Source organism: Anas platyrhynchos, chromosome 1 (genome assembly GCF_047663525.1).
Source record: "Anas platyrhynchos isolate ZD024472 breed Pekin duck chromosome 1, IASCAAS_PekinDuck_T2T, whole genome shotgun sequence".
NCBI classification, from domain to species: domain Eukaryota; kingdom Metazoa; phylum Chordata; class Aves; order Anseriformes; family Anatidae; genus Anas; species Anas platyrhynchos.
In genome coordinates this window covers 124691707-124944185 of record NC_092587.1, presented here as the reverse complement: position 1 = coordinate 124944185, position 252479 = coordinate 124691707, and the positions used below count along the sequence as shown (strand labels likewise).

Sequence of the window (252479 nt, the reverse complement as noted above, 5' to 3'; positions counted from 1 at the left end):
TCTTGGCAGAATTTGAGCTGATTTCATGCCTTTTAATGAGCTGCCTCCCAGCTGGAAATTACAACTTCTACTGCTTCCCAAACATCCCTGTTCAGACTGTTTTATCAAACACACTAATCATCAGAATTTGTTCTGTATGCTGCTTGGTGGACTATGTTGTAAGGAAGCAATGTCTTGTTGATTTGAAGAAAGAAAATCAGGCTATTAACTTTTACTCTCTACCTTCTCAGTACTCCCAGCAGTTACTACTAAGGCTGGAAAGCTGGTCTGCACACATGGGGAATGAAAGCAGGTTAATATACCAATTTAGGACAATGAATTTTGTTTCAGGATCCAAATGAGAAGAAATTTTTTCTCACTTGTGCTTTATGACCAGTTTATTTTAATCTGGGAAAAGCTGAAGGCGTCACAGCAATGGACCTCTCACCTGTCCTTTCCACATGGCAGGAGAGACAGCACTTAGCTCAGTCCTCAGCCATTATCTGGAATTTCTCAGCCAGGCTGAAGGCACAACAGGTTGTGATGGATGGCTCATTTGGACTAGTTTCTCTCCTGCTTCGTCACGCCTCTTTTCCCTGGATGTGAGATGCAAACACAGCCAGAGCGTGTTTGAGACCGTGGCTCCCTGCAGCCCATTCATCTTCATGACCTGCTTCAGCTGCCAGCAGTGACAGCAAAACAGCTCTCCAGCTCGCCACCAGTGGTTTCCCCTGTGGGAGGTGTTCCTGGGAGAACAATTTGGTTTCTCCTCAGCCCCACCTAATGCCCAGGTGGCATCAGCCTGCCTGCCTCTGTGGGCTTCTGAGATAGAAGTGATCTCCTTGGCAGATAGAAGGGATCTCCTCCCGATCACCTGCACGGCAGTAACGTGGGCTGTTGTGCTACCCACATCTCTGTGCCCATGCTGCTGGGTCCCAGCAGGCTCCCTGGGCTGTATTTAGTCAAGATGCTGGGCTGCAGTTTGCTCATCCCCCCTCTACAGGGCTGCTTTGTCCACAAAAGCAACTGGGGAGCTGCAGCCACGCAAAATGTACCTGCATCTATTCATGCGTGCTGTATCCCACCTGCGGTACTTCAACACCTAGTGCTCTAACAGTTCTGTTGCAACAAATATTCCAATGTCAAATTCTGTATGAGCACAAAAAAAAACCTTTTTTATATGCAAAGGTTTTTCATGGATCAGAAATTATTGCACCCAATAGTTCTATTTTGAATCCATAGTAATTTCAGTCATGATTTGAGGCATAGATGATGTTTGCTCATTTGTAGAATCGGTCTTAGGCTTCCTTGTCCTTCATTTTTCAGCTCTTTTCATTTAGAAAATCTGATTATTATTGCATTAAAACCATTAAAATAGGTCATTTAAAAATTATATATAGTTTTACACTACCTCATACTTCTTTTTCCCAAACAGAACCTGTATATGTTCTTACTAAAATAATTACCTAATTTAACATACATTTATTCCAATGCTTAATTTTTGCATTCTTAATGTACTGAGTAATATAATGTCAGTAAAAAAAATAAAAAAAGAAAATTAATTGGATGCTAATTTGTGCCAAGCACTACTAATGAAGAATGGAACTCATTTAAAAATGTGGGGAGTCAGTATTTCACATTTGAGATTTATTTGCAATAGAAGCTTCACTGGCTACCCATCGGCATTTAAATTTTTAAACAAAGGAAAGACTACCTGCTCCTATTGTTGAACTTAAAAGTATCTCTCAGATGTTCTAATTGCTCAAGTGATCGGGCTTCTTCACATTTTATGAATTTAACAAGACTTGGAGAGAAAATCTTTCAACAATGCTTCTTTCCAGCAATGAACAGCTGCTGATTTTAATATCTTGCCACGTATTCCTTTTTTTTTATATATATATATTTATTATTTTTTCTGTTTCGTGCTTTGTGGATAGTGTAGATTTTAAAAAGGGCAAAAGTGTCCTCTTATTAAATTATTTGAAGATGATAATACAACAGCAAAACCAGAGCATGCTGCTTCTTTTACTCTTTAAGGGTCATACGATCAAAGAGGCTAATGTGGAAACTTCAGCTCTTGGTACCACTAAAGGTAGAAAATTGTAAAGATGCTTTTTAGGGAAACATCTATGTTTTTAGGCTTGGTTTAGATATGATAATAATCTCTTGGTAGTAGTTTATCAATAATTAATCAGTAATCAATAGTTGCTGGATGGCCATGAGAGACTGGTGTTAATTCCTGTCTCCTAGCTCTCTTCACACCTACATGTGGCACAGGGGAGTCTGAATCCCACAGTTTCTGCTGGGAGCCCCTGTGATTATCCGAGTCAGCAAAAAGCCTGTAAACCGGGGGGCTCCAAGCTCTGTGTTGCCTGCCGAAACACTAATGAGCTCTGTCTCATCCCAAAAGGCAGTCCTCAGGGAATACACATTATTATTGTCAGTGAATCTTGCCCCAGGACAGTTTCTGGAAAACAAAACCAGTGAGAACAAACAAATAAACAACAGCTACAAACAGAAGGAAGCAGCAGCTTTCTGATACTCCAACACAGCACAGCACTGCGGAATTCAAGGCATGTCATGAAGCTTCTGCGCCTTTAGTGATGACTGATATGGTCCCACCACCCAGCAGAATACTAAGTCTGTGTGTATCACCCTGTGATGAAGCTCTGTTTCCCCATTGTGGTCTTCAGTTAGACCAAAGCAGAATTCGTGTTTTGGACAAAGAATTTTGTAATGCAGCATCATGTGATGATTTGATGATTCCTCATATATAGACAGGGCTATACAAAACAAAAACAAACAAAAACAAACAAACAAACAAACAAAAAACACATCTCTTTCTTAGACTGTGCCAATGCTAATAGACTTTTGCAGCCCCAGTCTCATAACTGAGACTCATGAAGCACCTGTTGTCCATTTTCTTTGCAGCCATTTTTCTTACTTGGGGGCTTGAAGTGCATTACACTTACCCAGCACTTCAGGAATCCCTGTTTGTTTTTGTTTTTGTTTTTTTCATAGATTTTTTTTTTTTTCAAGACAGCAGAGACAGTCTGCTTCTTATGACGATCTACTTTGATCTGCCTCGGAGGCTTCCTATCAGTAATTGCTGCTTTTTTCTTCTGACACAAATGGATCCAAACATTTCTTCCCAACTGCAGATATGCTAAAGCACTTCTGAATCTGCCGTACCTTACTCTCACTTCCATTTCTGGCAAACCCAGGCTGTAACATGACTGCAGAACTGGCATTTCTCAGCACCCGTGTTTCCTGAATTTGAAGCAATTCAATGTCAGCCATGGGATTTCTAAAGCTGTCTGAATTATCAGTGACTTCCATGCTCACTTGTGGGGTGACAGTGTTCACCAGCTCCTTTCTCTTCCCTACAAAGCTCCAGAAATGTCACAGTTACATTGAAATCTGCTGTAAAAATAGTATGTGCAATAAACTGCAAACAATTCACCAGCATTTTGTAAACCAGAGCATCAGTAACAGATGTACAGACCAAACAGACACTATGATAGTCAATTTTCATTTTGGTGATGTCTTGGGAAAATTACTCATGTGGAAAGATTAACGTATACAGAAAGACTACAAAACCATGCAGATAAGCCTGTCTGAATGAAACGTTGCCACAACCTTGCATACTAGTCCCCACCTGGATCTGGGGGTTAATCTAATCTAATACCCTTAGCCTACTGCATTTATTGATGGCACAAACAGGGTCTGGGTTTTGTCTTGCATGTAGCACCAATCTGACTCTGCTAGTGTCACCAAAGCCACACCTGAGGAACCTAGAAAGGAGCCAGGTCCATGGATCGGGGGTTGTATATGATGTCAACAGGTAATGTTGGACAATCCTCCTGGGCTTCATTCACACCTTAGGAAACCAAAAGTGATTTATTTTGTGATGCATATAGCAATATCTCTAAATCTTTGTCATTTTAAAATAGTGTTTACTGAGTTTCAGGCTGGCAACGCCACAGATTGCTAAAGAAAATCATTTTGAAGTACGTCAAAACCGTAGTGGGAAAGCAAATTTCCTTCCACATAGCAGCACTTTGCTGCGCTACACAAACCATCCTTCCTAAACCCAAAGAGAACAACTTCCACACAGCCGTAGGAAATCAGTTGTCATCTATATCAGGGATCTGGCACACTGCAGTCTTTTATCTTGTCATGTTTTACATGTTTATACATAACGGGGCAGCCTGCCAGCAGCCCAGGCCAATAACAGCAGCAATGGCTGAGCTACGAGTGGGTAGGTTTTTGCTGGAGCAGCACACGAAATAGGTATGGTGGTTTGTCAACATTCAGTTCTGAGTACTGGGGCACTTCCCACAGTGCTGATTGCCATTAAAAACTCAACAAAACGGAAATGTATACTTGTGCCGTTTGAGCTAGGATGCAAGGTGCTGCAGCCGACAGAAAAGCTCTCCTTATGCAGGACAGAAGCTGAGGAATCTGATTTGCATTTGCATTTTGGCCCCCATCCACCATTCTTGATGGGCAAAGGAGAATCAATTCAATAAGCTCCTAAAATTCCTTTAAAGACTCAGAAAACAAAAATCCATTTTCTATGTCTATGGCAAGTATCAGATTTAAGATTCAGATTTAAGAAACACCAGTAAATTCAGCTCTTTCTTCTTGATCCTATGTGTTAAGTAGGGTTTTCTTTTTTCTTAGGTCATCCTACTTTGTATAGATGTTTCCTATGGAGGGCCTGGACCAGTTTTTCTCACACTGGTCTGGGAACCAGGCACGATCCATAACTTGCTGGCACACAGCCGATGGAAGAGGCTACCAAAACTCACTGTCAAACATATGCGTCTCTCTCCCTGTATGCAAGCAAGAAAATACGCAGGGTTCACAAAAGGAAACCTAACAAAGGGATAGGCCAAGGCTTTCTCTAGAGTGTCATGTAGCCCTTGGACCAGATTAAGGAGCATCAGACTATGCGGTCTCCAGGGTCCTTTCCAGAGCCAGACTTCTGCAGCCCCACAACACACCATGTGTTGGATTTGTTCCACCCAACGCGGGTGTTTACACTCATCTGGGCTCCCCCTTTTGTCACGGGGAGCCAGGCCTTGCTAGGAGAGTGAGCCTTGCTTGGCAAATACTGCTGAGAGGAGTCAAACCAAGGTGGCTTTTACCCACCATTTCCTCAGATCTGATTACATATATGACTGTGATCCTGGTTTCCATGTACATGAAAACTCCCATTAATGTTAATGGGTATTTTTTCCTTGAGATGTACCAGATACAGCCCTTAGATTACATGGAAAAATATATAATTTCGATATAAGGCAACAGCGTTTGCTTCAGCTCAGAATGCCTTGTAAGAAGAACAGGACTAAAACTCACCTCAGGGCATCCAACGATAAAGAATGCAATTTGAGGAAAAAGTATAGGGAGCTGTAGTTACAGGAAAAATGTGTATTGTGTATTTGTATTGTGCAAGGTTTTGTTATTTGCCTAGCAGCATGACCTATTTCTCAGTGTCATATGATTTTTGTATTGGAAGACTTCTGTAAAGAACTAGAATTAATTTTCCAGTGGGAAAGATACAAACCTGATTTTCCTTAATTCTGCCTGATAAAATGTTATAATGTAATTTTTATTTTTTTGTATTTAAACTTCAGAAGCCTTTTGAAAGCTACATATGTGTAAAGCATATGCACCTATGTATCAGTTGTTGGCAGCATGTAGCTTCATTAAGTTTTTATTCATCAAATGTACAACACGGAGAGAAAATCCAAATTAAATTACACTTGGATTTAATATGATTTAAAGACCATCTCTCACCACAATAGTGGTTAAGCACTTATCTAAAATGCATGCAGGGAATCTAAGCCACCTTCCATGCCTTCTGACTAATGCTGGTGCCTAAGTTTTCTGCTTAAATTTTGCTTACCTGCCTGAATTTTTTTCAATTATGAACACAGACATGAAAATCTGTGTATTTCACCACTGGCTAAAATGAGTTGGCATTCCTAAAACATTAGCACTGAGAGAAAAGAGAAAAAAAAATAGCGACATAACCGAGACATTGAGAAAGGAGCTAGCTATACAAACTCAACAGCTTTTGAAAAGCAGGTCCCTTGAAGTATGTGCAGTTTGACACTCAAAGTCGGCAGTCCCTTCTGAGATGGTCGATATATCTATTTTAAGCTTGTGACTTCTTTGTTTTTAGTTATATTTCTTCTAACACTCTGGAAGCATTGCAATTCCAGTGGTAGGGATTTTTAAAGTCTTGCATAACTCAAAAGTGACCACATGAAAGCTGACTACACTTTCCCAATGGAAAAAAAGTGCTTTGTGAGTTGAGAAATTTCAGCTCTAACAGTAATTATTTTTCAGGCAATTGCTAGAAAGTATGCATTTGTCAAAATCATCAGTGTCACAATACTGAGAACACAGCAAAGTAGAAAAAAAAACTCGAAATGATTATAAAGGCAATGTTGAACATTTGGTAAGCTAAGAGGATATTCAGTTACGTTGGATTTAAAATATTAACCTCTTAGATGAATTCTGTCTTTATATCATTTGTATTGCAAGCACATCAGTGTGTTCTATCTGCATGGCTTTATTTTATTTATTTATTTATTTATTTTGATTAAGACCTCCAATTAATTAGGAAATTGGGCTTAAATTTAAGATAGGAAGATAGGATATAGTAGCACGAGCAAATAGCAGTGCTGCTGCTAGGTCGTGCTTCTACTTGTGTGACCAATGCCGTGTATTGGCATTTGCTGGAGTGCCCCAGGATTTTCCAGACCCCATCCAGCAACCAATTCAAGCCTCCTTGACCTTTCGGCAGCTGATGCATCACGGCTCAGGCAGTGAGCATGTGGAGAACTACAAATGGTTGCCTGGCTTCTGCTCACTCCCGAAGTTAATCAGCACTTCGTGGCAGTTGACGGGAAGTAATGAGGAGCTGTCTTTGGAACGAGGTGTTGAACATGACTCAGATACAGCTCAGTATTGAAAACGAACATGGAAACATCCTCCAGTGATTTCTAACCGTCTGAGAAACCAGAGTGAGATTTTTGGGGGCTGTACTGGGTGTGATGGGTACAAAAGGGATACGTTTCAAAACCAAACAGAACTAACCCCCAGTAATGTTGAAGAGAAAGTCTCTTCAGATGGAGAATAAATCTGTATCTCATAATCATATTCATATTATCAGAAAAAAAAAAAAAAAAAAGACAAGACAATTGAAGATCAATGTAAGACACTTCCCTTCCAGCAGACCCTGTAGACCAGTTTGGGTGACATGAAACAGCTGCTTTCCCGATACTCTTAGGTTTCAGCCACTTTGATGTTTTAAGTGGCTTTTGCTCAATAGAAAAGACTAGTACTGCTTTATTTGAAATCTTGCTTCATGCACACAGTGAGCATTGCTTCTGCGGAATAGCTCATTTTAAGCCTGGGGATGATAATGGATGAACATCAGGACATTTGCTCTCGGTTTCACTCCATGGTAATGGTCAGCAATTTACAGAGCTGTCAGTAACTCAGAAAGAGAAGATGCTGCTTGCCAGTAAGATGTCAGAGTGCAGTTGAGTAGGGAGGTGGAAAAAAATTTCTTGGCAAACTTTATAGATGCAACTTTATTTTTTTATTTTTTTTAATGCTGTTTCTTTATTCACCATTTCTATTTTCAAACTTTAAATATATTTTCTTTTCTTTCTCTTCCTTTTCTGTATCTCTCAGGCTAAAATATCCCTTCCATTCAGATCTCAGTTCTGATAATTTGATTGTTATATACACGATACTCATATAGACTTCAAAGGACTTTACAAGCACATAAGGACTGCAAAGTGGGATTGCCAAAGTATGATAAAAGTAGGGTGTTTTCACTTCTCTGTAGTTAAAATTCGGGTGGAGCAGAAACAAGGTCAGGCAAGCTTAACTGTCTTCCTGTTAGTGATACCATCTGAAAAGTCTTCTGACTGAAGAAATTAGGTTTTTACAATTAAACTGTCACAAGCGACTTCTCTTAGATCATTTCCTTGCAGGAGCCTTTGTTATCTGGAAACAAACTCGTGAGGTACACTAAAAGTTCACGCAAGGGAAAAATGGAAGCTGTGCAACACCCCCGTTTCCTCCATCCTCGTGCAAAACCAGACGTAGCACAATGCCAAGCTGCAGTCACCTGTGTAGTACTACCACGGAAAATGAAGGCAAACAGGAGGCTCGGCGCTGGAACCCTCAGAGGAATGGTAGATTACCTCTGTCCCGAGCTACACAGGAGACTGCAATCATCTGTGATGCTCTTCGGGAGTCACGGAGGCTGCTTTAATTGACAGCAGCCTACTGTAAAAATACAGCAGGACAGGAGACCAGCCAAAGATTTTGTGATTGGACAAGCCAGCATGGGCTGAGCAGCACTAGATAAAGCTGGTCAGAGCTGCCAGCAAGAGGCTGAGCTGGGGGAGGAGATATCAAAAGAAGAGAGAGAGGAGAGAGCAAGCTACGTACACACCTGACCTAGGGCAGAATCTCTGCCTCGGACTAGAAGCCACACTCAACTGGAAAACGGTAGCGAGTCCTGCGATAGTAAAAGCACAGCAATTAAAGGGTTTAATGGCACCTCGAGTAAACACAGGACACGAATATTTAGATATCACTTGCGTGTACTTTTCTAAAGTAGATCCTGCTATTATGTTCTGAATGTCACAGACCGCAAGTGAAAGAGGGGAACATTCAGGACCTAAGAAAACAATAAAAATGCTTCTTTCTTTTATATTTTTTTCTTCCCCAAGATCTCCCATGGCTGCTGAGGGCAGCATGTTTTATTCCGATGATCCGGAGCGTGCTATGACCACTGTTTTTCAGCGTTACTGCCTCACGCCAGCCTCCTCCAAATCCCCGTTCTGGACCCAAATGAACTGATTTTGGAGGTAACGAACGTTCCCAATTTCATTTAAAAGGCTCTGAGAGTTGCAAGCCGTTGTTACCTTGAAAACTAAAACCAGTTTAATAGAGGCATTGGGAAGGCTTTGGCAGGATGCCCTCAGGCACGGGTATTTCAAGCTGGGTCCCAGCTGCAGAGGTTTTAGGGCAGGTTTGTGACTTCCACTGCATTGGGAGGAGGAGGAGGAGGAAGGGAGGAGGAAGAGCTTGGGATTGCTTGTGGGGGGCCTCATGGACCTCTATATTTTGGCCCATGGAGCTGTCATGGCCCTGTACCACTGCATCCTGAGAGTGGGCGAGGGTCTGAACAAAAAAAATGCTCCTTTGTGCGATTTTATTTGATTTTCTTCTGAAAAGCGGTCCCCACTTGTCTTCCTCTTCGTACACCTTGTGGTGTACACCTCAGTACACCTTGTGGCGTACTAAGCGGTGGGACCGGGACACACGGACATTACCGCTCTACAGCGTTCCCCCTCCTTAATTCCTGTGTGATTTCGGTGTGCGGAGACCACCCCCAATTCCTCCTTTTTCCCCCTCAATTCGCAGCCGGGGCCGTTCCTTCCCGGGCCCCGCGCTCCTCTCTCCTCCCCTCATGGCTCCCGGCGCGGGGGGCGCTCCCCCTGGCGGCCGCCCCCGCTGCCTTGCCCCGACCTTCCTCCACCTCCTCCTCCTCCTCCTCCTCCTCCTCCTCCTCCTCCTCCTCCTCCTCCTCCTCCTCCTCCTGCTGCCCCCAGCGGCCCGGGAGGAACTGAACGGGCGCCGCACAGGAAGTAGCGGCTGCGGGGAGCAGTGGTGGTGGCGGTGGAGGAGGAGGAGAAGGAGGCAGAGGCAGCAGCAGCAGCAGCAGCATCAGGGGCTGCGGCGCTCCATGAGCCCAGGCTCCCGCAGCCGCCCGGCCCCGCTCGTCCCCGGCACTCAGCGCCCAAGCCCGGGGGCTGGAGCTTCCCGAGGAGAAGGAGGAGGAGGAGGAGGGAGGCAGGTTGGTGTTGGTGCTGTGCTGGGCTGGGGAAGGGGATGCGGAGCCGGGCTGAGCCGTCCCAGCGCCCCCACCCCGCTGCCCGTGCTGCCGGCTCCCCCCCTCCAGGCCCCGGCGCCGCCGCTGCTGCTGCTGCGGTGGAGACAGCGGGAGCCGGGCCCGGCTCAGTGGGGGGGGGTGGGGGGAAAAAAGGAGGCACCCTCGGGTGAAACGGGGCACCCTCGGGTGTAGAAGGGGCACCCTTGGGTGTGTGGGGGCACCCTGAGGTGGAGGGGGGCAGGTTTTGTGCGGGGGTGGCCGCTTTGCGGTGTGCCCCCCCCCCCCCCCATCCCCTCCTCTGGGTGTGCGGAGTGAGGGAGCGGCCGTGGAGATGTTGTTGGGTTGGGAATTGGGAAGGAGAGGGGGAGACCGGCTGGTGAGGGTGAGATGGGGAAGAGCAGACCCTGTATGGCGGGGAGAGGGAGCTGGCGGGGTGTTGCTGTGGCTGGGTGCTGCCCTGGTGATGCTGATGGGTTTAATCAGCGGTAAATCTAAGGTGCGGGCATCGGGATCGATAAATGCGTTGGTTATCCCCTTGTAGCTTTGAATGCCCTGTGTTTTAAGGCAACTTAAGTGTTGAGGCAGAGCGCTACCTGCTTGACACCTCGCCTGTGTGTTCGCCGCTGGTGTGCCCTCCTCATTCAGGTGGAGAGCAACACGCGCGGGGCAGCTTTTGTGGTGGTCTTGGGGCTCTTTCTTCCAGGCAATCATAACCTCGTTAGCTCAACCCGTGCCTCATATCATCAAACTCACTGATTCCAAGTCCAGTGGAAACTTAACGGCCTTTCCCCTCCGCTTCTGTGCTGAGGGGAAGAGGCAAGGGTCCAGGATCAGGAGTTAGCCATGGTATTGCTGATACCGTGAGCTGTATGATAGGCACTTTCAGAATTGCTGATAGGTGCTGAGCGTGGTTGGAGGTGAAGTGGCAAGCTCTCCGCTTGTCCTGGCGGTGTTTCTGGTGCTGGACTCACTGCTACCTCCCCCCCTTCTGCACTTGAGGCTCTTTGTTTGAACTGCAGGTCACTGGGTGAAGTTCAATGTAATCACAGATAGGTATGTGTGTTTTAGGTTTTCTTAAGTTTGGTTCTATCGGCAGTAACGCCTGTACAGTCATTTGTTTGAAGACTGCAGTTGGATATGAGGTGATGGAGTATAACGGAGCTGTAGGCTGCAGTGAACTCGCTTTGCTGCTGAGTGCTGGGCTGCTACAAAGCTCCTTGCAGGGTGAACAATTCCAGGCCCTTGGCTTTTAAACGTGAATGTCCTGGTCTTTCCTGTCACTTGCACAAGAGCCTTGGCTTTTGGTTCCCTTCTTTGTGCTCTAGTCTCCTTCCCCTTCTTGTCTGTAGTTACTGAACCTTCAGTACTAAAGTTAGGTGCATTAAATTCAGTACATTTATTCAACCTTTTCTTAAGACAACCTTAAGTACTCTAAGGAACTTTTGTTATCCCTTTCAGTCTTGCATTCCCACCTTCACCTCCCCACCCTTAATTGGAGGAAGCAGGGCAGAGAGCAGTGGGACTCCAAATAAAGCTTGAATTCAACAAGCACCGGGAGAACGCCTGACCAGCCTGCCCGCGCACGACTGAAGCAGCAGCACCACTCACCAGAACTTTGCTCTGTGGTTTAACAGCACCTTGCACATAGCTCAGGCACAGCCTTGCCATGTTGTACCTGGCAAGTGCTGAAAGCAGACCTGGCTGTAGCGGAGGTGGTGCTGAGCAGAAGTAAGGGTGCTATTTACTCTTCCCAGTTTAATTTCTTTAACCTCCGAAGCGATGTATTAACAAGCGGGACAAATTTCTGTTTACAGTTATGTGGAGCTCTGCTAGCGCCGTGTGCATCCTTTTTCCAGCAGGAACGCTTTCTGCCCCGTATTAATCTTCTTACGACATGAAACTATTGCACAGTCCCGTGCTAGCTTAAGTGTTTTATTTTTTTTTCTTCCTTTCTGCTTCTGTTTGTAGAAAGATGCATTGTTTTCAAATCCTAAATGATGTTTTGCATACTTGAGAAACTATTACGGAATGATTGGATTTGAGGCTTACTTTTTATGGGGAATTGGTGTGAATAAAGTATTGCTGTTAACTGGAATGAGTTCACCTATACTAAATCTATGATAGCTATAAATTACTGTGGGCTGCTTCTGTGCTTTATAGAAATACAAAAACCCCAACAGAGGTTGCATTCAGTCTTGCTCCTTTGGCTTATGAGAACATAAATCTTGTTAGCAATGGCCAAGGTGCTGACAAATGTAATTGGCATCTGCGATGGCTAATAATGCCTTGTTCTTTCAGGGCTTTTTGGGTGTTAATGCTGATTATTGGTGGCTGCGTGATAGTCTGCTTATAGTCAGTGCTTGAACAAAGAAGAGGTAATTGGTACCTTGAGTATTACTAGAAATGGCAAAAAGTGAGCGGAACCAAAAATCTCCTTGCATCCTGGACTGTTCCTTCCCCTACCTTCTAGCGCCGAGCCCCTGGTGTAGGGGTTCTCTGTCTACACTTGCATTTCAGGCTAGTGTCAGGATACTTTTGCTTGTGGTTAGTCCTTAATAAGCAATCAGTACCACCTTTTGAGGTAAAACTAAAAGGGAGGGAACGTGGAGGCATTAGAAGGTGTTATTCAATTTTCTTGCTTAACTATGAGCAGAAGAAACAAATTCCCAGGCCTCTACAGTGTATGTGATGAAGACATTCTTAAAAGCGTTGCATTAAAATCAGTTTGCCATCCGATAGGTGCTCTGTGGGGATTCTGGATGTGTCAGCGCCCGAGCTGGGGACCGATCGGAGCTAGGGCACAGGCGCCAACAGGTGAGATCCAGATGATCTCCGAGGTGCTTTGGATCATTTGCTGGTGCCCCAATCTCTGCTTCCTGTTTTGGTGTGTTAATTGCAGAAGTCCAAATTGGCTCAAAAGGAAGCAAGCCCTTGGTTTACATAGTTCTGATGCTCCTGAAATCAGCGCATACCTACGATTTACCAGTAAGATGTTCTTGTGCCTTTGATCTGGATGTGTTCAGGAGCGTGCGAGACGTGACAGTGGTGAGAAGCTGGGCGCTCACAGCTGCTACGTGCAAGTCATAGCAAAAATGAAAGAAACGCGTGTCTCGTTTGTAAAGACCAATCTGTGAGCACTGCTTTGGGACCCAGTCCTTCACCACAGCACCTTCTTCTGCTGTGTCTTTGCGTGTCGCTATCTCAGCCTGCAGGAGGTGGACAACATGACTGCGTGGGTTAGGAGATGGGAGGCAGGAGGTTTGGGTTCGTCTGTGCCCTGGTGAGGTTTCTGTGTTGTAAAAAGGAACCGAGAGCCAGGGTGACTCTTTTTCCACTCCAGGTCTGTCAAGCTGAACTTTTTCAATAACAGAGGGCAGCGACCAGCTAGGCTGGGATAGTTACGGTACCTTCTGGAGAAGAGGGAAGGAAGGCCGTATCGGTGCCATGTAAAGCTCAAGCCATGTGAGGATACAGGCTGCTGGACAAAAGAGCATTGTTCTCACTCTTCTGTTTCATTCCTCTGTTTTATGAAGAAGTTGACGCAGTTCTGGCACCCTGACCTTTCCCTGAAGTTGTTGAACTGTACCTGAAATAAACCTTGGGGGAAAGCTTGGACCTGTTACATCTCCTTGCTGCGTGCTACTGGTACTCGTGTTGCTTTTTGTCTCTTACTTCCTCTCTGCTGTTTTCAGGCATGCAACTTCTAACGTGTATTTTATAGGAAGAGAGCATAATTTTGGGTTACTGATTGCCCTGGGAATCAGGGAACTTGGGACTTGGGCTTGGTGAGACTTAGTGCAATTCTGCCTTTTTTTGTGCACCTGTAGGTGCCAATTCCTTGATAGAGAGCTAAGATGAAATGGGAATAAACCTGCTGCTGCGTCTTGGATGGGGAATGAAAGCCAGTGTACTGACTAGTCCTAGTACTATTATTTGCCTTGCAGTAGCATCAATAATGCCTTATTTGCTTTCCAAACAAAAGACATGGTCTGTGTCCCACAGATCCTTTGAAGCTTTTTGCATTGGAAGCGGTAGTTCTCATGGGCAGCCTTGGTGCAATCTTGTTGTCTAAATGTGGCTACTGCTGTTGTTTGGGGCTGCTTGAAAAAAAAAATGCTTGTCCTTGAAGGAGGTGTTGAGCTCCCAGTGCTTCATGAGAATGGACACACAGATGTTTGGAGTGCAATGGTAAAAAAAAAAAAAAAAAAAAAAAAAAAAAAAAAAATTAGGAAGGGAAGAGGTGGATCTGAGTGTGTGTTCAGACACTTTCAATCCAACTCCTCCTCTGTAGTTGTATCTATGGAAGGACTGCTAAAAACCTTCAAAATGTGCTCTGCCTTGGTGTTTAGAGCTCTGCAGTGGTCAGGTTTCGGTAGTAACACCCCTGGCCCCTCTCCATATGTAGCACCTCTTCTCTGTGCTGACAGGCTCTCTCGCTTGCTGTAAAGGAAATGGGATTTCGGCACAATTTTGAGTATTTTGTTTTTTTTTCTTTCTGCTATTGTTCGTGTGTGTTAGCGTTACTTAGGTAATTATAGTGTGTTTGGTAGGAGTCCTGACAGCCTAAACTGAGTTCTTTGTCAAAAATGTAATGTTTCCCTTTTAATTAAGAAAGACTAGAACCAGCACCTGAATCTATTAATTAACTAGTCAGAGTTGATACCTATTTAGTGAGCAAAACAAAATGCATTTCTCACTAAAACATTGCCCAGAGTAAATGAGCTTCTGTGGGGCTTTGCTGGGGTGGAAAAAAAAAATAAAAAAATCTGTTGGTGCTGCATCTGCCACAGATGCGTGGTCGTGCAAAATTCATGTGAAATCTTTCCAGATTCTATGGGACTCCAAACAATAGGCACTATTTCTTCCTCAGAGCTCTTCAGAAATGTTAAATAATCCTTGTGACAGCCCTGTGAAGTGGGCATTGTGGTAATTTTTTTTAATGGACGGCACCGCAATTAATCGGCATTGTCTCCATCTGTACGGTGGCAGGGGGATTTTTCACAACGCCCGAGGCCCGGCCTGCTGGTGAAAGTCGAGGGGAGGCTCAGTGCCTCTTGCTGCTTTTCCCCCTGCTGTGGCAGTGCTGGTGAGGACTTCTTGCAGGTTTCGGGTCGTGCCAACATCTCAGCCTTTCTTTGCAGCCTGGCTTTGGTTGCTGAGATGTCTCTCTCTCTTCTCCTCCACCACTGCTGCACCATGTAACCCTTCCAGGAGTTGGAAATGCCACAGCAGATGGCTTGGGGAGGCAGTATCTGTAATTACTGTTGCAAGATTTGCCTAAGCTTGACTCTGTACAAAGAACGCCTTTTTAATTTTTTTTCCTTTTTTTTTTTTTTTTTTCCCCCTAGAGGTTCAAAGTTGTCGGTGCTGCAAATGCAGATTTGGGCTTTTCAGGGGAACAGGATAGTCGAAATGCACGTGGTATGTGCTGATGCCAAAATGTTCCGCCTTCCCTTGTAACGTAACTCGTATGATGGTTTAGGGTTAGCAGTTTGCAGTCTTCTCCTCCTGGCTCGGGTTTCAGGCTCCTGGTGGTGGTGTAGGCTGGACTGCTTATGGACCCAAATTGTGATGACGGCTGGCACACCGTTAAATAACACAGCTAGAAGCAGTTTATGAGATAAAGGTGGGTTGCAGTGGTGATGCTGTTCCTTCTCCCTGCTGACCAGAGACACGTGGCTGTATGGTTGACCCGTGCATCTTTAATGCCTAATGCAAGTCTTTTTGTCTCCCAGTTGCAGCTGTGATTGATCGATCCCATGCCTTGCATGCACCTTCCTGCAGTCCTGGGCTCCCTACCAGGGGGTCTGAGCGCAGCTACTCTTCTCTCACCAGTCTGATGCCCAGGAGGTTTTTAAAATTTTCAGAGGTTTTTAAAATTCACCTTGCCTGTAAAATGCTTTCGGCTAAAATTTTAAGCAGCAGTTAGAATTTGGACCAGATTCCAGATCCTTGCTGATCTTATCATTTTCCTTATCACTGGAATCATGGAGCCAAGGTGTTTTCAGGTATTCTGTTTTTATTATTATTATTATTTCTTTAGCTTTTCTGGCCACCCACTGGCAAGCTGTCCTTGAAGGAACAGAGTCCCATGTTTTCAGTAGTCTTTGTTCATGACTGACCCTTTTGAAACTTGTAAATGTTTTTCTCGTTGAATTTGTGTGGCGTCCCTCTGTGGAGAGGGCAGCTCTTTGAAAACAGATGTGTTTCGTTTACAGCTAGCACTGAGACAAGAAGGTTTTTATGAGCTTTCTTAAGAATTGAGATCGCTTAAGCTGCAATAAGTACCTTAAGTAATGTAGTTTGATTTTTGTCTCCTCAGGTTCAGTTGTTTTTGACGGTGGAAACTGAGCTGGCTAGCTTAACTTTCCACTTGCATTTTCCCCTAAAGTCTGTCTGTGATGATGGTTCAAGACCTATCACCACCAAATGCTGCTGGATCCCTTCCAAGCCTTCCTACCCAAATACTCGACCAGAAAACAATCGATGAGCTCCCTGCTTCTGCACACCCAGAAAGTACTGAGTTTGCGTTTGTTTCCTTAAAGCCCTACAGCAGTCTGTCTTGAGCTGAGCTCCAAAGGCAGGAGCACTCCTGCCCTACAGATCTCCTGGATGCTGGAAGTTGTGTGGCTGCAGGGTCACAGGATAGGATCACAGAACATCCTGGGTTGGAAGGGACCCATGAGGATCATTGGGTCCAGCTCCTGGCTCCACGTGGTACCAGCCACGAATCAAATTGTATGCTTAACATGTTCCTCTGCTCTTTCCTGACTATTATTTGCTGTCCTCTGGAAGGGATGTATTCAGTCTGGGTGGATCTTGGCTGTGACCTGGTGTAGATATGCCTCTTTTCTACCTGGATCATGCTCAGCCCAAGCAAGCACATTCAGCCTTGCATTTTAAATTAACATTTTGATCAAAATGGCATTTCTTCAACTTGCTTCTTGCAGCTGAGGCGATGGCTGTGAGCTGAGCACTGTAACTATTCATGAGAGAGGTTTTGGAGCGTGGTCTTAGAATGAAGATGTCAGCTAAACGTGTGTATGCTTATGCTATTAGAAGGGTACAGTTAACAAGCAAGCTGTCCTGTGCATGTAGAGAAGCCCTCTTGATGATAGTTTTATTTTGCTTTAATCTATAAACTTTTGCTGGCAACTACCTACCTGAAAGGAAGGCATGTGGAGCTGGGGGTCAGCCTCTTCTCGCAGGTAGCTGGTGATAGGACTAGAGGGAACGGCCTCAAGTTGTGCAAGGGGTGGTTCAGGTTGGCAATGAGGAGACATTTCTGCTCAGAAAGAGCAGTCAGGCACTGGGACGGGTTGCCCAGGGAGGTGGTGGAGTCACTGTCCCTGGGGGTGTTCAAGGAAAGGTTGGACGTGGTGCTTAGGGGCATGGTTTGTGGGTGACATTGGTGGTAGGGGGATGGTTGGACCAGGTGATCTTGGAGGTCTCTTCCAACCCTAATGATTCTGTGATTCTAAGGAATTAAGCTTTACTGGCTGAAGAGTTTCACTTTAGTCTGTGTATTATAGGTTTTTTTGGATTATCAGTAGCAATATTATGCTGGCCAATGAGGTGATGCTGATATTAAATGGAATTTCTTGTAGCAGCTTGGAAAGTAGGCTTTGTAGCTTTCCAGGATTCAAAAGTATTAATAGCTGTACTGGGGGAAAAAAAAAAAGGCAGGTTTCCTTGGTTTGCTGTACAGGGGTGCTCACAGCATCATCTTTGTTATATTTCACAGTAAAAGCCAGGTAGACGGTGTTCATCATCACTGAAATAATAGGACTTGCTGTATGAAACCCGTTTTGAGCTTTAACTCTTTAAAACAACATGCCTGTATTTTTTTCAAAGCCATGTAATCTCTTCCTTTTTCTCTTGTAACATTTTTTAAATATGCCAAACCTTAAACATTTTCCACAAATGCAGGGATCTCGGTTTCTTCAGGCTCCCTGGCTCTCAGTAAGCACCCATCTGGTAGGTCGATGTTTGGAGGTTGAACCTTTTCCTTTTCTTTGAAGGCACCGCGAGTGGGCAGGCAGCGCTTCACATTCGTCTGCGCTACTTCTTCAGACACCGATTTAAAGGCTGCCTCGATGGATCCCCAAGGAAGACATGAACCTCCAGGAAGAGTTATCCGTGGATAGCTTGGCTTGCTGTGCCTGAGAAAGGAAGAGGAGGAGTTCTTGTTTGAGGGAAACAGTCAAAAGCTTTACAGCTCTTGGCATTGCATTGGAAACTAATGCTGGTTGCTCTTCACACCCACTACTGCTGCAAACCAAGGAACATCCGCTGAGGACGTGGTTGGGTTTATAGCATCAGAGTGAAGGAACGTCCACAGAGAACGTGGGTTTAGGATTGGCTCCACACATGTTTCCTTCCCTGATTTTATTTTGAATTAAAATCTCTGCGTAGATGACTTTTTTAACTGAATATGTAAGCAAGTTGAAAGCAGGCGTTTTACTGTCTCTGATTTGTGCTCGTGCTTGGTTTAGCATTTTTTTCCTTTTTTTTTTTTTTTTTTTGAAAAGATGGTGCTCTCATCCTCCTTCAAGAAAATGTGGCTTTAAGTTGTTTGGAAAGGAACGCCTACTATATTGTAACTCTGACAAGGAGGCACGTGGGTTAGGCGAAGGAATTGCTGGCTTCTAAAGGGATGAGTTCAGGCCAAAAGGCTTTGAGAAGGGCCTAAATCCTGCTGTGCAGTTTGTAAGCTCCCTTTATGACCCTCACACATTCTGTTCTACATGTGAGCCGAGCGGTGTTACGTAGATGCTTTCGCTGGCTGACCTGAAATAACCAACTGAAGATTTCCTTTTGTTTTTTTTTCTGTCTTTCCCCCTCCTTCAGCAGGCCTGTCCTTCTTGAGTTGGTCGGTGTTCCCTTTCCTGAGCTCTGGCTGCACAAAGAGGGCACAGAGCCATGTTCCCCTGTGTTCAGGTTTCTGCCTGACCCGGCGGCACGACGTGGGGCTGAGGAGGAGAAGGAGAGAGCTCCTGGGTGGGAGCATTTTGTCGCAGGGCAGATGGGGCTGGCTGGGTACCACACGTGTGGTTGGCTCCGTTCTCCTCCCCAGCGCATGGGGACATCAGCACTGAGGAAAAGTTGGCAGCGTCTTTTCCAGTGGGATTGCAATTCAGTCTGGAAGGGGAGGAGCCCATTTGCTGGCACTCTTAATCCCGCTGCCTGAACAGGATCAACCACAGCAGCCTCACTTTTTGGTGATATCACTGCCTGTGTTCGTTTGTGCCTCGATGCCTCTTCTTTAATTATGTTCATTAACAGATCTGACCTTCCCGAGGTCAGATCTGTGAGAAGAAATGGAAAAAAGTCACCGGGAAGTCTGGAGAAGGTTACCAAAGGGAAGGCTTGCAGAATGAAGTTTCCTCTATGAAGAGGACACTTGAAAGCCTGCTGCAGGGGAGAAGGGAGTGATCTGCTCTCCATGCCCGCTGTAGGGAGGACAAGAAGTTACAGGTTGACGATGCAGAAGGGAGGGCTGGAAAGCTTTGGAAAAAGCTTTCTGTTGCCAAATGGAAGTTGTGAAATCTCTGATGCTGGAAAGAACTCAGAAAGAAAGGATCCTGGCAGATGCCTCCGGGAAGAGTCGGGGCTTGGTGCTCCCGCTCTGGGGACGAGGGTGCTGTGTCCTTTGTGGGAAGTGCACCGTCATTAGATGTGGGCGAGGGGCAGGGAGGAGCCCGAGGACAGAAGTTCTGGCAGCCCTCCCATGTCCTTTAAGCTGCTGTGCAGAAACGAGCGGGTTGAGGATGAGAAGTTGGTGTTCGTGATGAAGCCAAAGGTGACGGAGAAGCTTGGCTGTGAAAGGTTGAGGACAGCAGGGTGAGGTGACCTGCTGAAATCCCCTCCAGCTGTGCGTGCTGTGCTTTTGTTCAGACAGAAGCTCGTGCTCTGAGCTTGCTCCCTAGCAGCCTGGCGTGCTGTAAATTCCAGCACAGGGCAGCGCAGACCGGTCTGTGCATCAGACCGAAAGACCCTGGAAGGGTTTTGGGATTTTTTGCTCTTCTGGCAAGGGGTCCTTTCAGACAGCGGCTGCCTCACGTCTGATTTTCGAAGCATGTGGGAACAATCCAGTTGTGGCCCGCGTGTGCTCCGTGCAGAAGGTGGAGCGAGGGAGGCTGTGCCGACCTTACAGATCAGCCTGAATCCGGGTACCGCAAGGGCCGTGCTGCCTGCTTCCTTTGTTTGTGCTGTTTTTCAGCCGCTGAGCTCTCGGTGAATTTCTGTGGCACTGAATTAATTCCTGACGACCAGCCAAAGTACCTCAGAGTTGCTCCGGCCAGAAGCTGCAGCTACCAGCGATGTGTGGAGGGCACTAAGCAGCAGCTGAAAGGCTGGGTGAACCTCACGGAGAAGTAGCCAGCGTGTGCCCTCGGAATTTCAATGCAAGCTCTGGTTTGCTCTACACGAGAGCACTGCTTGCCTTTTTGGCATTACAGCCACTGCGAAAAGCTGGTGGGTGCTGGGGTAGTGTTGCAAGAATGACAAGTGATGAATTAAAATCTTGAGTCAAGTTTCCGGCTCCCTGTACCGGCGAATGAGTATTAGGAGACGAAGGAGCAGAAAATGATGGGCTGCGATGGTCTGTCACTCCGTACCAACAGCAGACAAATACCATCCAGCTTCCTGAAATGCCTCCTTTTATGCGTGGTATGCCTAAAATTGTTTGGCAGGACATATGGTCTTTGCATGTTGGTAAAACACAGGCGATCTAGGATGCTCCACACAAGGAACTTCTTGTTCTTTGTGTTCTCTCCTCGGCGGTGGCCAATGCCTAACCTTGGCAGTGCTGCACCGCCGTCAGCTGCATCTGAGAAACTCATTGAAAGTGTGGGTATCTCTCATGGAAATGAGACCCAGCTTGCCTCCTTATGCCTGCGAGGAGCCTCGGTCTTCCTGCCGCTGACTGTAGAGCGTGTGCATAGGTAGGAGAGACAGAAGAGATAAATTAAGCCTCTATTGAATGACTCAATAGCTTTTGTGTGAGTTCGTAACACGCTGCTTTTTAAAATGCCATATGCTCGTATGAGAGGGGAGCCCTGCTGCGTTTCTGCCTTAATTCCAGAGTGCCCTTAAAATGTGATCCGATGAGATGGAAGCGTTGCGGATGCTAACGTCTAGTACACGGATCCCATATCTTGGAAAACCCTGATTTATTTATTTTTATTTTTTTTGCAAATACCGCAATATCTAGGGTTCGCAGATATGATGTAATCCAGTGGAATTACACCTGTGAGAGGATAGCAGCAGCAGAAAGCTAATGCCCGTGCTTCGCCCTGCTTGCTCTGACAGACCAGCGAGTCCTCATTAGCTGTGTGCTTCTCAACTGGAGAATAATTGTTGTACAAATTAAAAGCCTGCTGCACTCACACAGATCCTCCCTGCAGCTGCAAGTGTCCTACGGCAGCGGTGTCTAACAAGTCCTAACAGCATCACCTGCACGCCGGTGATGGTGAAGGGATTTTTTTTTTTCCTGCCCCCCAGCTGAATTGCTGCAGGAAACTTTAGTGAAGAAAGGGGGTGGGTCTTCCCAGGCAGGTGAATTTATGCATATCCGCCTCATCCTGAAATCTCGGTGTCATTTTCTCTTGTTCACCTCTCCTTCCTCTTCCTCATTTGGTTCCACTTAACTGTGGGTTTTGTCAGGGCTCTTTTTAAGCATTTAATTCAGTTGCCAAATTGCAGTAAGGAGCAGATAAGCCTTATGCTGTGTTGCATGATAGATGGAGTGATTGTGCTAGCGCTGCTTAATCTTATTCTCTGCATTTGATTTCTGTATTTCCAGCGTAATTGGATCAGCTTTTCTTTATTGTACCTCTAACCATTTCTTTTCCATACTGGCCGTGCGAGGAGGAGGGGGAGGAAGGAGGAGCACGGAGGGAATGAAAAGGACTTCTCGCTACTCCTGTGTTTTCTTGGATTTGGGTTTATGTGTGCATGTCCACTGATGCTGGCAAGAGGACCACGGACCAGGCCTGAGGTGTGAGGTCTCCAGGGCAGGTGGGACTGGGCTGCTGAGGGGTGAGGATGCTTTCTGCTCCGCCTGGGGCTGGGTGACCTCGGCCTGGGGCTGCGGTGCTTCTCCCTGAGGCTACAGCCTGCATAGATAGTGCCAGTATTTCGGCTATAAATGAATCCAGAGGGGTTTGGGGAAGGGTCTTTGCTGAAACAGAGGAGGGTGTGGGGGGACACGCTGAAGGGAGAAGCTGTGCAGAGTCATCGGCTCTGCCTGTCGCATCCTTGCACTCCTTTGCACTGAATTCCTGGAGCAGATACCTCCCAGCCTCTCCTTACGTCTTCTCCCACCTCCCTTTCTCCACCCCCTCACCCACAGCTCTCTCCCTTTTGCCGGGTGGAAGTGAGTTCAGATCTTGAATCTGCTCGTCGCCAGGCTCTTTTCTTTCCTCCAGCACGTCCTCGTCGCGTTGCTTCCTCTTCTGGTAGAGGACGGGAGGGCAGAGCTGTCCTCCAGAGCACTCGTGCAAGCGTCTGAGAGCCGCTTCCCATTTTGAGGGTGGCAGTGTCTCTGCTTTTTCCAGGGAGTCCTAGTTTGCTGCTTCGGGTCTGGATGCAATCCTAATTTATGTAGAGATCCTATCTTAAGACTCGTTCAGATGTTAGCTGTGCACAGACAGCTTTGCAGATCCTGTGATGGAAGTGCTAGTTTCTGCATGCCGAGGGAGTTGTGTAAGCTTGCTGAAGACCCTGGTTATATTGGCCAGTTCTCAGCGGCAGCTTTTTTAGTTATTTGATGAGAAGGTATTTTGGGAAGGAGCATGTAATCGGGTCAAAAATCAAACTTCAGCAAAGGCTGACTTCTTGTGTACGGGTATGTTTCGGTTGCTGGGTATTACGATGGAAGAATTAAGGTGCTCTAACTCATTTTTACTGGTGGCCTTTCCTCTGGGTGATGCGTGGCTTTCCTGACATGATTTCATGACGGACTACCACGCACTGATTTCTGCTCTGTGTTAAATGTACACTGACTGTGTATCAGAAATGTTTGGCTGAAAATAATAAAGCCCAAAGGGGAGCAAAGCCATTTCCTTTTGCCTTAGTGTTTTTTGGCACATCAGCTGTGCTTATGCTTTGTCATGACCTGTAACATTCCTAATACGAGTCTGAAATTCGAAGTCCTGTCGGTAAACAAAGCAAAGCTGTTGTAAGATGAGGTGGAGTACCTCATCTTACACAGGAAGGATGGACTTTCATTTTAGGGACTTCAGGATGTTTCTTCTGGCCTGGAACCACTACTCTCAAAGAGCATTGGTTTCCCAGTGGTCTGGTGTCACATCAGTTGGTCCCTCGTGGATGTCATGGATATACATTGGACATACGTGAAAATGGCATTTGGTGCCTGTGTTTAAAAGCAGAGAGCTCCTCCATAAGCATTGGTAAGAACTTCAAAGGAACAGCTTTTTTTTTCTCACTGGTAGCCCAGAAATGCTCCTAATGACTAGGCATTTCCTCAGACCTCAGTTGCCTTCACCTCCCTGCCTCAGTGTTTGTCTGCATTTAAAGCCAAAACTCAAAGTGCCAATAAGCAAACACACCCGTGGGTCAGCGCGTGAGCTCTGTTTAAAGTTCCTTGACTCTCACAAAGATGTAATTTAATTGCTATGTAAATTGTTTAAGTCGCAATGAAATGAAAATCTGAGTAATCTGTAATAAAGGAGCGTTGCATGGATTCAACGCTGCGCACGTGGAAGCGTGAAGGCATATGAAGTGCGGCTTCAAAGATGTAGGCTTTGGTTTATGGGACTGGAAGTGCTGTAAACCCTAATATTCTCACTCTTGGCAGGATCAAAGTTTTTACTATGCATTAAATAGTTTCCAGGCAGCTGAGTAACACAGCGTCTGATTGTTTGCTTTCTTCCCTATTCCTGGCTGACGGTGTCACGGCTGTTTTAATGAAATAATCTTCATCATACCAGAGGCATGCTGTCAGACAAAATGAGCAAGGTAGAGAAGGGATTGCTGCAGTGAGATTTAGCTTCTAGTTTCCCACCGTCCCTCAGCACTGTACTTCCAAACTAATAAATAAATAGGAATACTAAGTGATAGCTTTGTAATACATCTGATGCTTTAAAGAAACAGAGGAAAACATCTCCGGTGGTTTCTGGCTTTGGAAGAATATTTGTCATGTGAAGAGCAAAGGCATTCCTTAGTAAAAATTACAATTAAAAATTGTAGTTGTCATAATCATTATCAAAATCTGAAATACTGCTTATGAATAAAAGAAACACAGTTAAAAAAACACCTTAGAATAGAAAGTGTGATATCCGTTTTGGGCTGTGGAAGGAACGATTAGTGCGGATGTGAAGACAAAGCCTCTGAAAAGTGGTCACATCAGTGATGCCAACTCAGGTAAGACTCGTGGAGTCTCTGAGCGTTGTTGGTCTTGGTGTCAGAATGCCCACCAGAAATTTAATTGATGCATGCTATTGGGTCATTAAGCATTTTGAATTTAAAAGCAAGACAGAACCACACAAGCAGCAACAACAACAAATAAAAACACGGAACCAAACAACCTCCCTATATGCAGATGCATGTAAAGAAATCTATGTAGATTCAGTTGTTTAGGGTTTTCAGTAAGCATTTCATGTTTTAAATACCTTTCCAGGAGGGAAGGTATACAGTGGAAGGAAAGAAGTGTTGTTATTTAACTATTTATTTCTTTTCTAATTTTTTTCATGTCCAGGGAAAAGGTGGAGTGTAGTTGGTGGAGTATGGATGGTGTATAGATTTAAGAACCAAGCACTAGGCAGAACTTTAAGCATAGAAATGAATAATTGGAAACCTTCCCCCAGTTCAGCAACATACGCACATCTCTTTAGTAACCAGCACTTCTTCAAAGGATGTTTAATCCAGGTGGTTGTACTGCTGAAAAGCAAACATCCTTTCCTTTAGAGCAAGCGCATCAAATGCTGGTTACAGTCATAGTTAATATTTGATTTCAGAAGAAAGTGTTAACTGTGTGTTTATTTTTACTGTTCCTTTATCTAAAATCAGCCAGGACTTTGCGTATGGGTCAAAATATATTCTGTTCAGGAGCGTGTACATTGTAAAGCAAACAGTCTTGATTACAACTGTGTTATAACATTATAATGAAGCGGGTAAAGAATACTGTAATTTGTGATTTCGAAGTAGTTCAAAGTGCATTTGGGGATTGTAATCAACCGCTGCTTTGTGGAGTGGCGAGTGGCTGGCCGTGGGGCTGAGCAGGTCTCCGTGGGGCGAGCAGAGCTCGGGCAGGAGGCGGTGCTGGAGCCTGGAGCACTTGGGTAGGTAGTGGCCGGGCAGGATGGCAACTTCCAAAACCAAGCGAGTGTCCTGGAGAAAAGCAGTGCCGAGAGCTCTGCTGTTCCTTGTGTCCACGTTACTGGATGAAGTGTGCTCGGAGAGAAACCTGCTCACGTTGACTTTTGCCCAGCGGTAAAACTTGTTGAAGGTTACGACAGTATTTCTCAGATCGATCCTTCTTTCTATCAGCAGCGCCAGGGTTGACCCAGGAGATAAAAGAGGGCATTTGTGTGTTTGCTTTACCTCTGCACTTTACCCTGGTTATGTGGCTTTTCCAAATGGTATTTATATTTTAAGCAATGTGAGATTGCGGCTGGATCTCTGAAGGATGTCCTGTATCGAATTCTGCAGAGAGTGGTGTTATGTAAATAGTGTTGGTAAATAATTGCTGTTCCTCTCTGGACGTGGTTGGGACCAACACGGGCTGGGTGCAGCCTGTTTAGCAATGCCTTCCTAATCGCTTGGCATGGCTGCGGCACGTGCAGTTGGACACGTCTGGCAGTAGCAGGGTGTGCAAGCATCTCACCAGCTGGTGAGACCTCAGGGAGCACAGCATCATCTGGGTCTTCCAGAGATGAAGAACAACGTGTAGACTTGGAGCCAGCAGTCCCTCTGGCTGCTAGGCTGGGTCACTGGTGTTCCCTCGGGTTCAAGCGTAGGTTGAACCTCCTGGAGGAGGCTGTGAGCTGGTCTTTAAGGCGAGTGCTTCCTCAGGTCACTGTTGTCTTGGAGGAGCCATCCGTGGGGCCTGCAGCTTGTTGGGCAGCACGCAGCGCTCTTCATGGATGCCTCTGAAGGCCTAAGTGTGTCGGTTTAGCAGCTGAATGTACTGCCTGTTACGTATGGAGTGGTGCAGCCTTATTTCTGTTTGTTCAAAGGGGATGGTGATTGGAGATTTCCACGTGATTATTAGGCTTGGGGGTAAGGAGAAGCTGGGAACTCGCAGGAAAGCAGTAGTTCACCAGCTTAACGCTTCTAAATATCTCCTACAAGTCCACTTGTACAACCGTCAGAGAGCTTAATCCATTTACTGCTGAATGCACTACACTTACGAGGATGCTTTATCAACGTGGAATTTTATTTCCCATGTGCCAGCAGTTGTTTTACCCTTTGTGTACATTGGTTTGTCATTTTATGGATTCCGTACTCCTGGAACAGCAAACATATCTTTTAATCTTTTCAACACTTAGGAAATGTTGTCTTCATGTATGAATTTGTTTCCGGTGATGATAATAAGGAGACAGATTTCCCCTTCCATAATATATAGAAATAAATAGATGCTGTGGATGTAGAGAGGCATCTCACATCAGTAGGATACTGATTTTGATTAGTAGGATACAAGTGGCTCTGTTGTTCCATTTTAGCCACTCTTGGTGTCTGGGAAATGAGGCTGAAAGGAAACCTGGCCCTGTGCTGAGAATGACAGCTAGGTGTGTGTGAAAACAGTTTGCTGACATTTTTATACCGTGACTGTTTTGCATCGAGCATGAGGGGAGGTTGCCTTACTGTGGTCCCCCCATCAGTCAAGTTCAAAAAAAAAAAAAAGTGTCTGGTTCCTCAAGGTTACACTGTTCATTTTTTCTCATTTCCCTTTTTCCTTTGTGCTTTTGTATGGAGAAAGATTTTTTTTTTTAATAGCTTATTTGGACAATGTTAGTTCTGCACAGTCAAATGTTGTTGTCTTTTTTTCTTTGATTTTAAAATTAAAAAAAAAAAAAGGCATGCTGTGAAATTAATCTGAAAAACAGTAGGTAGATTAAAAAAAAAAAAAAAAGACTACTCTTTTTAACCTGAATAATGGAGCTCCAAAGAGCAGGATGATTGGAAGCAGAGGAAAGCGCACACATGAGAAAAAAAAACAGTTTATATTTTTTATGAATATGCTGTTTAACAGATAAAAGCCTTTCTGCATGGGGCATGAGTAAACTACGTTAGTGTTTACTTTCGTTGAGTCATTCTGGAGTCGTTTGACTATATCTGTACGTTAAGGCCATTTTTGTCTCTCCTGGTATCTCTGGAGTGAGCACTGCTTGGGGAGTCTTGGTGCTGGTCCCTGAGCTGATCCGGGGTAGTATTGCAGCAGCTGTAGGGAGATTATGGGGGCCTGAAGGAGGAAAGGTTGAGGGGGAATAAACTTGCCTTCAGATGTGTGGTGGTTTTGTTGTTGTTGCTTCAGAGTGGAAGAAACTGTACGGATAAAACAGGAATGTAGGTGAAAAGCAAAAGGAGGTTTACAAAACAAAAACAAAACACATTTTTTACTTTCCTAAGACTTCCAGAAATCTGATTTTCCCTCAAACTTTGGGCTTTTGCCCGTGACTTATTGTGTGCATGTGTGATGCACTGTGTGCATTCTACCTCTTTTTCCCCTAATGACAGTGCTCAGTTACAGTGTAAGCTTTCTTGTAGTGTTTACCCACTTAATTTTTTTTTTTTCTGGATGTGATTTTTACAGCAAAGGTAGGAGTACACTGAGATCTGATGAGAGAAGTGATCTCTTAGGCCTCCCCCAGCGCGTTACCGACCGCGCAGTGCCTGGCAAAGGTGAGAGGAGCTCCGTCTGCTGCAGTAAATCACCTTTCTTCCCGTGTTCAGAGGCTCATTGCTTTCACTGATTGAGCTGTAAGCAAGACAAAACAACTTGCCTTAAAGCTTCCATGGCTAATGAATCGGTCAGTACATTTTGATTTGCTTTATATGGTTTCCCTGCTTAGCTGTCCCTGCCTCTGAGGTTCGGGTCTTTATGTCATGATGCGGCAAGCCTGTTTGATGTGGTTATTGTCACTTGACCCCATGGCTCTCGCTGGGAGAAGCCAAGAGAGACTTCAGGTGGGTAGTCCCGTGCTTCCTCTGCTTTTGTGCACCGATCCCTCGTGTGCTGGTGTCCCCTTTCCTTGTGCATAGATCACGCCACCTGCACGCATCCGATCCCCCCCCCGGAGCCGATGCCCAGGTAGGGTTTCGCTGCTGTGCCTCGTCACGGAGCTCAGAAGAGCAGAGTAAATAAACAAGGGCTGTATTGATCAAGGCAGCGTGTGGAGGAAGATAGGGGCTTTCAAAGGGCACCTGCTTGCACGTTTCCTTTGGCCAGGGGATCGCTGGTTAGAAGGGTTTGTCATCTGCAGGAACAGGCTGTGAGTGAGTGTGACTGGGGGTATTTTAGGCTGGGCATTTTCCTGGCTCGCTGTCAGCTGGCAGCGTGCGCCACCCGGTCGTGTCAGGGCAGTCGGTGTGCCACATGGGTGCCACCCTGCAGGACCTGGATTCCCTGCTGCTGGGGGCTGCACGGTTGAAAAAAAAATTTGCCATTGGAAGAGTGATCTGAAGCAAACATCACCTTGACTCCTCCTTGCTCTGTCTGCAGCCCAGTCTCCTGCACAGAGCTGGTTTCTCTTGTCCAGTTCTTCCTTTCTCCCATGCCTGTTCAACTAAAAGAAATAAGATGATTATGTACGTCCTCTTGATTTCTCCTTTTATTCTGCTCTTCCTCATTCTAGTTCATTAGCCGTATGCTTTCTTTGTTTCCCCCTGTATCTCCTGTGCTTTCTCCTTTTCCTATCCCACCTCCTTTGCTCACCTTGAGTCTTGGGTCACAAGCCAAAGGCAGAGGCTCTAAGAACCGACCCAAGGTTAACCCCATGTTTCATAAATCTGTCCTTCAGCTATGACTCGCCTCCATGAGAAGCATCCAGACTTGATTTCAAAATTGTGAGTCGTGAACACTGTCCCGGCCCTTGTGGGTTGTTCCAGCAGCTGGTGATCTCTGGTGCACGTGGCATGGAACCCAAATTTTTTACTTTCATCCAGAAACTGCTGGCTCTCATCTACCAACCTTTAGGCACGGCAGCTGTGTTTTATCTGCCATAAAACTTGTTTCTCTGTGGGGACTCAAACTGTGATAAAGTTTGCTTCATTTTTCCTTTTTTCCCTCCCCCCCCTCCTTGAAGCAGCTGTTATTGTTGGGTCTTCTGCTGAAGGCTTGTTCTCTGATGGCTGCTGTTGTTTGTGAAGCTCTGTTTGCACCTTTCAGCCTGTGAACGTTATCCTTGAACTCCTGAAGGCAGAACTAAGCATGGCAATGCAGCTGCATGATAGTCCCCTCTCCTGTTTAAGTCAGTCCCTTTTTTACACTCAGGCCCCGTTTCTTTCATTCCTCCCCGTGCTTCCTGACCATCCTCCTGCATCTTCTACATCTTTTGTTGCTCCCACTTCTTTTTCTGCCTCTTACAGAATTCCCTTACCTGCTTTGCTTCCCTTTGCTCAAGGACCGTCCCAGCTTCTGATGATGTGGGTATTATCCTCTTCACCATTTCCCCTGGACCTAATTTTTATACTTTTTGGGTGGAGGGACCGACCAGTTCGAAAGCCACTGAGCAAGTACTGAGAGGCTATAAAGATGGTTCTGCTCTTCAGACTAGCTTTGGAGGAAATAATGATCCCAAATCAGAAGGTTTTTCCAGCCTAGGGAATTTAATACGGACGTAGTGCCCTCCCTTTGTTTTCATCCCCTTGGTATTTAGAAATAAAAAACCTGCCTTTTTGCTCGTCCAGGTGGCTGTCGAAACAAAGCATTTGTGGGGAAAGTAATCCTTTCGGTCACCTGGGAGAAAAACAGTGGGGAAAAAAATCACCAGCGTTGATTCACGAAGCCTGGTGTTATTAAAATCCTTGATGGACAGGCTGAGTGCATTAGGTTTATTCAGACTCCAACAGTAAGGACCCACTTGCTTGAAGTCTTTTATAACTTGCGGGGCGTGAAATAAGTCATGGAAGCTGTTGATTTTTCAATTCACAAAGGAATGCTGGAAGATGCTTGAGGAGAGCGAGGCGAGTGCTTTCTTCCTGCCTTCACTTTAACAGTCTGCCTGTTGTGGGGGAAAAATGCTGCTTCTCTTTGAGAGGTCATTCCCATATTCAAATAACCATATGCAGAAACAGAAAACTCTCTCAGAGCAGGTGTCCAGAGATGCAACAAAAGATATCTGCTTGTATCTCATTATACCTGTCAATACAGAAACCTAGGGAGCGAGTCTCTGGTTGCCAGTAGGAGAAAGCAGTGCTGGTCTAATAAATACAATATCTGTAACAATATTAGATAAATACTGTTACGGATACAATGATATCGTTACAGCTACAGTGATAGAGCTGAACAATAAAGAAGAGGCCCACCGGGAGCACCTAAAGCATCATCTTTCTCACAAACTGAAAGCCTCTTTTCTGCCGTGTGGAGAAAAAGAACAAATAACTAGAACTTTAGGATGGGACACATGTGAAGCATTAGGGAAAATTAAAAGGTCAGGTTATGTACCGTTCGCATTGAGGTTAAAGCCTCGTGTCTCAGCTGACAGAAATGAGGTCAGTTGTGTTGTTTTATGTTTTCTCTCCTTTTTCAAAGAAAGGAAAGGATCTGCCAGTCTGGCATAGGAATAAAAACCCACTCTTGTTCCTTGAAGCCTCAAATTGTTTGGAACAGACTGTATTTTGTGAAAAGCTCCCGGAGCATATGTACGTTCACGATTTATAATTTTTCCTTATCTAGTTGTTTGCTTTGATGCTTGAAGAATACATCAATCCTAGAGGTGGGATGTTATTGCCATTGAAAATGTCACAGGTGAGGAGACAAGTGGCAAACTCGTGTTTGGCTGAACAAAGGTGTGCAATGTCTTTTTGCCCCACGATACTTCTCTGTCCTATTAAAGGGGCTTGGGAATACAGTTCATCAAAGCTAGAGCTGGCCTGTACCTTTCATTATGGGCTTAATTTAACTGATCTGTGACTTAGCTGGAGGGGCAGGAGGATGCTGATCGGATCTTTGTAACCAATAAAAACCAATTAGAGAACAGGGCATATTTATCAGACGTTTTACAGGCAAGAATACCTGGAAGCTTTATCTTGCGTGATGAATAAAGAATTCAGCTTCTGCAGGTTTCTTTTAGTAGTGGTGGCAAATTTTCATGTGAAGTACTGATAATGTGTTTTAGATAAGGGCTAGTGCTGTGTAAATACTTTTGTGCAGGCAAGTATTTGCATAAAATTTTTCGTTAGAGTGAAATAATCCAGAACACATCCACCTGATGGCTTTAGCCTTGAATCAACGCACTTGCGAGGCAGCTTGTTCTTGCAAGATCAGCGAGCTATAGGCTCATCACTTACCTGCTATTTGGTCTATCAGTGCTCTGGGATTCACTTCCAAGGAAGCTTTTCCAAGAACAGCAGGTTATGGCAGCTGTGAGCCCAAATCCTGGTTCCTGTGATTTTTCTACCTTTGCGTTTCCCATTTTGGGGTTGCTGTCGGGCAGCAAAGCGGAGCCATTGCTTGGTGGCACCATCCAGTCCTGAAGTTTTTGAAGCTGCAGCACACATCTGCGTGATCACAGAGCTTGCTTGCTCTGCCTGTTCAGTGCTGTGGCTTCTCAGCTGATCTGGGCGGAGGAAGAAATGCCAACTGCTGCTTTTGGATGCCCTTATCTGCAGCAGCCTCTCCGGGAGAGGTATTTGGATATGGAAATGAGCATGGCCTGATAGCAAGAGATAGCCACGCAGGGCAAGGGCAGCTGCTGGTAGGAGTAGAGCTGCCGTGTGCTGGAGGTCATCTTGGCAGAGCTGCTGCTGGGCTAGGGCAGCTCAGCACGGGGGCACGTGGGTGTGAGACTTCCCCTCCGCTTGGCTGGGAAATCGCTGTCTCCTGCTGCTCCTATGGCCTTATGTCTGTGTCTTGCTAATATTGTGCCTGCTCTTGGCACGAAGAGCCACGTGGCAGCATGCTGAAAGGCAGCAGTGGCTCCCAGAGGGTCTTAGGGTCACCGATGAAGCCTTCAGTTTGGAGCCATCCATCTCCCAAATGGGCCTCTCCATGTCTCAACAGAGAGATGGCACTTCACGTGTCTTGGAAATCAGCTCCCTGGCAGAGACTGGTGATGCAGGATCCTTAAACTCCTCCCAGCATCTTTGTCAATGAGAAAAGAACTTGTTTTGTAGGATGTTTCTCCTGCAGTTGCTGTGGGGGGTGACTTGCTTGCCATACCCTTGACTTCAGTGTTTCACAAGCAGTGTTGTTCTTGTTTATAAAGTGAATGGCAGCCTGGAGGGCTGCAGCGAGAGCACCTCATGGCAAGGCTTGATGCTGCAGTCTTGAATGCTGCTCTTCAGGTGCTTGAGATTGTCTGAGGGGAGGGGAGGAAAGGAGGAGGTCAAAACCTTGCATAGCAGGAGATGTGCAATAACCTCTGCAACGATTGAAGAGGCAGGAATTAGACCATGTAGGGTTCCTATGGGGAGCTCTGCTCTGCTGTTTTGGTCCAAGGGCTTTTTTAAGGTTTTTATAAAAACAACTTAATAGAAAACACTAAGTTTTATTGTTGTTGTTTTGTTTTGTGGGTTTTTTTGTGTTTTTTTTTTGCCTGTAACTGTATGAAAGTAACAGAGTGAAGCTAACAGTGCAGCCTTTAGGCCAGTGGACTATAAGCTGCTGCAAAAAAAATATCCCCAAACTAGTGCAGGTTTCATGAAATACAGCTGTAAATATGTCACAAGCTCGTTGCTTTTCAATGCACCACTGATACTATCCTTGAAAGAATTCTGATGGGTTTTCCTTTATCTTTGCTGTGTTTTCTCTCTTGGTGCTCTGTGCATATACAGTATCAAAAGCCTTGGGTTTTGCTGTTCCAGCACTTTGGAGTTGGAAGGGAAGTGCCCGTGGCTGGATTTCTAAGGGAATGCATTTGTTCCTTACGGGCTGTAGGATGTGCTTGGTTGGGGATGACAATTACAGCCAAGAGAACTGCACCAAAATGCTTTTAATTCGATGGTCTGCTCCTGCATCAGATTCAGCAGCTGTTTCGTAATATTGGTATCTTCTGCAGCGCTGTCCTCTGCCAACTCTCTCTTCTTTCCCGAAGGAGAGCGTGCACTGGTGAGCTGATTCATCAGCCCAGTGATTGGAGCTGTGTTCAAATCAGTTCCTTCCCCAGGCCTCAGAGCGTTGTCCAAACATAAACAGGAGTGCATGGTACAAAGGCTTTAGTCTGTAGCTCTGGTCAGGATTTTCCCTCAGCATTTATGAGGGTCCTGTTGTTCTATCTCCAACGAGGATATTTCTGTCCCCTCTTTCAGGCAGATTGCCAGATCTGCCTAGCCCATTCCCCGAATTTACATTTTGTTTCCCTTCTCTCCCTTTTTTTTCTTCCCTCTTTGGGGAGCCAACACCAAGGTCCACCAGAAGATTTACCTCTAAGTGGGGGTAAGTTGAGTGTGAGAGAGAGACCTGGTATCTCAGGTTGTAGTGGCTGATAAATGGTTTTGGTTGGGATTGTCAGGGTGAGCATCTAGCGCAGGAACTGGGAAAGCACAAAAACAGAACAAGTAATTACTGAAAAATTCTACCTGTCTCTAGAAATAACATTGAAGATCGGTGTAATTCTTTTTTTTTTTTTTTTTTTTGGTGAATATGGAGCAGGCAGCTTTGCTTGGTCTTCTGGCCTGTCTCTTAGCAGCATGGGTCTGGCAGCAGAGAATTGCCTCAGGTACCAGTGGCTGCATTGCTTGGCAGGGCACATGCAAAAGTAAAGTCGTACCCTTGCATTGAACTCTCTGTATAACTTGCAAATCAGCACAAAGTCTAGCAAGGAACGAATAAATAGGGGGAAAAGGGGGGAAAATAGGCTTCTACAGCAGTTGACCCTGAGCCCATGAGATCAGAGAGGGCTTCAGATCCTGAGAGGCTGATTAATGCTAGCTCAGTGTTCGATAACCTCTGGCTTCTTGAATGTCATGTTTGGAGGATGAAGTGGAAAATATACCCCTGTGAAAATGTTCAAATTCAGGATGTTGCTCAAACTGGAAGTCCAAAGGACCGTGTAGTTTGCTTTTCTGCCCTTATCAGTTGTTCAAATATATGCCTCGGTCTCTGACTTTTCTAGTAGTTGTAGTGACTGTAACTATAAAAACAAACGTCCACCTTGTGGGGAAAGGAGGATTGAAAAAGGCACCTTCTCAGCAGACACCTCAAACGAAAGTTTATTAAGACAACCAAGCCCAAAACAACAGAACTGTGCTCCACTATAACACATAGTACTCACAATGCCTTTTTAACAGAAAAAGAAATCTCTTCCCAACAGTGTGGTGCTGGGCTTTGGCCTGGGTTTTCGAGCTGTGGATTCTTCTGCACAGGGAGACAACCTCTTTGCCAGAGGAGTTGTGGCTGACTGTATCTGCACCAGTCAAGCGTGCAGTGCAGCAGGAGCAGGCCAGTAGATCAGGCTTCAGTTTTATGGGGTTTGTCTCCTTACTTTTCTTTGCATTCAGGTTAGCCTGCTCCCCAGACCCACGGCCCTCCCTGTGCATGCTCTGCATAAGGTCTTTGAAGAAAAACTGACCCATTGACCTCTGCTCCTTGGACTGTTCCTCCAGGAAGTGTCGAATTGTCACCTGTCCCCTTTCACAGGAAAGGTGCTAGCACATCATTTCCTTGCCACTAGTGCCTGTGTAAGCCTCTTGTGGGATCAAAGTTAATTTCTGTTCCTGCTCGCTTGAGTGACCCATTCAACCTGCTGCCTTAATCTCTTCTTTACTCTGAGATTGTTGTGTTTGTTTTTTTTTTTACCACCAGCTGCCCAAGGAGCACGACCAAATGACCAAACTCTCACCCTCCAGGACATTCTGTAGTTTGAGGAACAAGACAGAAGTCACAGCTTTCTCAGAAGTTTTGTAGCTGTTCTATCTCTGTCCCTGGTGGGCAGGTCTGGTCTAGCAGGATGCTCTTGCCCTCGAGACATGAAATGACCAGCAGTGGGCACAGAGCCTTTGAGTATGAAAGGTCAAGGCCTTCTGCCATCAGATGGCACCGCTGTCTCTGCTGTCACCAAATGAAACATGAGCAGCCCAGACCTTGCGCAAAGGAGGGGCTGTCACCTGTAAAATCGCACGACCTTCAGTTCCTACTACCAGTGGTGAGCTGATGTGGGGTGAGCGGGTCCAGTCTGGGTGTAGTCCAAGGCTGTCTTCCAAACCTTTTAGCTTAGCATGTGGGTAGTGTCAACAAGATAACCCGGGCCTTTGCTCTCGGTGGATCCCCAGACAATGTGCGTGTTGAGTCCAACCTGCTGCCTGGCCCGGAGCCACCATTAGGTAAGCAGTAGGGGCAGCCATTTGGCAGTCCTGCAGGCCTCAGGCCATGGAATGGGGTTTCTGGGCCATGGCCTCGTATCTTGCCTTGTTGAGGTGGAACGTGTTTCCTGGTCCTACCCCTGCAAAAAGTGAGTATTTCCAATTTCTTCTGAATCACAGGTGGCTACTGAACCCTCATGGGACTGAGAAAATGGGTGAGTCTTTTCTCAGGCCTTTCCATCCTCTTCTTGCAACTCCTTCCATGCTGAGCCTTCAGGGACCCTGCGAGACATCTATAGGAGGAGGATCATCACTAGGGAAGCATCAGGAATTGGCCTGGAGCACTGCTGCTCACCCTCGACGACCAAATGTAGTGAATGGCTTTCAAGTTTTCACACCTCTCAAAATATGAAAGAGGGAGCAGAGTGAAGGGAAGTGTGTTGCTGTGCTTGACTGCAGCAAGAGCTATTCCTATTCCAAAGAAATGGGAACATCCCACATTATGGTCACGGTCAACCATAGATGAAATTGAAAACACTGATGTGTGTAGTGCCTCCACCTTATTATCAGCGCGTACCCCACTCTGCTGGGAAAGTAGGTGGCCAAATGTGAGGGTCTTTGTGGGAAGCCCTGGAAGAGCTATGTTAGCAGAACGTGCTGTGTGCTTGGTGACCAGGACTGAGCAAGGCTTTTGTGCAGGGCAAGGAGTGGAGTGATACTTTCTGGTGTAACTGCCTGCTATGCCACGAGCAACAGCAATCTTTTGCCCTTGTGGAATAGCTTTTAAAGGCACCTCGGCCTTCCCAGTCAGACTGCTGATGTTTGTTTTGACTCTTAGCACATGCAAGATCAGTGCACTGCAATTCTGTTTGAACTCTTGTTCACACACCCTTCTTCCCTAGCGATGGGTATAGAAAAGCAGTGCATTTACCTGCGTTGGAATCAGAGAAGTTAATGCACATCCCTTTGTTTGGAGGTAGGGTTGACGATGTGCCCAAAGATCTGTGCCACTGATTACCAGTCCCCTTCTACTCACAAGTCATCAGTCTTGCTCCTTGGTTAGTTGGCCACCTCTTGGCACTGGAGATGCCTTGGCCCCCGTTCAGCATAGCATGATGAGCAATTCTGCTTCAGTGTGACTTGAGGTGTCACCATGCTGGGCCTTCTGTGAGGCTGAAGGGGTTGATTTTGCTGTAGAAAAGGACAATTGGAAAGAGCACATACAAAATAAAACTAAAAAGTGGCAGCGTTCAGCAGTGAAGAAGGCTACAGAAGAGGGAGGGCAGATGTTGAGGAAAGAGAAATGGTACTGAGGCAAGAGAGGCCGCAGTGGAAGATGGTTTATGAAGAATTGGGAGATGGCGGTTCAAGTTGAACACGAAAGCACACTACTTAGGGCTGTGGTGTGCCCTTGGCACTTTTCTCTGTTTAGCAGAGGGTATTCCAGGCATTGCATAAGGCTGCCGGAGTCTCCTGCTGACTGCTTGAGATACACTGGAGGACTTTGGGGAGGCGCGGCCTGCCTGTCGCATTGGATGCTGGTGTCGCCCGTGGGCTCTGGGGCGAAGCTCAGTGGATCTGCAGGTTTGGTTTCATCCTAAGGAAGTCTGGTATGTGCACACCAAAATCATCCTGTGACGGAAATCAGTGGCCATAAGCAGAAGTTATGAGGTATTCCCTCCAAAAGCAGAGCAGTGCTGTGGCTTAATGTACAGTTTTAGGTCACCTGAGGCGGTGGCTTCCTCAGTGCCTTTGCTGGCTATGGCTAGGTCTCAGTGATGGTCTTGCTGGGCTTTCCTTGCTGCTTTTTCCAGCTTGTCATACTAGGGGCAGGTGCTGGAGGTCTTGTTGCAGCCTTAAGTCCTCTGAAAGAAGCTATTTTTGTAGCCCATGTGTTGGAGACGATTCTCCGGACTGCAGCACTGCTGTCCTGGGAGTGACCCCCACCCAAGTTGCTTGTTTGGATGTGCCCTTGTGAGTCTGTGTGCCTGGCTCTCGTTAAGGAATCAGCTCGTATCTTTAGGATGTCTGCAGGGCTCTGCTCGGAGAGGCACGTTGGAGGGCTCTAGTACTGAGAGGGGTATGTGAGAGACTCTGTGTCTGTAATTACAAATGGGTTATACCTAGCTGCATGTTACTGCCTTTCAGTGGTTATACAGGTGGTTTCACAGGGTGTATGTGGTCAGTTGGACACCAGAGTACTAACAAAAGCCACAGAACAGCTTAATTTGGACATTAAATGATACAGCAGAAGGGAAGAGAGCCAAAGGTGAGAGAGAAGAGGAAAAAAGACTTATTCAAAATGCATGGTTCTGGACAAACTTTTCTTGCCATGCTTATTCTGGAATTTAATCCGTTTTGAAAAGGAGATTACTCAGTTCACAAAAGGTAGACAAAGGTGAGCTCAGTGGATTCTAATCCAGGAAATAAGGATAAATTTGTTATCCCTTCTTCCACAGCTGTACTCCTGAGCAAACTTTGTGTTGATTATGGGACATGGGTTTGGGTTGGTTGTGTGTTGTGTTTTTTGTTTTTTTTTTTTCTTTCTTTCTACAACTTTGGATGTTTCTGTTGCCTTGCTTTGGGGTACTTTACAATGATAAAGTGTTCTTTGGTAGTAAACGAGGAATTTTTTTGATGAATTTTATGTAGTTGAGAGGATTCTTGAATTAGAGCTATTTCTTTTTTGTTTGCTTGAAGACTAAAAATTAGACTACAGCTGAATGGGAAACATTTTAGCCAGTGGAGGAGGGGAAAAAAAAAAAAAAAGAAAGCAGTTAAAACTGGGTAGTACAGTTAGGTGAGTTTGCTGAGTTGAAAACCTTCAGAGCAGCTTGTTTTAAAATTGTGTAAATATAAACTGAAGTCTTGTTGGCTTCCATAGTGCAATAGTGATGCAGTGCAAGGTCTTCAAAGGCAAATATTCAAGGGTCAGTCTGCGGTTGATGTAATGAGACACATATACTTTTAACTTGTAAAAGCCTATAGTGTAGAAGTAGGGATTTTCCAAACCTTGTGGCAAATTGCAAACTGAAGTAATCTGCACTGCATCAATTTGGTAATAACCTGACTCTGACTGAACTTATTCACTTGATGTCAGTGTGTGCAGTGAGACGTTTCTGGTTCAGTTTCATGCTGTGGAGTCCCTTTCTTGTCTTTTGTTTATTCTGAGATTAGAGAGCTGTCGATGCGTAGGTAATGCCAGTTGGAAAAAAGCTTGGAGAGTATGGCTGAGTGATGAGATACGCCTCTTGTAGATAGGGGTTATCTGGAAAGAAGATTGTGTCCTTCAAGGTCAGAGGAGAGAAGCTTGAAGTTTATATACAGGGGTAAGTATTTTATCAGCGTCTTTCCCCTAATACCCTAAGTTTTCCTGTTATGCTATATTAAGAAATTTAGCACAACTCAAACTTCTAAAATAACTGTGGCTGGGTAACAGGTACCTTTCTAGAGCAGGAAATTGAAATACTATTAGCCTCAAAATATATTAGCGGATTTTTTGATGATATAAGACCCTGTCTTAATTTATTTTCTTTCTTTTTTTTTAATGAAAGCTTACTACAACTAGGAATAGCTTCCTTGACACAGTCTGCTTTTCCTGTCTATCAGAAGTATCTCTTTCCCACACAAATAACCCACGCCTTTGATAATCTGTATCCTGCCCTTGAAAACAAATTCTAAGCTAATTTGCATAAGATCAGAGGCATGATGATATTGAGGTAGAATAAACACTTTGGAGGTAATGGGACCTGAGTCTTGTGGGCAAGAAAGTGACAACTCTAAGGAAACAGAATAAGGAAGAGAGAAGTAATCTCTTATTGCTTGAATATTGCCCAAGATGCTACTGTTGCTGCTGACTTGAGATTTAGATGAAGTATCTTGTGTCCTGGAGCTGGAGGTGGTGCTTTCATTTTGCGTTTAATAGCTATCCCAGAAGGTTTGTTGAATTATTTTTTTATTTTTTTTTGGGGGGGGGGGCAGAGGTAGGAGGGAGAAGTCTTGTACTGGCTTACACCATTCAAAATACTTCAAGTTAGTAGTTCTTAAGTGCAAGACTAAGGTGTTGCATCAAAATAAAATGACAGAAGGGTTAGGCTCAGGAGTTTGCTTTGTTTTTTTTTTTTTTGTTTGTTTTTTTAAGCACCTCTTTGTAACTGAGAAAATGTTATTCTGTGTGTACTCATAACCCTGAGGCAAGTATGGTTGAATGGGTGGTGTGACATGCATGTTGCAGTGCTCATCAAGCTAAGATTCATAAAGCAGGCTTTCCAGTAGAATATGTTTCCTGGTAATGCTTCATCAGGGATGGTGTTTTTTATTTTTTTCTCTCCAGTGAGAGACAAAGGAATAAATATAGAACAACTCAGGTGCTAAAAATATCCACATGCATTGACGTCTACTTCTTTTTTTTTTTTTTTTCTTTAAAAGAGACCTTTTGGCTATTTAGCAAGATGCTTCATATCTGCTCAGAATCATTCTGGCTGCAGTGATTTTTGAGGGAGAGACAAGTCAGCTGATCTTAGAGAATAGTTTATCTTGGTTTGACTTAAGATTGCAATGTGGGAATAGACCAGACGGTAAAGAAGAGACTTGGTGTGGGTAATGGCACAAGAAGTTAGTTTAATCACTGTAGCTGTAGAATATGGGCATTTACAATCTCAGAGATTAGAAGACTGCTCAGCTCTTGTGTTTATGGAAAAAAGATACTAAATATCTCAGTCAAACACTGAGATACATGGTAGATCTCAATGAAAAGATGGTCCCTTGATAGGAAAACTGCTTGTACTGAATGGCTTCAGATACAGTCTAAATTCTGGCCTCCTTTTAAGTGTGAGATGAGGAGATGAATAATCTTCCAAAAGATCTCTAATCTTAGAAGCTGAGATTTTTCAGAGCAGGAGAACGATATACGTGAAATGGATTTTGAAGTCATTCTCAGTTTGCAGATGATCTGCTGCAGACACGGTTCCTTGCACATAGTTTGCCACTGAGTACATTTCGAATAGCCTTTAGAGATCTGCGTTCTGAGAACAAACTGGTGAATCAATTAATGTATTTAAATTAGTTGAAAATTAGACTATTGCTTCAGTGTCCTGCCAGGCAGGACTTCAGAATTTATTAATTCGGCCTCACGTTCCTTTATTTACAAGCGGTGCCTATGTTTCAGTGTCCAGAAGCACTGAGATCAGCCAGAGCAGGTGCATGCTGCTCCTCCTACTGCTGCCAAAGGGGATGCTGCTCGGGGAGGAAGGGTCGAGGCTTTTTGGCATCTTGCAGGTGTGCAGCAGCTGCTAGTTTAGAGCACAGGGAGCCAGAGGGGACCCAGGAGGTGTCAGCCCTCCTTCCTGACAGATGTTAGCCTGGCCTGCTTGTAAAGGCTTCTGGCAACTGCCTCCCCATACATGATGTGATTTTGCGTCACCATCTTTCCTTCATGAAAATAAGTTTCTTTAAAGCCAGCCTGGCACGGCTGTGGGGGACCAAGTCGTTCCTGCAGCCCCCTGCGTGTTTCAAACCATGACCATGTCCTGGCCATCACCATCCCTTCACCGCTGTGCCGCTGCCTCCCCATTGCCACCGCTGCGGCCACTTCTCCCTTTCCAATTTAACAGCAGCTCAGATGTGAATCACGGTTTAGGCGTTAAAAATAGCTGGCACCTGCTCCAGCCACGCTCAGCCGGGGTGAGCTGGGGCCCTGCTGCTGCCTGTGCCAGCCATGGGGCTGGCGGGAGGGCTGAGGTGAGGCCTTCTCCACCCGCTGCCGGTGGGGCAGCCCCGGCCCCTCAGAGGGCCCTGCATCACCCGCTGGTGGGCTCATCAGCTGCACTCGTGGATGATTAATAAAATACTCGTTTTCTGTCTCTGCAGCTGTGTTCTCTTCTATTTATTTTCCTCTGTTTTTAACTTCAAAAAAAAAAAAAAAGTTTACTCTTGCTCAGTTTGGCCAAGTCCAAAGTCCAAGCTAGGACAACGTAAAGATAATGCATCCTATTAGGAATTACCTTATTATTTCAGATTATAATTAGCTCAAGCTCCATCAGCCTTCTGGAAATCTTATTTATGTATTTCTGATTAACTAGAAATACTATAAAGATAGTAATAAAAAAATTCCCATGTGTAAACAAGGTGGTGGTGGGGGGAACACTAGTTCAAAGGCTGAGGGCACATATTTTTCTGGAGCAGTTAACACTAGGCTGTGGCATGTAGCTCTGTTAAAGATGTGCATTTGGAAAAGAAAAAGAAAAAAAATCTTGGCCACTTCTTCTTGGAAAGGAATATGTGGAATATATCTGACTTCTTGAGATCCTGAAGAGCTGATGCATGTAAAATTATCGTCTCCTTCACTGCAATAACTTCGCCCGTAACAGAGAAGAGCACTTTTTTTCTCAGAATACAGCTGTATTTAACTGTACTTCCCTTGTCTGTGCTATTGAGTGAGACATGACAGCTAACGCAGCTAGTTTCACCGCTGCCCATTCAGATCTTACGTGCGGAAGCTCAGAATTTTAAAGCTCTCTTTAAAAGGCTTTTACTTTCTTAATGCAGACTGCGAAGGCTTTTGGGCAGGGAATAAATGTCTATTTAGGTCTGCAAGTGCTTTAGAACACATTTTATTTCTAAAACTTGCTCTTCATGTTCATTAAAGTTCCTAAGTAGGTTACTGTTCTATATCCTTTTAATTTCACTTGTCTTTGAGTTACGAATAAACAGAAATACATGTAATTAGTTTAGTCAGGAGGAGCAAAAGAGCTACAGAGGAGTAGGAGGATCCTTCAGCAACAAATAGCTGCCATGCAGGTTCGTGGCCAGTGCTGGGATGTGGCTCTCTTGCCAGCAGGTTGCTGGTGCTAGCGCTGACAGCAGTGGGTGCTTTGCAGAAGCTTGAAAGCTTGAAGTGTCTCCAGAGTCGAGGCAGAGCATCAGGTGGACAACAGCGAGGCAGGTGAGGAGCAGTATTTGAGAATATTTTTAGCCAAGCCTGCTTGACTCACGACCCTGGTGACAGCCCCTTGTTAAAAGGTATTTAGTGTGGAGAGGGGAGAGGAGTCTGTAGGTGAGCTCAAGGAGATGTTGTTTGTCTACGTAAGGGTCTTGGGAGGCTACAGTCTTCAGATCCACTACGTGGTTGGTCTGAGTCACTTGGCCTTGCTGTGCTTGGTTTTTGTCCGTCACAGATGGGGAAAATACACTTCCCTGCACCACAGAAGGGTGGCAGAGCTCTCTGTCAGCACTGGGGAGAGGAATACAACAGGGGATGCGAGCTGCTGGGGGTCCCCTGTGGCACAGGCACGGGTGGGACCAGCTGGCACCCCACACAGCCTGCCTGCCTCTCCATAGGCCACTGCTAGAAACTTGGAGCCTGTAAAGCTATTTCTGTCAAATGCTAACTGGAAATCTCAAATCCCATGAGGTAACTCCTTCAGATTAAGATTGTCAGTGAATTTGTAAGAAAATGGTTAATTTGCAGTACCTGGAAAGTCTGCTCTGGAAAGAACAGAAAAATTAGCAATCAATTTCTTCTCATTAGTGACTAATTATGAAGACCTTTTTTTTTTCTCGCCCAGACAGAAGGCCATTAAAAGGCCTACAGCTCTAAAAGCTATCTATAAATCTACCGTACACCAAAGAAAACTTCAGAGAACTGGGAGAAAAGCTTGTGCAGCCTCAGCAGCGCACTGGACGTTTCACTCTGAATATAGTGCTGAGACTCTTGGTCCCTGTGTTTGGGACAGGGCATGAAATGAAGGCAGAAATCTACCTATTTAGGCCTTTAATCAGGGTAAACTCCAACATAATTTTCCAGCTGCTATATATTGTTTTTTAAATAAATAAAAGTAATGACAAGAATGCACACTCATCAGGGGGTTAAACTAAGCAATTTAGTTGTGAACTGGGGCAGCTAAGGTTCAGGTGCATGTTCCAGTTACGAAGCAGTAATCCCCAGCAGAAGGCTGGGACATACAAAAGAGGGCAGTAACGTTTTAGCTGTCACAGCTGAATCTGCTGGAGGATGCTTATCTATCAGAGCCCTACCTCCACAGAAAGCTACGGACAGGATTAGATGGAACTTGTCTTCTGCTGGTATGCAAGCTCGCTTCTCTTCAGAGAAGTTTGCAGAAGTAAGAGGCCGTGGATGCATTCATCTGCTTCGTTTTGCTTATCTCTTCTCCGTCTTACAGAGAAGCTCAAAACTGAAGAGTTTGGTTGCAGGTGACACTGGAAAATTAAATACTTTGTTTGCTGCAGAAGTCTAATTTCTGTCTTGAAAAGGGAGAGCATCTGTTGATGGTCCATGTAGGTCAGTAGTCAGTCTTATAAAGGATGCCTTGTAGAAGGATTTACAGTCAACACAATGATCGGTATTTTCTGTCATCTCATAGTTTCCATTTCTTTCATGAGTCTAGCTCCTCTCTTCTCAGTTTACTTAAGCCACCTGTAGTGGCCATGGCAAGAAGATTTACAGTTCAGTTATGCGTTGGATGGGCAGAACAACAACACTTCACATGAAGTGTTTTAAACCCCTCGTACCTTTATTGATATTGCCCTAATTCTTCTACTCTGACTGAAGACCTCTTTCTGAAAGCACTTTCAGGGTCTATCGTTTCCAATTACTGTTAGTTTTAGGTGCTTTCTTTCTAAGATAGGACAGTCACAGTAGAAGGAAGGTGACAAGAAGTAATTTGCTGAAGCCCTTCAGTGGATACCTGTATGGTTATGAAGTGCTGCCCTTGTGAGATGATGCTGAAGATGAAGTTGGATGTATTCAGTCCTGTACATCCTGAATGTTGGAATGCTAAAAATATTTTCAAAGCTGAGTTATCAGGGTAGCTAATGGAGATATGTTTTTTGGGTTGTTATATTGAATTCAGTGCAAGGTGCTATGCAAAAGAAATGCGTGTGCTTGAATGTGACTTTTCTTTGCTCAATGTATTGCTTAGGTGTGTGTGTTCAGTCTAGGCAGACATCAGAACAGAGATTTGATATATTTCCAGTTTCTTGTCCATGGTTAAACTTTTAAAAAATAATAATAATAAAGAAGATAAGGAATTGAAAGACTGAATTGAAAGACTTAAGTTAGGGATCAAATCCTTGTGCAGGCACTGATACAGTAGAAAGTGTCAGACCAAACTTGCTTTCAAATCCTGTTTTTTCGCATAACCCTGCCTTGCCTCAATACTGAAACAGAAATTCTTCTACCAGTTGCAGTCTTTCATTATGGGAACTTTGACCTCAGCATTATCAGTTTTAGTGAAATGTCTGCATGAGAGAAACCATACAAATGCAGTGAAAAGGCGAAGATCCCTTTGAAATGCATGAAGGCAGTGTTCAAGAATCACTTCAAAAGCAGGAAAAGTACTTCTTCCAAGGAGCAGCTTGGCTTGAGCAGTGCAGTTTGTTGAACTGTAGCATGCTTTGTTGCATCAGTTCTGCAGGTTGCTGTAGCATGGGATATTGGGAAGCAGGACTTGAATGTTTTTATACTGAGCTTTTATAACGAGCACTTTATATTACTCTACATGCGTTTGAGAGTTGTAATGTAAATATAATTTCTAAAATTGTTATTTCAAACTAGAGGATTTTTTTTGCCTTTCTGATGTGTAGGGAACGTTACTTGAACTCTGTAGCCTCCCCTCTAAGTCAGCCTTTTTATTCCTGTAACCCACGTGCTTGTACCAACCTCCCCCCCACCAGCACTAAGAACCAGCTGCTTTTGGTGATTGTTTTATAGACCCTTCACCAAGTTCTTAGACAGGACAGCCACAAAAATAGTTGGAGCTGTAAAGAGCAGCAGGTGTTGTATCATAAATATGATAAATAAACTCCTCATTAATATCACATGGGCCTCCTTAAGCATGTAGGTTCATGGTCATGAAAGCTTCTCCCACAGTTTTGCTGTTCTGGTTAGGTTGCAGCCTAAACCACCTCCTGGCCAGCTGATGGCTGTTAGTTCTGGTATCAGCAGCCTTTCTGGCTTATTCCCCTCCCTGATGCTTATCCTTATTGCTAACGAGGGCAAGTGTACCTGCTGTAAATCACTTTGTGATACTAACTGGGTACTTCCCAGGGTTGTACGTGCGTTTTTCACAACTGCATCTTGGTGGCAATTGAGGTATTTTGTGCTAGGATCATCCAGGCCCTTCTGCTCCAGGACTGGTCATCTTTCAGCATCTGGCTGGGGCTTGCTTGTTTTACATATGGGGCTGTGCTTTGTATATTAGTGTGTTTCCATCCCACTTGTATGGTTCCAGCCTTTGAGGTCGTGATGCCTGTTGTATGACAGCTCAATTCACGTTTGTGTTGAAATTGCTTCCCAACTTTGTCATCAGCTTCTGTCATTTTTTATTTTTATTTTTGTACGCAAGCCATCGTTTGGTTAAAATGAACCAGAAGACTGATTTTTTTGGCTTATGCTTAATGTGTTCATTAGTAACTTTGAGAATTTCTGCAACTTTTTCTTTCCACGCTGTCTGTCACCATCTCTCTTGGGCCTGGTGTCACTGTTCCTCTACTGGTCTCCAACTTTGCTTACTTAACATACCACCACATGGAAAAGTATGATTCAGTGTTTTCTGGAGATCCAGATAGCCAAGAATTACTTGCACTTATTTTTAGTAATCTCCCTTCAGCAAACTTGTTATGTCCTAGTCTCTCTGTAACTTCATGTTTTTCTCCATCAGTCTTTGCTGAAGTCCTGTGCGCCATTGGTGCCACATGAGTTCTGTAGTCATTTCTATGCACAAAGTCAAACTGCATCATAAAAGCACTAATATTAAAGTCTTGAAATGAATCTACAGTTTCCACGCTTGGAGGGAATGAAAATAGAAATAGGGTTTGAAAATAGATGAATTTAATCGTGTTGAGCTTTGGTTTCTTGGGCAACTTGCATGAGAAGGAGTTGCAAAAAGTGGTGTATCTCTTTCAAATGCTTGCCTGGTCATCTCTTTCCCTTGTTTCTAATGGCAATGGCAAAAGATGGTGCTACCCTTTGCTCCAAAAAAAACAGCAAATGCATTTTGACAGAAAACCGGCCTTGGGAACGGTGCCAGCCCAGATGGGCTGGCTGGCAGCGAGTCATGAGCTGCCCACAGACCTAAATCCGAGGTAGCCCGTTAGTAGCTTGCTGAAAGGCTAACTAGTGTTTGCTCGTGTCGGCATGATGGTTGCCCAGATTTGTCAGAACTAGGTCAGAATTAAGCAGGTTTTGAATGGCTTGGTGGCCAGGGTAAATATATGCAATGTGATCCTACATGCCCCATCTCTATTTCTGCTCCTCCTATACAGCACCCCCCAATAAACTCAGGTTTAACAGACTGTGATTCGTAGATTGCTGCGCCAACCTTGCCGAGCTTGTAAGGCCTGTGAAATTACATAACAGCCTTTAAACAAGCCACCTCTGGGTGAAGTACATCTCTAATTACTGAGACTAAATTATCTGGAAAGTGAGCTCGTGTCTGAAGTAAATCTTCAGTTCGGTAAATCTAAAATTAAATAATGATTAACTTAATTGCTTCAGGATCATAAAAAAAATGCTCTTAATAAAATATAGGGATTAAGTGTGTGTTTTGAGAGTGGATAATTGCTTCTGCTTCATTTTCAAATAACTTCTATCAAGACAGGGTTTTGTAGGTAAAAGAAATACCTTTTGTTATGCTTATTAGTAAAGCTAGGAAAAGTAGGCTAGTCCTTAAGTATGCAAGCCCCTTCTCCATTCTGAATAGAAGCTGCAATTTCACTGCTAGATATAAAATGAGAACATTTGCTTTTAATTTCATGGATATGTGCCAGTCAGACCTTCTGAAAGCAATAGTAGTCGTTACCTGCGGAGCAGAGTGTAATACTAGTATATAGGAAGAATTATTTTTTTCTTTGGGGAAAAAATAAGAAAAAAAAAAAAAAGAGAAAGATGGGTAATCTTCGTAGAGAGCGGTTGAGTTAAAGAATTTGTGAGCAGGGTAAGCAGCTCTGTGTTGTTTGCATTGTATTTTGCTTTTAAACAAAGTATTTTCACCTTCGTTCATTGAAGAATGTCTTTTTTGCTTATAGGCAAATGAGAAAGCAAATCTCTTGAAACATAAGCAGTGGTACTTCCCTGGAGGGAGGAGATGGGAATTCTCCTGTTACTCTGAGAGTTGCCAGGTGCCAGAAGTGGTCCACAGTGGTGGTGGTAAGAAAGAAATCTTCCCCCACGTTTCTGTATTTGCATTTTGTCTGTAGCAATAAGATGCTTTTAGAAGGAAAAAAAAAAAAAGTGCAAATCCTGTTCTTTTCATAGATCTGTATGAATTGCTAGGAGAGGCATCAAACGTCTCCCACTCTTGGTATTTTAATTTAGGGATGAAACCTGCGCTTCAGCCCGGTGCTTGCTGTAGTGTTCGCTCACGCGCTTTCTTGAATGCTGTATCTGTTGGTAGTAATTGCAGCAAAGACTTAACCACAAATAAACCTCTAGAGGACTCTATAAATCCTAAATTGTCTCCCCCCCCCCCCCCCCGAAGTGTAAAATAGGAACCGTGGCCTTATAGTGCTTTGAAGTGCTTCTTACAAAGTTCTTAGAAATCTTTTGAATGCTGATTGTAGGGTCATCTTAGACTGGGCTGCCTTTAATCCAAACATTCTTAAATTTTAGCTGGTAACAACATATAACAATGTTAAGTTACAGCAGCAAAATTCTTATTATTGACCTTTTTTGCAGTCTCTCATGCATAAAAGGTGACAGCAAAAGTGGAAGGCTGATGAGACCCCACTGACACAGCAAGAGGACAGTTTTTCAGGGTAAGATTTTAAAACCCCGAAGTGTCTAGTGTCAGATGTTGACATTTTAATGATGATCTCCGTGATACCCTGCCCTCTTTGTGGGCTATTAATAGCTTTTTTATAGGAAAGTAATTTACTCCTGGTGATTTTGCACACACATGCAGCGTTGCTTTAGTATTTTAAAATGTTTCAAGGTCTATTATAGGATGAGTCTTTTGCCACAAAACTTTAATCTTTGTGAGATTTTCTTCAAAGCTCAGATTTGCAGAGCAATACCTACTGGATCATCCACAGACTGTTCAGGGCATGTTTTCTGCCTCCATGTAAAGGTATACTCCATTTGAAGTTCTAGTTTTCCCTGCTATGAAAAAATGCTAAAGCATTCATCATAGGTTATATTGGGTGGGCAAATAACCACTTCTGTGAGTCCCAGGTATTCTTGGACCAAATTTTACACATACATTAGTTATTACACCTGAATCTGGTTAATATTGATCGTCTGCAGCTTTGGTAGGTGAAGGGATGCAGATGAACAAAGCCTTGTTACAGTGTGGTGGTGACCAGCTACTTTCAGAGCCAGTTCTGCAGAATGCTTTTACTCAGGCTCATTGCCATCAGTGTAAAAGCAATACCCAAGCGATGTGTGAAAACCTATTTTTTGTGGATTTGCCGTTTCATAGCTTATTTTTTCAGTTTATACAGCCCCAATTTTTGCCTTTCTTCTTTTTGTGTAAGGCCTGAAAAAGCCATTGATGCAAGTGTTACTGAGAAGCAAAGATATGCTGGTGGGGGACAGGATTGTATGAATTGTGCATGGCTGCTGAATTTTCAAGTTCTGCTTCTGTTTGGACTTGAGCTTCTGGTATCCAGCCCTGCAGGCTGCAAAGCCTGGTGCCTGTGCCCCTTGTGTATGCGTGCCTGGGTCTTTTATCTCTGGTCGATGGAGCCTGCGAGGAGGAATCGTCTGGAAACGAAATGTCCTGAATGAGGTGGATGGCCATGCTGGAAGCTGCATGGGTTGAATAATCCCATGAATAATTCCTTCACCACCTTGATTGTTTAGATAAATCCAGAGCGGGTCGATAGATATTAATATGGATTAGAGAAATTTTACTGAGAGCTTTTCAGTGTCCCAGTGGACACTTCTTATGCAGAGCAAATCTCCATTTCATGAACCAAAGCACAAATGGTACCAGCAGGCACGCACTCAAAGAGGTGAGGGACTGACTTATGGGGAGGCTGAATTATGATAGCATTTCTCGTAATGGCTGGCCCCTCTTGTTGAGGCTCGTGCATAAGCAGAGGCCCTATGGGTACCATCTGCTGTTTTTGTCCTTACTACACGTCTTCGTGGGGAGATTTCTTTTTCTCAGGCTTGCCAGCATGACAATTTTGTAGCAATTATTGGAAGAGTCATTTTTAATATAAATTTAGTTGGGGGTCACAGGAAAAAAAAAAAAGGCAAAGACAAAGATCCAGCAGGCTACAACAAGAAGCAGCTCACAAAAGCAGCAATGACAATCGCAATTTCAAGAGTTTCTTTTAGTTCAAGCAAGGAGAAACGTAAAGTACGTTTTGTGAGATTTTCTTCAAAGCTCAGATTCACAGAGCAGTACCTACTGGATCATCCACAGACTGTTCAGGGCATGTTTTCTGACTCCATGCAAAGGTATACTCCATTTGAAGTCGTAGTTTTCCCTGGAACAGAGGTTGGCTCTCCTTATGATTTTCATCTGGAAGAAGTAAGTGTACCGATTGTGTTTTGTGAAGCACTCAGTCGTCATGACTTTTGAAGAGAGCGGGACTACACCACTCCCAAGTTTTGATCCCCAGGAGGCTGAGGGAAGGGGCAGCACTGTCAGAAGATGCTGGCTGCGCTTGGGAGCAGGACCTGGCACTGTTCAGTCCTGCCAGCGTGGTCAAGGACCAGTCTGAGCATGGGAGATTCAGTGGAAATCAAAGGCCCATAAGCTGAATCTCCAGGCCGCGGGCAAGAGAATTTTATAACTACTGCCTCTAAGAGCAGGTGCCTAATTGCAACTTAAGTTCTAATTTAGGCTCTTAAAATTTTATGAATTTGCTCTGTAGACTGCCTTGCTTAAGGCTTAGCTTTAAAAAAGTTTGCTGTTAGAGCCCATTTCATTTAAAATAGATGCACTGTGGAGCTGGATTGTGCAGGGACCGGCTCCCTTTCTTCAGCCAACTCCTGATTGCCTAGTAGGGATGTTTATTTTGAGAGAGAAAAATAACCCAAACTAAAAACACTGTAGAAGAAGCTATAAAGGCATGTGCTATTATGTATTTATAATTGCTCTGAAAATGTAAATGTCGCAATGGGAGCAGTTGTTTTCACTTGTTTTTTAAGTTGTGAAGGCCACGTGTTCAGGACCTTTTGGCAGTATTTTCCGATGCAGCAAGGCGTACAGATGGGGGAATATGAATGCTGTTGCAACCAGTATTAATATTATGCCACGTAAGCAAGGTCAGTTCTATCACAAGGCTCTATGCCTTGGTCATCTCCTTAAGGGCGTCTCTGTTTTTGCTTTGGTTTTGGTGTTCAGGTTTATTTGGACCAGTAGACTGATGCACAAGAATGGTTTGGCTTGAGGCTGCGGAGTTGGAGATTACACAAACATATGCATTTGTGGTTGAAAAAGGCTGACAGATAAAAGATACCCCTCTCGGAGGAGAACATCCTTTGTTACTGCCACAGCGTGACAACAGAAAGGAGGAAGCTGAGGGCAGCGAGAGGAGATAATGTGGCTGCTGGGCTGCTGCGACAACTGTGTTGCTCCACCATGGAGGAGAAGGGCTGTGCAGGTAGGGCAGCCACTCAGGCTGCTTGGCGACACTGCCAGGTCTGTTGGACAGGGATTTTGCACGTCCCCTCTGGATGGCTGTCAAGGAAGACACTCCTCTACTCTTCTAGAAGTTTCTGCCATACTCAGTAAGGAATCGTGTAGAGATTTTGGATATGTATCAACGTGGGAGCAAAAGGGCTAACGTACAGAAGCATCCTCTCTTGCAATTCCTTTTCTTCTGTTGCAGGGGTAGGGATGCTGCTTACTGTTGTGATGTGTACCTCAGAAGGGAAACATCTTCGCTGTTAATGACTGCGGGCTAATGTAGAGCTAGGATATTTGGTAACACAAACTTACAGCTCAGTTGCATGTGCTGCTGTGTTCAGGCTGCTCATCCCTCATGCCTGCCAGTACCGATTTATTAGATTTAGTTAGATTAACTGCTCCCCATTCAGCCTCCTGAAATGATCTGTTTTTTATAAAATAAAAATTCCAACATTCTGAACAAAAAAAATTAAAAAATATGGTTTAGCTTAAGATACAACTTGGTGCTGTTAATTTTTTTTACAGTCCTGGGATCAGTAAGTACTCTAAAAGCAGTCGCACAAGCAAACCTCAGGGCATGCTAACCCTAAGGAAGAGTTAAGAGTGAGCCTCTTGCAGTGCCTGGAGTAGGACCTGTGAGCAGTCAGTCAAATCAGCTGTCTAAATAAGCTCCTAGTTGCCCAGAAGTAATGAAATCAGTTACAGAAAAATACTTACTAATGCAGCAAAGTTTGAATTATTACAGATATTTCCAAAATCTGGCTGCTTACAATAAAGGTAAGAGGAATTTAAACAGAGTGATTCAATGGAAGTAATAATTCCTGTTTGGTGGGCTTAAAAGTGAACAGAACTGACTTCAGACTTAAGAAGCAGTTATACATTGCTGAGTAAATAGCATGAAGGTTCTTGTTGTATATCTTGATTGGAGAAATATTGATTCTTTTAAATCAGTTTTGGTAATTAGAGCAGTCTGTTTATTTAAAATGAAGCTAGCCTGGTTTGCTAGACTCACTGTCTATAAATGTGTTCTATATTAACACGTCACATTGAACTGCAGGCAGTTTTTAATATGCTTGAATATCTGTTTTTTTGGCATATAATTGCAGATGAACTAAGGGTTATTCTGGCAGATAAAAATGAATCATAAGAGCATAAATGCTGCTTCTCAAACCATTACTCTTCCTGACTGAGGTTTTGAAGAGCAGTGCCAAGCTAGCAGCGATGGCATTCAGAAATCAAGCATGGCACATAGGTTCTTTTGAATGTGAGGCTTTTCTACAATAAACACCTCTGTTTACTAATTAGTTTCTAATTTTTCAAATGACAGGGAGCAATTTTTGATTTGGCACTCCAACTACTCTGAAATGATGCGAGCTCCAAGAGAAACGGGTGCCTGCTTTCATACTACTAATTTCAGCTGATGCTGCTTCTGGTGCTTTATAAACGTGCCAGGTAACAGAAAACAACCTCTGCTCCAGTGATATTGTGCATCTCTGACAGAAGTGGAAGTGATAGTGTGGAAGGTATTGAGATGTAGAACCTTCCATGCACACAGCTGTCCGCCTTGCTCGGGGTTAGGTCATTGAGAAATCTCCCACAGTTGGGATTAGTGTCAGTACTGTGACACCTGTAGGACTGAGAAGGTACTCACAGCATCAAGATTACTTTTAATGTCCTTTTGTCTAGATGCAGTCTGAGCTAGTTTATGTGACACGATGACAAAAAGAGCAGAGAGCATCTGTCAAAACTTGCGTGCTTTTTCTGTTGTTTGGGGAGCCGCCCTCATGCAGACTAGCTCTGAATTCCACTAGTGCAACAAAAGCATGCGTTTTTAGTGGGCTAGTCATTTCAAGTATCCCTGCAGCCTTCAGTAAAAAGATATTTAGGTCACGTCCCTCTCAAACACTGCATTAAAAGGCTACTGTTTGGAGGAAGCAAAACAACGAAACTGAATCATGAAAACGCTAACCGGTCCTCAATTTCTGATCATTGTTGGAGTTCAAAGTCTGCATGTGTTACCACAGAAGGGACCCATGATATGAAGAATTCATAATAATTTAACTATATCCTACAAGAGACGTGTTTATCAATAGGATGCCAAGCTACCAAGAGATGAAAGATCTTAAGGAACAAGGAGAGCTATAAATGTTTCTTTTCAGATCTTTCTCTCATACGGGTTTTTAAATAGATGGGCTGTTGGCAGAACAATTTCTGTTCAGTTTCCCAGCTGAGTGGCCAACAACGGTCCAAATTTTAACGGCCTACAGACTTTCTATTTCAAAAGTAATTTTTTGAATGAGTTGGGATAATGTGTTTATGAAGGGGGCTGGTTCTAATTTAGAAAGATTGGGCCTCGTGTAAAAGCCTGCTGCGTTCACGTGCCTGAAGCTCAACCTTACATTCAGAATGTGATGCCCTAATGGTTTGTTCTTTGTTCTTGGCATGTTTTTTTTTATTTTTTTTTATTATTTTTTATTTACACTGAAAAGATTGACAGCAGCCACACAGCACACAGTCTTGGTATTCAGGTCAGAAGGGGCTCGTGTGATCTTGTCTGAGAACACAGAACAAAAAACTTTGCCCAGCACGTATTTGCTTTCGCTATCAGTCTGCTCGACAGTCTGCCCTATCTTTTTAGAAAGATACCCTGTCTTATGTATATGCAAAATGAGACCCGGCCACAGGGATGATTATGAATTCAGGCTGATAACAGCATTGTGAAATATTTGTCAGTCAAATCACCTGAAAGGAGCATAGCTGTTGTTTTCTGGCTGGAACACGCTGCTGATGACAGTTGAGGTGATAGGGAAGAGAATAAAAGTTGGATCCTATACAAGGAGGAAGGGGGTGATGTGGCTTGCTGGCCTTCTCTATTGCTCTTTCATGCATTCTCACCATTTGGGTTGTAAAAGGCAGACTGTACAAAGTAGCATGGCACTGAGCATACTCCTCCACAGCATCAAGCTCCCAAACACAATTTTGTGTGCCAATTCAGCTCGCGTGAGCTGTCTAAGAAGCTGTTTGGGTTCTGTGCCTCTTGTTATTCCAAGCCACATTTTTCACCTATTATTCTTTCTTGACTGTAAATAATGGGGTTTTATCTGAAGCTGCCTAAGCGACAATTAGTTGCCCAGTAGAACACTACTGCTTCTGGTTTTAGTATTTATTTATTTTTTTTTTTTTTCCCATGTCTCTCTTGTTACTGAGATCTTCCAAAGCCAAATACTTCAGAAGAACAGCTTTCATCTTCCATCCCTCTCCTGCATGGTCCGCACCTCCCTCCCGGACTGAACCCTTGCAAATTTTCTGGTGGAAGCTTACACTTCCTTAAAGCGGGGAGAGAGACTCCCCAACTCTCTGGGCACCCCATTTGCAGGGTGAAATTCTGCAAATGCTCTTCTGTGGAATTTCTTCATTTAATACAGCAGCGCATGAGCAGGGAAAATTTTTCCTTTTTTTTTTTAAAGCTGTTATTTGTACAGCATGCAGATAGCCCTGTCGTCATGTGGGGCCTTCTCTTTATTGCATTTTTGAGTTATTTGGTGGTTTATTTAAGCTTCTACATCCTGGCAGATGAGTAGCGGTAGCAAGCATTGAAGAAGCCTGAAGCATAAGAGAAACCAGTGTGCTTCGTGTTGTGTGTCCTGGTCCCCTCTCAGGAGTGGGTAAAATGGAGGTGGTCGGGTTGCCTCCAGGAACCTGAGAGCCATCCTGCTCCCTCATGGTTCACCCATGGCACCAGTTGGGTGGCCACAAGGCTGTTGCAGAAGAGTGTTACTGTGGCTGCAATCATAAGATAAATCACATTGCTCCTGTTTTGCAGATAATAGTGTTTCATACTTAAAATTTAAAGCAGCTCTTGAAAGCGTTTCTTGAAAGACAGACTTCTAGTTTCTTCCCTATTAGTATGCACCGCATCAAAGAAAAGCTTTGAACTCGAGTAGGGGCTCACAGGCACGCATGCGGTGTTTGCTGAGACTTCATTTAGCAGCAGCCAGAAGCTTCTCCTTGTTCAGCCACAGCATATTTGCATGTTGACAGGTATCTCCTGGTTGGCTTTGTTTTTTTCTTCAAGAGTTGATTTTCGCATAATTTTCAATCCAGAAAGTGAAGTGTATCATCCCTCTTTTAACACTTAAATCTTAGATGATCGTGGATTGGATTTTTGTTTTTGTTTATCCCTTATTTTGCATCCCTGATTTAACAGGAAAGGAAACTGCCAGAAAACATTTTCCAAATTCACCTTATCCATGTAGAAGATGACTCAAATTTATAGACACCTGCCTCTATCCCAATATTCCTCTTCCTTTTTTAATTATTAATTTATTTCAAGCCACCAGCCGTTCTCTGTGGCTGAAAGTGGGCTTTTGGATGGGTCCCTGGGTTTTACAGCTCCTTGCGTAGATGCATGTATGCTCATGAAATTTCTATTGTAGTTTATTTTTATCTGAATACAAAGGATGAATTCCCACCTGCCTTGAAAATTTAACTACTCTGAGCAGAGGGGAGCGTTTTGTGTAGTCTTAAAAATGAGTAGACACCACTGAGGTTTTTCTTAATCATCGGAGACTAAGATTGGCAACATAGTTTAATTATATAACATTGATTATTTCACACAATACAAGAGGCCTATTACTCAGAAATCATTCCGTACTAATAGCACTTCTGTTAGATAACTCCTTTCTGTTTGTTATGTAAGGGCTGGTATTATAGAATCACTGTTTGAATACCAGCACTATAATTTTAGAATTGCTTTTATAAACGAAATACCAAGTAAAACTTGTTCCAGATATAGACAATTATTGCAACTTCCTAATTAATTTTTTAAAATGAGGCCTCTTGATAATTGCTACTCTTGTTTTGGTTTTTATTTACAAAATCATAAGGCTGTCCTGCGCCCAGCCATGTTCCATTATATGTAATTTTTATAATAAATATTGTGCTCTGGAAAAGTACTGATCAGCAGTCCTGCAAACTGGTGATTCAGCTTCACCTACAGAAACATTGCAAGGACCAGTTTGCAGATTGTACATGTCTGAAAGCCTATCATCTCTGAACTACGCCTGTTTGTCCCTTGGGTTCTTGTTCTAATATATAACTTTTGTATTTATAACTGAGAACAGAAATAGTGTGTCCAGTCTCAGGCTGGGAAAGATAATCCATAGAAACTTCTTTGGAGCCCACAAATACTATTCCCAAGCAAGAAATTTGGTTGCAAGCTGCCTCCTCAGCTGACAGGGGTGTGAATATCGGTGAGACTTCTGCCTGTGTAATCACTTCACAAATGTGGCTGAGCAACAGGTGAGGTTGGAAAAGTGTTTGAAATATTTGAAATATAGTGGCGTCCCCCAGGGCTCGGTGCTGGGGCCGGTCCTCTTTAACATCTTCATCAATGATCTGGATGACGGCATTGAGTGCACCCTCAGTAAGTTTGCAGATGACACCAAGCTAGGTGCGTGTGTCGATCTGCTCGAGGGTAGGAAGGCTCTGCAGGAGGATCTGGATAGGCTGCACCGATGGGCTGAGGTCAACTGTATGAAGTTCAACAAGGCCAAGTGCCGGGTCCTGCACCTGGGGCGCAATAACCCCAAGCAGAACTACAGGCTGGGAGAGGAATGGTTGGAGAGCTGCCAGGCAGAGAAGGACCTGGGAGTGATGGTAGACAGTCGGCTGAATATGAGCCAGCAGTGTGCTCAGGTGGCCAAGAAGGCCAACGGCATCCTGGCTTGTATCAGAAACACTGTGACCAGCAGGGCTAGGGAGGTGATCGTCCCCCTGTACTCGGCTCTGGTGAGGCCGCACCTCGAGTACTGTGTTCAGTTTTGGGCCCCTCGCTACAAGAAGGACATCGAGGTGCTTGAGCGGGTCCAAAGAAGGGCGACGAAGCTGGTGAGGGGCCTGGAGAGCAAGTCCTATGAGGAGCGGCTGAAGGAGCTGGGCTTGTTCAGCCTGGAGAAGAGGAGGCTCAGGGGTGACCTTATTGCTCTGTATAAGTACATTAAAGGAGGCTGTAGAGAGGTGGGGGTTGGCCTGTTCTCCCATGTGCCTGGTGACAGGACAAGGGGGAATGGGCTAAAGTTATGCCAGGGGAGTTTTAGGTTAGATGCTAGGAAGAATTTCTTTACTGAAAGGGTTGTGAGGCACTGGAACGGGCTGCCCAGGGAGGTGGTGGAGTCACCATCCCTGGAAGTCTTCAAAAGACGTTTAGATGTAGAGCTTAGGGATATGGTTTAGTGGGGACTGTTAGTGTTAGGTTAGAGGTTGGACTCGATGATCTTGAGGTCTCTTCCAACCTAGAAATTCTGTAATTCTGTGATATGCCTGGACACTGCTCTCAGGACACAGCAGGGTATGAGGGCTTGTTGAATTTGTGCAGAGAAAGCAACTGATGTTTTCCTTAAAGACATGAATGCTGGGTTGTTTCTTTCCCAGTTGAGAAAGGTTCATGGGACCTTTCTCACCACACTTTCTAGCATATGGCATGCTTATTTCATGCTTACTTTTAAACTCAGAGGCAGCGTCTTATGCTCCTTTTTTTCCACCCAGCTCTGCTGAGCTTCATGCCAGATAAAATCTCCTATTGGGCTGTGATTTTTAAATTCACAGCCTCTGGTTTCCTTTTTGGCCGTGTTTCTAAATAGTTGCAAGCATTGTGTGTTTCTCTGATTGTCAGACTTCCTGTTTATTTTCTCTGGCACGGTTTTGCACCAATTCTTCCCACTTCACTAAAACCTCCGTGGCTGCATGTGCTGGGCAGCCAGAGGTTTTGGGGGAGCCAGAAGCACCCCACAGCTCGCTGTATGCACCCCACAGCTCCTTCCCAGGCTTGGTCAACAAATGGAAATGTTGTGTCTGCAATGGCTGCTTCAATTTTTCTGTGGTATTTCAGCTAGACTGTGCTTGGAGTTGGTTTCTTCTTGCTCTTTTTGGAGGCCTGGTCCTTCTCACACGAGGATCAGCTATGCCAACTTAAGGGCCTGTCCTCACGCTGAGGGCTGTGGTGAATTGGGTGAGCAACAGCCACACTCTTCCACCATCCACCTTTTTTGTCTCAGTGCAGCCATGGCCTCAAGTCCCTGTTGGGATCACGGTGTGGAATGGCCCAGCAGGCCCCGGGCCTCCAGTAGGCTCCTTGCTGCTTTCTTTCCCTGGATCCCCTGTCACCACCTTGTTAACCAGGCCACAGGAGCAGGCCCGCCATGGTTCAGGCCTTGCCAGAGCCCTGAATCTGGAGTAGAAGAGAGAAAATACCATCGCCTGTAGTGTGGTAGAGTTCACCTCCAAGACCTGCAGGCAGTGCAGTCACAGTTTCCCCTCCACAAAAAGCACCCCACAGCCTGTTCCCCATCTGCCTGCAAGGCCCCTTTCTTTATTCACATTGTTAAAAGACATCTTGTCTTCACACTGCTGAGGCACATAGTCCTCCAGCCTTGGGAAGACTGTACTCTGGAGGCAGACCAAACCCTTTCTTTGCAGCCATGCTCCCCCAAATCTCATGCTGGCTCCTCACAGAAGAGAGGTGGGCTTCTCTTTCTTACCACCTAGGGTTGTCCTTCCTCAGCTCTTAAGAAAAACAAACACAAAACAACATCCACAAAACGTGTCAAGCAGCAGCGCTGGGCATACGTACCTCACCACGCGAGTGAATCCAGTTGATTGTAGCCTGGTAATTTGCTGTAAGAAGATTATTGGATTAGGGCACAGGCCTGGTTTGTCAGCACCACCACCTGACAGTAATATTTATTGAGAAGTATTACCTATTTTAAATGTTAGTCCACTTCTGCCCCCATCACGCCTTCATTCCTTGAGGCAAGCGGGGCTTTTTTTAGTGCAGTGTTTCATGAAGCCACGTAAAGAAGAGGACACCTGGCTTTTTTTTCCTCCTGTTGCTGAGCCGGCGGTTTTAGTAGCTGCAGCGCTTCCAGATTTACCTCGATGTGCTTTTGTCATCATAATCCCTCCTCCATGTCAAGACTGATTTGCTTTCCCAGCAAGGACTCACGTCGCCCATTTTTGCCCCTCCATTTTTCCTCCTCCTTTTTTGGTTTTATCAATCAATAACGGCCTGGGAAGATGTTGGTAGGCCAGTCGGGTGCATGCTTGCTAGCTGGAATCTGTGCTACGCTCATTGCGCTGGCTTTAGCCTATTACTTGTACTGGTAAGTTGGATTTCGTGCTGTGTCTATGGCAATGCCTTCTTTAAAATGCTTTCCTTGGTGGGATGAAGGGTGCTGGTCCTTTTGCAATGCTCTCGGAGGTTTGATGCACTTACAAAGGTGCTGGTAGCTGTTGATAGCATCCCTCGTTCATCCCCTGCCCATGCAAGTGCTCTCTGAGGTGTCATGGGACTCAGTTTTGCTGCTGTTGTTTGAGGTTTCTGTGTTTTTATTCAGCTGAGAGTATGAGGGCTATGCGTGGCATAGCAGGCATTGGAGAAGACTGCAATTGTCTTTCGTGTTCATCATGAGAGCCTTTCTAAATTATCTCATTTTCCTGCTCTTTGTTACTATTTGCGTGGTTGTCTCTCTTGGCACAGAACTAGGAAATCAGGCTGTGACAGGCTCACAGTTGGGGTTCGTGTCTCTGTCACGTTATTTGTGTGACACCTGTGTCTTTAGCACTTCACCAGAAATCTCAGGCAGGTGCGAACAGAGGACTGCCATCATTTTTTCCCCCAACAGGAGCTCAGGAGGTTGCTTTGCCCTGGGGGCCAGAGCAGGTGGGGGGGGCATGGATATGCTGGGGTGGAGGACAGGTTCCTGGCTTTTCCTGCATGTCGGAGGAGCCCTCAGCAAGGTGTCTGCGTGGGCTCTGCGAGAGGTAAGGGCAGCGCGGGGCTGCCCCACATTTCTGGGCTGGCATCATTTCTCCATGTGCCCGAGACGTGCAGCCAAAAGAAATCTCAGAACTTCGCAGAGCCGTGTCTGGAGTAAATAGCAACTTCTTGAAACCTGTGTGCAATCTGTTGACAAGTTTTAGTGGAAAAATTACATGTCGCTTCGGCTGTAAAAGAAAAAGCCTGCTGGAGCCATAATTAATACAGCTATGATTGGAGAGCTTTCCAAGGGATGTGATTTTAGAGAGGACAAGTCCCCAGAGTAATGTGTGGGTTCTTTTGTTTGTTTGTTTTATAAAGCAATGAAGAAACAAATAAATTAAAATCTGTGGGGTGATCTTCTCGCCTTTTGTTTTTGCCAAGTATTTCCTCCAGGCAATTATGCTTGTGCTGTTTACAAGCCTACAGTCCTCTGTGTGTGTACGCACGCACTTCTAATATTGATGAGTTTATTTATGTTTCAGCTTTACAGTGAATTTCTGCAGATATGTAAGCTTTCAGCTGTACAGTGTAGCAGCACAAATTAAAATGCGTGTCGTTACTACCCTCTTAAGTCTTCAAAATATTAAAGAAAACAGGACCTATATAAGCGACGTAACATTTTTAATGTTAAAAAACAGGAAATGCAGAGCTTAAACATGTTAACAGCTGTACTGCTAAATGTTTGTGGGTTTTGGAGTTTCTTAACCAAAGAAGCTACATGTGGTAGGTGTACATGTGAAAAAAGTAGTCTAATTCTGCAAGTTTTGACTCACTGTTGGATTGTGTATATGATAAGTTATGCTTTTGTATGAATACATGGTGTGCATGGGTAAAGCATGTACATCTGTCCTGTAAATTTTTATTCCCTGTTTTGTCCGCTCAAATTCTTGACTTGAATCCAGGTCAGATCTGGTTTGCAGGACAGATTACAATTCTGCACGCAGCGGGAATTAACTGGCATTAGATCAGATCTTCTTCTTCAGCAGCCTCAAGGTTCAGGAGAAAATTAATGACATCATCTATTTATTTGTGAAAAAGAAGCTCATTCAAACCCTTCTGATTAGATGTGGATGAAGCCTAACAAGAATACCTCAGTGCTTTGTTGGTTTTATTATTTTTAACTCTTTGTTTTGCTGCTGCTTTGTTGCTTGCCAACACTGCCTTTGGTAAATATTTTAAATAGTTTTTTTAACATGTCTGCTCTGTAGGAAGTAAATAGACTTAGTAACTAGAAAGACTTTTTAAAATATATATATATATATTTAAGTTACTTGGTCTGCTGCAATTCTTCTACAGTATCCTCAGATAGAGCTGGGGTGATTAAGATCAGAGATCACCAGTTCAGCAGGGAATCAACTTTGCATATTGAGAGATTAACCCGGTTTTTCTGTAATTCCATCTGTGGTCTTTTGCTTCTCCGGGGTTGGAGCAGCCTTATTAGCTTGCTGGATAGGAGGCATTTTGGTCACCTTCTGGGCTAAATGTAGTTCAAACTCTCAAAGATTTCATCTGAGGAAACAAAGGGTCTTTGGTACTCTGGGATTTAGCTGGCACCGTGCAGGCACCTGGGGCTGGCTCCCTTGCTGTGAATCTGATGCAAGAACACTGCCAACCTCAGCAACATCCCAGGAAATGCAGCCAGCATGCTCTTCCAGAAGAACAGAAAAATAATAGTAAAAATAATGGAAAAAAAAGGCATCGTTCAGATAGGTGAAGGCTCAGGTAGCCATGATGGATGTGCAAGGGACTGTAGTGGTTACGGCTGCCTTGTGATTTGAGGAGGCCGTATGTAAAATAGTCCAGAGACCTCACAAGCATCTTCACATTTCCACACACAGGCTTGTTCTGGTACTGCTATGAACACCCCACAAAATATACTGCAGCAATCCATTGTATATACAGGTTGTAGTACAAAACTGAAGTCCACAGAAATTAGAAGAACTTGAGACTGCAGATTTTCTTTTGCCAGGCATTACTGCCACAGGGCGTTTGTTTGGGTAAAGTCACCCCCACAACGTGAGACCCTAGAAGAATTTTCTTTCCTTACCAATCAACAGATTGCTTAGTGCATAAATAATGGATTTATCATTCTATATGTGCTTGTAATCACTTAATACATAGGATAAACTTATAATCCTCTGATATATTTTTTTTATTTTATTGAGCCATTCCAAGATAACTTTTGGGCAGCAAAGGAACCTGAAATACTAATATGTTTTTAGTTAAATTGCTTGGTATATTTCTCATTAGAACTTCAGGTAATTTAAGTTGATGATTTGACCGTGTTCCTGGCCCTGCCTTGTAACTTCAGTCCTGTGTTGAAATGCCTGGACATGCCATGAACATAGCTGCTGAATGGTTTGATTTGATGAATCTATTTTTCAGGGTTAAGAGCAGAATAATCCAGATCACAAAGTTTTGGTTACTGTTGCCTTGTGTATTGCAATACTTCAGCTTTTTTGAGAAAGGGGGAGACCTATGCTATAATTGCATAGGAGTTTTATAATTCAAGGAGTTTTAATGATATGCCTAATTTCATTGGCCATTTGTTTTATTTGCTTTATTGATCAGAATTGTGGCTTACTCTCCTGATTTCAGCTATTTGAAACAATAGTTTGGCCTGTGATCTCTCATGTCATCTATCTTCAGCTTCACTTTGATTTTATTAGTATTTGCCATCATTGTGTGCTTGCAGTGAATATTTGCATTGTATACTGAACGTTTTAGTTGCCATCTGTCTGATATTTTAGGTGGAATAACCTGGAGATCTCTACTTTGTAAGTTAGAGGAATGATTTACACACCATGGGGCCAGGCGTTTCCTGTGGTTGTCCAAAGCCTGCTGGAGCTGGACCTCAGGATGGCGGAGGACTCGGGGAATTACTGCAGTGTAAATGCTATGCTAATCAAATACGAACTTCAAGTTCTCCTCCTGTCAGTTTGGTATTTGATTTGTGTTTTTTGGAAGAGAATAGCACAGGGGACGTCTGTATAGTGGCTGCCTATTAAAATACTGTTTTAAAGAAAGATTCACTTCTGGGGAAAATAAATAAGCAAAAAGGCACAGCCAGGTCTATGTTACTGCTTCCTTACCAGCTCCCCAGCTCTTATGGGAGCAGCACAGCTGAAGGAAGAGCCCTGCTCCCTGATGAGCCCCCGTATTTTCTGCATGGTTGAAAGGCAGAGAGTGCCCTTCTCAGAGAGGTGGGCCTTTGGGGGGAGACTTAAAAAATATATACCTCATCTATACTAAGCACATTCACGTGTCTACACACCAGTCTACCTCACCAGCTCTTAAAAGGACTTCGAAATGCAAAGAGGGTTGGTGCCATGCAAGTCAAGGGATTCTTGAGGCACTTGGGCCTGCTCTGCCCTCCCAGCAGGACGGTGGGTGAAACACGCGGCGTCCCCAGGCCTCTGTCCTTGCTCTGCGCCTGGTGGCAAAGCAGAGGGCTTAAGCTCTAAGCAGGCACAGCTTACAGTGCTTGTGAAGCCAATGACGTTTCTGGGGTTGAGAAGCTGGTGTTTTTCTCAAAACAAAAGGATGGGGGAGAGAAGAAGCATGCTTTGGTTGGCAAGTTCACTGCAGAGTACAGTAGTGAGGTGGGATAGTTCAGCTGGAAGGGACCTAGAAAGGTCATGGAGTCCAACTGCCTGACCATTTTCAGTAAAGATACATTTCCTAATGTCCGCTTGGACCTCCCCCTGGAGCAGCTTTGTGCTATGTCTTCCCTTGCGGTTCCCTTTCCCTTCCCTTCCCTTTGCTGTTTTTGTGCTGTTTCCCGTTGTGTCTTATCATCGGTGACCAGGGAGCAGAGGCTGGCATCTCCCTCTCCATTTCCCCTCCTCAGGAGGTTGTAGAGAGCAACGAGGTCACCTCTTGGCCTCTTCTTCTCCAGGCTGGACAACCCAAGTGTCCTCAGCCTCTCCTCACAGGACTTGCCTTTCTTTTATTACTTTGTTGCCCTCCTCTGGATGCTTTCAAGGACCTTAACAGCCTTTTTATATTGTGGAGCCCACAACTGCATGCAATATTCAAGGTGAGGCTGCACCAATGCTAAATGGAGAGGGAAAATTGCCTCCGCTGGCTGGCTGTGCTGTGGTAAATGCACCCCCAAATGTTGTTTGCCCTCCTGGTCTGCACCATCATTAAGGGAGGCAGAGGAAGAACAGATCTGAACATAGTACAGAAGCTCATTTTTTGGGTGCATCTGTAGAGATTGTTGCACTTTGTGTGTCGTGATATAACATCTATTACTGGTGGACAATGCATCCCTTACCTAGGGGCTGCTGCAATTTAAATATCACCACACCAGTATTAAACCCCTGTAAGTTCTGCTGCTATATTTAGGCAGCTTAAACTAATAAACTAAAGTACTGAGTAGATAGGTGTCCTCCATTGACTCAGTAACTGTCTATGAGATGAGTGCCTGCAGATTAGACTGCCAGTGTCTTCATAACACATGTGCAGCACCAAGCTGTGCTCTTTTTAAGAGTGCAGAGTATTCAGATTGTGAGTTATGGAGAAGTTGAAGCTTTGAGCAGTATGCTGAATGTGGATTTCAGGAGTTATTTCTGAAATAACTGTTCATGGATCTGCAAACGTGGAAATCTTAAATACCTAAAAACTCATTACCCAAAGGAGTTTGTGACTACGCCCATGTGCACAGACCGTGAGTTCATCCAGGCTGACAGCATTGCTCTGTACTTAAATCTGGTGATTTGAAGGGGTTGAGCTTGGCAGACTTTCAGCCTGCTTCACTATGGCAATAAAATTTACGCTACTGGGCTTATCTAAAACATTTCTCCAAGTTCATCCCCTCAATCCTATATTCTGAACTCACCGAGAGCTTTCCAACCACACTTGGCTGGCAGGTGGAGGCGGAATAGATGGTCTCCAAAATATTTGGATTCCCACGAGCTTCGTGGAGGTAGCCAAAGACAGGAGAAAGGTGCAGTTCAGATCCTTGCCTTAGGGAAATGTGGAGACATAAATTTGGGTGTTCTTTGATATCATGCATCTACATAGATGTGAGCTTGTAAAAGTGTCAGTCAGCACAAAACTATGAATTTGTAGACAAATCTGTAGGTAACCAGTCTTTTGGAACCACTTATTAAATTCCTTTCTTCGGCAGGCTGCTTTATAATGATTAATGGCTAGCTCCTCCAGCTCTTCTTTGCAACCAGAGCAGTTGTCATGCATGAACAGAACAGCGATCCCAATGTATGTGTTGGCGTTGGAGCTAAGGGAAAAGACGAGAAATTAAAGTCTGGAGAAAAGACTGGAAGAGTGGCTGTCAACACTGCACAGCCTGTTTTTACTCCTGAACACAAAACAAGCTGACCTGAGGGACTTTGCTGGTTGTGCCTGTTGCAGTGGCTGCTTCACCACGGACCACGAGCAGGGAGAGGCAGGCGCTGTTCCCATTCCTCAAGGGGTATGCAGCAGTGCAGCATCTCAGGCACTTGGTCCCCGGTGGTTGATTTTGATGCCCTTTGCAAACAAATTATGTCAGATAGTGATACAGAAAATAAGAGACTTAACTCTGAAGTTTGGAAGATGCGATGAGAGAGACCAGCTTCTTAATGCTGTAGAACAAGTTAATGAAAGAAATGCTCTAAGTAATATTTAACTTACATCTATCTTGAGAAGGAAAATGGGTGAAGTTGCTTTAAATCAACATTCAGGTTTGCAGAGCTGGTAGAGGGGAAAAAAAAAACATCTGTGGCTGAGTTACCTGATAGGGTATGTGTATGCTGCAACTGGGAAGTGATTAGTTTTAAAGGAGGGGTGAACTGCTTGTAAGAGTAGCCATGGCAACATAAAGCTCACTGCAGGCTGCAAAAACCACCTGGGAAGTGGAGTGAAAACTCGGGCAGCTTGGATTTAATTATTATTGCTCAAAGTGCATTGCCTACCTTCCTGATGAATGCCTTTGATGACATTTCAGGGAGGGAAGAAGGGGTCTCAGAGTGGTCTCCCATGGTCAAATATGAGGTCTCAACATCCTTTTTCCTAGTGGGATGTCATCGAAGGCCCAGAATTTTACAAGCATTCATTAAAAAAATAGTAATAATGAAAAAGTAGAAGGACATACAGAAGGAATACATGTATATAGGTGAGACCTCCAGTGTGCCTTTTGAGTTTGAGGAGGCTTTCAGCAAGGCTTATTTCGCAGGTAGGTTGGGTTGCTCAGGACTGTCCAGCTGGGTTTTGAAAACGTCCAAGGATGGGATTTCCTCAGCATCCCTGGGCATCTTGTTCCGTGCTATACCACAGGATGTTGTTAATACCACAGTACGATGTTAATGCAGTTAGCAGTAGTACAAATTGGTGTCGTCTTTTGCCATCTGCATAAAGAGAAGGGAGGCAAGGAGCAGACTTTGCTGCTTGTTCCTTTCAGAAGAAGTTCTGGGCAGGTGAAGGGCTGTCAGTGGTGGGGAGTCTGACCCCCCAACCATTGCATTTGGGCTCTTTTAGTGTGGTGCTTGTGAGATATGCCTGGGGGATGTGTGCCTGCCCAGACACAGGCCCCTGGTGCTGCAGGACGTGTGACTCCTGGGGGTCTTGAAAGTGAAGAAAACCTCAAAGCAACCCCTGGGATTTGGCTGTTGGCAGCCTTTATGTCTGGAAAGGATAGAACCGTATCTCGTGCCCGCATCCAGTTTGGCCTTATCTATATTGAGACCTACTCTCATCCTGCAGTAGGAATCTGCCAGGAAAAGAGATGTGGTCAACAGCTGGGATCTCTCCTTCTCTCACTTGTCCCGTGGTCTGGAAAATGTGTTCATCAGTAGCTCTTCTGAGGTAATTTACGCTGTGTCAGTGTCATGCATGTATTCTGTTCACTTCTTTGCAATCTGCCTTATGTATAAAGCTAGAAGCTGAAAGCCAATTTTTGGGATGCGTAGCAAAGATCATAAAGTGCTCACAGGAGCTGTCACACGGAGAAAGATTGAGGAGACAAACGAGCCGTATATATGGGAGTAGGTAAGAAGACAAAAATGCCATCAGAGTAGAGAGATCAAGAGTGCATTAACAATGAGGAGGGGAAGAAGCTATGAGAGAGAACTAAATAGAAATGATAGCTTGAAAAGAAGTGTCAAGAAAAAATGTTGTTCTTAAAATACAATAGCTCTTGTTCAAAACTTTTTTTGCAGAAAACACAACTGAGGGAAGGGGCTTGTAGTGACAGAAGATTGATGGGGAACTTGAGTTCTTGGGAGATTATTTTAAAAATAAAACTCACAAACCATTAGGATACTATTTTGTGTCTTGCGTTCAGGAACAGCGTCAAATGCACTTCACTAAATAGACTTTCTGCTTAGTGCATATTGCTATGGCAAGGGGAGAATTAAAACCAAAACCTTTGTTGTTCTCAAGAGATCAATAATAGAGGCTGCACTGCTGAAAATAGAAGCTTACGTGGTGAGGAGACGAGCTAAGTCAGGGATATTTTAGGTTTACTATCCTCTTGATGTGTCTGAGAAATTTTTGGATTGACCAGTGATTGCTTTGCTAGCCCACCGGGAGCAAGGCTAAGTCGGAGGAAGCCGATGCATGGGCAGAGCGAAGGAGCTGCAGCAACGTGAAGTGTGCAGGCGGCTGGATGTGGCTTCCTTCCTGTTGGGAAATGAGTAGCCAAATTTAGTTGTCTTTTTTTTTTTTTTTTTCCTTGGCAATTATTAAGCATCTCCTGCCTGACTATATCAAAGCGTGGCAGTGGTGGTGACATTAATGATGCCTCTGTGACATGGCAGTAGCAATCAGAGGGATGTCAGCACACCAGATTGTCATTTTACTCCACCGATTCAGCAACTGGGGGAGGGGGAAAGCAGTGATGAGGATTTCTTCTGACATATAAGTAACCACTGTAGCTGCATATAGTGAGGGGAGGGAAATAGCGTGCTAAATATATTGGCTTGGAGGTGGAGAGTGACGAGCAGAAGACCTCTTCTTTTTGCAAATTCAAATGTACAAATCACAGAGGGGAGCATGGTCTGAGAGCAGCCTCTGCTCCTTCGTGCTGCTTTCTGCCTGGACTCCACGTTTTGCCTTCCCTGCTCTCAGCTCTTGAGCTCTCTGCATATCAAGGCTGCCGTCTTCATCCTGCTCTTACCTACCTGAGCTGCACTTGAGGCACAAGTCTTGAGAATGAAGTCTGGGCATCCTCCCTGCTCCTGGCTCCAAAAGGATCCAGGGAAGCTGCAGTTTTGAAGGTTTGTGCTCTCTCTTTGCAGTTCTTGGACTGAATTTGCTGCTGACCTCAGCAGTAACATATACCAGATTTTCTGTTTTACAGTTGTATGGTTTGCTTTAGGAAATGTCCCTCCGGGTCAGAACTAATTCCAAGGGACACCTGGGAGCTGTGCACTTGTCATGGAGGAAACAATACGCTGACCTGAAAGTAGGCAATATTTTCCAAATGATGCGTTTTTATACAATTTTTCACTTGTAGCTCCCTAGACCCTTTGCTGTACTGTGAGGAGTGCTGAATTACTGATGTTGTGAGACTTACTCTGACTATCTAGAAAAAATCTAAAATTTTAATGAAATCACTTGATGTGGCTAATTACTCTGTTATTTACCACTTCTACAAACTACTCAATGGCTAGTGCTCTGGCAAATTGCAGGCAGTGACTTTCTATATTCAAATAGGCTCTGAATGTTTTAGCAGCTTATGAGCTGTACAAATAGGAGCAGGTGGTGCTCCAGCAAATCTTCGTCAGATTGTAAATCCCTGCTCAGAAATGGAGAATACCTGAAGTTTCTCAATGAAATAGTTTTTTTTTAATTATTTTTTTAACCTCCTTTAAAAACAAACAAAAATTTAAAAAAAATCAGACGAAGTATCTTTAACACGCTCAAACTACAGTATTTGGGACCTAAGGAGAGACTTGGTACGAAAGTGAAGTTGAGATTAAGGTAAGTTAGAAAGTATGGCAGGAGTCAAAGTAGTGACAAGTGGATTTGTTACTCTAAGTATTTGTTAGCATTTTCCCTGTCATGTTCACTTAATGATTAAAAAGGGTTCTTTTCAACATCTAGGCATCAATAAGACCAAATCATGTTTTATTATACCAGTCATAATTAATGTAGTTTCAAATTTTTGTACTCATATGAATACTTTTTCCACCTGTAAAGGCAAACTTATATGCTTTTATAACTTCAGAAAAAATGAAAGGCTTTGAAAGCCTGAAAATCTCTAAGCAGAATTATTTTCACTTAAAAAAAAAAAAAAAAAAAAAAGAGTAACCATGACCAGAACATGCTCACTTTCAGAACAGAGCACTACTGTGAGGGGAAAAACAAGACTTAAGTACCCCAGAAAGTCTCGCCCCATTTAAAATTGAGACCTTATTTTCTCCCACCTGTTCTTTGTACAGAGATTACGAGAGACTCTTTCCTTCTTCAGCTCCCAGTCGGGTTTTCAACTTTGAATGAACTAGGCGAAATGAATAAAATAGTCTCCCTACACCTGCTAGCTCTATCGAAACCAGAAGTAATTAAGGCAAGAAGTCTTTCTTCACAGCAGGAATTGAAAGTGCTTGCATTTGAGGGGAAAATGTAAGCATAAGCATTTGCTCCATAGGAAAGGCTGCGAATAATAGAGCTGCTAAATACAGAATGTGATTTCCTGGTGCTTAAATCTTGACTTGACCCCTGGTCAGGTGGGGCAAAAGTCCTGAGCTCTTCAAAATAATAAAAGTACTGTTTTCCAGCTGTATTGAGAAGAGCTCACCAAGGCAACTTATAGCACAAGTTATTTCTGTGGTTAGTTGCGTGTTTGTGATAGAATATATAGTAAGTTTTGATCTCAGTCCTCTTTCATCATTTTCATCAACTGGAATGTGTTTAGTTGTTTTTTTGTTGTTGTTTTTTTTTTTTTTTTTAGAAATCAAACTAAAAGCCTGAGTTTTATTTCTGTACGTGTGTGTGTGGTGCTGAATCGGAGCCCCTCTGGCACTGTTGGTATCACCTGTGCTGGTCAGTGGAATCATACCCCCAGTATTCAAGGTATTTATGACACAGTAACAGGGAGCTGCAGAGAACAAAAGTCAGAGAAAATGAAAATCCATCACAGGTATAATGTCTTCAGTGTTTGTGAAGTTAAATGTCAAGCAAGGATCGGATCCACGCCATTTATGAGTTGGGAAGAATTGCTGCTTTTCATCTGTCCTTTTGGAAGAGAGTACAGATCAGATAAATTCTGACTTTCCTATTACTGTGTGTTTGATAATCTGTGCCTTGGCCGAACAGGAGAAATACAAATGACATCAGTTACTTCTGTGGGAAGGGAAGAGATTTGATATTCTTGCCACGTTGCCTGAAAAAAGGATTCATGCTTCTGTCAAAATGCAAATTTTATCACATATTTATGGGATCGCAGATACTCTGTAGCATTCACATAGGCATGTAAACAGCAGTGTGATGGAATAAATGATGTGCTGACTTGATAAGAACACTTCTTATGGCCAGCACAGCCTTGTGACATTGTGTGTAAATTGTGGAGTCCGTGCTCTCCTAACTTGCAGTTCTCACCCTGTCCCTGATTACGATGGTCATTACGTACAGACCATCTCCTTCCATATGCCAGCAGAGCTCCTGGGTTAAAATAAAAGTCTGTGAGGCCTACAGCTGCTCTCCTGGAGATGGCTGATAAATCCTCTGCGTGTTATATGTGTGTGTGTTGTAGCAAAGTGTGTATAAAGTGTCTGTGTGTTGGAGCAAGTCAGAAGCGTGCAGATACTGTGGTTGTTAGAGGTTTGCTGGCTTGTTTTCCATGGCAAGCACTCAGAACTGCGTGCATGTTCTGTGATGCTGCTGGCGGTTTTGTTTATCACAAGTGCAGGACTAAACATTGTGTGAGCTGACTTTAAACACCTAAAATGTGAATTTTAATATCCCAGCGTTGCCTGTTGTCTGTTGCAGTTACAATTGGGCAGAGCACCTTGTCGTTGCACTCAGAACGAGATTGCAGAGAGCTGTTAGGAGGACAAATTACTTGGCTAATTACAGTCAGACGCCCGAAGTGGAACTGTTGGACCTGCAGGAGCGTGCTAAGTTGTCCAAGAGCTTCTCCCAGCTTGCTTTTACTCCCGAGGCCTGTGTGAGCTGGAAACCTGACAGCATTTTTCAGAATTTGGGGTTGACGTATTGACTGAGTACTCAATGGGAGGGCAGTGCCTGTGGTGCTGGGCACAGTGGCTGGATGGCACAGCAGCACCGTGGCATGCAGTGGGATGCCTTACAGAGCCAGCAAGCTGTCGGGATGTGCAACAAAAAGGAGGGTGAGATGTGAGGGAAGGGAGAGAAGAAACCAGGGAGTGAGCAAGGATTTGCACCCCCAGGTCTCCCATTGTGGGGACAGGAGCTTCTGGGCTTTGGCTGCAGTGGTAAAGGAGGGGAAGCAATAGCCCCCCACAAACAAAAAGGGTTAGGGGGAAGCTCACAAGTTCCTAAGAGGAGCAAGACTGGCAGAAGTTTTCGACAGCCGTTTCTGACAGTCGTATTTAACTGCCTGTCCAGAGCTATGAGGAACTTGGAAAGCTGTTTGTAGTTCCTATTTATGTCTTAAAATACACAGGATACAGACAGTGTTCAAGCTCATGCATTGCATCATCACATATCTTGCTGTGTGCTGTTTCTTTTTGCCCTGTTTTTTGTTTTTGTTTTTTTCTCCTTTTTTTCTCTTGTGAATTGCAGCCTTGTTTTTCCCCCTCTGCCTGCACGAGAGCTGGAGGCATCCCTTCCCGCTGTGCCCTGCCGTGCCAAAGGCTGCAAGAACACGAGTCCCCCTTGCCTTGGGTTGATTTTTTACATCTCTGCCTCTGCAGCAGAGGCTGCCTGCTCACTTCTTCTAGAGAGGTAATAATATCTGAGAGGTTGACTTCGGTGGTGCTGCAAAGACAAACCCCACATAGCCCATAGGAATAGTCCACATGGGGAGAGGTGTAGGACCACGGGAACCCTTTAATGGAAAGCTGATGCATTAAAGTGTGCACCTTCACCTGCAGTTTAGCTTAGCTGCACTGCAGTAAGGCTTACTAAAGAGCAATTTCTCTCTGGTTCTGTCATCCAGGGTTGAATACCTTGTATTTTTTGCCCTTAACTCTTGACTTGGCCCCTTCCATTAAAGATGAAACCAGGAGTAACATCTGTCTGTCTGGGTTTCAAAATGAGTCGAGTTGTAAGCCACACAGAACAAAATTATAAGTGGTGGCTGTTGTTATTTTTCTTCTTGACAGCAAGCAGGTCACACAACTCAAATTTGAACTCAAATGTTTGCAGTCTGGTGGATCTCTGTAATTAATAATGTTCAAATTTAGGATATGGTTTGTTAAGGCTGAGTTCTACAAGGGCTCTTCCAAGTATCTCTAAGTGGGTACGTACCCATAAGCCCATGTGTGCCTGTGAGAAATGAGACAAGTTTGCAGGGTTTTCAAATTATCTAGTCTAAATTTTACATGTAATTAAGTTTTTTTTTTTTTTTTTGTAATAATATAGTTTTAGGAAAAATAATTGACAGAACCACCACCACCAAAAAGAAAACACATCAGTATTGCTTGTAGTAAAGTGAAAGTTACAGACTGCAGGCTGAAAGATGACAAGTGGTGTTGCGTGTGTATGGGGAGAACCGGCACACCAACACCTACAAGCAGTTGTGAATGATGTGTTGTAGTTGAAGCTGCCCTAAGTTTGCTAAACCTTCAGACTCTTTGTCCTCCTGAAATAAACACGAGGTACATCCATGCACAGCCAGGCCTTGTCACTGGACAGCAAAAACGAGAACCCTGTCGTGTCTCGCAGCCGCAGCGAAGCCGTGCTATGGAAAAAATGATGTCGCCCGAGTTCACTGTTGGGGCTGAGCATCACTGAAGTCATCTGGGCTGGTTTCACCCAGTGAACTTGCAACACCATGGCTCCAGTTTTCACGTCGTGAGCAAATACTTACGAAAATACCCCTGCTTCTTCATTGATCGATGCCTGCGATGAGAGAGATTTCCCAAGCAGTTCTTCCTTGTGGCAGCTGCCTTGCGGTCGACACACTTCTAAGCAAGTCAGGATTCATTTCGGTTATCTGATCCATTTGTTTAAATAGAGGCTGAGCTAACTGGGGATGTATGTTAAGCAGAAATTGAATTTGTGCAGACTTGCTCCTTTTTTTTTTTCTCTGCATGTGCTGAGTACAATAAAAGGAAATGGTTGAAATCAAATTTGGAGAATAGCCATTTTAATACTGTTTGTGTTTGCAGCTGTAATGCTGTAGCAACAAGTTAGGAAAATACAATTTCACCTCTAGCAGAGGCATTAACTGTTTTCTGCAGCTAGCGAGGAGGCTTAATCATACTGATAACATTTCATTGAGGGCAGGAAAGGAAAGGAAGGCTGCCCCTCCAGTGCAGTGGTAAGTAGTATCAGGAGCTGCTTTATCCCCTTCTGTTTCCATCAAGTCTTTTGAATGTTTTTCTGTGGTCACTCCCTAGTGGTGCTCGCTGGTACTGGGCAATTATTCACTGCCGCGTTTTATTTCATAGCCTACTCTCTCCTGAAGCATAGTCAGGAAACTCATAGTCTTCTAATAATAACATAAGAGCTGCAAAGAGTAGAGGAGGCAGGAGCAGGGACTGGTGTTTCTGCTGAGGGTGTGAGTCCCTCACGTGGCTTGCTTTCTGATCTTGTAAGAGTTTCTTATGTTTACAAAAAGCTTTATTGCTCTGACTGCTGCTCTCCAGAGTGACCATCACATCATGCCTAGAGTTGTCTGCTACGCTTTATTTCATGTTCTTCCGCTATGGGTAATTTCTCCAGGTAATTTCTTCAGTCTGCACGCCTATTAAACGATGATGAATGTCAGAGCAATGTACACAGCTTTTTTTTTTTTTTTTTAGCCTTGATGTACTAGCATCTCATTAGGATGATGAGTCAAGCAAAAGTCTTCCTATTTGCTGTAAGTAGACTAATCTCATCAATAAATTCATCAAAAATCTCTAAAGATACTGAGCCAAACCTATTGACAATACTGGAAGTTTCTGTGATTTAGTGGTTTGTAGATCCAGACAGATAAATTGAACGTATTTGAGACAGATAGTGGAGATAATCTTTCTCTCTTAACCTTTTCTACAAACTTATCATGCTGTTTCAAAGCCAAGAATGACAAAATTTCAAGGAATAAATTCTCACAATGGTAATTCAGCAACTTTTTTTTTTTTTTTCCTATTTAAGATCATATTCGTAGTTTTCCCAGCTTGGAAACAAACTTGCATTTTTGTGACCTGAGTTTGGCTTAATGTTCTTTTCCATACACCTTGGTTTGGAAAATTCACGACAAGCAGGATTTTTTAATGAACTCTGAACTAGCCTTTGACCTCATTGAGGGATGCGCAGAGAAATTAAATCTATATTGTATCAGAAACTAAGATGATCTTTCTGCCGTTCTTACGTTTTAAATGCTAGGTCTATGGCAGACAGTATGTCATGCCGTCTGGGATGTGGTTGAGTAGTTGTCTATTATTTTATGGTATATCTGGAGAATCCTGAGTATAGGCTGTCCAAAACTATTTTTACCCGTTATTTCCTTTTACTTGCTTTCTAGTTTTACTGACTAACTGCTGTTATCTAAGCTGTGTTTTCTAGCTACTTACACAGCTCTTGTTGCCAGTGGTTCTTACAAAACTTCACTTTTAAAATAAATCAGGCCTGAGGGGAGACTGCTTTTAGTGGTGACATGGCAGAGTGGGCAGGAGCCTCAGATTGCTGTGTTGAAGTCTGGTGCAAAACCCTGGGTAATTACTGTCCTTTGGTTCTGTAATTCTTCTGCGTCGTGTGGGTCAGGCTCCCAAATTCCTTATCTTGGAAGGAAATGTGGTACAGTGGGTGAAGAGGAAGACTATTGATTACTTACTTTCTTCCTGAACATTTTCTTACAGGAGGAGTGTTTGCTGTGATTGTATCATTACACCTTCAAAAGCTGGATAGCCAGTGCTCTTTTGGCTTTTAGCTGGAAGAGCATTGTATAAGCTGCAAGGGAAAAGTTTTTCTTAGAGGTAACTGAGAAAGTAACTTGTAAGCATTCAACACAACTCATTAAATAACTGGCATGTTCTTGCATGGTGTGTCCCAGAAACGTCCAGGACTATAATTCACTGCCCCTGTGGCAATGTAGTGCCTCTGAGAGATGTGAGGTTGATGAGACTGGGACCTTTACTTCAATTTATCCACCAAACAGGGCCAGGCAGTGGCGTTATATGCTTTCCGTCACATCTCTGCCTTGACTGTTAGATAGCTGATTACTACCCATGGATTTTCTCGTCTTGTAAAGGGAGGTAAGGGAAAGGATGCTTTATGGTACTAATTTTCATAGCTGGCTTTAAAAGCGAAGTGAGTCACTAGAGGAAACTGGAAAGCAGAAAGTGTACTGAAAGAAGTTTTCATCAACCCCTGGCTGCTGCTATTCATACCTGTCCCGCTTATCCACACAAAGCAGCTCATGGAACAAATCATCCTCACTTTGAACAAAAAATAGCTTTTTAATTCTCATTGGGTGTTTTCAATAACCAGAATTTGTGGAATTCTGAAAAAAATGGTGGGGATGCTGTCGATGAGGTATGGCCAACAAAGTGCCTTTTGTACCGCTTTTCACTTGCAAAGTTATAAGCTTTTCTTCATAGAGAGCTTTTGCCAAGTTGATACAAACATCAAGGAGGCTTACAAAACTCAGCGTGAAAAATACAAGAGCACATGGCAGAATTCAGTATCACAGGGTTTTATGTGATTTCTCAACTAGCAAAAATGGGAGGTAGGTAAAATACTAGAATTCAGGGTGGGAGCAACATATTCAGAGCAAAGGATGTCAGTAATTAGTTTCGTAAGTGGAGATAAATATGGTACAGTAGAGCAGAAGCAGCTGAAGAATAGAAACAGATCTTGCTCAGAAAACTGAAGACAAATGGCCAAAGATGTGAGGACTGGCTGCAGCAGCTTCTGGTGTCAGGCATGGGAATTCTCCCTGGGCTGGAATATTAGAACTGGTGGGCCAGTTTCTAATTTCACGCTCGTATTCATGCATACCTTATGAATTTCAGAGGGTTGTGCAACATGGCAGCAATAAATGAATTAAAGCCTGGAGTTAAAACTGGAAATACTGTACGTATAGAATGATTAATGGCTTAATTTTCACTTCTGAGTTCACAGAGAAATTCATATTTCTTGAAACGGCTGTAACGTGATTAGTGAGTATACTGCATCTGTCTTTTAAGCTGACTTCTTAATGAAATTGGGCTGATGCACTCTTGCTGTCTCTGCCATTCTCCTTTCTCATGGCTTTTGAACTAGGTGGCCAGCTTCAACCACGTTTAACAGAGAGGTGGAGGTCTCAGAGCAGGTTAATCATTAGGATATTCATGAACGTAGAAAGCTGGGTAAAGGAGAAAGATGGTATTTTTTTCTGAGAGGCACTTTGCATCTTACAGATGCCAGCAAATTCATGTGAATGAGGAGCCTCAAGACTCAGCTCTTTAGTTGAGAGTGGTATAAATGCTCCTTGTTCCAGCAAATGGTGCTTTCCCCATCCTCTTCCCTGCCTGTCTTTGGGATTCAGTAAAACAGCTGCTGACCTGACCATCCTTTGCCTCTTGGTCTGCCCTGAACCGCCTGGCTGTCCTACATGGCCAGGAATGCAGAAAAATAAAGAAATCCTGGGTTAAGATTAACTTCATAGATATCTTAGAAAATCGAGTGCTGTTAAATGAGTGACTCGCCAAAGGGACACCAGCTCTTTTTGGGCTGCAGCACCGCTGAGGCCTGCAGTCCCCACGTGCCCAGGGGTGCGGGCTGAGGCAGCCGGGCCGTGTCCCCAGGCAGAGCCACGCAGCTCTGGAGTCCTGCCAGAGTGAGGCAATGCCCAGAGCACAGGGATGATATAAATCCTACTTCCATACGCAGAAAGCTGGAGAAACAACACGGCATGGTGTCTCCAGCTTCCCCTTGGGTAAAATGTGATGCGTCCTTTTGGGTTTAATGCAGCCACATCCTCAGTTTAAAGTACAACCACCAGCATGCTCCAGACTCTGCTCAAAGCAAAGAGACCATGGAAGTACAGCCAAATCATTTTATTTGAGGATAATTCTTGAAATTTTCTTGTTCTCCCCGCTGTTTGCATGCACTTTGGCCCTTGTCTGAAAGGGGCCAAGCTGTGCCTTGAAAGGTGGTGAGAACTGTGACACCCGTGATGGGCACAGGCACCAGCAAAGAAATAGCTGTATGGAGAGAGGGGGGTAAACTGTTCTCTTCAGGCTTGGTTGGACTGGGAGTTGGGGTGTTTTAGATTGCATATAGAAGGAATTTCCTCACAGAGATGGTGGCCAAGCACTGGAGTGGGCTGTCCAGGGGAACGGTGGAGTCACCATCCCTGGGGGTATTTAAGAGATGTGGCCCTAAAAGATGTGGTTTAGTGATGGGACTCAGTATGTCACGTTGGTCATTGGACATGACCTTGAAGGCCTTTTCCTGCCTAGCTGATTCTCATGGAAGAAATGTTCCTTCCATTCTTACAGGAAAACACTGGGAGAATTTAGATTATTCATCCTAAACTTCAGTATCAGCTTATTCAACTTGCTTTACTTTCTGTGGTAGGCACAATAGTTGCTGTATTGAAACAGATTTTCCTCCTCTGTAATATAGGACTGAAGTGGCTAGATTACTAATGATGCAAACAGACTTTAATTGTGAAAAAGCTAGACACTGCATGAAAGGCACTAACTGAGGTGTAGAAGAGACAGTAAGAAAACAAGCTAAGTAAAATTGCTGTTGAGTTTTATAAATAGCACCATCATGTAAGCAGGTGGCATCTGGCTCCTGACAGCTGGCAGGTACTTTATTTTCAGGCTTCGGGAACTTCTGCATCACTTTTGGATGCTTAACTTGTCAAGTGTGCTTATTACCATCTACTGGTGGTTCTGGTCATTTGCAGCACTCAGGGAGACATAACATGAATACTTTCAGCAAACTTTGGCTGAAGTAGAAAATGAGGGTCATGCCTTCACTTTTTGGGTGAGACATAAAGGTTTGACAGCCTGGCTGGCCTCATTAAAGGGCTTCTAGTACCCAACAGTGCCAGATAGCTTGGTTTCGGAATAAACTCAGTCAGGTGGCTTGTTTAAAACATTTCGTTGGGTAACATTTGTGCTGGTGAGATTTGCGTTGAATCATACTTGTCTAAGATACCTTGACTTTGTGCTGGTTCACGTCACCCAGCTTTCTGCATCAGGTGTAGGTATGAGGTCTGTGCCTGAGTTAATGTTCTGGCTAATTCAGGGGAGGTAATTTTCTGTGCCAAAGCTCTTCCCAGACTGAGTTTATATTGCTACTTAGCCTAAGGATTTTTTATTATTTTACTTTTTTTTTTTTTTCCCCTGTACTGACTGGTATATCGGATTGTGGAACTGTGGCTTGACAAAATGAGAAGTTACTAAACTTGCTCCGGCATGGTTTTTGAATGTGATAGTACAGAACTTCTTTTTCCATCCTGTAGCTTGCCAGGTGGCTTCTCTAACGACCAACCCTGCTCTTTTCATCATGAAACATGCTGCGGGGTGAAGAACCTGCTCTGCAGATGGGCTTCACTGCTGTTGTAATCAAAGCATGTGCAAAACAAAGCTTCTGAAGCCCAGCAGCCCTCACTCTGTGCTTGTTCATAAGAAGTGTGCACAGAGTGCTGGTGTTGGAGGCAGGCCAGGAGGGCATCAGTTCATCTACAGGGCTCTGGGGGCTCAGCATACCAATAAACCCATGTTTATTGGGTGCAGGGGGGATGAGACTCCTGTTGCAGTTCAAGGAGGGCACAGTGATTGCAGCCCAGCTTGCTGGCTGGTGTGGGCTCAACTGGTTGACTGTGAGCACAGATCTTTGTGTTCCTCTCTGTGTTAAGTCCAGTTTTATAATCTTTGTCCGAAAAGAGGTGTGAGATTCGTCTTCAGCTAACAATAATCTTATTAGTGGGCTGTAAATTGGAAGTAAAGATTTATTCTAATCTTTGCTGATGGTGCCAATCACTTCCAATTTGTTGTGTGAAGACCTGAATGAGGCAGGCTCCAAGATGAGGTTTATAGGGCTGGGTTTCTGTTGCTGAAGTTACATGGACTGTTTGTTTCAGTGCTCCCATTTTCCCCTTCCTCAGGGTTTGTAAATCCAGGCTCAATTAGATGCTTTCTTTTCTCTTTCAGGACAATTATTCTGAGTGACGGCCCTTGCACACGCTTCTGAGTGGTTATCATGGGCTTCATTGCCTTTCTGAAGACCCAGTTCATAGTTCACCTCCTCATTGGGTTCGTCTTTGTTGTGAGTGGACTGATCATTAACTTCATTCAACTATGCACGCTAGTCCTCTGGCCCATAAACAAGCAGTTTTATCGACGAGTAAACTGTCGCCTTGCCTATTCGCTTTGGAGCCGTGAGTATGCTTGAAGGAGACCTGAGGTCTGGGGGTGGGAAGGGGGGTGTCTTTGATTGCTCTTCGTTAATTTAAGGAAGAGACACATGCATGTATATGCATGCACAACCGAGAGAACTGTTAAGTCGTAAGTAGACTCTTTCAGAGCAACTCAGAGCAGACATCTTTTTTAAGTTTTGGGACAACATACAGGAGTCAAGTGACTGAGGCATACTGTCACTCTGTCCTATAAAAGGAGCGGAAAGGTAAGCTCCTTGCTACCCTGACCCTACCTTGCTTGGTGGGAAACTGCCGATCAATACCATCATTGTCCTGCATCAGAGACTCTGCTGAGCGATGGGAGAAAGGGGAATTCGGAGATTGCTTCAGGTATTTGGTGTAGGTGCTTTGTTGACCACTTGCTTAGGGGCACAAGTTGACTGTGTGATCTGCAAGGACAGATGTCTGTCTTAAATATGTAGTGTAAATGCCTTTGTAGCTGGGCTGTGTGACAACTGCAGAGTCCTCTTATGCCCTGCAGTGTTCATCTATGACACCTATGTCTCTTCTTGTAAACAGTTTTCATCTTCTGCCTCTGGGAGAGCTCTGCAGTGAGTTCAGCTGCTTTGCTTTCCCATTCTAAGACCTTTGCAAAACTTCGTCCCTGTGAATGGTTTTCTTTTTCCTCGTACAGCTTAACAGGACAGTAGACTTCTGAAATGAACATTTAGAAGGCTCCTTAGTCCAAATGTCACTCCCTATTTCAGGAGTGAATCATCCAATGCATTTATACAGTTCCATTCTCCATCTTCTTCCAGTATGCATGGCCACTTACATTAGTGCTCAGCATCCAACTCCCACTTTGGATAAATGAGTCACCTGAAGGAGTACTTAAATTACAATTGAGCAGTCCACTGACAGGCACCCACATTTAAGTCATCAATGTGAAGTATTACCAATAAAAATGCTCCAAAGTATCTAGTTTGGTTGCTTTTTAAGTTTTTTGTCTTTGTCCTTCCTGTGCTTTTTGTTCCACCTATTTAGACTGCTGTCTAAGCAGCACAGGAGAAGTGAAATTAAGTAGAGTGTCAGGCAAACTGTCAGGAGAAAAAGGTATTGTAATGGAAAAAAATATAGACAGAAGCTTCAAAATTAGCTTGGGGCATGAGATGGGGGTGTATGGGATTTTGTTTTGCTTGTAAGAATTTCTTTGTGCTTTTTAATAACTTAGAACCTGATCTCATCTTGCAAACTATTGCTGCACAAGTCATCTGTTTTTTTCAGAGGATGTGAGCTGCTTGTGCCTGTAAGGCTTATAGATTCGCACCCTTGATTTCTGCAAGTTAGCATTGTGTGTGGAAAAAGCAAGTCTTAAATACTGTTATCTATACTTTGTATACACTGAAAATACCCTACACTTGTTCAGAAAGGTTTGGAGAAGTTGAGTAGATAATTGGATTGCACCTAGGATAACCCCTCGTGTACAGCCTATTAAAAATTAAATGAGTGAGAAATTAAACTATGAAAATTAATGTAAATGTTACATGGGATTGCAGAGGGCTGATGGCCTGTAGTGGAAGAGCTGGCAGAATGTGCACTTCAATTGTGATTTATAATGAAATAAGTGGTGTAAGTGTAGCAGTTCAAATGTTGCCATTGTAATGAAATGTGTTCTGTTACAGGGAAGGCTTTTGGCAGTGAACCTACAGCTTGGTGTTCTATTCTAGATGCTACGCTTTGGTCACTCACTCCAAACTGTTTGGGTTGAGGCTGAGAGTTTTCATGTAGGAGCTCTCCTTACAGTAGCTGTCTTCCACAGAAACTGCTCTGCCAGTCTGGCAAAGGAATGGTGTGCAAGAGTAGATATATAGGTGGTTGTGTGTGTGTGTGTCCACTGAAAACAAGGCTCTATTACTGTATTTCTTCTTAAATGCATAAAATGTGGCTTCAAAAGGGGAAGGAGATAGACTCTACCCAGTGTCCATGGCAGACGTTTGGGGAAAGATAGCAAGAGAGAGATGTGTTGGACTTGAAAGCTTTCTAAGAAATAGTGAAGCACTGAAATAAGTCATCTGGAGGGGCTGTGATTGAGATATTTAAGGACAAGTCAGACTAGTGAGCTCAAACTTCAGTCTGTTACCAAGGTGGCATCCCCTCCTCCCTGTCCTTCCTGCCAGGGCCTTCCTGGAGTAAATTGGTGCCAGGGATTTTTGTCAGACTCTGGGCTAAAAGTAAACGCTTCATTGCATATTTAATTCATGAAGGGTAGTCTGTATTCCAAGTTTTCTTGTGTCAACTCTTTTCAGATGACTCATGCCTTTGGAGAGCAGTGTGTTTAGTCCAGTTCCAAAAACAGTCTCTCAAATTTTAGTACTTGAAGCCAAGAGGTGCATTGTGCCTCTTGTTTATTTTCTTTCTGGATGGCTTGTGAAGTCATAAAACCACTTGCTTTGGTGTATTGGAATCCAGATGGCAAGAAGGGTTTTTGCTGTAGTAAAGTTCTTAGTGGCAGCTACATGGAGTATCCCAAATGTTGCATGTCTTACCTTCTCTTGGCTTAGAAATAGAGGCTTGCTGTATTAGTGACAGGATCAGTGCACATGAAATATCTGTTACACTTCCCCCACACCTCCCTCCTCGCACACACACACCAAAAAAAAAAAAAAAAGGGAAATGAACCCACTCCTTGTTATAATAACTACATCATTTATGAGTACACTTGCAAAGGACAATCTGTTTCCTTATATTTAATTCACTGGCTCATCAACCCGCCTATTTCAGTGTGAACTCTGAGATCTCTAAGCAAAGCTTTCTCTACTATTTTGGAATACATAGTGCAAGGAATACCTTGCAGAAAATCGACACCTGCCTCTGCAGAATTTTTACCTGATCTTGAGGAAAAAAACAGACCCGTTTTACTTTATTTTTGATAAGAAAATGAATTGTCTGTAGCAGATACTGTAGGTGTTTAGAAGGGGAAAGTGCTTGGAGTATTATACTGTTTGGTGCCACTACTCTATTCTCCTGAACACCTACCTGGAAGAGCACAGCTCTAAACTGAGGTCATTCTTGCTGTCCTCTTTCCCCTTGCACTCAGCCAGCATAATCAGAGCAAGAAAGGTAAGCCATCACATCATTTCCCAAGGAGACAAAGCTGTAAAAATAATAATAATAATAATAACAACTTCAAGTTGGTATAAATTTTTCTTTTCTCTGCTGTAATTCCAGTCAACCACGGTTATACTCTCGATCAGCAAATCGCATAAATTTGCCATGCATCCAAGTGAGCAAGTCTTGAAAATGGTACAGGAGAATAGCCTGGCAGATAAGCGGTCACACAAGGAATACAATCTGAATAACTAATTCTAAAGAAGCTACGTAGCTTTGGCAAGTTAGGATCATTTTCCCTACTACTCACCTAGATAGGGTGTTTGCCTTCTTATTGATGTGGTGCAAATTTGGACTGACCCGCTCTTACTTGGCAGCTTAGGTAGAATACTGTGAATTGTGTGCTCACTGATCAGAAGCCCTTATGCAGGAAGGCACCACTCCATTTTACAAAACCAGGGCCTTCTGACAGGAGGCTGGAGTGTACAGGGTGGCAGAACTGTGTAGATGTAGAGAACTGAGAGGTCTCCTTCCAGTTTTGCGTATCTAGGCCCTGCATATTTATCGTAATGATATCAGAAAAGCTGGAATTTTTAACTGCTGTCGTTGTGCTACCAAATTTTGATTACATCCATAACTAACTGAAATGAGAAAATACCAATGACTACAGTTTGCATGGAAGCAAATCTTCCTACTGGGAGAATGAACTATTCTCATACTTTTTATAGATGTCCCATGATACCAGCAATACTTTCCATCTGCCTCGTTGCACTGAAATGAGACAAATAGGCTAACCATAGCAACTACACTGAATGTGTGATGAATTTAAATGGAGGGTCCTTTTAAGATGAAACAGATGGAGGTGGAAAATGAAAAAAATGTGGATAATGAAGGAAATGTACAGTGGAGTAAGAGAGACACTGGAATATTGAAAAGTTGGAGAAGACAGGGGAAAGGGCTCATTCTTCACTGTGCAAGAAAGAAGCAATTTACTATTTCTGGCTTTGCATGGGTATTTTGATAAATTTGCTTGATTCTCTGGTGCTTCTGACTCTGATGACCATAACATAGAATGATAAGAGTCCTAATATTAAAATCTCTTGCAGAAGGTCTGTGACACCGTATGCACTTAAGAGCCCTTTATTGTTCTGTTTACCTCCATAAAGCTTGTTTCATGTTGAGTAAAAGCATTAGGCAGCATCTATGCATAATTTGTATTCCACCTGGGGGAAAGTGCGCTCATTTAGTGGAGCAATCAACAGCTCAACTGTCTTGTGTTCAGGTATAAAGTTTTGGGTATTCTTTCTGCTTATCATGAAATTCCACGTTCATACTACAGTGCCCAAACTTGCCACCATAAAAACTTGTTAAAGTATTCCTAAAGCATATATCTAGTTCCCTAAATGCTGCTTAAGGATAGCGTTGTGATTTGGTCTGTAGCTGTACAAGCTGTCATTTAATCCCTACTGGATTGGGTTGAGATGATGACAGTGTTGTCAGGAGCCAGAAGAGTCCAGGTACTGAATGGGGCTGGAGACTAAATGCTGAACATTTTGTGTAAGCATCACCTCTAACTCATCTGTCTTCACCATGTTTGTCAGAGTTGGTAATGCTGCTGGAATGGTGGTCAGGCACAGAGTGCACCTTGTTCTCCGACGAGGCTACTGTGAATACCTTTGGGAAAGAGCACGTCATCATCATCTTGAATCACAACTTTGAAATTGACTTCTTGTGTGGCTGGACTATGACAGAACGCTTTGGAGTACTAGGGGTACGTGGTGCCATGAGCTTTCCCTTCAGCTGAAGGACTGCGGGTCTATTTTAAACCCATGCACACAGAGTTTTCCAGATAAAACTCCATCAGCTTTCCATCACCTTAACCTTAATGCTTTTGTTCGATACACATCAGCAAATGACAATTTTGGATTGTTGTTTTTGTTTCTCTCCAAGAGTTCCAAAGTTCTCGCTAAGAGAGAGCTACTGTATGTGCCCCTAATTGGCTGGACGTGGTACTTCCTTGAGATTGTTTTCTGCAAAAGGAAATGGGAGGAAGACAGAGATACGGTTATTGAAGGATTAAAACGTTTGGCTGATTATCCTGAATATATGTGGGTAAGTGTTGGGTTCCTCTGCTAGTATTGACTGCTGGAAATGCAATGGTGAAGGTGTCACTCTTGTGGTGCAGTAGCCTTGTATATCAGGAGAAGATCTGCTCCCTTCTGTTCCTTACGTGCTGTCATGGAAAACATGCTCTGTTTCAGGAGGTCTTTTGGGATGTGCTTGTAAAGTGTTGCTCTGTTTTCCTGTTGGTAGTTAAAGGCATTTAGAAAGCAGTTCAGAAGCTTGCACAGATGATTTAGAAGCTTATAATGTGTAAGTCAAGCTTGTGTAATACTTAAAAACAAGTTCAGATAAAATGTATGGCTTTTTATTCTTTTTAAAATAATAATTAGCGGCTCATATCTGACTACTAAATCTATATAACCTTAAGTTATATATTCTGAGGTAGGCTAAAAATGTAGGCAACAAAAAATTTTTCTGAGGTAGGCAAAAAATTTTCCTGGAAGAGCAAGTGCATCTGGGTGGGGTGGATGCACAGACCATGAATTTTCGTAGTAAATTCTTCTGTTAGCGTGTTCTTTGATCTGTAAAATTATATGTTTCCTGAAAAGTCTCTATGAGAACATATGGTAAGATTACAACTGCTTTTGCAGTTATGCTTCTCCTTTTTATTTTGACATTATTTGAAGCCAAGGGTAGAACATGTATGTTTCATTACGTACAATATTATTAGATTTTACTGCAGAAATACAGTAGTATAATCAACCTATTAACCTTCTTTTAGCTTTGAATGCAAATGTTTTTGTAAGTTTACCGTTTAGCTTTTATAGCAGTGTGTTTAATGTAGAGATATTTGGCTCATAAAACATTTTAAGATGCTTTTTGCACAGTTCAAGTGAATTTCACTACTCAAGGAAGCTTGTTAAAATGAATAGTGAAATAGTAGGTCTTAACTTGTACATAGTAAACGGATCATTCGTTTTTTTATCATTACAAAAAAATACAAATAAAATATCTGGATAATGTGTTTTAAACTACTTAATTGCTTGAATACATGGGTATGAACTAAATATATCCTCCTCATTCGTGTTTAAACAAATGCACACACACGCACGCACACACACACACACACACACACACATATATATATATACACACACCAATTAAAATATGGCAAGACTTTATTTTAGTTGCAAGTCTATATGTTGTAATGATTCTATCATTGATAACCAAGAACTAATCTCTAGGGAAAACAACAACAACAAAAAAAGTAAATGCAAAACGTAGTTATTTAAATCAAGGCTTCCTGCTTGGTAATTTAAATTATGATTAAAATTGACTTGAATAAATCAATTCCCTACTTTTTTGTGCATTCTAAATGTTGCAATTAGCACCGTCTGTGCAACCTTCCTTCGTTATTTTTTTTTCACCCAGGCCTTACAGTGCAGTCTGTACCTTGCTCACTATACTTGGCTTGGAAGGGTTGCTGCACCACTGAGTACAAGAAGGGGAGAATTTGGTGCAGCAGAAAGAGAACTTGAATTTAAGACCAGAGGCTGAGTGTGCAGCATTGGCCTCTGTACCTTCAGCTGTCCTCACCAACTGTCTGTGGTGGTTGGTCAGGTTTTGGTAATGGGATTCACAGAATCATCTAGGTTGGAAGAGACCTCCCCAAGAGTCCAACCTCTGACCTAACGCTAACCAGTTCTCCACTAAACCATATCCCTAAGCTCTACATCTAAATGTCTTTTAAAGATCTCCAGGGATGGTGACTCCACCACTTCCCTGGGCAGCCCATTCCAGTGCCTACGGGCCAAATGAAGATTGCAGGGCCAGCTTCCATGCTGTCACACGCTCAGGCAGTTCCGACTACCATGTGTGTGGCTTTGCAGTCTTAACATTTGTTTGATTTACCTTTTATGATGCACGTTGTGTATACACTACAGAAGGAACAAGTCAAGCAGCCACAGCACTGACAAACAGCAGGTATATGGTGACTCACTCAACAAGGGTTTCTTTTGAACTGCAACGTTACAGCATTGTACGATGCTGCTGTGAGAAAGAGCAGTAGCAACCTTATATTCCTGCCGTGCCCGTTGCTTACTTGTGATGCAGAGGTTTGTGTGTTTGAAAGCTGCATGGTTCCTAAGGAAAAATGGATATCCACCTTTCAGAAAGACCAGGGATAAACAGAAGTTCACCCCAGGGTGCTCAGATGGGCTTTGTTTGTTTTGGCTTTTGGCTTTGGTGTCTCTCACAAGTAGAGCAGGTGTAATACAGATGCTAGAGAAGGGCAGATCAATAGTTTTGTGCTGCATGAAGTCAGGGTGGGAGGATTTCAGTCTTTAATTGTTGCTCAGGATACTACACTCAGATTGATGCCTTACATGATGAACAAGGTAAAGGCTTTAGAGAAAGGCACCATTTTTTATGAACACAACTGGTACAAGTTAAAAAATAAATAAATAAAAAAAATAAAAACAAAATCTTTCAGACAAACATGTCTGTCCTCAGATGAGTAGCTCTGGTTGTACAGTTCAAATTTTAAACAAGCAAGCTAGTGATTAATGTTTTTTATTCTAAAGTAGTCATGTACTGATAATTGGGTTACTTTTTCTGATATGTAGATCAGTCCATAACCAGCCAGCTAAATCTTTAATGGATTTTTTTTTCTTTATAAATAAATATTTCAGGTATAACTACTTAGAGTTTTGTTACCTTAAATTTGCTTTCGATGTAGTTAAATATAATCTACGCTGAATGAGTAGCGACGTGGTACTTGTGCCTCCTACTTGATGATCAAATTAGGTAACTGAAGCATGTGTGTGCATGGATACATGTTTACATTATAAAAAAAAAAAAAAAGTATTCAACTTGTTTTCTTGTGATCACAAAATATCCTTGTTTTTGCCTTTTATTTTACTAGTTTCTCCTGTATTGTGAAGGAACTCGTTTTACAGAGACCAAGCATCGTATCAGTATGGAGGTAGCTGAATCCAAGGGGTTGCCTAAGCTGAAATACCACCTATTGCCCAGAACCAAAGGCTTCACCACTGCTGTCCAGTGTCTCAGGGGAACAGGTACTGGCAAGCTGCTACTCATTCTTCACGTTAATTGTAATGTATAGCACATAGTAGTATATTTACTCTGTTGTTCATTTTCTCCATTACAATTAACAAGTTGGCAGTAATAATTGTTCACCTGTAATTCATGCCACATAACTTTTACTACTCCTAAAAAATAAACTTAAGTGTGTAATTGTTGCTTAGTTTATCAAGTCATCTTGTGTTTTGGTAACGCATGTGCAACATAGATGGGAATGTCAGGTGGCTGAGAGAGAAAAATAAATAAAACATGGTAACACAAAATAGTGAAGGGCTCTGCTGCCTGCATCACTAATGCAAAGCTTGTGCAAGGCCCTGTTGCTGTTTAATGTAAGGGTGCTGCCAACGTGGTTGCTAGAATTGCTGATAAAGCATCCATTTTTTTTCTTTTTTTGCAACAGTTGCAGCAGTGTATGATGTAACACTAAATTTCAGAGGAAACAAGAACCCGTCCCTATTAGGAATTCTTTATGGAAAGAAATATGAAGCAGATATGTGTGTAAGGTGAGCATATAATGATGGTGAGCCCTAAGATGCATGCTTTGGCGTGTTGAAGTGTATTCAGATTTCACAGGGAAGGATCCTCTGCTGTAGTCTGTTTTGCTTTGTCATTCAAGTTTCTCTGCAGACCACAGAGACCTCCTTGCCATGCCCACACCCCAGCTTCAGTTTACTTTCACGTTTCAGATCCCCTGATTTTGCCCAGCAAGTCAGAGAGCATTGGATGGACTTTTTAAGCCTGAGTAGAACTGTACTGTCTATCTAGCTGGGGTTTCCCCAAACTTTGTGCGGTGAGGGCACTCATATGCCTTTCTTTTCTCTGATGGGAACAGAAAGCAACTGCTCTGTGTCCTACCCAGTCCCTTGTGAGCATATGTATAGTATAAATAGCCTGCCCAGCATCAGTAGCCTCCTGTAGAAAGTGGAGTAAAGCTCCTTATTGTGCCAGTTAGTCTCCTTCTCTCACATGGCTTGATTAGCAGATTAGAAGGTAAATAATGCTGAAACTCAAATATATGAATGAGGTGGTACATTCCTCACATTCTTTTTATTTTTTTTGCCTGAAAGAGTGACTGTTAACCCCTACCTCCATCCAGCACGTATGTGCATGCATGCACATGTGCTTTCTCTTTCTTGCTTTCTCCTTGTTGCTGCCTTCTTCAAAAGCTTTGTGTGATCATAAAAGCTACCAATGTTTTCCTGTTGAATTTCCTCCTTTCCCTTTTATGTCTGGACTTGACAAACGACCTGCTTGTTCTTTCCACAGTTCTGACAGCTCACTTCTGGTACTTGAAGTAGCAGGACCACTTGCTACTTCCCCTACTCCGTTCACCTCTGGCCCTGGGTGTGTGCACTGCAGGTGCATAGCACTGGCTCTGTACATTGTCCTAATGAAAGCCAGTGTGCCATGCCAGAGCTTCCACGGGTGAAAGACTTTATAGGGACTTGCACTCAAGGTACCACAGCACCATTTTTTTGGAAGAAATGCTGTCCCAGGGGAGGCAGGGTGCTGCAGCCCTAATGGGGAAGGGGAGGACACATCCCTGATGAGGAAAGTGAGCAGACGACTTACCAGTTAGTGAAACAGCATGTAAGGTAGTTGCCACCTCTGATTCCTGGTGCTACGTGTGTGTTGCATATTTACCTAGATCCAGGGTGCACGTGCATGGATGTACATCTGGATAGTTATACACCGAGCAGCTGCATTCAGTTAAATTATTCAGTTAAATATCCTATGGCTTGGATATTATAACTGAGATGCAAGTTGGTCTCCTCTATTGTTGAGGAGAGAAGAGAAATGTTTTCATTAGTCTTTAGAAGAGATTTGGTTTCATAAAATTCTGTCAGATAGTGTTGCCAGGTGAAATTGCTAATTACCCTGTTGAAGAAGGTAATAACTATGTTGTTCAGTAATGTTGATTTATAACATGCTTGTGGACTGAATCGACGTTCTCAAGATGCTTTTCTGTACTTGAAGCTTCCGCACTGTATCAGGGAGGAAACCATTATAAAAAAAAAAAAAACAACAACTATTTTTACAGTCTTCTTGCTGAAAATTAAGCATGTCCTTGATGTGCCAGCAGACTTGGCTTAGGTAGAGAAAGGAAGCATGTAAGCTCTTGTTCTTCATATATGCGTATGAAGCTAACTGTGTAGAGGTAAGAAGCTTAGCTCCCTGGGGATGATCCAGTCTTTCTCCTGACAGGCTCCAGAGAAACTGATTAGCTAAATTAGTAAATGTTGTTGCTGTGAGTACCCTCTAGTGGTGGTACCAGTACAGTAACGATTTTAGCAGAGAGCTTTCAGCAAATGAGCTTTTTTTACTGAGCTTTTGTTGAGCATTGTTTATATTAATTGAGAATCTCCTCCTGTTAGAGCTATTAGAAAGAAATCTGTAAAACCTAGTTTTCGATTTGTTTATAGGATGCAGAAGCTATTAAAAGTGCATTAGAATATCTTCCTTCTGCTGCTGCTGACTCAAAGGCTTTAACTTGCACTGTGGAAACATATTCCCTGGTTGAACAACACCAGATAAGTTGTCTGTGGGATCACTGTGTCTGTAGCTCTCCTAAAAGCCAGAGTTATGTTTTTACTGCCTGCCCTGCTGGAAGAGGGGCCTGATGCCAATGTATGAATGTTAACAAAATGTTTCAGCTTGAGGGTAGGAGGTGTGTGTGCCTGCCCTATACAAACCAAGCAACTTCTTTCTGAGTTGATCCAGGATGTGGAGTTGTGTGCCACTGAGAAAGGAGACACCACAGACATGCCATTAACATGCTCACATATCAGAACATGAAAGAATGCAGGAAAATAAGTTGACTCTTCACAACTAGAAAGAGAATCTTAAAAGGCGCCTGTGCTCAGTGAGGTCAGGTCAGTACCCAGAGCTGGGCATGATTTTCCTGTGCACTCAGAACTCTGTCTCTACCTGTATGGCCAGAGAGGCAGAGGGAGAGAAGAAATGCAGCCTCTGTAGAAGATGTTTTCCTTAGAGTTGGTACACAGTGAATTTTTAACCACCCACCTCTCATTTCTTCATTTTTTCCCCTCATTAGCAGAATGTAACAAACAGTTATCCTGGGTTTTGTCACTTTTGCTTGACTTTTTCCAGCTCTGGGTGCTTCATTCTGAGCTCACTGGAAATCAAACAGTGGTGGTTCCAGTGAGAGGGCAATAGCGTTTTAATAGGAAATGCTTACTTAACTAATGTGCTCTAAAATTGATGGATGCTGATACAGTTTGACTTAGGAATCTGTGTTTTTGGCAGAGGATCAGGGGTTATTAAAGTCCCAGTTCTTCTGCACTTCAGAGCTCTGCCATTGGTGACAGTATTACTTCTAGTTTGTGCCCTTTATTAAATGGGAAGTCTTCCCTCATAGAGGTCTAAAGTCAAGCACCTAGATTTTGGCTTAATTCTTTTTCTTTTTTTTTTTTAATCTCTCTACTAAACTAGGAGATTTCCTCTGGAAGATATCCCTCAAGATGAAAAGGAAGCTGCAAACTGGCTTCATAAGCTTTACCAAGAAAAGGTAAATGGCTTTGCTTTCTTTTCTCCCTTTCAGGACTTCTAGGGAAGTGTGTTAAGGAACTGAGAAATGCCCACCATTCCTCTGAGGGGAGAGAAGAGATGAAAATATTGTAAATAATTTGGCAGCCATCCTTCAGACTGCTGGAAGGAACATTGCAGACGAGCTGTAAGGGAGCCCCTTGGCCACAGAGGGATGGCTAGTGAGTAGGCCTCAAATTGCTGGGAAGCACAATGGGATTCAGAGTTGAGGCTGAGTTGTGAAGACTAATAGCAATCTACCATCTCCTTATGTTCTTCATCTCCCAGATCTCTGTCATACACTTCTAAAAGCTCCATATTCCCTGTGACGTTTTTACGTACTCAAGAACTGTATGTTGGGGCAGCCACTCGAGGCTCTTTGCCGTAATTGTCCTTTGCTTTCATGTTGCTTTCCTCCTGCCTTCATGTGATACCAGTGCAGTGGTCTGTGACACAGTACAGATAGTCCCAGAGATCTGCTGCCAGGGACTGATGTACCACAAGGCCAGCGGGCCTTTGGAGGGCTTAAAGGTTTCTCTCATTTTTCTTTTATTCTGTTAGATGGTTACTTTCTTGACTGCAGACTTGAACAGTCCTGTGGGGAGGAAGAGAGAACTGTAATTTGCTTTGCCCAGCTCTAATTGGTAGATTGTTGAGCTTCAAATGTGTATCTTACTCTTCTGTGAGGGAAAATGTAGGCAGCAAGTTATAAGGGTCTGGAAGTTTCATTTTGTTCATTTTAACCTAATTTGTTTGAATACCTAAACTCTAATGTGATTCAAGTGGAGAGAAGTTACCTTACAAAGAGCAGTAGCGACCATCATCCATATGCCCCCCTAGTACCACACCTCCCTTCGGCAGGGCTATCAAACTGGCTTGTGAGTCAGTGTAATACAGGATTAGAGAGCTTAAAAAAGAAAAAAAGACACTTGAATCCTGTCTCCTGCTATCATGTATGTGCCTTTATCTAACTCCCTTGTCTTCGAAGAGACTCACAGAGGTGAGAATTCCTTCTGAAATTGTGTGGTTTGAGGAGCAAACATCAAGATGCGTTGTTGAGGGCCCTTCTTCCTCAGTTTCTTTGTTAAGCAGTAAATACAGGTGCAGCCCAGAGCATCCACTCTGCTTGGCTCTGTTCCTTGGGCACAGTGCTCTGCTGTGCTTGCAAATGGAGGTCTCGGTGTTCCTTGCTGATGTTTGCTGTACTTCATTCAACTTCGGCGAGAGGTGTTGTCAGGGGAGGTATTATTTATATATATGGGTATTGTATATATTGATCTTATGGTGGGAGCAATATGTTGTAACTGGAATCCTTGAAATCGATGCAGTGTACAGTGCTCCTGTACAGTAGGTACGTCCTCAAAAGGCTGTGTTATTGGCAAGAAATGCCTTGAGCTTCTCAGCCCCATCATAAGGGAAGTTAAAAGAAAACAGCTTAAGTAGAGGAAAAAAAAAAAAAAAAGAAATAGCCTAACCTGAACCATCCTTGGTAATGGCTTGGAAATCTCACAGAGCAGTCATACAAACCGGAGGGGGAATATGGGCATGCCACTCCTTCCTGTTAGTTGTTTTGTGATTGCATCTGTCTGCAGGCTCAGTTGAGAATGCAACTGCTCTGTTGAAGTTTTGTGGTTATGTACAGTGCTGTCTAAGCTGGTCAGCTTGTGCTTTGCCTTCTTTTAGTTGTATATGTAGCACTTTTCTGCTGTGACTTCCAGAAAAGTCAACATGATTTAGTAAGTAAAAACAGGAAGAAAAACATCCAGCAAAAAGGCAAGTATTGTCTGAATTGACCCCTGGCCTGACACTGCCCTAAATTCCTGAGAAATTAAGAGAGCAGATGAACATATTTGGTAGTGGAAAGGATAATATTGTTTCAGTTTTTATTGTGACCAACATGGCCTTCAAAGGACTAGTACAGTAGCCTTGGCAGCCAACAGAAATGCCCAAACAGCAAAAATGCAAAAACAGCAGATGGAAATGGATGCCATGTAGTCTTGACAGACATTTACCACAGATGACATCCTTGATGTTGTTCTGGAGTTGACTAGTCTTGGATTGCTTAATGCAAACATCATGAATGTTTTTTCATCTGTCTTCTTTCTCTCAGGATGCTTTGCAAGAGATGTATAATCAGGAAGGCGTATTTCCTGGCCAGCAGTTTAAACCTCCTAGGAGACCATGGACTCTCCTAAACTTTCTTTTCTGGGCCACAGTTCTCCTCTCGCCTCTCTTCACGTTTGGCTTTGGAGTTTTTGCAAGTGGATCACCTCTTCTTATCCTTGCATTCCTGGGATTTGTTGGAGCAGGTAATAAAAGCAGAGATGTTAAGTATAGTAACGTGTAACAGGATCCGTTAGCTTTAAGTTCTGTGTATTAATGAATATCAATGGGACATGCAGAAGAGTACTTGGGGCTCATTATGTAGTCTTTTTATCTTATATAGCATTTTTATCACTTGAAAAGCATTAATCCAGGCAGACTTGCCTTCATATTTTAGGCAGTATCTGTAGCAATCAATAGCAAGTGGGTCTTGTAGCCCATTGCTTTGGTGCCTAAAGGAGAAAATACTGACTGTGCACCTTGTTTGTGATACTTAAAAAATTAAAAATAAAATTAAAGTTCATATGCAGCTTCATGCAGTGCACAGCTGAAAAGCAGCATTTTGTAATTGCTACTGACTTCAGGCTTTCAATAACTTATAACTCTTCTTGTGTGTTTACATGTAACTTCCTATATCCTTGAACTGGTTTTAATATGTCTCCCTTTTCTCTGTTGTGTTTTAAAGCTTCCTTTGGAGTTCGTAGACTGATAGGAGTAACTGAAATAGAAAAAGGCTCCAGCTACGGCAACCAAGAATTCAAGAAAAAGGAATAACTGACAGCTGCAGTTCAGCACATATAACCAGACTATGGTACCTGATTAACTTCAGTTAAAAAAACAAACACTTAGAAACTATCTTTTTCTTAATAACTGATGACTAATATTAATGAATAAAACTTGAGCCAAGAATGAAGAATTTGGAGGCATCAACTGAAAAGAACGCATCAACTTTCTGCCTGTTTAAGGATTACTGTAGTCAAACTATGGGAGAAAATCTGGGGTGGGGGGGAGGAGGAAATTAATTTTTCTTGCTTTGTTGGGGGTCCATGGGTGGGGGGAGAAGAGAGGTCATTGGGCATGGCCATGTGCATCGTCAGATGACTGAATACACTGGTTTCTGTCAAGAGCACTACACTCACTTTTACAACAGGAGCCATTGAATGTTTCCTCTTGCTAAAGCCAACATTGCGTTTGTTGATTTTCAACTTTTTTATTAATGATCCAGGAAAAAACCATTCTTTAATTAATTATAGATGTTCACTGGATTAGTCTCTTTGGAAAGGTTGTGTTTTCATGGCTACAGATTAAATCCTATTTGTATGTTACACTGATACGTTTTATTTTCAGGCAACATCTTAAAACTTCTATAATACAAGAGAACACAATGGAGTTTGGAAGCAGGGCGTTACTGATCAGCACGTGACGTAGAACAGATCCACTAGTATTAAAAGAGTATAAAATTATCATCATATCTCCTGCCAATTGCTCAAGGCTGTTTAATTTCTAAGTATTACCTCAGTCTTGAGTGTTGTTAGCCCCGTTTCACATTGTGTATGTATGTAATTTTGAATCTGTTTGCGTTTGTTTTGTTTCCTGAATTAATTTTGACCGTGGGATTTGGAGTTGTGCAAAGAAGGAAATTTATTCAATTGTCCTGATGTTTTTTTTCCTTTTATTTCTGTTCACGTCTGTCATCACCAAAGTCCAGTTCAACCAAGATCCCTCAGTAAACTGGGGGATAACAGCAGAAACTAGCACAATAGTTTTCAAAATGTTGTATATTACAAACATTCTGAAAGGAGAGGTCTGTAGCAATCAGATTCCAAACACCGGTATCTCTTGAACTTCTGGTGGGAGTTTTGACATTGATTCCAGTGGGGGCCAGGATCTTACCCTGTGTGCTGTAATGGTAGGGTGTGCTGCACTTTCTACTTGGTCGTGTTATAGATATTAATGTGAAGAATATTGCAAGGTGAGTTGTGCTGTTAAGCATTAGAATGAGTGTGGGGTCTCTTCAGGGATTTAAATATCTTTAGTTTTGCTTGTTGTCCTTTGGATTTTTTCACTAAAATAGAGATCAGAATCATGGCTGTACCTCTTATTTTTTCATAAACGCACATTCTAAGATTTTTGCAGATCGCTGCTGTATGCACTGCTGCGGAATTATTCTCAAGTAGGTGGGAGCTACTTATATGTTTGTCTGAAGGCCAAAATCTGCATTTGGCTATATTCAGAAGTTGGTGAAATGGGTTGCAGATCCTACAGCTGAGGGCAGAAGCCAACCCTTGAGGTCTGCTATTTTAGCTGCCACTTAGAATATTTATCTCACTTTTGCAAACAGCAGATCTTATCAGAGCACCAATTGTTATTTTTCGTCTTTGCTCTAGCAATCACAATAAGAGTAATCATCTACCTTCTTTTCATATTTACTCTGTTAGAATGTAACCTCTTCTCCCACAGGTTTTTCTGTCTAGAAGAGCAATTTTGTAACTTGGAAAAATATTTTACTGTGGATCATTAGTCACTGTTCTGTCATGCACTTGATTTTTATTAGTGGTCTTTCCAACAGAATGATTTGAAGGATGACCCGTGTTGTCTGTCTCCTGAGACTCATCCTCACTGAATCATTGTACCTGTATCTCCAGCATTAGTGTGTCATCTTTCTACCCTACAAAAAGCCTTCCCTAAGACAGGGGATACAAAACTGTCGTTCATGGTGGTGGAAATTGGAATAAGATTTGGGAATTGAGGAGAACAGATCGTAGCCATGACTCTGTTTTCCTTACTGAGTGTTTTTGTACTCTGTCTTTAAATATGGTTAGAATTCTAAATGCTGATAAATATAACTCTGATTTTTTCCTTGTTTTTTTAACCAGAGGGCTAAAACCAGTGAGCTTTTCTTTATTTTCTTTCCCCCTCCCTTTTTTTTTTCCCCCATAAGTAATTCAGTAATGGATATAATTCGTGTTTGTTAGAAAGATGTTACAAATGCTGTATACTTGCTTCCTGAAGATGGTATTGAGTATATATAAACTGTGCCAGCTTAGCAAAGCGAGGCTTGCAAAGCAGGCTGACCACTGGCTGTTTTATACTTACACTTTGGGTGGTATATTAATAGGGCATGACAAGAATTCAACAAAATAAATCCCTTCTTATTGCTGAGAAGAGGGGGAGTGCTTACAGGAGAAGGGAATTAAGAGCCTTTCTCTTTATGGGATTCTTTTCTCCTCTTAGTGCATGTAACTCCTTATTAAGAATCATGGGATTAGTGCATGTACATCAAGGGGAGAATAATCAATGTTTCATATTTTCCTATAACTTATTGGTCATGCTTTCTTTTCAAAATATAATACATGCATCATCATTTACTTAATTTGCTCTTCTAAACGGACATATCAGTAACCATTTGGAAAACCGAAATATACAGTAATGTACAAAACAGTGAAAAACAACACAGATCTCTTCATTTTGAATTTTATCTCCTCAAATAGGAGTTTTTATATACGCACGAGTGCACACATACACAGAGTATGTATAAATTAAAATAACTGGAAATAGCTGAAGTTAATGTCACTAATGAAGATTAGCAGGTGGCTTGGATTGGAAAAGTGAGCGTAGATTTTATATCTGACACTATTTTCTTCTGGTTTAATAGATTATAGCTTGTATATTTGACTACCAAGCCCTTTAAGAGCAATAATAAACAAAAATATATCATGTTTTTTTTGTCTTTTGCTTTTCAACCACGCTAAGTTTAATAAACTTCAAGCTGTAGGATCACTTTCTCTCTCCAGCTTTCGAAACACTCATTTATTGCTTGATCGTTTAGATTAAATGCCATGTCCTCCAGTATGGACCTGCAAGCTGACTCTCATGGATCTCAGCATTGACTCTGAAGGTGGCTAACATGGGCCATGGCAGCACCCATCATTGTCGTGAAGAACAACGATATTGCTCTCAAAGTGGGATTTGCAATTCCAAGACAGCATCACGTTGACCTCTTAAGGAGCTGGTGGGAGAGCTCTGAGACTACTGGTGTTGTGATGTCTCGCAGTTAGGAAGGCACAAAAAGCTGATGCTGAAGGAGGATGGGTTGTGATCTGTCTGGATAGCTCATGTCCAGAGGTCTTGGCTCAATAGGGATTACAGTTCTCTGTTGCTCATTGTGGGCTGAATATGCTCTTGCAATTGACTTAGTGTTACTGAGCAAAATATTTGTCTCTTGCACAAAGAGCATGGGCAACATTCCTTTGTTCTGCTTTAACTTATCTTGAAGGGCTCTATACTTAATTGCTGACCAATGAATATGACTACTACCTTTTGTCCTAATTGCCTAGTGTTCACAGAGAAAAAGTGAATGTGTCTGCTCACTTCCACATGGTACCACTTGTCACATCTCCTTATGTCTGTGTACTTGCTTGCAATGTATTTCCTGCAGATGGTTTGGTGACGGCCTCCTGGCTGGAACTGGGAGATTTCCAGTTCAACTCATACTGGAGAAGTCATCTCACGTAGCTGGGTTTTTATCTTCCTGCGTTTTGGGCTCTGGTTGACATGCTCAGTAGGTCTGAAGTGACATAACTGTGTTTAAGTCTACTGATAATGCAACTTTGCTGCTTCAGAGCAAAACTTTGTTAGGGAGGATATGTCCTTCCCAGGCCTGCCTCACATAGGCCCTCATTACCTGGTAACAGGTCTCTCTCTGGCATCAATGAAACCAATAAATGGGATTTCACTAAAGCTGGAGCAACTAACAAGGAGGGGTCAATGTACATCTGGTAACTACTAAAGGTACCGTTTCTGTCTGGGACTACCCCAAAACCTGTATTTGCTTCATGTACATTTTGATTTGAGAAACGTGAGGGTGGAGGCTTTTACTAATGCTGAATTCACACTGTGCAACATTTCAGATTGAAGACAGTGTTCACTTATCTTGGCATCTTGGAGAAGTACGTACTCAGTAAGTCTAAGGCCAGTGTTGGACAGACTTAGCCCAACTGTGCTTCATACAGATGCTGAAGGCCAATGCAAATACAAGTGAAAAATCCATTCCTAGGTTCCCTTTTGGGCACACTGGAGTATCTCACAGCATCTCCTGGATGCCCACGTGCTTGTGTCACTTGGTGTGAAGTTTCTCACTCGCCGTAGTCCCAATTGCACGATCCTGGCTTATGCCTGGGAAGAGAAGCCCATCCTCTTCATGGTAATGCTGAATTTGTACTTTGAAGCATGTCGTCACACCTTCTTGTTTCCATATTTCTGGACTTTTGGATCCATAACGGGCTGCTCTGGTGCTGCCAGCACTGGGTGAAGCTGGGATTTGAAGCAGGTACAGCCGTGCTGAGAGCTGCACCTTGCACAGCTGAGTGGAGGAGGAACGCAGACAGATACGGCCAAATTCTTTCCCCCAGGAGATGGAAGGATTGCCAGGAGCTTTGTACACCAGAGATGAGCATGTATGTGGGCAGGCAAATTCTGATCTGTGAGATGAATGTGAAACCACGTGGTGACAACTTACAAGGTAACCCTAGCTATTTTCATGCAGCTGGGGTCAGAATTGGTCTTGAAGGGCCTATCTCCTCGTTACAGAGGGCAGCTTTTACTTTGTCACACCCCCCTATTTATCTCGAAGAATAGTTTATCTGATTGTCTCAGTGATCTCTGCACCAAGATCCCTGCAGATTTAAATAAATAAATAAATATTTTTGAGGGAAGACTTTCTGGAAGCCAGTGTAACGGGGCGTGCGTCCCATTTGCTAGCCACCAGAAAATGTCATGGAAATACTTCACCATTTGAAGTTGGGAAGACAGTGGATTGTCATCCATAAGCCAAACACATCATGTTTCTCTTATCCTTGGCCTCTCTAGATTTATAGACGATTGCCCGGATTTCTTAAAACGTTACACCCATACAGACTAGCACAAAAGCTGCTCTGCAGTTTTCGAAACTTGGGGGAAGGTTAATTTTCACTTTTCAGAGTACTTGAGTGTAGTTGATTGTCTGTTTCCAAAAAGCTTTACAAACTCCATTTGCAAGAGAAGCATTTTATCTTTTATCTTTTTAAAGAAGAAATGTATTTTAAAAATAGACACTTTATCAGAAACTGGAATATAATAGTAATTTTTAAACCGAACTTGGAAGTATTCGCAGTATTCTTTAGCGTAGGGGTTACCACCACTAATTTTCAGTCTCATATGAGTTGTTTTTGTTTTTGTTTTTTGCCAAGGTATATTTTCAAGGAAAACATAACAATTTACTAGTTAGATCACAGTCTAATTTGAGAAGAGCAGAAGAGTAGGTGGCACAGGCTAATCAGGAATGCAAATTCTTCCCAAGGCATCAGATAGACCTTTCTTATTTGCACTTGTGCGCAGAGACGAGCTGCATCACCTGCATTGTTTTGCTTCAGCTTTGTCAGAGATGTACGCTGTGACAATTGAATGCTACTTGCCTGAAAGCCAGGACACTCCTGTAAACTGGCATGTTACTCACTCATAAAGATCACCAGCAAGTACTGTAGCTTTAATGAAACCTCGTTAATGAGAAAACTAACCCTCCTTAACCTTATTGATTGTTACAAAGTCATGCTTTGGAGGGCAGTGTCATCATTATTAGCCAAATCTAGCGAGTAATAAACTGTATACAGGGTACACATTTACTGTGCATGTGTATATATTTTTGTACATTTTTACAGTTATTTCCTACACTTGATTCTTTTGATGTTCGGAAGAGATGCGTCTGAATCTGGTTAAAAAATAAAAACAAACGAAGCCTAACCCTGTCACTTACTGTAGTTTCTAAAAAGAACTGTGCCCAAACAAATACACAGATTTACAGTGCTATGCAAATTTCACTTTGTAAGTTGTCTCTTAAATTTTAAGTAGTTCATGCTGTTTTTACTGAGCTTTCAGAAAAAAAAAAATAATGCAAAAGACTCATCTTGTAAAATAAAATAGTTTTGGCTGTGTGAAAGTACTGTATATTAGAATCTCGTTCATGTGTTCAGTTGCTTATCTGAACTGTTGGTATGTGATTTTGTACATAATATGCTGGCATAGATTTTTTTTTTTTAATTGTGCTTAAAAAAGGATGACTGCCCAACATCTGTTTTTCTGCAGTGTTACTGAATAAGTAGCTGATATGGAAAGGGAAGATCTGCATTCTTTTCATATTTGGCACACCGATTTTTGTAACTAAACGTGCACTAAGGGCTATTTTGGTTTTTGTTTTGTTTGATTTTATTTCCATTTATGCTTTTTTTTTTCTTTTTTTTTTTTTTTTGTCTCTGTCCTGCAAACTGATCCATGCAAGGGCTGCATATCTGCAGCAATAATCTGGGTGGATCATCGTTTTGGGGGTTTGGGACCCTGGGAATAACTGAGCAGCTAAACAGGACTCCCATCGCTGTCATTAAGAACTGGGGAGGGACTGTGCATTACTGCAGCATTCACAGAATTGGTGCACAAAGTTTTTCGTGGTTCTTTCACGTAACCAGGATGCAGAAGGAAAGGATGTTTCTTCCCAAGTAAGCACAAAGCTGTATGATCTAAGAAGCTGCGAGTCCAGCAGGCTAAGCTGGCTGTTCGAGATAGATGCTGTAGATTAAATCATTTTTTCCAATCTCACATCTTCGATGTTTCTGTTTTTCACTCTGAAGCCCACCCATGTTCCTCAGCTGCGTGTCACAGCATGCCCTTCCTCCTGGAGGCAAACGGAGACCCACTGGAAGACCATTTAGCACTTTTGTTCCTCTTTCCTTATTTCTGTTTTTGTTTGTTTGTTTTGTTTTTGTTTTGTTTTTGTTTTGTTTGTTTGTTTGTTACTTCAGTGGTTTGCACAAAACCAGCTTTTCATGTTTCCATACCTACACTGAATCTCCTCAGATCCGTAATTCATTTTTAAAGGCTGATTATTTTAATGTGGCATCTTGAATGCTCTTTTCAAGTACTGTTTTTTTTCAGCTTTAAGGTGAGAAACATGGGTTGAGATTCTTATCAGTACAGCATAATAAAGAATTAATTTGATTAAAGTGGTATGATCCTTAATACACGCATGCAAAAGCCAAGCCATGAAAAACAAAGCCTCAGCTGATGGCAGAGATCTGTTCCTCTGTGCGTGCTGCCTCGCTACGGGCTACAGAAGAGGGCTGTTGCTAATTTTTGGCCTCAGAGGTTCCCGTCTTCTCTCACTGCCTAAGTTCCCCTGCTGTGATTCCTCTTTACTGAGCTGCTTGCTTTCTGTCCAGCCAGGCACTGTCAGAGGCACAACTACACGGACTGGAGAAGCAGAAACAATGGTGTGTGGGAACAAGGGTAGGTCAACACCACAGTGCTTGTACAGGGCAGCCATGGAAATGGAAGAAAATGTTTGCTGTGTGGATTGGCTGAAGATACAGTGTATGTTAGGTAGTTTCTTTCTGTATTGAGCAGTCTAGCTACATCAGTGACCTTTATGCGTGTCCTCTCTTAAACCCCTAAAGAGATACGAAGCTGGCTGTGGTGGTGGTTTGTTTTGGGTTTGGCTGTTCTGGGTTAACATGATTCTCACTTATTCTGCCCTTTTTCTTCCAGTATGAAGTTAATATATTTGGTAAAACAGCCTGGAATTCCTTAAAACAAATGCAGTATCCTCAATACCAGATACAGTCAGTTGCTGCATTGGGAGTGAGTTCATGTTTCAGATGTGCCAGGATCATGACAACAGTTAAATTGGGCAGAGTGCTTTTTGGGGGTAGGAGGGGCAAGGGGGGAAAGGTGAATACACTTTCTGTATAATTCTGAAACTGGAGTCTGTTTCTGAGAGGCTGACTGAGTGCATCCATCAGTCAAAACTTCATGCACGTAGAGCAGACGTATGTAGGTAGATACAAGCTCGGTAAATGTGGTGCGGGTTAACGAGATGCTCCTGGATTTTGACACCCTATGGATTCACACCCATGAACTTGCAATATTTTATATATATATATGTATTTATATATGTAATCTCCTATAATGCTGTTATCTTTATGCTCCTGCTGAGACGAAGGTGTGTGCCGAAGGGGCAGGATTGCGGTGGGCTGTGTGGTGAACCTGCTGGGTCAGGAGCTACTGCTGCTGTCCTGCTGCTGTTTTTGGGATAGGTTGGGTGTTTGCCAGCTGGTGATTAATCCTTCTCACCTGACAGGCAACAGGGAAGGAGGTTATGGATGCTGCCTGTCCAGACTCATGGCCTAGGTGTTCAAACTCTCTGACACCCGACACGTGCCTAGGCCTTGACAGAGTGGCTGGTGGCGGCGTGGCCTTGGCCAAGGTGTGACAGGAGCGTGTGCTTCCCCACATCAGTGCAGGACCCGGCTCAGTGATGTGAGCCCCTGGCAGCTCTGCCGGAGGACAGCGATTGCCCAGACAGGCAGAACAGCAGGGAAGGGAGTTACCTACTGAACAGGCAGAGCGAGCCCTGTAAGAGCAGCAAGTGTTTTATTTACTTATTTATCCTGACAATCTTAACGTTGCTTTGCTGGAATCCTTTCAGCCAGCACTGTAATGCCACTCAGGTACACAAGGTTGTGGGATGCTGTGTTAAAATGAAAAGGTTCACCTTATTATTCCAAGCTGTAGATTGTATTTTAATGGTGCAGTCCCAATATGTAGTGATGTAAATCGCTGCACCTTCATGCAAGGCAGCAGTACAGCTGAGTACATACAATATGTCTGTATATTTACTTTCTCATCACTATTTGACAGAAAAGATGGTATTTCACTTGTTAGTCAGCAGCAAGGGCAGCTGACTTCCTCTTATATGGTAAACCAGGCTTAAATGTTCCTTAATCCCAACATCTCTAAACAGAGAGGAAATCAGCAGTGTCTGGAAGCAATTCACAGGCGGTGGCTGGTGAAGGTCCATGCACGTTGCACATATCAGAGCACATAGCTCTGGTTCCTAGTGCCTGAGGATCCACAAGGGTCTCCCATGCCTCCTCCTCCACCCCAAATAACCTAAATGGCCACTGCAGGAGGGTCAGGGATGCAGGAGCTGGCATGGAGGATGAACTGTGAGCTGGCCAGAGGGCTTATTATTTTGTAATCCCAGAAGGAGCAGCCCAGCATGAGTAAATCTGTGAGAAGCATCTCCACCTTGGCCTCCTCCAGAAGCCAGCTAAGCCATATTAACCCTTCTGGGAATTAACAGGGCCCACCTTGCTGAGTGCTTTGCGTGGAGAATGGTCTTACAATCCAGGCCGTCTGACTGGCACCTTGAAAGAGAGATCAAGTGGCCACAAAGGAGACAAAATGTTGGACCATTGCCACTTTTTCTTCCAGTATCCTGCATTGGATCTGGTCTGAGTACAGTTTGCCCTTGCTCGCCTTTTACATGCAGATAGCTCCATGTCTGGGCGTGAGGTGGCGAGGCTGCTGGAGCTTCAGGCACTCCGGCTCAGCTCTGGGAAGGCAAAGCACCTGTTTTCCCAAGGCATTTGCTAGAAAGCAGACCATCAAAAGCACACCTCTGCTTTTGATCCTCTCTGTCTCTGTTAAATGCCTCTGCACAGACACAGGCCCATAATGGATAGGATGTAATGAGCAGGCTTCCAGGGGACTGATGGCGAAGAAAGCAGTAGAGCACGGTTTGTTCTGAAGACTGGTTGCTTTGCTGTTCCTCACTGTGGCTTGTGATGTGAACTGCCTTTGGTTTTCACCTTGCTGAGGGAGGGCGACATTTGCAAAAGCTGAATTTGGTGGTGGCCTAGTTGTCTTGTGACATCCTTTTTATTTACCTGCCCAATGGAGTTACAAGCAGTTGGCTGCGATAAAGTACAAACTCTACAAATATTTTAAGGAAAATGCTGTTACTTGTGTGCTTCCCATCAGTTCAGAGCTCCTTATTAAAGGCAGGAAAGCATCCCCACATGGTTGACAGGGCTGCGGTTACCTCTCTTCATGGGCAAGAGAGGGCCACGGACTGAGGACTGCAGACCTACCAGCCACCCAGGCTGCAGCTTGCAGAAGTGGGGTCCACTGGGACCTGTGGGCTGCAGCCCTCCAGGAGCTTCCCAGGGGAAAACCCTTCCCATTGGGGAAGGATTTCTTCACACAACATCCTCAGCTTGTAATATGGGAGCAAGGAACACAAAGTCATTTTACGCACAAGTGGGTAAGGCTGCGAGGCGTTACTGTAAGTGATTCCACAAAAATGAGACATGAAGAAAATGCAGTCGATGCTGAACGGGTGGGCTGAGCTCTTTCTCTTTGTTAGATCCCTTTCCCTATTATTCTGCTTTGTTCTTTTCACGCTATACCCAACATCTAATCATGTAATTCCCATTGTTTACAAAGATTTATTCTGAATGTCCAGTATTGTACAGGTGTGTATAATTCCTCCCTTCCTTCCCTATTTCTCTCTTTCAAGACACTGAAGGTTTCCAGTACTTTTATTGGGGTCATAATGGCATAATCTGTTTATTATGCAGTGCAGAAGGATGGGGAAGCATTGCTTGCCGTCTCTGCTAGCAGGGAAGAGACACCTGGCCACAATAAACAGGTTTTCCTGGCAAACCCCATATCTGTTATCAGATGAACTTAGTGGCTCACTAAAGGACAGGAAAGACTTTCTCAGACCGCTAAGAGGTGCTTACATGAAAGGGCTTTTGAACATCCCGAAGCTGTGGGGTGTGGACAGGAAAATATTTACACACCGAGGAGTGTAACCCTGTGATTTTGATGAGAGAAACGTGCTCAGACCAGGGCAGGCTCTTGTCAGACTGGGGCAACCAAACCACCCCCAGCCCCGGACTGCAGCAAGATGCGAGACCTGCAGGCTCGCTGCTTCCTGAGGCCATGCACTCTCCTCCTGGCAGCCGTACAAGAAGGCAGTTGGCCTATCTAAATTAAGCACGGCACATAATGGGACATAAATTATTCCTGTTAACTTCAGTGCGATAACATGGTTAGGGAGAACAAATTGCACTGAAGCAATATTTTTTTTCCTCTCTCTCTTTTTTTTTTCTTTTCTTTTTCCTCAGTCTCTGAGGGATCTCTCAGCAAAGCAACCTCTGGAGCTAATATTAGGCCTGGGAATTTCACGGGCACTAATAGGATTAGGCACGTGACTTCCTTTGCATTCTGATGGGAGTCAAGTGTTTGATTCCCTTGGGCTTCTTTGAGATTTCGGCTCAGATTCGGAAGCGGCACCCACATGGCTGTACGCCCGAATTTGCCTCTCTGGGGCAAGGCTCATTTTCGGTGCCTTTCCATCTGAAATGTGTTGTTCAGCACAGCTGAGAAATGCTCTGCAACACAGGATGGTAAAAATAGTGGGCGCTTTGCAGTGCTGCTGGAGGACTCCACATGCAAGCAGCATCAGACCTTGGAAGTATTTACAGCCTTATTACTGGGGGTTGTGGAGTTCAAAGCAAGAAGCAGTGACGGACCTCGTTGTTTCTCACCCATCGATGTTATCCTTTGCTTTACAGCTGTTTTAGTAGCTTTATTACTGAGAGCATCAATGATTAATGGGATCAGATCCCGAAACAGAAGCCTGTGGTAGAAAAAAGCCAGTGTTGCCTGTACATAGCTGTGATCTTAAACCTTATGGTACTGTTGTGTGCGTGGTTGCTTGGTCCACCTTCTTCTCTGCACAGTCACAAAGGCACCTGAAATAAAAGGTGGCAACTCCCAGTGTAACCCTCCGAGGGGTGCTCTTATCATGGCATTTACAGCATCAGGCCTTGTCTTCAAAAGGGAAGGTTACTGATAACAGAGCAATTGCCATTTGATGGTGTTGTAAGGAAAAACTCTCCTCCTGATGGGACTGGCTCCTGTGAGTGCTTCAGATGCTAAAACCCATACAGCCTCTGGGCTGTACTGCAAAACTAACTTCATTTCATTCTTCCTATCCAGCTAGAGGTTAAACCAAATATCACTTTTTGGGGACAGAGAATGAGCCAGTGGTCATGTCCTCTCTCCTTTGGGAAGTTACTGCCCCATCAACAGGGGTCAAGGCAGAAGCACAGGCCTGAGTGGCATTGCCACCGCCAGGAGGGAGAGGAGCAAAGCACCGCTGTTCCTACACAGCCCTCCTGTGGGACACGGGCAAGGTATGAGACTAGCACAGAATTCTGCATAATGTAGCTAGAACATGGCTGTCTTGTGCCTGTTCTCAGGGCACTGCAGGTCTCTACAAGCTGAGGGATATATGGGGTCGGGGAGGGGAGGACACGTTTGAAAGCACAGGATTTAAAAATGAAAAGGCAAGAGCACTTGTCATGAAATCAGAACAATGATCTCATTTGAACTATTTTCACAAAGTAAATCCAAGAACGTGACCATCTCTCTGTGCTCAGTTTCTGTTTTTTACTGCTCTGGGGCCAAATTTTACTTTGCACCTGCTCCCCAAAATGAGCAAATTTGACAAAATCAGCTTCCTGTGCACACACACAAGCTGTCCTCCCTCTGCCACAACTTCACCCAAGGATGCTGTGTGTGGTTCTCTCTCATGTCACTGCAGAACACAGTGCTAATGGTGCAGAGCAGGAAAAAATTAGGACTCTGAAGTGGAGGGCTCCTGCCTCAAAATTTGCTTCTAGGCTTATCCTGATGGCTCTCTGGGCCTCTTCTTCAGACTTCATTACTGTGGTAATACTTCCATTTTGCCATCTAGGGAAGACCTGTCTAAGGTAAGCTTGCAAGGGAATCTGATTTCTAATTAATATTGCATTTTAATTTAATAACTAATAGCTTTTGACATGCTAATTTTGAAATGAGCTTTCCCTTGATGAATTTAGAGAAGAGTATTTAAATGATGGTGTAACTCAATTTAAGAGTTCTTCCTTCCCTTTTCTCATCAATTTTTAATTATACCTTGGACCTGTGAGCTCTTCCCCAGGCTGGTGTGATGGACAAACAGAAGTATTTATCGCCTGGAAAATCAAATTAAAAATTTTACAGTCTAGCTCATAACAATTTCACCTGTCCTCTTTAAAATCTCATCCTAAGCAGGAGGATAAGTGAAGAGGTGGAGTAACAACACACAATTACTCTGTTAGGATATGTGTGTAAAGATGTAATTAGTTGGTAAATGCTTGTTTTATGAATGCCTCAGTATGTTTTCTGAAGTGACTTCTAGATATGACCATACACCTACTTCCCTAACAGTTTGTTGGGTGAAAATAGGTGTTTGTTAGGCATATCTGTGAATATGCACTGGATAAAAGGGTTGTCTTCCATCCTGTCCGTACAGTAGCCAGCTGAAGTACGATGGGTGCACGGACCACAGCATACAGCTGTTAACGCAGCTTCAGCAGCAGTGGATTACCTTCAGAGCTACAAAATGGGAGTGCTCTGGCTGTGACACAGGTTGGATAAATCACAGTCTCGTTAAGCCTCCACTGCAGGTCACGACAGATTGCCTGTGTCTGACGATGCAGTCATCTTGCTTACGATGATACCAAAGCCCCTGTACTCCAGTTGTGCATGGGAACATCCCCCGATGGTGTCTTTCCTTTTTCCAAAGTACAGCCAGTGTTCAAATTTTTATCTGTCTCAGCTTCTAATTCCTCTCAGGGTAGTTCAACTTTCCTACCAAAGTCCAAAAACTACTTTGGGGTGTGGCTGCCCTGGGACTCCACCTTGGACTCTCTCCCATTCATATTGTTGGCATAAATGAGAAGGAAATTCCTCATACAAGCCTCTTCTCTCATGGGCTAGGATAATTGCTTTCCATTTTCAGGTAGCAATATCTGGCTGATCTGCAGTAGGTGCTATGACTGCACACTGGGCAGGGCTGGTTAGTATGAAAAAGGGGACTGCTGAGGTTCAGAGGCAGGTAATGCAGACAAGTGGCATCCACAAAATGCTGGAGAGTGTGGCAGGTGCTATTGCTTTGGATCTGGATGTTCAAGACGGGTTAAGTAGCTCTGGGGCCTCCCTGGTGGCAGCTGAAGTGCTTCTGTTTTGCAGCCTGGGCCCAAGACTGACGTCCTGAGAAATCGGTGGGGTTTGAAGGCCTTCTCCTTGTGCTGCCAGCTGACTTTGTTTCTGCCTGGGGAGAAAGAGTGCTGACTGAAAAGTTGTTTGGATTTTAGCAGAGCTGTAAAAGGCTGTAAGATCATTGCACTATTGCTGGTTAGTTTCTAAATAAGAGTGAGCAACTCAGGAAACATACAAATGATGTGCTGGGGTGAGGAAAAGAAGGCACGTATAAGGATGGCCCAACTGCAAACATGACTGGGTTGAATTCCTCTGATCTTCAGAATGAGCTTGCAGTAAAAGACATCCTGTCTACTCTTTCCTCTTCTTTCACTTCATTCATGTGGTATAGAGGGAGAAATGCATTTGTTTGCACCATTAGACACCTATCATTATCCTCCCAAACATAATTTGAACTTCTTCTTCTTTACCGAGGTGGATGAGTGTACTTGTAACATCCTCAGCATTTGATCTGTGAATTCAGATGCTGTTCTCCTCATGCCTGCAAGGTGAAGCTGCCTCTGATAACTCAAACTTGCTGCCTTTTTGTAGCATCTTCCCCTGATGAGCTATTTTTGAGAGCTATTCAAAGCAAGCTCCTTGGGAGAAGAGGAAGGCTTGTCACAAGGAGTGCTAGAAAGAGAAACTTTGCCAGGAAAGGAGATTCAAGTTCCTTTGAGTCCCACTAAATGAAGACTGATATTGAAAAGATTATAATGATTATGGCAGAGACATAGCATGCTACTCATCCTCCCTTTCAGGCTAGGCAGCATCTCCCTCTCCTTGCTCCAGCTGCTCTGCCCTGGCTTGCTGGCCATTTTTTTTGGTAGAGCTCCTTTCTTAAATTACTTTTCTTTCCTTTTCCCTTCACTTCTCCAGGCTATAACTTTTTCCACACCACCTCAGAGGTACGTCGTGTCACGTACCACTTCCACCTTGTCTATCTGGTTTGTCTTGGAGGTCACTTAGGAGTTCCCCAGCAGGGACACCTGCAGCTCTTCACCAATTGCTATCACTTCCCCATACCTTCATAACTCTCTGGTGACGTGTAGGTAGTTCACACAACGCTATTTTCTGCTGCTGAAACTCAGCCAGACATCTGAGGAGGGAATGAGAATGCTCTTGAATAGAGCTGGTATGGAAATGGATTCCCCATATTGCTTTGTTGCTATTAAATTTCAGTCAACAACTCTTCCTCAACAATGTGAAATACAAAGTCAAAGTTGTTTGTTATGTATAGCTAAAGACTTGTGGCTGACGCTAATTTAAAAAGACAAGATGCTTTTTAAAGTTTTCATTTTGAAAAAGGTTTTTTAAAGTGTTAATTTTGAAAAAGAATTCACTTTACTGTATAATAAAAGAATTTTCCCAAATGTAAAAATCTTCAAATTTTTCTTCTATGCTTTTGCAGGTGAATTTGTAAAATCGGTTAAATGAAAACAGACTTACCTATTGAAAACTGACTCAGTTAAAAATAACTTGCTGACTGTATGCAGAAGTGTTTTAGTGGCCATGACCCAGAGATGACAAAAAGTTAAGAATGACTCCAGCATTAATTTTTAATTGCTTTTATATAAAAATCCATTAATCATAGAGTGAATCCACTGTGTTTTTTTCTCTTGTAGTACAATGGTGCAAAAAGCCCTTGCTAAGCTGATATCAAATGAGCTTATCAGTGGCTTCTGGTTTCAATGATATCTTAACCTTAAAACCTCAAAGTCTAGGCAAAGAAATACAAGCACTTTAAGTGCAGAAGAATTACTTCAGTTAGCTATTTAATGGGGGCAGACACATTGTGTCTCATTTTTACAGTCATTTTTTTAATGGGAATTGTCCTGGTTTCAGTTAAACCATGACAGAATGATCTGAAAAATGTCCCTAAAGATGATGCCCGTTGACAGGATTTGTGTTTGCAAGAATGTGGTTCATGGGTAGGCCACCAGACTACATGTTTTGGTGTCACCACTTTGACAAAGTTGGCAAGAAAGCATAAAAGTAGACATTTGCTTCTGACTCCTTGAGTAGCTCCTTCTTCACTTTGGGGTAGGACTTCTTTTAGCACTTGTATAAACCTTAGTTACAGTTAATAAGTAAACCTTTTAATCCCGAACACTGTACAGAATGAATTAGAAGAGCAACTGCAGTCCATCTCACTGGAAGTCCACAAACTTCACTGTTCATTTTTCCCAAAACTTTCATTACCTAAGCTGTCAGAGGAAAATGTAAGAAATCCCTACAAACAGGGATTTCTGTTCTAACTCAGTCATTTGAAAAAAATCCCTTAAACTTTTCCCATAGGTAGAAGCTGGTGCTCATCTTGAAGAAGGAGGCTTTCTATAAAAATATCCTCTGATTTTTGTTGCCAGACCTTCCTATTGTCCGGATAATGATAAATTTAGACATTGTAATATTCATTCTGCCTGTGAAGCATCTCTTCTGAGTCAGAAGGGGTTTTACATTTTTGGTAACATACCAAATGTGTAAGCTATCTCCTAACATTTCATGGAAATCCCAGAACTGTTCATCCGCCTACAAGCTTCTGTTTTAAATGGTGGTGATAACAAGTCAAAGCCAAGGTATTGTTGTACGGATATCCCTGGCATACTCCTACACTAAGCTGTCTCAGGAGAACCAGCCCAACCTGTTAAATGACTGGATGTTGTAAAAACAAGAGAAGTTTGGCATGGTTTAACTGGTACTAATTTTTGTGCCTACATTGAAGAGTTCTGGGAAGACATCTTCAAGACCATTTGCACAATTAAATAAAAATCAAATCAAAAAGTTGGCAAAATAAATATCTAAACCATTTAATGGCACGGTCAGCAGGCAAAACTCAGGTAGAAGAGAAAAAGTGCTTTCAGCTTCCAGGGTGGCTGCTGTTCTGAGACTGGTTCAGCATCAGTCTGCCTGTAGGAGATGGTAAATGATTTTCTTCTGTCCTTTTTTGTCTTTTCCCTTCACCTATTAAGCTGTCTTTATTTTGACCTGTGATTATTTTCAGGTTTATTCTTCTTATTTTCTCGCCCTGTCCTGCTGTGGTTGGGGTGGTGAGTGAGCCGCTGAGTGGCTGCTCTGCTGCTGGCCAGGGTCAACCCACTGCATGAAATGGAAAGAAATGTTACAGCGGGGCTAGATGTAGAGAATAAAGATGTGCTTTTTCTTGAAATATCATTATTTGGAGGTCACCAAATGGGATCAGCAGGATATGTGGATTAGAGGGAGCAAGGGATTTTATGCTCATGCTTTACTGTCACTGCTATCAAATCCTGGGATCCTAGGATCTACCATGATACTCCTGAGCCTTCATTATCTTAAAGGCTGTCAGGCAATCAGTCAAAACTGGAGAAATAGAATCCAATTACACTGCTGTTTTGTCTCTACCCAAACCAAAACCTGGCACAAGCATTTTATTTTCCTCCTCTCACACCCTTGCCTGCTGTGGATAATTTTCTTTCCTCAACACCATTCTCTGTCTGTTTGTCTTCTTTCTCTCTGCCCCTGCCCAAAATTGGACAGTTGATATAATCTTCACATGCAGCAGGAAGATTATAAAACATGGGTTCCCCCGTATAATGGACTTTCCATCAAAACATAAGGGAATTGGGGATATAATTTAGCTGCTTTCCTTCCTTTTTTTCCTGCATATTTGAAAGACTTTCAACAAGAATTGTCCCAGTAGGGCCCCAAAGACTGACATCATGTTTTAGCATTTAGTGTTGTAACAATGGGCCAGGGTTTAATTAACCTCCTAGCCCTTTGGGAGACCTGAAACAGAAGATCCAGTTCCTCACAAAACCACTGCTGCTTCTCTTGCAGTTATTGAGCTCATTAATCTTCTCTGATATTGTACTTAGGCCTACAGCTATATTTTATTTTGGTCAACTTAAAGTGCTAAATATTTTAGAGAGATAATGAAATTCCTTGTCCTGCCTTGCAGAAACCATCATTTAAACAAACCAGTAAGAGAAAAAGAGCTGAAAGGAAAACGAGGAAATGGAAATTCAGGAACAGAAAGAGAGGTCAAATATGTTGACTTCCTGCATTTATTTGTCACCTGTGACATGTGGGTTTGCATTTCAAAACATACAGAACAGGACAGAAGGGAACAAAGAGAAACTTAACCCTTTAATTGTTCACATTAACCACCACACGATATACATATATAGCACATCTTAAACCAGCTCCTTGCTCTGACACAACCCCATCTTTCAAGTCAGACTTCATCCCTCCTCCAGGAGGAAGAGGTCCCAAAAGTCACAGACACTGCCCGTGAAACATCGAGCCTGACACAAGCCATACAGCATGAGTCATGTTATACTGACGGGACTGCCTGATGGCAGTGACTCTCGGCTGTATAAATCTTTTACTCATCAGTAAGAGCAAATATTACAGTGGAACACTAACGATTGCAGCCATGAAAACTTTTGATGAAGACAATTTTAAATTCTGTATGGCACCCTATAAATACCGCTCAGAGAGAAGAGAAATCAGGGGAAAGTGACCTGGCTTCAAGATCAGCGTGGATATACAAAGTAAAAGTAGGTAAAAATCAACATCAGCTATTGCTTTTGAAACAGTTAGTACTTTAACTGCAGTAAAGGAAAGTTAGCATGAAGAGTACAGTCTACATTTGCAAAATGACAGGTGAGTCCTTTGGCTACAAACTGCCCCAAGTTCAACTTCCCCTCTCTCATGGATTCATCATTTAAAGGGCTGATATAATTCAGCTCCACTGACGTGATTAGGGAAAGTTTCAGGCACCTGAGGCCCAACAAACTGAGACGATGAAGAGAATTTGCTGACTGCTTTGCTAAAGACCACACCAAAGAACGTTTTTATGTGTGAATACAATTCTTTCTTGCCAAGCAAGGTTGAAAAATTGGAGAGGACTGTAGCGTCATGATGGCCTGGTATGATTTTTTCGGGGGCACAAAACCAATGTTCACTTGAAACATGCACGATTTCCAGTAGAGACAGCATTTTGGACACTGTTGATATAAAGGAAAGTGGAAAAGGAAAAAAAAAAATTGTGATTCAAGTGACCTCTCTTTCCCTTTCTGAAAAGCAAAATCCCATCCATTCATTTCAAAATGTAAGGTAAAAGCACAATGTTGTTGAAATTTCAATTTCCAAATGCTTTTTCTCTGTACACTTTGCTGTAAAAGATGTATTTTTTCCCCATCAGAGATCAGTCAAATTCACTTTTCAAATGTTTTTTTTTTTTTTTTTTTTTTTGGTGATTAAACATTTGAGATCAGAATCAACAGTTGTTTTCTGTAGTCTTCTAGATCTTTTCTATACTAGTGTCTCTGTCTTTTTATTTATTTATTTTTAATGGGGGTCAGGGGAAGGGAAGAGATGAAGTTGTGGGAATAAACCACAAGTGCAGATGTATTTCGCTTCACTTATCAAAAACATCTAGCAAGGCTCAGACATTTCCTTTGGTTTAATGGAAGCGTCTATACTGCAACTACAAAAACTAAAGAGGAGATTTATTATCTGTGAAATTTTGTGGTGATTAAACCCTTAATCCCACTGACCAACTGACTTCAGCTCTAATCTCTGAAAGGGGATGAGTACTCTACACTGATGGGTGGTTGTTGGAAGAGATTCCTACTTATTTAACCAAAATTTGCCTGTTTTCATACCTACGTTGTTTATGTCTGTGCAGGACGGCCAATTTGACAGATACGTGAAGTGAGTTAAAGTTGATTGGAATGAATTCATCATTTTCTAAACGTGCATATAGTTGTTTCTTTTCTGTTTCAGTGAATCACATATTTGCCATGTACTTATTAGTGATTCTGCAAAATGATACATAAATGCTGTCATTTTTTAAAGAAGATTGTTGGGTTATGGTGCCATGATACAGCTTGATTCTCAGTACATGTACACACAAGGTAATTACAAAATATTTATGTCCAGCTGCTCACTTAAACATGAAGATCAGATATAACATTTTATTATGCTGTATAAGATTTTTAAAATTTTGGACTTATAAATGATTTTTTATTTGACTGCATGAAGGAAACACATCTTGTTATAACTGAAGTGAAACAGAAGTTCTGGGCAAAAGCTGATAAAAATATTCAAAGAATTGGAAATGATCATTAACAAGACAGTGTACTAAGATAAAACTGGCCGTATACACCTGCTGTATGGGGCAAAACCCGTTACATGGGTGCTGTAATTACTTTTAAACATTACTAGCCAAGCAAACGGAGTTAAGGTTGTGCTGAAAGAAAAACCTAAACAATGTGCCTTCTGTACATACTCAAAGCACCTTTGCACAATGTCACTGTGCAGTATGCACTCATGAGTAATACACTGGTATTTATAGCACTACCTTAGATTGCGTTTAGCTTTTACGTGTTTATGGAGTGTTTTTCATTTTTTTACCCTTTATGGCGGGCAACTTCGTAGCATGGTCTCCTGTATCGAAATTGCTTCTGTTAAAGATTGGAAGGTGTAAATTCTTTTAAATTTAGGGTTCCTGATTCAGAACTTGCATGCTTCGGAGGTGAACAGTGGCTTTATTAGAAACAAATCAGAAGAGCTGGATTTCAATGTGCGGTACAGAAAGTCAACTTTATGAGTGCTGAAGTCGAACACAAAGAATGAGACCCAATGGAGGGGCACTAGGGTATTAACCCTACCCATGCAAAAACCTACACTGTAAATACTTATGCTTTAAGGACCACATGCGAATGGTCCAACCACCCCCTAGGACCAATGTCACCCACTAAACCATGTCCCCAAGCACCACATCCAGCCTCTCCTTGAACACCCCCAGGGACGGTGACTCCACCACCTCCCTGGGCAACCCATTCCAATGCCTGACTGCTCTTTCCGAGCAGAAACACCCCCTCATTTCCAACCTAACCCCCTCATGAACCTCAGAGCCCATTATCCAGACAAAACCAACCCCACCCGGGGTCGCACGGAGCAGCCTCCCCCCCTCTCGCCGCCCACCGCCCCGCTCCCTGCCGGCCGGGCGGCGGCGGCGGCGCTCCCCGGAAGCGGTAATGCTCCTCGCTGCTCCAGGAAGCGGATGGGCCCTGCGCCTGCCCCTCCGGAGCGGCGGGGAACGAAGGGAAGGGAAAAGAAGGCGAAAGAAGGGGACGGAGAGCACCGGGGGGGAGCCCCGGCGGCAGCCCCCCCCCCCCCCGGCGGCGGCGTCTCCATGGCGGCGGGCGGGCGGGGGAGCCGCGGCTGAGGACGCCGCCCGCTCATGGACCCCGGCGCGGCGGCGGCCGCCGAGGAGGAGGAGGGCGGGGAGAAGCCGCCGGTGATCTACACCATGGAGAACAAGCCCATCGTCACCTGTGAGGGCACCCGCCGGTGGTGGTTGGGGGGTGGTTTGGGGCGGCGGGGGGGGGGGGCTGTCGGTGGCGCCTTCCTCCCCCCCCCCCCCCTCAGCCCCGTGAGGAAAATGGCAGCGGGGAGGGGGCTGTGGGCAACCGGGGGGGTGGTGGCTTTCAAGGGGGTTGGTGGCGTTCAAGGGGGTTGGTGGCACTCAAAGGGGGCAGGTGGCACACGAGGGGGTCATTTGGAAATGGGGGTCGCCCCCCGGTGCGGCGGGGCGGTGGTCGGTCAGAGCAAGTGGTGAGGGGCGTTGGGCGCTGAGGGGCACGGCCGTGAGGCAGGGATGTGGAGGTAGGGCGGTCGGACCCCAGCCCTGGACTTCAGGCCGGTGTGGCAGTGCTTAGGGTGTCTGAGGGAACAAGGCTTCCTCTGCTGATGTTAAATTTAATCCGTAAGTACCACGCTTTAGTTTAAGCTCAGTTTATTCAGCACGCCGCAGCGGTGAATTAGCTCTTCCAGGTGTCGCAGGTAGGCAGCCGGGATGTCTGGAGCTCGGTCCTGATAGAAAACGTGAGCACACAAAGTTCACGCCAAAACAGCACGTGAACCACGGCTGCAAGGCTGCAAACGCCACGGGACGGCGAGCGGGATCGGCCGGAGAGCTCTGCGCTGGTCAGAAGTAATGCTGTTGGTGGCACAAGAAACCAGATATTTGCGTTTTATCAGCAAAGCCTGCACTGGTGCAACAGAAACTTGTTCCACAGTTGTGTGTTGGCTTAGTGCAGAGTAAACATTATTTTTTGTGACCGATGATTAAGGTCTTCAATATCAGTATTTAGAAAAATATCCAACTGCAATTGTACAGCACAACTGCAGAACTCCACGTCTGTATATACACTGCTTTCTTCAGACTCTGTTTCATAAACGTGCTCTTCTTAAACTTTCTCATTGATTTTGGATGCAGTTCCTAATCTGAAGTCAGTGATACCGCTGCTGAACGTGCAGTACTCATCTACTTCAAGAAACCTTTGAAAGCCTTTTCACTTCAGGTGAAAGATGGAAAAATGTGCATACTGGAAATGTAATGGATAGCTTTGCCATCCTTGTTGGTGTTATGGTACTGCTCAGGCTGTAGTGGAGAGTGTTGTAGATTTGCTGGTTTTATATTATATCCAGAATTGGAATTGGCATGTGTGTGTCTTTTGTTGGAGAGGAGATGAGATGCGTATCAGTCCTTACTGATCCTGTATGATTGGAATATGTAAAATGCCATTTGGCCTGTTGAGGTACATGTAGTTTTACCTCAGGGTTGCTTTTTTTTTGGTGTTAAATGCAGGAAAGAGCTCTGGTCTCTTTGCACAAGGAAATTTTGAAAATTCCAAACATTAGATTTCATCAGTTTCAGTCAAACCCAATGATCTGATTTTAAAAATAATTATGACTTACATATATGACTGTATTCTGAGGTTGCAAAATATTCTGCACTCATCATCAAACAGTATGATGGCAGCATATCTGCAAATCAGATGTAAGGTGAATGTTATATATCACATGCGCACCTTGCTGCTGGACTGCAGGCATCATTCCCGGGGCTGTGAACAACCGTGACAGTAGTGTCTTTACTGATGTGGATTGCAATGGATTGGTCCTAGTCAACTGAGTTCAGGAAATAAAGCTAATTGGGTAAAAGTGCTCAGAGATGACCTCTCTGGCGAATGTAGTAAGGGTGACTTGCTATCATTTTTAAACTAAAACATTTGCTCTTAATGGTGGGAGTGCATTTTGCTTTAGCCGCTTTAATTTCCTTTCTTCTCTGTCCAGCGAAGATGACTGCTTGGAGGCTATGGAATTTCAAGCAAATGCATTCAACATAAACGATTTACTTGAGGGAAAGCTTTTCTGACCATTACAGCGCTGGTGATTTATGAGGAGATGAAGTGTGGCCTTTCAGGAAAGGGATTGTTGACTCAGATTTGGTTTGTTGGAAAATACATTCAAAGCTACAATATTAGAAGCTGCTCAGCCAATACAACTTGTTTTGTTGCCCTGGTTTCAGGCAGTTGAAGTTGTCCAGTGTAATTGCTCCCCCCTTAGTTAAAACCAGCCATAATTAAAAATGGTCAAAAGACCGTATAAAGGAGGAGCGAAGGTTAAGTGAGATTGTGTCTTGGAACAGAAATACTTCCTTTTGCTACAAAACGTAGGTTAATCTCTGTCAGGCAAACATTTGTATCATTAAATGCTCCTATGAACTTTCAGGGTTTCTCAGTAATGGAGATATGAAGAGAAAGATTTGTGTTTTGTTTTTTTTTTGGAATTAAAGTTGTTTTCAATGCTGTGCATACAGGGATGTTTTGTAAACAAATGTTTTTATCTACTTGGAATAAATTTGAGAGTACTCTGAAAGGCATGCTTCTGCGAGGAACAAACAGGCCAAGAGTTGTGCTTTCCAGTCTGAGAGTTTCTCTGTGTTGTAAAAGCAATAATTTGCTGCACTGGTACAGTCCTGAACACAGCAACCTATATATATATGGACTCTGGCCTGTAGAAAAAAAAAAAAGGTAGCTTCCCTGTGGCTTGTATAATTCATGACAATAGCAAATGCAGTTTTTGAAACTACTTTTTCCATAATAATTACATTTTTTTTTTCCTTTGGGATACCTATGTAGCTGCGTTGGTCTTGTATTTAAGGTATTTGTATTGCCGGAGAATTTAGATTAATAGAAGTCAGTTCTGCAAACCAACAGCTCCTGAAGGCGTTTTCGCTAAACAAGCAGACAACCTCATCTTCTAAGTGTGGAAAAAGTAGTATGTTCACAGAAAGACTCAGTTCCTCTGTTTTTTTTCCCCATTTTCTCCAAGTGGCAGCATCCCTTGTAGTGCCAGGTCATTCCTGTCAGTTAGATCTGAGTACCACGAAGGCTCCTTATTCTCACCGTGGCACATTGCCTTGCAAACTCTGACGAGTCAGCTTTTAGCTTTCTCACTGCTGTAGAAATACTGTTTTTACCATCGTTAATTGTTTTTTATCTGAAGAGGTTTGCCTCTGACATCTTGAACTGAGGTGCCTGCTTTGCAATATTGATTGGCGTAACCTTTAAGATGATGCAGAGTGCTTTCCTAGGAAACCTTCTCTTTGGTCATATTTTAAATTTAATTCGAAGAAGTCTTTGGAACATTTACATAGTGTTCATGCAAATATATACCAGCCAAGTGTTCTGATGGGAGAACTTGTTGTTACGTACCTGGCTTGCACATAAGTTCTTGCACTTTGTCATTTTCCATATAAAGAGCAAGTTGAAGGCTGAAGACAATCCTGCTAAATGAAATAAGTTAATAGGATTTTCCCAGCTTTCTTACCAAGCTGTTCTTTTGCAATTATTGCCATGTAGTTGTTGAGCATTCCTTATCAGCTTGCAGCATCTGTTTTTTCATATATATATATTTATATATAGCATGTGTGTGTATTTGTTCTCAGCTGTCAATACTGCTGGGAGAAAGGACTTGATATATCTCTCCGGAGAGAATAGGGTGCATGGATTTCATCTGATCCACGTGCAGACTGTGCACATTCAAGGCAGATGCGCACAAAAGCAAAACCATCAGCAAAACCATTGCAGGCCTGCCAGTGGAAAGTGTTTGTAAATATCTACAAGAACAGCATAAAAGGAAAGACTAATACAAGGGAAGGGGATGCGGGAGGAATTTCACATCTCTTTGGAGTGTGAGCAAATGCTTACAGGTAAAGATACTGTTCTGGACTGGAAGAGCTTGGAAGACTGGAAGAGGCAGCGTAGTCTTGTTAGCCTAAACCCCTGTTTAATAAACTTAGTGGGGCAGCAGAAGGTAAAGACACAACGTTTTACTAAAAGGAATTTCTTCTGCAGGCTACTAGTGAATTAGGTAAAATTTTTAGATTTTTGTCTTCGTGTTTCAGCTTTTAGCCCTCTTCTGAAAATGAAGCCAGGCTGGGGAGCAGGATGACCTTTCAAAAACCAAACCCACCACCTTAGCACAAATAAAATCTTTCAAAACTTTAGATGGATACAGTTATAATAGGCTAATGAATTATGAAAAAAAGATTCATAGCAGAGCTTTTAACCAGTGGAAAAGCGGGATCAGAAAGATTAGCTTTGAACAATATTTGGGAATAAAAACTAAACAAACCCACTAAAGTGTAGTCTTGGCACTGAGCTCTCTTGTAGGTATTCAGAGCCTTTTGTCTTGGCTGACTGGGTTTTGCATCGATATCAAAGAAAAATATTTGTCTGCTTTAGTCATCTGACCTCAGGAGTTTTCTTTTTACGCTGCCTGTGTAGTTAGTGGGTTGGGGTAATTTCCTCCAGAGGAAAACATAGGCTGTGGGATGTTCAGATACTGCAGTCACAAAGCCTCTCAACAGCTAAAAAAGTTTGGGATGTGTTAGAAAAGAAAAAAAAAAAAAGATTCTTGGGGATTTGGGTGGGTTTGGGGCAGGCATCAACTAAAATATTGATGTTTTTGAGGTTTCAGTGTCGGAGAGCTGTGACGTGGAGCTTCTCCGGGGAGTCCTGGTGAGGCTGGCATCCTGCATCTCGTGCTGTGACCGCACAGACCTGCGGCACAGCAGTGCCCTTCGTGGGGGCAGAGGGAAGGGGGATGGCTGCACTGAATTCATGTGCCAGAATGCCAGGGAGAAAGACGAGGAGGAAGGAATGGAGAAAACTTCAAACATGGGCCCAATAACATGACGTTTCCATGCATAACTTCGTGTGGTCTTGGAGTGGGGCACTCGGTCAGCTTTGCATTACGCTGCCACCCAAACAAAGGGCGTTCTGGTGTTAGTTGTCCCTCTCTGTTCTTGCTTGATGTCACCTTCAAAGGTTTTCCAGAGGCTTAGGTGTGTGGCTATGATGTGCACTGCAGGATACAGCCTGTCCCTGGATATATAAAACCAGTGTGTGTTCTCTACTTAATTGTGTAACGAGGTTTTCCAGCCAGCTTCACGATCCAGACTTGTCTGAGTTAGTTTGGTTCCTCTCGTGCCTGGCCTGGCCATCTGAACAAAACATCTTGGAGCTCTGTTTGGGGGACGTCAAGTGTTTGTGGGTCATAAAAATTCTTTTAAAATTATGCTCTCTGCCTCATTGTTTGATTTAGGCTTATGGTAAAACCCTTTTAAGCCTTTGCAGTGCTTTATTTGCATGTGGTTTCTGGACAGATAGCTGTCTGTCTAGATTTGTTTGTGAGCTATTGAGCTAGGAGGCAAAGGGCATGCCTTCTCGGTTTTGTGGGGTGAAAAGAGGGGACACATACATGCTGTCTCCCTTCTTCCCTTTATCCAGGAGTGTTTCTGGCAAAGGCATATCATTTGAGCCTCAGTGCTTTCTGTTATTTCGTTAGTTAAAATAAACGTTGCTGCTTCACTTACAGAACCATCCCATACTGGGAGTAGCATCAGGAGTTCCTGTGCTTTTTTCTGTATTTTGGGGGTGAGGAGAGACAGAGAGAAGAGGCTACACGTGTGCTTTGTTCTTTTTTAACGTCCAGATGGAGAGTGGATTAATTGAGATACACGTACTAGAAAAGCTGACATGGGGACTCCAGAGGGTATGGATTAGCAGGACTTCCTACTCTAATCAATAAAATAAAATAAAAATTCCGTATTCAAATAAAACAGTCAAAGACTTATTAGATTTACTTAAAAAATGGAGAAGTTACAGAGTATATTTTAAAATTGTGTATAAATGTGTAATTATCAATATAAATCTATTAAACCTAATTCGATTTCTTTCTAGAAGATATTTATGAGACAAACTTAAAGAATTTAATAAAACTAAAGATGCCCTCATATAATTATCTTAAGTGATAAAGGATTTTATTCCCAAGTCACCATCTCTATTGGGATATTTAGGTCTTGTTTAATTCTGGCAGTGCTCAGAGAAGAAAATCCTCCTCTACAAAGCTGCTGCATTTTCCTCATGGTAGGATTCCAAAATTACTTTTGTTTTCCATTCCTACCCATCCTTCCTTCTCCTTTTCAGCTGTATCTAATCTCACTCTGCGCTTTGGCTGGGAGTACTTTCCCCCCATTACTGACAGTCCTTGGGGTGAGAGCTTTGTGTCGAGACCCATCCGCTGGAGAGAGCTCGCTGTGCTGAAACGGTGCTGAGGCATCCAGCCACATGGCTCTGTACTCAGTGCGTGTGCTTTTTTGTTTGCTTGTTGAAAGAACAACAGCAACAACACCAATCTTGAAAGCAATTCTCCAGCTTTTTGTTCTCCAGACTTGTGGTGGTTGCTGTAATTTTGGATTCCAGGGAGATCTTATGGTTTTGGTGTGTTTCATTCAAAATTCAGTGAGATGGAAGGGAAAATTCATAGAATCATAGAATATCCTGAGTTGGAAGGGACCCTTAAGGATCATCAAGTCCAACTCTTGACACCGCACAGGTCTACCCAAGTTCAGACCCAAATTCATGCGTGTGGGTTTTGTTTGGTTTTGGTGTGAGTGTTTTTTTTAACATTTAATGTTTTGCAGCAACTACTAATGCTTCAGAGATGTACCCAGAACAGAATGAGACCTCTGCAGTGCTTCGCGTCCCTTGAGTCTTGGTCACTTGGCACAATGACCCTCCAAAATAATCCTGATCTTGCAGGACTTTTGTTCTGTTACTCAGGAAGGTTGTGCTTGTATTGCCTGCTTATTGTGATCTTCTTCCCTTTTTCCCAGAATCAGGCAGTTCACAAATCACTGTGCATCTTGCCAGCCTTTGGTCCTTTCCAAGCTGATCCTACCAACCAGTCCCGGTGTTTGCCCTGTGTCAGAACTGTGCTGGAGTTGCCCGCTGCTAACCTCATTTGTAGGGTTTGATGGAGGGCTCAGACGTGCTGAGGACAGCGGAGACAGGGTCTGGTTGAGCAGAACCTCAAGTGTTACAGCCCTTTGGGGGTTTGCAGTATTTGGTAGCAGCGTTTGGTCCGTGTTCAAAAGATAAGCAGATACCGTTTGCATTGAAGGGTCGTTCTCCTTTTTCTTCTAATCATTGAGGGTAATCTTGCACTGATGATAAAATGCATTCTTACATATATTCTTCATTCCCTCAAAGCCAATACAGGAGGAAAAGCTAACTGGCTTGGAACCCAATTTAACTTTTCTTCAGCTGATAATAAGATGTAGTGCTCCGTAATAGGAGGGTGCCTCAATATTATCCCTTAGCAGCTTCTGTGTGTTACAGAAAAATATTCTTACTCCAGCTGTTGCATTCCCCAACATTTTGGGGCGCATGTTAGATGTTTAAGTGCATACAGAAAGAGCACAGGAGCTATGCTGTGCTGCTTTCTCGTCGTCAGGCTGGAAGCTTCATGGACTATCGCTTTAATTTGGTCAGCGTCCTGCTGCTAAATCACGGAGCCATATTTCACTTCCTATGGGCAGTAATGAGTTGCAAATCAATAAACGGTTCTCCACGGCCTAGCTCATAGAGATGGTGTAACTGGGTATGAGACAGCATTAGCAATATGACTAATACTTGTTTCGGTATTCATTTTAGACCTTTGTTTATGGTATTATATTAAAGATTTAGTGTGGTACGCTTAATTCAGACAGAGCGAGATGGAAGGGAAGAGTAAAGTGCTTGTTTAGAAACTTTCTGGAGACCTAAGGCTGGAGCACTAATAATAGAGTGTTTATTTGTTTATTTAATTTTAAGCTATTCTAGGAAATTGTATCCCTGAATAACAGCTACTTTGGTCAGACGTTAGAAGACCTGGCTTGGCTTATTTTATCACTTAATCAGGCTTCTTTTTATTATACAACAGGACAGAATTTAAGAATTGGTATTTGTAGGCTGCTGACGGTGTATTATGGTGGGTCCTGTGTTTTGTTCCACCTTGTGTATAAGCAGCTGCTCCAGCGGTGTTGGTATTTAATACAGTTGTCCAAAGCCCAAGGGATTAAAGCCTGGCCACAGATCTGCGTGTCCATGTAGGGTCAGCTCCAGGGGCTCTGCCTTGGGTTAACAGACCTGGTGTTTCTGAGGGCAGCAACAACAGTGGGCTGCTTCCTACTGGCAGCAGCCCCAGGGTAATGGGGGAGAGGAATCGAACCCAGTAAAGCACTAACTCTGGCTAAGGAGTTGCTTGTTTATTTTTTTTAAAGCTGGACCAGCTTTAAAATATGGGTGATACTGTCTTCCTAAGAGAGCGGTTTTCTCATTGGTATGTGGAAAACTGTAATAGGAAGGTATAACAGCATAGGTATTATCTGCCATGTGTATTGAAGTGTTGTAGTAAGTTGGGAAAACATGATTTAAAGAAAAAAAGGAAAAAAAAACAAACAACACAACGTAGTGTTGGACTCCGGTTTCCTCATAGCAGAAAGAATTACATCTCCTTATTCAAACAAGCTATTGATAGCATAGTTTATTAATCTTTTGTGTAATTTGCACGTGATGATAAACTAATCTCTTTCGTGTTTAGGTGCTGGAGATCAGAATTTATTTACTTCCCTGTATCCTACACTTTCTCAGCAGCTTCCGAGAGAACCCATGGAATGGAGGAGGTAAATTTACATTTGTCGTACTATTTCAGTGTGTTACTAGACTTGGGAAGGTGTTCGTGTGTGCTCTGAGAAGCTCTTACTGTAAATTGAATCAAATGTGGCAACTGCCTTGGAAAGACGAGGTAAATGTGCACCTTAGGATGATCATTTCAGCACTTCAGCTATGTTGAACTTCTCCTGAAGAAAAATAATAGGAGTACTCTGTTTCTTTTTGTTGTTATTGGTTTGTTTTGGTATGTGCCTTGATATGCTTTGGGTGTTTTGAAAGGGATGTGCTGCTCTTTTTCATGAGGATATAGGTAAAGTTTAAGTGGAACTTGATGAAACTTCATGCAAAACAGACTGGTATGGCACACTGTTCCGGTGGGAGAAAAATATTTTGGGAATTTTCCTATTTGGAATTTTCTACTTTTAGAAACTTTTAGATAGAAGAAATCTCTTAATGAAAGCTGAAAAGCTTCTAGCTCCTCTTCTTGCAAAAAGGAGCATCTGTAACATTTCAAGTGATACCACATTTTAGTTAACAAACTGCAGTAAGCACGGTTTTGGGGTTTCCAATACCAGAATGTTTCAGTTCATTCCTCTTCCACAAAATAAATTTTTATTTTTGAAAATGTTCTGCAACTTAGGTCACATTCCCTAATTTCAGTTTTTAAACTTTGCAGGTCATATGGCCGTGCTCCGAAGATGATTCATCTAGAATCTAACTTTGTGCAGTTTAAAGAGGAGCTACTACCCAAAGAGGGGAATAAGGCTCTTTTGACTTTTCCCTTTCTTCATATTTATTGGACAGAATGTTGTGTAAGTATTAGGAAAGCAAAATGAAAAATTGGATACTCAGACTTAAAGTGAAATTGTTTGGCTTTCTAACTGCCCTCTCTGGTATTTTTCAGTTAATCTTCATGATATTTAAACAACTAAGTTTGCATTGCTTAAGCATGCATACCTGATATATTGGAAGCCTTGTCAACTTGAGTACTTTTTGCCATAAGCTGTATTTGTAACGTTGCTTTGTGTGAAGAGGAAAGGCTTTTGAATGACCTGTGTTCAGTATTTTGGCATGAAAAAACCCAAGGTCTAACAGCATTATTGCAGCAGCACAGCACACTTCCCACATAATGCACAAATGTGGCCTGATTATTTCAGCTATCATCTGTTCATGAGATTAAGTCTTAAAAAATATAAATCTCTATTTTACTTCATTATTTGTGGAAGCAATTAATATGCATTAGCAGTCTTAACTGGTGTATTGGGCTTATGTAGCCAAGTTTTGGTATTGCGGGTGCCGCAGAGGTGGCCTCTGTGAGCAGATCGCTGCAGCTGCCCCATGTCAGAGAAGAGCCGGGTCCAGCTGGCTCCAAAAAGTACCCACTGCTTTCCCAGGCCGAGCCTGAGAGAGGTGCTCCCAGAGCCTCTGGGAGAGCAGATTTAAGGAAGGGGAAAAAAATCTGCTGTGAGACAGCAGCTGGGAAAGAGGAGTGAGAACACGTGAGACAAGCAGCCCCCCAGGTGAGTGCAGCAAGAGGGCAGGAGGTGCTCCAGGCAGGCAGCAGCTGTTCCCCTGCGGGCTGTGGAGAGGCCCCTGGTGGAGCAGGCTGTCCCCCTGCAGCCCATGGGTCCCACATGGAGCAGATCTCCACGCTGCAGCCCCCCCATGGGTGGAGGAGCCCCCGTGGAGCAGGTGGATGTGGCCTGGAGGAGGCTGTGGCCCATGGAGAGCCCCCACAGGAGCAAGCCCCGGGCCGGAGCTGCAGCCCGTGGGCAGTTTGCTCCTGGGGGATGAAGCTTGAGGAGCTGCTGCCTGTGGGCAGCCCCCGCAGGCTCAGCTGGGGAAGGACGGCATCCCGTGGGAGGGACCCCACAGGGAACAGGGGCAGGGAGGGACCCTGAGGGAGCGGCGGAGACAAAATGCTAGAGACTGACCACAGACCCCACTCCCCAATCCCCTGTGCTGTGTGAGGGGAAGAAGAAAGGTGTTTTTAATTTGCTCTTAGTTTCTCACTATTCTAGTCTGCTAGTGACAGGCAATAAATTATATTTACCTCCCTATGCTGAGCCTGTTTTGCCTGGAACTAATTGGTGAGCCCCTTTTCTTCATATTTTCTCCCCTTGTTCTGATGAGTAGGGGGGAGTGAGGGAGCGATGAGGTGGAGTTTAGCTGCCCATTAGTGTGAAATCACCTCAACTGGGCAGGATTTTGTAAGCCTTAATTCTGTTTCTCTGCAGTTCTGATTCTATTAGCTATATCATTATGTTTTTTCTTTTGTTGGAACAAAATTTGCTGTTTGATCTGGTGATTCACCACTTCTCATCCCAGGACACGGAAGTGTACAAAACTACAGTCAAGGATGACATCACCAAGTGGCAGAATGTTCTCAAAGCTCACAACTCGGTGGACTGGCTAATTGTAGTAGTTGAGAGTGATGCCAAGAAAAAGAACAAAACAAATATCCTTCCCCGAACCTCTATAGTAGATAAAATAAGAAATGACTTCTGCAACAAGCAAAGTGACAGGTAAGGATTCTGTTACTGGCAGACTACTTAACCTTTAACTAGTGCCTTGATTGAATCGCTAGTGTGATTCCCTATGTAATTGTTTCCTTGCTCATTTAAGGATCTTCTCTGTTTCCATCATTTAAAGCAATAAAGTGAGGACTTTATTTTCAGTTCCTCATGGATTAGTGGTGGTTTGTAATTGGTTTCAAAAACCTTTTGAGAATACTGAGATCTCCTTAGCAGTGTGCTAACAACCGGATTTCAGAACTGCACCTTCAGAAATAATCAACTTAAAACATCTGAAGAAACTTTTTTTTTTTTCCTAAGGAAAATAATGATCAATATAATATAGAAAACTGTTTCTTGCCTTCATTAAAGTTAACAAAGATAAACAAATGTGAATGTGAAACTAACTTCGATACATAATTTCTTCCTTATTTTGAAACACTGCACTGAATATATTCTATATTTTCATTTTGCTTTAATCTCAAGAGTTAACTTTAAGTAGGAGATCTTCCCCCTAATAATGGGGAATGGCTTAAAAGGGTAGATGAAAGCACTCACTGTACCTTTGTGTGAGCTGGCAGCAATGGCATGTCAGCACGTTATAACATGCTGTACATTGGCAGTATTTTTATTGTACCTAGACAGTATTTGGCATATTACAAGTTATTTGGGCAAATAGCTCAAAAACTCTGAATCAATTTATTGTTTTCTGTCTATTTTGTTGGCTTGGTTTAATCATTTTGCCATAGGATGTTACTTCTCTAACCAGAAATGGTGTTCTGTTTGGATGGGAGACTTTTCCTGCCTTTCAAGATGTCTTTTCCTTTTTTGATCATTATTATTAAAACTGATCAAAGAAATGCTCTAAATAAGGCTTATTTATTTGTGAGTTACTGTCATCTGTTAAGTGCTTATTTAAAAAAAAAAAAAAGGCAATGGAAGTTCTTACACATAGTATATGTGAAACAAATTGACAACCTGCAAGAATACACTATAGAGTTACATTTTAAAGGGTTTGAGGGCTTGGGAAAGGCTGACTATATATGGTCTAATGGACCTTGATTTCTGCCTTGCATAATCCTTGCCAGGAGTAAACAATTATTATTCTGCCAATTGTATTTCTCAGTAGGCTTTTTTTTTTTCCTTTGCTAGCTACAGCATTACTTATGTTTAAGTAATTGGAATAATGTATCCATTATTTGATTTAAAAAAAGAAGAAAAAAAAAAGAAAAGTAAAGCTTTACAATACTCATTGCATGGAAAATACTTAACTCTTTTCCATAAAATATAGCACAACCTTAAACATACATGGGAAAGTTTAAGAAACGAACAAAAAAGCAGACCACTCTGCCTCCCTACCCCTCCCAATTTATTTTTTTCCATTGATTAAGGCTGAATTAAAAGCTCAATTTTATTCACTGTGAATCTGTCAGATGTGCACAGTATTTAACTGCATTTATGCGTGCTTTTTTTAAAAATGTTTTATACCTCCCTCAAAATAATTTTCATCAATCTCTTTACAGATGTGTGGTACTTTCTGACCCTTTGAAAGACTCTTCCCGCTCTCAGGAATCTTGGAATGCCTTCCTGACCAAACTCAGGACATTGCTTCTCATGTCTTTTACCAAAAACCTAGGCAAGTTTGAAGATGACATGAGGACTTTGAGAGAGAAAAGGACTGAGCCAGGATGGAGTTTCTGCGAGTATTTCATGGTCCAGGTAAGAGTCCCTCTTTATGGGAAAAAAAGTGCTTGAGTCCTAGTTCTAATAATGGCTTGTTGTTGTCTTTCTGGTGTTTTTAATGTTCTGCTCATCCTTTGAGTTAGGAGAGCGGGGAAGATGAAGACTGGTATTAAAGCAAGATTTTTCATATTGACATGCCTGAAAAGATTGTGTGCTGTGTTATAGGTAACACAAACCTGCTGCAAACAAACTTTTATGAACCTCAACAGTAGCAGATACAAATTAAAACTCTTTCTAGTTGCTGTAGCTCCTCTTGAATTTTGGATAAGCGTCCTATTACTGTGATTGTGAAAAGACAATCTTGTAATTGGTTTTAAATATGAATATTGCTGTGCTTTCTTTGCTTAGTTTATGATCGGTATGCACTGAGGTGATTTTTTTTTTTTTAGAGGAGTGTCTGTTTTATCGTAATCTCAAATAGAGAAAGCCCTTGAAATTTTTTTTTTTTTGATTTCTAAATATGTCTGCTTTAGCTGATGTAGAGAAAAGTAAGAAACTCTAATTCAATAGAACTGAAAGTCTCGATTGTTTTGAATTTTCTAGTCCCTGACCAGTTTCTTTTCCTACACTAATTCTACCATGTGTTCGTGTCTCCTCTGATTTCATGTGCTGCCACTTGCACGTGGTACATTACTTCTCAGACTTCTTCTACCTACAGCTTTGGCTCCCTTTTCTGTGTACAGCTGAGCCTTTATTGATACTGCAGTGGTGTTTTCTCAGTGCAAACAAAGGAGAAGTTATTATGGGAGATGAGCGTTCAGCAACTTTTTTTTTTGAAACTTGAACTTTCAGTAGATGTATAAACAGTATCTTGTAGTGAATCACAATCTGGATAGAACTGCATTAACTGGCATAGCTGGATGACTGTAGCTTTCTTTGTGAACCTCATTGTGTGAAGAGGAAATGGTGCATCCACTAGAGTGGCAGATTTTCTTTTGTTTGTGATTACTGGAAGGGGAAGAATGTTGGAAAAAGTGCTACTTGAAGATGCAGATGGATAGCTTGTAATGCTGTACACAACTAATTTCAGTAACAGGCTCATTGTCTTGTTTGTGTGTCAAAAGGAAGAACTGGCCTTTGTCTTTGAGATGCTGCAGCAATTTGAGGATGCGCTAGTGCAGTATGATGAACTGGATGCCTTGTTTTCTCAGTACGTTGTCAACTTTGGGGCTGGTGGTAAGTGTCTTAAAGCAGTAAATATGTGTTAACCATATTTATTTCTTTGCTATGCCTCTGCTAAAACAGCACAAGGCCTTGGTGCCACGTGTGTACAAGGGAGGTGGAGATGGTATGTTGCAGTGAAGATTCACTGGGCAGTTTATGCCCCTGTTTTGTATTGTATGCAAACAGTTTTTTGCTTTCGGGCCTCAGAGATTAAAAACAGTTTTTAATGAAAACCTGCATATTGCTTTTATTCTATTATCGTTATAAACAGAGCTCTGAAGCTCTGTAATTACCTAAGTATCGATCTGGCTGGGATGCAGTTACCGTTCTCACAGTTCACTGCTGAGTTACTTAATAAAGAGCTTCTAGAACAAATGCATCCAGTTTTGCTTCAAATTACATGAGACATTTCTATTCAGTTTAGTAGTGATTAACAATTATGTGCTTAATCTGCACTGCGGAAGACAACCGTCTCTTCACAAAAAATTACTGTGCAAGAAATATCAACTTGTTACTGTTTTAATTAGCCAAAGTGCGTGTTGTTATATAACATCTTTAATCAGGTGTGTGTTATGAATCTGGTGAAAGTGTGGTGCAGGAGTAATTGCAGTGAAATATATTTGTTCTGGCTAAACCTGAAAGCGAGGGCACATCCATCAATGACGGCTGAGTAAGAAATGCTTAGGTGGATAAAGCTTGTTTGTTTTGAACTTCAAGTAGGATTAATCGCTGAGAAATAGATTACAAATTTATTGCCACTATACTAATAGCAAATATGTAATTGAAACAAAATGCACATGGGGTTTGAATGCTCTAAAATTCAGTTGTTGACTTAGCTATGGAATTTCTGTTGTTCTGATTTATTTTTTAACGTTAAGGCATCGAATTTATCATGGATAAGTAATTTAAGAAAGAATAAGCAAGCTTGTGACCTCAAAGTGGGAGGGTGGAAAAAGGCTTAACAGCAGTGATTGATTCTCGGATGTTAACTTTATTTACTTAGATGGTGCAAACTGGCTGACATTTTTTTGCCAGCCAGTGAGGAGCTGGAATGGTCTAATCCTCCGAAAACCTATAGACATGGAGAAGAGAGAGCTAATTCAGAATCAAGAAGCTACTCTACTGGACTTGCGTAGTTACTTATTTTCTCGCCAGTGCACGTTGTTAATCTTCCTGCAGAGGCCATGGGAGGTTTCCCAGAGAGCACTGGAGCTTCTTCACAACTGTGTGCAAGAGCTCAAGCTATTAGAAGTGAGTCTGTGTAATATATTCCTTTACGCAAATGATTTTATCCAATGATGATCTAATGAGATTGTTGAAGTTTAGGTATTGGTCACCGGAATGCAGTAAGCACGGGCTGTGAGGTATCAAAATGATGCTGTAATACCAGATTGTATAACAGTGCTAGAATTCAATGTTTCATGACGCAGTTTTCTGTTGTATTAGAAGAGTGACTTTGCTTTTGCGGGCCTGATACTGTGGTAGCAAGTTCCATAAGTTATCGTGCTGCATTTAAAAACAGAAAACCTACTTCAGAAATGTTGCCCTTTAAAATGACAACTTCACATGTTGTAAAACTAACTTAAAATTCTCATATATAATATGCTTCGTGTGTTGTCGTGTTTTTTTTTGTTTGTTTACTTTTTTCTTAATAAATACAAATTATTGTATTATACAATTAATAAATAAAACCAGCCTTCTAAATTCCAGAAGGATTGAGTGAAATTTCGATGTTAGTGAGATTTGATGCCTCCTTGGAGAAGTAGTATTTTATCTACAGAACATTTTCCTAACTGTTTTCCTTAGACTTAAATTTCCAGAAAGTTGGAAACTTCAAAGTACTAGTACCTGTTAATCCTCTCTTGATCCTCTTTCATCCTGGTGACTACATCCAATCCAATTAACCTAATCACTGTTAGGTTGTTTAGTCATTTTGGCTTCATGAACTGATTTTTGTGTGCGTGTTAATTGGGAGCTAGTGAAGAGTTGGCCTCTTTTTGCATGTTTTTTAGAGTTACTTCTTCAAAGAGGCTCCTACGTTGTATCAAGAAAAGTATTTTGCTGACGTGTATTCTTACCTAACTGATGTTTATTTCTCAGTCAATTTTTTTGTTCATCTTCAGGTCTCTGTTCCTCCTGGAGCTTTGGACTGTTGGGTATTTTTGAGTTGTTTGGAAGTCTTACAAAGAATAGAAGGCTGCTGTGATAGGGCTCAAATAGATGCAAATGTTTCCCATACAGTTGGTTTATGGAGCTATGCTACTGAGAAGGTGAGCAAATAACGTGTTGTTCTTATGGCATTTCAGTTTTGAAATAAGCCATTTGTTTCTATGGAACATAAATAAATATTTAGCTTGGAACTTTAACATGTGGTTCTGCATATTGGTGTATCGTCTTGGGAATGTTCTGGATGAGACATCCAGGTTTGTAACCCAGTTGCACCACAGGTGGATGAGGCCTGGGAAGTACTAGAACATGTTCACCTCTTTGGAGAAGGGATGGAAAGGAAGAATATTTCATGTCATTAAACTTGGTCTGGCACTTACCCATCTCTCTTCCCCACCAATTCTCCCCTCCCCTGCCAGAAGTTTGATAATGATTGGCTAATTGAACTCCAAAATGAGCTCAGTCCTTCTTGACTAAGAGAAGGAACGTGTATTTCAGTTACAACAGGAGATGCTGACCATATCAAGATACCATTACTGTTCTAAATTGAGATTACAGCAACCTGCTTACATAGTTCATTATTTCTTCAGGATGTTACTAAGGCACTAATAGCCCTTGAACTTTACTGAAGGTGTTACCTTTGGTGACTTGGGAAAGAGGCAAATAAATAATAACTTGCAGTCTTTCAGTTGAGCAGCCCTTGTAATAGACAGGGGAAAGTCCGAAAGTTGTAAAATGTCCTTTTCAGTGCAGTTAAGCCCCTTCCCTAATCACATGAATGCCTTTTCAAGTTCCACTTACTCCATTTCTCTAAAAGAGTTAACGTCTTTTGACAGGAAACTCCAGAAACTAATGAAATACTGTACTGTGATCTCGGTGGATGTTTTTGAGGATGAGTGTAAGCTTATCCTTGTTTCTATAGCCTGTAGGATGTTCTCAGTTTGGTGTGATCATAGTTTGTGTATGTTTTAGTAAACTGAAGAATCTGCTGCTGATCATAGGATGTCCTTGTCTGAAGTATTACTAAACCATAGAAAGAAAATCTCACCTTAAAATGTGGTGCTTAAAAAAGGAAATGTGGAGGAATCTCAGAATAAAGAAAATATACAGTAGTTTAAAGTGGTGTTGGGTGTATCAGACACTTCACATCTTGCTGCATTTCTAAAGAAGATTTGTACCTGGGTTGGAAATGTTGGTGCCATTCATAGTTCTTCTAACCCAAAAGGTAAAGGGAGAAATTATAGAATAACGAGTAGTGGTAAAGTGAAACAGACTGAATGAAGTTCAGCAACTAGTGAGGAAAATTACGGGGAATTTAATGTTTTTGGTTTTCCCTTTAATGACCATCCCCATTTAAAATGTTTTACAGCCATATAACAAGCTGAGAACTTTTTGCTTGGGGGGAAAGCGGTTATATTGGTAGCTGGTTGAGTTATACTAAATGAGATACCAAATGGCCAACGGTAAACTTCTTTATCACAGGATCCTCTCCTGGCTTCTGGTTGTCACGCATGCCAGCTGCTGTCTGGAAGGAATTTTTATGGTAGTTTTGTCACGCTGTTTTAAAACAGATTAGTTGTGCGAATCTCCATTTTCAAGAAGGTTTTCTTTTTGAATACAATACTTGGGATGAATTTGCAAACTCGTCTATCAGTGTATTGGAAACTGTCTGCATTTCTTGATTGTATAGTTTTCAAACTTCTGTACTGAAATACAGATGCAGTTAGAAATTTGGCAGTAACTGCCAAACATCTCAAGCTTTTTCCATGCTTGTAGGGAAAAAGAGAAGGATTTATTCTGACTTGGTTCTCTGCGAGCAGGGGTGTGCATGTCTATGCATGTGTTCCAATGCTGAGTCTGCAACTTATGTTATATACAACTCAGTTCTTCAGTTGTTCATAAAATTAATTTCTACCTTAAGTGAGGATCATAGTTACCTTGTTAAAGGTCTCTATTTTCTTCTCATGAAGCTACTTTATTATAGATTTTATAAGCAGTGTAATAGGGCAGCAGTATTTTCCTTGGAAATGCCTTGTCTTGTTGGAATGGTGTGATAGAATAAAAGGGTTTTTGTATTGGTTTTATAACCCATTGAAAACAAGCATCTGGATTCTCTTACAGTTAAAATCTCTGGGTTACCTGTGTGGGCTCGTGTCAGAGAAGGGACCCAATTCAGAAGATCTTAACAGAACTGTTGATCTGTTAGCAGGATTGGGAGCAGAACGCCCTGAAACAGGTATTACCAGGAATATGCATGTGTTTTCTAATAACGGACATTGTCTTTAATGCATGGCATATAAATATATCGGTAAGAATAACTTCTGGGTATCCCTATGATTATATAAACATTGATAGAATGCTATTATATCTTAGAAGTATTTATTTTACTGTGTCTAGTACTTGAAATTAACAGTGCATCTTCTTGCTGTTGCAAATGTAAGTTTTTTCCATTAATGGTCCATTTAGCAGCATTTAGATAAATATTCTGGAACAGTACTAGTTTTGGATAAAGTTTTTAATACTTTCAGACAAGCATTAAAAATACTTGAAAAAGAAGTGGAAGATTCTTGATCTAATGCAAATAGATAACCTGCAACCTGAACTACAGGGTGGTATTATGGGAGTTGAAGTGATATTATTTGAGTGGCTCAACAATGAAATTTATTTACTGGTTGTGGACTACTTGTCCCTCACAAAGCTATTTCTAAAGGGAAGAAGCTTTCAAAAGTCAAAAAATGCTAGAACAACCAGTATCTTTGAAGTATTAGCTGCCAGGCTGGCACTTTACTTGCATTTACAGTCACAATATACATTTCTTAATTCAGCACTGTAGTACCTGTTGTGTTTATTTAAAATGGGGTCTTTATTCTTCTGGAAACGTTGGCACGTATTTGGTCTGGCAAGAACTTCTAAATTGAGCAAGCTACTTCAGAAAAAGAAAATTGTACTTCAAAGGAAAATGGTTACCAAGACCAATGTTTAAGGTATAAAAATGTCTTTAAATTACAGTATACTTCTGTCATACAGTTTGTAAATCCAGCATTGGAAAGTTGTGAGAATATTAGTCTTGGCAAAATACAGTGGGATATAATACTCGTGTTAGTGTGTGCAGCACTCATTTTTGTGAGACATCCTTTCTTGATCTTGTTTTAGAATCTAGAGACTCTAAAATAAGAGTCTCTGGGAAGAAACTTATGATCTGTCTTTAAGTGTTGTTGGTGGATATTAAAATAGGCATGTATTTGTAAGTGATGTTTCCTATTCTTTTTTTCCTAAAGCCAATGCATCACAGAGCCCTTATAAGAAACTTAAAGAGGCCTTATCATCTGTAGAAGCTTTTGAAAAACACTACTTAGTAAGTACAGTCTTTGCTTATTTATAGTAGTTTGGGATATTTACATTATAAACTGAATAGGGCCCAAATTTTCAAACCTGAGATGATGGTGTTAGGAACTTGGATCTGTATTTCTGTATTTTTGGCATCAAAAGTCATTGCTTACATACTGAACACACCAATGCTGATTTGTTTTACAACTGGAGCCCTGTATGGGACCCAGGTTTTAATTATGTAGATTAATATTTACAGTTATGAGGCTGGAGGTTATTTGTGGCTGTATATACTTAGCTATCAAAAAAAGCCAATGTCATGGCTATCCTACTCTGCTATCTAGAATTATTTGAGTCTTCCAAAGAAGAATATTATTGCATGAATCCAACTTTCCTTCAAATGTTTTAGGCTTGCATCTTGGAATGAGTGTTACATGAGTTAAGTTGTTGTTGAATTTCTTATATAAAGTGTGGGACATCTGCAGATATTTCAGTTAGAGTTGACACAGTTTGAAACATTACAATTCTCATTGCACGTTAATTTGTACGTTTATTTTCTGACAGCTCCCTTATTGAGGAGCCATTGCAATGATATTTTGGATCTTTTTTTATAAAAGGTTATTAAATAAAACCCAAAACACCTGACTGTCACAAGAGTGTTTGTGGTTTTTTTGCTTGTTTGTTTTCCTTAGAAATTTCAGAGGAAAATGATTCTATAGTTACAGTACTGCCTTTAAAGTTCTCTGGGGCAAAGCTGGATGAAAATTAATCATTTTTTTTAATGTGAAATGCTACTCCATTTTTTACAAAGTTGTTATTTAAAGCAAGTCCTAACCAATTTGTTCTGAAGATGCCAGATTCACATACATGCGTTGTTTCTTTGCGACTTGTTGGATATGTGGACTAAGATTTCTCAGAATAGATGGCTGTGCTTATCTTTTCAGTTCCAACTTGCACCCTAAGATCTCTGCTATATTAAGCAGTATCTCCCTAAATTTAAGAAACCAAGTGGGGTCTGCAGAGGTTGCAAGTGAAAGAACTGCTTATCCTGTTTGTATTTCTGAATGTGCTTTTACACATCAGAAATTCAGATTAGTAGAGATCAGATCTACATAGAAAATCTTTTGCAGTGTTTGTTGCATAAATACATACAATTTACATGTAACTTTGTTTTGTCCATGTATTCAGTGGAGAACGCGGAATTAATTAAAATTTCCATACACAACTAAGATGACTTATTTGCATTTAAAATTTTCATGAGTTTGGAAAGTAAAATGCAGCTCTTCAGAAATGTTGAAAGCAAGAAATGATGAGCTTTTATTACCAGAAAAGGATGGTTTTGTTTCATTCAATGTCTAGTCTAACGCGACAACTTTGGAATCTTTTGTAAGACTGTCAGATCTTCTACAAACATGTTGTCCTGTACCTTAATTTTGGGTGAATGTTACTTTTCATTTATTTAGTTTGGTGTCCAAAACCTCTCAGTTCACACTGGTTGGTTAAGGAGTGAACCGATCGAGTTTATTGTAATGTGCTGTTTTGTGTTCTTTAATGAGACTAAGAGAATGCATGGGTGATTTTTTTTTTCTCTCTTTGGGCTCTGGTTAAGAAACATCACAAACAGGTTAAGAAAAGTTTTGGGAAATCCATTTTAGGTTGTTTTTCTGCCCCATTGAATAGACACTTTCCTGCAGATACTCTATTAAAAAAAAAACAGGTATTTGAAAGTTCTTAAGTTATCTCTTTTGATGACTAAAGTCGATCTTACTATGCTAACTGAAGGACAATGAGTTGCTGTAGAAGAGGCTGCTGGTTTGTAAATGTGGTAGGAAATGTCTTTATGTCCAGTGATGATTAGATATTGGAGAAATAATTTTGATGGTGCTATACAGCATGTTTTGATACAGGGAAAGACCTTTCTCACAAAATTTGCAGTTATTACAAGCTTAGGGCAAATTAAGGAAAGTGGCCTGCAGACATTGTGGCTGCATTAAAATTAAGCTTAAAGATGACTGAGAAACTTCAAGTCAGGATTGTGTAGCTTCAAGCAGAGTTCCTTTAAGGCATCCTTGGGAAAGTAATTATTCCAATTGTAGGTTAGTATTTTGCATTTAACTTAATGGCATTATCTGCAGCTTTAGTGAAAGAATCATGTATTGTATGTAGCTTTATTTATTTTTGAAGTATTAGTTGTGAGTCTTCAGAATAAACTCTAATATTTTGCTAAATGTTACACCATGATGTATCCTGGAATGATGCATACACTATGCTCTCATGTAATAAAAGCAACATGGGCTATAGTCCCCAAGAAACAGGTGCTTTCAAAAAACACAGGAGGATACATGTGCATTTTCTTGAGTATTTTCTCTGTTTTTGAATTGTCTCATCTTATTTTTAATACGCTTATTTTCTTCTGCAACTTATAACTTGGGTATGTTGCAAACCTCTCAAAAGTGTGTCTTGGGGGCTATAAGAAATCTAAAAAGCGACTTGTTCTGGTAATTTTGTTGTAGTAACTTAGTTACTGGTTATGACTTCATGTGAAATATCAGGTAGCTGCTAAAAATGCACAGCTTATAATATCTTCTTGTCTTTTAAACAGGATCTGTCCCATGCCACCATTGAAATGTACACCAATATTGGACGAATTCGCTCAGCTAAGCTTGTTGGAAAGGACTTGGCAGAGTTTTATATGTAAATGAAAGCTTGAATATAATACTTGAGGAAAATAACCTGTATTTCAAAAGGAATTTTAAAAAGTATTTTTATTGCAAACATACCCTAAATTTTGCTCTGTTTTTGTTTTTTTTGGGGGGGGAAGGAACAGGGGAAGGCAGGGGGAAGATGAGAACCCTGGCAATCTTTTTATTTTGGACCCTAATTCTCACCTCATTTTAGTACTCCTACCTTAACTTTCCTCTGTTCTTTATCTTGATCTTCTGCTAAGGAGGAAAGGGTTAGGAGGAAGATATAACCTTGCAATTACTGTAGCCTACTTTCTAACATGAGCTGTGATTTGCTTCAAAATTTACGTTTTTCTTAAACATACACAGACACACTTATGTACATATATACTTAAAAGCCAGAAAATACGTTCTTTCAAGAGTTACCAGTTTTAATTTTAATTTTTTTTAATGAAGGTTTTCATTACAAAATGTTTAGTTTCCCCCTCTATGAAACTTTATGATTTCATTCTTAGTTTCTAAATATATTTTCTGTGTTTATCTCTGGGTCTTCACTAGAAGACCCTTCTGTGTTGGTTTTCTGTCTTTAATCTTAAAGAATTTGGGAGTACCGATCGTTTTTTTTTGTTTGTTTGTTTCTTTGTTTCTTGGGTGCTCTTATCTTTGGGCATGCTTCTCATCCAGGTTCAGTAAACCAGTCTGAACTTCTTGCCCACGACAGATTCTCTTAAATTAAATTTCCTAAGTTAATTAATTTTCACCTGAGGGGATAGCATCAGATTTAAAGACTACCATGGAACTGTTATGCAGTGATAACATGATACTTTCATTAAGGCATTTTCCTGCTCTAAAATTGTTGAGCAAGCATAATTTTAGTTACCTGTCAGAAGTCTGAAATGGCTTTATCATGAAAATACATTTATGGGAGTTATGTTTGCCTCACTTACTCTGATTTGTGATAGATTTGTGTATGAGGTCTCATTGACATGGTATGTTTAGACTCATTGCCAGTTCTGCATGCTTAAATGACTTGCAGAAAGGTAGGGCAAGATGTTGAGCTGGTACTAGCAAAATGAAACGTTCTGCTGCATTTTGTTCTGCATTCATATAGTGTATTCCCCATGACCACTTTTTTAAAAAAATGTGTAGACACTGGCCACAAAGACACTTGTATCACTCTGTATTCATTTGTTTATTTTTAAAGGAGGAAGAAAGGTCCACAGAAGGCAGAGATCTACCTTCAAGGAGCACTGAAAACTTACCTGTCTGAGGGCTGGGCACTGCTTGTCACGCATACGAGAAAACAGTTAGCAGAATGTCAGAAACACCTCGGGCAAATGGAAAAGTATCCTCTAAAAGACGGAGCCAAAAAATCAAGACTGGATAAAATTGTATTTCTTGTTTTTCAGGTTTTGGACCCTTCTTTTTGAACTAGACTTAAACAACATAAATGTCTGTCCCTTTTTGAAAATTGTTAAATCACTTTTAAACGCTCTTATTTTTTTTCTGCTTCTCTGCATGTGGCATTCAGAAAACCTGAGCTAGGAATATTGCAGCCTTCTGCACTTACATGAGCCTTTGTGCATCCTCAGCACTCAGAAGTGCAAGGAATGCCTTATAATGTAACGTAGTATGGTAAATGGGGCTGTAACAGCTAGCAGCTTCTTGACAGAGTAAACTGGAAAGTAAACAAAAATACTCTGGTTGTTTAATTCTAAATGTGCAGTGTAATGCAACAAGCTGGGTCTTAACTTGCATTAAAAATTGCAATAAAAGATCCTTTTAATGCTCATTGATCTTTTTAGGTAGGAGTTGGGGGGGAGGTTTGCACAAGTTTATAGATCTGTAAAAACTAGAGATTCTGCAATGATCTCAGGTGACAGTCCATCTTCCATTGTTTCTTTTCTAATGGAGGCATGTGGTGATGATGAAGGCAGGTCTTATACTAAATGAGTAGAAAGGCAGTACTTGAACTGTTATTTTCAGTCAAATTTGAGAATGTAATGAAATATACGACCTCCTCTTTCCTTAACTTTGTTAGTTATCTTCAAACAAGCAGTCTTTTAGCTAGTGATAACCACTTAACAGAAGACGAACGCAAAAGCTTTTGCCAAGAAATACTAGATTTTGCCAATCAGCAAGAAGAGAATCAAGGTAAGTCTGGTTCTTAAATACATAAAACTTAAGCTGCTCTAATCTGGTCTTTCCCTAAAAGTAGACTAAAAAACTTTTTCTGTTTCATTTCATTACCTTGTGTATGACTTCAGAAGCAACATGGCTCTTTTTCCTGTCATCTTCAGAGCATTTATAAAACTTTTGAAATAATTAAGGCTATTCAGTGATGAAAGGGTAATTAAAGTTTTCATTTCATTTTGAGGCCACTTTTGTTTCACCTTGCCCATCTGTCTGCTTTGCTTTTATTTCACCTTACCTATTTGTCTGCTTTGGCAGCTCATAATTTCCCTTGTATTGTTTTTTTCAATTGCTACTTAACTTTGACTCTGCATTGCTGGCATACAGATGACAGCTCTGTGATGATACTTTGTTTTCTGATGTGAGATTTGTTGCCACCCACTTGCTGCTTATTATTTTGACCATACCACCTTCTATTTTTATACATTCCTTTGCTTCATTGATATCTCTGAAATTGGTCAAAATCCACACTTTCTGTAGATCTAAGACTTAATTTTTATGCAGAAGTTTTTCTCGATGAATGGATATATCATATGCTATTATACACAAGCTTCTTAATTAAGTTTTGGTACTGCCTTCAGTGCCTTTTTTTTTTTTTTTTAATCTAAGAAAGTAAAAGACCCTTATCTGATAAAGCTGATGACTCAAGGCATTAATCTGATTTGTTAGTTTATTAGGCTTGTGTTTGCTCTTTATTTATGCGCTCTGGGAATTTTGCCACTTTGTTACTGTGCTCATCTATGACAATTTATGTAGTATTGAAATGTTAAACTTCCTCTTAGATATTATCTCTTCACTTAGTTGTCTCAATAGCTTAAGGAGTAGTAAAATTGTAGTAGATGAATTGTTAGAAAATAAATCCCAGCATCTTAAATCTTATTTCTATGCAAGATAAAATATGAATGTATTGGTTTGTGAAATACTGAATGAAATGAGAAGGATTTCATTGCGAAAAGTTGATCACTTTGGTTCTTGGGACTTAAATTTTTGAGGGGGGGAGAATCTGTTGATCTCCAGCAACATATGAAGATAATACAATTCCTGATTTTTGGTTTTGTTTGTTTTGTGCCTTTTCAGGTCAGAAGATTATATTGCCTATGCACTCCTTTGCACAGTTAAAAACTCTGCATTTTGACCCTCCGAATGCTGTTGTCCACGTGGGTGGGAAGTTGTCTATTAAGTTGACTTTGCTGAGCCAAATGCCCATCCCTGTCCAAGTGGATCAGATTGCTATTCATGTTCACTTCAGCATTGAGAAGAATAATTACAGGAAAACAGCTGAGTGGCTCACTAAGCACAAAACCTCCAATGGTGTTATCAGCTTTCCAAATGAGGTGGTAGGATTTCCTTTGTCAAGAAACAACCTGCCAGCGCTCGAGCTCTATGAAATGTATGAACGAAGTCCCTCGGATAACTCTTTGAACACAGCGGGAATTATCTGCAAAAATGTGCACATGCTACTACGAAGGCAAGAGAGCAGCAGTTCTCTGGATATGCCCTCAGGGGTGACGTTGGAAGATGGAGCTCACATGTTAAAGTGTCACAACTTGATACTGGAACCAGGGGTCAACAAAATAACGTTCAGTACTCAGGTATGCTTTTACGGTTGAGTGAACATAACACTCATGGAAAAACTAAAAGCAGTGTTTGAGGAAGAGCAGAGTGCTGGCAAGTGGTATCTGTATTCCGGTTACAGTTTGCCATCCCCCTTGTGGCTGCCTTTTCATTGCTCTAGACCATAATTTCCCTTTAAAGAGGGCTGTTGTTTTTGTGCCAAAATGTACTGGTGACTCTCCTATTAGTAATCGTGAGTCAGCCTTCCAAAACTTAAACATCTTGATTATTGCTGCCAAAAATTAAACTGAGGAATTCATATGCAGGATAATGTGCTGTTCATCAAGTCTGCCTTTGCCGATAAGCTTATTCAGAATAATGTTAAAAATATTTTGACGGGACTGCATTTTCTAGCTTTCAATAAGTGACTGTGTGGTTAAATTTGTTTACTAGCCTGTCCTTCAGTATAGAAGGTGGTAGAATATTTTTTCATTTAGTGGATATAGTAAACATCCTACTTGCAAAAAGTATGACAAAGTTAAGCTCAGCTTCAAGTATTGGAATTTAGAAGATGTCAGAATTAAAATGCCCCATTATTTATCTTAATCATGCAATGAATGAGAAAGGACACAACATAAAGAACATCAGGATTCTCTGTTTACTCCTGCAAATGTAGTTTCCTGTAGCACCTGCGAAAATAGGATTCCTATCTAAATGCCACCCTCAGAAACTGGCTCGCAGTCCTGTTTCTGCCATAGAGCATTGTCTGTGAAACTCCTCCAGTTCCTCACACATCCTTCTAAGCCAGATTCATACTTGGAGCAATCCATTTTTCCCTCCTTATTTTCCTCCATCAAGCTAAGTAGTCTGAGTAATTGCTGAAGTATTTAAGGATAGTAGTGCTCATCATCTCTTCATGTTTCATTACTACTCGTGCTAGATGGCATGGTACTCAAGGCCTGCTGATTTCTACCTAGTAATCCTGGTGGTTTGGGTGTTTTGTTTGTTTATTATTTTTTTTTTTTGATGGGGTGGGGATGGGTAATTTTTTGTGGTGTGTGCGTCTCTGTGGTGGGGTGCTGGTTTTCTGTATGTTCTGTTAATTTGTTTTTAAATACTTAATTCATTTTGTGACCTGTTACTTTTCTGCTCTGTGGTTCACTGATTTCTTTACTGTTGTTGCTTAATGAAACGAGGAAAGGCATTTCCCTCCCAGCTTAGCTCTAGCCAGCAAAATGCTAAGCCTTCTCAAAACCAAGGCTTCACCATCTCTTTGAAGTTCCCGAGGTAGGAGCCTCTGGCCTCATTCTGTTCCTTGGTTTATCTCTAAATACCATCTCCCTCACCTCTGTAATTCTTCACAGGGAAATATTTAGTGGAGTTCAATGCTACCATAATGAACACCAGTGTAGAGAAAGTTTGTGTCAGAAAACACAGAAATTCAGCGTAGCATCTGCATGATTAATGAGAGATAGGGAAACAGAATGAGGAATGGAACAGCTGCTCCATAGCTGCTTGGTTTTCTGAACAGTATCTGATCTGCATACTGGAAAGGGTATGGATGCTCTGAAGAAAGGAGTCTTGCAGTCATACGTGGTATGACCCCCCCCAAAAAAAAAAAAAAAAAAAAAAAGTAATTTTGAAATGAGTATCTATGTGCTTTCTTTTGATGACCAAAATTTGATAGCTTAACAGAGCTGGCCAGGTAGTTTCTTTAGCAGTTTATGTAGAACTGATTTCAGGTGAAGGAGCCTTAAGGAAAGCCATTAGAGACTGATCTGAGCCGGCACGTTGGCACAGTAGGAACTGGAAGCAATCTGAAGCCACAGAAGAAGAGATATGGATGAGAAGCTAGATATAGATCTACTTTAATATTGCCTTGTTCTGCATGCTATTGTAGAATGGACAGCCTTATGCTGATAATTTTTCCCAACTATTTTTCCAGCCTTTCTTTCTTGAAGGAACTTCTCATGGGAAAGCTGCTCAGTATGAATCCTACTTAACTTTATGAAGTTGTTCAAAGCATGACTTACCTGCCCTGAAAGGGAAAATGGGAATGTATTCTGACTTTGGACAGTATGTTACCACACACCATGATGAAAACTTCTCTAGATTTGAGCTGTAGTATTTAACACACTTTTTTTTTTTAATCCCTGTGACATTTTTTGTTTGTAATTTTTGTTAGTACAGTAGTGCTTAATTGCACTACTTTTGCAGAACGAGGCATGACACTACGCCTAAGATGCAAAGGGAGAATTATTCTTTCTTTAAATTTCAAACTTATTAATGTTATGTCAATTGATGGTAATCTTCCACATGATTCCTTTCAGTGTATTTCCTCCAGCTTTAAGAGATCAGAAAGCATTATCAAAGTTCCTCAGACCAGTGTGTTCATCCCATGTTGAGGTTTTAAGTATGCACGTATTACAAAAGACTTCAATCGTGCTTCTCTGTTTGTAAAATAACGAAGGGATAAAATTTAGTGACTGTATTGCCTAAATGCATAGTACTGATTTTTCAGCCAGGATTTGCTTTGTAGATAACTGTGTAAATGAGGTTTGAATGTTAAGTCACTGCAGCTTATCTGCATAATTCTTGATCCTACTCTTTAGATTTAATTCTACCACCTGGCATCAATATGCATTGTATGAGTTACACTTCGTAAAATGGCACATGGAAACATCTCCTATTACCTAGTGGTAGTAGCTGAGAGCAAACACAATCAGGAATAAATATACTTGCAGATAATAGTGCTACAGCTTTGCTTTTTATAACGTTCTGTAAAAACATGTAGAGTCACATTATACAGGGCAATGGAAGAGTTTGAAATTAAATACGTATTACTTTTCTGTAAGCATTCATGAGCTGGGTGTGGGTGTGTGAAGTCAATAGCTTACACTGAAGGCTTGTATAAATGGTGTAGGATTTTATGAATGTTAGCCAAATAAGTGCTTTACTACTTGGTAAATATAATTTCAGTACTTAAATGAATTTTAATGTATGTGGCATGGGGAGGGGAGTAAGGAGAGGAGCAAAATGCATTCCCAAATAACAATTTGATGATGTAGCTATTGTGTTAGGTATTCTGATTCCTGGTACATGTTGTGTTTTCTCTTGACTCAGTCAGCATTCTGCAACTTATATCTTAATGAGGGGAAAGGTTCACCTTTTGTGAAAATCTTAGCACTTGGAGGGTGATTCTGTTGGTTTGTTCATAATTTACAAATGCTGATAGAAATGAGCTCAAAAAATACTTGTCCTTAGTAGAGGACAAGTTTGTTCTAGAAGTACTTCCTAAACTGAAAATGCCATTCATATGTTTTCTTCAAAGGCCAAGGAACCCGGTACGTACACACTCAGGCAACTGTGCACTTCAGTGGGAAAAGTACAGTTTGTCCTTCTTCACATTTATCCAATTGTGCAGTATGATGTATATTCTCAGGAGCCCCAGCTAAAAGTGGAACCATTGACTGGTAGGTGCAAGTGTTACGCTGAAGTTGTTTCATTAAATTCTGTTATACTCTCATTGGAACTAGACTAAGTGTTTTGTCTTGATTTTTTTTTTTTTCAGAATTATATTGCTTTACTCTTGGTTCTGAGCTAGCAGTCTGAAATTAAATCTCATTTTTCAAACTATTGATCAAGTATGATGTCAGTGATGGCTAGTTTCTCAACAACTAATTTCAGAACTTGGCTCAAATTTGAACACGTAGTGTCACGTAGATATTAGGTTTGATTTGAGTTCCCACGTGGATTAGGAGAACTGAATAGTTAATTTTTTTAATTGACTGAACAGATCGGTTAGTTCTGTGACGCTGCAGCCTCTGGTATTTAAGAAGTACATCTTAAGAATTGCGTTTCTCTGCTGGAGACAATATAAAGTTATTAGAATTAATACTGAATTTCATCCATTGGTTTCATGGATGGCTGAGCATTACTTGTTGTAGACTTTATATTAGTTTATAAGCTGAAGTTAATAGTGATTTTATTTTCAGGCTATTAACTGAGGCAATTGAGTTAATATGCATTTGCACTATCATCTCAGTTACAGGGGTTGCAATATGTGGTGAGGGAAGGCCAGGCATATTGGGGAGAGGGGAATTACTCAAATTAGCTACTGATGAAATTTGATAGTTCTGATTCAGATATTTGAGTCTCTGTGGGTGTGCTGGCATTTTTATCTTGATTATTTAAATGTAGCTTGTGTGTATGACTGGCACCACAGATGCAAAAATATAAAGCTGTTTACAACCTGGAGAACTTTGCAAAAAGCTTAGTACGTTCTTTGGGATTGTATCTTTTACTGAATTCTGTGCTGCCATAGCTAAGTGCTATATAAGTCAGCTAATCAAAACCTAGGTCAGACACACAGCATGGAGAAACAGGTGGTTTCAGTTTGAGTGTCCAAACCCACTCTGTTTTGGATGGCTTAACACTGTATAACACAAAACCCCAAACTTTTAAATTACCCAAAAATGTGTGACAAATTGCTTGGATGTGTTACTAGCAAATGTTACGAGCGCATTGTAACCATCTCCTAATGAGTTCTGGAATCTATTAACAATTTCTGCTTTCTTCTTCAGATAGCCTTTTGGCTGGTATTCCACAGAAGGTGAAATTCACAGTGACTACTGGTCATTACAGCATGAAGAATGGGGATGCTCTGCAGCTCAGTAACGCTGATGCCATGCCTATTCTGTACCATCCCGAGAGCAAGGCAGTGATCTATTCCAACACCAGGGGTAAGTGATAAAATAAAAATCTTTGAATAGCGGAAAATTTAGAAACCCTGAAGTAAAGCTTTAAGAACAATTACACTGATTTTCAGTAGGTGTTATTAAGATCAATTTTAGTGACTTGCAACTCAGTATTTCAGTGCAGAAAAGTCTTAAACTTCCACCCTCAAAGTAGTACTATGAACTTTTCAGCAAGTATAGCTGGATAACTTTTTCTTTCATAGATGAAATTCAGTAGGTATAGAGAAATAGCTGCATCCTTTATGATTTCCAAACGTGTTGTGGTGAGCTTATACTGTGTAGGCTGTGCAGACATCACATTTTTATTGTGAAGTAATCTAAGTTTTTACTTAGTGCTCTGTGTAAACGAAACATTTCCTTTAGCCAGTGTACATTTAAACACACGACATCAAAGGTTTTGTTTTTCTCTCCTGAACTTGGATGCTGTTTTGTCTCCTTGGTTGCTCAAATACAAATAACTTTTACGTGAATGAGGAAAATGGTCTTAAGAGACATAACAAAATTAAGGTGAAAATAGGCTATACAGATGCACCCCGTGTGTAGTATTAAACATCCATGATGAATGCTGACTAAGAATACTGATGTGTGTGTTTTCAGTAAATTGTAAGTTTGTTTGAGATAAAAATGGATTATGAGACTAAGGAGGTGCAGTACTTTGTGAAAACTTAAGTGTGTGTCATACGATAGACTCAGGTAGCTCTTTAGCTAACTAGAAGCTTGTTACCAAGCCATCCTCTTAGTTCTTTCTTGAACATTGGAAGGGACTGACACACAGCAAGTGGTGGTTACTGTCCTGCAGTTTGAGAAGGATACAGCATTGCAATTGAGAAGTTGTGAACAGCAGTGGCATTTAAGATGTGTGGATTATAGTTAATATGAGAAGTGTACTAGGGAGCTACATACATGGTTTCTCCTTGTTTCTGAAAACATGAAGGTCTTGCTAGGAAATGGTTGTGGTACCATGTATTTTTAATAACAGAAACCAGCCTACAAAGCTAACTTTTCTTAATTACAACTTAAAATGAAAATCAGGAAGGGATGAATGTCTTAAAATCACTTTTCTCCCCATTCTACACAACTACAGAGAAGATCTCAGAATCTTCATTAAAGATTCAGTCTTCTGAAAAGATTACAAGCATCAGTTTGCCAGTGGCTCCTGCATATCATGTGATAGAATTTGAACTAGAAGTCATGTATTTACCATCGGCCACAGAATCTGCAGTGGAGAGAGAAAATGCTACGAATAAAGAAGTTCACAGAAAAAACAAAGAGAAGCAGAAACAGGACAACTGTATGGCTACTGTTGATCAAAAAGTAAGATGACATTTAACACTTTCATTATGAAATCTTCTTCATCACAGGGGCATGAACTCCACAAAATATGAGTGGTGGTAGCGGCAGGAAAAACTGCCTGCATTTGACTAACTTTCCCTTGTAACATTTAGAATGATTTTTGTATTTACATTATAAATGTAAAGAATATATAAGCAGAAATAGACCCTGTTTACTGTGTGCCCAGCTGTTGCAATTGTTTGAGTTTTAATATTCTGATAGTCTCAGTTTTTATAGGAAGAATGATACTTGTGTCTTCAGGAAAGGTAGCATGGTGGTCTTTAAATCTTCCCTTCTGGCTCACGGAAAAGATATTTCTTCCACTTGCAAATCATATATCCTTGTATGTGAATAGCAGGGTAAAAAGGAATAGCTACAGACTAGCATTACTAAAACGTAATGTGACAAAAGATACTTTTTTGCCCTCTCCTTCCCTTTATATACAAATATGTTCCTAAAAGTACATGCTTTAGAGTTGGAAGAATGGCAGCCTAACTTCAAGACGAACTCATTAGTTAAGTATGCTGCTTAAAGTTGAAACATACTCATTTAATACATTCTAAAATATTTTAAGCTTATATTTTATTAAAGTACTATAAAGATATTTCACTAATAGTTCTTACAGCAATATATTTAATATTGACCTTTTACCAGATTATTGTATTAAGATGCTATTAATATTGTCGCTGTTCTTTATCTTTTTTTTTTTCTATGCTATATTTATACTATATATCTACTGAATATATGAGTTTCTCCAGGAAAAGCTTCTTCAAGATTTCATACCCTGGTCAGGGGAAAGAAAAAAAAAAAAGCAAAAGACAGTTTTTCTCAGATTAGCTCTTAACATGCTGATTTTTTTTTCCCCTTCTGAATGAATTAGATGTAGACACTTGCTGAGCAAAGATTTGTTTTGAAATGAGGAGAAACATTAAATCGTTATATCAAAGACCATTACAAATAAAAACTTTGTTCCCTTTGTTTCCTTTAGGTAACCATTGATTGTCCTTGGTCAATTTACTCCACTATTATTGCATTAACATTCTGCATACCTTTTAATGCCAAGCATTCCTTATTGTCAGCTGGCAAACGGTAATGTACTCATTAAATATTTATTGTTTCTTCTTAGAAAACAGAGTTGGAGTTTCATAAGTAATATTTATGGCTGGCCTTTTTTTTTTTAAATTGGGCTTCTGTTCTGCACAGCTTTGCACCGAATGTTTGCATATTTTCTCTAGTGCTCTGTCATAACAATTTAATCAGTTTTCAGTTATTTCAGTTGTATGGTTTCAGTTACTCTGGAAATAAGACCAAAAGAGAAACGAAGCTAGCTAAATTCTGTGTAGTTATTTGTTTTTATTTAATAAGACAGAGGGTGTTTTACAGCCTCATTTCTACAGGTTAATAAATACTGAGAAAAGACTGCAAGAAAGAAATACAACTGCATTTATGTTTTTGTATGAGCTGTGCACTTTGACAGCAATTTTATGGACAAGTACTCTTTTAAGTGTAAATATTCAAATATGGTAGCAAATTAAACAAACTGACATGTTTTTCAGGAAGTATGTTCAAGTCTGCATACAGAATTTGTCAGAACTCAGTTTCCAGCTTTCAGACAACAGCCTAAAAAATTCTGCTGACTGTACAGATTTGCAGCTGGTACCTCTGAACCCTGATTCTCAACAGGTATGGATTCTCTTCGTTTGTGAGCTTGTGACAGGAGGGTTAGATGAAACTTCTTGCTAGTAATACTAGTGCTTCTAAACATAGTTTTTCTAGTAAGGCTGATAATTGATGTTTGGTCAGATCTTTGTGGTTGTATAAGTAATTCTGATTCTTAAAGTTGCTTTGGGAGGCACTTAGATCTGCCAGATTGAATCACACATCTTAGATCTGTCAGATTGAATTGAAAAGGATAAGAGATTTTTAGGTAAGTTTTCAGACTAGTCGATTTGCTTCTTACAAAAGCAAATATCTCTTTGAAATTTTTCAGCCCTGTATGAACATGGCTAAATTGCTCATTGTTGTTGACTAGGACAAGGATGTGCAGACGTGCTTAATATCTTTATTAAATATGACTTGAGTAAGTGTGAAAAATACTATATTAGTGTTCCCTCTTGAAACATTGATTCTGACAGTGAAACATTTCTCTGCTTTTAACAATGCACATATAATTAAAAGATTTCATTAGTAGTTATTTTGATTGCATATTTTTTCTGTTTTACTGTATACTAACCAGGTAACTTTGTTTTTATAATCTGTATTAATGCCAGAACGTACAAATGTGTGTATGTGCATGTGTATTTCCATTTTTTTCCCAGAGGAAGGAAAGAGCTAATACTATAAACAATTTCTCTTGCAGGTCATATATAGCAAGCAATCAATATTCTTTGTATGGGAATTAAAGTGGACAAAAGAGCTCCCTCTCTCCTTGCAGTGCCTGTTTTCAGTCAGCTTTTGTCCAGCTACCTCTGAAAAACAGTCTCTTACCCTGAAGCCGTTCACTTATGAGTTCCAAGTGGAAAATTTTTTTGTAAGTACTTGTAAGTATATCATATGTTAACTGAATATGGTTTCCTAATATACGCAAAGGTAAGTTAAGAAATGTGTAAAGAGAAGTTTTAAAACATAATGATTGATACTTACGTAGAGCCATTGGAAATCTAGATAGTTGAATTGCAAAACTGAAGAGAAGGTAAAACCTTATGGTTACCCCTGACATGGGGGAGGGGGAGAGCAACTGTTTTGTGAATTTCTCTGATCTTGTTCCTTGTTTTGGTTTTATTCTGTGTTTTTGTTTTCCCCTCCCTGGGCTTGCGCCTGGAGAATGTCCCTAGATGACTGAGCTACTTTTTCCCTGGTGACTTCAAACAGCTATCTCTAAAACAAATAGCCATTTTCAAAGATCTTTGCTATTGTAAGCATCTGAATTGTTTTTGTTTCACTTGAGATGAGCTCCTCTAATGAAATATTTAGGGTTTGCTAGGCCATTATCTTAAATGTTTCTTCTTTTCCCTTGTGGACAAATTTCTTACTCCTTTGATCAGCTAGGAAGCTTAAGCCAGGTATGACTTCCCATTAAAGGAATTCTATCAACGTTATTTAATCTCATCTCTAAATTCACTCTTGTGTTATCCTGTTTGATGTTTGGGTAAAAAGTAGCAAAATGAGACATCTTTAATTGGGTTAAATCCTTTGGTCTGTTTTTAGTGCTAGTACGTTTTCTACCTGTTTATGACAAACTGGCACTGAGGAACAAAGTATTTGTTTACCTACCAACATATCACTAGCATTTTTGGCACTTTTATCAGCATCCTTCCCTGGATCTTTTTTAAGGGAAATAAATGTGTTAAGCAATGTTTTTTTTTCCTTATTTTTTGTTGGTAGAAACTTAATTTTGTAGTAATTTAATTAGTTCTTTGAATAAACACTTTTACTCCGGGGATTATGCTGGTAAAAATGATGGAACAGTTCTTCTCTGTTACTTGGAATTTTGTGTGACGTGTCTAGAAAGTGAGAATTCAAGGAACCAATAAAAGCTTGCTTCAATTATAAGGTTGGTACACATTTAGGAACATTGAACGTGTGAAGAGTTAAAACATGGAAGTTTTTACTTGCTGCTGGTATCAAAAATAGTTTGAATCAATTTTACTGAGCAATATAATGGAGTGAATATTATTTATAGTTGAATCTTGCATTAAGGATATGTAATGGGACATGGATGTTAAATGCAAAGTTCATACTGCTTGTTGTCCAGTTTTGTTTAAATACATGTAAAATGCCTTTTTTTGCTTGATAACAGTATTTTTTTTTTTCCTTACAGACATTGTACCATGTGAAAACTGAGATTTTTCCACCACTGGGGACAGAGTATTGTAAAACGGGCTCACTCTGCTCTTTGGAGGTGTCCATCACCCGACTTGTTGACCTCTCAGAGGTTGACAGAGATGAAGCATTAACAGAATCAGATGGGTATTGCACAACAAAACTTATGTATGAAGGTAAGAATATTTTTCTGAGGTATATTGACAAAATTCTCCAGTAGTTTTGTTTCAATAATGTAATCTGCTAGAGTTTCTATGACATATATTCAGGTTTTGTGGGCATGGCTCCCCTGCGTGAAGCAGTTTTCATTTAATTAGGCTGATTGTTGTGGTTTAACCCTGCTAGGCAGCTGAGTAACACACAGCTGTTTGCTCGCTCCCCCCACAGCGGAATAAGGGAGAGAAACAGAAAGGTAAAAGTGAGAAAGCTCATATTCTGAGATAAAGACAGTTTAATAGGTAAAGCAAAAGCTTCACACAAGCAAAACAAAATAAGGAATCTGTTCACTACTTGCCATCTGCATAGAGACGTTCAGGAAAGCAGGACTTCAGCATGTGTCATGCTTGTCCTCCTTGGGAGGACAAGCGACATAACTCTGAATATACCCCCCGTCTTCCTTCTTTCCCCCAGCTTTCATTGCTGAGCATGAGACCACGTGGCATGCGATATCCCTTCAGTCAGTCTGGGTCAGCTGTCCTGGCTGTGCCCCTCCCAGCTTCTTTTGTGCTCCCAGCATGAGAGGCTGAAGAGTCCTTGACTCCTTTAGAGCACTGCTCACCAATGCCTAAAACATTGGTGTGTTATCAACACTACTACAATCACAAATCCAAGAACATAGCACCATGTGAACTACTATGAAGAAAATAAACAGAGCCAACATCAGGACATTAAGAATATTTTGTTTTCCTCTTTATATTCCACTTGAAGACAAATTAAATGTTGTTCAGACTGGATAGATAGTTGTTTGAGGCCCAACTATGATCCTTTTGGCATAGGGCTGTTTTCTTACTTTGCACAGCTCTTCACACACACAAGCCTGTGAGTTTTTTAAGGTATTACAAAAATACTGACTTTAAAGTGCTCTAAACTATATTAAGGATTCTCTCTTTTTTTTTTTCAAAGATGATCTTTGTAGTGTTTTCTCTTTTATTTTTGCAGTTGTTGACAACAGTAGTAACTGGGCGGTCTGTGGAAAAAGTTCTGGAGTGATATCTATGCCTGTAGCAGCTCGAGCAACTCACAAAGTCCACATGGAAGTGATGCCTCTGTTTGCTGGATATCTACCCTTTCCTGATGTCAGATTATTTAAATACCTCCCTCATCATTCTGCTCACTCCATGCAACTTGATGCTGGTAAAGTTATCCCAAATACATGGCTCCTTACAGAAATGGTTCTGCTTCTTCCAGTAAAGAGGAAAGCAAGGAAATGTATTGAGCAAGTAGCCTTAGATGTTGTTCTTACCTTAATTCACAGTTCTGATTTGAATTTATAAGATGCTGCTCTAACAGGAATATTTAATTCAGGTTCCAACTGTAATTTTTAAGGAGAAATAAAAAATGCATTCTTCTCTTACTTCCTTTAAATATTACTATGCAAATTAGTTATCAGTTTATCGTCAAGTGAAAATGCATTTGATAATGAAAGCTCAAGATTAGAGGGTTGTCTGTTTACTGCACATCTACTGCATCTTTAGATTTGAAAACTTAACCCAATTTTTGTAAGGACTAAGTAGGAAATAGAAGTGCTGAAAATGTGTGGCATGTAAACCAGATTAGATCAAGAATTTAAATTACAGCAGTGACCTTGAGTCTTTGTTTGTACTGCTGAGTAGCCCCAGAGCTGTAGTTAGAACTCATTCGTGCAAGCAATTTACCATATGTCAGCAGAGCTCCAGGAACTGCTCATGTGCACTCTGCTAGCCTGTGACAGATGTGAGGTAATGCTACTTAAATTTTCTGCGTAAACCAACATAATTCATACTGTTGAGTCTGCTGCTAATCAAAAGTGTGTAGAGCAGAGAAGAGCTCAGCAGAGAAGTTCAGTAACTTGACATGTGGTAAGTTGACTGTGTGACTCAGCTCTGGAATAATTTTGAGTTATTTAATCGCTTAATAGAATGAAATTGTGGGGTTTTGTTTTATTTAATCGCTTAATAGAATGAAATTGTGGGTTTTTGTTTTACACAGATAGCTGGATTGAAAATGATAACCTATCTGTGGACAAGAATGTGGATGATCAAGCTGACAGCAGCAGCATAAGAAGCAGAGGCAGCTTGCATTCTACAGCTAGCGGGGAACACAAAGGTTTGCCAATGCCCCGTCTGCAATCTTTTTCATCTGGTCAGGTCTTCAACTGCAGCACGGGTATGCAAATACTTGTCATTCCCAGCAAGGACGACCATGTTCTGGAAGTCAATATCACGTGACAACTTGGTATGAAAACAAGGAAAAATAAAAACCATTAGAAACTGGATATGAAAGCACTTTAAAGGATTATGACCTGATTAGTCTTTGTTGCAACATTTTAACGCTAAGGAGACCTATGGCACTCAACATTTACCGGCCATGGAAGCACCAGACAATTGTATCAATTTAAATGTACAGTGAAGCTTGTGTCAGCTAGTTTATATTGCCACTTCAGTATGTTTTGTGTAAGCTATTGGGTTTTCTCCCTTCAGTCACATCCTGCATCTCAACACAGGGCAACAAAAACAAAAAATCCAAATATTTGGACCACTTTTTTTTTTATTTTTGTCTAGCAGCTGATAGCTTTGTTTCATGCTTCCTACATATTTTAGAATATAGGGTTGGATGACACAATTATCCAAATCTTGGATTTTTATGTAATTTACAGGCTTTTCCACACGTGCCAGAAGTACAACAAAGCATACCACAACTTGTTCATTGACTTAACAGTTGATATTCTGTTTTGTTTTGTTTTTTTTTCTTTCTTTTTTCTCATTGTTAATTCCTGTCATTGCAATCTTATATTAAACTTCCATCGTTTGCATACTTAAATGCATGGAAGAGCTACTGCTATAAACAATCTTAACTGAACAAAATTCCTTAATTTTTTTGAGGCTTTCTCCTTCACAGAGTAGACACTGTGATGTCACATATTATATGATTTTATTTTTTTGGGGGGTGGGAGGTGGGACATCCTCTTGCATAGTTCTTACCAAAGAAAGATACTGATAGAATTTAATAATAAATTATTTGGCTTATTGAGTTCCCAGATTAATTTCTTTTATTAGCATTTCTAAGTGGCTTGGTTTTCTGCCCCAATTTTTAAATTGGGGCAAAAATTTCAGTATGATGTGATACTTGAACAGTCAAACTTTCATCACGAAGGCTTAGTGTAATTATTACTGATCAGAGGCCAGACTTCTGCATTCATGAGGGAAGAAAGAGGTTGGTTTGATATAGGAAAGCTTGCAGATGTAGAATAATTGTGAAGCAAAGTTAAAACATGTAACTTAAAGAATTTCATTATTTATATCTTGAAGTGTAAATACAAAAAGTGTTTAAAAAAGAAAGTGTAATTTTTGTGAATGTTGCAAATTCACCTGTGACTGGAAAAATTACAACTCCTTCTGATGTCCTGCTTCTGATATTGAAACTTGTGCATTTAACGTGAGAATGACCTTTTCTACTTGCAGTTCTATAATGGTGCATTGTGAACAGAATCCACAGAGGAAAACTGTCCCATATCAAATATTTGTCAGTAAAGCGAAACATAAATAGTAATAAAGAGGAACTGCTCATTAGGCGACTTTGTTCTAAACTCAGGTTCTGCAAAATTATAAAGAGGAAGAAAAAATCCCTCTTTCCAAAAGAAATTGCAATTAAGTTGAAGAATGTATAAGCACCCTGCATTGGCCTATTTTTTTTTTTAAATGATGTCTAAATAGATGTATAAGGTAGACCTGCTAGCTGAAAACGTTATTGTTATGCATCTTCTTTCTGTGAAGGAATGCCCTTTCTCTGTGGAAATCATACCCTTTTATTCTGGATAAAACCCAAAGCATCATTTAGTGTGAATGACTGCTGGGATTCTTTGACTGGAAAAGGTAACAAGTTAGTGACTTTGACACTGCAGGTATTATAATTAATTCCATTTTCATGGTTTGCTATTAAAATCATTTTTCACATTGTTCTGTAATATACTGTTAGATTAAACACATTGTACTAAGATTGTTTAATGAAATTGTAAGCGTTACAGTTCTAAATATACATGTTTTAAAAAGAAATCCACCTGCTCTGCCGCTGTGCCTCCTTTTAGTTCAGCCAAAGCTACGACAAAATAGTTAAATAAATATGGGGATTCGCGAGCCTTGCGTCAGGCACGGGCAGGGCTCCCCCTTGGGCTGCTGCTCTGTGGGGTTCAGGCAGCCTGGCGCTAGTTTACACGCGAGGAAACCAAACTCGCGTGGGCTCTCAACCCTTCAGGCTGTGCTCCCTGACGGGGGATATCGGGGAGGAGAAAAGGGAGGTGCGGGCTGCGGGCCCGCCTCCATCTTGTGGCCCGCCCGCCCCCTCGGCCGCATGCGCGGGCCGCCGGCCATTACACGCAGGGCCCGCCATGAAGTTCGCCTACCGGGTGAGTGCCCGCAGCGGCCGCCTCCCTCCCTCGGGCCGCTGCGTGCCTCGGCTCTAACCGCTGCCCTCTCCGGCTTCTTCTTTTTCCCTCCTCCTCGCAGTTCTCCGGCCTGCTGGGCACCGTCTACCGCCGCGGCAACCTCAGCTTCACCCGCGATGGCAGCAGCCTCGTCAGCCCCGTGGGGAACAGGATCTCCCTCTTCGACCTGAAGAAGTGAGCCAGCCGCGGTTTGCCTCTGCTTCAGGGGCTTAAGCTTTCCTCAGGGCTTATGTCTTGTACCGTCTATAAACACGTAACACGGCCTAGAACATCACCAGCATTTTCCTATGGGGCAGAGTTGGGGCTGGTGATTGTTAAACTGGGAGTCTGGTCAGGAGCCTCTTGCATCCTTGGTGTCTTATCAAGTAACTGCAGCAACTAATTAAAATCCGGAGGGGTTTGCATCAAAGTTGTTTCAGCAGCGTTAATGCAGGCATCAAAGCATATTTCATTGATACCAGCGATGACTGACATTTCCCCATTCCTGCACTCAATTCGCTGTTTTGTCGTTTTATTGCAGTAATAAATGTGAAACGCTCCCGTTAGCTACGCGGCACAACATCGTGTGTGTGGGGCTGTCTCCAGATGGAAGTCTTGCCATACTGGTTGATGAAGGTACTTGCACAAACAAGTTCTTTCTTTCATAAAAAAAAAAATGAAGTAAAAATACTCTCTGAAAAGTAGGCATTCAACCTTAAATCAGAAGTGCTCTGCTTTAAAAATTAAATCAGAATTTCGGCAGAAGGTAACTTCATTTACAGAACTTAGCGTTTTTAAAAGTAGCTATAAAGTTTTATTTTTCTTTATACATCATTGTACTCGCTGTCTTCAAAAGTTTCTGAAGTACTTTTTTGAATAGGAAGAAAACCCTAGGTGTCCTAGGGTTATGTTTTCTTTGGTGATTGAATAATTTCTATATTTCTTCTTTTTCTGCCCTCAGAGGGAGCTGCCTTGCTTGTCAGTTTGGTTGGTAAATCTGTGATACATCAGTTCCATTTTCACAAGCCAGTGCACAGTGTCTCCTTTTCTCCTGATGGCAAGTAAGTAAAATGCATGTACTTCAGAATTAAATATCAGAATTACTCCATACAGTACTTGTAATTATTAAAACATTCTGACCAATCAGGAAATGATGCTTGTTAGTTAACACAGAAGAGATTTTGAGCTGTACCAGGACCACTTTACTGATAAAGTCGAGCTGGAAAAAGAAAAGGAAAAGCAAAGCTTGGGAAGGTGCCCGTAACAGATGTTGTGTATGGTGGAACTTTTAGAAACAGAAAATTCTCTGTGAATCTTGCTGTCCTTCCATATTTTAGGGAGGGTTAAAGAGCCCACATGGGGAACGGTCAGCGCTGCAGAGTCACACGATGGCACTCATGGTGCAGTTCTGGTGCTGACTTGGGTTTGTTGTCTCCTTTGGTAACATAGTACTTTTTTTCATATCTCATTTTAACTCTACGGTTACTGAGCCAAATAGTGACATGAATGTGAGAGTTGTCAGAAGGGAGAGAGGAAAAAAAAAGTACAGGATTCCCTTTTGGTGTCATTTCTCAGTTTGATTAACTTAATGTGATTGTGAATGAGTTTTTGCTTGGAAGTTGCAGTCACAGTTCTGGCTGTTACGCTGGCTACAGGGCAACATTAAAGGATATGTGTAACAGGGATACAGATGCGTTGTTTTTGTGAAAGTGACCAGCATATGGAGGTGAAGAGCGGTTGAAACAGAACATCTTATTTTGGATGTTTGAACTTTACCTTCCTGTGTGAGAACTAATGAATAAAAGTTTCAGTATTCACCTTGACTGTTTTTTTCCAAATGTTCTCTCTCTTAACACACCTGTTCTCGAAGTTGAGGGATAATAGCTACCTGGAAATAATTTTTTTTTGGTTTTGATTCCGAAGTGCTCTGTATTTATCACTTGAGTAACACGGAAACCTTTTTAACATTATAGTGTTCTGTTCCATTGCAGTTTGTGCTGAAAAAATAATTTGCTTTAACAGCTTTGTGTGCAATTCTGCTTTTTTCTTTCTCCCTATATGACAGAAAATTTGTGATTACAAAAGACAATGTTGCTCTTATGTACCATGCTCCTGGAAAGAAACGAGAATTTAATGCATTTGTTCTGGACAAAACGTATTATGGTCCATATGATGAAACAACTTGTATTGACTGGACTGATGATTCCAAGTGAGTTGTTAAGCTAAAGCACTGTTCGCCTGCTTCCGTTGTTAACATTGTATGCATGTAACAGTCTACTTTATTTGCTCTAAAGTATTTACTAGCTTTAAAATTTTATTTATACTTTAATTGAACACTATATACATATATAGCATAATATATATGCTATAAATACTGTAGCTAAGCAGACTAGAAAGTACGAAATAAACATGCATTAGGGAATAGCAATTCATTCTTGCTTGAAAATGCCTAGTTATCCGTAAAAGAAATGCGTCCTGCAAGTATGAACACTGTTGAGCTTTTGAATATATTTAATCTCATATACCTTTGCTAGAGTTACTAACTGAAGTTTGCAACCCTCCTGTCTAAAATTGCTGTTTAAGTGGAGACTGTTGTCTTGCCATGCAGAATTTTCTCCGCCCACTGACTAGTCGTGCAAACCAGCTAACTAGCTCAAATTGCCTTTTCTTTTGTAGATGTTTTGCAGTGGGAAGCAAGGATATGTCTACGTGGGTGTTTGGAGCAGAGCGATGGGCAAACCTGATCTATTACTCACTTGGAGGACATAAGGATGTCATAGTAGCCTGCTTTTTTGAAGAGAACAGTCTAGATGTATGTACATAATGACACTACATTCTTGAATTTCAATATTAAAAAAGCTGAGGTAGGATCTTAGCTGTAGATAAGGATGCTGACTTTTTTGATAGCTCAGAATTTTTAAAATATGTGGGTAGTGCCTCAGCTCATCAGCCATGAGTTCACAATTCACAGAATGTTTCAGGAAGTAAATGATAAAAGGAGAGTAAGTTATTCAAAATCGCTCCGCCCAGAAGTTACAATTTTAAATATGAAGAGAATAATCAGCTGTAACTCCAACTGGTAATAAAATTGCCTTTGGTCTTTTCCACAATATTCTGAAGGCAGTGTAGAGTAAATCACCGCTTTCTCAGGACAATTGAATTTTCCAAACCTAATCATCTGGATTGCTAGAGGGCTAAGTAAAATATAATTCCAGTGATGGAGTGCAGACTTGTTATCCCTTCTGCAATTCTGTAGTCAATTCTAACAGAGCAGCAGATTTCAAAACATCTGTTAAATAATAATCATACGTTTATTTATTCTAGCTGTACACAGTTAGCCAGGATGGAGCTCTCTGTGTGTGGCAGTGTGATACAGAGCTTGATGGTTTGAAGCCCATGCCTCCTAAAGAAGCTAGGAAAAAGAACAGAATAAAAGAAGATGAAGAGTTTCTTGAGGAATCTAAGGGTGAAGAAATTCATGGAAAAGCCCATCCAAATGAACAGGAGATTAGAGAGAAAGTTAAATATTCACGTGTTGCAAAGTAAGTGATTTTCAGTTTTCCAAAGGCAGAATTTTTCTGGGAGTCTACCACATTGGTCTTTTTTCACCATTTATTCACTCAGTAATGTAAAACTCTGCTTAGGATTTAGCAATTTACTTTAAATCCCATAATAAATAGTTTCAGTAGAACATTCGTTGCCTTACCTTGACTGCATGAAAGGTGATACCTTCACCTTCAGAATAACAGGTCAGTATTATTTTATTAGTGTAAGAAATACGGCATATGTTTTAATGTTTGAAATCCAAAAAAAAAAAAATAAAAAATAAAAATAAGGAGATCAGCAGTACAGTATCCTAGCGAAGTCTAGAGGCTGTGAGTTCTTTCAAGAGATTGGCTTGAAGAGGTGAAAGAAATGTTTGGTAAAGATAGCTGGTAAAGATAGCTCATCAGCCTTTTTGGTAAACTACCTGGAGATGTCTTTCTGAAGTGTCTCCCTGTCTATCCACATCAATTGAGATGTGTTTTAAAAAGAAAAATCCAGTCTGAAGATAGCCATAGCATTTAGCTTTGCTGGAAGAAGCATAATGGTCACAGGCAATCTCTAGTTGGTAACAGTGGAGTGAGGGAGAGATGGCATTCTGGAAGGGGCAATTTGGGAGCACCTGACATCAGGCTTCTCCTCTCAGTCTCTGACTGTAAAGGAAAGTACCCTACCCCAGCCTGCATTGGAATTAGCCTCTGAACATCATTTCCAAGCAGCGAAGGAATTTGGAATATACAGCTGTTAAAGTTCAGATGCTCTTTTATTTGACCCTTGTGTGGTACTTACCTGTTTAATTCCAGTAAGAGCTACAGCTACAAAGAAACTTAGAAAAGCTTCTTCACTGTGCATTCTCGTGCAAAACCTTCTTCACGGTGCATTTCCTTTATGTTAACATTCTTCTCTTTTATAGTATGTGGTATCATTGTGATGTCACTTCTTACAAGATTACTGTAGCAGTTGTAAACATTCAGAAAAAGGAAGGGAAGAGAATGAGCTTTTTACAAGCTATATAAAGAATGTTTTTTGTAGTATATAAATATATACATATAAATTCTAGAAATAGCGCTCTTGAGTTTTATTGTAGGATATTTTCAAAATACTTGACGTATATTGCAATGCAACTATAATGTCATACTTTTATTTTGTATTCAGTTTGCTTCTCTTATTTCTTTGATGCCCAGGTATTTTTTCAATAAAGAGGGAGATTTTAATAACCTGACATCTGCAGCTTATCACAAGAAAACACACCTCTTGGTCACCGGTTTTGCTTCTGGAGTCTTTCACCTCCATGAGCTTCCAGATTTCAATCTAATCCATTCCTTGAGGTGAGGTGAATGGGGTTGTGGTTGGTTGATTTGGTTTGGGAATAAGGTCTGTGTTATTTTTTTGTTTTGTTTTGTTTGTTTTTGGTTGGTTTGGTGTGGTTCTTTCTTTCTTTGGTTGAGAAAGCACCGTCTTTAGTAGTGAAGGAGGAGTATCAGAATAGAAGAATATGCGTAGCAAATACAGTTGATACCTGGAAAAGAAGAAAGTTCTGCATATTGAAAATGATCTATAAATTGTCTCTAGTTTGAAAAATAACAATATTTTTCCATTGCTGTATGATGCTAGCTAAAGAATGCATTATTTCCGTGTATAAAAGAAACAAAAAGCAAACACCAAAAAACAGGTTTACTTTCTTGAATTCAGAGTTTACTCTGTTACTAGCAAGTATGTCTTTGTTTGGGATATTGATATTCTGTCTTTATTACAAATAAGGCAATATTGCCCATTTAATGTTATTTAGTATAATAAAAGAGACAGTGTATATGCTGCTTCTGATGTTACAGTGATACAGAAAATTCGGTAATCAAAGATCATGCCTGAAAAGAAAAAAAACTCTAGTTTCTCAGATTATAAATTTTATTATTTGCATTTTCAAGCCTTATATAACAGGTAATTTTCTTTAGTATTTCAGATCAAAGGATAGCTTCTATTTCTATTAACTGTACTGGTGACTGGATTGCCTTTGGATGTTCAGGTTTGTAAATTTTTTTGGTCTGTGGTCATGGAAAATGAGGAATATCGTGGGCATACAAGTCCAAAGTCTACCTGTCCTTGAATCCAAATGTTAAAACTTTGCTAATAATTCATAGCCTCATTTCCATAGCGTCTGGCACATATCCCTAATCGGGTTGTCCTCAGAGTTCTTGTGATTCTGGGATAACTACAGTATCCAAGATAAAAAATGCAAAATGAACTGACTTGACGTAAACATGAAGACAGAGTTCCATCCTAGCATATTTCAGATTTTTGGCTGTTTATCAGCATGCATCTATCTGTTTATTACCAAAAGCAAGTTAATAGCATTGTGGTTGTAGTATGGAGGATGTTAAGCCAAGTAACCTCGAATTTTTAAAAGAAAAATGACTTCTATTATAACTTCTATGCATAATGGAACCTGTTGCATCAACAATTTTTTTTTTCTTCAGTTGTTAGGTGCAAGTATGTGATTTTTTTGTCTTGCATTTGCTTGTTGTCATCATTGGATTTATAATCCTGGTTAATTCTTCTGTGTCCATAGGTTTGGGTCAACTCCTGGTATGGGAATGGCAAAGTGAGTCCTATGTGCTGAAGCAGCAGGGCCACTTTAACAGCATGGTTTCGTTAGCATATTCTCCAGATGGACAATACATAGTAACTGGAGGGGAGGATGGAAAAGTAAGTGAGACAGTAGTATTGAAATACGATTTTAAGTTTTAAAAAGATAGAATGGAAATTCAAGCTCTTACGATGTGGAAAGCTCTGTAACCATAATTAGTACATATTTCTTAAAGAAAAAAAGGCAAGGAGAAAAAAAGTACAACCTCGTTTTATATTTTGATTTTCCTCTGCACAGCTTACGTATTTTGATGTGTTATTATTGGTGTCCTCTGTAGATTGCATCACTTACGCTTTTTAGCAGATCTTTTTTAATATAGTTGCAGTAAGAGAAAAAAAACTAATTTATCAAATGTTAATTTATATCCATTTGTGGTAGTTCTGTGATACATGGAATTGAATAAATTTTTGGTCACCCAACTTCATGCCCTTTCATTAATTGATTTTAATGGGAAATTTACTTCAACTTACTTCGAAAAGTGCAAATCCTAAACAGATTTTTCTGCAGTGTACTATTAGAGAAGCTTGCTATTTAAAAGAAAAATGATCTCATAGTACTGAAATGGAAGGCTAGGTGTACAAAATACAGATACTTTTTTTTTGGTTGGTTTTTGTTTTGTTGTTGAAGAAGAATGTTTTGTAGATTAATTTAAAAATGACATGGGGTTTTGAAGATCAGTCCCCAAAACATTAAAGTGACAAAGTATCTTGTCACGATCAGGAGCTTTGATGGGGGGGAAAAAGAGACCTGCCAGTTCCTAGTTTTAATTTGAAATCAACTTTGTTTCAAAAATGTTTGGATTGTCTCCACTTAAATTTCCTTGTTGTATATTTGCCTTTAGGGATCTAATGATAAGCTGTGTGGCTCTATTTGCCTCACTTGCATAGAATTTCTTCCAACTGGATTGAAAGTCCCTTATGCTATTGCAGAGTAGCAGGGCTAACTTTTCTTTATTCTTCTGCTGCCTAATCCTTTCTTTCGGAATGAAGAATAGAGATTATAGGAAGGCTTCTCTCGTCTCTCTTGCAGGTGAAAGTGTGGAACACTTCAAGCAGTTTTTGTTTCGTCACTTTTACAGACCATACGAGCGGCGTAACTGCTGTGACTTTTACTTCCAGTGGCTACGTTATTTTGAGCGCTTCCCTGGATGGAACAGTGCGGGCTTTTGATCTGCACAGGTAACTTACCATAAAGCTTTTGTTTAGCATTTGGTCTTCAGCCCTCACATCCCAAAATGCAGCAAACTACTGATTGCTAATTTCAAGATCAGGTTACACAAATGTGAGTGTTGCTTTGTTGATTCTTGGTTCAGCCTTTGATTCAGACTTGGATAGTAACTAGGAATCCTGCCATTCCGTCCAGTTCCTATGAACAAAATTCTGGAAGAACTTTACTCAGAGAAGCTGGAAATCCAGTAAGATCATTCTTTGCCTTTAATGTTCAAACAGGAGGAAGGCACCTGTCTAACAATGTTTGCCATAGTTACAGTGGTTGAGCCATTACAGTACAGCTGTGTACATGACTGGATGTGTAAGCAAGCCTGTGTTGTCTGAAGAATAGACATACACTATGTAACAGAAGACAGTTCTTCTGTTTTGAGTATTTTGGGCTGTAATTTCTGCAGAATTAGTAATAATTTTTTGAGTCTTGGAATCATGCTGAGGTGTTTGGGTCTCATTCTGTACAAACTTTTTTTTCTGTAGGTTGCTTAAAAGACTTAAAGAATTTAATTTTATGTTTAAAAAAACATGTAAAATGTATGTTTAAAACTACCTGAAATGTTTTTTTGTAATTTATTTTCATTTTTACAACAGATACCGTAATTTCCGTACCTTTACTTCTCCACGACCAAGTCAGTTCTCTTGTTTAGCTGTGGACTCCAGTGGTGAGATTGTGTCAGCTGGTTCCCAGGATTCCTTTGAAATATACATCTGGTCAATGCAGAGTGGAAGGTTGTTAGATGTAAGGACTCACAATGTGCTTGAAGTTAACACAGAATACATCATGGTGATACTAAGTAACTTTGCTATTAGTTGGAGGACTTTAATACACTTTAATGAAGTGTTTTCTGTTTGTATTTAAGAACAAAGGAAACAAAGGGAACAAAGCAACACGATTTCCTGAAACTTCTGAGTTATTTCATTGAGCTTATCCTGTATTTTTGTGGGAAATATTCCTCAGAATTTTTGAGTCATGAGCTCTTTCTAGCTGCTGAAGTAACGCAAGTATTGCTGAGGTATTACAGTGCTATGGCATTGTAACTGTCATTACTAGTTGTTTAGAGATGTTTCATAGAAATGAAGAAATTGTAGGTGCTATCCTAAGATCAATGCAGATTCCATGGACAGTTTTGCTATTTTCTATTTCATTTGCTATTTTCAGTTCTTAAGCATTATTGTATATCTGACAGCCAAGTAGATGAACTCAGCAATTTTTACATTTAATTTGGTGCAGGTGGCGAATGCAGAGCATTGATGCTATCTCTCCATATACTTGAGTGGATTTTCAGAGTTTTGGGTTTAGTTCCTTTGCATGATTTCTGTTGAGAGAAGTAGGAGCTCCATGATTGAAAAAACTGTGTTACTCTTATTCACAGTTTTTGTTAGTGTGTTTTCTTAAACGTTTTCGGTTGGAGGGTATCTTGAATTCTCAGTTCGATGACTTGATTTTTCACCGTTGCTCTCCTTCTGATAAGAAGGGAAAAGAGAAAATAAATGCTCCCTATGTCTTAGTCTCTCTAGAGTCCGTGCACTATTTGAGTAATAAGAGTGGTTATAGATGCCTATGCAATGGTAGCACTGCAGTGAATTCAGTTTTTTAACTTCTGAAAATAAAAAGTTGAGAGTCATTGGTATGGATCATTCCACACATCCAAAACTTACCACAAGCATGCGTGGACAACTTAGGTATAGTTCAGTTGCTACATTTAGAGTTTGTTGAATGCAGACTGTATGAACTTCAGTTTCTCTTACCTAATTCCATGTTATCTTTTCTTTTATTAGGTGTTAGCAGGTCATGAGGGCCCCATCAGCAGTTTGTCCTTTAACCCAGTGAAGTGTGTTCTAGCAAGTGGCTCTTGGGATAAAACGGTCAAGTTATGGGATATGTTGGACAGTTGGAGAACTAAGGAGACACTAATGTTGAACTCAGACGGTAATTTTAATTTCATCTTGTATCAAATATAAAAATATTATCAGAAATGATGCAACAACAATAAAAAGCAGAACACGTCAAATACAAAAGTCTTTTTCTTAAAGAAAACAAAAAGTTGAGATAGTTCTCTATAGCATTTTAACATATAGCACTTTATCTCTATATCTCTATAGCACTTTAACAGTGCAAGAAATCCTTCTTCTGTATAACCAGCTCTAGTTTTGTAATTAGCTAAATATTTGTATTTTGTTCAGAGAAGTACTGTCAAACTTGTTAATCTTTAGCTTTTCCTAGTAGTTGCTGAAATGCTAGAAAAATATAGGGTGTGTTTTTCCTGGAAAAACATAGTCTTTTTCTTTAGAAAAAGAATCCAACTATGTTTTTAACCGTTAGTTTAATTCTTTGCAGTTCTTGTTGTTGCTTTCCGTCCCGATGGCAAAGAGCTTGCGGTTGCTTCTCTGAATGGACAGATAACATTTTGGGATCACGAAAATGCAGTGCAAGTTGGCTCAATTGAGGGAAGACATGATCTTCAGATGGGAAGGAAAGAGCTTGATAAAATAACTGCCAAGCAGTCAGCCAAGGGGAAGTAAGTAAATGAGATAACAGTTGTTGAGTTGCAACTGCGTAAAAAGTTATGGAAGTATTTCAAAAAGTCATTGGAGTTTTAAATTGTTCATACATTGTAATGTACCAAAAGTAGTTGGTTGTAGTAAAATGGTTTTATATGTGAATGAAGATTCCACTTTTTCAATGGAATTATTTCTTTTTCTGTCTTGACGCTGTAGTCGTCTTTTGGCTCAGATGTGGCAATGAAATTAACTACTTTCTATTTTTCTTTACCAGATCTTTTACTACTCTGTGTTACTCAGCGGATGGTCAGTCTATTCTGGCAGGTGGATTGTCGAAATTTGTCTGTATATATAATGTCAAAGAACAGATTCTTATGAAAAAATTTGAGATCTCATGCAACTTATCTCTAGATGCAATGGAGGTATGTGATTATAGGAGTCAGTCCCCCCCACATCCCACTCCCAAAACTTGGATTTTGGTGTGACGTCTAATTTAAATGCCATTTATGAACATTTTGTTTATCATGGGTTCATTTTGTTTTGTGCAGAGGTCTGTAAGGAGAAGTTATTTCTTAGAAAACAAAAATAATTCTTTAAATTTAATTAAAACCTTGCCAGACAGCAGTGTGTCTGTATTAAATGAGCAGAATTTTTAAGCATAATTAAGTCAACTGGCAGTTAACTTAAAATTAATGAGATATGAAAATTCAAGTGACCGATACTTTGTGCTAAGCTTACTTTCCCTGTGGGTCAGTTGCTTGTGCTGGCAAAGAAAAGGAGTTGAGAACGGGAAAATACCACTGCAATTTACCAATGCTGTTCCTGAACAGTGCTCAACTCAAAATTAAGTTCCTTTAAAAGTAAAATGAATGATGAAAAACAATGGGAGAAAAGAAAAAATCCAGTAAGACTTGTTAACGTCTCCTCACCAGGAAGAGTGATGAATGCGCTAATGTTCATGTCAGGTTATATTTGACTGTGGTTCCAAACTTGTTTCTTTGACAACAATGGCTTGCGAAACAGCCTTCATTTCTGTGCTGCTCCTTATTGTGCCAGCATAGTTTAAAAGGATATCAGGAGTGAAACAGCTGGAAAAGAATCCTGGTGGAGAAGGTGTTTAAAAATTGGGGGTGGGAGGCATTCAAAGCTTAATTTTTGTAACTGGCTGATTACATGACCATTAATATTAGCACAGTAAGATTATGGAAGCTGAAGGGGAGGAAAAGCAGGACTGTATTTGAGGAAGTGGTGCCCCCTTACGTAAAATGGTATTTAATAATGTCAAGCCACAGTCTGAACCAAGTTTTGTTGTTGTGAGGCCATAAGAATGAAGCAGCCTGATTCTTATCTGTGGTTGGCCTGCTATTGTGAAATGATCACTCTTCCCTATGAGTTTGTAAGAACTTGTGGAATAAATTACAAAGAAATAATCACTAAATGATTCCTGAATGTTATGGAGCATTTTGGGGATTAACAGGTGTTTGAGAGGAGATGGAGTGCAGTGAATGGAATTTGTGTGTTTTTCCAGGAATACCTAGATCGGAGAAAAATGACGGAATTCGGCAGCATGGCTCTGATTGATGAAGGGGCTGGAGATGAGGATGGTGTTGCTATTCCTCTTCCTGGAGTAAAAAGAGGTATGGCTTTTGGCCTTGCTGTCTTGTTACTAGTCTTGTGTGGATCAATTTGACCCTAGAGTAGATACCAGCAGTGAAGGCTTTGAATTGTCCAGCTCATTGTTGTGGTTAACTTGAATGTTCTGTGGCTACAGAGACTTGTTAACATGAATTCCAGATTCTGCTGAACGTGGAACCCATGAGGCCCAATTTTATTTTTCAGTTGCTTGCTTTTCCTCTGATCTCTAATCACAGCAAAATTCAGTCCTACCACTTTGTTTAGCTTATTTTAACTTGTAAGATCTCTTGCACAGGGACTATCTGTTACTTACCATGTCTTCTAACGATGCCAAGTTTTGACATGTTCCACATTTTTTGATGTAATGATAACAGCACAGCTAGAGTTGATAGGTAGGCTATGAACATTTGGTGGATGTATCAAACCACTTATCAACTTTTCTTGTAGGTGACATGAGTTACCGACGCTTTAAGCCAGAAATAAGAGTGACTTGCCTGCGATTCTCTCCGACAGGTGAGCATTGATAGTGATTTTTTTTCTTCCATATAAAACAAGCAAAAGAGTAGAACAAAAGAAAAGTAACAATGAAGTGCAAATGCCTTTGGAGATGGTTTGTTCAGATATTCTGCAGTGTTGATGGGTTAGTAGTGTGGTCTCTTGTGCCGTGGGTAATTAGGAAACTTAAGCACATACTACTTTGAACTGGTATTTTTCACAAGTACCATCGTTGCTGATAGGTTCATCAGTGATGTGCTACTTTCTGTCTTAGATCTTGTAAGCGATGAAGAGTCATTTGTTTGTCATTCATTACTCTTGTGCTTCCATCCTGGAAGACTCATCTTTGTTCTTAAAAACTGTTTCTTCTTTACCAGGACGAAGCTGGGCAGCCACCACCACAGAGGGTCTTCTTATCTATTCACTGGACTCCGGGCTGATTTTTGATCCTTTTGAGCTGGACATTGATGTCACACCCAGCAATATACGCAAAACGCTGCATCAGAAGGAATACGCTATGGCCATCATCATGGCCCTCAAGCTGAATGAAAAGAAGTTAATTCAAGAGGTTATAGAGGCTGTACCTAGTGATGAAGGTAAGTGGGTCTTCCATAAAATTTGACTGAGCTAATCATAAGCAGAGATGTGTAAGCCAAATAAGGTGAAGTGTAAAAGGCCAAGTTCATCTCTGAGGAAGAAATAAAGAAGTTAAAATATTCCAGGATTTGAGTCTTTTTACTGTAGCTGAAGGCAGTGAGAGAGGAAAGGATGATCTTGGTAAAATTGTAACATAAGTTAACACCAAAAGGTCTGTTTTTTTTTAATTTTTTTAACAAATCTGCTGCGTGGTCGCCTAGGGACTTTTGAACATGGAATTTGATCAGGTCCAAATTCATGTAATGTTTTTGGACGTCACTTCTCAGAATGTGCTTGATGTTAGAGGAGCTTAGCAAGTATGCCTCTGTGACGAAGACGGTCAAATGGACACTGGACTGTAGCATCAAGAAAGGAGTCAGCATCTTGAGGGAAGTGATTGGTCCTTCTGTGAGACCATGTTATGGTGTCCAGTTCTGAGCTCTCCAGTACAAGACAGATATTGATGTTCTGGAGCATCCAGTGGAGGGCTTGGGATGTTACTAGAGAATCAGAGAACATGACAGCTGAGGGGAAGCTGAGAGAACTGCATTTGTGTAGTCTTGGGAAGAGAGGAGGCCAAGGGAGGATATTTTTACTGTCTTAAAGTGCCTAACAGGATGTAGGAAGGCAGAGCCAGATGTAGAGGTGCACAATGATATGAGAAAAGCATAAACTAATGAAAATATGCACGTTATCAAGGACTGTGTTCATGCAAACCAAACAGATTTTAAGTTAACTGATTTCTTTCTTTTAAATACAATAACAATTGGAAGGCCAAAAGAGGAGCAACGTGCTACCTCAGAGGCCGTGCCCTGAAATACAATATTAAATATCAAATAGTTGCCCAGACACTGCTCTCTTCTCCTTCTCCTTATTCTTTCTTCTAGTCTCTGTCATGTTATTCTAAATAAAATAGTAATTCAACACTAGTGTGTATGTATATATTTGTTTTGTTTTGTTTGCTCTTTGTTTTCTTATTTGCACAGTTGAGGTTGTCTGCTCATCACTCCCAGACCTGTACGTGGAGAAGGTGTTGGAGTTCCTGGCCTCTGCCTTTGAGATATCTTGTCACTTAGAATTCTATCTTATTTGGGCTCATAAGTTGCTCATGCTGCATGGACAGAAGTTAAAAACAAGGTGAGATCTTGTGAAAGTCAAAAAGCTGACAAGCATTATAAAATACTCGTCAGTTTAGGGCTTTCCATTGACAATTACTAGCATTCTGGATAGATGCATACACGATATTTGAAACTACTTTACTAACCAGTGTATATGAGATTTGGAACGCATGATAGGGTTTGTACATGCATAAAGATTTGAAGAGTGTTAGTGGGATCTTCTGAACTGTGTTTTAAAACTCTTATAAATGTTAAATATAACTGAAAGATAATGAGCAGGTACTGACTGCATTTTATAGACTAGCTTGTAATTAAGGCATGCACTGTGGCTTATTTGTGCTTTGCCTTCCTACGTTATTCCTCACAACTATGTGTGCCTGCCCTGTGAATTATGTTCAGCCTACCTTTACTCCAGAGTTTATGGACATCTTGGAACAAAACTAGGCAAATGAGGAGTTTGGTAGCAAGTGAGAGGTAAGGAGTCATTTGAGACAGAGTCCTGCAGGTTTAAATAACAGTGCAATGTCTAACTCTTATCTTTGCCTTAGCATTGGTACTGGTTGACTGAAATGATGAGAACAAACTTCATGCTTTTGTGTCTGCAGAAATAGAGTGTTTAAAACAAACTCCTAATTGTTTGGAAAGTACTGTAGTACTTGGAAGAAACTGTGGTCATTACAGGAAGTACAACTAGTTCTTCATGTTGCAGCTGGACATTAGAAAAAAATTGGCAATAAATTTTGAGTATAATCATTGGCACAATCAAAAGCAAAAAGCTTTTGTTTGTTTCATGTTGACTTTTAAATACAAACATGTTAGGGTAACGTGCATGCTTGTTAAAATTTTGAGAATATAGAACAGATTGCCACATGGAACTATAGATCGCACTGCAAGTTGTGTATTTTCTGCCTTTAAGGTCACAGAAGCTGCTGCCCGTGATACAGTTCCTTCAGAAAAGTATCCAGCGTCACTTTGAAGATGTTTCCAAGCTGTACGTATTGCTAAATTGAACAGTTTAAATCAAGTCCTGCAGTGTGGAGTAATCTGCAGGATGATAGTTCAGTATTTGAAGTTTCAAGACTGTCTTCCTTCAAACATGTCTTCTTTATTGGTATACTTTAGGAGAAAAAGGAATCTGGTTTCTAACATGTTCCTGTTTATTTTTACAGCTGTGAATGGAATATCTACAATATCAAATATGCGCTGGCCATTTCACAACAGCGAGGCATGAAACGTTTGGCAGAAACATCAGTAGATGAAGAAGAGTCGGAGTCTGATAGTGATTATCTTATGCAAGAAGGTCATAAAGACAGTTTAAGTTCCTAATGACTCTTCATGGGAGAGAGAAAACTGAAGACAAAGTGAATTTATGCAGTGGTATTCACTGAGACTGAGTGGCCCTCATAGTGGCATAATTTAACTCTTTTTAAACAGTGTGAAAGGAGTTACGTGTGAGTTACAGGAATGGGGAAAATTTAGGATGAAATGCCATCCATGGTATACGTTGTGTAGCCTTTGGCCATAACACCAATGATTTGCTTGACTGCATTGATTTAGTTTTTTTTTTTTTGTTCCTGGTTTCAGATAAGACAAAAACGTGTTTTTATCAGTGAAGTTAGAAGTATGGCTTCAAGAAATGGATTCTTTATTAAAAACACATTGTATATATATCAAGTATCATGCATTATTTGTAATGAAGTCTCCTCAGACTTTGAGGTGGACTCTTTTCTTGACCATGTTTTTATATCATTTTTAACTGGAAGGCTACATGGCACCCAACTTGTTTCATTTAAAAAAAAAAAAAAGATTTTTAATACATGCATGTGGTGTTGTTTGATCAGTGTTAAGTGTACCCATTTTTCTTGTTTCTGTAACTTACAAACCTGATGCAGTTCCAAGAATAAGGATAAATGGTATATCCCCTAATAATGATTATGGCAACAAAGTTACTGTGCTGTACAATTTCTGCAGGAGTTTAATTAATCTGTTATACTGTAGTAAAAGTATGGTTAGAAATTGTCAACTCAGTGTAACTTAAATTATAAGAGAATGTTACAAATGTTTCTCATAAAAGCCCTTTCTTGTCTTTTTTTTAATATATGAAAGTTTGTATTAACATAAAAATATGAAACTTCAATTTTCTCTGTCTTTGTGAATTGGCACAGGAATTGCTCAATAATGACGCTGAAGTTCTGAATGCAAAGAACCATATCCATGTTTGTGTTGCTTTCAAGCCATATGCTGACAGGACTTTGTTGGTGAACACACTGCACGAGAAAGATGTGGACCTGTTAGAGCAAGCCCAGAGGTGGGCTACAAAGATGCTCAGAGGGCTGAGGCACCTCTCCTTTGAAGAAAGGCTGAGAGCTGGGGTTGTTCAGCCTGGAGCAGAGAAGGCTCCAGGGAGACCTCATTCTGACCTTTACCTAAAGGGGCTTTATAAAGAAGGTGGAGAAGGCCTCTCTAGTGGGGTAGATAATAGTAGGACAAAGGGGAATGACCTTAAACTAAAAGAGGATAGATTTAAACTAGATGTTAGGTGGAAAGTCTTCATTATAAGGGTAGTGAGGCACTGGCACAGGTTGCCAAGAGAAGTGGATGTCCCATCTCTGGAGGTGCTCAAGGCCAGGCTGGATGGGGCCTCGGCCAACCTGCTCTGGTGGGTGGTGTCCATGCCTGTGGCGGGGGGGTGGAATTAGACGATCTTTAAAGTCCATAACAGTTCTTCCTAAGCATTACAAAACAAAACTTGTGTTTGTCTCCAGACAAATTCTATGATGCACATCACAGAATAAAATTCTACAATATGTTCTTCCATATCAATAGGGAGAATAATGGAAACTTCAGGTCTGGTAGGTCCGAAGTTTGGCAGACTCTTGTGCCTGTCCGCACAACTTGCAAGTAGGTCAGATTTTGTCCAATTTGCCCCTGTGGAGTGGGGCTGGACATTGGAGAAGTGCCTTCTTCTTACCTTCTGCTGCCAGTTGTGACCACGTTAGCAAACTTACATCTTGGTTTAATTACAACTGATTTTATATTGATGTGTATTGCAACAGGAATGTTGCTCTTGCATGTAGCGTGGTTTCCTTAATAAAAGAGAAAAACAACTATCATCCACCAAAAAAGAAATAAATAAAGGCTTTATAAAACACTGATTGTTGTTTACCAGGACAAGAAACTGGGGAAGAGTGGAGAGCAGTGGTGAAACTTGGCATGTTAAATGTTTCTTTTATGGTCAAAGAAGAATACCTAGAGCTGGTGATACAACTTTACTTCTCAGATGAAATAGGTTATAGCTTTTAGAAGCTCCAAGAAATAATTTAGGCTGGCTCTATATCACAGAATCATTAAGGTGGGAAAAGACCTTTGAGATCACCTGGTCCATCCATCACCCTGCCACCGATGTCACCCTCTAAACCCTGTCCCTAAGCACCACGTCCAGCGTTTCCTTGAACACCCCCAGGGACGGTGACTCCACCATTTCCGTGGGCACCTCATTCCAATGCCTGACTGCTTTTTCTGAGAAGAAATGGCTCCGTGTTGGTTCATTAATGATATTTTTAATAAGGTTTGCAGTCTCGATAGCCTGTTACTGCCGTTGTACTGGCGTGCTTGGGCTGCACGCACCTTGCGGCCAGTTTCACCTGCAGGATCAATGTGCTCAAAACAAGCCTCGAGCTTTTACTTTTATGCTTGTTTTACTTTCAGCGTGGTGGGGTGGTTGTGCTTCAGCTTTCACCCCTTTTTATTCCAGCGGCAAGGACCACCCGGGCTCCCAAGACGGGCATGGAGGAGAGAAACCGCGAGACGGCGACAGAGCCTCACGGCACCGAGGGTTAAACCTAAAGTGCCTTTTTCCTTCCGTCCCTTAGGACGGCCCTTCCTCTCCTCCAGAGGGAGCCACCACCGCCATCACCACCACCACTACCGAGGGCTCCGCGGCCCGCAGCCCGCAGCCCCTGCTCGCCTCACGCAGCCCGCCCGCAGCCCGCACCCGCGGCCATGTTGGCCGCCTGCGGGCCGCCATTCCGCGCTGCGCTGTGCCGGGCGGCGCCCCCCGGCATCGCCGCCTTCCACAGCTCCTCCCCGCGCCCCCGAGGTGCCCGAGTCGCCGTGGTGAGTACCGGGGGGGCGGCAGGCCTCGGAATATGCCGGCCCCGGGGGTGAAAGGTTGGTTGTGCAGCGGGGAGGCGGCCCGGAGGGGTTGGGGGGGGGGAGGAGGTTGGGGTGGTCGGGCACGGGTCGGGGGGTGTAAAACTCCCCGGACGGTGTTAGGTTTATTTATTTGCCCCTAAATGGAAAACAGAATCAAAAATCGGAAAGCGGAAGGGCCCTTGTCAGTGTTAGAGCGGTGGAACTGTAGTTTCACGGACACAAAAGCACTGACGGAGCGATCTGGTTAACGCCGGGATGTCAGGGCGCTGTGGCAGCAGGGGGCTGGGCGCGGTGAGCTGAAAGCCCCTGCAAGTCCCGTGTCTCTAAATAAGACAGTGTCGGTTGGGTTTCTGTTCGCGTATCTGTTATTAGAAACTCTCAAGTTTCTAAAAACCGAGATAAAACCAGGAGGGAAGAGAGGAAACGAATACTTTTCATTTCGATTTTTTTTTTCCCTTAAAAAAAACAACCAAAACCCGCAAGTGTTCATATGTGTGTTTTCAGGAACTGGAGAACCATTTGGATTTTCTGTTCTTGTTATCATTTTTTTTTTTTTCATTTTCCCCCTTCTTTACTGTCTGAAAGACTCCCTCCACCTGTAGGATAATGGCTGATTGCCTTGTGCTTTTCATTCTTCATGTCTCTAAGCAAGCTGAATTATTAGCATAGTAATAAGGCATGGTTAATAACATAGTATAAGTAGATTTAAAATGATGTAGCTATCATGTGGATCCTCAGACAAAATGCAGCAGGTAAAATAGCTTATCATAAGTACCACTTGAAGCGTTCTTCTCTAACACTTGTCTTCGATGTGCATCGGGATGAGGATGTGTTTCACACCAATAAGGACACTTCATAAGTAGACATATAACACTGAAAACTGCCCATTGTATGCATGATAAACACACATCTAAGGGTATCATGCAAGTTTATAAACTCTGAGGAACAAACACACATAAATGTTAGTTATCTCTGAGCCCTGTCTGCGGTCGGTAGCTATAAATAGGGAATGCTAGCTCTGCTGTATGTCAAGTGGTAATGCCGGGGCTAATAGTGTGATGTTGATTGGCTTAATAAAGAGCTTGTTGCTAAGTTGTTGGGTTTTTGTTTAGGTTGGTTTTACACTTTTTAAATTCTACAAGGCCTGTGAAAGGTCCTATAGGAACTTTGGTATCACTTGAAATACCTACTTGGTTTTCTTATTGCAGGTCCTGTCTGGTTGTGGTGTCTACGATGGCACAGAAATCCATGAGGCCTCAGCGTAAGTTGCTTTACAAAACTGTAGGCTCAAAAAAAAAAAAGTCTGCTTTTCATTAGAGCACTGTTGAATTCAGTTCTGCTCTCTGGAGTCAGACTTGCACAGAAAGATGTGTGATAGTTTTCCTTCAGAGTCCTGTCATGGGTGTGTGGAGCTGCGGTTTTGTCACAGCATAACTGGGAGCTCAGGCTGCATTCTTGCAGTACTCAGTGACTGTCCAGATGCAGAACAGTGCATATAATGACAGAGATGTGAATTTGAGAGACACTGTTTTTCCCTCAGAAACAGAAATTCAGAGTTCCAGAATCAATTTCAATAGAGATAATTAAAGGCTTCATTTAATAATCAACATGAGTTTTCATTCCTGGGGCTAAATTTAATACTGTTAATTATTATTACTCAAGTTAACTTACTAACTCTTAGTATTCGTTACTAAAAGAAGCTTCACCTAGACTTGGATTAAGTTTATTCATAAATATGTTAATGGTGGGACTCTACTGTAACAGCTGGGGACTTGGAATGAGGAAAAAGTTCATACTGTACCTGGTTGCTTGCACAGGAGCACAGAACAAATATCTTGTCGCTAGCTTGCCTAACTGCCTCCACACTGACTTTCAGGTCTGAACTTTGGTACAGTTTTGTGGAGGGATTTTGCTGCTTCATGTTCTGTATGCGTTGGTGGGATGTGTGTCAAAATCAGATGGGATATTTGTAGCAAGACTTAAGAGCCAGATAAAGCCTCTCTGCTAAGGTTTTCAGCACGTTTTATCTCTGTTTTTGTAGCATACTGGTACACCTTAGTCGTGGGGGAGCTGAGGTTCAGATGTATGCTCCAGATGTTCCTCAAATGCATGTTGTTGACCACAGTAAAGGGCAACCAGCTGAAGCTGAGTCAAGGTAAAATTTGTTTAATGAGTTTTCTGTGTGTGTGCTGGGTCTTGGCCTGATACAAACGTAAGTGTTTTTCAGGTGTAGCAGCCTGTAACTGAACATGGAACACTACTTGCTGGCTTTAATAGCTTTATGCTAGCTGGTGTTTTGTTGGAGACATTTTTTTATTAAAAAAAAAAGTTGGGGGGGAGGTTATTATATAGTCTCTGGACCTCTGGTGTGGAGATTATTATATAGTCTCTACATGGCTGTGTTTTCCCAGTGGTGCTATTTTACAAGCATCTATAGCTTCAGTATTGAGTGCCACTGTTCTTTCTTTCTTCTTTCCTCTTCTTCTGCCAAAACTTTCTTTATGTTCTTTTCATAGAATGATAGAACCCCATCGAATGGGTTGTGTAGGAAGGGACCTTAAAGACCACCTGGATCCACCCCCCTGCCATGGGCAGGGACACCTCCCCCCAGCCCAGGCTGCCCAAAGCCCCATCCAGCCTGGCCTTGAGCACCTCCAGCGATGGGGCACCCACAGCTTCTCTGGGCAGCCTGGGCCAGCGCCTCACTGCCTACACAGTGAAGAATTTCTTCCATACATCTAATCTAAACCTACCCTCTTTCAGTTTAAAGCCATTACCCCTTGTCCTATCGCTACACTCCCTGACAGAGTCCCTCCCCAGCTTATCTGTAGGCCCCCTTTAGGTACTGGAAGGCTATTGTAAGGTCTCTTGTGCACAAGTGCTTAATTTGTCTCATTTTATTTCCACTTCTTCAAGGAATGTTTTAGTGGAATCTGCAAGGATTGCTCGTGGTAAAATCACAAGCCTGGCTAAACTTACTACAGCAGACCATGATGCTGTGATATTCCCTGGTGGATTTGGAGCTGCTAAGAACTTGTGAGTGCCAGATAAATATTAGACTCCTCTTTGATGCACACAGTAAAATCAAGAAACAATAAATGGCCTTGTTTACTACATAGGTAACTGCTACTTAATAAGGAAAAGTTCTTTGAAAGAGTTGAAATTATGTGTTTAGTGCTGTTTGTGGTGGTTTCCACTCATAATTTTTATTGGCACTGTTACATCCTAAATTTTCCCAACAATATTAATGAGAGTTCTAGAGTTGAGCTAATGCACAATAAGTCCTTTTTCTTTCACCCTGGTGTGACCCTTTGAGGTTGACTGAGGCAAGTGAAGGTAAAAATTAGTTTCAGGTGCTTGCTAGCATTATCCTTCTTTGTCTTTGTGACAGCCTACCCAAAAGTTCTCTCATGCATTAGCAACAATAGAACAATGACTAACTCAAAAAAAAAAAAAGTCATTTGTTATCCATGTGGAGCTCAAACAGTCTTGTTATTGACCTGTCATTTTATTGGCTTTGAGAAATCTGTTGTTTGTTTTGTTTTGTTTTGTTTTTTTACTTACGGGTTTTTGTTCCTTGGTAATTTTGCTGTTTTGCTTCTCAATAATCCTACAGAGCTGATACAGTAATTCTTATTTCCTGATATTTATTTAAAGTAAGGAGCTTTCTGACATGCCAAAGCTTTAGAAGTGAGTCATTTTGGCCAAAGCACTGCTGGCCAACTGCAGCATCGTTCAATCTTTTTAGAAAGTATTTAAGTTTTGTGCTAACCCTCGAGAGCCAGATCCAGGGCAGATAGGCATCCCTATTTGTAGGATTGTAATGCAGTATATATATATATAAATTTCTTATTGTGGCAGATCTACCTTTGCTGTTGATGGGAAAGATTGCAAGGTGAATAGAGAAGTTGAACGTGTCTTGAAAGACTTCCACAAAGCAGGCAAACCTATTGGGTATGTATGTTAACTGGAGAGGGGCATTTGTATGATAGCGTGAGCGTGGAGACTTACTTTGTCTTGTGGAAATGTGCAGCTGTTACTGTTGTAACTAGAAAAAAACATCTTTGGTTTTCTATCAGTGGTAGCTTATTTTTAAAACGTGTGTTTCAAGGTGCATATGTGTGTGTAGGTGTTTGTGAAAGAAGAGGCTAACAAATGTTGAGTGGAAGTTGCCCTGTGATGCCTTTCAGATCTGTAAGACTCTGTCCATTTGAATCTTGTCAATTATGAGCATGTTTTGAAGGAGTGCCATCACAGAATCATTCTTGTAATTCCTTTTGTTGCAGTCTTTGCTGCATTTCACCAGTCTTGGCAGCAAAGGTTCTTTCTGGTGCTGAAGTAACTGTGGGCCACGAAGAAGAGGAAGGTGGCAAGTGGCCTTACGCTGGAACTGCAGGAGCCATTAAAGAGCTGGGAGGAAAGCACTGTGTGAAAGAAGTGACTATATCCTTTCCTGTCCATTTCCATGTTGAGAGACAGTTTTCTAATGTGTCCTTACAGAAATGAATACCTGCAGGATCTGGGCTTTTCTGCTAACACTGTAGCTTAGTGGGAATGCATGGTGTGTAGTGGGTAGCATTTAATACGGTGCCTGATTAGACAACAGTGTCTTCTGTACACAGCTGCATAGTTTGAAGTAGTTCTCAGTTGTCGCCATAGAACTCCCTTGGACACCTGGTAATGCAGTCAGGCCAGAAATTGCACATAAGACTGGCACGAGTTACAATTAGCCAGTTATCTGTGAGATCTTTCTTCTTTTCATGGAGGCTAAAGCTGTGTTCAGACTGTATTCAGAGGGATTTTACTGCAGTTGGTAAGTTTCATAGGTTTTCTTGCGTTTCTGAGTGCCATTGCTCCTGTAGTGTGTGTATTTCTGGCAAAATAATTCCTAATGTCTCACATTATAGGTTGCAGCTGTCTTTACAGCTGGGCAGTATAATGTATTTGGAGGTGTTTATTTATGGGGTAGTGGAGTTGTACGGTTTGGTCAGCGATGGTTTATTTTGCAGACAGCATATTTAAGTGAGACGTAGGCTGTGTTTTCCTTAACTTCCTTTCACGAAGCTCATGTGGATACAAAAAACAAGGTGGTGACCACCCCAGCATTTATGTGTGAAACAGAATTACATCATATCTTTGACGGCATTGGGGCCATGGTAAAGAATGTGTTAAAATTAACTGGCAAATAAAGTGTCTGTTTTGAACATGAAAACTTCAGGAATGTTTAAATATAGGGTGTAGTATTCAAAATAACGTGGACCAATGGAAGTATTTTCACCTGCTCGTCCTGTTCGTACTTTAATAGTTGGTTACGTGAAGCTGATTGATTCCCAGCAGCACCATGGGGTTGCCCATGTGCTTCCTGAGAGAGAAGGGCTGCAGAAGGGCTTGCAGAGAACAGGCAGTCTGTCCCAAGGCACTGAGCATTGTCTTGAGCTTTTTCAGCTGGAGAGAGCTGTGCGGATGTGTTTGGACACCAGCCATCACTGCACCCTTGTCAAATCCTTCCCATGAGCACAAGACCCGACTGAAGGCACTTTCAGAAACTGAGGGCAAATGTGTTGTAGGGACATAGCAGATGTGGTGGCGGTATATCTAATGGACAAAGAATGGGAGCCGAGAGGAATTAACTCTGAACTAAAAGCCAGGGGCAGCTGGCAAGGGAACTGACATTTTCCACATGCTAGTGTCAACTTCATGTTAATTAAATGGAAGAATAAAACATCCATCTTTTTAAAGAAGCCTGTTATCACCAAGGAGCCATTCTGAATATCAGCATCTTAGCTGTCACGGTACTAGCGCTTTGAAAAATTCCTCCATTGGTCCTTTGTAGCTAGAAAGGTCTTGAAGGAGAAAATATCCGCTGATGTGACGCACAATTTTTAAGGATAATACCTTTTAATAAAGTAGTTGCATGACTAGCAAACAGGTAGAGGAACAAATCTCAAGTTATCCTCACTTCCCTTGCTTAAGGGTAATAAAGCTTTCTCCAAAGAAGTATTGCTGAATGTCTGAAATAATGATGTATAAATAAATTAATTTCTGCCTTTATGTCATCCTTGTTCCTCATTTTTGCTTGATAACTGCCTCTGATAACTTACACTGGTTCATACATTCTAGAAGTTTTTCAGTTTTTCAGTTCCCTTTACATCTATGAGACATTTACGTATAGAATCCAGCTGAGTCTCCTTCCTTCCCTTCCCCACTACTTGTCACCTTTCTATTCATCAGAAAGCAACATTTCTCAATGCAAATGAAAAGACACCCCTTACCTTGCACTACAGTTTCTGCTACATGACAGGCATGCTGAAGGGAGCCCATATCTTTCAGGGAGGATTGGGTGTTTCATGAATTAAATCTCTGTTTCATGAATTAAATGTCTGTGGCTGAAGACTCACTAGGGATGTGGAATGGCAGTTTGTGGGAGAAGAAAGGAATGAAACACCGAGTGGGCATTCTCGGTTAGTTCGGTGAGTGTTCATGGAAAACGTGTTTGCTTCTGGAGCCTTTTAACGTGTATTTTGTCAATAAAAATTGTGTTGGGATTTCGAAGAACTGAAGTTGCCCTTCAGAGGCACTGTGTTCTTGGAGGACTGCATGGAGATCCTTTGTGCAGACCACAAACTCCAGCGTGGTTACAAAGAAGTCGTGCACAGTCGTCATGATAGCAAAGGTGGTTCAGAAAATGGATTTTGGACATACACTGAAATGGTGTTTTGCTTGTACATCAAATTCTGTAGGAAATCTTCAGTATCAGGTAGTTAAGAATTAGAATATTTCTTCCATAAACTTTGTTGGTACACAAATGGATATCTATAATATCAACTTGGAGAGGCTTAGCGGAATACGCAAGAAGGTCTGAATGTCACAGAAAATCCTCAGGCTTTGTTTGAATCAAAGAGCCTTAAGAATTGCTCAGATGAAATTTAATGATGTTTCAAAAAGCCATTATCTTTCCTGCATCTGCAGGAGTTTTAAATTTGGTAACATCAGAAAGTATCACAAAACAGAGGTGGTGTTGGAGCCCCCAGAGTACGGGGAGAACAGCTGCTGCCTGCGTACTGTCATCTGCTGTTAAGAGTGATCTAAATCAAGCTCAACTTTTTCTGTTGGGGACTGAGTTAAATCTTCTTATAAGCAACACTTGCCATTATTGGGGTTGCACGTATGTATCTAGGGTTTCTCATGTCAGCAGTTCCTGGTAAATGCAGCTGTATTGGCATAAACTTTCCTTTATTCGATTCAGGTGTGCTGAGAAAAAGTGGGTGTTTTGAAGAAACTGCTACTAGCATATGTAGTTGCAAGTTGCACCAGATACTGCTGCTTTTTGCCTCTTTCTAGAATCACAAAATATCCTCAGTTGGAAGGGTCCCACGAGAATGGCTGAGTCCAACTCCTGGCTCCACACAGAACCACCCAAAAATCAGCCTCTATGTCTGAGAGCCTTGTCCAAGCGCTTCTTGAACTCCATCAGGCTCGGTGCCATGACCACTGCCCTGGGGAGCCTGTCCCAGCGCCCGAGCACCCTCTGGGTGCAGACCCTTTCCCTAACCCCCAGCCTGAGCCTCCCCTGTCCCAGCTCCATGCCGTCCCCTCGGGTCCTGTCGCTGTCCCCAGAGAGCAGAGATTGGCGAGATCTCTTCCTGCCTCTGAGGTTCTTTCTTGAACAGAGTTACTCAAATAATGAAGACTGCTAATAATCCACTGTGTGCTGTTTGAAGCAGATAAAGTGTTGGTCACGTTGACCACTGACTTGGTGACTTCCAGGTTGGATTATCACAGTCCTTTATGCTTAGAATCAGGTGTGTTAGCTGAAAAGCTCACTTAATTTGACATGCCATCTCATCTGCTGAATAGAAGCAACACAAGGTCAAACTGTACTCCAAAAATGGTGATTTCAAGTCTGGTGACTGTTTGAGAGCCAGGGTTGTGAGTTCTGATGAGAGCACCTAAGGAACCAGCTCCTCCTCAGTGCCTGTACCATTTCACCAGGCAATTAGAAAAAGTGAGCTACCCGCATGGTGGTGTCGGTGCTGGAAGCTTGGACATTTGCTGGGGACAGGACATAATGATGTGCATTGGGGAAGTCAGAGACAAAAATATTATTTTCCAGAAAGAATCGCATTTCAGAATATCTTTGCATCCTTCTTCTTCCAGAGAAAATATTTTGAAATGTGAAGGATTCAGGACCCATTCCTGCCTCCTCTTTATTGGCGAGTTGCTGTAATTCCACAATGTTGTGCAGAGTATTAACCTTTGATACCCACTGTTTTTTGTTTTTTGTTTTTTAAGGTTTTGTATTAATACAAGATTTTTAAACTTTGATGGAAGATGTAAGATTGTTGTCTTGGCTTTTGGCCAGTGTAAATTCGGAGGGAAATTCCTTGTGGGTTTAGAGACTAACAGAGACATTTGTCTGTTGAGTTGGGTTTTTCCTTTCCTTCTGTAGGGCTCTTTGGATCTACTCAGGGGCTTGCTAGTTGAACCCAGTGGGTGGAAGTTTGTGATCGATGTGTTTTTGTTAAATGCTTTCAGAAATACGTCAAAAAATGTGTATTCTTTGGGCCCCCACAAGGAGGCATGCGCTATCTGGCTTACGGATCTTGCGATTTTTGATCTGCAGGAAGCGTTTAATAATTTTGTCTCACTGAAATAGAGTGGGAGTTGCCCCTCCAGCTTGCGCTGGTTTTCGAGTGCCGTGATGGGGTTATTTTGTGGGGTGAGGAGATGTTACCCATCAGTTGTGTTTCTGCCTGCCCGATTTTACCGTGCTCATGCACAAGAACCATTTTAGGAAACGTTCCCCTGTGGATTGTTGCAATGCTCACAGATTTGATAACCATACCTTTTTTTTTTTTCTTTTTTCTTCTAAAAGCAGAAATGAGAATAGGGATTGAGACAGTTCTTTTCGTTTTTACGCCGTGGTTTGTGGCTGCAGGAGGCGGTTTGGTGAACGCACTCAATGCCAGCAGGGGGCACCTTGGGAACAGCAGCACTTAGCCGGCAGGCACCATATTCCAGCTGCTGCTTCCTAATGGCATTTTTATGTTAACGTTTTGGACCCGTAAAGGGAATCAGGCAATTACTGCTTCCTGCTTGTTTAACAAAAACAAATGGAAGTCCAGTTCCATCATAATGTGTTTGTCCAGCTGTCTTGCAAAGACTAGTTTCTTCGATACCGCGCCTTCTCATTTATCTCCGTGAAAAGATAATATCAAACACACCCCTATGAAGCCACAAAACTTTCCTACGACATAATTAGCATTGAAAAAATGAGAAAAAGTGGATAAAGTGATAAAAATACATGACGTGGTGGTGGTGTGTATTTGTTTTCTATAATAGTGCTTTTATAGGAAGGTGACCTAAACCCAAGGTTTGTTGGAGGTTTTGGAGGGACTTTTATCAGGGCAAGTAATGCTCCTGGAAGGAAACTTCTTGTTCTTTCAAGGGTCTGTATGTTTGCAAGCCAGCATTATCTTACATGTGTGTATGTGTGTATATATATATATATATATATATTTATATTTATATATATTTATATATATTTAAGAGTGGCAGCTTAGATAATCCTCCATCTGCAAATAATTGAGAGTTTTCAGCACTCCAAGGCTGGAGTGATTGTTTTGACCTGTCTTTTTTTCCTCCTTCACATGGCTTTCAGTGGCAGAGAGAAGGCTTTTCCGCTGCATGGGTCAGCATAAGTCCTTGGAAGAAATAAGGAACTGATATTTGGTTATCTTTTCCAAGGTGATTTCAGTGGTGGCCAGGATCTCTGGGGGAAGAGAGAGTGAGAGAGGGGAAAAGAAGGGCCTGAACTTGGACAGTCCCAGAAGCTGAAACAGAAGTTGCAACAACAAGTACATGACCCAAAGCAACATAATTTCCAGCTACATGTTTAAAAAATAATTGCCTTCCATGCATATTTTCAATATTTTTTTCAGTTCATTCAACTGCAGAGCAGCATGCTATGTGAATGAGTGCCCTCAGACGTGGCAGAAATAGCAGTGAAAATTCTGCACCGAAAGTATGACATTCATGTCTTGCTGATGATCTTTATGGGCCATTTCTCTTGCATCATATGGAAATGGAAGGAAGTCAGTGAAAAGCATTAACCACTAACCTTACTGTACAGTTAGACTACAAGAGGAGCAAAGAAACTCCTTTTCGTTTCCGTTTTACCAGTGTCACTAACATGCACGGAAAAAAATATATAAACTTGCTTTAACAGCCTTTTGTTTGCAAGAATAATTCACAAGGGGTCTATGAAGTAAGTTTTATGGTAGCAGATTTTCAGTCTGTGCTCTTATCACATGAAATGGGTATGTGCAAGGTATTGCAAGTGAGAGAAGGCAAAATTCCACCTTAAATGTATGAGTTGTTTTTGTGCTCCTTTGTTTTCAAAGCTATCCCTCTAGTTCACAGTGAAACTGGAAAACAGAAGTAGTACATGCTGCTCATGGTCTGCAAAAAAAAGACATTTGCTTGTCGTGTCATCACCCAGCCAGGGAAGGACAAATCAAGGTCTGCCAGTCATTTCAAGCCTTCCCTTGCAGTCTCACAGGAAAGCTGAATGGTGGTAGTATATTGCCACTGGGAATGGCATTAACTACAGCTGTGGGAAAATATGATAAACAGGGGTGCTAAACATCCCAAGCTCCGTTGCAAATCTGAGTCATAAAAAAATGGGGTTACAGGGACAGCTGGAGGTCATCCAGTCTTTGTCCCCCCACCCTTTGTTCCTCCTGCCATCATCTGCCTGTGTGCTTACTGTGATTCATGCTAGTTTGCGTGGGCAGGGAGAATCGCTTCTGGGGGTGAAAGAAGCCGAGGAGTTAGGGAACTTGGGGCTTCCTCATGAGCATCAGCCAGCTCAGTGCCAGCTCCTGAACGTACAGCTGGGCTGTCCTTCTCCACAGCAGTGAGGCTGCTCTAGCCCTGCATGCCCACATCTATTTATTCAAGTAATTATTTCTTTGCTTGACCAGGAAACTTTTGCAACTCACACAGCATACATTTGTGATTGGAGGTGCACTTTCATTTTGCCTGAAGCACGTTTTGAAAAGTGGGTGGCTGCTGCTGAAGTGGCTACTCAGTTTTAAAAGTCATTCAGCCCTGGAGATGAGGGTGAGCAGTTTAGACGTCTGGGACTGGTGGACCTGTACGGATCCCACCCTTTGAACTTTCTGATTGCTCAGGGAGCGTAGCAAACTGTAGGAGCAGCTGGAATACAAATGAAGAACTCTGACATGATACCACACCATTGCTTTCACCAATTGTTTTATTTTTATTTTGTTTGTTTGTTTTGTTTAAATATATGGAATCTGAGACGAACAGTGGGAGGGCAGGACACAGAGAGACGATCACAGTATGTACAATTCTCATATTAAAATCTTTTCATGAAATGGGACCCCAGCAGCTCTACTAAGCTGCTCTATACCCAGGGCAGACGAAGTTACCAGCTGAGAGCCCTGCAGCAGCAGCACAGGCTGCGTGTGGGATTTTCCCTCTTCCCCTCCCACGGGGAAGGGCCCTTAACTAAAGAAAGTCAAAGGTAACAGTCTCCTTTACCTCAATGGATACCATTTTAAGCACTGCTTTCTTCTGTTCCTTTCCTTGCAAAAACAATCCTATCTTTCCTTTGGAAAGAGGGTGGAACTGTTCCAAATCCAGATGACCCACTGGGTGTCCTTAGGAGCCGCTTTGCCCCAGCTGGGGGCTCAGCCACAAGGGCTGTGTTGCTCTCACCTGGCGGGTGCAACTCACAGCAAATAGAGAAAATGCTGAATTCAGCCTTCTGAGGACTTTGGCTTAGTTAGAAGTGGGTTTTGTAATAATCCATCACTTCCTTCCGCTGTGCTGATGTTTTCTGAACTTTCATCATCTTCCTCTGTCAGCTTCACCCTTCTGATGAAGAAGTAGTTCATTTTTTTAGGAAAAAAGATATTGCTTCCGCTTGTCCATGACGCTCGGCGCTAAAAATAGAAGCTGAAGTTCCACAGTCTCGAGTTTCATATGGTTTCCATCCTTATGTTTCACAAAGTGTGCCTCTTCCTACTTCCAGTTTTTATCTAACGGAGTAATTGCCCCCTCTCCTGAAGGAGACGAGTTCTTAGGCAAAAGATCTCACTAGGGCGACCGTGTGTCCTTGTAGCTCTGTCAGTCATTAAAACAGAACCATAAAATTCAGAATAAAATGTTAATACTGTAGCACCAATACTGGTCTCCAAGATCCAGATGAAAAAGCAGGCTTGCCTCCTGTGAGTTTTGCTGCCTTTGGTTTTCCAGAACACCAGAACACGAGACACAGACACCTACTGCTGGCTCTGTTTTCAGATGTTGGTGTCTCTTTCAGGAGCACTTGTCACGATGACCTTGCAGAGCTCTTCTCTCCAGCAAGGTGCTCCTGTTGAGGACAGCTCCAAAGGGGAGGTAAACTTCCCCGTTTACAAGCGCCAACCCGCCAGTGTGACCAGGAGATGAAAAGAGAGGAGTACGTCCAGATGTGGTACGTTGCCAGGGCTTCTTGAGGAAATCCGGCTCTGTCCTGGAAAATGGAAAAAGAGAAAGTCTGCATCAAAACAGTGGCTTGACAAGAAATGTGTTTGAAATTTGTGTCAGAGATTTTTATATGAATGCCCTCCTGGAAGATTGCTTATAAAATCATAGATTTTGGCCCATTTTCAAAATCCTGCTTTTTGTGCATATATGTGTTTATGCCATACAGAAAAGCCAGCTTTGAGGTACTGTGATAAATTATTTTTTGTCTTTTGTAGGGGAGGCACAGACACTGAGCATCAATTAATACAACTTCCATTTCTGAATGGCTGAGAATATTTGTCCAAAAGCCTGATAGAACAACAATCAAAAAATATAAATAAATTATAATTCCATACAGTGAGCCTGAGGTAGGCGTTCGATTATCTATATAACAATATAAAAATATAAAATATGAATATTTTATATTTATATAAATATAAAAAAGCCTAGGCCACAGAGACTCAGATGGCAGTAGCACTGTGTAACACTCTTTGCAGTGTGGATTGACAAGAACCACAGAACAGCCTTGCCAAAGCTGGTACCTGCAACCCATGAGGAAGGTAGTACAAAGGCAAAAAGAAAAAGATTTTGAACCCCTGACTTAAGCAGTACAGAGGTTTTTTTCCCCATAGCTGTTCAGGTCAAAGGCCTTCTCTGGGAAGATGTTTTTTTCTATACCAGTTTTTAGGCTACTCCAATTAGTGTGGTATCTCTGGACCTGCAGGCAGTGGCTTTCGAAATGTTGCACTCTTGTCACCAGTGTGAGTTTCTCCTCCCCCTCTCTCTGGAAGGAGTATGATGTATTAATGTGTAAAGAACAAGTTAATGTTTGGAGTCCTCAGTAATGCTTTGAAGTAACTATCAGGAGATAGCAAATCTCTTGGTGTGTCATGACCTCTGCCAGGCCTATGCACTTCCCTTTGTCCCGGTAATAAACTTAAAGCCAGGTTTCTATTAGCCCAGAGGGAATCTCCCACAACACGGTGACAGTAAAGTGACAGTAAAATCAGTCTCTTTAAGATAAATAGGAAAAAAAAAATCAACCCATCAAATAAATGAATAGAAATGGAGCAAAGGTGAAACAGATCAAAATTATTCCAGTTTTATAAAAAAAATTAAATATCTGCTGATCTGGTTATAATAACTGCACAGCATGAGAACTATTTCTGCACAGAGCAGCCTTTTTGCTCTCAGCAGGTCTTTTAACTTTTCTAACTCTCTTCCAAAATAGCAACTAATATAGAACAAATTATTTTCCTGCCTTTCTTAAGAAATTGCCAAAAATAAAAAAAAGCCTGTGTGCTATGCCTTTTTTTTTTTTTTTTTTAGCTTTAAAAAATAATGTTGACAACAGGAAATATTTTTTCTTTTTGCAAAAATGTATGTTTTGAAAGTTAGGCTTTTGTTCTTTCTGCCATCCACCCCTTTCCCCCCCCAAAAAAAAAATCCAGCAGTAGAAAAGCCTTCAGATGTGTAAGGTTTGTGATTCAGTTTATCCTACTATAGCAAAGCTGAAAAACTCTCCCTTCTCCTAATCTTTTTATTTATTCATTTATAGAAATAATTTTTCAAGGTGAGCAATTATTTCCATTGAGGAAAAGTTGTCAGAGAGTTTTCAATGAAGCCAAATATATATAAAATGATCTGCTTTAAATATAGGCATTTTTATGCTCACCCAATTTGCGTTTAATTTTGAAAAGGTTTCATTAAAAATTTTGACCCTTGACAATCTGATATTTCTCGTGGAAGGTAACAGCTAAAGGCATTCTAGCTCCTGTTCTATTTGCTCTTACGATGTTCTCATGTAGTGTTGTGTCACTGAGGCATACGCCACCATCTTATATGTAACTTCATATTCTATGAAGGCCTCTAAGCCAGTGAGAGGAGTTACATTAGGTCTAAAAAAGACATTTCCTCTAACTTTTAAGATTGCTTATGGCCCATGAGGTATAAAGCTGAAAGTTTCTGCATGATAATGATGAAACACTTCAACAGTTCTCTTCCTTAGTTTCCATTTGAGTTTATTGCCACCCAATCTTGTTGCAACATCTTACTGTGGCTGAACATACTACATTTACTTTAATATAATGATTGCCATGTAATTGATTATATCTTTCAGCTACGCTAAGCAAAATACAAATTACAGCCATTAATTTTTATATGAGAAAGTGTTACAGGTTTGATGACACCAATTTAAGACTTTGTAGAGCTAGTATGAATAATTTGACTTACAAGCAGGATTTTTTATGGGAGATTTTCTTGACCATGGTAAGTCAGGGCTGGACGGCACTTCTGTGTTGTATGTACTCAAGAAGTGTTTGTAATTGACCTTACTATTGTTACTTCTCTGTAATGATTAAACCTAGACTTTAGCATATGCTTTGTATTTTAGAATTGCTGTCAGATGACGTCTACTTAAATTTTCCTGAAGGACATTATGTAGTCATCATTCTTGTATTTTTAGCGTATTTATTACTCTGTTTACCGAAAAATTCCCCCAGATCTAGTAGTTCATTTATACCAAGGTAATTTACAAAGGTCTTATCTCCCAGCATGGAGTGGCTTCCATGTTACTTGTGTTTTATTGATTTCATGATGCTCTTAGTGGTGGCTAGCTTTATGGACTGGGGACCACTGGCACTTCAGTATTCCTTTTTCTGTGGTCTAGGTCTGTGTTGGTGGCAAAGGTAATTTTTCCCTGTCTGAACAGCTGGATCTAAGTTTGTATTTTGCTAGAAGCATCTTGGACTTTCTCTATTCAACACAGTTTATCAATCTACCAAATTCAAATTCAAACTAATAAATTTAATTAATTTAATCAAAGATAATCACTCAGACACTTAGCACATTAAGGACTGTTGCCTTACCATGAGGGGAATGTGTCTCCACAGTGCTAGATCGATCTGGGGAAAACAAAACAAAACAAAACAAAACACAAAAATTAGTTATTTGTTTAACCTTAGGAAAAAGGTCATCAATAATTGATCTGAGGGTTAGCAGTTTTTCTGAGAAGAATATATTTAACAAATAAATTGAAAGTTTAAGTGTGATTACAGAATTAAATCAGAAGAAAAGATGTTTTACTGCTCCCAAAAAACGAGATAATGAAAACACTTTGGTTCTGCATTTTCAAAAAAGAAAAAAAAAATCAATTTTGAAAACTGCAAAACATTTCACTTTTAGATTTTCTGAACAAAAGTATATCACTTTACATTTCAAAAGCATTTGTCTCTTGAGAATTATGTGATTTAAAACAAAGATAAAGAGGGTGTAAATGTCTTGAAAAACAAATCTTTTCTCTTTTAAGCTGAATGAAATCTGTGTCATTGACTATAATGAAAATTTCCAGCCAATTTGTACAAATGACCTTAACAAACTATGATTTCTTTTGACTTTTATCCCCTATTTATTTATTTATTTATTTATTTATTTATTTATTTTTGGTCAGTCAACTGGTCAAACCAAATACCCAAGAATTCCACTAGCCATGCTCGTAAGTGATTCAAACATGATAGCTCAGCTGTTTGGCATTATTCAAGTGGGGGTTATGGTCTTGGTCATTTTCCTAGGGAAGAAAAATAATATTCTCACTTCATGAGTTCAGCCTTGCCACGGCTACAAGGCAAAATGTTCACAAATTCGCAACTGGCTTCCTGTCATCTGAAAGGGTATTGGCCTGGACGTTGAATTGCCAGTGGTGAAGCTAATTCTGCTTCACAGACCCAAGTACAAACAACGAAATGAACTCCCCCATCCCCCTGGGAACAAGGTGGATCCAGAACAGTACAGCACCCCAAGTAGCCAAATGCTTAAAAGTCTAGAGACCTCATTAATATCTCCTGGACATGGAGGGGAAAGAGCCAGGTGGCTTGCCCTCAGGAGTCCTGCTAATTCTGTGGATATGCTGTGCTGAAGCGAAGATGCATTTATTCTTCTTCTCCAGTCATATTCTTCCAGATAAAGCGAGGAACAGAGTGAAACTGCATGAAGATTTGCTTTAAAAATTGAACTCATCTAACAATGGCCATTATGTGTGGCTTGTCTGCAAGAAATGCTTCTCTCAACAACTTCACTGTGAACTAAACAAAAATCTTACCCGATACATTGAGATGAATTTTAGATTTCTCTGTTGGTGTGGGATGATTCCCAGACTGCTTAGCGATGCAGGAATATACAGCTGCATCCTCTAGCTGGACATTGGAGAGCTTAAGGGAAAAGTTGCCGTGCTTCACCTGATCCAAAAACAGACTGGTTCTGCCGCTGTAATTTGCATTCTGGAACGTTAGCTGATCTTCTCCATTGTGAAAAAAATGCACTATGTTAGACTCTATCTGCCAGAAGAGCATCAAATGGGAAACATCCAGTTCACTGGGAGAGGTGGTGGTGCAAGGCAAAATGACACTTTCTCCAACAAACGCATGGCACGTTGCATCTGGTTGACCTGGAATAAAAACAGACAACTTCCTCAGCACACAGCAAAGCTAGGGACACCAACTTTCCTATACCTTGCCTTTCTCACATTGTTACTGCCTCTCTTCCCAGCCTTTTCCTCCCTTTTCTTCCGCCAGTGTCCTCCTGCTCCCAGCTGGGCAGGAGGCAGCACGTGCTGTGTAGGGACTGGGGGCTACGTGTGCTCAGTGCCCAGGAGGACAGATGATGCTGCATGAAAATTGCACCCACTTCATCAGCTGCTTGAACTTGTCTCCTCAGCTGGTGATTTTTCTCCTCAGCGTTTATGAATATTTTATAATATTTTATATTATAAAATTAAATATTTTGATATACTATAATTTTCTATATTGAATAATCAGATAAATTAAGCAGTCAGTTCAAAAGGGCAGGAAGGGATGTGGGGATGTGAAGACAGATGTGATTAAACAACTTTTGGTTTTGGAGGAAGTCTGGCTGAAAAAAAAAGGAGAAGCATGAAAAAGGTGTTGCTGTTGTCAAGAGAAAAGTCCTGGAGGAGTTGGATCTCCCCCAGCTCCCCTTGCCGCCTATCCCGTCATGGCTCCAGACTCGTAAATAAGGTGGAGAGTCCCCCTGGAAGGAGCCTGACCTCGTGAAGATGGCCTGACAGAACAGGGCTCCTTTCTACAACTGCGTCTGGGTGCACTCAAGGCTCCTTTCTACATTTGTGTCTGGGCTTCTCGTACTCTTTGGGATATTCTCCCAGCAGCCCCAAAAGGCCTGCCATTCTCCCTCTAGCTCCTTTTCCAAGGCCTCAAGGAAATGGACTATTAGTCCCTGGGTATGCTCTGTACATGTGGCCTGTGTGTGTCTGGCAGAAACGTTACCGATCAATTCCAGCAAATGCAAGAACCGCTGTGAACGTATCCTGCTGGTGAGCAAACAGGCAGGCAGAGCGGGAGGCCAGGTTTCTATGCATTTCTACCTGGTTTATTTATTTGTTTCTTGTTTGTTTGTTTTTAAAGAATAAAGGCAAGAGTTAAAGCATGGACAACCAGGTATTTTCAGCGCAGAATGAAATTAACGCTTTGACCAAACCTGTTTCACAAAACGATGTTATAAATTAAAACACAGATGAATTAATTTGGATGGGAAACTTTCATCCCCAGCAGGGAGCAAAAACAAAAGCAGCATGAGGTTGGGATTGCACCAGAGAGAAAAACTACATTTCACTGTGAAACAGCTCAATCTGTTTTCATGGCCAAAGTTCTGAGAAGCATAAGGGGCAATTAATCAGACTAAATATAGAAATAAAATGTTCTTGGTGGCACCGTAGCCATCCCAGTGTTGTAGGCCTGTAAGCCCGCCAGACCTGTGCATGTATTGGGCTAAAGACCAAAGACAGCCCCAGTTCCCTCTTGAGGTCTCTGATACCGGCCAGGGTTCAGCTGGTTGCATGCTGAGGGCTACGTTTCCATATTTATCAGTGTCTGGTTTGAGGCTTGTTTGTTCTCACATTGTGTCCTTCCAGACAGACATAAAAGCAGAAGGAAAAGTATCGTACGGATCACTAAATCACTGTGCTGAGTGTCTTCTATTAAAATTTTTTCAACATACATCTGCTTTCCTTAGGTTTGCAGATTTTTCAGCTGAAAATCCCAGTTTAAACCTGCCCCACAGTTTAAACCTTTAGCTAAAAAAAACACAACATAGGGACCAGAATTTCAGTAACATCCAAATCATTGTCTTATTATTTTATTTATAATCAAGTCCAGCACCCGCTGCGTTGCATGCTTACTGCTAGAGGATGTATGACCCTGCATGCCCCAAGGAGGCCACCTCAGCTCTGCAATTAGCAATTAGTGCCCTGCAATTAGCAATTAGCGCTGTACCCTGGCACAGCTGGAGGGCCACCACCAGGTGAGGATGGGTGAGGAGGGGAGGGAGCAGCCTGAGCCCCATCCCTCAGCACTTGGGGCCCCAGGGGGCTGAGCGAGGCTGTGCTCGGTGGTCTCTCCAACGCAAAGCCATGTCTGAAAGAGGGTTATTGCTGGCTGTGTTTGGCTACAGAGGGAGGATGAGTACGTCTGGAGCTGCTGCAGGTGTTTTGTAAGCCCAGGAAAAAGCAAACCTCCTGAGGGGCTTTCTGGTGGGGTGAATCCCGTCCACAGGATGCTATTAGGAGTGCTAGCAGTGTACTTAGCTGCACATAGGTGAAGAAAAGACAATCCCAAAGTTAGCGAAACTTGTTGCTCTATTTGGGAAAACAGACAAGCTTTTTTTAACGAGGGAAAGAGGAGAAAAGAGTGCCTGTCCTATCTCTGGATTGTGCTCACTTCTAAACTCGATAGGGGCTTTGTAAGTGCACCAGTTTTCTTTTTGTCTCTGAAGTCTTTTTCTGAAGACTGAGGACAGCAGTGTTCAGCACACACAAGCCTAGCATAATTCTTCCTTTCCTGCATGTGTTATACAGGTTTCTTAACACTAGGAATGAGCCTGTAAACACCCATGGGGTCCAACCCACCCTGCCCTAAGAGGAGGCTCTGGTGGAGTTGCCTGGAGCAAGAACAGGTGATTGAAATCTGGCTGTAATGAGTTAATTAACAGAGCCTCCAGGCTCATGAAGCCCTTCATAGATGGGAAGACTTCTGAACACCAGCTGAATATAAAAGCCAGCCTTGAGAAGGGGGCTGAAGTTATGCTTAAGGCTGATGAGGTGATGTTTTGTTAAGCTTCTGACAAAGTCCTTGATACAGCAGAAGGCGTGGAAGTAAATTTTCCTGACCAGGAGACTGAAGCACTTGTTCAGTGAGCCCCAGGAATGGTGGCGGCTTGCTGCTGGGATGTGTGGAGCAGGGTGAGCAGCACTCATCTATCTACCTGGAAAACTCGGTGTGTGTGGCCTTGTGCAGATCTCTACACTGGCAAAAATGTGTGTCAGCACACAGCTTGCGCTTGCAGATGTGGGACTTGAACATAAGGTGAGACTTGGTTTTATTTCATGTTTTTGTTGTTCTAAAAGCAACTTGTAGTTTTAAGCTTGTTGGCACAAGATTATCAAGGTGAAATTAAGAGTGGTAACTTGGCCAATTCTTAGGATTTCCACGATGAACAAATACTGCTGCCTTGGTATTCAAAGTGTGGTACAGGAAAGCTCCTGAAGATGTGGCTTTTTTGTTGCTCTCTCTTCCCCCCTCCTGAAGGTGATTTGTGGCAACCATCTCGTTTTTTTTTTCTCAAAAAAAAAAAAAAAAAAGTTTTCTCAATTGTGTATTGGTTGCACCAGAGGAATGTGAGATGCCAGGAGGAGATCCAGGATTTATGCCTTGTGGAAAAGGGCCTGGGAGTAGAAGGCTCTTGAATCTCTCTCTCTCTCTCTCTTCCCTACCCACCTGCAGGTTCACTCTGGTAATGCTAGTGTAGTTTTGATGCTAAACAAAGAAAGTTACAGAAGTGATAAGCAGAAAAATGTTCTGGTGTTAGAAGTGTGGCAATGAGAAAATTTCCGTGTTTTGTTTAGTGAGTATTTATGGGTTCAAACTGAAAGGTGTTAGCCTGACAAGGTAATCCTGTATGATTCCTTACAGGATAGTGTCTCACCTATATGCCAAATCATTTGAAGAAGGGTAGGGGGCTGTTTGCAATCCTAATTGCTTGCTCAGAAACACTAAATTTGAACTTCCTTATTTAAAGGGGAAAAATGAGTCAAAGGTTAAGCACTTCAATGGCTCAGAGTGTTTACAGGTGCACTCATCTACTGAAAGACCATCCTGAGTTGCAATAGACTTTCACACAGCTCTACAGAAACACGTGGAAGCTTTTCCCTAAGAATGCTAGCTGTGCTTCTAGAAGAGAGGGAGAGACCACTTCCAGATGATGTGTAACCTTCTGGGCCACTACAGCACCTGGTAAAAGTGGAACATTTCTGAACAAATGAAGGAGTCTTGACCCTGCACAGAGGTCTTAATGTTGCTCAACTTAAGCTTCAAATACAGAAATTACAGGGAGTTGCCCCTGTAGCTTGTGGAAGACTCCCTTACCAGCACATACGAGCATATCTCTTTAATAGGGAAGGCCATGATATATAATGTCAGAAGCCCAATTGTGCTAGAATTTGGCAACGTGTATGCAAAGATTCAAGGGGAGAAACGGTTGGTTGGCTCCAGTCCTTTTACTTAACTGGATATCCCTGTAGAAAGCCATTTATGAGCTTAAATGAGGAATAAAAATGATACAAGACATCTGGGATTGTGAAGAAGGAGATTCCAAGCCATCCTTAATATTACAGAAATGGTGGAGTGCTCTAAGGATGTGGTCAGGATGAACTTTATAGGTGGAGATTTGTGAGCCTGAAATGCCTAAACCTCATAAACATCTATTTCAGATAAACCGTATCTCAGAGTTATTGCCTGCACTAGTAAACCTTGCACTGTGATGAAATAAATCCAAAGTAAACCATAGCACATACTTGTTCTGCTCAAAGATTCCCAGTGGATGATTAGCATAATTGCAGTTTGAGTATTTATGTGTAAATATTTCCACAACTCTTAGAGATGTATTATAGTGTATTTACCTTTGGGTAGAGATGCGAACAGCAAGCAGGCAACCGTCCAGAGAGTCTCCCTAATAAAATGAGAGAAATAGAAATGCTGAAAACTTTGTTGGAATGCTAGAGAAGAGATCAATGCCTTTTTTTTCTTTGGCATAATTTATGCTCTGTTTCACAAATTCCTCATCTGTGAAGAAAATTTGGATGCAGAACTGGATGGCTTAAAATCCCTGTCTTGCTTTGTTGTCTCATTTTGATGTGTGTTGTAAATCCTGCCAGCAGATCTGAGCTTTCTCAGTGGTCATAATGGGATGGGGCTTCAGTCATAAGCACAAGAACCACAGCACCCTCTCATGTGGGCAAAGTTAACTGGATATACGTAGCCATAGTTTACTCCTTAAATTATTCTCTATTGGTAATTAGGCAAAATTATCTCTGCCTACAAACTTCAGCTGCTTTGCAATATGAGAAAAAACATAGCTTACCATTTCATTTTTGTGGCTTCCCACCTCTTAGGAACCTTTCCACGTCACTAATTTCACCAAGCTCTCCAGCTGCTCCTTTTGTCTCTACAAAAGCAAAAGAGTGAAATGTGCTCTAATTTTTGTTGCCATAAGCATTTCTCTAGAAGGGAATAGGATATTTAGTAGTGCTTGTTTTTCTGTGGTTCATTCTTTCTTCTTTCACTCTGTGTAGACAATACTAGGAATTTATTTTCACATGTAGGGTGGATATGAGTCATAAACCATGCAGTGACCTGCCCTGAGCTTTCAGCCCACTGTGTAGGATTCCTGTTCTGTAGCCGGGGAGATCAAAGAAGATGGTGAAACCTAGTGGGTATCATAATGATCAAGAGCACTAAATGCTGTACCTCAGACTCTATCAAATACGGCCCAAGCAGCATATCTACCAACAAAACGCAGTTGTACCTGATAAGCCTGTAGGGGAAATACCGATTAAAAGAGCTTCTTCTTTGAGGAGGCTGTTAAATCAGGTACTTTCTCAAAGGGGGGGGGGGAAAAAAAGGCAAGGAAGAAAAGGAGTGTCATTTTTGGCTTCCTCTCCCCATCTTCTCAGCACCTTGTAGTTTAAGGAATATGAATATCTGATTGATGTTTCCTCCCTAGTGTTTACTCCAGAGATAATATGGTGAAAGTAGTGGCTTGGCCAAGGTCCTTTTCTCTTTCCACTGAGTCAGCTCTGTGAGGGAATGGTGACAGAGCTGTTCTTGTGCCTGTTACTTCTGGTGAAATCTAGTGAATCTTCTAGTGGAAAGTGTCCATACCCAAGGCAGAAGGGTTGGAGTTAGATGATCTGCAAGGTCCCTTCCAACCCAAACCATTCTGTGACTATGAAGTGGTGCTTCTTGGGGTAAGCAAGATCCCAAATGCAACCCTGAGGGAACCCACTAGTCCCGCAAAGGCTGAAATGTGTGTGATCATGCTCTAAAATCTAATCTCAAGAGCTAGATTTACGTGCTTCTCTCTCACTCCTCACGACAAAGCTCTGGTTTCATTTACCAGCTGTTTCCTGATACACAGCACAACCCATCTGGCACCTTCTTGTAGAGAGCTGAATATGAGCATCATCCAGGATTCCTTCCCTGGCCCTAGATCCTGAACTGTGAAGGGCTGAGCTTGGGCTGTGACATCCTGATGGATGTCTTCTGTTCTGGAAAGCTCAAGGCATCTCCCAGGCAGGTCAGTACAGTCCTTGTTGTGGTGGAGGTTAGCTTAGAGTTAAGCTCAGTGTGCACGACTGATGTTTGAGAGCTGGCACAAGGCTGCTGGTGTACTGCTCTGTGGTGGTTTGAGAAGAGCAAGCAGGTGAATTGGCTGACACAACTGGTGCAGAGAAGGATTTTGTCCAGAAGTGTAAGCACCATGAAACACTTGGCTGTTTGACTCTTTATTCAAGGATTAAAAACAATGTGCCTTGCATGCTTTTGATGGCCTTTACCTGTGGTTGCCTCCATCTCCATTGTACTGGTTATTATTTCAAGCAAGGATATGCATTTATGCAAAGTGAGCTTATTCCATATGTGTTTCCTTCCTTTAGAAAATTAAACTGGTACACTGATGGTATCCTCCCTCTCAGCTTTGTAAGGATGTTCTGTTCTACATAAAGCTGCTCTTAAAAAAAAAATATGATCAGCAAACTTATCCTGTGCTCTAGCCCCAGGACAAGAACAAGGTGATCATGCAGGGACCAGGGCTCCTCTGCAGCAGCAAGGTCTCTTGCTGGGCTGAAGGAGGACAGCTGGGTGGCTGATGCTTTGCAGCTGTGCTCTGCAGTGGTCCTGCAGCTGTGCCCTTGCTCTCAGTTAGCAACAGGGTGTCCTTATGATATCTCTTATATAAAAAGAACGCAAAACTTAGTATATGTGGCCAGCTAGGAGGCCTGTGTAAAGGTATGACAGCAGCAGACAGGAATGACCCTAAAGTCAGAGCCCCTAGAAGTGATGTCGTTTCACTAGAATCGATGTAGGTTTTATTAGCCCTTTTCTAACAGTTTTGATTCTGACTCAAGAGCCAAATGAAGGCTGTTGTTCCAGCCAAGCCAGCTTGTTTTGCTTCACTGGCTTTGGCTGCTTTACTCACACAGAGTCCCCGTGGGGTTTCTGCTTCTCACAAATGTCTGTACAAAAGCCTTGGTTGAAAGAGAAGTGGGATCAGACCTGAAATACCAAACTACATTGGGCTTGCATGTGAATGTCGGCCTTTCTTTTCACCCACGTGCTTTTGTTACTTCCCTATTGAAGTTTAGGCTTGTGCATAAAGAAGGAGCAAGGAAGGTCTTGTTCTGTGTATCTGGCTTCTCCTCTCTAACTATGGGAATGTTTCAGACTGGTCCTGCTGGAGCACCTGACCCTTAATTTATCTCAATATACTGCTGTTTATTTGAAATAATATTTATTTCTGGATTGAGCTGAAGCTGCTTGAAATGGAAATGTCTATGCTGAACCTTCACCAGGATTGTTGTTGGTATGCTAAAGAGGAGATCCAGTCAGTGCAGTTCAGCTGGTGTAAGGTGTTCCAGTTACTGTACGGAGCAGCATCTGAAGTGATTAGTTTGTTTGCTCTTTCATATCTATTTGTTTTATTTTTAAGCACGGGCTTATATCAAATGGAGGTATAAGAAACTAATATATCATATTTGTTTTATGACTTTTTTTTTTCAAATTTAAGGCAATCCATTTACTATTCATTTTAATCTGACAAAGGAATTATTTAGGCATGTTTCTTTTGAGAGGCTAAAACAGTTAACTGAGTAAGACTTTTCAATGAAAAATAATTTCCAGGAGAATGAATACCTCTTTTTAACATCCTAACTTGCCTGAAGTAACTAAGGCATGTGAAGTGATTAAAGCATATGATTAAATTGCAAAACTTGGAACTTCTTGGCAGCATCTTTGTTGTGACGTAAACGTTAGATGGGTGTGAGGCCATTTACTTAACATGTTCACTCAGCCTGCAATAAAATCAACCAAGTAGGAAAATAAAATGTTCCACGTGCCCACAGACTAGCACGGCTTTTTTGTCACAAAGAAAACTGATTCAAGCTGTTTCCCTCCACCAGGAGGAGAAGAAGGATACTCAGTGCTGCAGGGGGGAAAAAAGTAACATTTAAACTCCCTGTAAAATAAGGAAATTATATTTTTCAGGAGTGCTCTGTTAACCCTGGAAATAGCATTGCTGCAGTGTGTTAGGGATGCTCCTCTGTGAACAACTCTGCTAGTCAGGACAGCTGGGAGAGCAGGAGGGGAAAATGCCTTGGGTAGAAAATCTGTGCATGAGTCAAGGGCCTGTGCTGTGTGCAGATGGCTTTCCTTTTCTCTATTGCCTCAAGCCTTTCCGTGGATTCTGTGGGCAGCTGTTTCATCAGAGACCAGCAGTGATGAGTGACACAGCTGGAGTGTGACCCACCTGTGATCGTACCATGGGGCAGCAGCTCTGGTGGTTGAGCAGTCAGGCTATGCTACCAGAGGGGAAAAAAAAAAGCAGCTGGCTTCAGCTGTGAAAGCTCCAGCTGCAGAGAGTGGCCAGTTTGGGATCTAGAGCAGAAAGGATGTTTGACCTGGGAGGGAGGGCTGGCTGAGGAAGATGCTGGAACCCTTTTGACACTGAGGAGGTACCTCTGTGTGGTGCTTGCTGGGTATGACACCAGTTTAAAAGCTTCTGTGGGCTACGTGGGTGCAACGTTTGCATGTTATATTAAAGGGACCAATCTGTTTGGCATCTTTTCCACTTGGTTGGCCAACACCTAGCGCTGGCTGAGTAGCACAGGTAATTCTGCTGGGCATGGAATAAATGGTGGTACAGGCTGGGGCGGGCGCCAGCTAGAGGAGACGCCAGCAGTTCTGGAATAGTTGGCCAAAAGCACTTAGCAGATGAATGGAAGCCACTCTGCCAAGAAGGAAATATCTCCTTATGCATCTGGCAAAGTTTTTGCAGCTTAGTCACCGATGGTTTCTTCTAGTTTTTATCCTATGTGCCTTTGGCTTTCAAAAATAATCTTATGCTAACTGGCTGCTGCTACTCATGGTTGGTGCGGGGGAACGCCATTCTCCCTGTCTTTGAGAAATCCTGAGAGCACCCTGAGCTGAGAAATGTCACCTTGCTCTTCCTCATACACACCCAGGCAATCTTCTGTCGCTTCTTTAAATGTTCTATCTATGTAACCATGCGGTCCTTTTACCTTTGCTAGTAGAAAGCTGATGAGTGAGTTTATGAGCAGAAATCATGATCTGTCTTCTTGAATAAAGTTCTTGTGATGCAACAGCCTGTACTGAAACTGCGTGATTATTTCTGATCTTATCTGAAAGAAACCTATAAACAAAATGAGGCATCGTTTAGACAGCTGTCCAATAATTAGTCCAAGGGAAGAGTTCAGGGACATGATAGCATGTATCAAAATATGACCACAGCTTTCTACTTTAAGGTGTTAGCTGTTGAAGTAAATTGCCTTGATTTAGAAGTAATTTTCTAGGGATTTGTGAACAATGGCAAGTAGCAGTTATGTGATTTACTGTTGGTGTAATTCACCCTCTCTGCTCGAGGCAGTGGGGGAAAAAGTGGCCTTTGCTACCTGGGGGAACATCCTGACCTTCATGCTATAAAATGTGCTGTGGTGGCAGCCAAGTTCTGGAGGAAGATCTCGGTCTTCAGGTGCACCGTAGGAAACTTTGCGCACTTATGAGACTGAAGGCTGGCCTGGTTTTAAAGTTAGTTTGCTTTTGTAAGGTTTATGGCTGTTAAAGCTATCCAAACTTGTCCTTATCTGCTTCTCACTAAAGCATAGTGTACTCTGTCCGTGCTTCCTTTCTTTTCCCTGCCTGTGCCCCAGTCACGCCACCTATTTGCAGAGGTGGCACGTGGTGGGTGGGGAGCTGGCTTTGGGCTTGCCTACGTTTTCCTGTGCTGCTGGAATTTCCCATTGCCTGTTTTAATGATTATCATGAGCAACAGTCAGGCTCTGGAGACCGGAAGATTGTTGTCAATTTTATTATGTACTCTGAAATGTTATTCCTTCTCAGGGTTAAAGAATAAAAGAGTGACTGCGTGTGATTCGTTCCAAGTAGAGAGCTGTACCCCATACAGAACCTTACAGCAGGAGCTTCCATCCCTTCTTCCAACTTTGTATAAATAGTTATGGTGCACATATTTAAATGTGTGTATGTATATGTCCATGTATACAAAATAAAATGTGGGGGGAAACAGGAGATAAAGTTTGCATCTGATATAAGTGTGCGGGATTGAAACTTTCAAACACATTACTAAAATTTTGAAGGGAAATAACAACTCTGGATGTGCCTGGCCAAAAAAAAATCACTTATACTCAGACAAAGTGTGCTAACTTATTACAATTTCTAGACTTTAGTTTTAATTTCAGAATAACGTTTCTAATAGCTCTCAGACTAAAGTTGTTTGCGGCTTTGCAAAATGGGAAGGGTTCAGGTGACCCAGTGGGACTGATGCTAAATGTGGCATGTTTCATTTCAAGTTTCGGAAGGAAGGAAGCGCGCTCCTGGTATGCAAGTCAGTAGATATCAACACTGATCAAATGATGCTACAGCCTTGCGGTTATTGGGTATTTTCAGGTTATGTTTGGCCTGACTGAATTCTCAGGGAATTAAGATCCATGTAATCCGTATTTCCGGCACTTGTTTCTGGGGAATTTTGTGTCTGCCATCTGCTTGCTTCCCTGGGGTGAAGGTCAATCCAGGGACCAGAAGGATGTCTGTACAGGGATCTATGAGGCATTTTATACCACTGGCTGTGTGGTCCTGTATGTAGTTTTGCAAGGTAATTGGTGGTGACGTTTAGTAGTAGGCTTGCATCCTGTTCTCTTAAAACCTGTTTTGTCTTTTATGTAACATTAACTTTTGTGCTAGATTTAGCAATGAGTTTTGCAAGAGAACACCTGTGCTCTGCTGAATGGCAAGGCACCACCTTTCATTTGTCTTTCCCGGGCAAAGGCTCTTGACTTAGGGGGAGCCACTTCTGTGCTCCAGCCCCTGAAGAAGTGTTCCCAGCCCTGCCTGTCCCCGTTTTGCACACTGTAAGACCCGCTGGGATTCTGAATGCTGCAGGTTTGAATCTGAAAGGGCAGGAAGCACAGCCTAAGCAGCATGTGGTGTGTCCCACCCTTTGCCTGGCCTTGTGCTCGCTTGGTGAGACTTCATCCCTGTGACTGGTGATGTGTGGTGGTCTCATGCCCTTTTATGAAACTTCTGAAGAGAAACCAGAAAGTTATTGTTCCTTTTTGTAATGCTTTTCTGACAGCTCCCCCCAAAGTTCCTCTTTCTCTCAATTCCTTTTTGCTCTTCTGAGAGTTTCCACTGCTCTTTATTTACCAGTTCCAACAAAATGATTTTCTCCTTTGATGAATAAATTATTCTTAGGAAGAATAAAGAACTGTTCTTCCAAGAGATTGCAGTTACACAAGAGAGGCTGAGGTGTGTGGTTTTTTGTTTACTTTGTGTTTTCAAAAACCTTAGCTTTTAAGAGCTACATCAGAAGTGATGATGCATAGAGGTGAATGTTCCTTTAGCTGACTAAATGTTGTGTATTTTTTCTTGTTTTGAAAACAGTTCCTGTCCAAGTATCTTGCTCTAGTACTCTCTGGCTGATGTCTTATTTTACTTTTTTATTTTTTAAATTTACTTGGAAGATAGAGGTATTGTGGAATACAATGTTAACACAGAATAAGAATCTTAATTCTTTATTTTTGACTGTGTGACTTTTTTTTTTTTACCTGTCATCTGCTTAAACTGACCCTTATAACAGTGGCATTGCCTGATTCGGGATCACTGTTCAATGACCAAACAGCTGAGGTGATGCTTAGATTCACCTATATGACAAGTCATGAAGTTATGAGTAAGATAACTGATGTCAATAAAGCTATTAATTGGATTAATACAACAGGGATTGATACTGGTATTTCCAGACTGGGTGATATGAAGCTAGTTGTGAAAGTGAGACTTCTTTTTGAAGAAAGAGATGATCCAATTTGTATTAGTAGCACTGCTTAGGACCTGACAGCTCAAATTCTACGAAAGCAACTCTTACTGTTTTCAAGTTTTTGCTGGTCATAAGCTGAGGAGAAACATTTATAGGCTGTGTCGGGGTAGGAGAGAGGGAGGTGAAATCAGCTTATCTCCCTACCGTTCATATCAAGTACTTGATTGCTTTTTTTTTTTTAGATAGTATGCCAAATGATATGAATCCCTCCATATAGCTCCTCATAAAACAGAGTCAAGAAGATCCAAGATGTGTTGTAATATGGGGTTATTGCACACTGAGGGGGAGGGCCTGACAGGTATTTCTCCTCACTCTTCAATGTCTGCCTCATGGTCTTCCCCTTCCACTGTAGTTTTTATTTATTGTTAAAAGACTTTGAGCAACCATGGATTAGAGGCTTTCCACATGAAATTTTTTTCTCATCGAAGGAGTGGTCATCTAATGTTGCTGTTAGTCTGTTACTCGTAGAAACATCCCTACTCTTAAGTATCTACACCAGGTTAAAAATTTCTGCAGAGTTTGCAGCTCCATCGCTCAATGGGCTGAGCTCCATTTCTGCATCTATACTGAAAAACTCAGAATTGTTTGAACTCATCCTTTCTAAGTAAGTCCCTATAGATGGATGGGGATGCCTCACTACATGCACAGAGCTGGTGCAGGCTTCTTGGAAAAGCAGGTGGAGGAGAGTGCTGCTGCTGGACACCAGGGACAGGACAAAGCAGGGCAAGCATCCTGTAAACAGATGGGAAGCAGGGCATTGCCTTTTGTTACTGAGGGACAGGCAGTGCTGGAGCAGCAGCTGCTTCCCAGCCAGTCACCAGCCCCCTGGACCAGTGGGGTTCTTGGTGATTTAAGCAAGATCACGCTTTGGACAGCTTGAGGTGCAGGCACTGATGCAGGCGTATAGTCTGACCTCAGCACTCTGCCTAGCCTACGACATGTCTCAGCAGTCCTTAATTTCTTCCGTTGCATACCGGCTGATAAGTCTCTTACAGCTCATGAATGCAATTCATTTTATCTTTGTTTTCCATCTCCTCTGCATGGCATTGTGACAGAGTGCAACTGAAGAGCCATAAAACTTAGAGAGGATGTAACCTGACAAGAGCCAAGTTGCCAAAGAACAATATTGAACTTTTTATACTGTAAAGCACTGTTGCAAAAAAAGCTTTTTTTAAACAGTCAACATTTAGTGTATTAATTTCATAGATATCTGTGGTGCTAGCCTTAGCTATGTCTTGCTCAATACATTATATATTTACAAGATTTTTTTTCCCCTTCTTCAGTCAGCAATTATCTTTCACACCAAGACAGGATTATAAAACCCCCTCAGTAAATGTCATCTGTCCAAAGAAGGAAAGAGGAAAAATCCCTCACTTTTAACTTTCAAATTCATATAGTGGATAAAGCCTGGTCACAGGGCATAGGGAGAAAGGGAAATTCTGAGGGACTTTCCTAGGAAGCAGAAGGGAAACTATTTCAGGCTCGAGACACTGCTTTGTGCTAATGGTCTAGTCGATAGAATGTCTTTAATCTTTGTTCGGTGTCTTGTCTAGGAGGAAGTGTAACACTTAGCTCCAGAGAATTTCCAATCTCCTAAACTACTTTCCAATTCGGTACAGTGAGAGGTGGGAAAATCCTGCCCTTTAAATGCTTGTATTTGTTGGCAACTGTTGCCAGCTACAGGCACAGGGTTTAAGAAGGCTACAAGTTGGTTTCCTGAAGTGAGTTGTCTCTCCTCTTGGCAGTTTTTAATTCATGTATTGGAGAAACCACCTTTCTTCAAGACCTGATGATATTAGTTTATATATACATGTATATGTGTATATAAATATATATATAAAATATATATACATGTACAATTCCACACAGATACAGTAGGTAACTTTTTCTGTCAGACCTCTTACTAGACAGTGCATCACCTTCCTGAATTGTGAGCCTACCATACACTAGATCCAGTTTCTAATCAGTGAGAGGAGGAAGAAAGTTGTAGAACAGAAGTTCAGAAGATAGCAAAACTTCAAAAATCTTTGCAGCAAAACTGTGAGCATCAGAGGTAAAAGAGACTAATTGGAAACTATTGCATCCCCACATTAGGCATGGAAGCATAGGAAGCACAGAAGCATGGTGCTTCTGAAAAATTGAAAGCTCAGAACACCACGGGAGGAGAAAAAGAAACTGAGGTTAACCAAGGTCATTGTAACACTTCATGGCTCTTCTCAAGAACGTGGCGTTAACTTGCAACTGAACTGGCAAAGCTCAGTGCTGGGCACCTCTTGGAGGGTTTGAGAACCCAGAGAGTGAACTCAATGATAGTGGTCTCAGAAGGGGTCTTCTGAGCAGCGGGAATGACCTGAATCGCATCCTGGTTTACTTTCCTGAACTGCAAAGTACAACTTGAATAGTTGCTTCTAAGTTTGTTCAATATCATAATTTTTTATAGTCCCAGAACAAATTTCAGGATCAATCAAAGGTGTTAATTAACTCAGTGATATCAGAGTCACTGAACCCAGGGGAGCTCATATTGGCCTGAGCTGTTGGCTTCAAGAACGTTGCTTTGTTAAAGCAACAGAGAAAGTGTGTGGGTTTTACTTGTTGACTTTATTTTATTTCTTAATTGTTGGCAATATAGACCTGCAGCTGCAATTTATTTGAAAACTGTTTTGGGAAGGTAGAAACTGTTTATAGTACAAATTTCCCTTAGAGTACTCTACACCAAGTACCCAGTACCACCTTCATCTTAAGAAAGTATCTCGGATATTCCTGCGTGTTCTGGTGACAACTTTTCTTCCAGAAAGTGTGACAGGTAAGTGCAGTGAAAGCAAATAACTTAAAAACATACAAAATAAAACAAAAAAAACTATTCTCTTTTCTAGGAGATTCTCCACCTTCTACATAGTTGCACAGTGAAATACACAAAGCACTTGTGGAGTGTAAACTTTATTCTAATGAAAACATTAAGTTCTAGTGATTCAAGGACTCTTGAACCAACAACAAAACTAAGTTGACAGTTGCCAAATATTGCAGGCTTTAAAAAACAAAACAACAAAAAAACAGTAGCATTACCTACCCTGCCCCTGTTGTGACAATATTTATGAATATCTTATTTTCAGTCAAAGCAGAAATCTACACAGCCTTTTGAACCAAGGTTTTTTTGGTATCAAAGCTGAATGTTTTCAGTTAAATGGTTCTGGTACAAATGTAAGGATGTTGATGTCTGATCAACTTCTGTCCATGGGAGAGAAATAAAAATAAGATTTCAAACAAGAGACCTTAAAAATACCTGTGAACACTTTGTGCTTGTTTTGCTAAGCTGTAATTTTTCCAAGTGAAGAGCAATCCTATAATGAATTAATGGGCATCTCAACATTATTCTACATTGTATATTGTATGTTCTTCCCAAGTTATTTTGCCCAGATGTTGGAGAGGAATGTGGACTACTGGCTTGAGAACTGAGGTAGATGTATATTTTTTATATGTTTGTGTATATATATAGATATATATGTCTGAAAGAAATATCCTTAACAGTCAGTTTATGTGACTAGGGAAAAGGTGCAATGGGGTCATAAGCACTTCGTGCAAGCCGTATACTCTGGAATTTTTCTCAATCTTCTTAAAGCTTTCAGACTTTGTCAATGTTTGGTTCAGATCTAGTTCAGCCAAATCCTTTTACAATCTAAAACCAGCGTCTCTCAAGTATTGTAAACATCGTCAGATATTGTCTCATTCCTGTCCTCAAAGTCCTTCTGTCAGTTATCAATGTAATAGTATTACAGTCCCCCCTCTCCCCACCCTAAATCCCTAATCATGACCACACAAGAAGGTACTGGGTTCTTTCTTAAGAAACAAAGTTGGGGTTTGGAAGGAAAGAGGAGCTCCTTCCTTTCAAAGCACATTGAAAGACCATTTATATTTCTTTCCTGTAGATATTTTTATTCAGATCCTTGATACAGGAAGGAAGTGGCATCCTCCTCCTTCTCTAATAACAGCACTCTTTTCTTCCAATGGCCATGTGTGGGTACAACCAACTTTCAGAAGTTGCCTGGTCTCTTCTATAAGAAGATGTGGGAAACCTACTGAAAGTGGTTTCACTTTCATAAGCGATGTGTATGTCCTGATGTATGCGTGTGCCTGTTTTCTTCTTTCTGTGGTGGCTCAGTGTTCTGACATTCCTACGAGAGACTGTGCAGGACTTCAGCAGAGTTCCTGAGTTCCTTGTGAGTGATTTCTAGGTGAGGGCTGTACCTTGCCAGGAGTGCTGCTTTTCTAGAATTGAGGGAGAACTGTTCTCGAATATGTTGTTTGTTTGTTTTTCAAATAAAACAATAATGCAAAACCACAGGGGGAAAAAAAAAGACTGTTTTGCAGTGGAAGGGTCTCTTCCTCTGGGGAAAACAGATGAGCAGGTAGGATAGAAGTCATAGTTTCTTGTGTCATCATGTTTTCTACTGCAGCACCTTTCTGTGACTTCATTTCCCCATTGCAAATCAGCACTGGCAATACTGTAAGCCCTGATATTCACAGGGCACTTTAATTTTCTGCTCCATAGAACATCTTGCTGTTGGCTTATGCAGTAACTGATAACAGGTTAGATTCACGTACTCCTAAACAGTGACCTTAACAAACAGCCCTATGACAGTTAAGGCAGTGAGATGTCAGGCTTAAGGCTTTTGGGCTCAAACTCTGTCAGATCCAATTTCTGTTTTGAAGCAATAACTTTTGCTGTGCTTTGGAGAAGTAACGCCTCAGACAAGTTTGGAGCCGTTACAAGCCAACAGAAACCAGCATCCCAAGCTCTGAAGAAATCAATACTCAACTGCTGGACTTGCCTTCATGGTTTCTTTTCTTCCCCAGTAGCATGGAGTTGATTGAACTGCCAGAGATGGTGGTATAGTTTAGCTTTGGACTTGTCTATGGACTACAAAGGATGCTGGGGAGGAGGGTAAAGAATTAGAAGGGTACTTTGCTTGATTGCATAAGGAAAAAAATACTAAGGTTGAGAAAATAGGTTATGAACTGTTCATTGCATCTTCAAACCATTAGCTGGTACTGATCTTTCTGGATTGTGAGAGCTGAAGAGACTAAAAATAAGTCAGTCTTTGAACTTACTAGTTAGAAGATGAGAATCCAATGTGCAAATTAATTACAGGACTTATATCCCCAATATAGGTTTGCAACTGAAAGTTGCTCTTAAGGGTAGAGGTATTTTTAAAGCAGTCTTCAGTTTACTCTTCTATCACTGAGCTATATCATCATAATGGAGCTCTTTTAGCAAATTGTTTCATTTTCTCAAAAGGAGCTTACTTCAGTTGTGGTGATATAACCCTTTCACCAGTTACTGTGTTTAATACTACAGAGCATAACACTTGTCATCTGAAAGTAAGCCACAGCTGAAAGCAACCAGATGGTGTCAAATATATGAACGCTATCCAGATGTCTTGTCTGCTACCATCAGATGCTATTACAACACAACTGGGTTAGCTTGAGTGTTGTGGTGGAGAGCAATTTAGATGTGGCCCTGGACCCAAACAAAGTGCCTTAGCAATGAGTAACAGGATTAACTTCATACAACTGTGCTGTAAAGGCAGCCCGTTGGCCAGGTAGCCAGTCTTGACCTATGCTGTAGAGCAGTGCACAGGTAGCTGCTGTAGGGTCTCTTTCATCCACCAAACTTAACTCTTCACAGTGTCAGAGATACTGAACAGAACTATAATCTGTTTTTGCAGTTTTAAATGTGAGGTTAAGTAGTAACTTGTAAAGAAAGAGGCAGTTGTTGCAAACCCGCAAGCTTTCATACTGTGAAAGACCAGCCTGGCCTCTCTGTGGTTCTGCACTTTCATTGTGGGAAACCCCCTGTGAAAGTTTAGGTAAAGTTAAACTTAAAGTATATTTCTAACCAGCCCCATACTGGAATCAGAGGGTATAAACAACACATCCCAAACAAGGCCTGCAATTTTATGCATTAGCACTGACCTACATTCTGATCTCTAGACCTCACCTTTCATCACTGAAGAGGTAAATTCTGTGATTACATTATCAACCTCAGCAGACAAGAATTACAGATACAGACAAATATCTTTGCAATCCATTAATTGATCTAAAGCATAATAATCTCAAATCTTGTAGGAATATATATATATTTTGTAACAGGGCTCTTACTGAGCCCCCAGTTCTGCAAACAGCAGTATCTGAAGCTGCAGCATTTAGCTTCACTAACGTTGGTGAGAAGTCTTAACAGTGCTCTAGCTGAAACATCCCTTGTGTGGCTTCCCCCCCCTCCCACTGCACACACATCTCCTTTGAATGCCTACTTTTTCCCTTCCACTGGCTACCACCCTGTGAAATACTTTCTGGTGGTGTTTCACAGCAGGTTTCCCCCTCACCCCTAGGATGATCCAGGCCCAGTAGATTCTTTTGCAAGGGCTGAACAGGCTGTAACTCCCCTGGGTGGTGACGTAGAAGCTCTGGGTAGCCAGAGGAGCAGGTTTGGTGCCTACAGAAGCATAACAAAGATACAAGCTCTTCTGTACAGTATCAGGTGCCAGTGGCATGTCTGTTTTGGCACCCTTCAAGCTCTAGCCTGGAGTTGTGCACAAGCAATGAGGCTTTGCATCACCCAGATAATAACTATGCTTTGGAAATCCAGGAACGTGTGGGTTGGAGCTTTACAGTGGTTACAAGGTCTGTGCCACGGATTCTGGAAACATTATTAAGTATATGTATTGCCCACCAGTAAACTGCTAGCTGGACACATGATGTGCCTTGGAATATAAAGGGCACAAAGATGTGCTGTGGAGTTCTAGCAATTTCAAAATTCAAGGGGCGTGTGTGAGTGGAAATTTCTGATAATATCTCTCTGTGTACTCAGGTATCTTATTCTGTAATGTCAGCCATTATAATTGTATTAGCTTATAATAAATATCACAATATAATTTGGGAGGTAACCCAAAACTGAGCAGGTAGCTATGATTTTGTAGTTTGAGGGCCAGCCTTCTCAAGTGTTTCTCTGCATGTGTATCCCAAAGCCATGACTTAAAAAAAAAAAAAAAAAAAAAAAACAAAAAAAAAACAGTGGGCACCCCTGGTATTTCTTAAAAGTTGCGCATGCTCAGGATTTTCTGACAGTCTCTGCCTCAGTGTTCTCATGAGGTGAATGTTGTGTCCAAATCAGATGACTGAAATCTAAATATTTTGTTTATATTTACAATATATGTGCTGAAGACGGCAACCATCAATGAACAGCCCTGCTTTCTGTAAGTGAGAGCAAAACAAGTAAAATATTGGTCAAAAGGATGACTCTTGTTTTTCTGAGAGATTGTCTTGGTTGTCTTCAGGTTTCTCTAAAAGCTTCTGCTACTCTTGTGAAAAGGACTAAATTCCTTTATTTGCTCCTTGCAAAAGAATTATTTGGCCTATGATTTTAAATAAATAAAAACAGAGTTTATCTACATGCTGAAACCAGAATCTAGAGGCAGGCCCATAGCTGGGTAGGGTCTCTGGCACCTTGTAGTAAGCTGTGAATACTTTGATAAGACTGGACAAGCCTTCAATCCTGTACATCTCAAAGTACTTGTGAGTGTTTTGGGGTTACAGTCAAATCCTCCTAAAATACAGTGCTATTTAATGTACAGCTGCTACTGCTAGGGTAAACAACTGCTTTTCTGTTTTGTCATCAGATTTTAGGACAGTAGACCCTTCTAGGGAGATGTCTAACAAAGCTGTAGCCAAGAGTAATTTTGTTATTTTAAAATACTACTTGGCTTAATAGCGACAGATGTAGCAACTAAATGAGTCTTCCTACTTCTGCTGGGAAAAGAGGTGCTTCCTGAAACACTTATTTGCCACAGCTGGGCTTCCTGAGCAAATGACCTATCCTGCCATTGCTACTTCACAAAAATCCATCGTATGGAGGTGGCCAAAACCAAAGTTCTGGGTATTCCTGGCAATGTAAGGCATGAAATAACTCCTACAAATAACCGAACTTGGAGTCAAAAGTTCACAGAAAATGATTTGAAAAGAAGTTCCATTTGTATTTGCTTCCTAGTAAAAAGCTGAAGCATTCAGCAAGAACTTGAGTTGATTAGTCTCTGATGAGGAGAATGTGGAAACTGCCTACTGCTTACCCAAGGTGTGGTCTTTAATTTAATCTGGGAAAGTGGGGAGAAGAGTGTTTAATAGGTTGCGCAGTGAGTCCTACTACATGCCTAACTCTCACAGGAACAGGGATGTGAGGTCTTTGATATGAAAGTACAAAGTTGTGATTGATTAGATATGACATTGTACTCAGTTTACTGGCAACTGCTATCCATCTAAAGGACTGGTTATGTTGCTAGCAAATAAAATACTTTGTTCAGATTTTTAGAGCTCTTTAAAATAGCAATAGATGTTATGGCTGCCCTTTTTGTATACACAAATGTTTGTGATATGTGACAATGTCTCGGGACACGCACTTCATCCCCCTTGTTAATGTGCTTGTTAAGAGCAAAGTAGCAGTTGTTAGGTCTGATCAGTACTGTGCCCTCTGCTTTAACTGGTAACTGTTAAACAAAGTGCAAGGTTATGAGATTAAACAGGAAAAATAATTCATAGAAAGCAGTCGAAGTATGTAAACTTCAGATGCCCTAGTTTTGAAGCACTTCCTCTGAGCACTCATGGGTGTCTTTGGATGTGGATGGGCTGATCTCATGCCTGCAGTTCAAAGCCCTTGCACCCCTGTCCCACCAGATGGGATCTGAAGAGGCTTATTATTTATGTATCTTACAATACCCCAGATTTTGAGGATCTCAGAGCTGACCTTGACATATCTGGGACTGTTTATTTAGAGGACTGAACTAAGTGCTATGTGTTGGTCCTTTGTAACCCTTCATTCAAGCTGTAAACAGTCATTTGGGAGATGAAGTTGAGGAGGCAGCTGGAGAAGGATTGTGGACTCTTTACAGAAGCTCTAAAGTAGAAGCCAGAGCTTATTGGAACTGAGGAAACACGGTTTCTAGCAGTAGTTCAGGGCAGGCAAAATGTGTGAGTATAACCTTGCAGACTTATAGCTTTCCTGAGTATCCACCTGGGATGAAATACTTGTCCTGGCCTAAATGGGGTAAGTCACAAGGTGCCTCTGAACTGCACCTTTCTGATAGTGAGCTAATGGTGGTTTCAGCCATGGCTTGCGTTACCTCAGCTGGGCCCTTAGAGTTGCTCTCCTCCTAAAATCTCCTGTACCACAAACTACATGGAGGGTTGGAGCTGAAGTAGCACTATAACATCCAATGGAGATGACCCTTGACAAACAGAATTTCTGGTTTATGCCTCTTTCAACACGAAAGAGAAATAAGGAGAAGGGAAACAAAAGGATAAAACTGAAATTGAGCCTATCCTAACTTAAATCCTTCTCTCCCCTCTGAAGCGTGGAAGGGACCTGTAGCTGGGGTGAGGTACATACTGCCAGCCAGTGTGAGCCAGCCAAGTTGCGTGTCACTTTTGCATCTGAATCCAGATGTTCAACTTCATCCGTGAAACCACTGTTCAGAAGATACCTGTAAATTCACATGGTGGTTTCATACCATGACTGTCATCAAACTTGTGGCTGTACTGAGGTCATCAAAGGGTGAATTGTGTAGAGGCTGAGAGGAGGATAGTCTGTGAGGACAAAAGTCTGTTTCCCATGAGGAAATCAGATCCCTCAGACTGATGGGCCATACAACCCTCTAGCATTTTAATTAGGTGTTTTTGCTCTTGAGAATATTAGGACTTCATCTAGGGTGTGGCACAACCAGATCCTAGTGCCATAAAATGACTGTGTACTCAGCAAGGCATTGCTGTGCTCCTTGGACTTAGCAGACCCTAACCGTGGGCCCAAGAGTTTCTATAGTTAGATCTCCCCAAAGTATACGTACTGGTTGGATGGTTCTAGTACAAATTAATTTACTCTTTGCTGCTTCCATTCTTAGTGAGGAGGGAAGAAACATGGGAGAAGGCAGTACAATTAGTCCTGCAGTAAGGGGACCTACATGAGTTTTAATCACTGATTAAATGTTGACCTCTCACTCTCTAGCTTGGCCCACCTATTTCACAGACTGTTTTGCAGGGGAACCTTTTTCAGGGAAATTTTCTAGCTTTAAAATTATTGGTTTTGCCTCTCCCAGTGGAGGATTTGGGAAAATAAGAGATGCACGTCAACATGGGTACCCTCAGGGAGCTTTCATTCTTGTCCTCTTAATTGCATGTTGTTGCAGTCTGTCCTGTCAGGAAAGGGTCTCTCCTCATCTCAAGGGAAGGAAAAAACAAACGAACAAACTATGGAAAATAATATAAATTTTGCTATAGGAGCAAGTAGCAGCTCTAACAGCTTCTACTCTATAGATCCCAACACAAAGAGGCTTCTAATTCCTTCTGGGTCATGTCTTTGTGACGCTGTCTTTTAAAATCTCTTGGAAATACAACTCCAATGTACTTGCTGTGGGATGTGCAGATGTCTGAGCCAGTGTTTGTCATTGCTGTGTATTTTGCTAACAGATCAGTGTGTGGCAGCACACTGTTAGTGTGTGTGTTTGTGTGTGTGTTCAGCCTGTGCCAAACACTGAGCTGCCCCGGGCAGCTGGCTGCACACTGCTAACTAGCTGTAATCATGTCAGCTGCAAGGAAAACTTAGCTTCCAGCCCAGGTAGGACGGAAACATTAATATGTGTGACCGAGAGGAGTGCATGGGAGTGAAACAGCCAGAGGTTTGCCCTTGCTCTGGGTATGTGGTAGAGCTGGAAGAGCAGCGACACTCCCTGTCACCATCTCCTCTCACCTCTGGGATTTCACAAATGCTTCTGGGCATCTTTGCCCTGCCTGCCCTAAATGCATGTATCTGGCAGGGGATGTGGGGAGAGGAAACGTGAAGGTTAGGCAAATTCCTTCATCGTGGCTAGTTAAGAGAGATGCCCTTCCCTTGATAACGTAGTGCATTGATGTTATAGGAAAACATCACTGCTTGGGAAGGAAGAGTTCACAGTAACTGCAAGATATGTATGTTCTGGGTGCAGCTCAATGTTTGCATTGTCTGTCTGCTGTAACGGGGAAGGAAATGACGGTGCCAACTCTGGCAAAGTTGAGTAGTAAAAACATGCTGGTTCTGCTGATCAAGACAATAGTCAATTTGCACGCTCTGATTTCCTACAGACCATGAATATCTAGTCTTTAAAGAACAAACTTAGTTCAACCTGGGCTGCCTCAGCAAGGGAGATCTGGGGAGTTCAGGAAACAGAAGACCATCCAGAGGTCAAAATAATATAATCCTCTCTTCTCAGATATGATGGCAAGAATCAGCTTGGCTCTAGTTCTAATAACATGAGCCATGTCTAAGCCATGGTTACAACTGACGCTATTCTGGCAAGGCTGCTGAGAAAGGAGCTGAAAACAAGTTTGCTGCTACAGAAAACCGTTGGCTCATAACTTAAGCACATGGCAATACATAACACAGGAAACTCAGATGTTAGGAAATGACATCTGGGAAGCCAGAGGTGAAGAGACTATCCTGCTCCTTCAAACACAGTTGAGTAATAGATTTGGACTTTGAAACTATCAAACTCTATTCATAAACTGGGGTGGGGCAATCAAGCAAATAGCTGTCTCCTGAATCTCACTATGCCTAGTTCTTTAACAGTTTTGCAGGGAAATGAGAAGTGAAACAAAACAATACAGAAAAGTGAAACGTTATATATGTACAAGGAGGCATGGGAGGAAAAAATCTTAATGCAAATTGAAGCTGTAGAAATAATTTAAAGTTTTAAAAAATATAGTATCCTCTAGTTGAAGTAACTTACTAGTGTTCTGCATCCTCCCCTCCCTTCATAAAAGCTGACACTTTCAGCTACACCAGGCAAAAGTGAATTACAGCAGTCCCTTCACTCTTCATTTATAAAACAGAAGGGGATCAGGAGTGGAACTATCTTAAACTGCAGTGACTGAAATGAAAATACTTGAAATACATCCTTGCAAATGACATGAAGTCAAGTTGTTGTTTAGATCTGCATTTACAAGTTTTGATGTTAGCTCTTAAGGCCTCTAGATCTGCATAGGTGACTTCCCCCTAATATCTGCTAGGAGATGGACATTGTGACAGTGGCTGAACTGAAGCAGCACCTGCTGCTAAAGCTCTCATTAAGATGTAGTTAGAGAAGCTGCAGTAGGTTGAGCTTTTCTGGTGTACATGTGGGAATGTTTTACTGTGGTTGCTTCAAAAGCAAAAACAAAGAGTGGTAACCCACAGACGGGAATAAAAAAACCCTATGGCTTTAAAAGGGTTAGTTCTGGGATGTTAGGAAATCCTAACTGAAATTAGAGTGCGGTCACATCCCTTGTAAGAAGTTGCATAACTTAACACGCGTGAAACCAATCAAGTCTTCCATGCCTGGAGCTTGTCTAGCTAGCCTGGAGTCCTTGAGCTAGCTATGTATGCATGTATTGTTCTTAAATTGCTTGTGCTGGAGAAAGGCAGGTTTGTTCTGAGCAATTTGTGCTCCTGGGGATTGATAGGCACACTGACACTTCTGCAGTTTAAGGCTTATAGGTGTTCATATTAAATCTGTTTCAAGTTGTGATTTTTTTTTTTTTCCCCTGCCTTCCTTTCTTTCTCACTCATTAGGCATCCTGAAACAGATAATGACTCAGGGATACATACTTCCTTCCTTCAATCTTACTAGGGCACTTGCTTGAAGACCATGTCCTACTACCAGCAATTTTATTACATTTGATTAGTAACTAACATAGGAACTGACTGGTAGAAAAGTCTGGTGGTTGGAATTAAGAGAGTTTAGAAAGAAGCAGAGGCAGAGAAAATCGAGTGAAAGGAATAGGAGAAAACAACCAAATCTGGAGTTAGCTTCAGCCATAAAACAGGACTCACTTCAGTGATGCTGCAGTTATGACTAAGATGCACCTGAAGGTGCAGAGCTACTTCTCTATACATAGAGAGATAGGGGTAGGCATAAGTTAAAATCCTCAAAGTCTCTGAGGCTCAGATTGCTCTGAAAAAAATCTGACTGCATGTACCTCTGCAGCATACACATATATCACAGAATCATTAAGGTTGGAAAAGACCTTCAAGATCATCTGGTCCAACCATCCCCCTACCACCAATGCCACCTGCTAAACCATGTCCCTAAGCACCACGTCCAACCTTTCCTTGAACACCCCGAGAGATGGTGATACCATCACATCCCTGGGCAACTGCACTGGGTCTGTCTGGGGTGGAGTCACCTTTCCCTGCACTCGTAGCTAGAACAGCACTGGTATCACTCCAGTGTTGGGTCTATTGCTGCACAATACTGGCACTGCACCAGGGCTCCCTCTAAGCCCCCAAGAGCCAGCAGGCTGGGGGTGGGCAAGTGATGGGGAGGGGACATCACCAGGGCAGCTGACCTAAACCAACCAAAGGGATATTCCATACCATGTGGGGTCACACAGCAATACAAAGGGGGGCTGTCATGGGGAAGGAGTCTGTCCTCCCAAACAACCCTTATGCATTTTGAGGCCTTCCTTCCCAGGACGTGGCCAAACATCACTCGTTGATGGGAAGTAGAGAATAACTTTTTTCCCCTTTTTTTTTTCTGTGCTTCTGCATGGCCTTTTGCTTTTGTTTGTTCTTCCCTTTCCCTTTAATTAAATCATACTGATCTCAAACCTTGAGCTGTTTGTGTCATATTTGCTCCCCCTTCCTCTTTGAGAGAGTGGCTGTGGTGGAGCTTGGCTGATCACCTGAGTAAAACCACCACAGCAACCCCTGCCAATGCCTGACCCCTCTTTCTGAGAATAAACGTCTCCTAATTTACAACCTGAATCTCCCCTGGTGCAACCTCAGGCCATTCCCTCTAGTCCTATCACTAGTTATCTGTGAGAAGAGGCTGACCCCAGCTCCCCACAACTTCGTTTCAGGCAGTTGTAGAGAGCAATGAGGTTTCCCCTGAGCCATCTTTTCTCCAGACTAAACAACCTCAGCCACTTGTGCGTCAGGCCCTTCACCAGCTCTGTATGCCTTCTCTGGACACGCTCCAGGGCCTCGATGTCCTTCTTGTACTGTGGGGCCCAAAACTGAACACAGTACTCAAGGTACGGCCTCACCAGAGCAGAGTACAGGGGCACAACCATCTCCCTGGTCCTGCTGGCTACACTATTCCTGATCCAAGCCAGGATGCTGTTGGCCTCCTTGGCCACCTGGGCACACTACCAGCTCATGTTCAGGCAAGCATTGACCAACGCTCCCCAGGTGATTTTACTCTGCACAGCTTTTGAGCCACTCTGCCCCAAGGCACATGCTTCAGAAAACTGTTGATCATCAATGAGATATTTCACTGAGGAGGTATTCATTAAATGAGTGAACATATTTAGTGGACTGAATAAGAAAAGTACCTCATTGTTCAGTGGATAGTTTCTACTTTTTCTCCTCCCCTTGTTTCTCTCACCTGTTAAAGTGAAGATCTCTCTGCTGATATATGCCTGCAGCGTCCCAGCTGTCTGAATTGGACTGCCACCTTCTGTGTATGTGTAGGAGTGTTCGGCCCCTGCAGGGGAGGGCTGGCTCTATGGGCTCCTCTTGCTGAGCGGGAGGGGAAGGCTGTAAAACATTTCAGAAGAGGAATGAGATTGTGGGTGAGAGGCAGAAACAATTTTGACCTTTTCAAAGGATTCTTAAATACCAACTGGCATAGGAGTCTTCCTTAAAATTGCTAATACTTCCCCCCCAACTTCCTTGAAGCTTTGGATATTGGTGGTTCAGAAACAGTGGGTACTGTTGCAGTCTTGTTGAACTGGAGAAAGCAAAGATTTTCTGCTGTTTCCTTCTTGTCTCAAGCAAGAAAGGGTTTGGAAATCAAGAGTCGAGGAACAGAGAGGAGGCAGGAATCAAAAGAGGAAACTTCTGGCAGGGAAGGGAAATTAGTGGGAGAGAAAATAAAATCATGTTATTCTAACTGAGTTGAATTTTAGACAATAGAAAAGCTGTATGCTGTAGAAACCTTCTACAATGGGAAAAAGCCAACAAGCATCCTAAAAAGTTGGCTGTGCTGGTGTGTACGGTTGTTGGTGTTTGTAGTGGTTGCCTTTTTAAAAAAAATATTTATATTTTTATTATTTCCCCCCAGTTGTCTCTGGCTGTTTTTTTTTTTTTTTGTTTTGTTTTGTTTTGTTTTTTTTCTTACTGCAGGAGTAAAATGTTCTTCTCCTTCCCTTCCCCCCATCCTCTCTGGAGTGGCTTCTCTGGCAGATGAAGCATCAAGAAGAAGGTAGCTTCCACCAGATCAGTATTATACATCCATGTGGTTTTAATTTAGGGCCTTCATAATTGGAAACAGCATGTTCAAGGCTTTCCCCTTCTCTGCGTTATACAGCTGAATATTCTGGTGGTCTTGTTTGCATTACAACAACGGAGCTTTAAGATAAAACACTCCCACCACCTCTTCCCACCTTTTACAAATAGCCCATTAGTTTCTGCAGAGGAAAAATCTGTGCTAATATTTGCCTTTACATAACTTATAGTTTTATTATCCAGTTAAACTCAAAACAATAGCAAGCTTTTCGATTTGGTGCAGATTAAAATCTGTCATTGTGTGGTTTCACTGTGCCCTCAGGATTCAGTTTCAGTCAACTGGTGAAATACTTCTGTCAATTTAGTTGTCACAAGAAGAAAATTATCTGTCATGAGCTGGCTCTTAAGGGGCCTGAATTCCATGTTCACACAGGAGAAATTTGGCTTCGTGACATTACTTGCTTTGCATTTTCCCATGTTTGTCTTCTACCTTCTTCTCTCCCTGCATTACCTTGGGGAGTAGAGTTTCTTCTGGAGAAGGAACAATTTATCAGGAGTAGAAATAGATTTTAATGGGGAAAAAGGTGTTTAAAATGCCCTCCCGTATGGCTGCGATGTGCATTTGTGGTTTTTTATTATTATTCATTTAATCTAATAAAGCTTTCATCAAAGCTCAACTGCAACAAGTTCTGAAACCTGCCCGTACTGTAGTATCTTATATTTTTCCAAAGCCTATAAATGCTTGTCACAAAAAATATAATCTCTTATGACCTGAGCAAATCCTTATCTAGTAGTGGCTTGCCCACTTTCTTGTCCTCTTGCTCTCATATGTGATTTCTTCACCAGCTGCAAACAGAGACCTTATGCTGCATATTTGTGTGGCATTGACTTTATGCTTGTGTGTGTGCACCTCGGTGTAATGGGACTCCTTTCACTCCTTACATGAAGCTATTTAGGTTTTATTACACGCTGTCAGCGTATAAACAATGACTATTCAGAACCTGAAAAGTTACATGAGATTTCATTTTTGGTGTGACTAATATGCTGAAACTTTTGCCTGAGCCTTTTCTCTTTCTTGGCTCATGTTTTGAGGTGGTGTGTGTGTTCATTTTCTGAAGTTCACTAAGCTGAAATTCAGCATTCAGTCTCTTCTGCTGGTATGCCACTTCAACGAGTAAAGAACACCAAAAGACAAAGAATGCCATTAAAAGCAAAACTGTACTCCACGCCTAAATTAGTTCAAGATCTTTTTGGAGTGTTAGGTGAAAGCTATGAAAGCTGCCTTTTGTTTTTCCAGTAGCGTTATACTCACTTTTCATCACTGCAGTCTGTAAGTGCACCCTGACCCGCTAAAGGCAATGGAACTGCAGAGCAGGAAAGTTTAAACTAGGAGCCTTTCAATCTATATCCTTCCTTTCCTGCAAGCTGCCATTCACGGGGGGGATGGGGGAGCAAAAAAAAGCCACCACCAAGAACAACAGGCAATTGTCTTTTCCTCTTTTCCCACACCCACATTATCTGAAGCAATTGTAAAAGTCATGAGCCAAAAAGACAGTCAAGATACTGAAGTTTTAGCACTTTCTAATACAAGACAGAAAACTTGATGTCTTACCTATGAAGAATTTCAACAAATTCAGGCAGGATATCGAGAAAGTACAGTCTATTGCTCCGAGGAGCCTCTGCTTTAAATGAGGAAGTGCTGAAGCGAGGCAGGATATGAAGCAATGACTCAGATATCTAGGGCTGTGTTTCTTGACTAGCTGAGGAGCAAAAGGAATTACTGAGGGCACTCACTACGGTATGCCCCAGCTGACGTAAAACTTGCTAGCTACCACTTTACCCATAGTAAAAGCTCAAGAGCATTGTTTTACATTTTGTCTTTTCCTCGCTTACCTCAAACCTTGTACTCCCCAGAAGAAGAAAACATTCCTGAACATCATAAACTTAGAGATAATACACAGACAGAGGGTCCATAAAATATGACATGGATCTCAAATGTAGTGATTTATCTTCTGAAGGTCAACCTGCAGCCTTTTAGTGGTGTGGAATTGTCCTGGGATTTATTTCTTTAAAATATAGGGAGTGCATGATAGGAAAACACTGGGTGATTTGTGTTTAATGACACGTTTTGTGATTATTTATTTTTTTGTTAATATCCCCAAACTTTAGGTGTTTATGCTGGTATATTCTAGTATTGCAGTCCTTTCTGAAACAGCTGTCTACCTCTTGTCCTATAAAACACACCTCTACCAAGAAGCCTTCCTTAGCAAGAATGTGTCAATAGAAGATGTTCAAGTAAGGCTATTGGTAATGCCTCAGAAACAGCTCTTGTAACTTAGCTCAAACAGGCCTTGAGACTTTGCTTGATTCTTTCCATTAGGAAAAGAAAATGTCCTGTATTGTTATTTGTTGTTTATTTTGTATGTCTTTTAAAAATAAAGCATACAAAAAAAAAAAAAAACAGGTTTTCTTACAGTGGGTTTTAACTGACATCCATATATTTAGTGCCCTGTACACCTGAACATGGAGGCTATCACTCAGTTTCCGAACATGTCTTTTTCATTTCTATAGTACCAAAACGAACAAACAGACCACCCTCTGCCTCCTGCTCTGAAGTAGAGCATTTTTAAACTTGTTTTCTGCTTTTTTTTTTTCTTTCTTTCTTTTTGGCTTCAGCCAAACCTGGTAGAATTCCATCTATTCTTTGAGAGAGCTCTTGCTCACATCTTGCTGGGATGTCAACTTGGATGGGGGTACCTGGTGTGCTCTGCTATGTTATTTCACAATGGATTTTTTCTTTCTGTACATTTGCTAGCATAGTTATCACTTCACTGAGGTTTTGTTGCACATTGTTGCGTAACTGCAATTCAACACTTATCTGCTTTCATTTCTGAAGTGTATTAGGTTCTGTTCAGCTGTCTTCTCTGCCAGTTTCTGGGTAGTCCCTCTGGTATTGAATGTAGTCTTTCTGACATCTCCCTTTGTTTTAAAAAGTGTCTGCATGACAAGGTTGTGTGTGTGCATATACCTATAACGCACTGCTAGTCTTGAACTTCACACTGGAGAAATAAGCCATAAGAGGCATCCCAGATGATTTAAAATGATTAGCATTCTAGACACTGCTCTCTTTCTTCTCAAATCCTCCATTGCTTGGACTACAAAAAGAGTTAACTATTTATTCATATTGTATGAATTTAAACATTGGTATATGACACTAACCTCCAAAGCAATTTTTTGTACAAGTTTGATTTTTTTGTCCAGTTAAGCCAGAATTTAACTGAGGAAATTATGGGAAGTTATGCTTCATTATACTAGAAAACCAAACAACAAAATAAAAAACAAAGTCAACCAAACAAAAAAATGCCATAGTATGTATGAGTTCTGAGAAGTAACACTTGATAAATAAGTCAGCTTTGTGATAATATTTCAGCAATATAATGTTTCTCACTCTAATTATGTTGTAGTGGAATTGCTCATTCTCTCCTGCAATACTGATGATTCTGAGTATTGCTGAAGGCATTTCACTTTTTGAAAACTTTGAATGCCTGATGCAACTCACAGTAGCAAAGAGCCAAGAGAGCAGAGTGGAAAATCTTTCTGAGTCAATACAAGTTACTCTTGTGCACTGAAGCACAGTACTGGAAGACTTCTGAGAGTAAAATCCTGATGAAGCACAAAAGCATCTATGATTGCACTAACATCATGAGAAAGATGTACTTTTTTTTCATGTTCTTCTGAAGGCTTATTTCATCATAGGAAAACACTCCAAAAGCTGCTCTTATATCAAACAAAGCAGAAATCTTGTCTACGTTAACAAAGCTATTGAAATCATTTGCATGTGAAGTCCAATTCCAAGTAAAATAAAATCACTTCAAAACTAAGTTCAAGATTTCAAAGGTGTATCCATAGTGTTTCATAAATTGTTTCCTGTGATTAGAACAGTTCTGAGGTATTAGGTAACCGAACCTAACTTTAAAACATCAGCTGAAGCAAATCTTCAGTGCATCTAGAGATCTGAATAGTCTTTTGCAGTACGTACCCAATCGAGTCCTATGTCAATAAATACTCCAAATTTTTCTTGGGTTTGGTCTTTGGAGAAATGCACTGATGTTGTGATTAAGCCTCTTCTAGCACAAAAGTCCTAAGAACCGAAAGGCTACTGTATTTCAGCACTGTTCCTCAGTATCCTCCGTCTCTTCTATTCCATCATTTTCTCACTCTATTACTCTGTTCATGTCTTGCATAAGCAGGCAGTGGATCTGGATTACTAATACTTTTTTTTTTTTTTTTTCCCAAAAACTGCTCAGTGCATAAAAATACAGGAGTCACACATGTATACCTTCCAGTGCTTTGAAACGAAGGTACCATGTTAGGAGGGCATGGACACATCTATTACTCAGTTTGTTTTTCAGTGATTAAGACAAATTATACTGATCTGTGATGAGTGCGCAGCAGGTTAAACCATGCCAAGATATACAATGTTCTTTCAAGAACACTAATCCCTGTGACAAAATTAATGAATTGATGTACTGTAATTGGTGCTACACTGAGTGTAGTGTAGTATGAAACAAAAAGGGGAGTGGGCAATAGCATAAAACTGGTTTATAATTATTTATCTTGATAGGGAAAATACTGAAATATAGGATGAGGATATTGATATAAATGTTTTTAACCTTCCCTTCCTCTTTCTTCAATGTACTCCTGTTAAACTTCGCATGGATTTGAGTCGCTGGAAGGAGATTCCTGTTGCTGCGATTATAAAATTTGTTAATGTTCTCTCAAAATCCAAGTGTAACTCTCTCTCCAAAAAAAAAAAAAAAAACCACACGCCAGGATTGATGATATTGAAAGGAACCTCTGTAGTTCATCTGGTCTAACTTCCTTGCTCAGGGAGGACCACCTACAAGCTGTTGTATCGTGTCTAGACAGCTTTTGAATATATCTAGCGGAAGGAAACTCCACAACCTATCCGGGTAACCTGTGCTAGTACTCAATCACCTGCATGGTAAAGAAGTGCTTCCTGATGTTCAGGTGGAGCCTCCCGTGTTTCAGTTTGTGCCCATTGCTTCTTGTGCTAGCACTGGGCACCACTGAAAACAGCCTGGCTCTGTATTCATTGCACTTTCCCTTCATGTGTTTGTGGACATTAATGAGACCTATGCTGAGCCTCATCTTTTCCACCCTGAACAGTCCCAGTGCTCTCAGCTTCTCTTAAGAGGAGACATGCTCCAGTCCCTTTGTCATTTTCATGGTGGCATCTCTCCAGTATGTCCATGTCTTTCTTGTTGTGGAGGGCCCAGGACTAGACACAATTTTACAGGTATGGCCTCATCAGGGCTGAGTAGAGAAGGATCACTTCCCTTGACCTGCTGGCAGCCTCTGTATATACTGGTACCTAGGGTTGTTCCTCCCCAGGTGCAGGACTTTGCAGTTCACTTTGAACTTCATGAGATTCCTGTCAGCCCATTTCTCCTGCTTGTTGAGGTCACACCATTCTTCCCAGTTTAGTTCCCTCAACCAACGTTCTGAGGGTGCATGCTGCCCCATTATCCAGATCATTAATGTAAATGTTGAAAAAGGCTGGTGACAGTACTGACTCCTGGGGTACTCTGCTTGTCACTGGCCTCCAACTGGACTTTATGCCACTGATCATGACCCCGGGGGCCTGGCTAATCAGCTAGTTTTCAGTTCACTTCATTTTTTTATTCATTTTGTCCATACGTGAACAGCCTGTCTATAACGTTCTTATGGGAAATAGTGTTTAAATTCCTACTGTAGTCAAGGCAAATATTTTCCACTGTTCTCCCCTTCTCCACCAGACCAGTCGTTTTGTTGCAGAAGGTTATCAGGTTGGTCAGGCTCCACTGCCACATGGTGAATCCTTGTTCACTACTACAGATGACTCCTGTCCTTCACATGCCTGGGATTAGCTGCTCCATCACCTGCCAAAGGATGGAGGTGAGGCTGACTGGCCTGTAGTTCCCTTTTTGCCCTTCCTGAAGATAGAAATGACATTCGCTTTTCTTCAGTCCTTAGGCCACTTTCCCAACCACTATGACTAATAAAGGATTATTAAGAATGGCCTTGTAATGACATCAGACAGCTCTGTCAGCATTCATGGGTCACAGGGCCCATGTTTTGCTTAGGTATGACATTATACTTTTCCACCAAGGATACATATTCCTTGCTCTAATTTTTTCCTGTGGAATCTGGAACCTGGGTTTCCTGAAGGCTGACCTTGCTAGTAAAGGTTGAGGCAAAAAAGGCATGTTCAATACTTCAGCCTTTTACATGTCCCGTGTAACCAGGTCTCCTATCTCCTTCAGCAGTGGGGCCTGTGTTCTCCCTACCCTTGCTGTTGTTAGTGATGTGCCTACAGAAACTCCTCCTGTTGTCTTTGGTATCCGTTTCTAGATTCAATTTCAGATGGTTTTTGGCCTTTCTAACTTTTTCTAACTAATCCCTGCACACTTGAACAATTTCTTGTCTTCCTTGTAGGAAGCTCCTTGTTCATCCATGCAGGCCTCCTGGCTTTTCTGCCTGACTTTGTTGGAATGGACTAAGTACAGAACACAAGTACGGTCATAGAATTATTCAGGTTGGAAGAGATCACCTCATCCTCTAGGATCACCTAATCCAACCTCTAAGCTAGTAGTAAAGTCTACTACTAAACCATGCTACCAAGTTCTAAATCTACATGGTTCGTGAAGACCTTCAGTGATGGTGATTCAACCACTTCCCTGGGCAGTCTATTCCAATGCTACACAACCCTAAGTAAAGAAATTTATCCTAATATCCAAACTAAATGTCCCCGGCACAACTTGAGGCCATTTTCCCTTGTCTTATCTCTAGGTGCTTGGGAGAAGAGCCCAATCCCCACCACCCTACAACTTCCTTTAAGGTAGTTGTAAAAAACAGTAAGATCTCCATTAAGCCTTTTTTTTTTTCTCCAAATCAAAGAACTCTCAGTCACTCTTTGTAAGACTTATTTTCTAGACCCTTCACCATCTTCTTCACCCTTCTTTGGACATGCTCCATTACCTTGATGTTCTTGTAGTGAGGGGCACAGAACTGAACACAGTATTTAAGATGTTGCCCATACTGCGTGCATTGGTGTAGATGTGCTTCAGTTGGTCTAGTGATCCTGCCACTTTTTTTTTTTTTTTTCAGGGAGAAGCCCTAATTCATGCATGAATATTACCAGGCAGTTTTGTGACTTCTAACCAGACAGTGTCCCTTGTGCCCTTGCTACCACATGACTCTCCGTTTCCTACATCTACAGGGGCAGTAGATTAGTAGATTGATGGACTTTGCTAGCACACCATCCTGTAACTATTGTTATACCACCCCCAGGCTTGTCTCTGTCAAGTCTGTTTTTATTCCTTTCCCCCTTCAAATCTAGTTTAAAGCCCTATCAACGAGCCCTGTTAACTGCTGAGCAAAGATGCCCTTTCCCCCTTAGAGACAGGTGAACCACATCCATTGCCAGCAGGCCTGGTGTCTTGTAAAACAACCCATGATTAAAAAAAAAAAAGTTTTACCTGTGACACCAGGCTTGGAGCCAAATACTGATTTGTTGGCTCTTCCTGTTCCTCACCTCACCAGGCCCTGCAACTGGAGGCACAGAGGAAAATTCCACCTGCATTCCTGACCTCTTAACTAGCTGTCCCAAGGCCCTGAAGTCTCTTTTTGTCTCAAAGTCCCTTGGACTTTGTCTTGAAGCTTCATCACCGCCTACCTGAAAAATCAATAATGGGTAATATTCTGAGGGCTGAACCAGGGCAGGAAGCTCTCTCTTCACATCCCTAATCCAGGCCCCAGTAATGATGAGACAAGTTTCGAAGCTGGCATCAAATCTTTAAGCTTATTCATGCACTAAAGATCACTGCCCAATGCTTTGTTGGTTTTCAGTTTCTGGAGATGCTCAGTTCAGTGCCTAGAAATGTTCATCTGGTTAGTAGCTTTTTTGTGCTGCTTTTAGATTGTATAAACATTTTTTTTTTCCTTCTCTTCTCCAGTTGCTGTATTCTTTATGTTTGCTAAAAGGCTTTCAGTGGAAGTGAAATATGGTCTCCTATTCCATAGAATACAGAAATCCACTTTTTTTTTTTTTTTTTTTTTTTTACAAAACAAACTTATGAACACATCTGTTACTTTGAACACTGTAAATCAAATGCTTTTCAAAGTCAAAGCTAGACTATTTTCACCACTTATAGGTGAATGGGTGGAAAAAGCGAGAATTTATATCACTTAATCTGCAGTATTTGGAATATAAACTTGGATTTAACTATGTATTGCTTTAGTCTGGATAAGGAAGTTTCTTTCAGTTCTGTGTAAGTGTGTTGTAACCTTTTGATGTTCCTCTTCTAACTTTATTTTTCCCCTCCTCTTTTTATAGTCAGAATGGCTTGTGACCTTGCTGGCATAGAACTCCCCCAAAAAATGAGTCACAAATTTTTGTCTGTTATGCATAACTAATCATTAAAACTGATAACCTTACCTGGTGTTATCAATAAAATGGATTTTTCCTCCTCCCACCCCCCTTCTTTATCAGATGAACTAAATAATACAAACAGTCTTAATCAGGCTCAAACCAGAAGGAAAGTACAAACTTTGTCAATATAAGTGAAGACAGCAAAGTTATTTTTTTGGGTGAGGCTGTATAGATTTATTCTGTCTTCAGTCCAGGTGGACTATTTGTATCAAAGACTATTTGTATCAGTCTGGTGAGCACAGATCTATGTACTTTAACTGGTATTTTGGGTTTGGCTATAGACTGAATCTTTCCATCCTGTGAGAAGCATTCCTAGTTGCAATGAGTTTCACTTGTTTCTACTTGTTTTGAGGTAACATGGTCCATTCATGCCGTGTGGCTAGGACTCTTAATCTAGAGTAAGGGAATACTTGGGTATGAAGAAATGAGCACTTGTGTTGGCTTTTGAATCATTTGATCAACTGCTGAACCACTTTCATAGTGCAACTAGAGCAGCACAAATTGAAGAAACATGTTTGCTTGCAAAAGAAGAGGTGACGGGCAGCAGCGCTGCTGTCCAAGTTGAGAAACATTAAGTCCTGGCAATTGCAGACATTTGGCAAGAAGCACACATACATGGCTGAGACCTAATGACCTGAATGTGCAAGCAGAAATGGGAACAAAAAAAATCAGCTCGACTGTGAGAAAAGAATGAGAGCAAAGTTGATACTTTGCTACTTCTGTCAGTTTGATCCCCTAAGGGACAAAGCTTCCAGGCTGACTGCGAAGCCGCTTGTTCCTCTCTGAGATCACTTCTCTTTTATCACAAAACCTTGATGTGGGTGTCTGCCCATGTGCCCAGGATCTCAGACACTCATCAGTTCATGCTTTTTCTGCAAGAGTTTTCATGGCTGTATTTGCCACGAGGCTTCTGTGGGCTTTCCTGGGGAAAAGCAGGAAGCACGGGGAGGTGTTGAAGGCGTATGTTGCTCCAGGCATCTACTCTCTCCTACCCACTCAAGTGAGGCATGGCCTCGCCTGCCTGGCTGGGCAGGGCAGGGGCTGCGTGGGCTGGCGGTGACGCCTCACCCACTGATGTGTGCATCACATTCCAGCCAGCTAATTTACAAGTGTAATAACACTACTGTGGATGTAACCGGATTTCTCTCTGGCCTTTCTAACTGTATAAGCCAAGCGTTGGATGCCTATGCTGTGCTCTCCATCAGAAGAGAGAGAAATGGACTTTGGAGATTCAGCGTAGTCACATTAGTGCCATTTGCAATCCTTATGGGCAGTTAGTTCATTGTTAACTGGAGGAGTGTCTTTCACTTAGATATGACAGAGAAACCATGAGATCCAACAGCAAACCCCCATGCTACTTGGTTTATGCAACACTAGGTATTCCACGTGGTGTCTTGTGTGAGTTTTCCCAACCCAAAGCATACATTTCTAAACAGAAGCAACTGGTTGCACACAGTAACACAACCCTCTGCATGTGACACTCTTCCTATTGGGTCTGTAGTGTGCATGTATTCAGTTTGACACTTTTACCATGGAAGAGGAACTCCCTGGGGTCTTCCTATTGTTCAGGTCTTAGGCTGCTTTCCAGGAACACGTCAGCTGTGCTTTCCTCTTCCATCTTTTTTCTGCCATACCTGATGGTCTGTGACTGCACATGGACCCTAGGACTTGCATGGCACCCTTGAACTATGCAACTACTGACATCCAGAGTGGCTTGAGTGCTCCCCAGCCTTGCTTCTATTTGTGCTAGGCAGGGTGAAATGAATCACAGTACTTTTCTTAAGGAGCACTCATGTCTTTCTCCTTTGATCTCTCTGACAGCTTGGTTCACACCTTCTCTAGAGTGGAGATAACCTCCCTGGATTGACTGAACCGTTAGTTTGTGGTGAGACAAAGTGGTCTAACTTTGCTCCTTGCTCAGTGCAACTACTGAGGTGTCTGTGATGGGAGTGCTTCTCTTCTCCATAGGGTGCGCCAGCCCCTGGAGCAAAGGAGCTCTGGTTTCTGATCTCAGAGAAACTTGAGCATTGCAGAATATAGTGCTGCAGCTCCATCAGTTCTTAATCTTTGCAGAGGGCTTTTTGTTACTAGAAGGCTACACTCTGTAAATATTAACAACAATTGAGGGGCCAATTTTGCAGATGTTATGTGCAGTCCTCTACTCTTGACCTATCAGAAATTGGTCTAGCAGTGGGGAAATTGCTCGCTTCAGCAGCAGCTGCTATGCTGCAAGTGTCCAAAGGTCCTTATAGCCCAGCATCCTCTCTGTGAGTGTGACCCAGACAGAGAGAAGGGTGAGCAGAGACTTTGTGACTGGGGAAGCCTAAAGTAATATTTGTCCAGAGCTTGCCCTGGCCTTTGCCTAGGAGAGCTGTCAATTTTAGCTACTTTTCAAGAGAGGAAGCACATTTTTTTTCTTAGTGTGAAAGTTCAGGCACGCTCAGACAACTACCTCTTTAATTAATCTGTTGGCATTCTGCCAACACACAGGGAGCAGCATCCAAAAAGGGACAGAAAAGAATGTGTGATCTTGGCAATGAACAGCAACACCACCTTTGACTTGTTCTAGGGAAGAGGTGTGGGGTGGGAGTAAAATACAAATATTTCCTCCCTGAAAAGTAAGAAGTCTGAACAAAGCAGTGACATTGGGATAATGTTCGTGTTCTGTCTGTGTCAGTTCTGCCACTCAGACAAGGCTAGATGTTTGTTGCGGGAGCCATATCCTTTCTCATCCATCTTGCAAATTCTGACCTTCGTTTGGTACGTTGCTCCATTGCATCTACCTTTGTGCAATTGCATTGACTGCTTTCATGGAATTTCCAGCCAAGAGACACATCATATAGTTATTTATCTACAGGCTGAGTGCTCTATCCTATCCCAGCATCTGGGTGCACAATGACTAAAAATGCATTTATAAAACACAGTTGGCATCGTGTAAGAGAGCTGGGCTTTAAAGTTAGACCTTCACTAGAGGAGCTTAGGGTCTGTTTCTGGCTACACAGCAAAATTATTGTCTTATGTCTGTCTGGGTGCATGATCTCGATGGTCTCATCCAGGATGTGTGGAGCAGCATTGCCTGCAGACCAACAAAACAAAACAAATCCTTCCCTCCAAGTCCACCCAAAAGGCATCTGAAAACCATGCAGGTGGGGCATGGGATCTGTGCCTGGGATCCCACACGTCTGCTCAGGCTTAAGTGTAGCTATCACCCTTGGGACAGGCAGTTTTTAATACAAAAACTGGGTCTTACCAGAAGTATGTGACACATGGACTGCCCACTCTCCTTTCCCAAGGGTCTGAAGGCCTGCTGACACAGTAAATATGACCACAGGGCTTGTTGGTCGACAACCTTTTGCCAAAATTTTTGTTTCTGAGGAACTGTTTGTTTGACTTTGTTTGTTTAGAAATATTTTTCCATCCAGATATGTTGTGACGTGATAAGAATTGCTCAAAAGTGAAGTTAAAACACATTGTATGAAGCCTGTCAGCAGTCTCTGCTTTGCCAAAAATGATTGGAAAAAGCACTGGCTCGCTATGTACATGCCTTGTGGTTTTTGTGGTTAATGATTCCAGCCAGTCAAGAGGATATGCTTGTTAATAAGAGCTCACTTTAAGCTCTGTTTGTATTTAAAAAAAAATACAATAATAAAAATTCCCACACAGAATTTCACCTCCAGGGAACTGGTGAAGTTTCACTGGGCTGGAGCAGATTAAATTTTATTTTATTTTTTTCACTTCTCTTTCTTCTTCTTCCTACTCTCAGCTGGATAAATCTTTTCTGTGAGCATCACCTTCACAGGCAGCTGTCTCCCTCATGGTAGGCTTGAAAAAAGCAATCTCCCAAACCAAAAGCTTAAAACAAACAAACAAAGCCCTGAAGTTAAACAGATTTGCATTTTTATTTATTTTTTTTTTCATTTATCATTCTGCTTTTTCCTGCTTGAGGACACTTGTTCCTCAGAGCTGAGCTGTGCCCTGACTTGATATAACTCTTGATGGGGCTCCTGTCTCCTGAGCACATACCTGGGGCCTGACACCATGGGTCATTCTGGTCAGGGAGACCCCTGGGGACTTGCGTGTCTCCACAGACAGCTGTCCCCCTCTTCCAGTCCTCAGTTCCTGATGCCTGGAGGCCTTCCTGGGGCACTGACTTTGGGCCTTACACCATGCAGAAAGGGTTGATAAATGTCTCTGGAAAGGACTGTCATTTTCTGGCCACCTGTGTTGCGTGGTTTGGTAGATCAGGAGCCACCACAGGGCTGGGTTTTCCTCATTATTCTGATGACAGTATTCAATAATATATGTCAACTTATAGAGCAACCCCCTGTGCTGCAGATATTTCTGTATCCGGCACTATCAGCATACATGTGGATAACCAAAGAAATACTTTTAAAAGTCTATGTTTATGATGGAACTTCTAGTACTTCACTGACACAGAGCCCTAATGTCATAGGCATTTCGTCATACTGATCTGAGCTGACCGTTTAATGAGGTTTCCAATACAGTGATAAAGGTGCTTTTTATTTGCCTTGTGTTATAAAGGGAGCAACAATGCCTTGGAGATAATTCAGGCGCTTTTTGCCTCTGCTCCTTCACCTCCTTGTAGTTACTGTGACTGAAATAAGTTGGGTAAAGCTATAATGCTAAGTTTGACCAATAAAAAGGTGAATCAAGAGGAATACAATTGCCAGCATGATGCAGTGGAAAAGAAGTTTGTGCAAGCAAACATGATTTTGTTTCAAAACTACAAACTCAGCCTTGTGAAAGGGTTCACATACAAGCTGTCTGTGATAGATCTCCTGGCAGAAGGAACTTTTAGCACTCACCCTCAGTTCATCTTGTGGCTGCACTTCTTACTGACATGTCCTTAAAGGTTTTCCGGTCTCTAATGAAAGACTTCCTTTCATCTTCTTTCTCTTTACAACTTCGTTAAGGGTGGTTTTTTTTTTTAAATAATTTTTATTGTTTTGTGCAACACACATGAAAGTGTAGACTGGCAATTTATGAGCAGTCCTATTCAAAGTAGCAAATGGGTTTTGTTGATTTATGATGTCTACAGGGATGAATGCTGCAAGGAAGTAGACTTTCCAGTCCAGTAAGTGAGAGGAGGACAGAAAAATGTCTCTGCGTGCTGGATGTCTCAGCCATATATATATGACACTGGGGACATGACTTCCATGTCCTAGTTTTCCAATTACGAAAAGGCCTCAAACAACACTTGAAATGACTGGAAAGCAAATCAGTGTTTTATTAATAAACTATTAGGAACTATTCTGAGCAAGTTGTAAGGTCAGCATAAGTCTCTGTTGATAAAAGAGCATGTATCTTTAAGCAGGAATTTTCTAGGCCAGGCTAAAAGGAGAAGCTAAGGCTCTTTCCTAAAAAAGTACTTAATTCTGTGGTTAATGGTGAGGTCATGAGTAGCTCCTGGGGAATTGTGTTTTGCAGCATGGGGCACTGGTTCTGGTACACCGCTTACACTTATTAGTGGTGCCATTAACACATGAAGTGTTGGAAGCATTTTACTTGTGTTAGATGGCATTTGTACAAATCAATGCTTTGTCATATAATTATCTCTTGAAAGGTGAATGAGAAAGAGGTTGTTGGTTTGTAGCCTGCACTTCCCCAGGCTGCTAGATGTAGAGAAGATGGAGCATGTGAAGTGCCTTTTATAATTCTGTGATGGGCACCAGTTTGCAAAGATTTTATCCTGAATGTCCCAATGGATGTGGTGAAGGTCCTAATGCCAGATCACATGTTGAGAGGAACGTTGCCAAAGACCTAACAAATCTAATCTGTATGTATTGAGTCAGGGGGGGAGTTCCCCTCCCTCTGAAGTTGAGCTGAAGTCAGTGATACTTTAGAGAACTTTTTCTTTTCCCTGGAAAAGAGGGGGATGTTAGAGATTACCCTTATGGGAGTAATGTGAACTTTTATATGTATTTGCCACCTATATGAAAAGGATCGACTTTGCAATTTCAAAAAGCAGTTTGTACTAAAGTTTCTTGGATGTAGTGCAAGCAGCTACTGAGAAAAGTGGTTGGAGTCAGAGTTGTTGAAGTGGAAAAACGGAAAGTGATTTTGAGTTTTTAGCTCACACAGGTGAAAGGATTTAAATAATAAACTTGACTATAGGAAGGATGGATTCAGACCACTAAGTAGCAACACATGTTTTCTCTTGGGGGCTTTCCACCTGTGGTTTACCAGCCATCCCACAGTGAGAGCCTTTCACTTTTCTGTGAAAGTCCGTTTCTCAGAGCGTTCCCACAACGCTACACCAAGCGGTGCTTTCCTGTGCAAGGTGTTTATGTTGCTTGATGCATGCAGTTCATGTATGCTGATACCTTTTAACAACAGGAAACAGAGTGATACTGGTGACCAAGGGCAACACTGACCCATGTCAGTGCAGTGAAATGGTTTCAGTTCTGGGAGAGGGAGGGTTTGTTGTATGTTTGCTCTGCTAGGGTGTTGTTGAGGTGGGCAAGAAAAGGATGTGTCCACCCAGGCTTTATACTACCTTTGGGCTACCGCATATCTTTTATTTCATTTGTTCAAGGTACAGAGCAAAGCTTGTCAAGCCTCTGTATTGCATCAGTCCCTCCTCATCTGAGGGCTTTGGAAAGGAGCACTCATACACCATGAGCAATGCGACTGACAGTAAAACTCACTTTAGCTGGGGCAACAGTTTGGAGTGACTTGTCTTTACACGCCGATAGACTTAGTCAGACATAAAGGAGAATTAACAGATTTTATTTAAAACATAAACATGGTATGTGATGAAAAGAGCTGTTACTACAGAATTTCCAAGTCCTTTGAATGCTAACAAACAAATGTCATCTAGGATTTACTTGCCTCCAAAAATAGCTGGAAACCTAAACCAATTTAAAGCATGGATTTTGCAAGAGCAAGTTGTTTCATTTATATGTGTTCACTATGCACCATGAAGTAATCCAGAAATAAGAACCCCTTCTGGTTTAATTAGCTCAATAACATACGGGGGTCACTAACATCTCTGAACAGCTTCTTGCCCAGGCAGAATATAAAAAGGAAACCTATTTTTAGAAAAGGCTTCTGTCAGTTCTAACAGCATCAAAGAGGCTGCACAAAACAACTTCATATGATAAAGAGTGAGGAAATATCTCACTGAACCACTAGGAAATGGCTACCCTTAACATCGGCATAGGTGACGGTCACATTTTTATGGTGTCTGCAAGCCTGCATTCTTTCTTCAGGCAAATTCCATTTAGAGTTCACTGAAGACTAGATACGGACTCAATAGATATCTAACAGATTAATAGAAAAGGGAGGAGATGAGAAAAAGCTGAGACTTAAGATTACTGAGATGTTGTAAGTTACTTTATCTGACAAATACTGTGAGCTAAATGTTGTAACTGATGGCATATGTTACACTTGTAGATTGGAAGATAACACAGGACAAAAATGGAATTAATAAATAAAACAAAGTAGTTTCACAGACAATCAAACTTAGCAAATACACAATACATTTTTTTTTAACATTAACAGAGAAAACATCTTTAAAAACACTTCTGTACACAGCTACTTGCAATCTAAACAGGATCTTATTATTCAGTTGTAGCTTGGCTTTTCTTTAACTTCTTCATCCTATTTAAATTGGCGAGTAAGCCTGGATTGCATCAAATGAGAGCTAAACTGACCCTTCCCTTAAATGCCATAGAGGCTGAGCCTGTGAGACTCCCACCAAATACCGACACGGTGGTGTGCAGTTACCAAACCCTGAGCCTATGTGGGGGTATTGTTTCAAGAAAAGATAATGGAATTATTGCCAAATGTCTTGGGATTTTGTGTGATGGGATAACAAGACAACAAAATTTATCTTTACTTCACTCATATTTGAAAGCTGATCTTAATACAAAAATAACATCCTAACTCATGGTTGACACTGGAGGGACTTCTCTATGCAGAGCTAGGTCAGACATGGCTGTGACTTACTCATAGAAATGGTAGAATTTTAGTCTAGCAACCAGCACAGGAGAAGCCAGGACTCGGTTTTAAAATCATCACCAGCACCTGCCCCAACAAGCTGGCAAGAAGTGCCCCACCCAAACAAGAACTAATATAAATTCATCCTCCTTCAAAATCTTCAAAGTTGCATTGCTATTTTCATCCATTTTGCTCCTGGATGAATCAATGCTGAACCAGTGAGGCACAGTTGCTGGCAAAAGGAAGTGCAGTTCTTGGCTTTCTTTCCCTTTCACTTGCTTTAGCCATTGATAAACCAAGAACATTCACAGACAACACAGCGATACAGTCTATGCTCCTGTTTCTTCAGTGGAGGGATGAGAAACAAGGAGAGGTACGGAAAAATTCAGTTTAAAAGAACTCTCTGGAAGCTGCTGGTCTTAAACAAAGACCAGCTGAACTGAACAGAGGTTGACCATAGATTTTGTTCCATCCAGAAAGGGTTATGTTCAGGTAGCCTGACAGTAGCATAGTGGAGAGCACTATTTTTAACCATTCTGATTTTTTAACCATTCTGATTTCCACAGACCGTTGTTTCACACAGCAAGCAACAGCTTCTGTCAAAAGTAGAAGTCCCCTTTTTGGTGGAATATTTGGTAAAGAATAAAATTTTAATATCAAGTGCATTTAAAGGAGCTTTCCTTCTGTTAATACATTCATATACATTTACCCTGTCATAGTAAGGCACGTTTTGGTAGGACTTAGTCAAAATGCTATAGCTATGTCTGTACACAATAACATGCATCTGGTGAAAGCAAACAATGAAAGGATGTACTGTAGAGAGTGAAAGGTGGAAAAAGTCACAATTTCCATTTGCAGAAAGTCCTTCAGTTTTATTTTTTTTTCGTTTTTAGCTGCCTCTCTTCACATTCAGTAGTCACTGTTAGGTTAAGGAGAAGGAAGCTCTGTGGGAAGAGAGAACTTCCCATGCTCCTGAAACACGGTTGCTTCTCCTTGTAACAAATTCCTCAGTGGTGATGACAACAGGCTGGGTGCTCATCAGCTCTCAGTGCTCAGGCAAAGAGTACCTAAGTCCTAGGCTTATTGCTTTCCCCAGTTCAGGAGCTCAGAATGCTGACAGACTATCACAGAAGACTGTCCAAAGTGGTTAGCTCAGCTCGTTGGAACAGAAATCCAACAGATTTGGCTTTCTCTTTCTTGGAGAAGCTTTTTGCCATCAATCTTCCCACACTGCAGAAATATGCCACTTGTATTACAAGCAATGCTGCTGCTGAGATAGAGGGTGATGCTCCTCTTGATACACCTCCAGCTGCCCAAATTGTTGGCAGACTTCTTTAGACAGGTGCTGTGAAAATAAAGTGACATTTTAAGAAAAAGAATAAGGAAAAAAAAAAGCACACTGAAATAATCACATCGTAGAGTTGTTTTATCCTATGTAACCAATGGATTGAGCTGCAAAGCTTTAATGGATGTCAGTGGCACCTTTGGTTTCTTTTAAGCTACTTCAGAGAAAGAGATGCACAAAGCCTACTTGTGGTCAAGTGAAACCACCTTCCTTAGGCTCCTGTATAGGCAGTGGAGGGATCCCTCCAGAGAACAATTATAAAAGCATCATTAGCTCCAGTTCCGCATTTTTTCTCAGTGGAAGCATCCTGCCCCGCCAACTGCAATGGGCATCTGGAGAGACTAACACTACTGAGATGAAGCTATTCTTTGCATCCTTTCTTCTCCCAGTTTCCTTTTTTTTTTTTTTTTTTTCTTTCTTTCCCTTTGTAACAGCTAAGCTTGTGTCAATAGGTTCTTCCTGTTTTTTCAGTATTTGGGATTCCAACCCCCAAAACAATCTTATCTTCATAAAGTCAAACCAGTAGAAGTACAAACTTATTTACATCAATGTTGAAAAGCAGAAAGCCACAGCAGAGCTTCCCTGTGGGTGCAACCTCTGCAGTACTTTACTCCCTGACCAACACACAACTCACTTGAAAATCTCCAGTAATCACTCAGTCAAGCTAGAATTTCCCCAAGAGCCCATCTTCTTGTCCCATGGTAGCACCAGATATTTTGAGACCATTTCTGACAGTTACCCTTTTCTTCTTTTAGTGAAAGAAAACAGGCCAGCAATGAGTCTGGACTGATGGACTTGACAGCCTGCACAGACTCCCTGAACCTTGGTGCTGAACTACTATGACCCATAGAAGAGATGCTTTCCTAACATGCGGTTTAAATCTCCCTTTTTTAAGACTCTTGTGCCTTAAGTGTTGTTTCTGTGGGGTTAGTACAATAAATAACTTGTTCCATTTTCATAAGGACTCTCCAAAGAAGGTCGTTATTCTGTCCCTGCATGGCCTTGCCTTTTCCAGTCTAAACAAACACAGACAATCTTGCATCAGGTTTTAGACTCTTATTTGGGTGACCCAGTTTAAGGGTAAATTAGAACTGTACTGCCTCCATGTCTCCCATGGCTCTTTTGGCAGACAACAACCCTCAGAACTAGGTCAGTTTCTGAAGCAGCGAACCACCAATGCTGCTGTCCCACCTCCTCTTCCGCAAAGGGTGCAGATGTGCAAAGGGAAACATAGTGTCTGGAAGGGAAGTGTCTTTGTTTTGTTTTTAATGAACAAATTGTGCCATGGTGGCCTTCAATATAAAATAAATATTTACTCCTATTTATGTCACAGAGGTTTTTCTACTTAAAGAATAACTCCAGAGACTACTTAAGGAATAAGTCCAGAGATCTGATCACAGAGGGCCTGGTATAAGTCAGGCGAGGAAGAAGTTGACATTTAGTAAATAGCAAGGATTATGTTAATGCAACTCATAGGAAAAAAAGAAGAAAATACTTCCTTATCTGAAGGACAAAATCTATTCTTCTTTCTACATTAACCTCTACAGAAACAGTGTAATGTCTGTTGTTGTTTAGCAAACAAAACTGTTGTGGGTCAGATTGCAATTGCATGACGGGTCTGGAAAACAACTGACCATTAATCCAGTTTTTATGACACAAACGTTTTAGGCATTTTTAAGGGTTGTTTTGCTTCTGCTTGATATTATCACTTGGGTTCATTCACAGCATCTCTTAATGCAGACTATGTTTTCTGTTGCTTTAACTACTACAAGCTGTGGTAGAATCACAGTATTTTCTGTCTGTTCTGCAAAGACAGCTAGCCAGATAACAGTTATTTGCCTCAGTAGAACTACCAAACAAAACATAAAATAGGCAGATATTTCATCTTCTATGTACTTTCACAAGTGCCCTGTGCTGAGCTTGTTTTTCCAAAGGTCCTGTTTTTTTGTCCTTTTTTTTTCACTCCACTATGAATGATAGATGAATTGCTAAACCAGCTGGCCTGCAATATTGCAGTCTTGCTTATAATAATATTGAAGGTCTGAACTTTTATTCTTGTTTTTTTTTTGTTTGTTTGTTTGTTTGTTTTGTGTTTTTTTTTTTTTTTGTTTGTTTTTTTTTTTGCTTGGAAATGAGAGTACTTCTTTTTCTTTTTTTTTTTTTTCTTTTTTTAATTGGGTATGCACAGGCTGAGGTTCATCAACATAAAGTGTTTATAACATCCAGTAAATCTAACCCAAAGACTTTGTGGTGAATATGAGTACTGAAGTTATTGTACTGAAAAGTTAAGCAATTTTTGAGACAAATACAGTAACATATTTTTAATACTTACAGTTAAGTTTTCTGTTGTCTCCATTTGTTTGGACATCTGTTGAAATAAATAAATATAGCGTGTTAAGTGTGGAGCATAGATAACCGAAGTCTTAACACTAATGGCATTAATATTAAGCAACATCCAACAATGCTGTAGGGTTCAATCTTCTAAATTCTTTTTGGACAGCAAAATGGGGTCCATCCTCTATTTGCTTACAATCTAGGTCACTGTTTCAGCAAGAATACATTTTGTGCTTAAAGCAACAGCACTGCTCCATGTTTTGGGACAGAGTGCCCCTGCACCACTCTTGGGTTGTTCCTAAAGAGAGAACATGGCCCCTGCCAACTGCTACGGAGGCTGGGCAAGATTATTACCCCACTTTCTCTAGGTCTTCTCTGGAGCAACTGTACTTGCTAGCCAGGAAGAAGAGGGCATGGTTTGAAAGTGTACATTGTTCCTGCTTGTGAAAAGTGTGGCTGCCCCACTCCTTTTTCTTAGATGTTAGCTCTCATACCTCTGTAAAGTGGCTTACGCTAAGTACTCATGTACATCAGACTCAGTCTGGTTCACAAGACATCTTTTAGAGCCACCTTTTCTGTCTTGCTGAACATTAAGAGTCCTACATATGGGCAAACATAGATATACAAGTGGACACATGTATAACATGAAGTGACAGTGAGAACTTAGAGCTATCAGCTATAGCAGTGCTTTACAGCTAACTTGTAGGAAACAGCTTAGGAAATTCCCAGTGGGATCTTGAGTCATCAGTTGACCAGTCAGTGACTCTAAAGCTCTCTGGATAGACTTATCCTGATTTTTTGCTTGGGATTGGGCTGAGCAGAACCAGTTACGAACCCCAGTCCTATTCCATGAAGGCACATCCCCTCCACCTGTCCAGAAGCAGCCTACAGGAATTGCAGCTGAGAAGCTATGGCCTGAGCTGGCACAAAGTCTGAGCTACTCCTATATCCAGCAGTTAATTTCTGTAAGGTTCAGGTGCATTAGCAGAAAATCATGCACAGTAACATGCCGTGGGGCATTATATGTCCTCCCCAGGGCACCTCAGGTATTTTGTAACAGTGTGATTTCCTGCTGTTGTATGCAGGGAATTTATTTCCTTCCATGCATTGAATAACATTGCATATTTTGGCAAATGAAAAATAACCCTTCAGATTTGGTCACACAAATGAAGGTCCTCATTACCTGTGTATGACACTAGTTTGGAAGACCGATGTTTCCACAGCCAGCAGATTAACACAGCTAGAAGAGCTAGCAGAATGACAATAGAAATGATGCCAGCTGCTTGAGCACCTCGTCCACCTTTTTCCAGGTCTTTGTGACTTTCTGTATTAGAATCATTATTTTGCTTTTCCTGTGTGTCTAGAAAAAATAGAAAAAAGATGTAATAAGGCATAAATTTGCACACTTCATACCAGGCAATTATTTGACCACACATTATGTAAATAAATAAAAATTCTGAGGGACTAAATATTTATGCTATTCATATCACTGTGATTATGGTGGTATTTTTTCTGAGCAAGGCATGTTTCTATCTTACATGGCTTGTTAATATAATCATACAGTGCCAGTTTATTCCTCTCTATCATCACACTACACAGGTGGATCCTTCATTTTCTTTCTTCTTTCCTGACACCTGGGAGACTGTATATTTGAGCTTGTATCTTGACTCAGTGGGAGATAAATCTATACAGAATCTATAATACAAGTCTGATAGTATCATCAAACCGGGTGAAAATCTCTCTCTCTTAAGTTAATCATGAATTCTCACTGACTGCTGAAAACTGAGTTTCAAATCACATCTCTTACTCTTTTTCAAGTGTGATAGTGCTTTTCTTTGTTAATAGCTTTTTAGTTTAGTGAAGAGCTGTGAGGCTAAATACTTGTTCTTGCTGTTGGTCACTTATATCATCAGTATACATTTTATTACACTTGTGACATTAGGAGAGTTGTTCTATTGGGCTAATACTACCTGTTTGTTACAGGCCTACTTTAAGCAGTGTGCTGAGTTAGAACTAAAGTTAAATTAACTTTAATTAACTTAAAACAGAACTTCAAAACCAAGCAGAGTACAAAACAAATATGAGTGATGCAAAGCCATGGGGCAGGGGGTCAGGAACCGCACGTCCACTGCATGGCACCACTTGAAAAATGACTTCACCTCAAGCAGTCATGTTTGCAAGGAACCCAAGGGTAGAGCCTAGTGACTGCCTTGGGAGCAATAACTGCTCAATGCCATTGTCACAACGCGCTTGATGGGGTGTTTGGCAATGTGGATCAAGTGAGAAGGAAACATTAATTCCATTGCAAAGCAGACCTAGCTTGAGAAAAAAAACCACTGAGCTTTCTCAGCATTTTTTTTTTTTTAAGTACCACTGAATTTTTATATGCCCCTCATTAGAGCATGATAGAACTACTACAGATATATCAACCAGTGTGGCTCTATCCGCTATCTAGAAAACATGAAGATGTATCGTGAAGGAACTTACAGTTGGCTGATATATTTTCCTGCAGTCTTTTATTTTCTATGAAGCACTCTATTTGCATATCAGAAGTTGCTTTAACCTTCAGTGTGCTAAGAACGCTGTAAGTGCCATCGTCATGGAGGGTGATGCTTAACTCTGATGGCAGCATGCGACTGTTGTCCGTCCTATTTATCCAGTAAACATTTGGTTCTGGGTACCCGTTGTCAGAACTACAGCTGAAAGTCACTTCTCCAGTACTGTCACTGTTTGTTACTGGTCCACTGAGTATTGGTTGGCTGTAACTAGCTGGAGAGAAAGAGAAAAAGAAATGTTTGTCAAGATTTTGAAACGTATTGAAAAGACAGAACTTTGACATGGCTTCTGAAGCAGAAGTTCTGGGTTTCACAAGACCCTCACAACTTGAAAAGAAAACATATGCCGGCTTGGTTCATAAGTCAAAGATCTGAAAGAACTGCTGGAAGGGCAGAAAGCTGAAGCCAAACCCCAAGGAACAGAGCAACTTAAGCCACTGTCACCCAGTCATGTGCAAGAACATATCAATGAAATATTAATTTCATTTCACATTAATGAAAAGCATTCCATATTAATGAAAGTCAAGTTGAAAAAAAGCCCAACACTGGATGAACAGTTGTTACAGCTGCTCTCCCAGTTTTAGATTCCCCATCTGTAGCATTTAAAATAAGCAGATTTCGTTTCAACAAAGTATTGAAGAAGGTTTCTAACTCAAGGGTATATTTACATACAGTATTGAAATGGCACTAACTGGAAAAAACAGAGTTAGACTTTGGGCAAATACATGCAAGTGGTAAAAGTTCTTACCTGCTAACCTGAGAACCACTTTTTCCTGGTGAACTACTCTGGTGTATTCATTTGTCTGCAGCACTACACATTTGTACTTGCGCTCATCGCTCTGGCTGACATTTAGTAGTAGCAGAGAAAAATCGCCTTCTCCCAGTCTGTCCCACAATAACTGAGTCCTGTTTTTAAAGTGAATACATTGTTCACTTTCGTTGTCTTGACCGGAGATCAGCGCATGTACTACTGAACACTGCTCTTGAACATCATCTATTTGCCAGTATACCCGTAGATTATTTAAGCTGAGTTCTTTTCCTGGATAAATGCAACTCAGTGTAGCATTATCTCCAAGTTTACTGATAACAATCTTCCCCTCCAGTACAGCAACTATAAAGATAAAAAGAGAGGGAGAACAAAGGGAGTTAGTATTAGTATTTATAACAGGCAGGAGAGCACTTGCTCCTTTTCGTCAGCACCTAATTCTCTACTCTGTACTTTCCAAGGGACCTTTTACAATACCAAGCCTCCTGATTATTTCTTTCTGAGGACCAGCACAGGGAACTAAGTGTTCTCTGCCCTATGGGTGGAAGGCAGACAGACTAAACTGACTAGGACTGACTGCAGACACATATGCAAGTCCTAACGCATTAATAATCACTTTTTTTTTTTAAAATGAGAAAAATGCCAAAGAGAAATCACGAAGACTGGAAACCCTGATAAGAAAGAGTGCTTCCATTATTTTGAGATGAAAGTAATTAAAAACGCAGGTAAAAAAAAACAACAGTGTGTCTCAAAGTGGGCAGGTCATAGCAATAACCTTTTATTATTACCAAGGGTGTAACCCTCTCAATAAATATACTCATCTGGGAAACTAGCATGCCCAGATACAGATAGTGACACATCTATTAGACATGTACAGCCTCTGAGAACCAGCTGATATAGGCCAGCACACTGAAGAGCACTTTTCCTGATCTCCAAGGAGGACAGAGGCAACCTTTCACCTCTCCTCCACCATAGCAGCTGGAAAACCTCTACTGATACTGGTTGCTGAGACCAGAGCAGTATGTGTAAATGCTGGACTGGGTAAAGGAGGGTGAGGCATGGTGCTGGGTGAGAAAAAATCATGCTGGGGAGCGAACTAGGGAAAGAAGGATGATTGCAGTGAAGGTTTAGAAATGTAGATCAGAGCATGGTGTGGTGGGAGGTGACAGCATGTTAGGTAAAGGGCAATATGTCTTTGTGTTGATGCACTGAACTCTGAAGGAGCTCACCCACAAGTCTGAGTTGGGCACTCTGGTTTAAAAACACCACTGAAGTGAGCTCACTGCTTGCAGGGAGGAAGGTTGTATCTGTTCTCCAGGCCCTTGTCCTCTGCTGGGTGCAACAAGGTTGAACTGCAGCTGGAATGATGCAGCTCAGGCTCGGGGAAACCCCATGAAGCAGCAGGAAAAGTGATGCTGTAGAAAACTTTGCCTGGGGGCACCTCGTTCACTGGTCTTCTCTAGGACAGGAAAGCCAGCATCAACTGGGACTGAATCTTGTACAGTTTGTCCTGATTTTGGCACCAGCGGGCTTCCTTGATGACTTTGTTGAGGTTCCTCTCAGTCATTAAGCAAGAATGGAGGAGAGCAGACTCTAAAAATATTTAAGTATCACCAGGTGATGTCCTTTAACCTTATCTTTGTTCTGAGAGGGATTTTTGGAACTGTAGTAAGAGACTTACTAATATTGGGCACTGAGATACAACAATGTATAATCCTAGCCATATTGTGAGTACTGACTTTATGCAAGCATGTTAGATCTGTCTATCAACAACCACTTCTACGGCCTCTGGCTGGCACTCAGAAATAAGTACGGGGGGATGTTTGTGAAGCAAGCACAGCAATCTGGACAAGAGCATCCATATGATGCTTTGCTAGTCTCTGTATGGAAACTCATAGAAATAGTTTTTTCTTTCTTTTCTTGATGCATGTCACAGGAACATTTCACATTGAGGAATTCTCAAGAGTCTTGCTGAAAACATGCAGATATTACACATATTATCACTAATCTGCTCATTTGCCAAAGTCTTGTAAGGAGGACAGCTTAATTTTAAATGAAGTGTTCTTAACTTACCAGCTCTCAGAATATGAAGGGACAGTAACAGAAATCCACAGCTAAAAAAAAATAAAAAACAAAGATGTTATACAACAGATGTTAGCCTCCCTATTGTTTACATAAGTGATAAACATAATATTGATTGTTTCAGTATAGTAGCAGAAGTAGATAAATTAAGTACTAGTGGCAATTATGCAAATTCCCATTAAGCATTTGCATTTTTTGACAGCTGCAAAACTTCTCGTTCAAATAACCTAATTGTGGGTGGGTGGTCAAGGCCACAAATAGAAGCAAAACGCACTAATATTAGAATCAGAGCACCAGACCTGACACCAGTGTCGTGCCCATCTTTCTTGCTACAAACAAGCTATGGACTGGAGGTCCAGCAGTCTCTGCCTGGTACTGTGATCACTGGGAGGGAGAGCAACTGCATGGGCTTAGGTCCAGGTCAAGCTCCGCATCCCGCTGTTGTGCTGGTAATACACGAATCACAATTTTGTTTTGTTGAAGGACAACAAGCAGCTGACTGTGCTGCTCACGATTTGTGAGCTCAGTAAATCACATAAACAGGAAACGTGTGATAGCACAGAGTTGTCCGAAGGTTTTGTTGGAAAGAATTTGGCACATTTTATTACTCCAGAGGGATAAATCAACAAGGGGGTTCCCCAAGGGAGTTACAGATGATGGTTGCTATAGGAAAACCTAGTTTATCTGTAAAGCACAAGTGATTTAACTCTCATCCTACAGGGCTTTGAGAAAGATAAATGTGCAGAACTTTTCCAAAAGTTAATTTAAAATAGCCCTTCAGTGACCATGCTTAGCTATAAGTCATGCTCTCCAGACTTCTGTGGCAAGGAAGATGCTGGAAAGGTCTGAGGATGGAGCTGCGTGCCTGTTTTCCCACCTTGATGTTGCCCCACGTTGCAAACCCGAGCCAATGGGCAGCAGGACACCTGCTTATCTCCAGTTTCCCCAACTTGTTTTTGCAAGCTGGGGCTTATGCTGGTGTGTGAGCTCACACTGATGGCCTCCTCTCAGCCCTCAGCCAGGTCCAACACTGAGCCATGGGTTGGGAGTGAGGGGGAGAGCTCCCAGCACCCCATGCCCAGCAGGAGTGAGCCCCAGGGTCTCCCACACAAGAGCATCGCTCCTTCCCAGCTCTGCTCCCACCAGCTGGCAGGGCCAAAATTGAGTCTCCTCTACTGGGGAGAAGGGTCTCACACTTATCCTTACCCCTAGGAAAATTATGACTTGCCCAAACATATTTGGCTACCCACAGAGAAAGCAGAGGGCGTCCTAACAAAAAAAAAAATAAAAATCAACCTACACTTGAAGCCCCACATCCAGAAAATGAGATGGGCAGAGTTTAAGAAAGAGTCAGTGTACTTTAATATGAGGAAAAAAATATTTATTTTCCTTTTTATGTTCTCCAAACTGGTTTCATAGATTAAATTTTTGTGGCTGCAACTTTTGGTGCGTGGGGTTTTATATTGTAGTTTTGCCGTGTTTGTATTCTGTGCTGGAAGATTAATATACTTTTTGTGCCAGGCTCGTGGATGTCTGCCTGGAAAAGTTCACCTGAATGGAATCTTAATCCCTTGGTTGTGTTTGTTTTGCTCTTTCCCACCTAAATTAGAAACTATTGATATAGTAAGTCATTTGAATGAAATACAGAGCAACAATTGATACTCTCTAGGGGACTCTGCAGGGAATTTCCCAGGCTAGGCATTTGCTGATGCCAACGAACTTTCATCTAGTCAGCCAGCGCTGATTATTTGATGTATGTAAACAAAGCAGGTTTTGATTTGCTATTTTAATAGATAATGTCACAGTCAAGATTGAACAGATCTATAGACGCTCATCCTCCAACTAGCAGTTTGCAGCTGTGATATTCTCGGCGCTGTCTCAGTCCAAACCTTCCCATGGAGTAGCTTTAATGCCGAGCTCCTAATAGAAAAGGGGAGAAACTCTCGCCTGCAGAAAAACCTGTCTTTTGTCCCGTATGTATGCTCTAATCATGCATTCACCACAGTGTCAGTGAACTCCGCTAACCCCAGGTGTAATTGCATTAATTTCCATTGAAAAAAAAAAAAAAGCTTTAAAAACTTTTTAAAAAACTTTTTGAAGTTTTTAAAGCTTTTTTTTTTTTTTTTTTTTTAATTTTAATTCTTTCCCACACCTTCCCCTTCTATTTTTCTTTTTTGATGTCATGTGAAACGGGAGAAAGTTGCACTTCCTCTTTCATACATTCTTGCTCAGTGAGCTGATTCTTACTACCACCTCAACGTTTTCACACGCTGCTTATTTCAGCCCCAAGGGATGCTGCCGTTCTGGCACAAACTAACCGGACAAAAGATGCCCTGACGCTTGTAGTAATAACTTCGGGGCTTTTGCCCCACAGACTCGCTTCGTGCCCAGCCTCGCAGCAGCACAGCTCCTCTCGCACCCATCAGCAGGTGCCCCAAGCGGCGGCTTGGCCACCCGGCTTTTCCAACACCCGCTTCAAGACAGCACCAACTTAAGCAACACGAGCACGACTGCTCCCCAAAACCCCTTTAAGGAGCAAAAACGTTCCTAAAAGGGCCAGCCGGCCCCGCGCAGGAGGGCTTTGCCACCACCGCCCCGGGTCATGCCCTAGCAGCGGAGCCCGGCGCCCCCCGTGCTGCGGGTCCCCGGGGTGCCCAGCCTGCCCCCATTTTCCGAGCCCACCCCCAGCACAGCATGCTGCCCGGGGAAGGGTAGCAAAGCCCCACAGCCGCTGCCCCCCTCCCCAGCGCCCCGCAATGCCTCCCACCCCGGGGCCCCTCCGCTCACCCCCGCGGTTCCATCGCAGCCGCGCCGTGCCGAGCCGAGCTGTGCTGTGCCGAGCTGAGCCGAGCTGAATTGAGCTGAGCCCGCTGCTGGCCGGCTTTAGGCCATTCCCCTTTCCCTCCCACGTCTCCTCCCGCTGGGGATTTCCGCCTGTAATGCTCGGCCGGGGCCGCGCCCCGCCGTGGGGGAGGCTGCCGGTGGGCGCCCCTCACCGTCGCCTCGGGGCTGGCACCGCAGCCGGGCAGCCGTCGGCCGGTCGAGGCTACGAGGCGAGAGGCGACTTGGGTTGCTCCCACCCGGCTGGGCTCTGCCACTGAAATCGGGTTTCGAAAGGCGTTTCGGAAGAGATCAGGTTTGCTGCTGCGTGGTTAGGCAATAGCCCCGAGCACGGCTTGATGCGGTGCGCGGCGGCGTAGAAGATAAAAAGCTGCCATAAAACATGTGTGTCGATAAGGGGACTTGTAGCAGGAGCCGGGCGTTTCAAAGCCGTGGTTCCCACTTGCCAGCAGTTTCTCTTCTGGCTCCCGATGGGTGGCCGCGTTTGGCAGCGGGCACCCCCGCCGGCTGGGACTCCTCCACCAAGGTGATGACACGCAAAGCTGCACAAATAGACACTAAAAACGGATTCCCATCTTAACTTGGTCTTGGTTTCTCAGTCAGTCCTGGGTATACCAAGAATTTTGCTGCGGAAATTCCAGGATTGTGCAAGGCCCGTAGGTCTAAATGCTATTTCTGTTGCCAGCCAGGGTCAAGAAGGAGGACTCTTGGCTTCGGGTGCCTAAGCCAGCATTGCTTCAGCCTATCTGTGTATCGCTGATAGGCTGCAAATTAGTAACCCGGTCCTGGGTGGGTAGGCTCAAACTTAAAGGAAGATAAGAATTACAGTTGATACAGAACATGGTGGCAGCAGCCAACCTAACATCTTTCACTGGGACGTATCCTGATGGGGTATCCTAGTTTGAGAGCTACTCCTTGGGTATTTTATGGGTGGTATTAAGAACAGTCACTCGGTGAACAGGGATGCACATGGAGTCGGTTCTTTGTGGCTAAATGTTTCCTGAATTGAAATGCTTGTGGCTCAACCTTATAGGCAGAGTTTTAGACTTCTAGATATAAAATTGTGCTCACCAAAATGAATAGTTTAAGCGCACTCTTTTGATGCAGTCACTTCTATTTTCCATGCTTTTTTTCACACATAATGGGTAAAAACAGTCCATTGCTACACATGCATGCCAGTTTGGGCAGAAAGAAATTTCAGAAAGAGAGAAGGAATATGCATGAAAGGCAAATGTGGCTCAATAGGTGGGAGACTCTCTGGGATCTAGATAGGTCAGGTGCCAACATCTTCTTTGCCTGCATCGGGCTTTTGAATTGTTTTGCCTGAATCCCTGAGGAGTTTTTCATCTATAGAGCAACTTCATATTCTCTTCTATTTCCCTTCTAAATGGAGTTACATGAACACTCAGCTTTAGGCAGGTACTGAGTTGTGTCTACCCACAGAAGTCCCCAGCAGTCCTGAAACATGAGGATATTCTTCTGCCAGTGACTCCATTCCTACAGCATGCACTGAAACACCCAGTGGTTATTAATACAAGCAGGCTCGCTCCCAAATCACTGCCATGGGATGCAAGGTGCTCTTTAGAGAATGCTCCTGTCTTTCATTACACAGCAAAAAAAAGAAGGAATTGCAGTGGGGAATCATTGTAGTTCCTGTGGTTCCTTTGTTATATTTACACAGAAATACATTTTTATTTTCTAAGATATGGTTTTATTAATGTGTCACTTACTTGCAATTAGGATATTTGGCTTTGTGTCAAAATATATTATTTTTTTTTGCAAAATTTATGCAATATTTTTGCAAAAATATCATAAAAAAAAAAAGAGTACCTAGAGTAGGAGCTACTCGAACTGTTATGTAGCAGACTGTTTTAAACAGGTATGTCATCTAGAGGAGCAAAACAATCCAGCTTATACACTGCATGCAACTGGAGAATAATACTAACTAGAGAAACATTGAAGTGGTATTGCTTACATTAAGTTTGGGATGCTTATCAGAGAATACAGAAAAACAAAAATCTGCAACTATTTTCACAAAAACAAGTATCTGGAAAACTGACAGCTGATCTCAAGCCAAAGTGATCTTATGTCAGAAAGAGCAGGTAGTACCCTGATATTAACAGCGACTGACTCACTGACCTTAGCTGGACATCCACTGTAGGGGGAAAAGTCAGTGCTAAATTCAGGTACAGGAAAGGCATCCAAATCTTCAGTGGCATGGAATATTTGTTTCAGCAGATGAATTCTGGGATAGAAAGCTTTAAAGGCATGATAAAAATTTGACTGGTGGAGGATTATGTAAAAATTGTCTAGCATCTGTTTTCTAATAATATTTTTAGTAGAGAGGTTTTCTACCAAAAATATAACCAAACTCTCCATGACTGCATTGCTACTCATACATGAGACAGCTGCTGGGAGGAGGTTCACAAGGAGAGAAGCACGCCAGTGCATCAAGTATCAGAGTATCATTAAAAGGGCGGAAAAAAACTGGAAGTGAGATTGGAGGAAAAAAGTTGATCATTGATTTTCAAAATAAAACAATCAACTGAAAGTACTACAGTATACCCAGCATGGGTTAGGGTGCTTGTATATTCTCTGTCACATTTGGTTGGTGCAGTAAACACACCTTGTTGGTCAAAAACAGCTACACATGACTTTGTTTGCCTTTTGGTATGCCATTTGCAAAGAATAGATGGCAGAAGAAGGAGCAGAATTTAACAGAATTATCTCTATCGGTGATTAAGCACGTCAGCACTCTAGGAAAACACCCAAAATCTAACAGTCCAAATGCTAAGTTGCAGAGAATGTAATCTAGAGCTTAATCAGAAGAAAATAAATTGCAGAGCAAGTGAGCTAACTTGATAGCAGAAAAGAGGGGTGAAAGGCAAAATCTAAATAACGTAAAGGGGTAGAACAATCAATCAGGAGTAGCATTAGAAAATGGATTGAACACTAAGGATCATAGTTCTCCTTTCTTCTTGGAAACATTACAAATTAGCACTTGAAGCAGAAGATCACTGCCAGATAAGCAAAGACATATTCAAATGGAATAAGGGTCCTGTGTCCTTGTTGTTCTTTCATCCCTAAATATTTTACTGTGCTGTGACATTTGAAATATACCAATTCCTTGTGGAATGGACAGATTTCTGGCTTTTGTACTGTGGAGATTTCAGTACTTGAAATTAAAGCTAGTAAAATATGACTCGCAACTGAGAAAAAAGTCAGGATTAAAATTACAATAGCACTGGCTACTTGTTCAATTTTATGTAGAAGTAAAGAGCAAAAGAAAGTACAAAGCATATTACAACATTGTTGTGGTTTAACCCTGGCAGGTATCTCAGTCCCACACAGCTGTTCACTCGCTCCCTCCAACAGTCGGATGTGGGAGAGAACTGGAAAGGTAAAAGTGTGAGAACTTGTGAATTGAGATAAAGGCAGTTTACTGGGTAAAGCAAAAGCCATACAAGCAAGCAAAACAGCAAGGAGTTCATTCACTGCTTGCCATTGGCAGGCAGGTGCTCAGCCACTTCCAGGAAAGCAGGGCTCATCACACATAACGGTTTCTTGGGAAGACAGATACCTAGCTCTGAATGTCCCCCCAGCCTTCTTCTTTCCTCCAGCTTTTATTGTTCAGCAGGATGCCATGTGGTATGGGACATCCCTCTGTCTAGCCTGGGTCACCTGTCCTGGCTGTGTCTCCCCACAGCTCCTGGTGCACCCCCAGTGTCTTCGCTGGCAGGGCGGTACGAGAAACTGAAAAGTCCTAGGCTCTGTGAAGCACTGCTCTGCTACAGGTAAAACATCAGTGTGTGGTCAATACTGTTTTCATCACAAATCCAAAACATAACACCATACAAGCCACTAAGAAGAAAAATATCTCTATCACAGACCAAAACAGGACAAATGCTTTTCCATGTCTAAAGAAAAATGAGTAGAGGTAGCCAGGGGAAGAGAGACACTGTATCTTAAAAGATAAAGGACAAGGTGAACATAGTTTGCAAAAAAGCAAATAGTTTCCTTGGCTACTGGAGACATCTGGAATAAAACAGCAAATCTGCCTGCTGAGAATGGACTGGTGATGAAATGAGAGAAAAATTTGATTCCATATAAAATGTTGCATGATTCTAAGAACACACATTGAGATGACAAGCTTGGCCTGATGCTATGGAAAAGAACTGCCAAGAAATACATTTGGCTAAAGTGAATGGACTAAGAGAAAACAATAGTCTATCTGTCCTCTCTTTATATTCTCTGTCTGACAGTTTGTTGTCACATTAGTCACTCAAAACATTGGCCACAAATATCACTTTGAACACCCTAAATTTCAACACTGCCTTGGGCAAAAATGGTTGCATTGTAAAATACCGGTGTCAGAGAAAGATGCACTCTGTCAGCATGGCAGCAATGACAGTTGATTTATTTATGGAAAAGGACCATAATATATCTAATTATGTTGTTAGAAAGGAGTGATAGTATTAACGTCTTTATTAGTCATGTGTAATGGGATAGCTGATTTCCTGTTTAAATAAAAGCAAGGAAATAACTTGGGAATAGTTTTACCTACTCACTGTGTATGAGTGCTTTGAAAAAAACAGTATTGAGAACAGTATGTAATTGCTTACAATGTCTCTTGAGCCTCTTCTTCTTAGTGTTCATTGTCCTGTGTAGACCTCCTGTGTTGTGAGTGATCCAAAGCAAAAGAGTAGTCTTGTTGACTGAGTTGACCTGGCTCCTTTGGTTAGTTTCATTTCTGCTAGATGTCTTCCAACTGTGCTAATAGATGCTAATATAATCACAGTATCTTATTGGTTGGAAAAGACCTTCAAGATCACTGAGTCCAATCAACCTGACCTCCTGGGTTCCATCTAGAGTGGTATCCAGAAATTATTATGAAACTTGTTCAGACCAAAAGAATGCCCATCACATATCTAAAGAATATCACGTATCCTTTATGTGCGAAAATCTAGCAATTTTTGCAAAATATTCACTGATATGAAAATATTCCTCCGTCAAGAAAAACATTTCTGTATTCTGGGTACAGTAGTATTATCCAGGAATTTGTCCAGACCAAAACAATGTCCGTCACATTCCTAAAATAACATTTTAATGTTGTCTTTAGAATTAAATATTAGAAAATTTAGAAAAAGGCGTATTTCTCCTCATAGCCCAGTAAAATAGGAAACCATGTAACACAACAGGATGTGATATGAGTGCCAAGTACTGAGAACAGGAACTGAAATCTATATGTCTTATGTTGTTTATTTAATTATTTGATCAAAAATGTTACCACTACTCGAAGCTGGTTTGATAAGAACTGTAGTTCCATTTTGTTGTAAAAAGTTGTTCTGCTTAAGTGACTCAAAAAATTCCCTTGGATGTCACCTGCAATTCAAAGCATAGAGAAAGTATAGTGTGGCATACAGACTTTTAAAAATATGTTTGTAGGACGGATGAGCAGTTTGGCTGAATTCCCCTAAAAGCCCAGTCTTTTAGGAGATGTAGCAGTCAAAATATTAAGACTGATTCCATAATTGGTATAATACAGTGAATAGTGTTGCAATTAAATGCACGTCATTAGCCATCTGTCTTCCCAGGTGGTGGATCTACCTGGGAACACTATCTGGTTTTGTATGTGCTGTCAAGAAACACAGTGTCCTGGTTTCAGTTAGAACAGAATTAATTTTGATGATAGTGCAGTCCTCATTCTTCCATTTGCAGCAGGGCAATGCTCACCCCAGAAAATAAAAAAGAAGCAATAATGCATGGCTCATCAACTGACGATCAGCTTTTCCAGTGTCAACTTTCAGCAATGAGTACTGAATTTTCTTGCATTGCTACTTACGCAATCTTTTGTAAGATTTTAAATCCAGCACTTCTGACCACTTTTTTTTATTTTTATTTTTTTTTCCGTTACATATGTCTCTAATATTGCAATACAGTCTCCTTGTTCTTTTCCCAGCACTGGTATTGGTATGATGTAATGCAGGCAAGTTTTGGTGGAGCAATGTAGGCTACTATATCTGTTGCAGTGTGGATCAAGAAAAGTGACTTTTTACTTCTCAGTTTTGTCTTGCAGCATATTGAT

At 41.7% G+C, this 252479-nt stretch overlaps 6 protein-coding genes across 16 annotated transcripts; 4 read left to right on the top strand and 2 right to left on the bottom strand.

The window, feature by feature from the left end:
* Positions 1-9614: 9614 nt before the first annotated feature.
* Positions 9615-96832, top strand: AGPAT3 (1-acylglycerol-3-phosphate O-acyltransferase 3). Of its 10 annotated transcripts, none has more exons than XM_027448810.3 (11): positions 9615-9877; positions 47387-47507; positions 48036-48115; positions 78985-79211; positions 83900-84069; positions 84249-84410; positions 87286-87439; positions 87865-87967; positions 90918-90993; positions 93121-93319; positions 93799-96832. In XM_027448810.3, exons 4-11 carry the CDS (start codon positions 79034-79036, stop codon positions 93885-93887), a joined length of 1131 nt encoding a protein of 376 aa, XP_027304611.1. In that variant the 5' UTR covers positions 9615-9877; positions 47387-47507; positions 48036-48115; positions 78985-79033; the 3' UTR covers positions 93888-96832. The 10 variants fall into 10 exon arrangements, with proteins under 10 accessions (XP_027304611.1, XP_071884286.1, XP_027304614.1 ...); XM_005012470.6 differs by lacking the exon at positions 9615-9877 and adding an exon at positions 38281-38670; XM_038172299.2 differs by lacking the exon at positions 9615-9877 and adding an exon at positions 42157-42284.
* An 18313-nt stretch (positions 96833-115145) lies between these two features.
* Positions 115146-155398, top strand: TRAPPC10 (trafficking protein particle complex subunit 10). The gene is made up of 23 exons (XM_027448838.3): positions 115146-115381; positions 123822-123903; positions 124569-124704; positions 126221-126417; positions 127929-128124; positions 129213-129324; positions 130316-130563; positions 131436-131582; positions 133600-133714; positions 134757-134833; positions 137408-137499; positions 138694-138834; positions 139531-139643; positions 140760-141274; positions 144568-144709; positions 145820-145978; positions 147078-147307; positions 148314-148414; positions 148882-149008; positions 149685-149855; positions 151146-151323; positions 152306-152500; positions 153335-155398. The coding sequence occupies exons 1-23, from the start codon at positions 115288-115290 to the stop codon at positions 153571-153573; spliced, it is 3807 nt and encodes a 1268-aa protein (XP_027304639.1). The 5' UTR covers positions 115146-115287; the 3' UTR covers positions 153574-155398.
* A 206-nt stretch (positions 155399-155604) lies between these two features.
* Positions 155605-171698, top strand: PWP2 (PWP2 small subunit processome component). The gene is made up of 21 exons (XM_027448843.3): positions 155605-155747; positions 155848-155960; positions 156307-156401; positions 156727-156826; positions 157831-157974; positions 158442-158577; positions 159090-159307; positions 160493-160636; positions 161261-161331; positions 161875-162011; positions 162982-163130; positions 163767-163914; positions 164955-165105; positions 165514-165694; positions 165952-166099; positions 167206-167314; positions 167760-167825; positions 168185-168403; positions 169430-169580; positions 170478-170552; positions 170731-171698. Exons 1-21 carry the CDS (start codon positions 155730-155732, stop codon positions 170885-170887), a joined length of 2730 nt encoding a protein of 909 aa, XP_027304644.3. The 5' UTR covers positions 155605-155729; the 3' UTR covers positions 170888-171698.
* Positions 171699-173075: 1377 nt separating this feature from the next.
* GATD3 (glutamine amidotransferase class 1 domain containing 3) lies at positions 173076-179767 on the top strand. Of its 2 annotated transcripts, XM_027448850.3 has the most exons (8): positions 173076-173104; positions 173434-173677; positions 174925-174977; positions 175758-175871; positions 176633-176752; positions 177578-177670; positions 178003-178159; positions 178777-179767. In XM_027448850.3, the coding sequence occupies exons 1-8, from the start codon at positions 173091-173093 to the stop codon at positions 178903-178905; spliced, it is 924 nt and encodes a 307-aa protein (XP_027304651.2). In that variant the 5' UTR covers positions 173076-173090; the 3' UTR covers positions 178906-179767. The 2 variants fall into 2 exon arrangements, with proteins under 2 accessions (XP_027304651.2, XP_027304659.1); XM_027448858.3 differs by lacking the exon at positions 173076-173104 and having other exon boundaries at positions 173661-173731; positions 178777-178928.
* A 5209-nt stretch (positions 179768-184976) lies between these two features.
* LOC101802919 (T cell receptor beta variable 2) lies at positions 184977-219786 on the bottom strand. The gene is made up of 7 exons (XM_013092951.5): positions 219628-219786; positions 217174-217325; positions 195698-195781; positions 195237-195286; positions 190350-190694; positions 189121-189156; positions 184977-186260 (listed from the first exon to the last, which is right to left on the bottom strand). Exons 3-7 carry the CDS (start codon positions 195703-195705, stop codon positions 186160-186162), a joined length of 540 nt encoding a protein of 179 aa, XP_012948405.2. The 5' UTR covers positions 195706-195781; positions 217174-217325; positions 219628-219786; the 3' UTR covers positions 184977-186159.
* A 13452-nt stretch (positions 219787-233238) lies between these two features.
* Positions 233239-246704, bottom strand: ICOSLG (inducible T cell costimulator ligand). The gene is made up of 7 exons (XM_027448870.3): positions 246341-246704; positions 243545-243585; positions 241454-241816; positions 240638-240919; positions 239334-239510; positions 238149-238184; positions 233239-235816 (listed from the first exon to the last, which is right to left on the bottom strand). The coding sequence occupies exons 1-7, from the start codon at positions 246352-246354 to the stop codon at positions 235806-235808; spliced, it is 924 nt and encodes a 307-aa protein (XP_027304671.1). The 5' UTR covers positions 246355-246704; the 3' UTR covers positions 233239-235805.
* Between the last annotated feature and the right edge of the window lie 5775 nt (positions 246705-252479).

What these genes read in the sequence shown, in the direction of transcription:
- AGPAT3 (XM_027448813.3), top strand. Translation starts at nt 79,034, where the DNA reads ATGGGCTTCATTGCCTTTCTGAAGACCCAGTTCATAGTTCACCTCCTC. An exon ending in ATTATCCTGAATATATGTGG is followed by an intron (nt 84,411 to 87,285) that starts GTAAGTGTTGGG and finishes TTATTTTACTAG; the next exon opens with TTTCTCCTGTATTGTGAAGG. An exon ending in ATAAGCTTTACCAAGAAAAG is followed by an intron (nt 90,994 to 93,120) that starts GTAAATGGCTTT and finishes TCTTTCTCTCAG; the next exon opens with GATGCTTTGCAAGAGATGTA.
- TRAPPC10 (XM_027448838.3), top strand. Translation starts at nt 115,288, where the DNA reads ATGGACCCCGGCGCGGCGGCGGCCGCCGAGGAGGAGGAGGGCGGGGAG. An exon ending in GAACCCATGGAATGGAGGAG is followed by an intron (nt 123,904 to 124,568) that starts GTAAATTTACAT and finishes TAAACTTTGCAG; the next exon opens with GTCATATGGCCGTGCTCCGA. An exon ending in GATCTATTCCAACACCAGGG is followed by an intron (nt 145,979 to 147,077) that starts GTAAGTGATAAA and finishes ACACAACTACAG; the next exon opens with AGAAGATCTCAGAATCTTCA.
- PWP2 (XM_027448843.3), top strand. An exon ending in TCCCTCTTCGACCTGAAGAA is followed by an intron (nt 155,961 to 156,306) that starts GTGAGCCAGCCG and finishes GTTTTATTGCAG; the next exon opens with TAATAAATGTGAAACGCTCC. An exon ending in AATCTAATCCATTCCTTGAG is followed by an intron (nt 160,637 to 161,260) that starts GTGAGGTGAATG and finishes AATTTTCTTTAG; the next exon opens with TATTTCAGATCAAAGGATAG.
- GATD3 (XM_027448850.3), top strand. An exon ending in TTTGGAGCTGCTAAGAACTT is followed by an intron (nt 176,753 to 177,577) that starts GTGAGTGCCAGA and finishes TTATTGTGGCAG; the next exon opens with ATCTACCTTTGCTGTTGATG. An exon ending in ACTGTGTGAAAGAAGTGACT is followed by an intron (nt 178,160 to 178,776) that starts ATATCCTTTCCT and finishes ACTTCCTTTCAC; the next exon opens with GAAGCTCATGTGGATACAAA.
- LOC101802919 (XM_013092951.5), bottom strand. An exon ending in GTTCGCATCTCTACCCAAAG is followed by an intron (nt 190,695 to 195,236) that starts GTAAATACACTA and finishes TTTTTATTCCAG; the next exon opens with GTCAACCAGATGCAACGTGC. An exon ending in GGAGACACATTCCCCTCATG is followed by an intron (nt 186,261 to 189,120) that starts GTAAGGCAACAG and finishes TCCATTTTCCAG; the next exon opens with GACAGAGCCGGATTTCCTCA.
- ICOSLG (XM_027448870.3), bottom strand. An exon ending in GGAAAATATATCAGCCAACT is followed by an intron (nt 239,511 to 240,637) that starts GTAAGTTCCTTC and finishes TATTTTTTCTAG; the next exon opens with ACACACAGGAAAAGCAAAAT. An exon ending in CAAACTAGTGTCATACACAG is followed by an intron (nt 238,185 to 239,333) that starts GTAATGAGGACC and finishes TTATTTCAACAG; the next exon opens with ATGTCCAAACAAATGGAGAC.